The 263,140-nt window shown below is 44.6% G+C and overlaps 3 protein-coding genes across 3 annotated transcripts; all 3 read left to right on the forward strand.

Moving 5' to 3' along the window:
- The first annotated feature begins 6,702 nt into the window (after positions 1 to 6,702).
- On the forward strand, positions 6,703 to 150,743 carry plcl5 (phospholipase C like 5). Its single transcript, XM_056288383.1, has 6 exons — positions 6,703 to 7,156; positions 108,147 to 110,633; positions 120,423 to 120,626; positions 130,815 to 130,890; positions 143,046 to 143,155; positions 150,327 to 150,743. Exons 1-6 carry the CDS (start codon positions 6,863 to 6,865, stop codon positions 150,741 to 150,743), a joined length of 3,588 nt encoding a protein of 1,195 aa, XP_056144358.1. The 5' UTR covers positions 6,703 to 6,862.
- Positions 150,744 to 168,399: 17,656 nt separating this feature from the next.
- On the forward strand, positions 168,400 to 222,671 carry kcnh4a (potassium voltage-gated channel, subfamily H (eag-related), member 4a). Its single transcript, XM_056288384.1, has 16 exons — positions 168,400 to 168,475; positions 185,938 to 186,171; positions 186,429 to 186,560; positions 186,773 to 186,906; positions 193,006 to 193,255; positions 196,375 to 196,532; positions 198,079 to 198,286; positions 199,617 to 199,811; positions 199,903 to 200,102; positions 213,777 to 214,026; positions 214,134 to 214,363; positions 218,563 to 218,582; positions 219,496 to 219,849; positions 219,931 to 220,010; positions 220,477 to 220,553; positions 221,622 to 222,671. The coding sequence occupies exons 1-16, from the start codon at positions 168,400 to 168,402 to the stop codon at positions 222,669 to 222,671; spliced, it is 3,648 nt and encodes a 1,215-aa protein (XP_056144359.1).
- Positions 222,672 to 237,842: 15,171 nt separating this feature from the next.
- On the forward strand, positions 237,843 to 261,647 carry rab5c (RAB5C, member RAS oncogene family). The gene is made up of 6 exons (XM_056287371.1): positions 237,843 to 237,927; positions 250,839 to 251,173; positions 259,268 to 259,419; positions 259,654 to 259,776; positions 259,971 to 260,064; positions 260,189 to 261,647. Exons 2-6 carry the CDS (start codon positions 251,008 to 251,010, stop codon positions 260,314 to 260,316), a joined length of 663 nt encoding a protein of 220 aa, XP_056143346.1. The 5' UTR covers positions 237,843 to 237,927; positions 250,839 to 251,007; the 3' UTR covers positions 260,317 to 261,647.
- The last annotated feature ends 1,493 nt before the right edge of the window (positions 261,648 to 263,140 follow it).

The following is a 263,140-nucleotide window of genomic DNA, read 5'->3' on the forward strand; positions in this document are numbered from 1 at the left end:
ATCCAATCGAAATGTTGTGAAAGGACCTGAAGCGAGCAATTCATGTGAGGAAACCCACAAACATCCCAGAGTTGAAGTTGTTCTGTACAGAGGAATGGGCTAGAATTCCTCCAAGCCAATGTGCAAGACTGATCAACAGTTGTCAGAAATGTTTAGTTGCAGTTATTGCTGGACAAGGAGGGGGGGGGTCACACCAGATACTGGGAGCAAAGGTTCACATACTTTTCCCACTCACAGATATGTAATATTGGATAATTTTCCTCAATAAATAAATGACCAAGTATAATATTTTTGTCACATTTGTTTAATTGGGTTCTCTTTAACTACTTTTAGGACTTGTGTGAAAATCTGATGTTTTAGGTCATATTTATGTAGAACTATAGAAAATGCTAAAGGGTTCACAAACTTTGAAGCACCACTGTACATAAGATATAGCGTCACATAATAGTCACATAATAATGAGACAACGTAAAATCAACTTCTATGTTGAACACTTAACCTAGAGTGAGTGAGTGACCACAATCGGCTCTGTGCATAACTGTAGTCCACTGACTTCTGGTTTCTACTGCAGCCGATATACCAGTTTCCTGTTTGTTGGCGTGCGCTATTGACAATAGCATATTTTTTCGCGATGCCTGCAAGATTTACCATGGATAAATTTCAACAATTATGAGGATGATGATACTCATAATTGTGGCTGTAACTTGATATGAACAATTTGAAACCTTTCACCCGTTTACTGGTAGATGCAGGTGAAAGTTTGTCGACAATTTTGTCATGTTGTTGACATTTATCCATGGTAAATCTTGCAGGCATCGCGAAATTATGCAATTGTCAATAGCGCATGCCAACAAACAAGAAACTGGTATGACCGCTGCAGTAAAAACCGGAAGTCAGTGGACAACAGTTATGCACAGAGCCGATTTGCGACGCATAGCCCACAGCGGCTATGTGGGAATAATTTGTGGGTTAAAAACTTGCCATACATTGTATTGGGTACATGATTAATGAGATAAGCTAGCACGCTATGAACTGTAGCTAGGCTATGAGCTGGCTATGAACAGTCAACCATTGCTGTTGTAAGATGACGTGATGGCTATAGGGCTGCAAATTCGCAAGCATATTTAACACCGTCAGATTTATTCATTCGTTCATTCACCGTCAAATTCTTGTAAAATTAAACATAGAGCAACGCTAAACACCTTACCTGTCACTTAGCGCTAGCAGCGGACTACTGAAAGTCAGTAGGCGCTCAAGGACTGATATGAGATGAGACGGCGTAGCAGTGACGTCACTAGTGGAGTTTGGCGGGTCGGGCGCAACCAATTTTTTTTCTTTATGGGGGGGAATGAATTCTAAACTGGCGAGTAAATACATTTACACCAACTACGGATAATATGAACTTTCAGCACCTTTTTTGAAATACTAATTGCACAGACTTGCATGTACCATGGATAAAGCCTCATAAATCACACTCGTCACACTGAGTCATCTTATCCTGCACACCTTTTCTGCTGGCTCTCTGGCAGTAATCGTGATCTTGTCGTGCAGGGTCCTCCCACTGTGTATAGACCACTGCACTTCCGCGTTCGAACGTTAGAGCGGGGAGCGCTAGAGGGGGATAGAAGCCGGCAAGTTTGAACACGGTTTAAATGGCTAACTATGTCGCTACGTTGGCTGCTGCGGACAAGAACCGATATTTGCGAAAAATTCGCAGTATCGGTGGCCAGTGTCCTTTCAATCGAACAGGGGAATGGGGTAATAACCCCACTCATGCATTACACCCTGAAATGATAAAAGGCAAAAATTAAATCACACATCATGACCTAGAGCAACCATGGGGAAAAGACATAGGAACTAGGCTACATTTTCAACAAGTGTTTGCATTTTATTCAATTATTACTTTTTACTGGATTACACATGACTGCATACAATGATGCATGATATACTACTCAAGGATGACAATAATAATGTGATAACAATGTTTGCATTTTAACTGGGTAAGGGAGACCGGGGTAGTTACCCCTTGTTTCTAGGAAAGATAAACAAAATTGAGCATCTGACCAAATATTCAGGGGGGAGGGACCATTTTATGATTTTTAATGTATAAAAATACATATGGTTTGAAGAATGTGATCCCATTCAGACAGGTTTAGCTAACTGTCGAATTCCATATAGCCACCGGCTCAACCTGCGCCAGACCAAACTGTTCCAGGGAGGGAGAAAGAAGGAAAGGGGAGGAGGTGAGGGAGGGGCCAGAGCGGGTCTTAGAACATATGAGTGGCGGAGGGAAGGCAAGTGGAGGGGAAGAGGGAGATGAATCAACCTATGCAACTGAGTTTCACATCTAGCTGCCACAGTGTAGCTGAAGGGAGTCTGGCGAAGGAGACTACAGTGTAGCTAACATTAGCCTAGCTAACTCGGCTACATCTCGTTCAATGTAACTAACCTATTACACTGACTAAATTCGTTTTCCCATCTGGGCCCACTGATCTATTGGCATTCTAACTTGACATTTTGGTGATTATAAAATGTAGAATAGACGTAACCTATTGTTACGTTCCCCGTTAAAGGTCCAGGGGAAGTAACAAAGAAAATAAAAGTATCCCGGGGGGGATAAGAAAGGTGGGAGGCGGAACCAGGTGTAAAAACAGATTTATTAACGAAAAGACCCTTTAGTCAAACTATAAGATAAAACAGGCAACTAAAGACGCTGGCCCTTAACTAACCAGGCTTTAACAAAGACTCAGATCAAACCAAAACAAGGACACTAGCTTCACCCTCCTTCTCAAGGAGTAAATACACAAGAGCTTGCTCTCTGGTTGGCACCAGTGGCCCACTGGCCGTCTCTCTCCACACACTGCTACCAACAATGGCCCACTGGCCCTGTTGGGTGTCTCTCTCCAAGTTATATACCCAGCTGATGAGGAATTGGGGTCACCTGGGCTCAATGAGCAGTTCCACAAGAGACGGGGCATTACCTGGAGAGGGAAAATTACAGACACGGCACTAGGGCCGTAACACCTATTATTAGCTAGTTAAACTAGCTAACATTACCAGTGATGAAGTGCAGACCGCAGACGTAAACATGTTTGCTGTCAGGATCCCAAAGTTGTCCTGTCACAGCCTCTCTCCCTTGACATCAAAGCAATCGCCCCCTCTCCCTTGACATCAAAGCAATCGCCCTCTCTCCCTTGACATCAAAGCAATCGCCCTTGACACCTGCTGACCCCCCCCCTCACCCCGGTACACCAGCTGGCCATCAAAGCAATCGCCTCTCTCCGTTGACATCAAAGCAATCGCCATCACCCTTAAAAAGCCTCCACTGTGGACCAGTCTTCGCTGGAACGTCGCCATTCATGGACTTCTGCCTGCCTGCCTACCTGCCACTGAGCCAACTCCTGCTCTACCCCTGAGATCGGTCACTTCAATAAAGACTTGATTTCTTCCTTTACCTGGTTGTCTCGTCTGCTTTTGGGTTCTTTCCAGATACGTGACAGTACGTTCCAGTCACTATGGACCCAGCAGACCATTCCACCACAGACCTGGCCACGGTCTGCCAGGCTGTAGCCAACCAGGAATCGGTCCTCGGCCAGCACAGCCAGATGCTACAGGGGATGGCTGACGCCCTCCGTGAGCTCGGCTCAAAGATCTCCGGAATCCAGACCCAACTTAGTGCCTCCGCTAGCCCGGGACCCGCCCCTCCAACTCCGCCACCCCCAGCGCCATCAACTTCGGCTAAGGAACCATGGGTTGCCCCACCCAATAAGTATGATGGAGATTCTGGGCTTTGTCGCCCTTTTTTGATGCAGTGTGTGATTGTGTTTAACAAGCAGCCCCAGTCATATTCCACGGATGGAGCCAAAGTCGCTTACATCATGGGTCTTCTCCGGGGAAGCGCTCTGGATTGGGCTACAGCGGTGTGGGAGATGCGGGCCTCCAGTTCCTCATCATACGCTGAGTTCACCACTGCTTTTCGCCAGGTTTTTGATCATCCCGTGCGGGGAAAGAATGCTTCAAAAAGACTGATCTCTCTCCGCCAGGGTTCCCGCAGCGTCGCTGTCTACTCAGTTGAGTTCCGTACGCTATCAGCGGAGAGCGGATGGAACAACGAGTCCCTCCAGGCCGGCTTTTCCAACGGTCTAAGCGAATCCATAAAGGACGAATTGGTTTCCTACCCTGAGCCTGGAGGGTTGGAGGAATTGGTTACCCTGGCCATTCGTGTGGACAACCGTTTTCTATCCCCCTCTCCTGGCGTCCTGTTGTCAAGGTACCCGGAAGGTTTCCGGTGGTCTATGGACTGAGCGCAACTGTGGGTCGGGGGGGGGGGGGCAGTCGACCGGTCAGAAGTGGAATAATGAGACCGTGAGGCCATCGGAAGCGCGTGCGCCCAGAGGCGTTAGGGAACTGACATGCTGAAGCGCGGGGACGCGCTTCCCGAAGGAGGGGGGTAGTGTAACGTGCACGTATAAATACACTCGCTAGCCCTTGGCTAACGGGTCGGACCCTTTAATCGACTGGTTAGCGTTGTCGCCCGTGGTGCGGGAGGACAAACACAGACTACTTTGTCAGACCACTGAGTAGTCTGACAAACTCAAAAGTAAGGCCAAAGTTACACACTAGGAGAATAAACACTGTATTGTATTGACATGATACATATTATATCTCCCGTATTTCTGTCTACTTTGCTGCATAAAACAGGAAATAACTGTAAAGTTTAACTTAGGAGGTCCATCTTCAACGTCTTCATCAACGTTAACGCTGCTGCTGGAATTGACGCTAGCCGTTTCAGTCACAGTCACACGGACTAGCTTTCGCCCCCTCTTCGGAAGAGGTCGGTCGTGGCCCAGAGAGACCTCCGGATCGGGGTGCAGCGTTGTGGGCTTTTTATTAACAAAGTGAAAGGAGCAAACAAACACTCTCTTCGGAGGATATTTCAGTCTCAACGCCGCAAGCCACGCTGCTTTGCGTTCCTCATTCCTTGGCATGGAGTGCAAGGCGTAGGGCGCGGGACACGGACGTTTTTGCCGAAGTTGTTTATGAACGAAGCAAGACGTTTCTGACAAAATCTCCAACTTCCTTGAATTGTTGTGGGAACCAGCAACGGCACAAGTTGAACCCAAGCTCATTTTAAGCCCATTTTAAGAACAACAACAAGAATTGATAAATTATCTAATTAATGTAACGTTGCACGGCCGGCGGAGGTACTCAACCGGAAACAGAAAATCGGTTAGCGGAAGTAGTCATCTGTCATGTCAGCGCCCATCGGCTTCTTAAGAAACGAGTGTGGCAAGGCCTTTTTCGTGGGTGGCAGGTGCTACCTGTTAGAACCGCCACAGGAAATAAGACATTTTAAACATAAGCTGTGCACAGTAGCCTGCGTGTGTCATTGAGCTGACTCAGTTGTTCCAGCCTTCGGATGAAAAAAGGCCTGTCTGCCAAGTTTTTGATAATTAACATAGATAACTTTTCCGCTTTTAACCTTTCATACAAGCCCGTTGAAAGCTGCCCTACATGAATGTACCCCGTTAAGTGTGTGTCATACAAGGGCGGCGGTGTATTTTACAATATAGTACTTAACATAGTAATTTCTTGTGTGTATTTTGTACCGATGTGCATTTGCTTATTCACTATGTTTTGTGGAGTGTGTTTTCTGTCGAGTTGCTGAAGGTTGTCTGGCGCAGTGGTTAGCGCAGTTGCCTTACCTCAAGAAGATTTTGGGTTCGAGCCCCAGGGTCGTCCAACCTTGGGGGTCGTCCTCTGTGTGGAGTTTGCATGTTGTCTGCGTGGGTTTGCTCTGGTTTCCCATTACCCTCACAGTCCAAAGACATGCAAGTCAGGTGAATCAGCCGTACTAAATTGTGTGTGTGTGTTTGATGGACTGGCGGCTTGTCCAGGGTGTCTCCCCAACTGCCGCCCAATGACTGCTGGGATAGGCTCCAGCACACCCTCGACTCTGAGTAAGGATAAGCGGTTTGGATAACGAATCAATGAATAAACTAACTGAGGCTGTCCCCTAACTCGCTGAAATATAAACCACATCCTCCTTCGTTTTCTTCATTTGGCAGCGGGTTTTCCACTTGCTCAAACCTAAAAGCCATATTAACGTTTTTATTTACAGCCGACGATGCACCTACTTTGTGTTAGTTGTACGTTTTAAGATATTACTTATGCCTACGTTGCAACTGTATAATTTTTAGTTGTTCGTAAACTCGAACTTAGTGCCGACTTACGTTCGAACTAGGTAAAGTTTAGGGTTAAGTGCTAAGGAAGGAATGTAGTCAGTGAGGGTCCTCACAAAGATGGAATCGCGAGAAAAACGCGCGCGCGCGCGCGTGGTGGTGGTGGTAGTGGTAGTGGTGGTGGTGGTGGTGGGGGGGGCTTGAATTTGTCCCGCGGATGCACGTGCAGTTGGCGGGCAGAAGCCGAGGCGGCCGCTGCAGAGAGCGGACGGGTCCACGGCAGACAGACGAGCGGGGAGGAGGGAAAGCCAAAGTTCAGATCGAAACCAAAGATACTGACGCTCCGGGTCATAGCGGTGTTGTTTTTACGCTGGCTTTGTCTGGGTACGAGCTGAAAGCAGCAACCCAGGCTGGAGCCACCGATCGGCTCATTTTCACGAGAGAGAGAGAGAGAGAGAGAGCGCGAAAGAGAGAGAGAGAGAGAGAGAGAGAGAGAGAGAGAGAGAGAGAGAGAGAGAGAGAGAGTTTTGACAGTTTCATCTGTCCGCCCGTTCCAGTCTGGACTGAGCTATTCCGATGACTCCCGGTCGGTGATGGATGATCCGTCCGACGAGCTCTCCGTTACGAAGACAATGGGCTGTTCCACGGTGAGGAGGGCTTGGCTGTAGCGGCGGTGGATCATGGAGGGGGCTTCAGAGGCTGTGTCGGGACATTGTGTAGATGTCGGCGGTGCCCCGTCAGACCAGGGCGCGACGAACATAGAGGTGTTCAACAGCGATGCCGCCGCCGCGTTACCTCCATCTGGAAACCGGGCGTACTTGGACGTTACGGCCTCTGCCTTCGGCGCCGAGGGAGTTTGCACCAACGGCCGGTTCAGCAGAGAACAGGGCAGCCCGAGGACCGGGGGTGGCAGCCGCGACAACTCCACCGAGCGAAGTCACGGAGGGCTGAACACACCTTGCGGCATCATGAAGGTTGGTGGATGCCCAGAACCTGCCTTTCTCTTCTCATACATATGTTTAGTATGTCCTCAAGGTGACAGGCAGGAGAAAGTGTCTAATTTGTTTCACAAAAAAACCCCAACAAAAAAACAACAGTTTTTACAAAACGATCACCGTGGTCGGAGCCTATGTCGTGTGCTCCAAACAAACATAATGACTTTGATTCATGTTGGTCACAGATCGATAGAAGCTCCGCTGAACCACAGATGGGACAAACATTGTTGAGAAGGTCCAAACCTGTTCACACATGTCTTTAACAATGTCGTGTGTCAAAAGGAACTGGATGATATTCAACATGCAATTTACATTTCTTTTGTTTTCCAAGGGTCAGTCCTGCAGAAGCTTCTTGCCCTGCATGGCGACTTGCCTCAGCGTAACCATCAAGTGAATGAGGGCTCCCAGATAAAGGGCAATTTGTTTTCCAAACTGTTGGTGATGTGATAATGGAATGTGAGTTCAGATGAAGCCAAGTACAAATAGTCCTATTATCTGCATTTCTTAAGCACATGGATTGTCATAATGACCCTGGAAAAGAGATGTGAAATATGACTTGATGGGCATGATTCATTGGTTTAGAGCGCAACATTCTTTACACGATACACTAACAATGCTTTGTGTAATTTAAGAATTGCCAATGATTGATAAATGTGATTTGATAGTTTTTGAATTAATTATCCCATTATAGGATTCAAATTAAGTTCTCTGTGGCACACTGAAATCAACCAAATAGTCTCTCTGTGTGGTTTTGTCATATTTCCCCAAGTTATGCCTTTAAGTAGCTTCCAAAAGTTGCCTAGTTTCACATCACATTACGTACTTTGTTAACTTGACAGCCTGTAACATGGGGTCCTTGGTGAAGATAGAAGTATTGCGTAGGTTGGACACAGTGGAGAGTGTCATTCTATCACTTCAGACCCCATTTGCTTAGCAACTGGCACAAAACCCTGTCTATTTCTCCCTGTTACCCCCATTATTGAATTCCCTTTGGATGTGGGTGAACACAGCCTTCACTCTGTTACACTCTCTCGGTCTACACACACACACACACACACACACACACGCACACACACACACACACACACACACACACACACACACACTAGAAAACATGAGTGCACAGTGTCACACTCCCACACATAATCTGCTGTCTTCCAGTTAGATGTGTTCCACAGACGGGAATTTTAGTAAAGGTAACAGTTCTCTGAGTCTTCCCTCTTTTCCCTCCTGAGGGTTTTCTTTGTTTTTGTTCAATGAAAAACGTATTTGTTCTTCCAAACAGTTCCCCTGCAATGTGATATAAGACCAAATCTCCAAATCCCCCTCTTTTCTCCCTCCATTACAACTGCTCAAATTCACTGAAATTCATAAGCAAAATATGATAGGAATGCTTAAGCATCTCCTTCTGTACAAATAAGACTGGTGTCAGATCTTCAAAGGCAGACTCTCAGAGTGCTCTGGTTCCCTGAGACGTTTTAGACAGCTATACCCTGCTTAGCTTGGCTATCGTGGGATCATGACGATGATGGGTAATGATGTTCATCCAATACTGTGGGTGCTCTTCCAATGTACCCGAGGGTAGCTCTAAGAAGGAGTTAGCAACAGACATCCACAAAATTGTTTCCTAAAGGTTTGCCTGTCTTGCTGACCTGTGCGGTTTCCCATGATTGGCCAGTCTTGGTCAGATTTTATGAAGTTACACATATGGATATGCAGAGGAATTGTCTTTGTGGAGGGGTGGTGGCTTGAAAAATAATTTAATGTTACTTATATTTAGCTGTCATGAATTTGCACATGGTGGCCAAATCAATGATCTGGAACTCTGACCCTATATGAGAGATATATTAAATTATTTCTGTTCATCAGGGTCCTGATGGAAACTGTAAAATCCGCTGTGGCAACCCCTGAAAAACAGGGAAAAAGCTGAAAGAAGAAGATTGATCAACTGATCAACTTTGTGTCATTGAAAGCCACACATTTTTGTTTTAATATATGGTTAAAATCTTAATTATCTGGTAGACTGTCATAGAAAATGAGTATTTAGCTGAAATGTTAGAAGGCTATATGGGACATTATACACTATTAATTTTGCTACGTTAGTGGAATCCCCTCATTCATATTTCAGCTGCAAAGAAGTTGTCCTCGAATGCATCTGCATGATGTGAGTACAGTGAATACACTTTTGCCCAGTATTCCACTGGATTTCAGTCCTCAACAACATCTCCTATAACTAGTTCGATGACCTTTGGGGGAGCAGGTTTGTATGTTAAGCATATGAAATCATAAGCACAGAGGCTAAGCACACCTCCATTCAAGGCTATATATGGTATGTGCAACAGTGGTAACCCTATTGATCAAGGCTACTCAGTCATGGCCAGAAGCAGTCGTAGTTTGTATGCATGCCATCGTGGCAAGGTGAATAATGCAGTGTAGTCACGACACATTTGAAAACAGCACGATGTGAAACTGGGTCAGTCATTCTGTAGGCCTTGTTCACTTATAGATTTCAGCGCCCTCACTCACGCCACAACTGCATTATATGTAGTTGTCTGCATTTTGTGCGTCCCCTCTGCATGTCCGTGTGTTACACCCATGTGCTTGGAGTGTGCATGTGTTCAATGGAAGATATGGAGGGTGACAGAGTTTTAAGGGTCCACCGGTAAATGCAGGCAAATGAACGACCACACTATGCGTTACTCTATTAACTCAGTCCTCCAAGAGGCAAACCACAGGAGAGGGGGCGTGTGCGTCTGTCGTATTAAGTATTAAGTGGGCTTCCAAACATCCTCTTCTTGTCATGTTCTCTGTGATTTCTCTGCATCTAGACGGAGATGCTGCAAAGTGGCTAAAGTGGGGGGCTGGGGTGAGGGGTGTCATTGAAGCCATTGTTATGTAAGGCTGGACTAAGAACAGCTGCTGCCCAGTTTCCGTCTCCGTCTCCGGCTCCGGCCTGGCTGCAGGGTGGAGGCAACACATTGACTGTCAGACAGTGAAGAGAGCAACCAGATTATGTCTCCTTGATTTCTCCCGTTTTCCGTTTACCTGTTACACTCTGAAACACTTTGACAAATGAAAAGGTTAAATATTTGTGTTTGGGGATCTGCTCATAAAGACAGTTAAAAAAAAGCCTGTCCATCAGTTATGCTGGGAGGCTTAACAGGCTGACATATCTGTCTGTCACAACCTGGTCAGTCATAATAACCAGGAGCACAGTCTATTCTGAGTGAGTGTGAGGGGAGAAATTAGGAAGATGCCATCAAGTTGATACTTGATGTTTTTTTAGTAGCTCTAAAAGACGCTACCAGATGTCATCTTGTGCTCTGTACTCCCCTGCTCTGTCTGCATCTCAGGTCAGCTAAATCCGCTAGCACTACTTTGAGAGTACAATTATGATATGGTGTTGTTGTCTCTGATGTTCAAGGACAAGAAACGTGGCCCTAAGGACGTAGCTTTACGGATGATTTCTTACCCCGTTTTGTCTCACAGTCTGCCACTGGTGAAGACTCATTCCACCACAAAGGAGAAATAGCAATGGGTTCTTACAGTAAGGATCTTAATGTGGACAAAAAGGCAATCTGTAATGATTAGCATGGACTTTGAGCTGTTCAAAGTCAGGCCTGTCCTCCTAGCTCTGCCTCCTCCTGGGAAGGGCTGGTCACGTCAACATCGACGCATGAGAAATCACTTTGTTCTTCACAATGAATATGGGCAAAGGGTAGAGCTGGGCAATATATTGATCTATTAATATCATGATATGAGATACATATTGCTTCATATCACAGCATTTATTTATGGTAATATGGTTGATATAACTTAAATGTTGTCATTCCCTGGTCTCAAAGGCTGCATTACAGTAAAGTGAGGCAATTTTCTGAACTTATTTGACCGTTTTATCTGAGAGAAATGAACAATGAATGTCTCTACCTGCTTGGTCATCATATCCACATCACTAATGGCCATTTGTCAAAATTTTCTTGTGTGTAAAAATCTTACGAAAGCAATAATAGTTATCCCAAAAATATTGTCACATTATCAACAACAAGGTTATAATTAAAAAATATGATATGTAATATATATTATATAATACGATATATGTGATATCTGACTTTGTGAACATTGGCCAGCCTAGTTTAGGTCTAAACAGGGGGCTAAACGCTAACCAGCAAGCGATACAGCTGCTAACGCAAAAATATCAATGAAATAACAATGTTACAAATGCAAACTGCTCCGGTTTTCCAAAATCATTCAGCCTGTATCTTGGAATGTATTTTGTAATCTACCAAATTCAAATTTCAAAGCAGGGTATCACGAGACCGATGGATTCTGTCGTGTTTGATTTTCAGCCTTGCGGTCACAGTGACAACTCTCTTGGTCAAGGCTGTTCACGGCAAATGAATTCACCAAGCTTAAACTCTTCTGCAAGGCAAAGAGATGAAAATTCTTTAGATGGATTTTGAATCCATTTTCCCATCCTCTGCATGCATTTGAATTGAGGTGAAATAAACCCGAAAGTAGTGTGACCTCTGAGACCTCTCCTTAAATATCATGCAACAGCTCACTACCATCAGTGGTTTTTTACCTTGTAATTTTTATTTTGTGTTTATTCTATTTTAATGAAATATCTGCTTCCACTGACTGTAAAGCACTTGTAAACGCTATTTTCAAAAATCGTGCTATACACATGTAATCATCATCATCATCATTGCCATCATCTTCATGTAAGAGTAATACCTCTTAGGGACTCCATGGCTGATCCCCTGTTCCATCCCCCTCTGTTCTGTGTCCACCCCCCCCCCCCCACCATGCTCTCTTTAACTAATATGAGTGGTCTACCGTTGCTGTGCTGCTGGGATTTGGCTGAGCTTCTCCTGGCACTGAGGGCACCTCAGTCCAGGCCTTAACTAATAAAACTGATGACATGTAGCTGGGATCATCCAGTGGGATGAGAATGGGAACAGGAGCCTCTTGCTCATGCCTGACTGTTCATATCAAATGCTTTATTTACCTGGGGTGGTCAGATGGGCTCTTTCCTGGAGATTTATCTGAAATTGATCAGAAAATCTAATTCAGTATAGTGGAAACAAGGGTGGAGATTCAGAATGAGAATGACAGGGTAGTAGGTAAGTACACTGCTCAAAAAAATAAAGGGAACACATAAGCAATGCAATGTAGCTCCAAGTCAATCACACTTTTGAGATATCAACATGTCCAGTTAGGAAGCAACACTGATTTGTGAATCAATTTCACCTGTTGGTAAATTGTCTCATTTCCACCAGGTGGAAATGAGACAATTTGCAAGACAACCCCTATAAAAGGAATGGATTTGCAGGTGGTGGCCACAGACCATTTGCCTGTCCTCATCTTTTCTGGCCGATCTTTGGTTAGTTTTTCATTTTGCTAGTGCCCTCACCACTAGAGGTGGCATGAGGCGGTATCTGCAACCTACAGAAGTTGCTCAGGTAGTGCAGCTCATCCAGGATGGCACATCAATGCGTGCTGTGGCAAGAAGATTTGATGTGTCTCCCAGCACAGTGTCCAGAGCATGGAGGAGGTACCAGGAGACAGGCCAGTACACCAGGAGACGTGGAGGGGGCCGCAGGAGGACAACAACCCCGCAGCAGGACCGCTATCTGGTCCTTTGTGCAAGGAGGAACAGGAGGAGCACTGCCGGAGCCCTACAAAACGACCTTCAACAGGCCACTAATGTGCAGGTTTCTGCTCAAACAGTGAGAAACAGAATGCATGAGGATGGTATGAGGGCCCGACGTCCACAATTGGGGCCTGTGCTCACAGCCCAACACCGTGCAGCCCGATTGACCTTTGCCAGAGAACATCTTGGTTGGCAGATTCGCCATTGGCGCCCTGTGCTCTTCACAGATGAGAGCAGGTTCACACTGAACACATGTGACAGATGTGAGAGAGTCTGGAGACGCTGTGGAGAACGTTCTGCTGCCTGCAACATCCTCCAGCATGACCGGTTTGGCGGTGGGTCAGTGATGGTCTGGGGAGGCATATCCTTGGAGGGCCACACAGACCTCTACGTGCTAGCCAGAGGTACCATGACTGCCATTAGGTACCGGGATGAGATCCTCAGACCCATTGTCAGACCATATGCTGGTGCAGTGGGCCCTGGGTTCCTGCTCATGCATGACGATGCTCGTCCTCATGAGGCCAGAGTGTGTCAGCAGTTCCTGTATGTCGAGGGCATTGATGCTATGGACTGGCCTGCACGTTCCCCAGACCTGAATCCAATCGAGCACCTCTGGGACATCATGTCTCGTACCATCCGCCAACACGATGTCGCACCACAGACTGTCCAGGAGTTGACCGATGCCCTGGTCCAGGTCTGGGAGGAGATCCCTCAGGAGACCATCCGTCGTCTCATCAGGAGCATGCCCAGACATTGTAGGGAGTGCATACAGGCACGTGGAGGCCACACACACTACTGAGCCTCATTTTGAATCGTCTTGAAGAATTTCCACAGAAGTTGGCTCAGCCTATGTTCTCATTTTCCACTTTGATTTTGAGTATGATTCTGAATCCAGACCTTAATGGGCTAATGATTTTGATTTCCATTGATCATTCTTAGGTTATTTTGCTCTAAACACATTCCTCTGTCTAATAAATAAAGATTTTCAGCTGAAATATTTCATTCATCGAGGTCTATATTGTGTTTTTAGGTGTTCCCTTTATTTTTTTGAGCAGTATAGTTTCTTTTGAAAGATTTTAAGGGCCGCATGTTTTCACTCTGTCTCTATTCTCAGAGAGAACCCCACCCCTCAAACCCACGTACATGCACATCCTCCGGGGTCTGGATTATGTTGAAAGGTGGGCCAGAAGAAGATGTGATGGGGTGATTACAGAAGTCTGTGGCTACAGAATCATCAGGGTTTCTCTTTTGGCTGTTTCTCTCAAAGTGGCCATCTGTGAGATATAGTCTCACAGATATATTTATATAGATATATTTCAAATAGTCTTCCCAAATTTTTGGATATGCAGCTTAGTGTCAATGTAATTAAAGAATAACAACAGTTTTTGGGGTTTTTTGTTTTTAAATTTCATATACGCCCAGAGAAACAAACTGCTTGGAAAGTCTTCTGCAACCACAACCATAAAAAAACAGGAACGATAAGATTCCAGCGCGATAACATTAAACAACAAAGCAAAGCTAGTAGGATCTTTATCTCTGGGTTTCGTATTTTTTTCCACAGGAGACAGACCCAATGTTTTTTTTGTTTTTGTTTTTTTGGATAATGTGATCAAACTCATTCAGACTTTGTTTAGGGTTATTTTAACAATTCTCTTATCTCTCCAAAATGCAGTCTTACTTGAGGCTGTCTATGTTTCTGTGTAAGATCAGAGTAACTCCTCTCCTAAAACCAAGAGAGCGAGTGGTGACGACATACAGTACTTTCCTCCCGTTTTCATTTTTGTAGGTGGTTGGGAGAGTTGCTTTGGCTTGCCTTTTTATCCTTTATCCTCCTCTAGCCCTTTACAGGATAATGACTAGAGATAAGTGGACAGGGACCTCAATTAGTCATGTGTGAAATTCGGCCCCCGACTAAAAAAAAAGAAAAAAAAAAGAAGAAGCTTTTTGTCTGTGGATGGTTGATTTAATTTGACTCTGGAGTGTGTTTGGAGGTCCTGCATAATTCCGATGTGCCTCGCTAGATGTCATGGAGCTGGTGAGGACATGAGTAGGGCAATGGGTTCACACATGGTCCTGATGAGAGAGGCAGATCACAGAGAGTCTATGTGAAAATGTAGCGATGTGATGGAGAGAGTATTTGGTGTAGTTTCAGAGTCTCACAGAATGACCTTGTCTCTCCCAGGGTGGTTGTTGCCATTTCAAGTGGATAAGCTAGGATGGGTAATATTCATTTTTGTCAGTCTGGATATTCCCCCAGGGTTGTTTGGGCCAGAACAGTAGGGGTTGATGGATGAAGAGGACAACAAGACTCTGGCAGTAGCTCCATTCAGCTTTGCTCTGAAAGGATGTTTACTGCCTGTAGAACCAAGTCACTTCGATTTTATCAGTTTGCCAATAGCCTGCATATTTGAAATACATATTCTTCATGCTGAACATTGAACATTGAAATCTCTGAGCATGCAGCAATTTGAAATTGGAAGGGAGGATAAGACATAATGGAAAGCTGAGCTTGTCAGGTAGAGAAATTTGGTTTCTATTTACACTATTCTGTTGCTCTCCTGATTTGTTTCGAATGATGTGCAACCCCGAAGCCCCGATTTTCAAAGTTTTGCACCAGCAGTGTCAGTGTAGAGGTGTTAAGCACAAGGTTCTCCCCCAGCTAAGCCCGCTGAGGTAAGAAACAGACAGGGCTCTGTTTTCTTCGGCATCTCCCTTTCATCTCCCAGTTTAATTAAAACGAGCAGAAAAGGAGGGGCATCAGGTAAAGCCAGCCTCCTTTTTTATTGACCCAGACAGTCAATCTGTTTGGCTTGGACTCTTCAGGGGGAGGGAAGGGGTCTGGATGGCAGAGGGGGTAAAAGGGTTGGGGGCTGGCGGGTGGGGAAACGAAACGTCCACGTGTCTGCACCGTTTCATTCCTCTCCTCCTACCAGTGCCTGCTCCTGCACTCCCAGGGGCCCATGGGTGATTTGCTGAAGATATCTTGTCTATTCCTCTCTCTGTTCCCTCTTTCCAGACGTGAGAGAGACATATGTGTTGGACCCTGTTTGTGTGTGTGTGTGTCTGCCTGTGTGGCTGGTTTAATGTTGGCATGTGACACTGATACTAGAAGTAAAGACAGTGAGGGTGTGAGTTTCGTGGCATTGCTTAGCAAAACGAAAATCTCTGGAACAGCAATGCCCAATGTGACAGAGGGACATACTAGACTGAAAAGTAATCATGACAGAGCACTAAATCCTTTACAGCTACTAAACCTAATAATGGAAGATAAGGGCAGACCATAAGAGGAAGAGGAAAGTGATGCAAAGTGATGAACTTTTGACCTTTTGGTTGGATACATGGAATATGCCAGGACTGTTGGCGCATCATGGGTATCTAAGACTGAAGGAGCTTTCCGTGGCTTAGACTCCTAATGCTATACAAGCCAACTACCTCAGACATGCTTGAGAGTAACATGAATAGAGTCATACTTGCTTGGACATCACCCGGGTTAACAAGGTCCGTGTCAGGTGTTGAGGAACCAGGGCAAGCTGATGAGAAATGGGCAACTGGAACAAGACATTCATGGACATAGGCCAAGAACCTAGAACTGATGGAATGCTACTATAACAGCAGACCCCAGGGCAGGGGCTATATGAAGTGTATGTGGGAACTGTGGACCAGTAAGGAGACGTACGTCCACACTGACTCAGAAGCAGCTAGTGGCTCAATGCTCGAATATCAATAGAAGGTAGCTACTGTCACAACTTGAGATGGAGAGGCTCCAACAGGATGACTATACAATTCAGCACCCTCAAGGGCTGTCCAGTAGGCAGGAGATACATGAGGACAGACTCCAACCACCTGAAACAATCCTACCAACCATGACAGCTGAAACTACTGAGGTTCAAATGAGAATCATGGCCAGACTAAAGACATTCAACCCCCAGGCTCAGCTTTCACGACTCAGTGACAAAGTGCCATCACAAAGCCTAGTTGCGGATGTGAACACAGCCTTATGTGATCTATCGACTGCCACCATAACAGAGACCAGTGAGCTTGTATATGCCTCTGCAACCATAATCCTGGAGATGCTTGGATACAGGATTCAGAATACAGGTCACAAACAGTGCCTTCCATGGAAGAGAAGGCTGGAAGCCAAGATCAAAGTAGCAAAGAGAGATGTTAGCCAGTTAACAGATATGCAGAAAGGTGTGAGATGGAAGACAGGCCCTGGTTGAGGAAGTACAGTAAGTTGTCCATAAGTGAGGCCCTGAAAACTGCCAAACAAAGGCTTACAGGTCTGGCCACCAGGCTGAAGAAATACACTAGAGAAGCAGACGCCAAAAGAGTAAATGGCCCATTCCTCAAAGAATCATCCAAAGCTGCAGAGTAACAAGGGAACAACATCAGACCTACCAGAGACTGACTGATACTGAAATTATATATTGGAAAAGGAGGGTACAAGTACATGGGTATTCAACAGGCAAAAGGAAACCACAAGGAGGTCAGCTACAGCCAAATCCCTCCAGAGAGTGAGACAGGCGTGATTTTTTTTCTTACCCGTTTTCCGGGAACTCTGCCTCTGATTGGCTAGTACTCGCTGAGAGAGCGTTCACCTGGATTCCGGGAAGACCTGCCCCTACTCTATCTCCGATTGGCTAACCCTATCCCTAACCCTAACCTTAACCAACCTAATCAACGGAGGCAATGAGTATTAGCCAATCAGAGGCAGAGTTCCCGGAAAACGGGTACGAAAAAAAATCACGTATGAGACAGGTCGTGAGCAGCCAGTTTAATGGGAAGAAGAATGAGAGCCAAGACATCAACACATAGTATACCTTACCAGTGATCAGATACCCAATTGGACTAATAAGCTGGCCAAACGAGGACATAAAGGCCACGGATATCAGGACATGGAAACTCCTCACAATGCACGGAAGGTTCCACCTGAAGTCCAGCAGCCTTAGACTGTATGATAAGCAAAAAAATGGGGGCTGAGGGTTAGTGAGTGTCAGAGGCACTATCCAGGATGAAACAAGGAACATCCACTAGCACCTCAGAAAGGGCCCCCCAGGATGAACCACTGAGTGAGCACCCCAGGCAGCAGAAGACAGAGAGTGGGGAGGAAGAAGAAGAAGAGGTATCATGGAAGACTAAACCCCTTCATGGGATGTACCAATGACAGACAGAAGACGTGGCTGATATCGAGAAATCCTACCAGTGTCTAGAAAAGGCTGGACTGAAGGACAGCATAGAGGCTGTGATCATAGCAGCACAAGAGCAGGCACTCAGCACCAGATTGGTTGAGGCAGAGGTCTACCCATCATCATCAGCGGCCACTCGGGGTCGAGTATGACCGTCTTCCTTCTGGGTCCCCCTGGGTCCTCAGGTGGGCGTAGAGGCTGATCCTGGAGCCACATAACGGGAAGACACATGTGCGTGACAGCTTTTTACGTGGAGTGGCTGATGTTCCTTCAGCCACCACACGGTCAGGGGGTGGCCAGAAGAATTTATTATGATAATAATAATGAATGAGGAATTTATTAGGGTCTGACCAAACTTTCTCTGCTAAGATTTCTGGAAAACTTAGTTTCCATAAAGGAGTCGATTTGGGAAAATAACTGATTTGAGGTCAGTATTTTTCTGAAAAGCGCTATAAAAATGCAACTTGATTGATTGAACATGATAATTAAAAAAGTGGACTTTACAATTTGGTTGATTTGATTATATAATAATTTAATGTGTGTGTGTGTGTGTGTGTGTGTGTGTGTGTGTGTGTGTGTGTGTGTGTGTGTTGGCCCTGTGATGGCCTGGCGGCCTGTCCGGGGTGTCTCCCTGCCTGCCACCCGATGGCTGCTGGGGTGGGCTCCAGCATCCCCGTGACCCTAACAGCAGGATAAGCGGTTTGGATAATGGATGGATGGATGGATGGATTTACTTGAAAATGTTGTCATGTGATTCCCCTTAACTGTGTTACATGACTTCTAATTCCTTGAGCACACATTAGTAAATCAAGTTGCTTAGAAGTTGCATGTTGCAATTAACCACATGACATCATTTTTAAGCATATCCAATATATCGGTGTGTGTGTGTGTGTGTGTGTGTGTGTGTGTGTGTGTGTGTGTGTGTGTGTGTGTGTGTGTGGACATATGTACTGAGGACAAAGAAGCAGTCATTTATGGTACGCCTTTTACACCAAGCTCAACCAGTGTCATGAATCACAAGGCTCAGATGTGTCCTGCTGTGCCGGACACAAGTGTCAGGAGGACACTGCCTCGAGTCAGGCTTGTTCACTTTCATACACACTGACTCAGTGTTTTCTACACGTGCACTTGCAAACTTGTGCACCCCTGATCCCAGTGACCACAGCAGAGAAATCGGCGACTGGCTCACACTTTTTGTACGAATGCGCTACAATTTTACAGTTATATTTTTAGTAGTGGCTGCAATGGTACAAATTCCATGTCTTTAGTCCTTGTCAAAATGAACCAATATTCACTTGTACAGTTAAAAAAAAAAAAAAAAAAAAAAAAGGCAACGTGGAAAAATATCGCCACTGTGGAACTACACTGCTCAAAAAAATAAAGGGAACACATAAGCAATGCAATGTAGCTCCAAGTCAATCACACTTTTGAGATATCAACCTGTCCAGATAGGAAGCAACACTGATTTGTGAATCAATTTCACCTGTTGGTAAATTGTCTAATTTCCACCTGGTGGAAATTAGACAATTTGCAAGACAACCCCTATAAAAGGAATGGATTTGCAGGTGGTGGCCACAGACCATTTGCCTGTCCTCATCTTTTCTGGCCGATCTTTGGTTAGTTTTTCATTTTGCTAGTGCCCTCACCACCAGAGGTGGCATGAGGCGGTATCTGCAACCTACAGAAGTTGCTCAGGTAGTGCAGCGCATCCAGGATGGCACATCAATGCGTGCTGTGGCAAGAAGATTTGATGTGTCTCCCAGCACAGTGTCCAGAGCATGGAGGAGGTACCAGGAGACAGGCCAGTACACCAGGAGACGTGGAGGGGGCCGCAGGAGGACAACAACCCCGCAGCAGGACCGCTATCTGGTCCTTTGTGCACGGAGGAACAGGAGGAGCACTGCCGGAGCCCTACAAAACGACCTTCAACAGGCCACTAATGTGCAGGTTTCTGCTCAAACAGTGAGAAACAGAATGCATGAGGATGGTATGAGGGCCCGACGTCCACAATTGGGGCCTGTGCTCACAGCCCAACACCGTGCAGCCCGATTGACCTTTGCCAGAGAACATCTTGGTTGGCAGATTCGCCATTGGCGCCCTGTGCTCTTCACAGATGAGAGCAGGTTCACACTGAACACGTGACAAACGTGAGAGAGTCTGGAGACGCTGTGGAGAACGTTCTGCTGCCTGCAACATCCTCCAGCATGACCGGTTTGGCGGTGGGTCAGTGATGGTCTGGGGAGGCATATCCTTGGAGGGCCGCACAGACCTCTACGTGCTAGCCAGAGGTACCATGACTGCCATTAGGTACCGGGATGAGATCCTCAGACCCATTGTCAGACCATATGCTGGTGCAGTGGGCCCTGGGTTCCTGCTCATGCATGACGATGCTCGTCCTCATGTGGCCAGAGTGTGTCAGCAGTTCCTGTATGTCGAGGGCATTGATGCTATGGACTGGCCTGCACGTTCCCCAGACCTGAATCCAATCGAGCACCTCTGGGACATCATGTCTCGTACCATCCGCCAACGCGATGTCGCACCACAGACTGTCCAGGAGTTGACCGATGCCCTGATCCAGGTCTGGGAGGAGATCCCTCAGGAGACCATCCGTCGTCTCATCAGGAGCATGCCCAGACGTTGTAGGGAGTGCATACAGGCACGTGGAGGCCACACACACTACTGAGCCTCATTTTGAATCGTCTTGAAGAATTTCCACAGAAGTTGGCTCAGCCTATGTTCTCATTTTCCACTTTGATTTTGAGTATGATTCTGAATCCAGACCTTAATGGGCTAATGATTTTGATTTCCATTGATCATTCTTAGGTTATTTTGCTCTAAACACATTCCTCTGTCTAATAAATAAAGATTTTCAGCTGAAATATTTCATTCATCGAGGTCTATATTGTGTTTTTAGGTGTTCCCTTTATTTTTTTGAGCAGTATATTTTGTGTGCAGCAAAAATGGTGATGAAGCTTGATGATTTGGAAACATGAAAAGAACGGATACAATCGCAGATCTCTGCGGCTCCATCAAAGACATCATGGTTACGAAGCAAAGATATCACTTACCTGGATCCATCCATCCATACATCCATCCCTCCATCCATCCATCCATCATCCAAACTGCTTATCCTGCTCTCAGGGTCGCGGGGATGCTGGAGCCTATCCCAGCAGCCATTGGGTGGCAGGCAGGGAGACACCCTAGACAGACCGCCAGGCCATCACAGCCCCCCCCCCCCACACACACACACACAAACATTCACACCTAGGGACAATTTAGTGCGGCTGATTCACTTGACCTACATGTCTTTGGACTGTGGGAGGAAACCTGGGCACCTGGAGGAAACCCATGCAGACCTGGGGAGAACATGCAAACTTCCACACATACCTTACCTGGATCACAGGATGTAAATGAGTTAGACACGAGTTAGAAATGAGTTAGACAACAACAGTGGAAATTAGCAGAGCAATGCAATCTGATAAATGTAAATCCAATAAACTTGAGAAGGGCAGTAATAGTCTGATACTGGGCAAAACATGAAAAATTATGACTTCATAACCCATTGCTATTGGATTTACCAAAATTGTGGGAGAGTGCTTGGCTGTGAGTTCAACACCCTGATTAAGTGTGCCTGTAAAGTTAAATTTGGAGGCGTGAAGGCCCGGAGATAGAGACACAACACCTCTTTAGAAATCTGAGTTCTTGTCTTGTTCTTGAGTCCCTGTGTGACACATTCAACATAAAATAAACTTACGATGTCAACAATGGTCGAACTTGTATGTTCATACACAAGTTCATATTATGAACATCCAATAATATTAACACAAGAAAGATTGATATTGAAAATGCACAATATCAAAAACTGTATACGGACATTCAATATAGCAGTTGAGTACAATTCCCAAAACAAAAGAATGCCAAGCAAGGAAAGCAAAAAATGTTCCCAAAGCTGACCTGCCAGCTGCAAAACATTGAGAAATGGATCATATGGTGAGTTTACTGGTGAGACAATGGGAAGCCCTAAGTTCTGTGTTGATTGGTATTACACCATCAGTCTATAAATCAATGTAATTGTTCACACACAGGCGGCACGGTGGCACAGTGGTTAGTGCTGTCGCCTCACAGCAAGAAGGTCCTGGGTTTGAACCCCGGGGAAGTCCAACCTTGGGGGTCATCCCAGGTCATCCTCTGTATGGAGTTTGTATGTTCTCCCCGTGTCTGCGTGGGTTTCCTCCGGGTGCTCCGGTTTCCTCCCACAGTCCAAAGACATGTCGGTCAGGTGAATCGGCCATACTAAACTACCCCTAGGTGTGTGTGTGTGTGTGTGTGTGTGTGTGTGTGTGTGTGTGTGTGTGTGTGCGTGTGCATGTGCGTGTGTGTGTGTATATGTGTGTCGACCCTGTGATGGCCTGGCGGCCTGTCCAGGGTGTCTCCCCACCTGCCGCCCATTGACTGCTTGGATAGGCTCCAGCATCCCCACGATCCTGAGTAGGATAAGCGGTTTGGATAATGGATGGATGGATGGCTGTTCACACACGGTGACTCTGATGGGGAAACAAACTTCCATGTGCATTAGAAAGGGGAGCAGCTGATAACCTAATGGGGAGTTTTAACCCCAACTGCCCCCGAAAATGATGCTCTGCAGCTGATGCTGTGCTGCTCTCAGCCTGCGTACTGTACGCCAAAAGTTGACTTATTTCCGTTGCAATGAATGGATGAGTATAACATACTAAATATTGCTAAGATAAATGGTACCAACTGAAATCAACACCAAACTGCAATAAAATGTCAAAGAAGGTTGAATCAGTTCATCTAGATACAACGTTTATTGACAGATATGTTTCATCACTCAACTAAATGACATCTTAAGTCTAAAAAAAAACTAAATGATTTTTTAAATTTTTTTAGACTGAAGAGGTCACTTAGTTGAGTGATGAAACGTATCTGTCAATAAACGTTGTATCTAGATGAACTGATTCTTACCTGGCTTATTGAGCATGCATTAAGACCTGTGACAAAATGTGTTGTGGATCTGAAACTATTCATCTCGCTTTCCCTGTGCATGTCTTCTTGTGAAATGTAGTTTCCTTTAAAAAAAAACGTGGGAAGAGCTGGTATGGCCTTGGAATTACTGATATGAGCACTGTCACTGAGCAATTGTTCAGAGTAGCTGTTTTCTCCTGCTGTCTGGGTTCCCCATCCTCTGCTTTGTGTCTGCAGTGGATGTCAGTGCTTTTCCTGGGTTATGTCCTCTCTGCCACACAGTGTTGGCTCATGAGTTTCTCTCTCTCTCTCTCTCTCTCTCTCTCTCTCTCTCTCTCTCTCTCTCTCTCTCTCTCTCTCTCTCTCTCTCTCTCTCTCTCTCTCTCTCTCTCTCTCTCGCACTCTTGCTTCCTCTCTAACCTTCCACAGCGCCAAAACCGAGTCGACCACAGACCCTTAGGTTATTTATAGACTGCAGTAGGGATGTCTGTAATGGGGAAACTGATAGACTTCACTGAACTATCAAACCTTAGTTTGAGTCTTGATTATTTAATCATACATGCACCTCAAGCAACTCATGGAACCAAATCAAAGCAAACCTTGCTGGACACTTTTTGCAAGAAACTCAACCACAGGTTTGTTAAAATGCAACATTTTGCCTTCCGTCGACACTTTAAGAAAAGGTGCCCTTTGGTGCCATGTTTTACCTTTGGAACCAGCCGTCTTCAGGACAATGGTATAAAGTGGCATGAAGCGGAAAGAAGGGCTGTGGATGTTCATAGATGATGTAGGGCCAGTGCATATGGAGGGCCCTGCTGTCTGCTGCACCATGTGTTTGTTTACCGCTGTGGTTGACGATAGGGACAGGGACAACAAAGCTTGCCAGGGATTCACAGATGGTGCCATTTTCTTTTTTGCCTTGGCACAGATGGCATGGGTTGGAGAGGGAAAAGCTTTGAGCTCTGAGTACAGGAACCGTAGATGTATGGCGAATCTCATTTTCTTTTGTCAATTTGCATGAGCTCCGGTTGCAAATTGTTTTGTTATCGGGGCTCCTGTATGATTCAGTCACCGTGTCACTATTTTTTTTGGATTTTTGTTTTTTTGATTTTGATATATTCTATTGATGCCTGTAGGGAAATTATGCTCTGCATTTAACCCATTCTAGCTGTATAGCTAGGAGCAGTGGGCAGCCGCCGTGCAACGCCTGGGGACCAACTCCAGTTCTTGTTGCCATGCCTTGCTCAGGGGCACAGACAGGAGTATAAACCCTAACATATATGTCTTTTTAATGGTGGGGGAAACCAGAGCACGCGGAGAAAACCCACCACAGACACAGGCAGAACATGCAAACTCCACACAGAGGACGACCTGGGATGACCCCTAAGGTTGGACAATCCCAGAGTTCGAACCCAGGACCTTTCTTGCTGTGAGGCGACAGCGCTAACCACTGGGCCACCGTGGTGCACTATTTCATGTCTTCAGACATAAAACTTGCCAAGGAGTCAGACAGCAAGCAGCAATTTTTCCTCAGAGAATATTAGTTGTTTTTCTAGACTGCAACAGTAAGTTTGAGCAAGAAGGGGGAACAGATTGTTGGCTTGATAGTGGTGCCATTTTAATTATGCTCCTTTTAATTAGGCTTTTGGTGTTGCCACATATATTTTCGGGATGGTTGCGAGCTTTTGAAAGTCCCACTGATCACTGTGCAGCCCAGATACCGTACATGTGTCTCATCAGACAGTCTGCTGGGTTGAGGATGTTGAACAGGCTTGTTTATGTAGTCTTATAGTCTTGTAGTGTTTGTGCCTGCATTCATTCATGCTGTCTGACCTAGTTTGTGTTACCCAAGGTGTCTTGGTGAATATGCCTGTTGGGTAGCTGAAGGTCACAGCACAAGCACAGGCATGTATTGCTACACAAAAATTCCATAGCTCTGAACACTCATGCATACAGTTGCACATGTACATGCAAACATATGTACATTATGCATGTACATATGCAAAATATGCAAACTAGTGTGTACATAGTTTCTTTTTGTCTATCTCTCTTTCTCTCTCACTCTCTCGCTCTCACACACACACACGCACACACACACACGCACACACACACACACACACACACACGCACACACACAACAATATTGTTAGAAATAAAAGTTTGTTTGTCTCCATCTCAAATAGAATAGATTATCCACAGCTTCTTCTCCAGGCCTGCTTTATCTAGCTACAAATCACTCTTATGCATTATAGGACTGTGTTTGTGCTGTGGTGTGTGTGTGTGTGTGTGTGTGTGTATGTGAAAGAGAGAAAATATAGTGCAAAATATAGTGTATAAGAGTGTGTGTGTGTGTGTATACATACATACATACATACATACATACATACATATATACATATACATACACACACACATACATACATACATACACACACACACATATATATATGCACACACACACACACACACACACACACACACACACACACACACATATATATACATATGTAGAGCGCTTTTTTCCCCCAAAACCATCAATGGTGTTGATAGAAGTGCTCAATTAATGATTAGCAGCTGATGAGTTTCATACAGGGTTGTATTGCTATGTAGTAAAAGTTTTTTCCTGGAAATGTATTAATATATATACACTGCTCAAAAAAATAAAGGGAACACATAAGCAATGCAATGTAGCTCCAAGTCAGTCACACTTTTGAGATATCAACCTGTCCAGTTAGGAAGCAACACTGATTTGTGAATCAATTTCACCTGTTGGTAAATTGTCTAATTTCCACCAGGTGGAAATTAGACAATTTGCAAGACAACCCCTATAAAAGGAATGGATTTGCAGGTGGTGGCCACAGACCATTTGCCTGTCCTCATCTTTTCTGGCCGATCTTTGGTTAGTTTTTCATTTTGCTAGTGCCCTCATCACTAGAGGTGGCATGAGGCGGTATCTGCAACCTACAGAAGTTGCTCAGGTAGTGCAGCGCATCCAGGATGGCACATTAATGCATGCTGTGGCAAGAAGATTTGATGTGTCTCCCAGCAGTGTCCAGAGCATGGAGGAGGTACCAGGAGACAGGCCAGTACACCAGGAGACGTGGAGGGGGCCGCAGGAGGAAAACAACCCCGCAGCAGGACCGCTATCTGGTCCTTTGTGCAAGGAGGAACAGGAGGAACACTGCCGGAGCCCTACAAAACGACCTTCAACAGGCCACTAATGTGCAGGTTCCTGCTCAAACAGTGAGAAACAGAATGCATGAGGATGGTATGAGGGCCCGACATCCACAATTGGGGCCTGTGCTCACAGCCCAACACCGTGCAGCCCGATTGACCTTTGCCAGAGAACATCTTGGTTGGCAGATTCGCCATTGGCGCCCTGTGCTCTTCACAGATGAGAGCAGGTTCACACTGAACACATGTGACAGACGTGAGAGAGTCTGGAGACGCTGTGGAGAACGTTCTGCTGCCTGCAACATCCTCCAGCATGACCGGTTTGGCGGTGGGTCAGTGATGGTCTGGGGAGGCATATCCTTGGAGGGCCGCACAGACCTCTACGTGCTAGCCAGAGGTACCATGACTGCCATTAGGTACCGGGATGAGATCCTCAGACCCATTGTCAGACCATATGCTGGTGCAGTGGGCCCTGGGTTCCTGCTCATGCATGACAATGCTCGTCCTCATGTGGCCAGAGTGTGTCAGCAGTTCCTGTATGTCGAGGGCATTGATGCTATGGACTGGCCTGCACGTTCCCCAGACCTGAATCCAATCGAGCACCTCTGGGACATCATGTCTCGTACCATCCGCCAACGCGATGTCGCACCACAGACTGTCCAGGAGTTGACCGATGCCCTGATCCAGGTCTGGGAGGAGATCCCTCAGGAGACCATCCGTCGTCTCATCAGGAGCATGCCCAGACGTTGTAGGGAGTGCATACAGGCATGTGGAGGCCACACACACTACTGAGCCTCATTTTGAATCGTCTTGAAGAATTTCCACAGAAGTTGGCTCAGCCTATGTTCTCATTTTCCACTTTGATTTTGAGTATGATTCTGAATCCAGACCTTAATGGGCTAATGATTTTGATTTCCATTGATCATTCTTAGGTTATTTTGCTCTAAACACATTCCTCTGTCTAATAAATAAAGATTTTCAGCTGAAATATTTCATTCATCGAGGTCTATATTGTGTTTTTAGGTGTTCCCTTTATTTTTTTGAGCAGTATATATATATATATAATCCAGTGAGTCATGTAAATTCTGTATGAGACAGTGCAGGCCTGTTTCATGCCATAAGCAATCATCAGCTGTCAATAAAGCATATACATATATCTATATATATTTCAGCTTTTTTTTTTTATCTCTTGAGGGCCCAAGGGCTTCAGCCTACTGGTGGACTACATATTAGATTGTATTTTTGTGTTTTATTCAGTATTTAATGTATGAGAGTACTGTGTATGAGAGTATGAGAGAGACATGTTTCATTGGGGAGTATGCACTGTATGCTTATATATATATTTTTTTTTTGGTATTGCATGTAGTGTCTTGAGAGACAGAGAGCAGACAAGGCTTAGCAATGTGAATTGCTATACTGAGCAGTAAGGAGATGTCTGAAGTTAAGAAAATAAGAGATTGAGAAAGAGAGAGCAGAAGAGACTGGGAGTTTTAACGATTCTCATTTTGTTTGGCTGGGGAAGTACGTTTTAAGTCATGGTGATGATTTGGCATAGCTTTAATCTGGTGTTTAGGTGCTCGCATTGTGTGGATCTATTTGTAATACAGTTGCATAATGTTTGATTCCAATTAGGCCCAACAAAACAGGTCAGCTGGAGTTGCTGGGAACAGTTTATCGGGACAAGGTGACCCAGTTTAAACACGGCCTTTCCTAGTAGGTATGAAAGAGGAGGACGAGTTGTCATCCGCCTTTTTTTAGATTGGAATCAGGACTGCTGAGCGGGTGAGAAAGGCCATAGTGCTCTGGACTGTATCCCAAATCCAATTTTATCTGTGTTTGTTTGGGTGTACGTGTAGGTGTGTGTGTGTGGTTGAGGTGTGTTTTTGAGAGCGAGAGCAAGAGAAGGAGATGGATGATGGAGATGCATGAGAGATTCTGTAAAAAAAAAAAGTGTTCAAAAGTGCATGTGTGTATGTGTGAATGATGGAAGTGGGTGTGTGCATGTCAAGGTGTGTAACACTGAGTGCATGATTTGTGTGTAAAGGTCACACGCTCATAGGAGGGTGGTCCAGTTTTAGTAACCAGGCAGAGTTGGAATCAGTTTTGCTTGGATTATCAAAGGACTGGCTTAATATGGGTGGGACTCTTTTGGAATCTCAGGATTCGTTTCGATTTCGATTCTTGGGGGGGGTCACGATTCGATTCAAAATTGATTTTTGACACAAAAGGATTTCCGATTCAAAATCGATTCTAGATTTGGTACTAACCTTTCTCAGTAAAAAAAAACCCCGACACAATGGTATGTCATACTTTGGCTCAATTGTCTGGATCATAAATATAAAGCCTTCATTGTCGACTACGCTGTAGGGGCGCAGGGCTTTTGAAATGAAACAGGTGATGGATCTTTTTTTTTTTTTCCTGATCAGAATTGGCTGGGAGTTTGGTAAAGTGGTGCGGTGTGCGTTGGTTGTTTGTTAATGTTTTTTTTCATCCATCCATCCATTATCCAAACTGCTTATCCTGCTTTCAGGGATGCGGGGATGATGGAGCCTATCCCAGCAGTCACTGGGCGGCAAACGGGGAGACTTTTTTTTAAAATAATACTTTATTAACGAAAATGCAGCAATATGTTGTACAAAAATAGAAAAAAGGTCATACACAGGGCATTTTCAGTTTTTTCGTTTTCTCCCCAACCCAAAACACCCTTAACCCCCTACTTTACACCCCATCCCACAGGCCTCTTCCACAGTAAATAAATTACTACAGTAGTATAAATAAAGATATAGATTATGGTAAATAAAATTAAGTAGATAATAGAACACTACAATTCAGTATAAAAATAGAGATGTATATAAGTATCGGTATAAGTTATACTCATGAACGCAAGGAAAAATAAATAAAATAAATAAATACAATGAATAAAAGCAGTTGTTAATTGCACCAAGACTGTTGCAGTACTACTGAGAGTCCAGAACATAGGCTGGGACCTGCAGTTAGGGTACATACACCCGAGAGCATACATATAACCCCATGAACCATGCATAAGTCCCCTTAAAGAGGGGCTGGGTGGCAAACAGGTAGCAAGGTACCCACATGTCGCAGACAGGACCACAACACACCTCCAGTCGATCAAAATAACTGATTAATGGTTGCCAATAGGAAAAGAATCTGTCAGCGGAACTCCTCATAGAGGATTAAATTTTTTCTCCAATTTCAAGAAGGACGTTACATCGCGTGACATCTGTGTGTAATTAGGGAGGTAAAGGCAGTAACATTAGTTTGAATATTAGTTGTGATGTTATCTTCTGTTGGTCTTCCAAAAATGGCTATGTGAGGAGATGGTGAAATTTGAGTCTGTGTTATTTTGGAGACTACATTGAAAAAGATTCCCAAAACCTAAATTGTTTCGGGCATGACCAGAACATATGTGTTAGATCACACGGAGAAAGTGAGCATCCATTGCATTTATCATTGATTGTATATGGGTAAACTTTGGAAAGCTTAGCCTTACTATAGTGGAGTCTGTGAAGCACCTTAAACTAGATAAGGCTAAGCCGGGCACAAGAGGAGGATGAGTTCAAAGTTTTTAGGGCTTCTTCCCAGAATTGATCGGAGAAAGTAGTCTGTAACTCGCTCTCCCAGTTTGCTCTAATTTTCTCTAAAATCGATTCATTTGTAGCTAGTAAACAGCCATAAAGGTAAGAGACATGGCCCTTGGTTAAAGTATCAGCCATGAGTATGTGATCTGTGCCAGTTGCAAACCAAAGTAGAAGCTTGTTTATATTTGCAGCCAAGTAATAGCACAGAAAGTTTGGTAAGCCAAGTCCGCCTGACAACCTACTCCGTTGCAGAGAGATTTTACTGATTCTTGCCCACCCATATAAATGAGATGATAGAGTCAATAGATTTGAAAAAGGATCTCGGTAAAAAGATGGGGATACATTGGAATATATATATATATAAATATCTGGGCAGTATGTTCATTTTAATTGTTTGCACTCCCCCTGCTAGAGAAAGAGGCAAGTGACTCCATCTTTGTAAGTCAAACTTAGCTTTTTTTTGTTAGGGCCATAAAATTCTTTTCACATAGTGAACTAATGGACTGTGAGATAATAATGCCCAAGTATTTAAACCCTGATTTGGAGAGCTGGAAAGGAATTGGTGATTGTGATATTTCTAGGGCTGGTTGATTAATAAGGAAGCATTTGCTTTTTTGAATATTCAATTTATACCCTGAAAATGCGGCAAAAAGAATTTAGAGTTGACAAAATGTAGGGGATACTAGGTGATGGATTATGCACATATAGCAATAGGTCGTCTGCGTATAGTGAGACTTTCTGCTCTGTTCCCCGTCGCTGAATACCTAAAAATCTTGTTTCAGTTTTCAGTGCTATCGAGAGCGGCTCGATGGTGACGGCGAATAACAGCGAGGAAAGTGGGCACCCTTAACATGTTCTGCAAGAGAGGGAAAACGGTTTAGAGTGATTGGTATTTGTACATACTGATACATGAGGAGAGGTATAGAGCAATCAGATCCAAGAGATGAAACTATCTCCAAAACCAAACCGCTGCAGTGTAGAAAACAAGTAGGCCCACTCCACTCTGTCGAAGGCCTACTCAGCATCCAGAGATATAACTACTTCTAAATCAGAAGGAGAAGCCTGCGAATGTTAGTAAATGAATACCACTGTCTAATGAATCCTGTTTGATCTTCTGATATGACTGAGGATACAATAGATCCTAATCGATGAGGAAATGGCTTTGCAAGTATTTTTACATCAACAGATAATAGTGATATTGGACGGTAGGACGAACAGTCAAAAGGATCTTTGTCCTTCTTGAGAATTAGAGAGATGCAGGCCTGTGTGAGAGTGGGTGGCAAGGAGCCCGGTTGGAATGACTGTCTAAACATTTCAAGCAGTAATGGAGCCAACGTCGCTAAAAATGTCTTATAATATTCCACCAGGAATCCATTAGGCTCCGGGGATTTGTCATTATGCATTAATGTAATTGCCTCAGAAATCTCGGAAAATTGTAAGGGATTATCTAATAGCTGTCGGCCATTGGCTGAGATCTTTGGCATATCTAGCCGCGCAAAGAATTCAGACATGTGGGCTTCATCACTGGAGGACTCTGATGTATAAAGTTGGGTATAAAAAGCTCTAAAAACATTGTTGATCTCACTAGGATTGGCGGTAAGAGTGCCTGTATTATTACGAATCTGAGTGATCTGTTTTGAAGCGGTTCTAGCCTTTAATTGATGAGCCAAAAGACAGTTAGCTTTGTCCCCAAACTCATACAAAGTACCCCAGGAGCGAAGCAGGAGTTGCTCAGCCTCTCTGGTTGTCAGAAGATCAAGCTCTGTTTGGAAATTCAACCTTTCCTCATAAAGATCGAGTGACTGATTAGTTGAGTATCAACTGTCTATGCTAGCGATAGACTCTTCTAATTCCCTTTGATGAGCTCTACGACATTTATTAGCATGAGATGTGTATGAGATCATTTTACCTCAAATAAATGCCTTTAGGGTTTCCCATAATAAAGAAAGGGAGGTGCCTTCTATTCTGTTAGTTTCCAAGAAAAAGTCAATGGCTTCAGAGACCTATATGCAATAATTTGCTTCAGCCAATAATAAGGGATCTAAATGCCAAGTTCTAAAATCTTTAGGTTTAAGGTCAAAGCAAAGATCAAGGATTACTGTAGCATGGTCTGATAGAGCTATGATGAGTATTGTGCAGAGACTACTGACGAGATGAATGCTTTATCGATGAAGAAATAATATATACATGAATAGGTCATGTGAAAAAAAAATGTTTTGCAGAGAGATGTAAAAATCTCCTGGGGTCGATGTATCCGTATTGTTCCATAAAAGCAGAGAGGGTCCGAGACATTTTGAAGGGTGTCATAGCCCTAGGACTAGATCTATCAAGTAAAGGGTCAATGACACAGTTCATGTCTCCCCTCATTATTAATAAATGGGAATTTAAATTGGAAAGAGAGGATAACAGACCTCTCACAAAGTTATAATCTTCCCAATTAGGGGCATATACAGACACAAGAGTAACTGGTTTTTGGCATGGTGTACCGGAGACAGTGATGTAATGGCCATGCATGTCTGCAAGAACATGACTCGAGGTAAAGTGTATATTTTTCCTAATTAGAATAGCAGCACCCGCTGTTTTTAAATTAAATTTTGAATGAAAATCTGTCCTATCCAATGTGTACAATGTGTTCGATGTGATTGAAAAGTTATTCCGTACTTGGACTTATTTTGTAGAAAAGTGTTCACAGTACATTAGGCTAAGTCATCGGCTCCAGTTGCAGGCTTCCTCAGGAGAGGAGAGTCCCTTCCTAACCCCGTCTTTCAGCATGATGATTAGCCTAGCTGGGAATAGCAAGGTCGGTTTGAGACCCAGGTTGTATAGCGTTGACATGGCCTCCCGGTATCTTGTGCTCAAAGACCTCTGGGGTGTAATCTTGGAAGATCCGTATGTGTTTCCCCTGGTACTGGAGTTTATCTCGCTGCTTGCGGGCCTCGCGAATAACCAGCTCCTTTATCTGATAGCGGTGAAAGCGAATAATGATGGCCCGCGGCTTCCCGCCTGGGGGTGGCTTAGCGGTGAGTGCTCTGTGCGCAGGATTCAACTCGGGGGGGGGGGGGGGTTTCAAAGCTTGTCTGCCAAGCGGTTCAACCAGCAGATTCGCGAAGAAAGTTGGAGGCCGGGAGCCCTCGATAGACTCTGGCAAACCAATGATACTGATGTTATTCGGTCTTCTAGGTCTGCTGCCTTAGCTGTTAGCTTGGCGTTACTATCGGCCAACGCAGCACATTTCACCTCCAGTGCACGTACACGCTGTTCTAGTAGTGTAACTTTTGTCTCCATTGAGATGATCCGCTGGTCATGGTCCTGTACCGTGGCTTGTGTTTGAGTCAATGTCTCCTCTAAGGACGCGAAAGCTATTTTGAACTCAGCTATAATGCTCGCTTTGTGTTCTTCAAGCAATCAAGCTGTGGTAGCAACACAGGGAGTGCCGCATACAGCATAAGCATCGTCCTTCTTGGCATCATCCTTCCTCGTCTGCTTCGATGATTTAGAAGCCATGTCACTAAAAACTATTCGGTGTAACGTTAATTGCCCGACAAAAGGTATTGTAACGTGCATGGATGAATAGACTCGCTAGCCCTTGGCTAACGGGTCGGATCCTTTAGTTGACTGGTTAATGTTGTCTGTCGCACATGGTGCGGGAGATCTGGGTTCGCATCCTGGCTGCGGCGGTTCCTGGGCTGCCTCCCTGAATTCGCTACATTGGTGTCAGAAATGGGATGGTGAGACCGGGAGGCCATTGGGAAGTGCGTGTGCCCAGAGGCGTGAGGGAACTGGGGGAATAGCATGATCCTCCCATACTACGTCCCCCTGGCGAAACACCTCACCGTCAGGTGAAAAGAAGCGGCTGAAGACTCCACATGTATTGGAGGAGACATATGGTAGTCTACAGCCCTCCCTGGATCAGCAACCGGGACCGCTCGGAAGAGTGGGAATTGGCCGAATACAATTGGGGAGATAAGGGGGGGGTCGATTTTTCGAATTCGTGAATCTATTCAGAATTGTAGAAGATAAATTTTACGTGAATCGATTCCCCCCACCCCTATAGCTCAAGTTGAATGCAGGGTTTAATTTGTGTGCATGTGTGCGTACATGCTAGCCCAGAGTTATATCCCTGTATACCTCTCTGATATTTTCATTCTCAGTGTATCTTGTCACACAGGTCATTCTGCATTTTGAGTTTGGGTGACTGGCACTGAGGTGACCCATACTGGGAGAATAATACACAGATCAATGGTCCACTTGCTGAGCAGTCAAGCGCAATGTTTAAGGAGAAAAATTGGAAGGGGCAAGTGAAGAGAGGAGGAGGAAGAGTCTTAATAATGGAGAGAAAGTGGTAAAAGAGAAACAGCAGGAGGTTAGGGAGTGGAAGGAAGGAGCAACATGATCTAAGAGCGCAAGTGAGAGGGCAGTGTCTATAGGCCATTAGCACCTTCAACTGGCTTCAGCCTGTCCCTGTCACAAAGCAGGAAGATCTGCAGGGAGAAAGCACAGAACGAGAGAGAGGCGAGTAGGATGGGGACCCATACATTTTGCATGCCTGTGGTAGAGAAAAGCCCCAGGGTTGCCCCTCTTATCTTTTCTTGTCCTCATGTGACGTTGCATGTTGATCCTTGATAGGTGCTAGCCTAAGTGGCAAAGAGGGTTTCATGCATTGATGTGTTTTGACATCCATGTTTGCTGGCTGTTTTAAAGAGAATTTTTAATTTCTTCTGACGTAAACTATTGAACTCTATTTGCTTTTAAAAAGTTGCATCATGTTAGCCTCACAGTTTTTTTCCCCAGGACTTTCAAGTTAACTTACATTAGTTCCATATGGCCTGGAGTCATAAAATTGTGTGTGTGTGTTTCTAGCAGCAGTTGCTCATCCATCGAAGGGATAATGTGTGCCTCTGCATGTGTGCACTTATACAGTATCTATATGCAGGTGCATTCATCAGTGTGTGTAATGCCAGTGTGCTCCAACATGTAAGCTGTGGCAGCGTTTGCGGAGCTGTGAGCTGTAAAAGCCTCCTGACAGTCTTAAGGGATCAGTGCATGCTGTGAAGAGCACAGGAGATATTCCAGATGAGGAAAGACATGACATCAGAGCAGAGCTGAAGTAGGGAGAGGAAAAGTCATTCCAGGTCAAACCACAGTACAAACACACACCTACACAGAAACACAACCAAGCCATTTAACAAAAGCAAAGAAGAGGAAAAGAAACACTAGCATGCTACAGGGTTTTACACGTCAAACCCCCCAAATTCAGGTTGCATTTTTGAGATCATGTATTATAATTATACCACAAGGTTATTTTGTGGGGTTTTTTAACAGCCTTTCATGATGTGCCATAAGACTTTTTACATAGCCTTCCTACACAGTAAACAGCAATGATAATTTTGGTATGGTCTTCAGGAGAGACCAGTTTTCAGGAATCAGGAACGATTTGTTGCCGTTTCTTTCATGTACTTGTGTACACAAAAGAAATGAAGTTCCGTTTCCCCCAGCCCACAGCAGTGTGACACAAAAGACAAAAACACACATCCCAAATTTCCCACAAACGACACCACCAAAAACATACAAAAACAGGGAACAAAGCAACCAAAAAAAAACAAAGAAAAAAACCAAAACCAAAAACAAACAGTTAACAACACAGTCCACTCAGTGTAACACAGTCCAAAAATTCCACTGTCCAGAGAATGAACACCAGCCAGGATGACTGTCGGAACTGCCCATCTGCATGGGCTTGCAGTTAGCCTAGCCTGCCCAGCCTCTACGTCCTGTCAGACCACCCTTGGTGTTTCCTCCTCGGGTTCAGCTCCAGGCAGGGGCCATGGTCCCTGTGCCCACCGGACACAGCAGACCAGGCTTCCCCAGGCAGTCCAACGCCAGCTCTCCCAGTCACACCTCCTCGCACGCCACACGACGACACCAAAACACAGTCAAGGCTAGACGAGGCCGCCGCCAGACCACCCTCAGTGTTATTGGAACTGCTGGTCTGCATGGGCTAGCAGTTAGCTTAGCCTGCCCCGCTTCAGCATCCTGTCAGACTGCTCTCGGTGTTTCCTCTTCGGGCACAGCTCCAGGCAGGGCCGTGGTTCCTGGGCCCACAGGACACAGAAGACCAAGCTCTCCCAGCTGATCCAGCGCCAGCTGTCCCAGCCATCAAACAAAGACAAACTTAGATGCAGACGTGGACAAAGACACTGCATGGACGGTACTGGGTGAGGCCGCAGCAACCGCGAATTTGCACCTCCATCTTCCCACACCGGAAGCAGAACAACTGAGACACTAGCTTTTTTTTTGTCATTATTGTTGTTAAGGCTTGTGTTTTGTTGGCTGAAAATTAGGCCCAGATCATAAAAAAACAAAACCCCCCCCCCCCCAGAATTATCCTTTAACAAGTGGTTGTGAAATGAAACTGACAGAATTTTATCTTGATGGTGAAACACAATGTGTTATTGGAACAACATATAATAGGTTTTGAAGAGGCAATGAGGGTCTGGGTATGATTATATAATCCCATCCAGCAGCCTTTCAGTTTTGTTTTTCTCTGTTTATTTATCACAGTGGTATTTAAGTTACACATTGGCTGTTGTTGATCATGTCCTCAATGGCTGTTTAACCTTATGTACAAAATAGTCCCATGGCCAGGTAGAAACTACCTTCCCACAGACAGCCATGAGGGATGTTCTCCTGCTCTCAGATGATGCTCATCACGCACACACACACACACACGCACACACACACACACACACACACACATACACACACACTCATGTATACACACTGACGTATACACATGCACATTGAACTCGATACATGTACACAGAGACAGAAACACAAACTTATGTAATCACTAAAATTGTTTGTTTGTCGTCTAGAGAAGGGCACATTGAAGAAGAACACTCTATAATCAAAAATCCGTCATGGCCGCCCTCGGCATTTACATTATTCAAGCATTTCTGTGCGAGTTTTGTCATTTTCAATAAAAAAGACTGGATGGAGATGGCAAATATTGGATAAAACCCCTAAAATGTGCAAACAATTCTTATGCCCACATGGAGGTGGTTTAACTTTTTATTCCATAAAAAGAAATTCAATAACTTGCAGTGGAGATGAATTTGTGTGTGTGTGTGTGTGTGTGTGTGTGTGTGTGTGTGTGTGTGTGTGTGTGTGTGTGTGTGTGTGTGTGTGTGTGTGTGTGTGTGTTCATCAGTGTAAGTGTAGGAAGCCGGTGCGTGTGTATGCGTGTGTTTGTGTTGCTTGAGGCTGTGAGAAGGGTTCGTTGTATGAGCTGTCCATGTGTGTGTGTGTGTGTGTGTGTGTGTGTGTGTGTGTGTGTGTGTGTGTGTGTGTGGGAGAGCGAGAGAAAGGGAGAGACAGAGGGAGGCAGTGATGGGACACAGCCCAGAGACAGGGAGAGTTGGAGGGTACAATTAACACCATGCGCTGTGTGGACTTGGAGCCGTGGTACAGGAAGTGAGGGATGAAAGGATGAGTGAGAGCAGGAGGTCGAGGTAACTGCAAGTGAAATAATGAGAAAAGTAAAATACAGCGACTTGGAGGACGATGAAGAAAAACGCAGGCATCGAAATGACGAGTTGGAAGCAGACCAACGGGGTGGTGAGTGCGGCGGCGGCTTTTGAGGAGGGAGGGGAGGAGAGGACGTCAAGGTGAAAGCTTGAAAAGGGCCGGTGTTGACAGGGTGGAGAGCTGTACTGAGAAGAGGAGGAGGGGGAGGAGGGAGACAAATGGCAGGAGCAGGCTGACGTGGTGGTCAAGCTAAATCTCGAGGCTGACCAAGCACCATTAGATTAGGAGATAACTGCGGAGCAATCCGATTACAGCTAGTTTATCAATCAGTAATGCCAGGGCACTTCTCAGGGCACGCGGATGCACGCATACAAACACAAGTACACACACACACGCACACGCACGCACACACACACACAGACACACACGCATTCACGTGCACCCTGGCACCTGGACGCGCGCCGCAACCTTGTTAAAGTCTCTGCTCTCTGCACTTGCGTTTGTCCTTGTAAGAGGATGCTCTCTCCTCTCCCGTCCTTTCCGCTCTTGTCCTCTTCTCTCGTCTCTCCACTCCCTTTCCCTCTTGCCATATTCACTCTCCTCTCTCTCGTTCTTCTTGCCACTCTATTCGAATCAAAACAAATCAAATCAAACTTTATTTACGTAGTGTCTTTCATGCAAGATTGCAACACGAGATGCTTAACAATACAATGAAAAATGCAACAGTACAATAAAAAGACAATAACGCAGTGAAAATAAACAGTAGTATAAGCAAATGATAATATAGGAAATAGGAGACATGGTAGAACAGCGTAACACAGTAAAAGAGGGTAGAATAAGATAAAAAGGATTGAGAAAATGCAAAGCTAAAAAGGCATGTCTAAAGATTTATGTTAAAGGTTTTTACAGTTGCGGCGCGGTGGCGCAGTGGTTAGCATGGTCACCTCATAACAAGAAGGTCCTGGGTTCGAGCCTTAGCTTAGTCCAACCTTGGGGGTCATCCTGGGTCGTCCTCTGTGTGGAGTTTGCATGTTCTCCCCGTTTCTGCGTGGGCTTCGTCTGGGTGCTCCGGTTTCCTCCCACAGTCCAAAGACATGTAGGTCCGGTGAATTGGTGAATTGTCCCAAGGTGTGTGTGTGTGTGTGTGTGTGTGTGTGTGTGTGTGTGTGTGTGTGTGTGTGTGTGTGTGTGTGTGTGTGTGTCGGCCCTGTGTTGGACTGGCAGCCTGTCCAGGGTGTCTCCCTGCCTGTCGCATCCGTACAGACACAATTGGCTGTGTCTGTGGATGGGAAGCCAGATGTGGGTACGTGTCCTGGTTGTTGCACTAGAGCCTCCTCTGGTCGTTCGGGGTGCCTGTTCGGGGGGAGGGGGAACTGGGAGGAATAGCATGACCCTCCCACATGCTACGTCCACCCTGCAAAACTCCTCACTGTCAGGTGAAAAGAAGCGGCTGGCGACTCCACATGTATCAGAGGAGACGTGGTAGTCTGCAGCCCTCCTCCACATGTATCAGAGGAGACGTGGTAGTCTGCAGCCCTCCCCGGATCGGCAGAGTGGGTGGAGCAGCGACCGGGATGGCTCAGAAGAGTGGGGTAATTGGCCGGGTACACTTGGGGAGAAAAAGGGAGAAAAAAAATAAAAAAGGTTTTTACAGATGGTGACGCTCTCAGCTCCTCTGTCAGGCCAGAGGCGAGGACCACAGACACTAAATGCCTCCTCCTCATAGTTGTTTGTCCTCACCAGGGAACATATAAAGGCTTGTCAGAGGACCTGAGTGATCTAGCGCAGTGGTTCTCAACCTTTTTGGGGTCCTGGACCCCCTGCATATTTTTGATCTACCCTGAGGACCCCTCCACCTGATTTTGGGGGAGGGGGTTGCAATTTGATAGAAACAGTAGAAACTGCATTTTAAATTGCATTATAGCATTTATTCACTCTTTGGGGCAAAAATAAGAGCTTTCAGTTGTAACTTAGATATAGTTAACAAAACAGAATTCTTATGCAGTAACTTTCAGATATATGTAACAAAACAGAATATGTATTCAGTAACTTTCATATATATGTAACAACAGAATTTTTATGCAGTAACTTTTAACAATGCAAACGGGAGCGAGATCTCTTATTAAAATACAATAAATTACACTTGTGAAACAGATGTAATTAGAGAAAAAAGTCCTGTTACCCTTTATTGTTTAGGTAGATAAAGGTCTCAGTCACATTTGAGTAAAATAATCCTATTTCTATAAATGTCATAGGATCTTTTTTTAAAGATATTTTATTTTCACGGACCCCTTGCAATTACACCACGGACCACTAGGGGTCCGCGGACCCCCGGTTGAGAAACACTGATCTAGCGGGAGCATACGTTAAAGGCATGTTTGACCAGTATTCAGGCACTTGTCCACAGAGTGACTTGAACACCAATAAAAGGGTCTTAAAATCTACTCTAAAACTGACAGGCAACCTATTCCTCTCCTCACTGATGCCCTCTACAAGAAGGGACAGAGCCGTCTCTACTTTTTGAGGAGGCTGTGGTCCTTCAACATTTGCCAGACAATGCTCAGGATGTGGTATGAGTCTGTGGTAGCAGTGCTCTCCTGTTTGCTGTTGTGTGTTGGGGCAGCAGGTTGAGGGTAGCGGATGCAAACAGGCTCAATAAACTGATCCGCAAGGCCGGTGACGTTGTGGGGGTGGAACTGGATTCTCTGGCGGCGGTTTCTGAGAGGAGGACGCTGTTGAAATTATGTGCCATCATGGACAATGTCTCCCACCCACTCCGTGACATGCTGGTTGGGCACGGGAATACTTTAGTAACAGACTCATTCTGCCGAAAAGCACCACAGAGCACCACAGGAGGCCATTCCTGCCTGTGGCCATCAAACTTTACAACTCCTCCCTCAGACTCCTCCCGTCAGACACTCGAAGATAATGGTCATTGGACTGGCCCTGTCGGGTTTTGTTTGTGCTGCTTGTTGTGTGCTGTGGTAGTGCAGTATAGATAGTATAGATAGGGTGTTATGTGCACCATGCTTGTTGATATATGCTGTTCTTATTTCTATTTCTTATTTATCTTTTATTTCTATTAGTTTCTGTTTCTATTTTATCTTGTATCTTGTTAGTTTTTAGTTATTAGAGCGTGAGTGTCTGTAACAGAACCCTATTTCCCCTTGGGGATGAATAAAGTATTCTGATTCTGATTCTGGTTCCTCTATCCTTGACTCTCTCTACTGTTATTCTCCCTCCTCCCTCCCTTGTCCCTGACATAAGACAGAGAGGAGCGAGTATAGGAGGATCACATTTCTCTGAGTCATGGCTGCTGAGGCGATATAGGACCCTGGCAACTAGCAATCAGTCATCAGCATCTCGCAGCACATATTGATTCCACACTGTCAGGATTTGTGACTGTCCGCCAATACGATAGTGTTTTGAAATGCTCCGCTTCGTACGATGGCTCCGTGTGTTATGGCTGTCATCTACATGTGCATACGTGGATTAACAGCCTGTGGGGCTGGGTCAATAGATGGATTCCTTAGCGATGTGAGCTCTTTGCTGGAAATATATACTGTAGGGCCGGCCCCCCTGTTTCACTTTGGATATGAAGATGAAGATACTTTATTGTCATGGTGCATGCATACAATGAAGTTCATCCTCAGCGTTTAATCCATCCTCTATACACACACTACAATCAGTGGGCAGCTGCAGCAGCCGGGGGCCAACTCCAGTTCTTCTTTCCGTTGCCTTGGTCAGGGGCACAGACAGGAGTATTAACCCTAACATGCATGTCTTTTTGATGGTGGGAGGAAACTGGAGCACCCGGAGGAAACCCACACAGACAAGGGCAGAACATGCAAACTTCACACAGAAAGGGCCTGGGACGGCCTGGGGTTCGAACCCAGGCCTTTCTTGCTGTGAGGCAACAGCGCTAACCACTGGACCACTGTGCTGTCCTTTGTTGAAGTGGCTCCATCCATCCATCCATTATCCAAACCGCTTGTCCTGTTCTCAGGGTCGTGGGGATGCTGGAGCCTGTCCCAGCAGTCATTAGGTAGCAGGTGAAGAGGCACCTTGGGCAGGCTGCCAGTCCATCACAGGGCCGACACACAAAGACACATTCACACCTAAGGACAGTTTAGTTCGGCTGATTCCCCTGACCTACATGTCTTTGGACTGTGGGAGGAAACCGGAGCCCCCGGAGGAATCCCATGCAGACATGGGGAGAACATGCAAAGTCTACACAGAGGACAACCTGGGATGACCCCCAAGGTTGGACTACCCCGGGGCTCGAACCCAGGACCTTCTTGCTGTGAGGCAACAGTGCTAACCACTGGGCCACTGTGCTGTCCTTTGTTGAACCGGCTTCAATCGTTTCGAGAACATGGTGATCAGGTGAAATATAGTCTCTGACTAACACTTGGCTTTTTACTGTATGCATATTGTTTTGTGTCTGAATAAAACAAGGTTCTTACTCTTGGCTCTCCCCACTTAGCATGCTGAGCTAGACAGATGTATTGACACCCAACAGGATGCTATTGGTTTATTTTGGTTGTTGAGCAGTGTCACATGACTTTAATTCTGTAAATGACAACCGCTCAGGCATCTTTTTGGTTGGTGGTTTCTGTGTCTGACTGCAGCATCACGTCTGGTTTAAAGACATGATGGAAGGGTGAAAGAGGATGTGCAGCCGGGCTTTGTTTTCCTGTCCTTCCACTTTAAAAAGCAGAACTGGAAAGCAGCTGAACAATCAGCTGAAAAAAACAGCCAAGTCGACTGTTCAGTTGAGCCCCAGCAGTGTGTGTGTGTGTGTGTGTGTGTGTGTGTGTGTGTGTGTGTGTGTGTGTGTAGAGAGAGAGAGCGAGAGATGTCTGTGAGGTAATGCCTCATAAGGTTTTTTTTTTCTGTCCATCTGTCTTTCTGTAGTGGGGGGAAAGTGCCGGATCAAGCTGTGAGATGATGCATGGAGAGGGGTTGTGAGGACAAAAACAATAACCAAACAGCAAGGGAGGCGAAGAATGTGTGTCTTTGCGTGCGTGCTCTGAGGCTAAAACACAAGTTTGGGCGATGTCCAGTGACCCATTGATGTGGTGAAGGGCGGGCTTTGGTCTATTCATCTGGAGGGTAACAACATTTGGTGTGCTTGCATCATGCTGACACAGCATTCAGATAGATATAAAGAGGGACCAAAAGAGAAAGAGAAAGGAGCTAAAGAGACAGCGGTACAGACAGAACTGAAGAGTTTAAAGCACAGTAATGGTGGCTTGTTGCTGTGGAACTGTTTTAACTCTTAGACCAAGGCAGTCATTTTGACGGTTTTGGATTTTCAAAGTTTAATAACTTTATGAAAATAAAAGATACAGACCTGCCACTGCCTGAATGCCCCTAAAATTGCATATATTTGCATTAAATTGAGTTTTAGATCAATTGCACAAAAAAGTTATAAGATCTACCTAAAACGACCATGAGTGGTCAAAATGACGGCGCCTAATTTGCGCGTCATCGTGAGCATCATGGCACGATTTATGACATGTGGTGGTCGCGTCATTTCCTTCGCAAAGTTCATTGCTGTGTCCTAGAAACACACTAGTGTTCTCCAGTGCAGAGTAATAGTCTGAACTTGATTTTTGATTATTTTCAACATGTCTGGTTACAGACACCGTTTCAGACACACCATGACTACCACTGGGGCATTGCAGTATTTACAGGCGTTGGACAACGGGCATTTTAAATTGTCTGACAAATAGTATTAAAGTTGTTAAAATGTTAATTTTAGTGTCAGTCGTTTCTTAACAGACATACTAAATATGCAATGCATTAATATCTCAATTGGGTATTTAGCTTGACAGAATATAGAGTTTAAAAACCGTGGGCGGTCATTTTGACGGCCCATGGTCGTTCTAGTAGTTTTACGTTCCGGTCGTTTGGGACTGTTTCAATGGGTATTTTCAGTTCTTTTTTTTTTTTTTTTTACATTTCACTTTTTATAGGCCTTGTTACGTTTGTTAGATTAGCTATATTGTGTTTTGCGTTTTGTTTTTCAGGTAATACTTTCACTTTTTCAATTTTGCTATTCAAGTTTGACCATGTCTCTCTGAAGTTTAAATTGTTTAAAAATAGTATTAAAGTTGTTAAAATGTTAATTTTGGTGTCAGTCATTCCCCAAAAGACATGCTAACATATGCAATGCATTAATATCTCAATTGGGTATTTATCTTGACAGAATATAGAGTTTAGAAACCGATGGTCATTTTGACGGCCGATGGTCGTTTTAGGTAGGAGTGAAATCCCGGTTGTTCCAAGACCTCTCCTGGACATTGGATGTATCAGCAAACACCCAACTCACTTACCGTACTCTCAACCTATTTATTGATTCCTTTCTGCATTTTCTCTCTGCCACTTTGTGCGCAGAGTTAAAACAAGATGACTTTTTTTTCTTTTCTTTTTTTAATCCGCTGGTGTCTGCGCGTCCAGTAGCAAACCCTGAGATTGGTGTCCTTCAGGCTACCTCTGGTGAGGTTAAGGAACTGGATAAGCTCAATACAAAGACATCAAATAAAGAGAGAGGCTTGAATGGTGCACAGTATTTTTCAGCCACTTCCCTCTCAGCAAACTCAGTGCCTGGCTTGCCACCCTTCCAGGCATGTTCAGTGTGGTGATCCATAGTTGTTCTTTTGCTTTGGTTAGCCAGTGATGCTAACGTTGAAACACGATGTTTAACTGACAGGCTGTTACTCTGTCACCAGCCATGTGAATACCAGATGAAAACTCACCCCATCCTCTGATCAGTCAGCATCCCCTCTGTTGATGTGGGTACACACTGATTGAACTTAAAATAGTCCGTTTGAAGTATCCCCACTGTTTTTTTTGGGGTAGTCAAAGGACAAAAGGATGACAAGAATATTGGACATAATAATGATCATATTTAAATAAAAGAAATTATGTTCATGTGTGTGTGTGTGTGTGTATATAAAGATAGAGGTAGGAAAAAAAACTTTAATTCATAGCAGTGCAAGCCTGTTTTTTGCATCATGCACTCATCAGCTGCCATGTTGGCTATACATGTAGTTGTCAATTGACAGCTGGTGATTGCTTATGGCATGAAACAGGCTTGTACTGTCTCATAAAGAATTTACTTGACTCACTGGATTATGTTGCTCCTTATTTGTTGAGCACTTTCCCTACCATTGAGTGTTTCTTTTACAAGGTTTTGTGTGTGTGTGTGTGTGTGTGTTTGTGTGTGTGTACGTGTTGAACATTTGTATATATGTCCAGGTGTAAATTGTATTTAATCAGATTGTTAGCTTTTTACATGCAATATGTCTCCTACAGCTACAATATGAAAATCTGAAGGCTATAAAGAACAGTATAGTAAAGTATAGTATAGTATAGTATAGTATATGTCCTACTATATGCAGATAATACTTTGTGACTATTAGTCCTTACAGAAAGTGTTCTATAAATCCATAACTCCCTACTTACTTGAAAATTCAATACTTTTGTTATTATGATTGGCTTTAATACATAGAAACTTTTCTTTACTGTATATAAAGTTTCGTGTTCCTGTTTTTTTTCTACTTTAAAGCACCGTGTTCCTGGTATGTGCAAACTTATTTGAATCATTCATTCATTCAAGAACATTCACGCAAAAGCAATTTTGATCCTCACTTTTAGTGTTCTTTTGCGAGGTTGTAGGAGAGGCTGCCATGCAAGGTGCCAGCCTGCTCATCAGGAGCAGTTAGGGGTTCAGTATCTTGCTGAAGGATACTTCGACACACTCTCTGCAAGAGCTGGGGATTGAACTAGCGACATTCTGATTAGTAGACGGACCGCTCTACCTCCTGAGCCATGTTGCCCCTTTGTTTTCAAGCTTTTTTTTCATAAATATTTGCAAAGTAAATGTCTGTTTTTGTTTAAAGACAATGTGAAACTGCATTCAGAGCGTGTATTGCGTCCCAGTAAAACAAGACATTATATTATGGGGTGGGGGAAAGCGTAGGGAGGAATGTTATGTGATTGGATGCTCTAAAACCTTTGATATTATTGGTTGGATGCTGCTCTCCCACCTGCTTGGTGTTGGGGATGCAAAGGAGGTTAGATTTTGACGTAAGATACATTTTAAAAAAAAACCTGATTTTTAAATTTTTTAAAATGTTTTTCCGTGAGTTGTCAGATAAGTGCGTAACATGACTGGGGAAATGAGGAAACAAGGCACAGACGTCAGTTTTCAGGATGTCTTTTATCTTGTCACGGCGATGCTCTTAAACAGAAAGTGGTGGTCAGAGTCACTTCACACTGAGAGAGATTCAGTGCAGAGATTGGGTGAATCATCGTCTGTCTCGCAGAAAAAGACGCTTTATTGATCTGCTGCCTGGCATTGTCGCCTCATTTTCCCCCTGGCCTTTGTTGATCCTCTTCCTGAGCTGTTTGTCTTCTGAGGCTCCTCTAGTATGTCCAAGTTTCACTCTTTGAGCCTACCATTAGCTTCCGCAGAGTTCAGCACAAAATGAAGCCAAGTTTACTGTTAATGTCAGATTGCTGTAACTTATGAGTTCAGCATTGCCGTACTGTAAGGCTTTATTACCAACTGTTATGCTAACATATTCCAGAGATGTGCTTGCCTCTTTGTGTTGGCCAGCGATTGTTTCTCCCTTTCTTGCCCCTCCATCCACTGACTCACTACCATTCATGCAGCCCACAGCTCTGTTCTCTTCTCATTAGCTGAGCAAAGGGCTAGACGCCATCGATTTCATTAGTATTGAGCTGATAAAATAAATGAATATTATACAGAATTTCATTTTTTGTGTGATAATCTCATAACAGTGCTTACATGTCAACAGGCAACCCCTTTTAATGAAAATTCTGTCCAAGAGCTAAATTGCGGGGACACAAGAATAACATTTAATGACATTTAATTATTTTCACTCTCTGGTTATCACTTCATTACATCCAACTGAAGAAGCAGTAAGTCTTTAACATATCTTGATGCATGCTCAATAAATCAGGTAAGAAAATCAATGATGTTCATCTGGATACAATGTTTATTGACAGATACGTTTCATCATTCAACTGACATCTTCAGTCTAAACTGACTGCAGGTATCCCCACCCCATATATAAACAATACAGTTGCATAACGATCGAAATCAACAACCAGTTCCATATGCAGATATGGGTGTGACCATTAACTACAGTTTCAATGGCCATGTGTACTATTCACAGAGGATTAGGGAATGTTGGCCATCGAAACTCAGGTTAGTGGTCACAACCATATTTGTACATGAAACTGGTTGTTGGTTTCAGTCGTCATACATCTGTCGCCAGCCAAGGGCTGGATTACGGAGTGGGCATGCTGGGCGAGTGCCCTGGTGCCCCGGACTACGAGGGGCCTCTAAGGTCAGGGATATTGTGTTCGCGTATAGTAGGGATTCCCATTCATACCCTACAAGGGACGTTTGTTCCAACCCTGCGTCGCGATTCAGGGCCCAAGCTAGTCTCTATTGATGCGGGGGCCCCAAGCTACAGTCTCTACTGATGCAGGGCCCCAAGCTACAGTTTGCGTAGCCTATCTGACAGGGCATGGGGGGGGGGGGGGGCAATGGACGTGCGTTCCTCGAGGCCCCCTGGTGGGTTAATCCGGCATGTCAGCAGTTTACAATCAATGTGCTTACATGCACGGTTAAGTCGAGCTACGGTTATAGCTCGATTAGACCATGTAATTGGACTACTGTCTTTGTCCCAGTATACGAGAAAAGGGGGAGATTCGATTTATTGATGGAAGTATGTCCGACCCCGGTAAGGTAGGTGCCGATATGCCCTCTTTCGGCTGGTTGCTATTTTCTCTCTCTCCCTAATTGTACATAGCCAATTATCCCACTCTTACCCACATCCGGCTTCCCACCCGCAGACACGGCCAATTGTGTCTGCAATTTTCTTTTTGTATTATTATTATTTTCCCCCTTTTTCTCTCCAATTGTTTTTGGCCAATTACCCTACTCTTCAAATCCGACTTCCCATCCGCAGACACGGCCAATTGTGCCTGTAGAGACGCCCGACCAAGCCTGAGGCAACACGGAGATCCGAACCGCCGACCCCCGGAGAAGACCGCTACTCTACCCGGGCGCTCAACTTGTTGCTATTGGACCCTCTTCCTGTTGACCTATTGCATCACATACCAAACAAGTGACAAACAAGTTAGCAAGCGACTCCTTAAGCTGACACAACATAGTTTGTCTCCTCGTCTGTCCAGAAATGCGTGGCTCTCGCTCTAGCACTCGCCCTATTGATACTGTTTTGTTTTTTGTTATTTATGTTTATTTTTATTTTATTCCCCCCCTTTTTCACCCCAGTTGTATCAGGCCAGTTACCGCGCTCTTTTTTTGAGCCGTCCCGGTCGCTGCTATCCCCCCCTCTTTGCCGATCCGGGGGGCGCCCCGACCGACCAGAGGAGGCGCTAGTGCAGCGACCAGGACAAATACCCACATCCGACTTCCAACCCGCAGACACGGTCAGTTGTGTCTGTAGGGACGCCCGACCAAGCTGGACGTAACACGGGGATTCGACCCAGGGATCCCGTGTTGGTAGGTAACGGAGTAGACCGCTACGCTACCCGGACGCCCACTACTACGCTGTTCGACTTCCGGGTGAAAACCGCCGCGGGAACTATGGATCATGCGCAGAACGCCTAGGCCAGTTCAGGGCCGATTGAAGCGTAGACATGCCAGAGTAAATCGATCCCCAACCGCATTATCTACGTGTGTTAGTCCGACTTCGAGAAATTCGATTTAGTACTATTTCAGCCGGACTAACACGTTTACATGTATTTTAAAAGTCCAGTTTTAGTTGGACTAACACAATACATCGACTTTCTCTAACATCATATATGCTGTGAATGCAAACATTCCCTAACCCTCTGCGAATACTACACATGGCCATTGTAACTCTAATTAATGGTCATGCCCATATTTGCATATGTAACTTGGTCGTTGGTTACGGTCGTTATGCCATTGTATTGTTTATAAGGGTGGGGATACCTGCAGTCAGTTTAGACTGAAGAGGTCACTTAGATGAGTGATGAAACGTTTCTGTCAATAAACGTTGTATCTAGATGAACTGATTCAACCTTTGATTTAAAGTCCTTTAACCCTTTATTGATTTGACGATGCATCATTGAGTTACTGGGCAACCAGGTCCGCCCTCTCCCTTTGTATTTCTCTTTGTTTTTTTCAAATAAACATAACAGATGAATACATACTTGCTGTGCATACGACATCCTGCTTTAGGGACCCACATCCTGCTTTAGGGACCCCCCCCCCAAAAAAGGTGCTCCACCCACCCACAGAGTTTCGGTTACTAAAGTTCAAGTTCAGCTTTATAGTCAAGTGTATCTAGAGTACCATGAAATTCTCTTACTCCGGCTCTCTCTCTCTCTGCTTTAACACACCGCCCCAAGGGGGAAAAAAGCCAACTCTACAGACCTACACAGACTATGTACACATGAATTCATACATTATATACACAATATACAGTACACGATAACACAACAACGTGAGGCGCATATGGATGCATCTGCTGTACAGAAACCTGAGTGCCTGTGGAAAGAAACTATTGCTGAGACGGGTGATGTGTGATTTGATGCTCCGGTAAATTTTTTTTACCGAATGAACAACACATCTCTCCTTTGCAGCATTTATATAATTTTCGATGTTTACGTTGTTTTACATCATTCCCGTCCCTCAGTTCATATTCACAACTGCTGCTCTCTCTTCGGGTGCAGCTAGAGCTGGGATGTGTCAGTATAATATTGTAACGTGCATGGATAAGAAGACACGCTGGCCGCTGGCTTGCGGGTCTGACCCTTTAGTCTAGCGGTTAGTGATGTCTCTTGCGGTGCGGGTGATACTGGTTCGCGTCTCGGCCGCGGCAGTTCCTGTGGTTGCGTTGCCCCCCGAATTCGCTACATTGATGTCAGAAGTGGGATGGAGCGACCGTAAGGCCATCGGAAGCGTATGCGCCCTGAGGCGTGAAGGAGCTGATGTGCTTAAGCGCGGGGACGCGCTTCCCTAAGGAGGGGGGTAGTGTAACGTGCATGCATAAGTAGACACGCTGGCCGCTAGCTGGCCGGCGGGTCTGACCCCAGTCGAGCGGTTAGCAATGTCTCCTGCGGTGCGGGCGATACACGTTCGCGTCCCGGCCGGGGCAGTTCCTGTGATTGCGTTGTCCCCCGTATTCGCTTCAATATTGTGGAATGAGAAGAGATATTGTTTGGGATTTTGGTTATCACGTAAATGTTGTCGTTCCCTGGTCGTTAAAGCCTGCATTACAGTAAAATTATGCAATTTTTAAAATTGTTATATTATTTTAGCTGATGGAAATTAACAATGAATGCCTCTATCTGCTTGATCATCATTACAAAAGAACATTTTCTTGTGGGTAAATATCTTACAATCACCCACAAAATGCTATCAAGTTATCCATATTGAACCATGCGGTCAAAAAATATTGTGGTCTGGGTGGCGTGACAGACTATTCCGTTGCTTACCAACACGGGGATCGGTGGTTCGAATCCCCGTGTTGCCTCCGGCTTGGTCGGGCGTCCCACAGACACAATAGACTCGGCGCATTCATGTCGCACTACGGAACTTCCGGGTGTGTCTGTTTGCATAAAAACTTCCGGTACAACCGGATGCTTACATCCTACTGAATCATTAGTTAGCTGCTAATTTATCCGTCCGTAATCTTAATTTCGTCCGAAAAATCAATGAATCAAACGGGGCAAAGAGGGGCGTTCCAGTATCAACGCTGTGAATCAGGCTCCACTGAGCAGATAGGAACAGTAAGAAGATGCATGAGTGGAAGGTGATAGTTCATAAGGTGAGTGAAACATCTGACATGGAACAGAAATACTCAAACCATTTTCTAGGGATGCCGTGCGAAATATGCTGCAACTACATTTCAAAAGTGTGCACATAAAAAAAACCCAGACTGATGTTTTGCCTAAAATCCAAACTCTGGTACCACTGACTCCCCAGAACATGACTGAGAACTATACCTAGCTAGCCATGTAAGCTAGCTAACTGCTCATGTTCCTACTCTCATATCGCATATCAAGCGTGCCACGCTCCCTACGCCCACCCATATCCAGCACAAAACCCTTAGGACCCGTCTCAAGAACCCGAAATGGGCCATCGTATGGGGGTTGGAGGGGCGAGCGCTGAGCATCATGCCGTACAAAAACAAAACGAGCTCTGCAGGCACGAACGACCGCGGAAAACAACGGTGAACGGGGCCTGGAACTCGAGTGCTGTCGGACAAAAAAGGATAAACGGCCAGACGGGGTCGAGGAGCGGAACTCCCAGGCAAAAACTCCCCAGGGACGCGAAGCGGCTGACCGAGCACCAGCTCAGCGGGCGAAGCGTCGAGGTCCTCCTTAGGAGCCGAACGCAACCCGAGCATAACCCAAGGTAAACGATCCACCCAGTTACCATCCGAGAGCGCAGCACGCAGCTCTGCCTTGAGCGACCGGTGAAAACGTTCACACAAGCCGTTAGCCTGAGGGTGGTACGCGGTAGTGCGGTGTACCTGCACACCCAAGGATCGCGCAAGTGCCGACCAGAGCTCTGACATGAACTGGGGGCCCCTGTCTGAGGCGATATCTAACGGAGCGCCGAAACGGGCGACCCAGGAGGAAAGAAAAGCGCGTGCAACATCCGAGGATGTTGTGGAGGACAGAGGGACAGCCTCTGGCCACCTGGTGGTCCGATCCACCATTGTGAGCAGGTGCGTAAAACCCTGTGAAGAAGGTAGAGGGCCCACCAGGTCCACATGCACGTGGTCGAAACGTCTGGCCGGGATCGGAAACGGTTCGAGGGGCGACTTAGTGTGCTGGTGGACCTTAGCGCGCTGGCACGCTACACATGCAGCGGCCCACCCCTTTACGTCCTTGCGGAGGCCGGGCCAGACGAACTTGGAACCGACCAACTTCACCGACGCCCGAACTCCAGGGTGCGAGAGGGAGTGAATCGAATCGAAAACTCGACGGCGCCAGGCCACTGGAACAACGGGGCGGGGACGGCTGGTGGAGACATCGCAGAGGAGGGCAGGACTGCCTTCCTGCATCTCAGCGTCCTCCAGCTTGAGGCCGGTACGCGTTGACCTAAGGGCAACTACGTCCGGGTCGCTGGGCTGGTCGGCAGCCATAGCGGAGAAATCCACACCGAGGTGCACAGGACACACAAGCACACGCGACAGACAATCAACAACAGGGTTGGACTTCCCGGCCACATGCTGAATGTCCGTTGTGAACTCGGAGATTGCCGCTAGGTGGCGCTGCTGACGAGCAGACCACGGCTCAGTCACCTTGGACATGGCGAAAGTCAGCGGTTTATGATCCACATAAGCCGTGAATGGGCGACTCTCCAGCAGGAAGCGGAAATGCCGGGTTGCAAGGTGCAGTGCCAGCAACTCCCGGTCAAAAACGCTGTACTTGCGCTCGCTATCTCGCAGTTTGCGGCTAAAAAATGCGAGTGGCTGCCACGCATTCGCCACACACTGTTCAACCACAGCCCCCACGGCTATGTCAGACGCATCGGTTGCTAAAGGTATGGACGCCGTGGGTGTGGGATGGGCGAGGAGGGCAGCGTTAGCCAGGGCGCACTTAGCTCCGTCAAAGGCCTGGACCCGTTCGGGAGTCCAGTCGACAGGGTCGTTAGCCTTCTTAAGCCGCAGGGCTTCGTAAAGTGGCTGAAGGAGGTGGGCAGCGCGAGGGAGGAAACGGTTATAGAAATTCACCATGCCCAAGAATTCCTGCAATGCCTTAACAGAGACCGGGCGGGGAAATTCCGCCACCGCTTGCACCTTAGAAGGCAACGGGACCGCGCCTTGCGGCGAAATGCGGTGACCCAAGAAGTCAATCACCGGCAGTCCAAACTGACACTTGGCCGGGTTGACTATCAGGCCGTGTTCGTCCAAACGACGGAAAACCTGTTTCAGGTGCGCCAGGTGCTCTTCAGCTGACGGACTGGCCACTAATATGTCGTCGAGATAAACGAACACGAAAGCAAGGTCACGCAACACCGAGTCCATCAGCCTCTGAAAGGTTTGCGCAGCCCCCTTCAAGCCAAAAGGCATGCGCATGAACTCAAAAAGCCCAAATTGGATGATCACTGCTGTCTTGGGCACGTCCTCTGCGCGCACTGGAACCTGATGATAGCCGCGCACCAGGTCCACCTTAGAGAAAATAGTGGTACCCGCCAGGCGTATTGAAAAGTCCTGTATGTGTGGGATGGGATAGCGGTCATTGGCGGTGACGTTGTTCAGGCGGCGAAAGTCGCCGCAAGGCCGCCACGACCCATCCGCCTTGGGCACAATGTGAAGCGGCGAGGCCCACGGGCTGTTGGAACGCCTCACTATACCCAGACGCTCCATGATGGCGAACTCCTCCTTGGCTGTAGCCAATTTTACCGCGTCGAGGCGCCGCGCGCGCGCAAAAACTGGCGGTCCCAGAGTGGGAATGAAATGTTCTACCTCGTGTTTAGTAACCGCGGTGGAAAAGGCAGGCGTAGTCACCGATGGAAAATCCGCCAGCAAACGCTGAAAAACATCCCCTAATGCTAAAAAGTTAGCGTGTGTTAACGGCCCGGCTCCCCTTGTCTCGCACGGAACAGTGGCGAAAGACACAGCATCAATTAAACGGCGGTTTGCAACATCAACCAGCAGACCATTAGCACACACAAAATCTGCGCCGATAATAGGAACCGTAATGGCGGCCACTACAAAGTCCCACTCAAAATGGCGCCCGTGGAAACAAAGTCACCAACCTTGTGCCAAACGTCGCAATTGACGAACCGTTAGCTGCACTTAACTGTGGGCCGCCGCCTTCGGTCGACCTGTCTGTCTTAGCAGGGGGGAGTAGGCTCTTTTGCGAGCCTGAGTCCACCAGAAACCGTCTTCCTGACATCGTGTCCTTAATGAAGAGCAGCTCACTACGTCCGCCAGCGCCCACAGCTGCTACTGAGCGCTGGCCCTGGAGTTTCCCGGCGCCTCAAACGTGCACGGAGGGACGCAGCGCCTCGCCTTGCCGCCGAACCGCTGGTTGAAGAAACAGAGGCCTCTCCCGCGCCGTCTCCTGGCAGTTACTCCAGCCACCAGCGCTGGGTCCGCACCTCCGACGCCGGCTGCAGAGGCTCAGATGCCACACTCCGCACAGAGAACCGTCTGGTAGCCAGCAGCACCCGATCTCAGCCAAACCTCGGCAGTCACCAGCGGCCAGACATGGGGAGTTAGCCAAAGCCGCGCGCACAGGAGACGGAAGCTGGCGCAGGAAAACGTGCGGGAAAAGGAATCCGCCTTCGTCCGAGCCTAGCAGCGACAGCATATTGTCCATGACACCCACAGCCGTCCCGTCGCCCAAACCGGATAGAGAAAGGATTCTATCTGCCCTCTCTGCGGCAGATAGGCTGTACCTGCGGAGCAGAAGATGTTTGAGGGCCACGTAGTTATCGTGTTGTGGAGGGGCGCGCAACAGCTGCATGGCCAAGCGTGTGGACTGCTGGTCCAGCGCAGCGACGACCAAATAATATCTGGAGTCGTCCGCGGAGATTCCACGCAGGTGGAACAGCGCCTCGACATGTTGGAACCACGAAGCCGGGTCGCTCTGCCAGAACTCTGGGAGTTTCACAGCCGCGGCGAGAACGGCCGGCTGTGAGAGTTGGAGCGGCGTGGCTGAAGTGGATTCACACTCATCTTCTGCTCCAAACATGTTCAATTCAGTGTCACCAATGTGGCAGGATGAGGAAAAAACACAGGGGACGAAGGCGAGTTTGATGTTTATTCCTCAGCTCCAAAACCAAAACTACAGCAGGAACAACCCTGCACCAGCAAGCCCGGGAACGTAAACCACGCCCCCAGCTCACAGTCCTGCTGGGTGAGAGGCATAGCCCCTAGTGTCCGCCACAGACTAATAAAAACAAAGTAGCAAGATAACGTTAGTTGCAAGGCAGCTAGCTAATGTTCCTTAGCTACCTAGCTAGCTAGTGCTAGCATAGTTCTAATGATGCCGTTACTCACCCTCGTAGTTGTCGGTGTAGCTAGAAATATTGTTTTCGACCCCTTTTCTTTTTTGCTCGTCTGAGCTACTGAGGGAGCACTCACGATGTGATGAACATAGTTGACCTTGATTTTAGGTGCAAACAGTCTAAAACAAAGCCATCTCGTCTCTCAGCAAACCAGACCGGAAGTTCCTGTGCAAGTACTCGTATATCATAAGTCGAACAACACCATCTTACGCACCCAGGCTATTGGCCTTGTCTGGGAGTGGGAAGTCAGATGTGGGTATGTGTCCTGGTCGCTGTACTAGTGCCTCCTTTGGTCGGTCGGGACGCCTGTTCAGGCAGGAGGGGGAACTGGGGGGAATAGCGTGATCCTCCCACGCGCTACATCCTCCTGGTGAAACTCCTCACTGTCAGGTGAAAACACATGTATCGGAGGAAGCATGTGGTAGTCCGCAGCCCTCCCCGGATCGGCAGAGTGTGTGGAGCAGCAGCGACCAGGATGGCTGGGAAGAGTGGGGTAATTGGACGGGTGCAATTGGGGAGAAAAAGAGGAAAAGCCGCCCCCCCCGAAAAAAAAAGAATGGGATATTAGATTTGGTCAGTATCTCCCAGCCCCAGTGAACCTGTTGTTCAGTATAGCGTATATGCCGTGTGACTTATACAGTTTATTTTAATTTAGTTTTAGTCTTGCCCCACTGACTTAAATATGGTTTAGTTTTAGCCACATTTTAGTCATACCCTCTTCAATTGTTTTAGTCAAAATTAAATTTGACTAAAATTGAATAGAAATTGAATGAAATGTAATAAAATCTTTACTCCTGCTCAAAATGAGGTCACCCGACAGATGTTCAGGTCAGAATATCTGAAAGACATATTCGTTTTAGTGCAAAAAAAAAATAAAAATGAAGAGCCTTGAAGGATTTTAGCGACAACTAACATTGCTATCATTAGTTTTGACATTATTGATGTTGGTTAATTTTCAGAAAAATAGTTGGATTTCAAAATGTGTGTCTTCTCAAGGCAACATTTAGTTGCCATTCAGTTGTAATATTAATGTCTAATAACTGAGCATCTCCTAAAATAGATACGTTACTCCACTTGAAATATATCTATCCATCCATTATCCAAACCACTTATCCTGCTCTCAGGGTTGCGAGGATGCTGCAGACTATCCCAGCAGTCATTGGGCAGCAGGCGGGGAGACACCCTGGACAGGCAACTTGGACAGGCCACTTGGACAGGCCACTTGGACAGGCCACTAGGCCATCACACACACACACACACACACACACACACACACACACACACACACACACACACACACACACACACACACACACACACACACACACACACACACACACACACACACACACACACACACACACACACACACACACACACGGTGGCCCAGTGATTAGCGCGGTCGCCTCACAGCTAGAAGGTCCTGGGTTCGAGCCCCGGGGTAGTCCAATCTTGGGAGTCATCGCAGGTCGTCCTCTGTATGGCGTTTGCATCTTCTCCCCGTGTCTGCGTGGGTTTCCTCCAGGTGCTCCAGTTAATTTTCACAGTCCAAAGACATGTAGGTCAGGTAAATCGGCCCGGTGTCGCCCCGCCTGCCGCCCAATGACAGCATCCCCGCGACCCTGAGAGCAGGATAAGCGGTTCAGATAATGGATGAATGGATGGATGGATGGATGGAATATTAAGTGAAATAGGCTATTACATATTATATAATGACTGTCACCAAACCATGATTTTGAAAAAAAAAATACTTCAAAGTTTGTGGAAAATAAGCATTAACCAATGAGATGGTGAAATAGGACCACTGAAGATGATGAATACTCATGCAGTACAATGCCAACTCTTTGTGGTGATCACATCCGTCCATCACATCCAGAACACAATTCAGCTTGCGACTCTCATTTGGCCAGCAGCATCACTGCGTCCATCCAACGAGTCTCATAATGCCCAGTGCACACTTCATCTGATGGCATTACAGGGTGTGTTTGTCTCAGAGTTGTGTGTGTGTGTGTCTGTGTTATAGACATACTGCTAAACCGCTGTTCAGGATCGATTGGATTTTAGTAATCGGTGTTCTTTTAATATGTGGTTTTGAACAATGCATTCACCTGGATAGGAAAGACCCAAAATGATCACTTTATGGAGACTGTTTGATTGCATTAATAGGATTATTTAAACAGCATTAGTAAAGGGTTGATTGATTGATTGATTGATTGATTGATTGATTGATTGATTGATTGATTGATTGATTGATTGATTGATTGATTGCGGCACGGTGGCGCAGTGGTTAGTGAGGTCGCCTCACAGCAAGAAGGTTCTGGGTTCAAACCCCGGGTTAATCCAACCTTGGGGGTTGTCCCAGGTCGTCCTCTGTGTGGAGTTTGCATGTTCTCCCCGTGTCTGCTTGGGTTTCCTCCGGGTGCTCCGGTTTCCTCCCACAGTCCAAAGACATGTAGGTCAGGTGAATCAACCATACTAAACTGCTGTAGGTATGAATGTGTGTGCGTGTGCGTGTGTGTATATGTCGGCCCTGTGTGATGGCCTGGTGACCTGTCCAGGGTGTCTCCCCGCCTGCTACCCAATGACTGCTGGGGTAGGCTCCAGCATCCCTGAGAGCAGGATAAGCGGTTTGGACAATGGATGGATGGACAGGATTGATGTTATTCGCGACTTTTGATCAGTCAGCGGTTCATCACTATAATGCCCAGTTAACACAGCCAAACACTGCTGTCTGCCATTTCTTAGTCAGGTACAGCAAAATGGGAGCGTTCTCTGGATTGTTCTGTCACCACTCAAAATAGCTGTTCCCGTACACTTTATTAGCCACTATTTTTTGATATTCTATCTGTCTGTGTAATCACTAAGACTTGAGTCGTAAAGTATTGGATGATTTGAAACTGCAACAACAAGTTGCTCTTCCAGTTATGTTTACTGCCAGGACCGCCACACGCCATAATGTTTTGCTTTGGGGTTTTTTTTGGACATTTTCCCCCCTTTTTCTCCCCAATTGTATCCGGCCAATTGTGCCACTCTTCCGAGCCATCTCGGTCACTGCTCCACCCCCTCTGCCAATCCGGGGAGGGCTGCAGACTACCACATGCCTCCTCCAATACATGAGGAGTCGCCAGCCGCTTCTCACCTGACTGAGGAGTTTCACCAGGGGGACGTAACACATGGGAGGATCACGCTATTCCTCCCAGTTCCCCCTCCCCCCGAACAGGTGCCCCGACTGACCAGAGGAGGCGCTAGTGCAGCGACCAAGACACATACCCACATCCAGCTTCCCACCCGCAGACACGGCCAATTGTGTCTGTAGGGACGCCTGATCAAGCCGGAGGCAACACAGGGATTTGAACTGGCAATCCCTGTGTTGGTAGGCAACGGAATAGACCGCTACACTACCCAGATGCCCCATGCCATAATGTTTTTAACTACTTAGCTGATTCTGAAATCATACACCGATCAGCTAAAACATTAAAACCACTGACAGTTAAAGTTCATTACATCCCACAGAAGAGCTACTGTAGCTCAAATTTCTGAAAAAGTTCATGCTGGCTATGATAAACAGATGTCAGGACACACAGTGCATCACATCTTGCTGTGCATGGGGCTGCGTAGAAGCAGACCAGTCAGAGTGCCCATGATGACCCCTGTCCACCACCGAAAGCACCTACTCAGGGTATGTGATCAGAACTGGACCATGGAGGAATGGAAGAAGGTGGACTGGTCTGATGAATCACATTTTCTTTTACATCATGTGGATGGCTGGGTGCGTGTGTGTTTTTTACTTGGGAAAGAGATGGCAACAGGATGCACTATAGGAAGAAGGCAAGCTGGTGGAGGCAGTGTGATGCTCTGGGCAATGTTCTGCTGGGAAACCTTGGGTCCTGGCATTCATGTGGATGTTACTTTGACATGTACCACCTACCTAAACATCATTACAGACCAGGTACACCCCTTTACAGCAATGGTATTCCCTGATGGCAGTGGCCTCTTTCAGCAGGATCAGGCACCCTGCCACATTGCACACATTGTTCAGGAATGGTTTGAGGAACATGACAGAGTTCAAGATGTTGCCTTGTCTTCCAAATTCCCCAGATCTCAATCTGATTGAGCATCTGTGGGATATGCTGGAAAAACAAATCCAGCTGGAAAAACATGGAGTTCCCAACTTGCAAATTACAGGACTTAAAAGGATATCCTGCTAATGTATTGATGCCAGATACCAGAGGACACCTTCAGAGGTCTTGGAGTCCATGCCTAGATGGGTTAGAGAGGTTTTAGTGGCACGAGGGGGACCTACACAATATTAGGCAGGTGGTTTTAATGTTTTGACTAATCAGTATATACAGCTTACTATTTGATACACCAAAATGATGAGTGTTTTTAGTATGTCCAAAACCATAGTATACATAAAAATATCCAGATGTCATACTACTTTTAGAGCAATATCAGTATGCAAACACTGGACACTATGCTGACATGGCTATCCCACAATGCACTGTGATTTTTCAAGAAAACAACAAGCAATGTTGGAGGGTGATACAAAACCCAACCGGCAGAACGGCGGAACAGTTTAAATGTAGGCATCACGTTTCGCTATGCTAGGCAGAAAGTAGCTAAAATCATCTGTTTAGTGTGTGTAAGAGGATGACGTCAAAGGCCCTTATGTCTCTATGCCCTGCATTAGCATTATGTATCAAAATCTAGGTGAAACTGCTGTAGTGATTGGAAGTTGTCTTGCAGTAAGTGCGATTTTTAAAGCGCTTGAAAATACACATTGATGTCACAATTAGGCCCCCCATGAAAATTAAGTGCCCATCCACTGATTTGCCTCTACTGCTGGGTCTGTGCACATGCTGAAGGTGAAGTCGATGTCCCACTGCTTTGCAAATGATTGGCCTTGGTCTAAGGATTTTTTTTTTCTTCTGCTGCCAAATCAGAATATCTCCTTTTTGTCTCTGCAGGTGCAGGAATATTGCACAGTGCTTTAGTGATGACAGTGACAATGATTTGTTGTTCCTACGCTCCATGTTACTTGCTGAACATGCCCTGTATCTCAAAGATGGGAGACTTCACTGGCCATTGATCAGAGTCAGTGGATCTTCCCGGACATGACCGCTCAATCAATTTCACTCTCCCCTCCAGAGGAGCGCCGTCAGGGGGACACGCAGGCTTCTGTGAGCACAACCAGTCCCTAACCAAGTCAGAAAGGATAGTTTGAAAAAAGATGCTCTCTCTCAGGTAGATTATCTTTAAAATGAAGGATTAATTAGTCCAACACTCCTGTTATGATGACACCATTTAGATAACGCTTTAAATTATAGGCCATTCTTTACATAGAAATAACTGAGTAACTTACGGTTAAAACAAATGTAATTGATACAATACCATTTCATAATTGGTACTATGCTATTTGTGAATTTATCTAATACAGTGTTTGATATAGATTATTTTTAACAGCAAATTATAATGATAAGATAGCAAACTAGAGCTATTGAAAAGCCGCTATTGTACTCCACCTATACACTATTTTACTATGACATTTATCGTAGTTCAACTACATCTATTTTACTCATATATTACTTGGTTATTTCTTAGTAATGAATGGCCTGTAATTTAAAGCTTTACCCACCATTTGCTGTAGTTGTGCTGCAACATCTGTAGCATGAGAGTACACAGGAGATGTTTGCAGATTTCAGCTAAACTGAAATATTCAAATCCATAAACTATGCATTCCCATAAGTTAGTTCAAGTCAAAACAATTTTATTTGTCCAGCCCAATATCACAAATTACAAATTTGCCTCAGTGGGCTTTACAGCAATACAACATCCTGTCCTTAGACCATTGCATCAGATAAGGAGCAACTCCCTAAAAAAAACCAAAAAAAAAAAAACCCTTTGACGGGGAGAAAAGTAGAAAAAACTTCAGCGAGAACAACAGAGGAGGGATCTCTCTCCCAAGATGAACAGATGTGTCATGGATGTTGTGTGTACACAATAATACACAATTTACAGAATACAACATTGACAGAGGATAACAGAATTATAATGGAATAATAAGATATATGAAGAATATGATGAGGAGAATGATGCTAAGCAGTGTCCAGATGCCACTGGAATAGCCTAAGACCTGAGCCATGCAACCCCTATCAACATGTAGACCTGGCAGGAGAACAGACTACACATGCACATGGGATACTCACATCACACCATTCACATACATGTAAGAAGAGACGGAAAAAAAAAACCCCAAAAAAAGATTAATCACACTTTGGAGTGAGAGAAGGATATAACATTGAAAAAGGATAACAAAATTATATGGCTTTATAGGATATATTAAGAATGTGATGAGGAAGATGCCAAGTGGCGTCCAGGAGGCAACCACCATCACCATGGAGACCTAAGAGGAGGACAGATTACACATGCGCATGGGGGAGACTCACATCACGGCATTCACATTCACAGAAGAGAAAGCAGAAGACATCATTCAGACATGAGAGAAGAGAACTGTTTGCAATAGTCAATAATCTATACTCTATAATTTCATAGGCAGAGTAGTGGTTGGTAAATTCACTGAGACAGAAACCGACCCGCCATGCAGTACAGCTCGCAAAGTACTCAATTTAAAGGCAACTAATTGTAGGTTAAGGCAAAAAGATGAGTTTTAAGTTTGGATTTAAAGGACTCAACAGACTCTGATTGTCTGATGGCAGCAGGCAGGTTATTCCACAAGAACAGGACCCAATAGGAAAAGACCCTGCCACCAGCTGGCTTCTTTTTAACCTTGGGTACAAACAGGAGCCCTGTATTTTGAGAGCGGAGAGCTCGAGATGGAATGGACGGTTCAAGGATATCAAACAGGTATGATGGGGCAAACCCATTTAGGATTTTATAAGTCAGCAGGAGCACCTTGACGTCTGATACAACGTGGATAGAAAGCCAGTGAAGGTAGGCAAGAATTGGTATATTGTGGTCAAATTTTCTAGTTTTAGTTAGGATTCCAGCAGCAGCATTTTGAACCATCTGAAGACTTGAAGCACTAGAATGTGGCAGACCTGAAAACAGAACATTACAGTAATCAAGTCTGGATGAAACAAATGCGTGTATTAGAGTCTCTGCATCAGCCATAGACAGGAAAGATGGAATTTTAGCTATGTTATGTAAATGAAAAAAGGCCAGTTTTTAATGTGCTTATCAAAGGAAATGCTAGGGTCAAATGAAACACTAAGATTTTTGGCTGCTACACTTTGTGAAATCACGAAGTTGTCGATTGTTATTGTTACTTGATCAAATTGATGTCTGTGTATGGCAGGGCCAACAACTAGCAACTCAGTTTTATCTGAATTTAAAAGCAGGAAATTTAGTGACATCCAGTTTTTCACAGCAGCCAAAGCAGGCCTCTAAATTAGTAATTTGAGCATGATCATCAGCCCTTATAGCCCTTATATCTTGACACTGCTTGGCATCCTCCTCATCATATTCTTCATAAATTTTATAAGTCCATTATAATTGTGTAGTCCTCTTTCAATGTTGTATTGTGTAATTTGCGTAAACAACGTCCATTGCATGTTGTCCGTCTTGGGAGAGAGATCCCTCCTCTGTTGCTCTCCCTGAGGTTTCTTCCTATTTTTTCTCCCTGTTAAAGGTTGTTTTTTTTAGGGAGTTGTTCCTTAGCTGATGAGAGGGTCTAAGGACAGGATGTTGTGTTGCTGTTAAGCCCACTGAGGAAAATTTGTAATTTGTGATATCTGGCTATACAAATAAAATTCATTTGATTTGATTTATACACAAATACAGCTGATTATCATCTGAATAGCAAAGGAAATGTATTCCATGACTGTGTATAATTTGGCCAAGAGGTGCAATATGAAGAGAGAAAAGTAGAGGGCCAAGAACCGAGCCCTGAGGTATGCCATGTTTAACATCAGAGAATTTTGATGTAATATTATTATAGTAGACACAATGTGTTCTTCCAGATAAGTAGGACTTAAGCCAAGAGAGAGCTAAGCCAGAGACACCAAAATTAAAAATGTATTCCATCTAAGGCTGCACTAAGGTCCAGTAGTAGAAGCACAGATGTGGAATCAGAATCCATAGCAAGTAGAAGATCGTTCACCATTCTGGTCAGAGCAGTTTCAGTGGAGTGGCAGGCCCTGAAAGCCAATTGAAAAAGTTCTTATAGATAGTTTTCTTCTATATGGGTCAAAAGTTGTTGATACACAACTCTCTCCCGTACTTTAGAAAATAATGGAAGATTAGATACTGGTCGATAGTTATTAAGAGAACCAGGATTGAGATGTGGTTTCTTAAATAGAGGTTTGACCACAGCTGTCTTTAAACTGCTGGGAACAGTGCCAGTAGTAAGTGATAAATTAACAGTGTCCAGCATTGTAAGTCCTAGGAAAGGCCAGAGGTCTTTAAAAAAGTTTTGCTGGTAAAGGGTCAAGTAGGCAAGTAGTTGGTTTAGAAGCTGACATGAGCTTTGTCAAAATATTAAGAGAGATAGTCTCAAAAGCTGTAATAACAGGGACTATTGGTGACTCATTGTATAGTTATGAATTTGGTAAGACAGGATCTGTAGGTGTAGCTGCAGTTGAAGAACTAATTTATTTTATGATATCATCAACCTTATTTCAGAAAAAGTCTAGAAACTCATGGGCCATGAATGGTGAGCAGCTAGTAGACGGCTGCTTTTTAGTAAATTTAGCTAAAGTGTCAAAGAGAAATCTGGGATTATGTTTATTACTATTGATTAAGCGAGAGAGATATGCCACTTTTGCAGCAGATAAAGCCCACTTGTATTTCAACAACCACTCATACCAAGCTAGGTAAAGATCTTCCAATTGTATTTTTTGCCATTTATGTTCCAGGCTCCTGCAGCACTGCCTAAGAGCACATGTCTCATCATTAAACCAGGGTGTAGGCCTCTTTAGTTGCCTAGCTCTGGTAGTGAGACATGCAACCAAATTGAGGAGACTAGAGAGGGCCACATTTAAGTCACTAGTGGGATTTTCAACAGAGTCTGTCTCTACAGTGAAAGGAGCCAAGACTTCAGGCAGCTGCTGGCCAAATGCAGATACAGTGGACGGACCAATGTGGTGAGTGGCAGTTTTATCTATGCCAACATTAACTGGATAGGCCAATAATGCATCAAATTTGATGAGAAAATGATCTGACACAGCTGATGTGGTTGGCAAGACATTCAGAGCAGAAACAGCTATCCCTTTAGATAAAACCAAATCAAGGGTGTTACCACTTCAATGAGTCGACTCTTGAACAAACTGAGTGAACCCAAAAGTATCAACAAGCATCAGAAAGGCTTTACTTAGAGGATCACCAGCCTTATTCAGATGAATATTGAAATCACCACGAGTTAGAATCTCATCAGAATGAGCAACGAGACCTGACACAAATTCTCCGTACCTGTTGACTTGCACAGTTGTATAGCATTGGCATGCTGTACAACTGTTTTATCAAGACAAATGAACCCTACTAGTGCTTTCACTATGGTGGGTTATGGATGCTGTGATATAGGGTTGCACGATATACCAGTCAGCTTATCAGTGTTCCCTAGTAATTATTTAAAAGATGTGTTATCACCATCGGGACAGATATCAAACTTAAGCCCAATGTGTTGTACTTAGTATATGATGATTCATTAATCATGTGCTGTCTGCGACGACAGACGTTGATGGAAAGAAAGGTCATCACGCGACAGTCTCCAAAAAAAAATTTAGGTCTTTTTAATCTTTACAAAAAATTGTTTTAACTTACAGTGATGGTGTGATAGTCAGTATTTTACAGGGAAGCTGTCAAGAACCAACCTGTTTTAGAACAAATGCAGGAGTAGAGATGTTTGAAAATGTTATCCCAAAATAAATGTTCCAAGCTCTCTCCTTTTAAGTTGAAGTGATTTGTGCTCATCTCCTTTCAGTGAATGCAGACACTTGGAAACAGTGCAGTCTTAAGTAATGAATCAGGACAAGTACCAATACTATGACAAAGAAGCACATGTTAGACGTCTGCATTTGCACCAAGCATCATAGTAACAGTATAATAATAGCGTAATCACTGATGGAAACTAAGACACATAGTGGTACTGCATTTAAAACAAACAAAAAAGAAATTCAGCCAAAATTACCATGGGAATGGTCAGATATCACACGGGGATCACTGGTTCGAATCTTCGTGTTACCTGCGCCTTGGTCAGGCGTCCCTACAGATGTGATGTTGTGTCCTGTTCTCTGCACTAGCACCTCTGGTCAGTCGGGGCACCTGTTCGGGGGGGAGGGGGAACTGGCTGGAATAGCGTGATCCTCCCACACACTACATCCCTCTGGCGAAACTCCTCATTGTCAGGTGAAACGAAGTGGCTAGTGCCACCACATGTATCAGAGGAGGCATGTGGTAGTCTGCAGCCCTCCCCGGATCAGCAGAGGGGGTGGAGCAGCGACCGGGACGGCTCAGAGAACAGTGTAATTGGCCAGGTACAGTTGGGGAGAAAAGGGGGGGGTGATCAGATATCAGCAAAAAAATTAAGTACTGTGCATCCTTACAGTCATGACCTGTTGAAGAATAGAAAATTTCTATTATGCCATACACTCACCGGCCACTTTATTAGGCACACCTGTCCAACTGCTCGTTAACGCAAATTTCTAATCAGCCAATCACATGGCAGCAACTCAATGCATTTAGGCATGTAGACGTGGTCAAGACGATCTGCTGCAGTTCAAACCGAGCATCAGAATGGGGAAGAAAGGTGATTTAAGTGACTTTGAACGTGGCATGGTTGTTGGTGCCAGACGGGCTGGTCTGAGTATTTCAGAAACTGCTGATCTACTGGGATTTTCACGCACAACCATCTCTAGGGTTTACAGAGAATGGTCCGAAAAAGAGAAAATATCCAGTGAGCGGCAGTTCTGTGGGCAAAAATGCCTTGTTGATGCCAGAGGTCAGAGGAGAATGGCCAGACTGGTTGGAGCTGACGGAAAGGCAACAGTAACTCAAATAACCACACATTACAACCGAGGTATGCAGAATAGCATCTCTGAACGCACAACACGTCGAACCTTGAGGCAGATGGGCTACAGCAGCAGAAGACCACACCGGGTGCCACTCCTGTCAGCTAAGAACAGGAAACTGAGGCTACAATTCGCACAGGCTCACCAAAATTGGACAATAGAAGATTGGAAAAACGTTGCCTGGTCTGATGAGTCTCGATTTCTGCTGCGACATTCGGATGGTAGGGTCAGAATTTGGCGTCAACAACATGAAAGCATGAATCCATCCTGCCTTGTATCAACGGTTCAGGCTGGTGGTGGTGGTGTAATGGTGTGGGGGATATTTTCTTGGCACACTTTGGGCCCCTTAGTACCAATTGAGCATCGTGTCAACGCCACAGCCTACCTGAGTATTGTTGCTGACCATGTCCATCCCTTTAAGACCACAGTGTTCCCATCTTCTGATGGCTACTTCCAGCAGGATAACGCACCATGTCATAAAGCTCGAATCATCTCAGACTGGTTTCTTGAACATGACAATGAGTTCACTGTACTCAAATGGCCTCCACAGTCACCAGATCTCAATCCAATAGCGCACCTTTGGGATGTGGTGGACCGGGAGATTCGCATCATGGATGTGCAGCCGACAAATCTGCAGCAAGTGCGTGATGCTATCATGTCAATATGGACCAAACTCTCTGAGGAATGTTTCCAGTACCTTGTTGAATCTATGCCACGAAGGATTAAGGCAGTTCTGAAGGCAAAAGGGGGTCCAACCCGGTACTAGGAAGGTGTACCTAATAAAGTGGCCAGTGAGTGTATGTGTGGGGCCAAGTATGGGGCACTTTGCTGGGCAGGCACCATTTGCTGGTCTTTTATTACTGTAAGATGCCAGTGGGATAGGGTTATTTGACAAGTCAGGGCCTATGACTTCAAAAGGTTGCTGTCTTCCACCACTTATACAAAGAAATACCCAGATGCCATAATGAAATGAGGTAGATGAGATGATCATGCCCGCTTTCTTTCTCATTCTGTCATTTTTATTCACACCGTCTGTCTTGGAAGAATGTGTCCTGTAATCCCCTGTGTTCTTGGTCTGAGGCCAGTAATCTCACATCTTGGATCGGTCCTGAGGCTTTCTCAGTATAGGTGTTGGGTGGGTGGGTGTTATAGGATGAAGAGGGATCCTCTATATAAAGGTATCCTGCTGTAAGCATGACCTTGTATTCTGGGGCAATCCATATGAAGGAATGGCAGAGGGATGTGACTGTGTCCACATACCACAGAAGAAGAGGATACCTGCGGATGCTCTGTATTCTTTTGATCCAGCATCACTCACAGGGATTATGGGGTAGCTGTCCTAAGGTCACACAGCAGACACGGCCAGTTAACAAGGGCTGCACGAAGATAAAAACAAAAAAAAACCCCATAGTATTTGAAAGTCTGCATAGGTTTCTGTTTGCTTTTCCCAAGCCTGTATCATGTCTGGAAATATACTATATTTCTTTTTTAAAGCTGGCTTACATGTATAGTTAATGCACAAAATCATGCATAAATCATTCAGCGTACGTGTTTCAGCAGTATCTAAAAACACTCCCTCTGAACCCAATTAGTCTGGAAAATCCTATTAAAATCTGCCCTCTTCCACTGACATTATCATCAAGTGGTAAAGACACAATGTAAAAAAAAAGAAAAAGAAAATCTTTACTTGAATGAAATGCAATAATTCTGTCTCACTCGTGACATTTGGTGGATCTCATACCATTTCACCACTCATAAGTCGCTTGTTATCTGTCATGAACAGGTTTGTGAGTAAAAAGGAAAAACACTGGGCCTAGCTGTGCTTACTTCCTGTATAGAAGGTCACAGATGATGAATTTTAATTACTCAAATGCCAGAAATCAGTCGATTGAAATCAGGTTTCAAAGGTAGTCATCTGCATTTTGATTGACTTGGTTATGTACACAGAGCTCGTGAGAGATGCCATCCGTAAAGGACAACCTGCAGATTGAATTAGTTAAAGAATATGAAGCTGGCAAGCAGAGCGCCCTGAAATTCAATACCGACGCCGAGGAATGATGAAAAGTATATTCCTGCTTCTCTTCATCCTAAGAGAAACGTTCAATTTCCCATTTTTTCTTGAAGGTGAATCTGTTGTCTGACCCTCCCAGACTCCTGTTTTACCCTAATGTTTACTCTGACAATCTTAAAGGATTAGGTAGCTAGCTGTTTTTTCCTCTGTCTCGCTGGTGTTTGATCAGATTAGCTGCTGTGCATTTGTCTATGTGTGTGTGTGTGTGTGTGTGTGTGTGTGAGAGTGTGTGTGTGTGTGTGTGTTTGCGCTCCTGCTCCTGGCGTGACATGTGCGCCTGGCCATGTCCCCGTAGATATGCTTGTGCGTGACAAACAGTGTGCGTCGTTGTCCTTCAGGTGCCCTCGCTTCACAGACAAAGATTTGGAGAGAACGGCAGAGGTAAAGAGAGAGGAATGGAATCCCAGCAGATGGGCCATGCTTCCCCTCCTTGTTGGTCATCTCGGTCCAAAGCTGTTGGTGGTTTGAGAAACATTCCCACCTTGTTGCAGTGTTACACAATGCTAAATTCTCATAACAGCGTGTGTGTGTCTATGTGTGTGTGTGTGAGTACTGGGCAGTGAGGAGCTGACATTGCTGTTGTACTTAATGACTGTAGTAAATCAGCCAGGCCACTCTGTCGAATGCAGCCCATTAAATCACAAGAAGTCCTCTCTGTACGGTAAATGATAAAGGATCTCCCATCTGCGTGGCCCAGGGATCAAACAACTTCCAGTAAACACAATAGAAACACAATGGGGGGGGGAGAAGGGGCAGGCAAAAATGAACAAATGACGTTTGTATTTATCCTACGTAGTGACGGCGCATCCTTCAGACAGATCTGTTAAGTGTTAGAGGGCGATACCAATGTAATACGGCGGTTGCCCTACAAGCAGAAAGCTGCAGCATGGATATCAGGGGGCTGACGGAAGCAGCAGATGGAGAAGGAGGGGAGTGCCCTACGGGACCCTGCTCGTGCGCCGTCCGTCCGACAGATTGGCCTCAGATGATGCTGAGTTTCCTGAGCGGGCAGGAAAAGATCATTCATTTAGACCCCACCCCTCCCCGTACGCCTAAGCATATTGATTATTTGAGCTCACCCAAGAACTCCGTATGCTGCTAGACAGCCCGCACCACACAAATAACTTGCTCGGGGAGTGTTACAGCTAACACACTGATGCTCCTGAAATGGTGAAACTTTACTCTAAAGCTTGTGCTCGCGAACATGGGTTCTATTTGACTGACTTAGTTGTCAGAGGCGGTGATAGCCAAGAGCTCAGCAAAGCCGGGTTGTGACTGTAAGGTTGCCAGTACAAATCCGACAGCCTAAATATGGCTGGGAAATTAAACTGCTCCACAGCTACCTTGAAACTATACCCCAGAGCAAGGCAGTTATAAGTCATGTAGTTATTCAATTGGAGCCGCACAGCGGCAGAGACTAGAGGACAGCAGTGTGAATATGAGGTGCAGTGTTGCTGGGAAAACTGCATGTTTGTGCAGTGGACTTTCTCTGTATAAAAAAAGAAAAAGAAAGAAAACTCTTCTAATGGCCCTTTTAACAACACATTATGTAACTAGAAGAGTGCACTCCGTAGAGTGCAGATCTCCACGCGTGATCAGATATCGCCGTGTTGGTGTTGTTCCCACGACATCATAATTAATGTTGCTCCAGGACCATCATTGAAACAGGTCACTCACATTGTTGTGACGTCATGCCTTTGCGACACGGGGAAAAAGACCAAAAAAAATACCAAAGCTAACCTAAAAATAACCTCAACCTCAACCTAACCCTAATCGTAACCTAACACTTACCTCATAGTTAACCTTAACTGATAGCTAACCTTAACCTAACACTTACCTCACCCTAACCTTAACTGATAGCTAACCTTAACCTAACACTTACCTCACCCTAACCTTAACTGATAGCTAACCTTAAGCTAACACTTACCTCACCTTAACCTTAACTGATAGTTAACCTTAACCTAACCGATAGCTAACCCACGCTAATCCACTACCTAATCCCACAACCGTCTTTTTCCCCATGTCGCAAAGGTACGACCGCACAACAACGTGATTGGTCAGTTGCAACGATGGCCCTGGAGAAACATTATTTATGATGTTGTAGGAACAACACCAACACGGCAATATCAGACACACCCAGGCATATCTGCCCTTCTCCGGTGTTCAGACTTTGCAACAAACCACTCCTTTTTCATCTACCGGGAAAAGGGAAAATACGGCGGCACTGCCTGAGTATCTCCCCTTCTCCGGTGCTTGGATTTAGGTGAAAAACCAGCTGAGGAGTTGGCACTCAGTTGTGGTATAATACAGGTTTTCAAAAGTTTTTGAATCACTGCAACCGTGAGAGGTCCTTGATCATACAGTCATTACTGTGGACAAAAACTGTCAGGCAGGCAGGCCCAGTAGTATGCGAGATTAGCAGCGGAAAGATACACGCACACACGGACAGAAAAACCAGGTTTTTCCTGCCATTATAAGAGTTTTGTGCAGCACCAGAGTCAGTTGAACAGGAAATAAGGAAAAAACGTTTTTATATGCAGCGCTCAGGCTATAAAGATCTACCTAATAAAAACGTTTTGCCTGTCAGTCTGTAGATGTGCAGCCTCCTGGGTGGACCCTGCATGAATGCGACAAAGACTAACATGAATTTGCACTTTCCAGAAAGAAAAGGTTTGCTATGTGACCATTTTGGTTTAGCCCTAACCCTGTCTTTATTTTGAGAATATAATGAAGCTAGGTAAACCGTTTACAGTTGCGCATGCGTGACTCACATCTACGATTGACTCAGATCAGGCAACGACAAGAATATGCAACACTTCTTGTTTTGACTGCAACTTAAAGGAAGTTGTCCCTTTATAACTTTAGCATTTTTTGGATTAGCAAAATTATTTTAATAACATGTTGCTGCCCGATCTGAGTCAACTGTAGCTAAATGTGAGTCGGTGATGCGCACGCATGCACACCTCCCTTCATTCACTAGAGAGTGAGAGCGGTGATAATGAAAACAAATGTTTTTCGAAGTTTTCTAATCACCGCAACCATATAGGTCCAGTAGTTTGCAAGATTAGCTGCAGACACACACGCACGCATGCACGCACACACACACACACACACACACATGATCAAACGCATAATCCCCATAACTCAACAAAGTGTAATAAATATTCACTTCATAATGCAATAACACCTGCATTTTGTAATAAGCTGTCACATTTTGTGATACACAGCTTGAACACAATAGGAAATTATGGTGGTCAAAATGCATGAGTGGCACTTTTTTATGATGAAAATATGATAATACGGTGCATTATGTAACCAACCAAAATGGATGTCTTCATCTGTACACATGTTATATTTTTAACAGTTAAGCTTAATTAAACTTCGCAAATGTTAAATTAGACTGGAGATATAGTTGACTCTGATAGTCTAAATAGCAACATAAAAGCAGTAACAAGATCAGCTTTTTACCACCTTACAAATACAGCCAAACTCAGGGACTTCATGTCAAAAGCTGACCTGGAAAAACTCATTCACACTTTTATTTCTAGTAGTGTTGACAACAACTGCAATGGTCTTTTGACAGGGCTCTCGAAAAAGATAATCAAAAAACTTTAGTTTATTCAAAATGCAGCTGCTAGAGGTCTTACAAGAACCAAAAGGTCAGACTACATATCCCCGATTCTTAAGTCGTTACATTGGCATCCTGTCAGCCACAGAACTGAATATAAGGCAGTGGTGTTTGTTTATAAATCAATACATGGAGTGGGACCGAAGAGACATTTTTAAGGAGTACCCTCCTGCCAGGCCTCTCAGGTCAAGTGGGAGTGGGCTGCTAGTACAATGCCAGGGCTAAACTTGGTGAAGCAACTTTTAGTCACCATGTTTACGCATCTCTGAAGCAGACTCCCTGTCGATCTTAAAAGTAGCGTAATCCTTAAACTTTTGGATCAGGACTCAAAACCACACTGTTTATGGATACTTTTAATTAAGTTGACTTATTTGAGTTCTTCAAAAAAAAGTTAAAACTTGAATCTTTTTATCTACACCACTATTTATTTATTAATTGTTAAAAATATTTTAATCGTTGTAAACCACCTTGAATTGCCACAGTGTATGAAAAATGTGTTATAAATAAAGTTGCATTGACTTGGAAGAGGGAAAATAAGTTGTAGGGCTCTAGTTTCCGGATGGCGCAAGGCCAGAGGTGGCGCTAACGCAGACATAGTAACAATTTTGTTGGGCGCAAGGTCGTTTTTCTCTCGCTTGGATGCGTTTGCTAATTTCCAGGCTCGCCAGGACATCACTTGCGCCGAAGTGGGCGTGGGAGCACAATAGAAGGTGTGTCAGTCAAAATCAGGTGGCGCAGTGCTAGTTTGGTGTCAAATACTAAATATTACGCCAGCGTCTCTGCCGGGTCAGACCACGTCTTAGTGCAGACGCAGGCGTTGTGTGGTAGTTCCCTGGCTTAAGGCGAGGGTGCACTAAGCATAGACTTATCCAAAATCACACACGGCACGTTTGTGTATGTTATGTTGGCCTATTTTGTGAATCATTTAGCTAATGACTACTGTCCTAAACCCTTTTAATCACAAAACAAAACAAAACATCTGCACGTGTATCATTGTCTTCCAACATAGAAGGTCAAGGTAATTTTTATTATCCCTAGAGGCAATTTGTTGCACAACCAGCAGTAAAAACAACATCAACGCTCAAAAACACACACTTATCAAGGGGCATCTGGGTAGCGTAGCGGTCTATTCCGTTGCCTACCAACATGGGGATTGGCGGTTTGTTACCTCTGGCTTGGCCGGGCATCCCTACAGATACAATTAGCTGTGTCTGCGGGTGGGAAACCGGATGTGGGTATTGTGATGTTCTCGTTTGTCATACAAATAGACAGACAACTAATTAAAGAAATGCAGAATTTTACTGGAGAAGCTCAGGTTCAATGCATACAGCCGTACTGTGAACTACTGTCTGACTAACTGATTTCGCGGGTTCTGCCTCTCGTAATGTATGACTGCACATGATGGCAATGTGTTACTGTCGTAAATATTAATCACTGTAGTGTTGTACCTATCCGTAAACATTACATCGCTCCTTTTTTTTTTTAAATGATTAACACCATTGTCTTCACAAACAGCTTATAAGGTCTTAGACATAACTGATTCACTTACTATCTGCAATAGCAATATTAATTCTCAATCCCAACTCAACATACAATTTAAAATTCAAACGCTACATTGTCTTAGTTCAAGTTCAAATAAACTCATTCATTTGGCCACATTGATGGCCTACAGGTAACCATCTTAATCATAGTCATTGAGATATGACTGGTGCTGGCGATTGCTTCTGAAAGGATACCTCAGTGTTGCAAGAGTAACAGTGTCACTATCATCCTCGTCAGGATCTGTTTGAGTGTCCTGTATCTCAGCATTGATCTTTTTAAAGAAAGAAGAGTTTTTGGTTATGGAATGTCCATCTTTGGTTGCTGTGACCATCGAGCCTTTGACCTTTGACACTGTGTAAGGCTCACTGTTGTACGGAGGGGTGAGCTTGTTGTGCTTGGGTTGTTGGTGAAGCACAGTATCACCAGGGGTGAGTGTGCTTGACTTGGCATGACGGCATGTGTCTGAGTCAGACTTCATCTTTGCTCTACCAGTCTTGTCTCATTCTCTGATTTTGTGGTCAATGTCACTTTCAATGGTCGTGGTGATCATCAGGATCTTGGTGTGGATTTTGTGTTGGAACATCAGTTCTGCAGGTGACGCTTCAGTGGTGCTGTGTGGTGTGGAGCGGTACATATGGAGAAACGTGTTGAGTTTATGTTTCCATGGGATGCTCTGAGTTTCTGCCACGTGGATGGCTTTTCCAAGCGTGTGCATGAAGCCTTCTGCTGTTGCATTTCCTTGAGGCCAGAGGGGTGTTGTTTTCTGGTGGTGGAAACCTAGATGGCCACTAAACTTGGAGAACTGTTCACTATTGAAAGGAGGGCCATTGTCTGTTTTTAGGTTTCTCGGTATTCCAAACATGGAGAACACTTTATCTATGGCTGGGATTGCTGTGTTGGCTGAAGTGGATCTCACAATTTCAACTACTGGGTAGCTTGTGTATTCGTCTATGATAGCTAAAAGGTATTCTCCGGTAGGGAGTGGGCCATAGAAATCTGCACTGACATGCGAGGGGGCTACTGGTAGCTCAGACATCTTCAAGGGTTCCGACTGTGCTGTGGGTGTATTGGCCTGGCATGCTAGACGGTTCTTAACAGTGAGTTCTGCTTTCAGGTCAATTTTAGGAATCCATACCTTTGTTCTGAGGAGTGTCTTTGTCTTTACAGTGCCCTGGTGTCCTTCATGGGCTAGCTGTAGCGCTCTGTGTTCAAGAGATGCAGGGATGACAATCTTGGTGCCTCGCAGGATGATGTCATCAGTATGTGACACAGTGAGCTCACTACTGATGTGTTTGTACTTCAACGTGCTGTGTGTCACTTGCAACTTTGTACCATGTATTGTCTCTGATGTGGGTACTGATCTTCGGCAGGACTGGGTCTTTAAGTGTTTCCTCTTTTATCTCTGTGAGAGTTATTGTTTTGGGTGTGGTGTGTTGTGCCACAAAGTTCACATACTCCTCCACCACCTTCTCTGCTCTTGTGTTTCCACTTGTCTGTACTGGAACAGGGTGACGGGATATGTAGTCCGCAGGGTTCTCCGCTCCTTTTCTGTATTCTATTCTGAAGTTGTAGGGCTGTAGTCTCAGTCCCCATCTTTCGAGTCTGGCAGGTGGTTTCAATAGGGTTTTTTTCCAGATCACCTCGAGTGCCTTGTGGTCTGTGACAAGGGTGAAAGTGTTGCCATACAGGTACAGGTGGAAGTGTTCACAACTCCAAACAATGGCCAGTGCTTCTCTCTCTCTTTGCAGTGGCATGTTTCCACATCACTGAGGGCATGGCTGGTGTAGGCCAGTGGTTCTCAACCTTTTTGGGGTCCTGGACCCCCTGCGTATTTTTGATCTACCCTGAGGACCCCTCCACCTGATCTTGGGGGAGGGGGGTTGCAATTTGATAGAAACAGTAGAAACTACATTTTAAATTGCATTATAGCATTTATTCACTCTTTGGGGCAAAAATAAGAGCTTTCAGTTGTAACTTAGATATAGTTAACAAAACAGAATTCTTATGCAGTAACTTTCAGATATATGTAACAAAACAGAATTTTTATGCAGTAACTTTTAACAATGCAAACGGGAGCGAGATCTCTTATTAAAATAAAATAAATTACACTTGTGAAACAGATGTAATTAGAGAAAAAAGTCCTGTTACTCTTTATAGTTTAGGTAGATAAAGGTCTCAGTCACATTTGAGTAAAATAATCCTATTTCTATAAATGTCATAGGATCTTTTTTTAAAGATTTTATTTTCACGGACCCCTTGCAATTACACCACGGACCACTAGGGGTCCGCGGACCCCGGTTGAGAAACACTGGTGTAGGCTATGGTGCCCACATAGCCACATCAGTAGCTATGTCCCACATAACCACATCATAGCCTACTGATGTGGCTATGATGGGCCTACCCCTGATGTAGGGGTAGGTCCATCAGCCTACCCCTGATGTAGGCTACAGTAGATAGCCTACATCAGGGGTAATTGGCTGGATACAATTGGGAGAAAAAGTGGGAACCCCCCCCCCCAATATAAATAAATAAAGGCGGACACATAAAAATACATACATACAATATAGTGCAGTAACAGACATAAAATGCATAACACAGACAAGTGCTGACATAAAGTGCTTTCACATATTTGCAACACAGCCCCTCATTTCACACTCTCCATATGCCCTGAGTTTAGAAGATTGATAAAGGGGCGAAAGAGAGAATCCTGGACAGCTCCAAATGCTACCGTGCCACAATGCTAGATTTGGAAATCATCAGCATCAGATTGACCTCCTTGATATGGGTAAATGGAAGATTAGACATGGCCGTTTTATATATACTAGTTACATACTCACTGTTGTTGATGTCTTTAGTTGATATACGTGGCTGAGACCATCAAAAGGTAAAGATAGCTCAGAGATTGCAAAACATCTTAATGATATATATTCTGAACATGGCCCACCTCAAGTTTTACAGTGCTATTGTAGGAGTCAGAAATGAATTGACAGAGGTATAATTTTGCAGTAATGTTAAGGTGATGGTGTGTGATGGTTTATATTTTGGTGTTGTTTGTTTTTGTTTATGATATCATTTATTGTGTGGTCATATTGAGTAGGGAGATAGCGGGTCACATGGATATGGGCGGGGATGTTACGTTCACCTGATCCCCAGCCCCTTATTTGGCTTGCGGTTCCTGTTCCTGCCCTGCCCTGCTCACCTGTTCCCCATTCCCAAATTGGCGAGCCTGTTCCCGATTGCCCATGCGGGACTAATGTAGACACCTGAGGCCTCATGTATCAGTTGTTACTATGGGCAAATTTGTGCGTACACACCCATGGGATATTTTTAGCCTTGAAATTTGTCTCGGAGACTAGTGTAGAACCTGGGTTACCCCTGAATTTAGACACCGACTGCGTAACACTGATGTCTTTGCAGGTCTGGGTGATTGCTCGTTGCAAGAGGTAGACAATAAATGTTAGGAGGAAGGAATTACAAATAACCCTCATTATTTTGCTGCTGCCTGTCAGACAATCTTGAGGGGCAAAAAATTCCATGGGTGTGTACACACCCGTGGAATAACGATTGATATAGGATGCCCCTGTTCACCTTTTGTTGTCAGTAAGATAGAGAAAGGGTGAGCTGGGTCGCCGTATTTTTTTTGTTGACCGCCATTTTCTTTGGTCACTGTGATTGTTTTTATTATGAGTTTGTGCACATTATCACGAGCTGATCATCTTCTTTTGTTAATAAAAAGGCAAACATGTTTTTTCGGATCTCAGTGATTTTTTCTTTTTTGTTAAGCGCGTCAGACAAGTAGCAGGCCCGACCTCAGCCTCTCAGCGACTCCTTTGCTCCCTGAGGTCGCTTTAGTGATCACGGAAGAGGATTTTAAGGAGCAGTGTGAAGGCTGACGGAATCAATGCAAGTCAGATTAATTGAGAGTTCACCGTACCATCTCCAAAGGCAAGGAAATGTAGAGAGGACCCACAGAGTACTAAGGAAAAAGATCATGTGTGATCTTGTGAATTTGCAGCAGAGAGGGGTTAACTGGGTTAAGCATTTGCCAGCTTATTCCACAGTACTAAATGAGGACCCCAGGGAAGTTTTAAACTGAACGTCTGAACGTCTCCATTTGAAGTATACTATGGGTGACAAAGTAATAGAATAATATGTCCCTTGGCAGGGTCTCCATCCAATGTCAGCAATGAATCTATGAACAATCCACAAACTAATTTACCCTCCCTGAAACAGTGACTTAAGTTTGAAGAGAAACAAAGCAGACTGACAAAAATGGCACAGGGGCCACTGAGCACTGTAGTAAGCTGTGATTAATTATGCTGTTTTGGTCAGTCAGGGTGAACGATGGTGCCCATCGACTTTCAACAAGGTATCTGGTATTGCCTGGTAGAATCATGAGACGAAATGTAAAGCTTTCAAAATACAATCTTCGGTTTCAGATTCCTGGTGACCCCCAACATGCAAGAGAAATGGTGTTTTATGTCTGATGTGACAAGTACAGCATGGCAGCAAGAAAAAAATGCATTACAAAGCCTCAAAGTCTACACAACCATTACATCCACTTGATGCAGTACACATAAAGACAGAATGAAGGACTATAAATCTTTGCAGTTGAGTGTCCGGCTTGTCCCAGCACCAGATGGAAATTCCCAGTTCACTGCCATGGCTGAGTAGCTTGGCCACACTAGGAATATTCAGATCAACAGCATCTCTAAGGGATAATTTTATCCCTTAGAGATGCTGTTGATTTGAATATTCAAGATCTCAGCTCTAGTCCATCTACCAGAGATGGAACACTATGTTGCTGCGAATGACTGGGATGCATACTTGAATAGTATGTCACAATGTGGGACATATGGCAATGACATAACACTACAAAGAAGGGCTGTTGAAATTTGCAATGTTAAATTTCTCATTGTCTCCACTCTGGGAATTAATTGATGCCTCTTGTATTATATCTCAGTCTAATACAGACTGTGACAGTTTGCTGTTATTGGTCTTCGGACACATTGCTGAGGGGCTCAGAGAAAATTACTTGTCTGGAAGGGTCAATCTTTTCATTCATTGAAAACATCCTGGAAGCTGAAAGCAAAAGGATATTTCAAAGATATGAGGGTGAACCAGACCAAGAAGACGAACATGAGGAACCCACATTGGACAAAAAAAAAAAACAAAGACAAAAATTACAGGCTTTGAACCCCTCACTGATGGACCCCAAGATGATGCTGTACTGGATGGACCCCAACCCCAAAATTATACCTTGCTGGATGAACCCCAAGTTGATGCTGTACTGGATGGACCCCAACCCCAAGATGATGCCCTGCTGGATGAACCCCAAGATGGTGCTGTACTGGATGGACCCCAACCCCAAGATGATGCCCTGCTGGATGGACTCCCAGATAATGATGGAGATGGAAAACATGACATGCCCATCCTGATGATAGAATCGCTGTCAATTGTGCAGTTTGACCCTTGATGCAGATGTGTCAATTCTTGGAGTATTCAGTGGAGTTTCTCAAATTTTTTGAGACCTTGCGTCACCGTTCCATCCTCAGATCTACCTCAGGGAATCTTTAGCTGAAAGTCTTGACATGGATGACAGTGATAGTGTCATTAGTATAACGAGGTTCTACAAATCTGCTGAATGCGGTAGTGGCCTTGCAGTGAGACTAAGGGAGCTATTTAGCAAAAATAGCGAGTGGATGATGGCCTGGGTCCTGCTTAAGTATATGGGCTATGGTCAATTTAAAATCAAGGACATTTTTTTGAGAAGATAGCATTGTCTCTTGTGTTTTGCACTGTAGGTAGATTTTCTTGGTTAAAGCAACTTCAAGTTTTTGTAGTTTAGTAGTTTCCAGATAGTGTATCGTTAGGCTATATGTGTGTCTAACATGTAAGCTATAGCTTATTTTGAGTGATGGACATGTCAGAGGGGTAAAGTTCATTCTGTTGTGGCTACTTGATAGGTAGATTTTGCAAGTTAAAATTTAACTGTTTGGATATTAGAAATCCACTGCAAATCAGAGTGTTGTTAGGCTATATATGCTGTGGTTGTTTTTCACTTAATTACGTCAATACTTAATCATAATCAAAGATAATACTTAATAGTCTAAATGTTCATCCATAGTGTTGTTGACCACTGGTACATATTATTTGCCTAAACGTACTGTAATTGGGCATTGAGAGAATAAGGAATTTGAAAGATTTTACTATTCCATATTAGGTTAATATAACGTATAACATATATGTTGTGCAACCATTTTTTCCCTTTTTTTGTATAAAATTTGTATAGTTCTGATTGCTCAAAGGAGCTGTGTGTGTGCGTGTGTGTGTGTGTGTGTATGCGCGCACATGTATGCAAATTTGTGTGCTTCCTAACATTTGTGTTCTATTAAGCTAAGGAATACACTGACGCTTGATGTAATTTTGACAATGAAAGATACTACTAATCTACTGAACTAACAGTTTATTTTTAAAATGAATTTTGAGTTAGTATGATTCATACAAGAATGCACAAAATAAACATTGTTTTTTATAACGTTATAACGATTGTTATGACTGAATACATCCATTTTGGTTGGTTATTATATAATACGCCATATTATATTTTCATCAAAAAAAGTGCAACGCCGATATTTTGTAATAACCATCGCAATATGTAATAATTTGCTACTAAATGCGGGGAAATGTATTACATATTGCGTTCAGGCCGTTGATTAAAAGATGCGACCAGTTACAAAATGCGGGTGTTCAGGAATCTGGAACACTTTATTTGTCATTTCATTTCACTTACTTGCATACATGAAATGAAACGAAGTATCGTTTCCGCCAGCCCACAGCAGTGCAACACTAAGACAAAAACACATCCAGAAACTACAAGAACTACAAGGACACACATATCCAAACTAACACATGTATCCAAACTAAACAAAAAAAACCACTGTCCAAGGGAACAAACACCAGCCAGGATGACTGTCGGAACTGCCGGTCTGGATGGGCTAGCAGTTAGCTTAGCTGGCCCCGCTTCCGCGTCCTTTCAAACCACCCTCAGTGTTTCCTCTTCGGGCGCAGCTCCAGGCAGGGCCGTGGTCCCTGGGCCCACAGGATGCAGCAGACCAAGCTCTCTCAGGCGATCCAGCGCCAACTCTCCCAGCCATCAAACGAAGACAAAACTTAAATGCAGACATGGACAAAGACACTGCATGGATGGTACTGAGTCAGGCCACCGCAATCACGAATTCGCGCTGCCATCTTCCCACAACAGTATTGGGCTGCTGCAAATGTGAATTCGCGCTGCCATCTTCCCAAAATGTGGACTATTATTACATGTTATTACAATGAAGTGAACATTTTATTACATTTTTTTCGAATTATTATATAATGCGATATTATTACATAATGCGTTGTTACACTAATTCCCTATACCTGCCCTTCTAACGTCTACACACAACGCTGCCATGTTTTGTATTTTTAATGTGCACATCGAGTGCTGAATGCAAGGTTGCCTTCATATTTCAGAACAAAAAAGGTCCAACAAAAGCACAGGCTTTCCCTGAAGAGGTGTGAGTAATAATGGTTTCATGTCTTTCTTTTCCATTTCTGCATTTGAAATGGGCCTGCCATCTACGCTTCTGTGTTAGAGTGAGTTTTGCAGCTCACAGCCATAGGCTACATTATCCACACACACACAGGCACATGTGCAGACACAAACACACATGCATAGTCCTCTCCAGGGTGCAATCCAGGGTATGTGTTATTGTGATGGGGGGTCGAGGTAAGCTGCAGAGCACTCGGTGAAAGAAAAGCTGCCGTGTCTCCAGGCAGCAGGCCCAGCAGCTCCCCACAGAGAGGAGTAATGATAGGGGACTCGGGGACTGGCCCAGGCAGGCCCTCCCATAAACACCAGGCATGTGGCTCTGCTACCGGAGCTGCTGTTCCTGCTGCTGCCGAAGGGCTACAAGGCTGTTGGCTCGCTGCTCAGGGCTGCAAACCCCACCACATGTTGAGAAAACACAGCTCAACACAACGGGGCCACCAAAGGGACTTAAACATACGTTCTCGCTCTCCCTTAAAGGAAAATCTTTGGGTCTTTACAACCTGAGGTCTTATCTAATGTAGCAGTTTTTTCCAGTAGTTATGATATAATTTTACTCACCACTTTATTCTGAGGATTTTGGACATGAGCCCACATGCCAAACACAAGTCTTAAACCTGTCTTTTCAACAACAACAACGACAACAGAAACAAAAGAATCCTAGTACCTCAGTTATGAAATAATAACAACATAGAGGGCGGTCTGGCGGTGGCCTCACCTGGTGTTGACTGTGTTTTTGGTGTTGTCGTGTGGAGTGCGGGGAGGTGTATCGAGGGTGTCTGACTGGGAGGGCTGGCGCTGGATCAGCTGGGAGATCTTGGTTTGCCGCGTCTTGTGGGCCCAGGGACCACAGCCCCTGCCTGGAGCTGCACCCAAGGGGGAAACACTGAGGGCGGTCTGACAAGATGCGGAAGCGGGGCAGGCTAAGCTAACTGCTAGCCCATGCAGACCGGCAGTCCCGACAGTCATCCTGGCTGGCGTTCGTTCTCCTGGACAGTGATTTTTTTTTTTGTTGATATGTTTGGCTATGTTAGTTTGGATATGTGTGTTCTTGTAGTTCTTGTAGTTTGTAGATGTGTTTTTGTCTTTGTGTTGCACTGCTGTGGGCTGCGGGAAACGGCATTAAACAACAAAGTGTTCCTGATTCCTGATAATACACACAATCTGTGTGCATTATTTTTCATTATCTGTGACCTCTCATTAGTGCTGACTGGGTGGTTTACTGGTGCTTACGACCAGCTACGGCAAGTGAGATGGTCATTCCTGCAAGTTGAACCAGGATGAAGCTCAGCAATGTGATCGACCATTGTTGATAACTTTGGACATTTTGGATAACGACTTTTCACTTGCACTTTCCTGTTCACTTCCCAATACGTAGTTTAAATAACTGGGTGAAATCTGACTTGTTGAAACATGTCTCTGTGTCCCGCAGTGCTGCCTTCTCCAAAACCTCTGAAATGAAGCCAGTGATTAAAATGATATCATAATCAACACACGATGGCAAAAAGAAAACCCAGGCTGTAAAAAAAGGACATTTCCTTTAACTCATTATTCAGCTATTAGGTTCTGTACACTCGGACTGATGTTTGACATCTTCCAGCACCTGTAAATACAACTGTACTCATGTATGTTTGTGATTTCGTTGCTAGATTGTGGTTTTGATTGAGTTTATTTGTGTAGGCGTGACTGTGTAAGCTTGTGTGCATGCAAGTTTATGTGTGTTTGTGTGAATACATCATGTTTACTCGTACCTCAGATGGTGGTGCTGTAGTCTTAATCGTGTTCTGTGTTGTGACAGGTCTGCCACAAATAAACCCTCAGGAGTGAATTTGACACACATCAGGCTACATTTGTGCCAGTGCGAATGAGGCAACTGAAAGAGAGAGAGGGAGAGAGAGAAAAAGGGGGAAAGAGAGGAAAGGGGCCAATATAATGAGAGTTTTTCAGAGAGGCTTTGAAAGCTCATCAAGATTTGAGGGAACGAGGATGCTCAGCCCAGAGAGGATTGTGGCCAAGACACTCATCGCTGCGCTTGTTTTTCCTTTCATTGTTGATGCAGGAGATTAAATTTTCTGTCTTCTTCTGCCTCCACGTCACACCAGTTTGTTTACCAAGGAGCTCTCGAGTATGGAGCTGCGCAAGCATTCATGTACAACGTGTGTGTGTATATGTGTATGTACATGTGTATTATGTTGTTCCCATCAAGGCCCGGCTCTGAGCAGATAATTATAACTTGGTTGTGTTTCTTAGTGGGGGGGGGGGGGGCTAGTCATTGTATCGTGGGTAGCATGGTGGCGCAGTAGTTAGCACGGTCGCCTCACAGCAAGAAGGTCCTGGGTTCGAGCCCCGGGGTTGTCCAACCTTGGGGGTCGTCCCGGGTTGTCCTCTGTGTGGAGTTTGCATGTTCTCTGTGTGGGTTTCCTCCGGGGGCTCCGGTTTCCTCCCACAGTCCAAAGACGTGTAAGTCTTTGGACTGTAAATTGTCCCTAGGTGTGTGTGTGTGTGTGTGTGTGTCGGCCCTGTAATGGCCTGATGGCCTGTCCAGGGTGTCTCCCCGCCTGCCGCCCAATGACTGCTGGGATAGGCTCCAGCATCCCCGTGACCCTGAGAGCAGGATAAGTGGTTTGGGTAATGGATGGATGGATGGATTCATTGTATTGAAGGAAGAGATGCTGTTTGAAATGGCTTTGTAGAATATGTAATGTCAGAGACAGTTTGGGTGAAGGAAAGTTGGCTTTGTTGTAAGTCTGGTAGGAAATTTAAATCACACTACACCTTTCCAATGATGCCCTGCTCATTTGTAATTGTTTGCTGTGGTGTAGCAATAGCTTTGACTTCTCCTGGATCAACACCTTGCCTTGGTGGAGAAGCTTGCATGTACCAATGATCCCAAGAGCTGTGCCGTCCGGAGCTTGGCTCCTGGTAGGGTCACCCAAGGTGGATAAGTCAAGGGGGAGGTTCCAGATGAAGCATGAGCCAACAAAGATCTCAATGGCGGAACTGGCCGAAAATGTCTTCAGGTCATGATGCCAGTGAAGGCGGATGAAGGCTGCAACAAAGGGTGGTCCCCAATCGTCTTGGTTCTTCATGACACTGGACTCTGACCGACCCCTGCCAAGGACCATGTGATCGGCCTCTACACCCACCTGAAGACCCAGAGAGACCCAGAGGGAGAATGGTCATATTTGACCCCGAGTGACCGCTGATGATGATGAGTAGCTTTGAGGTTAAAGAAAAAGGGTTTTGCTTTAAGTTTGCAGGTTTGAAGTTCCTGAACCAGCAAAAGAAAAAAAAGATGTTGTTGGGAGAGGGTGAATGAAAGTGAATGTTCCCTTCCTCACAGTGTCACAGTGCTTCTGAGAAGGGAAGCAGAACCCGTGGACTGCTCAGTCACCACCGGTAAGGTACTGTGTTTGTGGCAATTGCAGTGGGCAGGTGTGAGTGGAAATTCATTTGGAGTCATCGGAGAGATAAAGGCAGAAACAAATAAGTGTCGCCGCCCGCGCGAGCCCATGATGTTAAAAAATCTCAACAACTTTGGCATCCACACAAAATTGCAGCGAATATGGCGGAAATTTGTGGGACCATCTTGACCATTTACGGCAGTCCCCATGCCTCCTGAAAAACCCGGAAAGCCCAGAAATGCATAGATGAGTTTTCCAGTCTTGGGAAAACCCCCGAGAAATGATGAAATTGGTCAAATTCCCTGGAAATGTCATTGAGACATGTAATTTTATGGGTTAAGACTGCAAACTTTTGGCATAATTTGTTGCTGGGATTGTATATTTTTCACCATGTGTTTAGCTGCTGAGAAAACCCATCAGTGCCTTAAGTTCAGGGTGTTTGGTGACCAGCTGAAAGGGTCATGGTCCATTCAGAGACTGTGTTTTTGAAATGCGACCGCAGATGGATGTGTTGGTACACTGTGGTGTGAAAGGCAAAGCGGTGCACTCACATAAACATACCTTCAGAGGTGGAAAACCCGGCTCCGGAAAGTAGAAGTACTAACCATGTATTTGCTCCACCCATGGACTAAACCAGCTGATTTCACTAACTAGTTCTCCTACCTGGCTGAAGTGTTGTGCTAATTAGAATCAGCTGGTTTAGTGCATGGGTGGAGCAAATACATGGTTAGTACTTCTACTTTCTGAAGCGCAGTTTTCCACCTCTGCATACCTTACTATAAGTTCAACGGCTTCGTTCCTCATTGAGAAATATGATACGATACGATACGAAGGGAGATATTTCAGCAAATCTCAGTGATCAAATGATTGTTTTTAGTAGGTCTCCAACTGTCTATCCATCCGCCTGTAGAAGTTGTGATGAAGCTAATACTGAATAATATGTTCCTCCATGAGCAACGGCTGTCCGTTCATATCCAAGCAGAAGTCATGGGAAATGGTTTCCCTAAACAGAGTGGGAGTATTGAAGAAAAAAAACGTGATTATTTTCTTGGTTAAGCATTTCATTGTGCTGTGCTGCACTGTGGGAAACTGCCACATGTGGTGAGTGCATTTGAAACAGAAACACATTTCGTCACCCCCGTCGCCATGTGTCCTTGCGGTCTGGTAAGGCGGCGGTGGTTCCTTTCGGGGGGTTCTCTGTAAAAGTGGGTCAGGTTGTATCGAGGCCAGTGTATCAGCCTTGGTTCTTACATCATTTTAACAGCCGGGCCCCGCTCAAGCTCACTTCCCCCTCCTGCTGCTCACAAGACTCCCGGGAGAACTTCTGACCTGCAGCGCGGAGGAGAGGAGGAGGCTGGACGTTCGAAAGGACAATGGCGGTGGCGGACTAAAAATAGGACCTGTTGTTGCTCGTGTTTGCTCCCGTAGGTTGTTTGTGCTCATGCCGGAAAGGGCCGTTCCTCATCACCCGGCCGTTCCTTTCTGTGGAGCAGCCGTTTGTGCCTGCCGGCGCAGTTGCAGGGAGTCGGCGTCTCTGGGCCAACACGAGGTCACCTTCACCCAGCACTCCTCTGCAAAGTGGGCACATCGAACCATGTTGCTCTGGCGGTGTTTACCCCTCTCTGTACTTTGGAGTCACACACACACACATATGTATGCACTTGCTCAGCCATGTCCTACATTTGTCTTCAATAATGTAAGAAAAAGCTATCCATCCATCAATTATCCAAACCGCTTATCCTGCTCTCAGGGTCGCGGGGATGCTGGAACCTATCCCGGCAGTCATTGGGCGGCAGGAGGGGAGACACCCTGGAAAGGCTGCCAGTCCATCACCCCCCCACACCACACCACACCACACATACACACCTACAGACAATTTAGTACAGCCGAATCACCTGACCTACATGTCTTTGGACTGTGGGAGGAGACCCATGAGACACGGGGAGAACATGCAAACTCCACACAGAGGACAACCACTGCGCCACCGTGCCGCCCAAGAAAAAGCTAATGAAACTGTAATTCCGATCAGCGGTGACACAAAACTGAAACTGGCACGTGATCGCTCAGTAGAAGTAACACTGCTCCGAGGACGGGGGCTAGATGCAGTTAGCACGCCGTTTGGGATAATTAGGCATGAATGAGACAGTTCAATAGATAAACATGGCACTGATGCCAGTTTAGACTGCGCTCTCCCTTTTCTCACCACTTAACTCACATTAGACAGGCACAGAGGCTAGAATATGTTTGCCCAAATTCCTTTCTGCCCCCTAAGTCAACCCCCTAAATCGGATTTTGAAGATATTATCAAGAGTCGAGTAGCACACAGGCCAAGTACGGGCGGTGGCAGATGAGCCATGATAAACGATGAGCTTTAAAGAGGTAGAAAGGGAAGGAGCCTTTTGCAAGAAAATGATCTCGCCACAGATCAAACATAGGTGGGCACAAGATAGCGTCGCGGAGTTATTCTGTTTTTATCCACTGCTTGTTGGAACAGCCTGTGTGTTGTTTTGCCAGGCTCTCGGCGAGACGCGGAGCCTGGGCGAGGAGCAGGGCTTGCTGGGATTATTTATAGAGTTGAGTGGGCTTTGCGGATGCAGGCGTGGAATGTGTCAAGGGAGAAAATGCATCATTTATCAAAGTCGTCTTCGAGTCCTACTCTTATTTGGCCCTGGGCGCGGAGCAGAGGCAGCCCGGCTTGGGTTGGGACGTGGCCTTTACCAAAGCGTCTGGCATGTACTGCATGTACTGTAGTAACGCTGGCTTGCTCTTCTTCCCACACCCTGGCCCCTGCACCTACACAGGTGGCTGCACTCCACTGAACACTTGCCAATTATAGACCACACATACACACACACACACACACACACACACACACACACACACACACACACACACACACACACACACACACACACACACACACACACACAGGCACCTCTGCTTCAGTCTCTTAGCTGCTCCTCCACCCGCAGCCCATGCCCTGCTCACAGTGAATGTGGATGGTTAAAATACACTTGTGGTGGGCGGTTGAAGAGAAGGTGCACTGTACGCCACTGGTCTGCGCCCCCACAGTAATGTGTGTGTAGCTCTCGACAGTTGTGTATTTGTGGGTTGTTGTGTCCGTTGCGTATGAGTGTGTGTGTATGTGTGTGTGTGTGTGTGTGTGTGTGTGTGTGTGTGTGTGTTTGTGTGTATGTGTGTGTACAAGACATAGCATGTGGAATTGAGTGAGAGGACTATTGGCTTTGTGTCAGAGTAGTTGTCGGTGTCTATATTATGGAGCCTGCTGTTTATCCCTTTGTGTATTTTTTCTCTACTGTGAATAACGCACTTAAAAAAAGAAACAAGGGGGAGAGAAATGCAGCTCTGTCAAGGTCAGACTCTGTGCATGTGTGTCTTTATTTTAAGATGTGTGGAGGTGTGTCTGTGTTTTCCATGAGGCACATCTGCCCCCCCCCCCCCCTTCGAACCTCCCTCTTGCTCCGCTCCCGTTCGGGGAGTAGAGAGGAAAGAGGAGTGGTGGAGGTTGGAGGCGAGGAGGATGGGAGGGGCGGAGGGGGCGGAGGTGTCCCATACTGCAGCAGTGGCACAAGTCTCTGGTGGCAGGAAGGGGGGCACCTCTCTCTCTCTCTCACCTCCGCCACCACCACCACATCTGCTGCAATGCAGGCTGCAGTCAAGGTTACGCCATGTGCTCGCAGTGATAGACTGAAGTATTGAGGACGCCCAGGCGGCCAGGAGAGAGCGTGAGAGCGAGCGAGCGAGCGAGCGAGCGAGAGAGAGAGAGAGAGAGAGAGAGAGAGAGAGAGAGAGAGAGAGAGAGAGAGAGAGAGAGAGAGAGAGAGAGAGAGAGAGAGAGAGGAGGCGGCATGTCAGCTTCGGGAAAAACTCACGTCCTTGCTGTCCCATAATGCATTTATTTATAGATGTAAACGCTTCATATGCACCCTGTCCTCTGCACATGGCATCCCAATTCCTGACTCAAGACTCTTGATGTGTGTGACTCTAAGAAGATTGGGGATTGGGTGGGGGGGGCTCCGTTTCTATTCCATGGCGGGGATAGAATCTGCCTCCTTTTTCTCTGTGCTGCAGTTGGGGCCTGTAATCTCTTAGCAGGCTGTCATCCCATATGAAAGGGGGGGAGAAAAGCAGAGGCTAAATGTTGTGGAATTGTGTTGCACAGGACTGACAGGGTGACATTCGCTCCCACTCGTTCCATCTTCCTCATGTTTGTTTGGGATAAACATGTCTGTTTCAGCGACTCCCCCCCTACGTCCAAGTCCACAGATGCATGCTTCGCCTGGTCAGAGGCGCTGGAAGCCGGTCAGAGACGGGGCACATCTGGTAGCCAGTCACACAGGACCCCCGCTGCACAACCATGGCTTCCTGTGCAGAGCAAGCACGAATTTGCCAAATTTCTGTCATAGCCATTGAAAGGAAACAGAGAGAGGATGTACGTTTCCACATCCTGTCTGTCTACATGTTGTTGTTTTTTACTTGCGTGTGCGATCGTGAGTGTGTAATCCCCGTGCGAATGTGTTGGCATGTGTGCGCCAGTGTCAGTGTGAGCATTTGATTTTGCATGTGAGTCTATTCGCATGCGAAGATGTGCAATAGCGCGAAGTGTGTGTGTGTGTGTGTGTGTGTGTGTGTGTGTGTGTGTGTGTGTGTGTGTGTGTGTGTGTGTGTGTGTGTGTGTGTGTGTGTGTCTACCCGAGCAAATTCCTCCGGCCTCCCCTCTCCCTTTCCCCCGGGGCCCAGGCAGACGATTCATTGCGAGTGAGTTAGAAACAGCTGCCTCTGTCAGATGCATTGAGGCTGTGATAGATCATGTGCCGTGGGGTGGCAGCTCACAGCATCACCAGCCGATCCCTAATTGATTCCTAGTATCTATCTCATTACTTTATTGCTGCTAGGTAAAAAGCGCAGCAGAGACGGAGAACGAGGGAGCTAAAAAGATCCATGCAAGTGAGACAGAAACCTGAAACACCGGATTTCACGCAAACCCTTGAAAATGTTTTAAAAGATCAATTGTGAATCAGGTGCGTAAGAATTCAAAATGAAGGGTGTCCTGGTGGTGCGGTGGTCTATTCCGTTATCCGCCAACATGGGGATCACCGGTTTGAATCCCCGTGTTACCTCCGGCTTGGTCGGGCGTCCCTACGGACACAATTGGCCGTGTCTGCGGGTGGGAAGCCGGATGTGGTTATGTGTCCTGGTCGCTGCACTAGCGCCTCCTCTGGTCGGTAGGGGTGCCTGAACAGGGGGTGTAGCATGACCTCACGCGCTATGTCCCCCTGGTTAAAGTCCTCACTGTCAGGTGAAAAGAAGCGGCTGGTGACTCCACATGTATTGGAGGAGGCATGTGGGGTTCTGCAGCCCTCCCCGGATCGGCAGAGGAGGTGGAGCAGTGACCGGGACGGCTCGGAAGAGTGGGGTAATTGGCCGGATACAATTGGAGAGAAAAAGGGGGAACCCCCCCCCCAAAAAAAAAGAATTCAAAGTGAAAATGGAAAAGGCTTTACAAGAATCATTTCCCATGAGAGAAACGTCATCATAGCATGATCGCTACCCCTCCACATGACGCATATGTGAAGAACATTTGGGGGGTGTTTAGGACAGTTTTTTTTTAGATGTTTTGATATTTCCATTCAGCTTGTCTTATCTTCAACTTCCAGTTTTGCATAAAAGTAGCTTGATGAAATGCAGCTAGAGGGACACAGAAAGAGAGAAAGGCTTAGATGCAGACCAACAGAGAGCGAGGACTGGAGCAGTAGCCATCCATCCATCCAAATTTTACGTGAAATAAAGTTAAAAAAAAATTAAATGTGAATCAGCTGCATTTCTATTAGTAGTTTTCAGGCTATAAACAATCCCTTCTTTCGCAGGGTGTGACAAGACACTTTCGTCACATCCCAGCCAACAGCACGGTGGTGCAGTGGTTAGCGCTGTTGCCTCACGGCAAGAAGATCCTGGGTTCGAACCCTGGGGTTTGCCAACCTTGGGGGTCAGCCCAGGTCGTCCTCTTTGTGGAGTTTGCATATTCTCCCCGTGTCTATGGTGGGTTTTCTCTGGGTGCTCCGCCCCCCACCCCATCAAAAAGACATGCATGTTAGGGTTCCTGTCTGTACCCCTGACCGAGGCATGGCAAGTTGAAGTGGAGATGGTCCCTGGGTGCTGCACAGCGGCTGCCCACTGCTTCTAGCTACACAGCTAGGATGGGTTAGATGCAGAGCTTTATTTCCCCGCAGGGATCAACCGAGTATCTCAAATCAAATCAACAGTGGAGGGACTAGCGGACAAGGGTTCTTTTAAAACTACTTGTCATTGGGGAAATTTCAAAAATCTGTTTTCATCACTCTTCTTCACATAACCTCTTTATGGACAGGTGAATTTTTCACCTTCAAGCCAGATGAAATTTAAAAAAAAATCTATAAATTAGTAATTTTTTATTGCCAACTTTAAAATCCACTTCCAAATAGGCTGATCATGGCATAGAAACAGAAATTAAGAGAGCAAGAAATCAACAGAAAAAGAGACAATAACAGAGAGTAAGACATGGCAAATACAGAGAGAGAGAGAGAGAGAGAGAGAGAGAGAGAGAGAGAGAGAGAAGAAAGAAAAAGAGAGAGAGAGCACAATGGAGATGCACTGATGAGACACAGATGTCAGCTATTACCCCTCCATCATTCATCATCAGGACAGAGCTGGGAAAATACTCATGTCACACCCTCGGAATCTTCTCTGTGGACAAATAAACTTGAGCCTCAGGCTGAACATTCATTTGAAAACTATGTGGATAAACTGAGAAAGCACTGCAGGAAGGAACGCAAGCACGCGCGTGTTTTGGGGGGTGTTACTGACCCTTTTAAGTGGACACAAGACTTACTAGCACAGTGTCAATCAGGGGAGAATGTACAGGAAGTCCCCGGGTTGCGAACTCTCGTACTTACGAACTGACCTCCGTAAAGCCTATTTGGGGGTGAAGCCTGGCCTGAGTGGCTAAAATGTAGGAGCTTTGGAATCCCGCAGGACGAGCTGGAGGGCGTTGCTGGGGAGAGGGACATCTGGAGTCCCCTACTTAGCTTGCTGCCACTGCAACCCGACCCCGGAGAAGCAGCTGATGATGAGATGATAATGATAATCATCTTATATAGCGCTTTTCTAACACTCAAAGTCACTTTACAATAAACGGGGTGAAACAAGACAACAGATAAACATAGCACAAACATACAGGGGTGGATGGGGGGGCTATGAGAGGGAGAAGCGACAGCCACACACGTCGCCCACAGTACTATCCTGCTTTAACGGATACAATAGGGCAAGAAAAACAAAAAGCAACAGCACCGTGGATGTTGATTTTGGGTTTACTCCCGTAGCCTATAGCTTGTTTGCAATCACATGATTCTGATGACGCGTGAGACTCAGATGGAGGGGAGGAAGTGAAGAGCAGAATGGACGAGGTGGAGCTAGTTTAGCTCGAACTGTGCTAGTTTAGATGTCATTATGAGAGAAAGGTATAAACAGAAAGTGAGATATGTCGGACATGATCCTTATGTTATGAAGAGTGATTTTTTTTTTTTTTTGACGAAGTGGTCACTGCACACACGTGCATTATCTGACTCCGCTCCTCTCGACCGCAGACGGTTCATAAGCCATTTTTTCTGGTGTTTTCAGTCAATTTCTTGCAATATTTTCCCCCCTCGTGAACAACAACTTTTGGTACTCAATAAAAACTCATTGTGGTTTTCTCAGTTAATGACGCAAAACATAGTCATTTCGAAAGTTTGTGATAGTGCTTCCTGTGTAGAAAATCACTTCCTGCCCTCCATCTAGTTCGTGACGTCATATGCAAACAACCTATTCCTCTCCTGCGGTAGCCACTAGGCCAGGGGTGCCCAACGCCAGGCCTCGAGGTCCACAGTGTCTGCAGGTATTTGTTGCAACCATGCACTACACCACCTGACTTAACTAATTAGCTCACCTCTTGGACCAAGGAGGGAAAGGAATTAGTTAAATCAGGTGGTGTAGCGCATGGTTGCAACAAATACTTGCAGACACTGTGGCCCTCGAGGCCTGGAGTTGGGCACCCCTGCACTAGGCAGTGGCACTATTTAACCCATAGCTGGGGGGCTGGTTCGTGGGCATCGGAATATCCACACACTGGTGGGCCTGCGTCTGCACATCTAGGGGCCAGACCTCCTCCGAGTCCTTTGTAGTTCAGCCAGGGTCCAAGATGTACCTAGTTGCCATGTGTCACCATGAGGAGGCGCTACATAGGGCTTGCTGTTGGAGAGGCTATGTACTGGCAGGGAGAGACTTACATGCTCGGCTCTCCTGTTCACATTTCTGCTAGCCAGCGGTGAAGGTTGAGAGTGAGACGTGATGGGCACAGAACACTACACCAACACACTAGACGCAGAGATGATGATGAGATGAGATGAGACCTATGTGCTAAGTTTTCTTTGTGTGTGATGTAGCTCTGGAGGGCCCACTACTGCATTTCATTGCACAACCTTGTATAATGACAAGAAAGTTGACCTTGACCATTACCCTGTCTAACTTTACACATTGTATATGAGAACCAGCTCCCTCTCATCATCATTCTCCCTTTCTCCGTCATCCAAAGCATCAAATTGTCATTATTCAGCAAATATTCTGTAGTATTATGCATGTAACCTAACAGCCAGTTGCTGAGACTGAGGGTCAGGAGGGCTGTGGAAGATGACGGAAGTTCACTTGTCTGTTTAAAAGTAGACAGCCTTTTAAGCTGAATGTGAGGACACAACCTGACCCTGCAAGGGCATCTCCTCTTTCTTGCAGAACACACACACACACACACAAAGGGATTGCACACAAGAAGACATAAATGCTCACCTGTGTGCGCACACTTTTACGCATAAACACACACATAAACACGCAGGCACACGTACACACCTGAATATAGCTTTGAAATAGGTATGTGGAGGAAATAATTGGCCCCGTTGGAGATGCATGAGGATGGAAAAGTAGTAGGAAGGAAGCTAAGGAGAATGAGGCCTGTGCATAAGAGCAGCCACAGGAGAGCCAGGCTGTTGGTGTGTGTGTGTGTGTGTTATGTGCAGTGAATTCAGATTAGGTCTTATATGATTTATGGTCACCCCGGTCTCCCTCCAGCGAGCCCTCCCTTGTCAGTTTTCTACGTGTATTGAGCAGTTTTCATGACGGACAGCGAAAACAAATGGACCCTTTTTTTACATGGTTGAGTGCATTATAACGGACGTATCTGGACCGGCCCATGATTTGCTCCACTTTTTTTTCCTGGGGTCCTGTAGCTCAACCCCATTGCCCTGCCGTTCGCTCCCTGGCCCAGTAATTAGCAGATTGTTTGGTGCACTTTGGCTTGTTTAAAGTTCTCTGGGGGATTTCTGCTCGTTATCAGAGCACAGATAGAGTGGTAAAATTTGGAATGGGCCTTTATTTTCCGAGGCACAGACAGGGCACTACGGACCACCTGGATAGAGGCTAATCCATTTGTATGCCTGGACAAACACACAGACACACACACATCCATTATGTATTCTCTCTCTCTCTCTCTCTCTCTCTCTCTCTCTCTCGCTCTCTCTCTGTCTCTGCTAAGACTGTTTGATGGGTGACACAGTGTGGGGCTAAGAGTACCGCCAGGAGAATTTAAACAAATCACCGCACCACAGATTACTGTAGGAACTGATGACAGCAGCAGTTTTTTATTGCCAGTCTTTCTTTTTTTTCCCCTTTGTCTGTTATACTTGTTCTGTCATTCTCTTTTCTTCCTCCCATGCTCTCCTCTGCCTTCTCGCCTCGGTCTCAACTGTCTTTCTTCATCTCTCTCTCCCAACCCTCCTCTCCCCTTCTATCCTTTGTCATCTCACTCTCTCCCGTTCGTCCTCTCTCCCTCCCCTTTGTGTTTTTCTCTCCCTCTGTTGTGCTCATTTTATTGTCTGCCCCTTACCTTTCTCTCCATCTCTATCTCCACTTCCCTCTTTCTCCCTCTTTCGTACCATACAATCGATGGTTGATCCCCCTCCTTTCTCTCTCTCTCTACCTCTTTCCCTCTCTGCCTCTCTCTCTCTCACACACACACACATCCACATCTCCTGTCCCTGCCCCGTGTATAGGTAGTCTGTTAGAGTGTGAGTGATGTCCGCCTCAAGCCTTGTGTAGCAGAATTCACATGTCTGTCCGTATGCATAATAAGCTCAGATGTGGGGAGAAGGTGTTGTGTTGTCTGGAGGGGGAGCCCCAGTAGAGTCTGGCCCCGCTGACCAACCACCAGACCACCTGCCTCACTGAGCTGTGAATTCCTCCGAGGCTGGTGGCGTCTTCAGCTCCTCCTGGTCCCTTGCACCTCTCCGTGAGCATGTGTCTGCTATATTGACCAGGGAGGTAGCCTTTGGTGTCTATATGAGACGCAGCGGGTTAACCACTACCTAAACTTAAAGGGGACCTATTATGCTATTTTTCAACAATTTAATCTAAGTCTTTGGGGTCCCCCAAAACATGTCTTTGAGTATTTTTGCTGAAAATACCACTCAAATTAAGCGTTCTAGCCCACTTCTATACTCCTCTGTTGACCTCCTGTTCAGGTTACTCGGATTGAGCATATGCTAATTTGATGCAAATGAGCTGCTGCACCCCACGCCCCACTCTGTGATGTCATTCCCAGGGGAGAACGAGACGGAAACAGAACCTCTTCAATCCACTCCACCGAGTTGACTGATCCTTAAGGATCTTCTTTGTGTGTGAAAAATAACATATCAGTCATTGTGTGTGTAGCCATCCGCAGTTTCACTGTACGGGCCGTGTGTACTTAGACATGCATGGCTTGATCTTTGAGACAAGGCTACTGGCAGGATCAACCAGGTAGCCTCATGTCGCCGAGCCCGGTTGACCGGACTGGGCTGGGCGGACCCGAAAACTGCAACCCCGTTGGTGGCGGTAGCCCTAAACTTAACTAGTGCTGAAATTATTAGTCCATTAATTGATTAGTCAGTCAACAGAACATTAATCGATTATAATTTTGGTAATCGATTAATTGTTTTAGACACACGTCAAGTACAAATGCCAAGCATTTGCTGGTTACAGCTTCATATGTAAATGCTAAGATTTACTTGCCTTTCTCTGATCCTGTCATAATAAAATGAAAACCGTAGTTTTATTTTTTTAGCTGCTGGTCAGACTAAGTAAACAGTTGTAAGGCACCACTTTTGGCTCTGGGAACTTGTAATGGGCATCTGTCATTATTTTTGACATGCCATAGACCAAATGATTAATTGTTTATTCAAAACAATATCGATAGATCTGAAAAGAATTGTCAGTTGCAATCTTAAACTTAACTACTATCTAACATGTATGTAATCCATATTCAAAACTCAGGGCAAAAATTTCACATCAGAGTCTATAAGTATGTTTCCATTCAATTGTCAAGAGCATTTTAAGCGAACTTTTTGTGAGTCGCAAAAATTCAAACGTGAATTAGTTTTGTTTCCATCAGATCCATAAAACCAAGTTTACCATGTCCTGTCACACATAAATACTTCAACACCCACGACACAGATGGAGCAGTTAAGATGAGGAAACAGCTCATTATGTGATTAAATTCTATTCATATTAAAAAAATAATAATTCAGCGAATGCGTTTCCATCGGCCATTTAGCACGTAAACGTTTTTGACAAATGAAGATTTTTTTTTTCAAAATTTAGTGTTTCCATTCAATCTTTTCCCATTCGAAACATCAAATTTAACAAAAACTGGCTTGATGGAAACCCCTCTTGTGGAGAACCCTTCCATGTCTTTATACGGATGTCGTTGTAATGTGTCGACGCTTTGTCACTGAGCTGTGACCTGACTGCTGCCTTCGACACGGTTGACCATAATGTTCTTTTATCACGTCTTGAGCTGTGTGTAGGCATTAAAGGTACTGCCCTAGAATGGTTCAAGGAAACGCTGAGGGCGGTCTGGCAGGATGCGGAAGCGGGGCAGGCTAAGCTAACTGCTAGCCTATGCAGACCGGCAGATCTGACAGTCATCCTGGCTGGAGTTTGTTCTCTGGACACATTATTTTTTTTTCTTTTTTGGCTGCGCTGCACTGAGTGGACCGTGTTGCTGTTTGTGTTTATTTATTTATTTGTTGATTTGTTCTCTCTGTTTTTGCATCTTTTTGGTGGTGTCGTTTTTGGGAAATTTTGGATGTGTGTTTTTTGTGTTGCACTGCTCTGGGTGGGAGAAACGAAATTTCGTTTCTTTGTGTATGCAAGTACATGTAAGAAATGACAATACATTGTTCCTAATTCCTAACCTCAAGGGTGATATCCAACGGCTCACAGATGAACTCGGAAAAAAAATGACTTTCTTTTATCCGATTTTATTGACACCACAGCCACACAGTCCAAAATGATCTCAATTATGAATTCAGCTATCTCTGATATCATCCTCTGGGACCCATCATCTTGCTGCCGGCCCTCCTCCTGCTCCACTCCCAGCTACTTGTTCAGAGGAGGCCACTCTGTCAAGGATGAGGATGTGCACATCCTTGGTAGGGAGGAACGCTGGTTTGAACGAGAAGACAAAGAGGCCATCTATGTGAAGAGGGAATGACTATCCCTTAACTGGCGGGGGGGGGGGGGGTAAGAGTACATATGTCACCATCTTACAATGCTGCGAAAGCAACTATTCCCCAATCCTCTATGAATAGTACACATTGCCATTGTAACACTTGTTAATCATGCCAATTTGCATATTTTTTGGTAATTATGCAACTGTGCTGTTTATAAGATTGGGGGTATCTGCAGTCAGCTGAGACTGAAGAAGTAGCTTAGATGAGTGATGGAACATTTCTCTCAATAAACGTTTGTTGTGGCATATGGAGTACATTTTGTACTCCACACGTTGTGTCCAGATGAACTAATTCAACTTTCAATGACATCAACGACACCATTAATCTCTTCCACCTTGAATCCTCTCTCAACATCACCAGTACTGCCCTCTCCTGGCTAAAGTCATATCTCACAAACAGACAGCAGTTCATTAGCATCAACAACTGCACCCCTTTCACTGCCCCTCTTCCCCAAGGCGTCACCCAGGGTTCTGTGCTTGGTCCTCTCCTGTTATCCTTTATCTGCTCCCACTTGGTAACATCATACGTCGTCATGGTCTCCACTTCTACTGTTACGCTGATGACATCCAGCTCTACATCTTTAATAAATCCGTCACTACTACATTTTACTCCTGTCTGACCAACCTTCTCACTGAGATCAAATCATGGATGCAAGCCAACTTCCTCAAACTAAATTGTGATAAACCTGACGTGATCATCATCGGTCCCAAGTCCCTTACAAAAACCACTCACAACTTTTGCCTTACTTTCGATAACTCCACTCTGTTCCCCTCCCCACACATCAGCAACCTTGGAATCATTTTTGCCTGCAACTTCTCCCATGAACACCACGTCAATCAAATCACCAGAACTCCCTTTTTCCACCTAAAAAAAACACATCCCGTCTCTGCCCATCGCTGTCTTTCTCTGCTCCTGAAACCTTGATCCATGCCTTCATAACATCCAGAATTGACTACTGCAATAGTATTCTATATGGCTCATCATCCAAAGTCCTAAATAAACTCCAGTACACCCAGAACTCTGCTGCCCACTTGCTGACCTACTCCCACTCCCGTGACCACATTATCCCTGTCCTCCAGAACCTCTACTGGCCCCCTGTCCCACAACGGGTCCGATTCAAAATACTTCTCCTCACTCACAAAGCCCTTCGTAACCAGGCCCCTCCTACCTCATCGACCTGCTCCAATATCATACTCCTTCCTGCAGCCTTGACTCTGCTGACGTCAACCTCCTGACTCCACAACACAGCACCAGGCACCGGACCTGGGGTGACAGAGCCTTCTCCGTAGCTGCCCCCTTCTCCTGGAACTCCCCCCCAAAACACATCATTAATCAAAACTCACCTCTTCAGAATTGTTTTTAATGTGTGGTTAATGTATTTTATGCTTTTGGTGTTTTGCTTTTATGTTTAATTTAACATATGTAAAGCGTCTTTGAGTATTTTGAAAAGCGCTGTACAAATAAAATGTATCATTATTATTATTATTATTAAATGTTCTAGATGAGCAGATTTTTTTCCTCAATAAGATTTTTAGGATTTATATTAGGTTAAATTCGCATTTATAATGGCGATTTACGTGTGTGTAAAGTGGGTTCTTGTGAATGTCGGGGAAGTGGGTTGTTAGATATGTAAAAACCAATGTAGGTTAGCGGTGACTTGTTTTCCATCGGGGAATCATCATGGTGTTTGTGTGTGTGTGTGTGTGTGTGTGTGTGTGTGTGTCGACCTGCAAACACACACACACACACACACACACACACACACACACACACACACACACACGCGCGACCCATGGAGCAGGAAACACATCAACAACTCCTGCTCTGTTCTGCTTCCCTCCCCACGCTTCCTTGCCACCTTATGTAGTCGTCCTACCCCCTCATCCACCCACCTCCCCTCATTCTCTTTCTGTGGGCGAGAGACAGGGCACACTGCCTGGCGCTCTGCAAAGTCATTTCGCAGAAGTGATAAGTGTGAAGAATGGAGTGGTCTGTGGCATGCAGTCAGTCACATAGCGTTGAATAGAGCAGCCCTGACCGGGGGTGGGGTGCTAAGTAGTGAATGGAGCTGTGAGTCGAAACTCCCACAGGAAGAGAGAGCTGGCCTTCGACTCATCATCCATGTGTGCAATAGCCAGCTGGAACAGCTCGGCAACTCTGGGCTGTTTTTTTTTTTTTTTTTTTTTTTACATTCGTCAGCTCAGTGATTTACATGCGCAACCTCGTGCACCCTCGTGCACCCTCATGCTACGATGCTGTGATTTAAATGTGCGTTGTAGTATGAGTGTGCTGAGTTGTTTGTGCTGCCTTGTAAGCAGAGTTGGCGTGAGCTGTGGTTTGGCTCGTGCTTGCTGATGCAACAAGAGGTCTGTCAGTTGAGGAAGCCTTCGGGGGGTCCTTCGGGGTTCTGGCATTACACACACACACGCACGCACGCATATATATGCCGGTGCCTAATCTCGAACCAGTTTTTTACGTTTTGATAGCCAAAGGCCCGGCTCTTGGCCAGGAAAACGGGTTCCATAGCGGCACCAACAATTTGATGGGTTAGAGGAAAGAACCACTTACTCGGCAAGAACAATCAGTTCTACATGCATATGACACTTCAAATCAGAGTTTCATAGGAATCAAATGGTTTTATCAGCATGGTTTTATCAGCACATACTTCATTTGATCGACTTTGACAGGTTGAATTTGAAACCCCACATTCATTTTTTTCCACATGTAAAAGCGTCATTTTAGTATTAACCAGCTGAAATACTATGCCTAAAAATACATCGACAAAGAACATCGATGCTTAAAAACACATCAACGAAGAACATCGAAGAGTTCGCCCTAGGAAATATTGACAGATTAATCAAGGAGACCTTGTAAATTTCAGACCAATCACCCCACTGGAGAACCAGGCAGCTAATCATATGTTCCATTAATTTTATAATAGACCTTTGTGTTATGATATTTAAACAAACCATCCATCAACAGGGCAATAAAAGCCTCTTGTCCATGAGACCGGTCTCTTGAGAGAGCTCCAGCCAGCTGTGAGCATGACTGGCCGGCTGGTCACCAGTTTGTGGAGCGTCTAGACTCCGAAAACTTTGCAGTAAATTTTTTGATTTGCCATGAATTTTCGTAAAGCTACCAATATTCGTAGTCTGCACTGCTGCGTCCTGTGCGCCGAAGAACCACGGCCTTGGAGCCTGGAGCAGCGCCCGAAGAGGAAGCACTGAGGGCGGTCTGACAGGACGTGGAAGCGGGGCAGGCTAAGCTAACTGCTAGCCCATGCAGACTGGCAGTTCCGACAGTCATCCTGGCTGGTGTTCATTATCTGGACAGCAGAATTTGTTGGACTGTGTTGTTAACTGTTTGTCTGTATGTTTTTTTTCTTTACTTTGTTTTCTGTTTTTGGTGGTGTTTTTGGAAATGTGGATATGTTTTTATCTTTTGTGTTCCACTGCTGTGGGCTAGGTGAAACGAAATTTCGTTTCTTTTGTGTACTGAAGTACAAGATAGAAATGACAATAAATTGTTCTTGATTCTTGAGTTGATTTCGCACCTCAAACATTTTCAGATGTTAATTTAATGATGAAATAGCATACAAAAATATGCTATATACACTCACTGGCCACTTTATTAGGCACACCTGTCCAACTGCTCGTTAACACAAATTTCTAATCAGGCAATTACATGGCAGCAACTCTATGCATTTAGGCATGTAGACATGGTCAAGACGATCTGCTGCAGTTCAAACCGAGCATCAGAATGGGGAAGAAAGGTGATTTAAGTGACTTTGAACGTGGCATGGTTGTTGGTGCCAGACGGGCTGGTCTGAGTGTTTCAGAAACTGCTGATCTACTGGGATTTTCACGCACAACCATCTCTAGGGTTTACAGAGAATGGTCCGAAAAAGAGAAAATATCCAGTGAGCGGCAGTTCTGTGGGCGAAAATGCCTTGTTGATGCCAGAGGTCAGAGGAGAATGGCCAGACTGGTTGGAGCTGACGGAAAGGCAACAGTAACTCAAATAACCACACATTACAACCGAGGTATGCAGAATAGCATCTCTGAACGCACAACACGTCGAACCTTGAGGCAGATGGGCTACAGCAGCAGAAGACCACACCGGGTGCCACTCCTGTCAGCTAAGAACAGGAAACTGAGGCTACAATTTGCACAGACTCACCAAAATTGGACAATAGAAGATTGGAAAAACGTTGCCTGGTCTGGTGAGTCTCGATTTCTGCTGCAACATTCGGATGGTAGGGTCAGAATTTGGTGTCAACAACATGAAAGCATGGATCCATCCTGCCTTGTATCAACGGTTCAGGCTGGTGGTGGTGGTGTAATGGTGTTGGGGATATTTTCTTGGCACACTTTGGGCCCCTTAGTACCAATTGAGCATCGTGTCAATGCCACAGCCTACCTGAGTATTGTTGCTGACCATGTCCATCCCTTTATGACCACAGTGTTCCCATCTTCTGGTGGCTACTTCCAGCAGGATAACGCGCCATGTCATAAAGCTCGAATCATCTCAGACTAGTTTCTTGAACATGACAATGAGTTCACTGTACTCAAATGGCCTCCACAGTCAACAGATCTCAATCCAATAGAGCACCTTTGGGATGTGGTGGACCGGGAGATTCGCATCATGGATGTGCAGCCGACAAATCTGCAGCAACTGCGTGATGCTATCATGTCAATATGGCCCAAACTCTCTGAGGAATGTTTCCAGTACCTTGTTGAATCTATGCCACGAAGGATTAAGGCAGTTCTGAAGGCAAAAGGGGGTCCAACCCGGTACTAGCAAGGTGTACCTAATAAAGTGGCCAGTGAGTGTACATATAAAATGTAATATATGAAATTTGTAAAGAATTCAAATATATATATAAATACCTTCCTAAATGAAACCTTAATGGTTGGAAAAGTACTCAACAAACAAGGAAAAAACTAGTCAAAATTAAATAGAAAAATAGAAAAATAAAATAATTGTAAAATAAAATAATAATTACTTGAATTACTGAATTATATACACTACCGTTCAAAAGTTTGGGATCACCCAAACAATTTCGTGTTTTCCATGAAAAGTCAGGCTCTAACAGGTACTATTTAATGAAGATGCCAGTTGGGGACCTGTGAGGCGTCTGTTTCTCAAACTAGAGACTCTAATGTACTTATCTTCTTGCTCAGTTGTGCAACGCGGCCTCCCACTTCTTTTTCTACTCTGGTTAGAGCCTGTTTGTGCTGTCCTCTGAAGGGAGTAGTACACACCGGTGTAGGAAATCTTCAATTTCTTAGCAATTTCTCGCATGGAATAGCCTTCATTTCTAAGAACAAGAATAGACTGTCGAGTTTCAGATGAAAGTTCTCTTTTTCTGGCCATTTTGAGCGTTTAATTGACCCCACAAATGTGATGCTCCAGAAACTCAATCTGCTCAAAGAAGTGCCCATCCAACCAATCCAACTTGTGGGAGCTGCTTCTGGAAGCGTGGGGTGCAATTTCTCCAGATTACCTCAACAAATTAACAGCTAGAATGCCAAAGGTCTGCAATGCTGTAATTGCTGCAAATGGAGGATTCTTTGACGAAAGCAAAGTTTGATGTAAAAAAAATCTTATTTCAAATACAAATCATTATTTCTAACCTTGTCAATGTCTTGACTCTATTTTCTATTCATTTCACAACATATGGTGGTGAATAAGTGTGACTTTTCATGGAAAACACGAAATTGTTTGGGTGATCCCAAACTTTTGAACGGTAGTGTATATCTATATATAGATAGATAGATAGATAGATAGATAGATAGATAGATAGATAGATAGATAGATAGATAGATAGATAGATAGATAGATAGATAGATAGATAGATAGATAGATAGATAGATAGATAGATAGATAGATAGATAGATAGATAGATAGATAGATAGATAGATAGATAGATAGATAGATAGATAGATACATAGATAGATACATAGATAGATACATAGATACATAGATACATAGATATTTAGTCAAGTAAATTTTCTGTGAGACAGTGCAAGCTCATAGAGAATTTACTTGATTGCTACTACTACTACTTTTGGCTGCTCCCGTTAGGGGTCGCCACAGTGGATCATCCATTTCCATTTCTTACGAGAATGTACTTGACTAACTGGATTATTTTGCTCCTTATTTGTTGAGCACTTTCCCTACCATTGAGTGTTTCTTTTAACAAAGTTATATCTACTACTTCTATTTTCAGCTGCTCCCGTTAGGGGTCGCCACAGTGGATCATCTGTTTCCATCTCATCCTGTATTCTGCATCTTCCTCTGTCACACCAGCCACCTGCATGTCCTCCCTCACCACATCCATAAACCTCCTCTTTGGCCTTCCTCTTCTCCTCTTCCCTGGCAGCTCCATATTCAGCATCCTTCTCCCAATATATCCAGCATCTCTCACCCTACACATGTCCAAGCCATCTCAATCTTGCCCCTCTTGCTTTGTCTCCAAACTGTCCAACTTGAGCTGTCCCTCTAACATACTCATTCCGAATCCTGTCCCTCTTCTTCACCCCCAATGAAAATCTTAGCATCTTCAAGTCTGCCACCTCCAGCTCCGCCTTCTGTCTTTTCATCAGTGCCGCTGTCTCCAAACCATATAACAAATATATAAATATATATATATATATATATATATATATATATATATATATATATATATATACACACACACATATAAAATATGTGAAAATTGTAAAAAATTCAAAATCTACATAGTTGATTTCTCTCTTCATGTTCGGAGATGTATACAGTGACATAATGATCTGGCTCTCTATCCAGCGCTAGCCCATGCAAAAACAAACCGGCTCTTACGAGGTTCACAAATTGAACCAACTGCGAACCGGCACTAGCACCAGCCCAGAGCTAGAACTAGTTTTGCGTTGGTGGAAACTGGGGGTAGGCTGGACATGGAAATGACAGCTGGAGTAATAGAGCAAAAAAAAAAAAAGTATCAGGGGTGATCTGCTATATACCTACGATACATTTTACCCATTAGTGTAGGGTTAGGGTCAATAGCACTTTAATAATAGCAATGTATTATCGGAGTCCAATTGCACTCCAATAATATATCGCAAAAATAAATACATGCCGTGTTGAGGCCCACCACTCGTGTGGCATAACAGGTGACCTTAGCGATAGCGTGTGCGGTGCTAATTGTCTCCCTCGAGGCAGCACGTTGTGTCTGAATGTCTGTGGGTCGAGCACCATGTGTGACAGGGTTAAACAGGGTGGGGATTGGGGGGAGGGGGGGTAACACACCGCTGCTACTCATAAGACTTTGGCAGCCTGACTCTCACTCTGCCTGTCCTCATCAGCTTCACCCCTCCATCACGGAGTCTTTGACCCTGCTCTAGGGCTGTTGGCGCCAACCACAGCAGGAGTGGTGGTGGGGGCTACCAAAATACCCCCATCACCCCGACAACAACAGCCAAGTCAGGCCACTCAGCTGCACAAAACGCAGACAGAGACAGCAGAAAAACTGACACGCCAACCAGGAAAGTCCCTTTAGGCTGTGACAGAATGGTGAGAAGGTGTGATAAGTGGGCAGCCCATCCAGGGTTAGAAAATAAAAGATGAGCTGTGGGTGGCAAGAATCCACAAAAATTAGAAAAAGCAAAATAATTTGGGAAGGAGTGCAAAGAAGAACAAATGGTTGACACTGCAGTTAAGAACCGAGGACCTTACTTACTTATTTATACTCCTCAGGACCATGGTTGGGTTTCCATCTCAAAAAAAGTGATGCATTATCGATTTCAAAAGTAATACTTTATGCACAACTCCCTGTAAACATTGATTTATTACATTACTTGCAATACGATTTGCATCAGTTGTATCCCCACAAATATTGGGACTGCATCCTCGTCAGTCAAAACAATTGGGATAACTTAATAGATATGTAATGCTGCAGGGCGCAGTAGTGACTGGTCCCACAGTTATTTGGGTTGCACAAAAACATTTTCAGTGTGGATGTTTGCAGTATATTTTCCTAATGTTGTTCTGTTGCACATGTTGCAGTTGCTCTGCCTTTTGTTTTTCTGTTATGGGTTTTTCTTACCATTGTCATGTGTGGGTTCGCAGTTTCTCTGCTTTTGTTTGCATTTGCTTTACCCCTTTTTCATTGTGTTTTCTTCACATTTTCACTTGTGTTTTGTAACATGTCAATGTGTTTCTGATGATGCATTTTTGTTGCATTCCTTTGCATGTACCAGCCACCATGCATTTCTCCTTAAAGTTGTCAAAATATATGCCCGCATTAACTGAGAATGCGGTAACTAATTATGACAAAAATATAGCAGAGGATGGGGAAGGGATGTCATTTTTTATAATACAGCTTCAATCTGATGTACAAAGGGGTGATGACAAAAGAACAAACTTATTTTTATAACTGGTAACTGTAATATGTAACAGCAAACTTTGGCAGTTAAAACCCAATTTTCATATTATTACAGAAGAAATTATAATTTTCTATATCTCGCATTAGTGAAAACTCTTCAGAGCCGCAGTTGGTTAAATCGTTCCCCTTAACTGTGGATCAGCATTCTTTGCCAGCATGTTAAAAGTCAGTGATTGAATTTGGTCAGCTATACACGATGGTTTTGTCTGTATGCCTGCTTGAGTTTGATTGAGGAGCCAGAGCTGAGGGCAACAGCTTGTTGTCCTGCTGGGCACACCATCTCATTATAACAGCATGTTAATGACACACAAGATTACCTTCACGCCCTTTGACCTTTTTGGTCACAGAACCTCCACAAAGAAGGCATGGAAACAATCAGGCCTAACAGACTCTATCCTGCTCTGGCCTCTATCTCCACAACTCTGCCTTCCTCGCACACCCTCATACCCTGAACAATGTCGATCTCTGTCTGGTTGATTCTGTAAATGGCTTCAGAGGAAAAGAAAGAAAGATAGACAAGCACTTTTTTTAGTACAGTATTGAAATAAACTTTCTGGCCACCATCTGAAGCCATTAACTGCCATATTCTCTCACAAGAGGCAAAAATGGGTAGAGGTTGAAATGCAAGCTCATGATTGTGGCTTACCAGAGTCATCTCTATCTATATTAGCAATACAGTGGACAAGCCATTGGGAGTGGCTCTCAGAGAGAAGGAGCCACACTGGGTGGTTACCCCATCTCTTCATTGTGCGATGTGGTTGATGCATTCTCTTCGCTCTCGAGATGAACTCTATTAAAGAGCGGGGACTGGTGCTCTCCAGCTGAACCAGCAGACCTCACTCTACTGGTCTTGGAGCTTATTCAGTTTGGGCCGTGCACCTCATGTAACTTGGTTCTCCTGCACATAATTACTGCAAACAAATACCAAGCATTTCTTGGTGTGGGGGAGTGAACTCTTAGTAACTATGCCGACCTGGCATCAGAAGTTGGTCTCATTTATAACCGTTGCATACGCAACGGTTATAAATGAGACCCCGGGTGACAAACTCGAGCCATGAGTCACCTTATGACTTAAGGGGCTGTCCTCAGGGATTGCCCTTGAGTCTTTGCCTGTTTTTCATGGTGACTCATGACTCCAGTTTGTCACCTGAGGTTTCATTTATAACCGTTGCATATGCACGAAATGGAGCCTGAAAGAGGTGTACATCACTTCCCATGGAAAATGTGTGATCTATAAAAACAAAATTGACGGGAGACTGTGTGCACCTGTATGTAAACGCAGATGGTGAGGTGGTGAATTGAAGCCAGATTGTATAATGATGCCTCTTACACATTCAAGTCCTTTTTTTTTGGCACATGCCATTTTCGGCTTTTGTGCACACTTACACATTTAGTAAGGATCCTACGCGCTGTTTTATAAATGAGACCCCTGGTGAGCTGGCCTTTTGATCTGGGTGATCCTAACACCACTGGGCCATTGCACCTCATCTGGGCATGAGGCCACTGTGTTTTTGACATTTTCTTACCAAATAGATTTTAAGTTTTCATCCATGGCAGATGCTTCGTAACGCTGTTTCAAAGGATTTTTTTTTTTGGTGTATACATTTTTAAGCATGATGAAAGCCAACCTTTGAGGAATTACGAATCTACGCATCAGGAAGTGAGGGTATTCAGTGCTGATGTGTAGAGAAAATAGATAGAGGTCATCTAACAAGGGCAAAGAAGGAGAGCGATGATTGTGTCATTTTCTCAGCTTCGAGTCAAGTGGTGCTCGTTAATCGTGATGAGTTGCAGGGCGTCATCTGCCTCTGACTGCAGATGGTGTTTCCCTATGAATGTAGCTGAACCATGCTTTGGGGAAATCCATCAGGCCTGTAGAAGCAGTCACTGTCCTGTAGGGGAAATATACACAATTCACCAGGACCCTGGAACCTCCTACTTGTTGAACTTCGTCTGAAAAACATTGCTTTATAAAAAATCAAAGGGCGAGGAAGACATTGGTTATTTTTACTTGCATTTATGATAAACATTTGAGACTATGCAAATTATAAAACATTGGCACTGTCAAGTCTGAGGTGCATTGTATCTGAATCTTTCCACAAAGTCCTTCGGAAAGTGAAATCCTCTTCTATCCTCATCATGTCTTTCTCTGACCTACTGTACCTGCACTTCGTAACCTGGAATCTTTCCTGCAAAACACATCAGTGAAAGCCAGAAACATGTGACTGATTTCACAGCTCAAGTTCAGATTTCAAGTTCACCGAAGTACTGTACTCTGTGGTCTGCATTATTCAACAACCTCATATTCCAAGCCCAAACCAGGCCGGCAGCAGCCAAGACAAGAAAGATATCCAACTACACAGTCCTGTATGGAAGTAGGGCAGAACTGACTGTGAGGCTAGCTAGCACACAGCAGACACTGTGAGGCTAGTAAGAGTTCAGTCATTGCAGAGCAGGTAGAGAATATGCTTTGCTACTTTGACAGTAAGGCGTTTTGTGTGGTAGATTTCAGACACTCCTCTGAGCTTTAACACACTTTATAGTGCCTTTGGACACTGCTGAGAAGAAATGTATGTATTTATAGGAGGTTGCCCACAGTATTAATGTTTTATTAGAAAATTTCATTTGTAGTTATAAGGTAATGTGAGACTGTTTCAAGGCCCTTAACTTTGTTTGAGAAATGAAACCGTTGAGACTTGAGCCAAACCGAACTGGTATTTGCAGTTTCTTTCCCTTTCATTATAGCAAGCACTGCTGTTTTAAAAAGAAACAGACCTCATACGGCATGCATTATATTACCATTTGTCTTGAGGGGGAAAATACCACAAAAGTTACACACATTGCCTTCACATGATGTTGTTACACAATTTAATTTGGAGTCGACATAGACAAGGAGATATGAATTTTAAACTGGCATGTGATTATCTCAGAGGCTATTGCCTTTGTCTCATTAACAACAGGTTGCTTTCAGTCTAGTTAATAAGACTGACTGTGTTTGCCAAATCAAAAGTCAGGTATCAACACAAGCATATAATAGGATCTAATCAACACCATGCCCCAAGACCTTAAAGACAGGTCCTGGCAAGCTGACATACTGAGGGTAGAGAGAAAAAACTGGAAGTACCCTCTGAGCGGTAGATAACCAAGTATATGGTGGCAGGTGGTTATTATAGACTGTGTCAGAACTTTGTAAGATATCCCCATCTTCAGCTTTCCTCAGAAGGTCAGCTGCTTGTGATTACATTCAATCTCTTTTTAGGATTAATTTTCCACACATTCATCTAGGTGTGAAATCCCCACTGTGAAGGAGGGCCTGGTCTCTTCAATTTCATAATCTCCAGCTTTTGTTAACAAAGCTTAGACTTCCCTGGTAATCAATCCTTTTATGTGTTTTTGTTTCCAAATCTGCCAAGTATAACTGATATATCTTTCCACCCCCCCCCAAACCCCATCTCTTTTCAGGATGGCTCCAAGCAGAGGCAGGTGAGGAAGAAGACTGTCTCATTCAGCTCCATGCCAAGTGACCGTAAGATTAACAGCACAGCTGCCTGCATGGCCTTCATGATGGAAGGCTGTGAGATGAAGAAAGTACGCTCTAATTCACGTATGTACAACCGCTACTTCCTGTTGGACCCGGACATGCACTGGTTACGCTGGGAGCCCTCTAAGAAGGATTCAGAGAAGGCCAAGTTGGAAATCAAGAGCATTAAGGAAGTCCGTCTGGGTAAGAAAACACCTGTGTTGAGAAGCAATGGCCTCTCAGATCAGTTTCCTGATGAGTGTGCCTTCTCTATCATCTACGGGGACAACTATGAGTCATTAGATCTGGTAGCCAGCACAGCAGATGTTGTCAGCACCTGGGTGATGGGTCTGCGATACTTGGTGTCCTATGGTAGGCACACCGTGGACATGGTGGAGCCCAGCCAGCCCAGCCTGCGAACCTCCTGGATAAGCTCTGTATTTGAGCTGGCAGATATTGAAAAAGAGGGACACATAGACCTGTTCAGAGCTACCCAGATCATCAAAGGGCTCAACCCTGGAATGAAAGAATCCAGGATAGAGTTGAAGTTCAAGGAGCTTCAGAAGGCTAAAGATCAATACGGAGAGGACATTAACATGGACACATTTGTGGAGGCCTACTGTGAGCTATGTACGCGGCCAGAGATTTTCTTCCTACTGGTACAGTTTTCCAGTAACAAGGAATACTTGGATAGTAAAGATCTAATGCTGTTTGTTGAGGTGGAACAGGGAGTGGAAGGTGTGACAGAGGACATGTGCAGGGATATTGTTCAGAAGTTTGAGCCATCTGCTGAGGGCAGAGAACGAGGCTATCTCTCCATTGATGGCTTCACGCACTACCTCCTCTCTTCTGAGAGCCACATCTTTGACCCCCAGCACAAGCATGTGTGCCAGGACATGACCCAGCCGCTGTCCCACTACTATATCAACTCCTCACACAATGCCTCTCTCCTGGAAGACCATTTTTGGGGCTCCTCAGATATTAGCAGCTACATTAGAGCCCTAAGGATGGGTTGTCGCAGCCTTGAGGTCATAATATGGGATGGCCCAGATAATGAACCGGTGGTGCATGTAGGAAGTTCTGTAGCTTCACAGCTTGCCTTCTCTAAAGTGCTGGACATTATAAACCAGTATGCTTTCGAGAGCTCCGAGTATCCCTTGATCCTTTGCTTGGTAACCCACTGCTCTATCCCACAGCAGAGGGTCATGGCACAGCATATGAAGAAGATCCTCGGAGACAAGTTATATGTGGAACCACCCAACAAAGAGGAGCACTACCTGCCATCCCCAGAAAAACTCAAAGGCAGGATTCTCCTAAAGGGAAAGAGTTTACCCCCAACCTGCACGGACTCTGAGGGGGAGGTGACAGATGAGGAGGAAGGTCTGGAAATGTCCCGGAGAGTAGGTGCTGATGAGAAGGACCAGCTGAATGGTTTGGGTTGTAAGAGACTTAAGCTGTGTCGTGAGCTGTCTGACCTTGTGTCTCTCTGCAAGTCCATCCAGTTCAGGGACTTTGAAATCTCAAAGAGGGACCAGAAATACTGGGAGGTCTGCTCTTTTAACGAGGTGGATGCAAACAGGTTTGCCAATGAGTTTCCAGAAGATTTTGTGTGTTATAACAAGCGCTTTCTCTCAAGGGTATATCCCACACCCATGCGGATCGATGCCAGTAACATGAACCCCCAGGACTTCTGGAAGTGTGGCTGCCAGATCGTGGCCATGAACTACCAGACTCCAGGACTGATGATGGACCTTAACCTGGGCTGGTTCAGGCAGAATGGAAACTGCGGCTATGTGCTGCGGCCTGCCATCATGCGGGAAGAGGTATCCTATTTCAGTGCCAATGCCCGGGACTCTCTGCCTGGTGTGTCTGCACAGCTCCTTCACATCAAGGTCATCAGTGGGCAGCACCTGCCCAAGCCCCGTGGCTCTGCTGCCAAAGGTGACGTGGTGGAGCCCTATATCTATGTGGAGATCCATGGCATCCCAGCTGACTGTGCTGAGCAGAGGACCAAGACTGTGTCCCAGAATGGTGACAACCCTATTTTCGATGAGAGCTTTGAGTTTCAGATTAACTTGCCAGAGCTGGCAGCACTGCGCTTTGTGGTGCTGGATGACGACTACATCGGAGATGAGTTCATTGGCCAGTACACCATCCCATTTGAGTGCCTCCAACCAGGCTATAGACATGTCCCTTTGCAGTCTCTGACTGGGGAGTTCCTACCCAACACAACTCTGTTTGTCCACATAGCCATCACCAACAGACGAGGTGGGGGGAAGGCCCATAAGAGGGGCCTATCAGTGAGGAAGGGCAGGAAGGCGCGGGAGTACACTTCGACCAAGACCACAGGGATCAAAGTGGTAGATGAGCTCTTCAGAGCCTCCACCCAGCCCCTCAGGGAGGCTACAGACCTAAGAGAGAATGTGCAGGTAAGACCTGGTTAGTTGGGAGCAGTAAGTGTTAAGTTTGTCTTGCATTTGCCATGATACATTTTGTTTGTTTTATTGAAAGGCTTTTAGTGCATGGTGCATATAAAATCAAAAAAAGGTTTATGATGACAACCTACATTCAGTCACATTACCAGAACTTGACGAGTTTGTAAAAACCATCATAATTTGCATGAAGGTATTAACCAATCAATTTTGAGATTAAAATATTGCAGCTATTTCATAAGATCCAGATTTAGGGCACAGATACGTACATCACAAAGAAAAGGGCACAGGTGTTACATGGACTACCACTGATGTTAGTCAACATGTGAGTGGAGAATATTAGCAGCTTCTCTCGCCATTTAGCCTGCACTTCATTATGTCACAAAGATTTATAAACATGTTACGAGTTCAAAAAAGTCATTAATTAGGACAAGGAAAACAAGGGGTAAACATTGTCAATAATTCTTATACTCAGCTGTTGTCTTCCCTTCGAGCTTCAGTGAATAGGAACAAAATGGCTTTGTGCGGCTCAAAGCTCATTTGGGTTTGTTACTTTTGTGGATTGAGCCTTGTCACTAATTGTGCTCTATTAATATGTTGCAGAAGAGGAGAGAGCTAAAATGACATTGTTGTGCAATTAAGAGGCTTACAAATAGTGTACTCTTTAATGAGGGACAATTATGGCCCAGGAGAGAGGTCCAGGTTTAGATGCTCGGTGTACTACTTTAAAACTCCATTTGATGAGCCAGTGAAGGCTGGTGACTGTTTACTTTAGTAATGATCACCAGCTGTGGCCATGCAGCACCGCTTGTCATCGTGTTTGTGGTGACCAAACGATGCGATATGAAGCTTGTCTCATTTTCTCTAGTCTACCAGCTGTGAGACAGGGAGGGGATGTGGGCCTTTTATATGCCCTGCCATCCGGTTTAGACTGGCAGACTCTTGTCTTGTCTGACAGCTTTCAAAATAGAATCTATCTCACCGTGTACTTTGAACTTAATAGCTGTCTGAACTGTTGACACAACACCATCTCTTTAAGCTGTTTATCCAAATCTACGTTGCTCAGTCTACTTCAGGAATGCCGTTGACTAGTGTTTTTTTTTTAATCCTGAAAAGAGATCAGCCAGTCTTCCAGAATACATGGTGAAAACAAGGAGTATCCTCGAGGCTATTGCCAGGTTGACTCTAATTTTTCTTGATGTGCCAAATATCTCGTTTCCCATGATACATTTTTTGCCCTGTTACTTTTTTTTTCTTTTTGGATTTCTCCCCCTTTTTCTCCCTAATTGTGTCTGGTCAATTACCCCACTCTTCCGAGCCATTCCAGTCCCTGCTCCACCCCCTCTGCTGATCCGGGGAGGGCTGCAGACTACCACATAACTCCGCCAATACATGTGGAGTTGCCAGCCGCTTCTTTTCACCTGACAGTGAGGAGTTTCACCAGGGGGACGTAGCACATGAGAGGATCATGCTATCCTCCCCCCCAAGTTCCCCCTCCCCCCTGAACAGGTGCCCTGACCGACCAGAGGAGGTGCTAATGCAGTGACAAGGACACATACCAACATCCAGTTTCCCACTCGCGAACATAGCCAGTTGTGTCTGTAGGGATGCCCGACCAAGCCGGAGGTAACACGGGGATTCGAACCGGCAATCCCCATGTTGGTATGCAACGGAATAGACCGCCATGCCACCAGGACACCCCCTCCCCCCGTTACTATTTTGTCTCATTGTTCTTATTCCAAGCCGTTCTTTTCTTTCCAGCATTCCTTGTACTTTGCCTCTTTACTAAAGTACCTTCTGAGCTCTGATTGTTTCATTTGGAGGCTTTAGAATCTTAGACCCATTAGAAATAATCTGGATTTGGCATTGATTTGAAACAATATTGCATTCAAGCAAAAGGGATCATGCCTTCTTTTTTCTCCAAGTTGTGTAGTTGTGTGAACACAATAGCGTTGTCTGCAGCAGGAAGATTTTCCCTCTTCAAGACTATTTCTACAGCAGCAATGTTACCTTGTGAACCTTCCAAGTACATTTTCTCAGGGGGTTAATATAATGCTTCGCTATCTACTTTTGCTCACTGATGTATTTTAATGCCCATTATTGTGCGTAGATTGGCTGTAAATTGTAACGGGCTTCTCAAAGGACTGCAGAAGGGAGTTATACGGTTGATAGGATGTGGACTTAACAAAAGGATGTACAAAAGTAGGCCAAGATGCATGTTCATGTTCCTTTATAGACACTTGAGACTAATGTAATACACTCCATATTCCACATCCACATCATAGCTTAAATGCCAAGGTCTGCAAGTCTGTCTTCAGACAAAATATCAAGAGAAAGCTAGGCTTTGGACCATTTCTCCCCTCTAACCTTAGTCTAATGGCATGGCAAACACACAACCACACTAAACTAAACAAGCAGCAGTGTGATTACAGATCCCATGGCATGCTGTCAGTTGTGGGAATTAGCCAAGTTGTAAAAAACAAACCATTTAATGAGCAGAGACACCAAAACATGCTTAAATTCATGCTCTGATTTTGGAAGCAGATATATTTGCAAATTTTATCCTGAATGAAATATGGAGAGGGTAATTTTTAAGGAAAAAATGGGAATGAAAGGTTTCATGTATGGAAGTATATGAAATTAAATTAAATATAATTTCCCCCAACCCACAGCAGTGCAACACAAAGACAAAAACACGTACCCAGACTACAAGAACTATCCAAACTAACACATATATCAAAAATTTAAAATTATAAAAAAAAAAATCACTGTCCAGGAGAACGAACGCCAGCCAGGATGACTGTCGGAACTGCTGGTCTGCATGGGCTAGCAGTTAGCTTAGCCTGACCCGCTTGCGCGTCCTGTCAGACTGCCCTTGGTGTTTCGTCTTCAGGAGTAGCCGTGGTCCGTGGACCCACCGGACGCAGCAGACCAAGCTCCTTGAGCCGATTCAATGCCAGCTGTCCCAGCCAGACACCCTCGACACACTTCCCTGCGCTCCACATGACGACACCAAAAACACCATAGTCAACGTTGGGCAAGGCCGCTGCCAGACAGGCTTCAGTGTTATCAGAACTGCCGGTGTGCATGGGCTAGCAGTTAGCTTACCCTGCCCCGCTTCCGCATCCGGTCAGACCGCCCTGTCTGACAGGACATATTGTTTACAGGAATTCTGTAATACCTGTAAACAATCAATAATGTTGAAAAACAAATTCCCATCACTGATGTTTTTTGCCGACACAAAATATTGTGATATTTGGAGGCAGGATCATAGTGTTCTTTGGATGGGTAACCTAACTTTATGGCACACAAATACAAAAACAGTTTGTTAGCATCAGGCCCCCAAAGATTTTCTCATATGTGAGTCAGCATAGAAACCAATTATAAGCACGACACTAAATATGGCTTCTTGGCATTTCAAGCCTGTTAATCTGACTCAGAATAATCTAACACATCCTAACTGTGATTGAACTTGAATCAAATTGCTTCTACTAAGTATGGAAATAATCAGAGGCAAGCCATGTGTCACAGCTGACATTTTAATCTGTTCTGCAGCCCTGAATCACCTTTCAGTGGTAACAAATGGTTTTGAAATCTCACACATAGATGAGAAATGGTGATAAGGCGTGGTAGGCGGATGGATAATTACAGGTGAGATATCAGTAAAGCAACCAGACTGCTTTTTTTTTTATTTGTCAGATTTATACAACAAACAGTTCTTAACCGTTGCTCGTTCATCCGCATTTCCCCATTTCTGCTAGTTTTGAAATGTAAATACTCCTTATTGAAGGGAGGAGATGAAAAGGGAGGAAAAAAGAAAGGCTTTAAAGAAGGTAAATAAAGGCCGGTTGAAAAGAGAATCTTTGGGCTTTTAAATCATTTGAATGGAAGTGTGAAGGCTTTGTGAGAGGCCATCTGTGGTGGATCCCGGACCCTCAGATCATCATGAAACCCTCCAGGCGTGGAGGTGGTGGATAACATGCCCCAGGCCACCAACCACTTGTGGTCCAGCCGTGCAGCGTCTTCAGCCTCTTTTATTTTGGTCCCGATATGTCTCCGAGTCTGCCAGGGACTCGCGAGCGGGTTAGAAAGACAGAGAAGAGACATTTACATGAGAAAGAGTTTCACACACACACACACACACACACACACACACACACACACACACACACACACTTTTTTAGTCGTACCTCCTGGTGTAAGGGCATGTGACCTCATCACCCCAGTGAAGCACTGCAGCACTTGCACATACGCTTAAGTACATCAAATGGCGCTGTCGAAAGCATTATTTCATTTCACCGAATTCATAAAAAAAGCCTCTTTTCATCCTCAAAGTGCTCTGTTTCCAGTTGATTTGCTTTTGACAATGAGAGAGAGAAAGGGGCATCTTACACTGAGAGAAAACAGTGTGATTGCCACGCCGGCTGACAGAGTGGACACAGTGGGGTTGCCTTGTGTGCTATGTGGACCCAGGCCGGAGATGGGGGGGGGGGTCTTTTTCAGAAATCAAGCAGTTCAGTTCAGATATTTATTTGTTTATTTATCCCCCCCCCTTTTTTTCTCCCCAATGGTACTTGGCCAATTACTCCACTCTTCCAAGCTGTCGCGGTTGCTGCTCCACCTGAGGGCTGCTGGCTACCACATGTCTCCCCCGACACATGTGGAGTCACCGGCTGCTTCTTTTCACCTGACAGTGAGGAGTTTCGCCAGGGGGACGTAGCACGTGGGAGGATCATGCTATTCCCCCCAGTTCCCCCTCATCCCTGAACAGGCACCCCGACCGACCAGAGGAGGTGCTAGTGCAGTGACCAGGACGCATAATCACATCCGGCTTCCCACCCACAGACACGGTCAATTGTGCCTGCCTGTAGGGACGCCCGACCAAGCCGGAGGTAACATGGGGATTCAAACTGGCAATCCCCATGTTGGTAGGCAACAGAATAGATCGCCACACCACCCGGACACCCCCACTTCAGATCTTTACTGTCTCTCAAGGGGAAATTTGATTTGCAGTAGAGGGCAAAACCACAAACACAACATACAAGAGGACGCGGGGCCAAAAAAACTGTTCGTTAAAACCTGGACATAGAGCGAGGTCTTCCTCCTTGATGCCGCTTTGTGGCGGATCGAGTTTTACTTTTGTTGGAGGAAGAAGGCGGCCGACAGTTTGGGTCTTTGCTGAGTGTGCATGCCAGCCAGGCTCTGCCTCATTCACTGACACACCATACTGGGGGGGGAGAAGAGAGAGAGAGCGAGAGAGAGAGAGAGAAAAACAAAAGCCGCAGTGTAACCAAACATGCAGTTCTCATTTGGGGAATGTTGGTAAAGAATTTGGGGGAGGGGTGTAATTAAAAACATAAGCCTTTTTTTTTGGGTTGCACTATTGCAACACAAGCCTGGAAACAATATGACTTTTTTTAACTTCACAACAATAAACAAACAAACAAAAAAGAGTGTGTACACGTGTGCACAAACGTACACACGCGCATTGATTAAACAAGGGATACTTTCCCACCACTTGTGCACAGTTTGCATTCTTGTAAATATTAGTGCACCCAGTGAACTCATGCTTGCAGCTCGCATGCTCAGGCCCAACACACAGTCGGTCCTCCCCCGCAGGGTTTAATCCGGGGAATAATCCCACCGTGTAATGCCCTGTACCTATTGTGTTTCAGTCCTGCACCCCTCGGCAAGTGCTTCTCCGTGGCTTGCTCTTGGTGGCCGAGGCGAGTGTTAAAGACTCTGCATACAGATCCCTCCCGTGTCCTCTGGCACCACTCTGCAGGAGGGTCAGACCCCACAGTGACAGTGTCCTCTAGTGGGAGAGAATAGATACCCTTCTGCCGGGCTGGAGGTCTATAGTCTGGGGGACACAGCCCCCTTTTCCCACACTGCAGAGTACAGGGTGTGTGGACTGGCTTTCCAAATACCACCCAAGCTCCTTCTAAATTGTTTTTCACCCCCCCCCCCCATTTTGTACATTGCCTTTCCTGCCGTCCCTCCTCTCCCATGCCCCCCTTCCCCTTCTCGCACCGTCTCTCTCTCTCTGTCTCTCTCTCTGTCTGTCTCTCTGTCTCTTGCCTCTCTCTGTCTCTCTCTGTCTGTCAAATTCAAATTCAAATGTGCTTTTATTAGCATGACAAATATACATTTATATTGCAAAGCATTTTTACATAAAGGGCAATAAGAGTGCACGGATACAGAACATATATAGTACATCAACACATGCAATAAAACAACTTACACAGCTACGCCATGGCAACAAAATCCTGTGTGAGTGGATGTGTGTGAATTTGTCTGTCTCTGCATGTGTGTGTGTGTGTGTGTGTGTGTGTGTGTGTGTGTGTGTGTGTGTGTGCGTGTGAGTGTGAGTGTGTTCACATAAAGGACAAGAACAGTATACAATACAGAACACATATACGTACATCAACAGTTGTATACGTGTTCTGTAGAGAGACAGTCTGTCTCTTGTCTCTCTCTCTGTCTCTCTCTTTCTGTGTGTGGGTCTCTCTCTGTCTCTGTCTCTTCTGTCTCTCTTGTCTCTCTCTCTGTCTCTTGTCTCTCTGTCTCTCTGTCTCTCTTTGTCTCTCTTTGTCTCTCTCTCTGTCTGTCTGTCTGTCTCTTGTCTCTGTCCCTCTGTCTCTCTGTCCTTTTCTGCACACAGAGGGACACATTAGGGCATTCAGTGGTTTCTTGTCCTTGACTAATGGGCTTATTTAGGGTACTGCAGTAATAGGTGGAAGTTTTGGGAGAGGATTTCCCTGTCCCCTTGTTTGTTTTTGGGCCTGAATACACGGCAAGGAAAAGGCTGCTTCTGGTCCTAGTGGATTAGTGAAGTTTCTGTTTGGAACTGCTAAGCTAGCGATGTGGAAGACCAGGAAGAATCGGATGCTAGGTCAGGGTTGGACTGATGTGGTGCAGAGTATGAAGGGTTTGGTGGCGGCTCGTCTGGGGATAGGGCACGCTTTCTACACCCTGACCAGTATTCTGGACTCTTTCAGGGCTCTGTGGGGGTTAAGACAAGTATGTGTTCACTAAGTGAAGATGGGTCACTTGTTCTCACTTTTCTATTTGTTATGGTCACGTGTGTGTGTATTGTCATTGAGCCACAGTACTGATGCTTGAGATTTGGTTTTTGTTTTTTTTTAGCTTGCCAGTTTAATGTTGATATGATCGGTATGGATGATTTTTATACAGTGATGTAAATAAAAGTTATTGTAAAAGTCAAAAGTCTCTCTCACACTCTCTCTTTTCCTCTCTCTCTCTCCCTCTCCCCCTGTCTCTCTCTCTCTCAATTTTCAATTCAATTCAATTCAATTCAAAGGGCTTTATTGGCATGAAAGTTGTAGAACAATCTCTCTCTCTCTCTGTCTCTTTCTGTCAGGGCTGGGCAATAATTCGATATTATCATCTATGACTGTCTTTTCACTGTTATTGTAAAGGGACAGAATTTTGACATTGTCATTCTGATGCACAGAATGTTGAGGACTAAATTAATGATAATCAGAATTTGTTACCTAAAATTTCCTCACAAAATTAGATCTCAACTATTACACTTCTCATTACAGATTTCTTACCCTTCCTCTATCTCCCAAACTTTGTCTTTTCAACTTCCTCTCTGCTTTTGTGCCTTTCTACCCCCTCTCCCTCTCTCCCTGTCTCTCTCTCTCTCTCTCTCTCTCTCTCTCTCTCTCTTTCCTTCCCTCTCTCTCTCTCCCTCCCCCGTCTTTCTCTCTCGCTCTCTTTCCCTCCCTCTCCCTCTTTCCCTCTCTCTCTCTCTCTCTCTCTCTCTCTCTCTCTCTCTCTCTCTCTCTCTCTCTCTCTCTCTCTCTCTCTCTCTCTCTCTCTCTCTCTCTCTCTCTCTGTCTCTGTCTCTCTGTCTCTCTCTCTGTCTCGTGCTATGTAAAAAGCCCCCGGCCTGGTTTGTGGTGTTCAGGCTGTCCTGCTGGCAGGCCATGCCTGTGGTGGACCTGAGGCCATAACATAGAGGAGGGCTTGGAGACTCTGGCCCAGTCTCGTCTGTTTTGGCTGGCAGCGCCACCTTGGAGAAAGAGAGTGGACAATGAAGAGTGAGAGAGTAAAGGATAGGGACAGCTAGAGGTACAAAGAGCAACACAGAGCCAATTGGCCGAGAGAGAGAGAGAGAGAGAGAGAGAGAGAGAGAGAGAGAGAGGAGAGAGAGAGAGAGAGAGAGAGAGAGAGAGAGAGAGAGAGAGAGAGAAAGAGAGAGAGAAAAAAAAAGCGGAGAGGGAGAAAGGCAGATGAGGGAGTGAATGTGCTTCAGCGCCTCTGGGCTGTGGTCAGGCTGATGTCATGGGAAAGGCTAGCTTTACTCTCTATAAGATAAACACTGGGCTTATCTTATCTGTCACTGCTCTTCATCTCCTATTCTACTTCAAAGTCACCGGTTAAAATACTTGTCATTTCGGTTGCGTCCGGGTAACGTAGCGGTCTACTCCATTGCCTACCAACGTGGGGATCTTCAGTTCGAATCCCCGTGTTACCTCCAGTTTGTTTGGGGCATCCCTACAGACACAATTGGCTGTATCTGCAGGTGGGAAGCCGGATGTCGGTATGTGTCCTGGTCACGGCACTAGCGCCTCCTCTGGTCAGGCGGAGCACCTGTTTGTTGGGGAGGGGAGCTGTGGGGGAATAGCATGATCCTCCCACGCGCTGCGTCCCCCTGGTGAAACTCCTCACTGTCAGGTGAAAAGAAGCAGCTGGCAACTCCACATGTAACAGAGGAGGCATGTGGTAGTCTGCAGCCCTCCCCGGATCAGCAGAGGGGGTGGAGCAGCGACCGGGACGGCTCAGAAGACTGCGGTAATTGGCCAGGTACAACTGGGGAGAAAAGGGGGGGAAAATGCCCCCCCCCCAAAAAAAACTTGCCATTTCATTTGTAATAGAATCATCTCTTTCACCAAGTATATCACATGCGGTAGCAATATGATAAGGTCGGTGACATGTTGACAGCTGATGTTGTCATGGTGTATACTAGTGTGCAGCTGTAGCTGTCCGACATATGGAGTTGGACACACATCAGCCAGTAAACATCTTTGAGTGACTTTGCATTGAGTGCAATAGAACCAGGTTTTTAATGCTGTGCTCAAGGACAGGCTCGGCTGTTGATGGACAGACCTTGGATGTCAAAGAGATTAGATTTGTACCCTTTTTATAAGGCCACACTCTTTAGATTTAAATCTTGGTGACTGGTTGTATCGTGTGATCCCAGAACAGTTTTTTTTTCATACTGCACTCCCTCTGGACAGACATATATTTTTCCATATTAGCGATGTTATACATATTTTCACATAGAATTTTAATATGGTCTGTTTTCATTGTGTTCCTCACATTTTTATTTGTTGTAACGTATAATGATTTTGTGGTACATCTTTAGTTTTGTTGCCATAATAAAATGATTGGTAAACAAAGACTCCCAGAGTCGATCGTCACAAAACAGATAACCATCAATATAAGTAAAAATCTATTATCATTTTAGAAAAGCACTGTTTTTTATTAAAAGACTCTGCCTACTGTATAACTCCATCAGTATTTGTATAATCAGTAGTTGTTGACTTTATTCTGCAAACTAAAAGTTGGGTGGTAGACAAGAGTTGAGGGAAGTTTACCTGTCAGTACGTATCCTGCCCCAACATTGCCCGTCATCACAACCGCATACACAGATATGCATACAAGCATGCACTTGGTCTTTACCGTAAACATGATTTGAATCCGCCCCCCATGCTCTCTCCCTTCCTCTTATGTGTGTTAATTTTTTCCCCCCAGAATGCCATGGTGTCCTTCAAGGAGCTCTGTGGTCTGACCCCTGCGGCCAACATGAAGCAGTGCATCCTGACAGTGTCTAGCTGGCTGATGAACAGCGAGCGTACCCTGAGGGTGACAGTGGACCTTAGTGAGACCTACCCTACCATGGAAGCTCAAGGTCCTGTGCCTGAGCTACTACGCAAAGTCCTCAATGCCTATGACATGGTAAATGAAAGCAGTGTCTCTTTTGTACTGTGTTAAGATAGCTCACTGTAGTGCAGAACATCGCTCAAAATACTGACTGCCGTTGTAGACAGAGTAAGATAAAATGTCAAAGCACTGAGCCGCTACATCGTGATAACAGAGTGTACCCAGTGGTGCTGTGATAAGCACTTTGTGATCTGTGCAGATCTCTGTACATAGCTGCTAAACTGCAGTACGTGCATAAATAAAACAGGAGAGAGCCAGGAGGAGTGTTAACTAGCTCCCCTGCCTCCTGCTAGTTAGTGCAGCAGTTGACTCACACATTTGTACAGCCAGGGAGCTTTAACATGCTCTGAAAACATCCATTAAAACACCTGTTTGAACAAATTAGGACTGTTTATTATATAACTTCACATATCCCAGGCCATCTTAGCTCCTGCCTCAAAGCTGCAGTCTTTATTTGAAACACTTGGAATCAGTATTGCCCAAGTGAGGATTAGACAACTCCTGTAATGACAGGTAGTAGTTAGGTGTCACGCTACAACCCCACCACTCACCCCAAACTTTACATCAGGAATTAGGAACACTTTATTTGTCATTTTATTTCATGCATACATGAAATGAAATGAAATATCGTTTCCCCCAGCCCACAGCAGTGCAACACAAAGACAAAACACATATCCAAAAACTACAAGAACTGCAAGAGGACATATCTGAACTAACACATACGTATATCCAAACTAAGCAAAAACATCACTGTCCAATAGCATGAACGCCAGCCAGAATGACTGTCAGAACTGTTGGTCTGCATGGGCTAGCAGTTAGCTTAGCTTGCCCCACTTCTGTGTCCTGTCAGACCGCCCTTGGTGTTTCCTCTTCAGGTGCAGCTCTGGGCAGCGCTGTGGTCCTTAGGCTCACCGGACACAGCAGACCAGGCTCCCTCAGCTAATCCAACGCCAGCTCTCCCAGCCAAACACCTTCGACACACCTCCCCACACTCCACACGCCGACACTAAAACACAGTCAATGCTAGGTGAGGCTGCTGCCAGACCGCCCTCAGTGTTATCGGAATTGCCCGTCTGCATGGGCTAGCAGTTAGCTTAGCCTGCCCCGCTTCCGCGTCCTGTCAGACCACCCAAGGTGTTACCTCTTCGGGCGCAGCTCTTGGCAGGGCCATGATCCCTGGGCCCACAGGACGCAGCAGACCAAGCCCTCCCAGCCAATCCAGTGCCAGCTCTCCCTGCCATCAAACAAAGACATAAACTTTGGACAAAGACACTGTATGGATGGTACTGGGTGAGGCCGCCGCAAACATGAACATTTAACTCATCCACACTGTTTGATGACATATACACTGTGGAATCATCGGCAAATATAGCTAAGCTAGCATTACTCAAAACAAGTGGCATATCTTTGGTAAAAATAAAGTAGAGCAATGAGCCCAAACAAATTCCCTGAGGAACACCACACTGTATTGTCCTTACAGTAGAAAAACTACCGTTAAAGTAAACAGTCTGTGTTCTGTTTGATAAGTAGCTCCTCATCCAATTAAGGGTCAAATTATTAAAGCCATAAGCAGCAAGTTTAATTAAAAGCATATGGTGGTCTATTAAATCAAACACAGCACTAAAATCAGGTAGCACAGCACCCGCGGTCTTTTTCCTGTCTGTATTCCTCAGCCACTGATCAGTCATCTGCATCAAAGCAGTACTTGTGGAGTGATCTTTTTTGTAGGCATGCTGAAATTCAGAGTTAAGTTTGTTAACAGAAAAATAAGATAAAACCTGGTCAAACACAACTCTTTCCATAAGCTTGCTTAGCACTGGAAGAAAGCTGATAGGATGGCTATTAGCACCTGTAAACATGTCCTTCTTGTTTTTGGGTAAAGAAATAACGTTTGCAGCTTTCCATGCCAATGGATATACACCCTTCTGTAAACATAGGTTCAAAATATGACATATGGGTAATGCAATAGGACCAGAAACCACTCCTAACAGTTTCCCATCAAGTTTATCTAATCCCGAGGGTTTTTCACTATTTACACTACTAAGAAGTGGTTCTACTGTATTCACTTGAACAGCTTGAAAGTCAAATTCACAATCTCTATTTTTCATAAAATGGTCATTAATCAATTGTTTTGAAAGTTTGTTATCTGAAGTTGTTTCATTTTTTAGTTTCTCAATCTTTCCAACAAAATATTCATTAAAATAGTTAGCAATACCTTGAGGTTTAGTAAGGAAGGTACTGTCTGACTCTAGGAAGGAGGGTGTATTTTCCACTCATCTACTCATTAGCTCGTTAAAAGTTTTCCACAGTTTCTTTCCATCATGTTTAATTTCATTTATCCTATTTTGATAATACCTTCTTTTCTTTTTTTCTATTTATTTTTGTCACTTGGTTTCTTAGTGAACAATATGACTTCCAATCAGATGCATTACCAGACTTCATTGACTCAGTTTATATTTTATCCCTCTGGGCCATCAAGGCTTTCAGTTCCTCATCAATCCAAGCTGATTTTCTTTTCCTTACTGTGAATTTCCTAATGGGAGTATGTTTGTCAGCCACTTCTAAAAGCATATTTGTAAAAAGTTCAAGTGCTGCATCTACATCATGTATTTTACACACATTATCCCATTGCACCTTATTTATCTCCCTAATGAAATCATTCTCACAAAAAGATTTAAAAGATCTTTGAACAACAACTTTAGGTCCTACTTTTGGAACTTTGGCTTTCCTAACAATTGCCACCAAATTGTGAGCACTGAAGCCAACTGGAGTTGATATAGCCTTTGAGCACATTTCTTTAGCATTAGTGAAAATGTGGTCAATACAGGTTGCTGATTTCTGTCCTGCACAGTTTGTATACAACCGAGTAGGTACATTCACCACCTGAAATAAATTACACACCTTTGCAATATCACTTATCTTCCTTTTCAATGAAAATTTTGCAGAGAGCCAGTCTATATTAAAATCCCCTAGAAAATGCATCTCTCTATCCCAGTCTGTAGCTTTCTGCAACATGTAACATATATCTTCTAAGTACTGAGCGTTTGCACTTGGTGGTCTATAACAACACCCTAAGAGAAATGGTTTGGTGTGAGGTAAATGTATTTGAATCCATAGGGCCTCAATAGCTGAAGTCAAAAGATCCCCTCTTATCCTGACAGGTATATGGTTCTGGATATATATATTGCCATACCACCACCATAGCTGTTTCTATCATTTCTAAAAACACTATATCTTGACACAGCAATTTCATTTACATCTACTTATGGATCTAAGTGAGTTTCTGAAATGGCAAGTATGTGTAAATTCTCATTTTCAGTTAAGGAAGTCACCTCATGAACTTTATATTTAAGACTGGATATATTAAGATGTGATATTTTTAAACCCTTCTTTGGTAATTTAAAATACATAGTGAATAATTCATCTAATCTTCCATTTGAGAAACAAACAGCAGAACATTCAACTCTTGTACAATTTAGTGGGTCTCAATCCTCCTTGGTTTCACAATAAGGCAATCATAACTAATAACTGCATAGTCCCCGCTAGCTCTTGCCTCCTTCATCGCTGGCAGCAGCTCAGCACGCTTCTTGCACAGTTGATCTGAAAAGTCTTCGTTTATATACACTGAAGTGTTCCTGAGGTTAGCCCTTGCCCTTGCCATAATGAGTTGTTTGTCTTTAAAGCGTAAAAGCTTGACCACAACTGGCCTTGGCTTCTCAGGATCACCCCTGGACTTTCCACTCCTGTGTGCATGCTCTATCTTATAGTGTCCGGGTCCAGTTTGAGCTTTGAGGTGAAGAGCTCAAGGACCTTGGTCTCAGTCTCAGCCCAAGTCTCATCTGCTTTATCGGTCTTGATGCCTTCAGTGACGAGATTGTTCCTCCGGGTTTGGTTCTCCAAATAATCCACTCTCTCAGAATTGTCAGTTGAATCCAATGGCTTTGATTTGATTTGTAGGACCTGCTTTGCAAGATCCTTAGCCTCAGCTGAATGCTTTGTCTGGTCAGCCTTTGTTTCATCAATGTCTTTTTGAGAGTATTTCAGACTAATATTTAGCTCTTGAATCTCAGCGATCAGAAAATCAGTTCTCTTATTTGTTGACTCAAGGATCAATTGAGTAAAAGTACTAAAAGAGGCTTCTTGTCTTTTCAGTAATTCTTCATAAAAGTGTTTCTGTTGCTCCAACATGTCCTTGAGTATATCCATAGTTACAAAATCGGGCCCTTCACCTTGAGTCTTGTTTGTGTTCCTGTGAGACATCCTCAGATGCAACAGTATTTTCACTCCAAAGCAGCAATTACTTTCAGATATATTTAAAATTGAGGTCTCACCAGGATGTACCAGCTATTATAGGCAGGAATCATTTGTGTGGCCTTGCTTGGACCGCTCAAGTTACCCAACATCTACTTAGTCATGTCAGAGCATCAACAAAGGAAAGGCTGGGATCAAACGTAACACCAAGATTTTTGGCTGCCATACTTTGTGAAACTACAGAGTTGTCGATTGTTATCGTTACTTGATCAAATTGGTGTCTGTGTCAAGCAGGGCCAATGACTAGCATCTCGGTTTTATCTGAATTTAAAAGCAGAAAGTTAAGTGACATCCAGTTTTTCACAGTAGCCAAGCAGGCCTCTAAGTTAGTGATTTGAGTATGATCATCAGCCCTTATAGGCAGATACAACTGAGTATCATCAGCATAGCAATGGAAATTTATTCTGTAACTGCGTATAATTTGGCCAAGAGGTGTAATGTAAAGAGAGAAAAGTAAAGGGCCAAGTACTGAGCCCTGAGGCAAACCATATTTAATGTCAGAAAATTTTGATATAATATTATTATAGCAGACACAATGTGTTCTTCCAGATATGTAGGACTTAAGCCAAGAGAGAACTAAGCCAGAGACGCCAAAATTACAATTTAATCTATCCGAAAGTATACAGTGATCAATGGTGTCAAAGGCTGCACTGAGGTCCAGTAGTAGAAGCACAGAAGTGGAATCAGAGTCGATAGCCAGTAGAAGATCATTTACCACTCTGATCAGAGCAGTTTCAGTGGAGTGACAGGGCCTGAAAGCCAACTGAAAAGGTTCATATAGATCGTTTTCTTTTATATGGGTCAAAAGTTGTTGATACACAACTCTCTCTAGTACTTTAGAGAAGAATGGAAGATTAGAGACTGGCCGATAGTTATTAAGAGACCCTGGATCAAGGTGCAGTTTTTTAAGTAGAGGTTTAACCACAGCTGTCTTAAAACTGCTGGGAACAATGCCAGTAGTAAAAGATAAATTAACGATGTCTAGCATTGTAGGTCCAAGAAAAGGCCATAGGTCTTTAAAAGGTTTTGCTGGTAAGGGATCAAGTAGGCAAGCAGTTGGTTTAGAAGCTGACACGAACTTAGTCAAAGTATCAAGGGAAAGCTGTAATAACTGGAACTGACAGTGACTCATTGTGTAGATATGAATTTAGTATGACAGGATCTGCAGGAGTAGATGGAGTTGAAGGACTAATTTTGTTTAAGATCTCATCAACCTTATTGCAGAAAAAATCTAGAAATTCATGGGCTGTGAATGGTGAGCAGCTAATAGACGACTGCTTTTTAGTAAGTTTAGATAAAGTGTCAGAGAGAAATCTGGGGTTATGTTTATTAATATTTATTAAGTGAGAGAGATACGATGTTTTTGCAGTAGATAAAGTACGCTTGTATTTCAATAAACACTCGTGCCACGATAGGTAAAAAGCTTCCAATTTTGATTTTCGCCATTTACGTTCCAGTCTCCTGCAGGTCCGCTTAAGAGCACGTGTCTCATCATTAAACCAGGGTGTAGGCCTCTTTAGTCGCCTAGCTCTGGTAGTGAGAGGTGCAACTGAATCGAGGAGACTAGAGAGGGCCACATTTAAGTCACTAGTGAAATTTTCAACAGAGTCATTTACCATAGTGAAAGGAGCCAAGACTTCAGGCAGCTGCTGGCCAAATGCAGCTACAGTGGAGGGACCGATATGGCGAGTGGCAATTACATCTGTGCTGACATTAACTGGACAGGCCAATAATGCTTCAAATTTGATGAGAAAATGATCAGACACAGCAGATGTGGTTGGTAGATGATGTTCAAGTCTCTTGTTTTTGGTGGAGAGAGAGGTGTGTAGGAAAACGCTATGTCTTCCGTTTGAGCATGTGCCATACAGTTCCCTTTTTGCTACTCGGTCCTGCTTGCTCACTGTCCTCTTGAACTCCTCTTGCCTGCAAACTCTCTCTAACCTCCCTATGCTTCCTTAATACCACAGCACGTTCTTTAGCACAAAAAAGTGCCAGATATCTCATCTCCTCTTGCTCATGTTGACTGTTTACCTACAGCGTGTCCATTGGCTTGCGCGGCGCATCCAAGCATAGATTTGAATGAGGTTGAGATGGGCGTATCATTACCAAAATATCATACTCCGATCCTGAGGGCACCACATACAGAGAAACAGATGTTGCCTGCCACAGCCTGGCTGGTCAGCAGAGAAGTCGGATCTTTGGTAGCTTAATACTAACGCCAAGGCTTTCAGATAGAAATGTTGCATATGAGCCACACCAGTTGTGGCTGGTTTAAACCACCTATAAGCTGAGACTTAGTGTGAGATCCTGTGGCAGCATTCTTTTAGACAGAAGGGCAACACTCCCATTGAGTTAAAAAAAAAAAGAAGAGACTTTTCAAGCCTTTTTTTTTTGAAGCCATGAGATTTTAAAAGTTTTTTTTTTCGCATCATATTCTTTTTGAAGCAAAACTCATCTCAATCTCTTTAGAAGTGTCCTGGCCCTGAGGTTGAGAAACACTGCCCTATTCTGCCCATGACAGACGCCTGTGTAATTTGCTTTGCGTCACAAGTTGTTATTATTCAGAGCTGATTTTGCTGCTTGTGGAGCTAAAGAAATGACAACTGATGAAATATAGCCTTCCTCAGGGTGTGATCAGCTGAGTGACGGTGTACGCTTCCCAAAGAATACACCCCAGTCCCCAAGAACAGAGAGTCCTTTGTTTACTTGTGTTAGAGGGTATACATAGTACACAAACACACACACACGCAGTATATATTTTTGAGACTCATCAAATTGATAACATTTTCAGAATATCAGTAAATACTATAAGATATGTTAATAATACTCATAAAATATTATTTCTATAGACAATTGTTAAATCAATATGTTTAATACATTTTAATAGACCAGATGATAGTTATGGTTCTGGCATGTCATGCCACTCGAACACCATTATGGTGACCACTCAACAGAGTGACGTATGGAGATATTTTGAATAAATCAATGGATTGAACATTTTTGCAACATACACAATATCAGACTGAACTGTCATAAGCACACCAGTTCCATAATGAGTCACAAGTCAAGCATAAACACAAATCAAGTTGACGAAAAGCAATATTTCATCATGTTGTTCACCAGCACTTCATGATAAGATAAACTTTAGCCATTAGTGTTTAATAAAATTGTAAGACTTACCCGCGGTGTGTTACTAATTTGCATAATATGTGCATCAATTAAAGTATCGAGTACTCAAGTACATTTTTCTAATTTCATCCAGGTACCGGAAAAGGGATATCAGGTCAAATGCACATCGCTAAGCTATACAAGTAACTGTGAGTGGATGATTGCCAACTCATGGCAGCATACTGTAGAATGTCATTGTGCAGCCTATGTCCTTAGCCACTCTCTAATGGGCCGCAGTGAGCCAGGCGTCGTGACCTTCTATTGAACTGAGTATCAACACATTGGATCTTCGTGGTCAGTGGCCCAGAGGCCGGGACACTCCAGTAGAAGGACGCAACGACCTACTTCACATTTCGGCGACACATTTATGTACACATGCACATGCGCAAACACTGATAAATGCATGTGTGCACTCACTGAGCATGGGAGCCTCCTTCATGCCTCTCCCTGCTCTGCTACCAACAGTGTGAAATTTCATTAGTTTCCTTCCTGCCTACTGTGGGTTCACTCCAGCTGTTCTTCCTCTGCCTGTGGAAGGAGGACAGCGACTAAAAGTAGACATTTCTATGCTGGTCAGAAAGGTAAAGGACAGGTGAAAATGGGACTGCACTTCTGCCATTCAGTTTGTTGCTGTACCAGACAACTTGAGCTGAAAGCACTTGTCAGAACCATAGAGTCATCTTTGACAACTGGGCAGAAATTCACAAACTGGGCTTTTTGTTCTCGTAATATTTTTCAGCATTCTCGCAGGTTAAAGCACCTTGAAATTGCAATACGTGATTTTATTTCATGTGACCTTCATTAGTGCTTACTCCTTACACTCATCCTAGCTGGCAGAGTAGATCCAGGTTACATTTGGTCCAAATCCCTACAGCCAGACTCTTAAAAGCAACCAAGAGATGGAATATTGCCATTCATTTTAGCTTCACTTCACTTCACTAGAAACCTGCACAAGTGCAAATTAGGATCAATTTCTCTTAATTTTATTGATTACACATGGCACATCTCTGACAAGTGCCAAGTTATATGTCTGAGGTTTAACTGCCAGTGAGCTGAGACTCAGTCTGAGATCCTATGGCAGCACTCTTTCAGACTGAAGAACATCACTCCTAAGGACATATGGCTCATCAAATCAACATCCTCTGCTCAGTCACCTTAAAAAAAGGCTTGATTTAATTGTGCTTTAGGACAGCTGTATCGTCTATCTTTTTTTTTTTAATTTAACTTTGTGCATCGTCCCTGTACATGTGTTTTTAGTCTTATTTCTTCACGTTCTCTTTTGCTCTGTACAGACCTTTAAATCTTCTGTTTTGGTATGTTTTTTAATGGTCTGTTTTTCAGTATGCAACAGACAACCTTACCAACTTGTCACTCTTTGCATACTGTTATCTGTTGGTCTGCCAGTGTGGGTCATTGTATTTTCAGCAAAGAGGTTGTCAGTCGTCATTTTAGTGCTTAATACAGTCCAGTTTAGACAGTTTGGTTATGAATGAGCCTGACTTCTACTTTCTACAGCTGCAGTCCCTGACTCCCATAATCCCACTGGACCACTAGTTGTTAGATGCACAAACGGGTCCCATTTTACGATATTGGAGCAACCCAGATGCAGCGAGCTCGCTGCTCACAAAATCAAGGTGGCATGGCAGTCTATTCCGTTGCCTGCCAACACGGGGATCGCCGATTGGAATCCCCATGTTACCTCCGGCTTGGTCAGGCGTCCCTACAGACACAATTGGTCGTGTCTGCAGGTGAGAAGCTGGATGTGGGTATATGTCCTGGGTGCTGCAATAGTGCCTCCTCTGGTCAGTCGGGGCACCTGTTCGGGGGGGGAGGGGGAACTGGGGGGAATAGCGTGATCCTCCCATGCGCTACGTCCCCCTGGCGAAACGCCTCACTGTCAGGTGAAAAGAAGTGGCTGGTGACTCTACATGTATCGGAGGAGGCATGTGGTAGTCTGTAGCCCTCCCTGGATCAGCAGAGGGGGTGGAGCACTGACCAGGATGGCTCGGAAGAGTGGGGTAATTGGCATAACTGGGGATAAAAAGGGGGAAAATTAGAAAAAAAACAAAAAAACAAAAACAGTAAGATGATGTAATACCTCTGTCACCGCAAGTGTATCCCTGTGTCTTGTACTGCCAGTATTTAACATAACAGCGTCACCTCTCTGTTCAGCTCATTTACAATAATACAACTTGTAATGTTATTTCAGTCATTGATTCATCAGTTTAACTTGCTGGATAAGTTCTCTGGCAGCAGTCCCATCAAAGTGTCCTACATGGTATCATCAACCATAGTACACATCCTCAACATTGCCACACAGCCACTTTGCGGTCACTTTGGTCCAGATGTTACTAACCAACGCCTGAGCTTGTTATATGAGTTCAACTGACACGACCCTGAGTCAGTTCAAATGAGATAGCAGGTTGGACTGCAGTGTCTTGTTTGAGGGTACTTCAACAGAATACATAGCAATTGCCGGGATCAAACCTGTATAACCTGGAGAGGCAGGTCTCTTCTCAGGATATGCAAAGTGTTTCACCAGTGTTGGTGTATCCCCTCGCCTCTTATTTACACATGCTGTGTTTGGCTATGTGTCCAGCTGGTGTTTTCAATTTCGATCTGCCGTTATCTTACGGCCACAGCTCTCTGTTTGTTTGGCTTAGCCCCTCGGGCGACACTGAGATATGGGAGATCCAGCATAACCCAGAGTTTTCTCTCCTATAGATGATCCAGACCAGCAGAACCCTGATCGAGTCAGCTGACGGGGTCTACTCAAAGCTCACACAAGCTCAACGGGCAGGTAAGAAACATTTGAATGAGCAGACCCTATATCCTTAAGCTATGACCAATCCCTTTTCATTACGCAGCCCTATGTACACTTCAGTCACTCCCAGAAGGACACCCCAAGAACAGCCGACTCTCATTTGCATAAGATTTATGCTCAGTGCTCAAGATGTATGCTCTTTCTAAACCGCGTGAGCCTTTCAAGAGCAGTGCAGATGCTTTTTACGATCTACTTTTTAGAGCCTGAAAGTAATAGCTCAACACAGCTCTCATTAATAAACATCTACACTATCCAGAATGTGGCACTCCAGCCCTCTTCTGCCTGCTGAGAAACATGCATACACAAACTCAAACCCCTCATTGACTACATTCATTCCCTAGCCTTTCACCCTAACCGTAACCATCAGAACTACAGGCCTAACCTTAACCCTTACCCTACCCTTAACTGAATCCTAATTCTAACCTTAACCCTAAACCCAAGTCCATCCATCCATCCATCCATCCATTATTCCAAAGCGCTTATCCTGCTCAGGGTTGCGGGGATGATGGAGCCTATCTCAGCAGTCATCGGGCAGCAGGCGGGGAGACACCCTGGACAGGCTGCCAGTCCATCACAGGACCCAGACCCACACACACACACACATTCTCACCTAGGGACAATTTAGTAGGGCCAATTCACCTGACCTACATGTCTTTAGACTGTGGGAGGAAACCAGGGCACTCAGAGGAAACCCATGCAGACAAGGGGAGAACATGCAAACTCCACACAGAGGATGACCCAGGATGACCCCCAAGGTTGGACTACCCTGGGGTTCGAACCCAGGACCGTCTTGCTGTGAGGCGACTGTGCTAACCACTTCGCCACTGTGCCGCCCTAAACCCAAGTCCTAGCCTGACAATAGACCCTTAAAGAAGTGAGAACCAGACAAAATGTCTTCACTTTGCAAAAATGTCCCCATTCTGATGACTAAAACCTCAAATTAGTTCTCACATAGTACAAGAAAACACACACACACACACGCGTGCATGCACACAGACACACACATACACATAGTTAAAGAGATTGGTTACAGACAGATGTTCCTCCTCTACTAATGCCCTGAGCACACCCTGCCTGTCGCACATCCATTTTGTGTATACCCTCTAAATCACATGTGTCAAACTCAAGGCCCACGGACCAAATCCGGCCCTTCGCAAATTGTGATCCGGCCCGTATATCAATTTAGGTACTCAGTCACTTTTGGCCCGCCTAGCTGTGGTCTGCACAGCGATGTGTGCGCGTCAAACCAAACAGACGGGTCTGCCTCCAGTGCACCCTCGCCGCGCTTCATGATGAAAAGTGGTTATGTGACTTGGCTTTTATGGGTGACATAACAGAGCACCTCAACACCCTGAATATGAAACTGCAGTGACGCAAACAGCTGATCACTGATATGTATGACGCAGTGAAAGCCTTTCGAACAAAACTGCGTTTGTGGGAGAACCAAATGCAGCAGGGAAGTTATGTTCACTTTCTGACCTGTCAGTCATTGGCAAACGCACTCAGCACTGCTTTCCCAAGAGAGAGATGCGCGGAAAAAACTGAAGACACTCAAAGCAGAATTCGACAGGAAATTTGCTGACTTTGAGACTCAGAAATTCAGGTTTGAGGTTTTACAAGTCCATTTGCAGTTGATGTAGACTGCTCTCCAGAGCACTGACAGTTAGCACTGATAGATTTACAGAGTAATGGCACACTGAGGGCCAAGTTTGACTCTGTTGGGTTAGGTGAGTTCGCACCATTCATCCCAAATACAATGCCACAGCCCCGCCTTCAGGCTGCCCGTGTCCTGAGCATGTTGGGGAACACTTGTTTGTGGGAGCAAATGCTCTCTGTGATGAGGATCAACAAATCCTCTCACATGTCTCCCCTCACAGACAAACATCTTGTCTCCATTCTGAAAGTGGCTACAGCTCAGGACTATAAGCCAAGAACCGATGAACTTGCATCAAAGAAAAGATGGCTGGTGGCTGGAAATAGGCCCATCTATATGGCTAAATAGCACACCAGCACTGATGTGTCATATTTAGGTCTGTGAAATAGACTGCATATGAGTTTTGCTTGACTGCGAAGTTTATTTGTAATTTTTAGGGTTTTATCAGGAATCAGGAAAAGGAACACTTTATTTGTCATGTATACTTGCGCACATGAAATGAGATGAAATATCATTTTCCCCAGCCCACAGCAGTGCAACACAAAGACAAAAACACACATCCAAAAACTACAGGTACTCTTATATCCAAACTAGGAACATGTATATCCAAACTAAACACATATATGCAAACGAAGCACACAAAAAAAATCACTGTCCAAGAGAACGAACTCCAGCCAGTTTGACTGTCAGAACCTCCGGTCTGCATGGGCTAGCACTTAGCTTAGCCTGCCCCACTTCTGCGTCCTGTCAGATTGCCCTTGGAGTTTCGTCTTCGGATTCAGCTGTGGTCAGGGTCGTGGTCCTTGGGGCCACCGGACGCAGCAGACCACGCACCCTCAGCCAATCTAATACTAGCTCTCCCAGCCAGATACCTTCAACACTCCTCCCCGCACTCCACATGATGACATTAAAAACACAGTCAATGCCAGGCGAGGCCAACGCCAGACCACCCTCGGTATTATCGGAACTGCCGGTCTGTGTGGACTAGCAGTTGTTATGTGCAGCTGATTTCATGCCAGAAGGCTAGACTGTATGGGACATGTAAACTACATGATTAAAGATCTTTTTACTTTTTTATTAAATGTCCCACACAATCATTGAGTTGTCATATTCAGGCCTGTGAACCAGGTTGTTGTGAGTTGGCTGTATGGTAGAAAACTCATAAAAATGTAACCAGAATGCATTATTTGGCTTGACTGAATATGATATGGCTAAGCCAATTGTTTTGTTGACTTTTTAAGGGCATTATGTGGACCAAATTGTATGTGAGAAGGCTATATGGGACATGCAACAACATAGTAAAGATATATATTTTTTTATTTTCATTTTTATTTTTTTTGATTAAATAAAAGCATGTCGATTAACTATACATGTCTGGCTCTTGACGTGATTCTCATTTCCCGGTGTGGCCCCTAGTGGAAATGAGTCTGACAACCCTGTGCTAAATATAGTGAGCTCCCAGTGGTTTCAGGGGAAGAACATGTACCTTTACATCTCATGTTTTCCTGCCGGCAACATGGCAGTGTTCTGCCCGCATTCACAGCAGCTCACACAACATCAGCGTCATCGGGGATGCTGTCTGCGGCTGTAGCTGGCCATGCAAGCTTTTCATCAGTGAGTCAGCCGGGGTAGTTCTCATGTCAGAGGGCAGGTGAATGCGATCAGTCTGCCACACAGAGTAAGAGCTTCCAGAGAGCGAGGGAGAGGGCAGGGAGCACAGACATCCTTTCAGAGAGGGAGAGAGAGAGAGAGAGAGAGAGAGAGAGAGAGAGAGAGAGAGAGAGAGAGAGAGAGAGAGAGAGAGAGAGAGAGAGAGTGCTGAAAAGACTTGACAGTGGTAAAGAGAGGGGCGGTGAAAGGGGAAGGGACGGAGAAACGAGGACAAAAAAAAGAGAAAAGTTTTGTCAATACGGTGTTTTCATACTGTTCTGGATGTAATTGGTCCAGCCTTCGGGTAAGGGACTATAATTGACTATAATAAGATCACTGGACTCCAGATTTGGGATGCTGCGGTTTGCAGTCGGCAGTCTCTGTTAAAATTGTCACAGATTTCTGACCATTTGCCCTGGCTCCTCTCCCATGCTACAGCATCAGGCCGCTAAATTTAAGTACACACAGAGTAGTGACAGGATTATGAATGGTGGTGAAACTGATTGTTTTCCTTGTGTTTGTTTACCTCAATAGAAAACAGTAAAATACGTGAAAGACTCTGAACACACAATTACAGAACAACAAATGTTGGTACGCTGACACAGGTTTACAAATTCAGGATTATATACAACAGACAAATACCAAAGCATGTAGTTCTTGCTTTGGCAAAAAAGGACAGAGCGTCCCATGTTTTAAGACGAGAGAAAAAGAGAGAGCATATGGGCAAACTAGAAGGGCTGGTCCACTGGCACATCCCCATTCAATATGCCAAGGCCAATGTTTCAAGTCAAGCCCACTGTTCCCTGCCTCATTGCCCCTGCATCACTCCCCCAGTCACATATGGACTCTATCTCTCCCCCGTGGCCAGGCTGATGGTTTTCGCCATGTCACTATCCAGCGATCGGGCCAGAACGCCGGGGCTCTCCAATCACAGAGCACTCCTCTGCTCCACAGCTTCTTGGCCGAGAGCTGAAGCAAGGCAGTTGAGGCTGCTTCAGAGGAGATGGACTGGGTGGCTGAGAGGAGCCAAAGTCCCACACAAGCAACACACAGTCACATAACTGCGTGTTCATTTTGCAGGGCGAGGGGGAGCTTATGTAAGAAGAAGAAAACAGTGGGACAGATAGCCAATGGGACAAAACAGAGGCCCCTGGGGGGGGGGGGGGGGTCTTAGTTGCATGCCAATCATAGCGCTTTCCTGAAACACCCTGTCCCAACTACTACTTCTCCACCCATGGGGAGGATTTTTTGGTAGCGATAAGTGTGTCGGGGGGTAAATAGGTCTGTGTCTGCGGTGAAATAACAACACAGAAAGTTGGGGTTTTTTTTGTTTTGTTTTTTTAATGAGGCAGTTTTTTTTCTTTGGCATGCTTTGGCTTCCCAAAAATGTATAAAGACTCCCAGCAAAGATGCCAGTGACAGGGGCAAAGATGGACAGAGAGCCATTACCTCTGGTTAAGCCAGTATTGTGATGAGCGGGAATACAACAACACATTGTTTTTCTGTGTACTGTTGATGTATTCATCCACTTGCTGCACTTTTTTTTTTTTTGGATTCCCCCACCCCCCCTTTTTCTCCCCAGTTCTACTTGGCCAATTACCCCACTCTTCTGAGCCATCCTGGTCACTGCTCCACCCCCTCTGCCGATCTGGGGAGGGCTGCAGACTACCACATGCCTCCTCCGATACATGTGGAGTCTCCAGCTGCTTCTTTTCACCTGACAGTGAGGAGTTTCACCAGGGGGACGTAGCATGTGGGACGATCACGCTATTCCCCCAGTTCCCCCTCCCCCGAACAGGCGACCCGACCGACCAGAGGAGGCGCTAGTGCAGCGACTGGGACACATACCTACATACAGCTTCCCACCCGCAGACACGGTCAATTGTGTCTGTAGGGACTGCACATTTTCATTTATTCCTTTTTTCATTTGCATATATGCAAAAACATATTGCATCAAATCAGAAAGGACACACTAGAAATCCCTGTGACAGGACAATATTAAGAGAAGCTGAACTGGTAAAAGTGTTCATTTTAATGTGAGAATAGTTCAGATAATAGAAAAGATAGATTTCTATCCCAAGTTAATTGTCGTATTGTCTGAGATTGCACTTCAAGGCTGAATAACATTTTTTGGATTACTGAGTAATATATGAGAGAGAAAAAAAGGGGGCTCTTCTGTATCTCTAGTTTGCTTCCTTGCCATGATAGTTTGCTATTAAACATGATCTACACCAAACACCAAAATGGGATAAATTCACAAATCACGTTGTGCCAAACAGGTATTTTGAATCCTTTGTGTTTCAGGGATAAACAGTAAGTATCTGTAAAAGGTGAATATAAGGTGAATATTGAATGTGGTGCTATGTTTGCTATGGTTTTATTACTCGGCAGGACATTCAATATTCACCTTATGTTCAAGTTTAACAGATAATTACTATTTATCACTGTGACACAGAGGATTCAAAATACTTGATACTGAATTCATCCCATGTAGTGTTGCTGTGAGGCGACTGCACTAACCACTATGCCACCATGCCGCTACTACTACTATTGTTATTATTATTGTTATTATTATTATTATTATTATTATTATTATTATAGCATGACCAAGGCGGTCATTTTGATGGTTTTGGATTTTCAAAGTTTAATAACTTTGTGGAAAAAAAAGAAAACGATACAGACCTGCCGCTCCCTCAATGCCCCTGAAATTGTCTATATTTGTATTAAAACGAACTTTAGATCAATTGCACTAAAAAAAGAAAAAAAGTTATGATAAGATCTACCTAAAACGACCATGAGCGGTCAAGAAGACGGCTCGTAATTTCCGCATCATCATGCGCGTCATGTCACTAATTATGACATGTGTTGGCCGCGTCATTTCCTTCACGACGTTCATTGCTGTCCTAGGAACACAAGGGTTCTCCAGTGCAGAGTAACAGTCTAAACTTCATTTTTGATTATTTCCAACATGTCTGGTTACAGACGCACCATGACTATCACCGAGGCGTTGCAGTATTTACAGGCGTTGGATAGCGGCGATTTTAAATTGTTTAAAAATAGTATTATAGTTGTTAAAATGTTAATTTTGGTGTCAGTCGTTTCCTAACAGACATACTAACATATGCAGTGCATTAATATCTCAAGTGGGTATTTATCTTGACAGAATATAGAGTTTAAAAACCAGCGGTCATTTTGACCACCCATGGTTGTTTTAGGTAGGAGTGAAGTGCCGGTCGTTCTAGTGCTAACAAATGGTTTCTATTGAATACACTGTTTAAGAATTTTAAAGTTGAAGGTGCCTCAGTATAACCAGGTACAGCATGAAATACATTTAAAGGTCTAGTTGTTAAGTTGTCAAAGCAAATGTACATTTATTGCTGGATGGATTATTGCTATTGATGCTTGAAATTGATTGGTCACTTCATTTGGTTATTTTCAAGAGGCCTCAATCTCTAAATCCATGATATAGCTGTGAATTGTCAAGACATTTCAATCACATAAAATCAATTCACTGGTGCAATAAAATCCTATTGGTCCAAAGGCATTAATGTAGAGACGAGGCCTGCAGTGGTGTGCTTGCCATCCTCATCTGTGGCAGGTCTCATGGGTTCTCTGCCGTCTCTATCTTCTCATTAATGGTTGAGATTGAGTAGAGGCGTTAGTATACATTCTGCATAACAGAAATGATTGACAACTGAACTGCGGTTGAAAACGACATTGTATACGGATGTTTCTATTTCTCTCTCTCTCTCTCTACCACTCTCTCTCTCGCTCTCTCCGTGTCCTCCATTTTTCCTCCTCTTTGTCCCTTATGGAGAGGTGAAATCTTTATTTTCCCATTTCTAGTGTGGGAAGATGGTAGTTCAAATTCACGTTTGCAGCGGCCTCACACAGTACCGTCCATGCAGTGTCTTTGTCCACGTCTGCGTCTAAGTTTGTCTTCGTTTGATGGCTGGGAGAGCTGGCGCTGGATCGGCTGGGAGAGCTTGGTCTGCTGCGTCCTGTGGGCCCAGGGACCACGGCCCTGACCGGAGCTGCACGCAAAGAGGAAACACCGAGGGCGGTCTGACAGGACGCGGAAGCGGGGCCCGCTAAGCTAACTGCTAGCCCATGCTGACCAGCAGCTATGTCCGTCATCCTGACTGGCATTTGTTCTCCTGGACAGTGATTTTCTATTTTTATTTTAGTTTAGAAAAATGTGTTAGTTTGGATATATGTGTTCTTGAAGTTCTTGTAGTTTTTGGATATGTGTTTTTGTCTTTGTGTTGCACTGCTGTGGGCTGGGGGAAATGATGTTTCGTTTCATTTCATGTATGCAAGTGCATGAAATGAAACAACATAATGTGTTTCTGATTCTGATCGGCCAGGATCAGATAGGAGGCTAGGAGAGCTAATTTTGCCTCTCAGTTTCAAACTGAAGAAGGTTAATGTACATGTAGAGTGAGGCACGACGGCAGGTTCGGAGCTCCCAGATGGAGGGAAGCAAGAGCTACTTTTCAGCAGCCTCCGCCATCCTTCCTCCGCCTCTGTGTGTGCTCCTCCTTCGTACCATTTATGCCCAGTCATTATTGCAGCTAATCAGTTTAATTTGGACAGTGGCACTGACGTGTTGATGAGGATGGAGAGGTGCCCACCAACCCCCACCTGCCCCCTCCCCCACCCGGCATCACTGATGGCTCGCTATCACACAGTGCTCACAGTGCTAATGGGGAACCAGTCAGACAGCTGGGACGCACGCCACCACCTCCAGATGCTACCACTGCGTTCCGTTTGTGTGTGTGTGTGTGTGTGTGTGCGTGCGTGTGTGTGTGTGTGTGTGTTGTCACTATGTCAAAGTATATATATGTACACTGGTAAATGCATGCGACAGTACCAAACATCCATAACGTGCCAGTGCATATGAATGTCATATCAGTGCTTTGTTTGTCTTATGTAGTTGTGTATTGCCGGTATTCAGGACAGACAGCTGTGCATGACATGATCAGGTTGCTAGTTTAGTGTGTGGGCGCAAGACTGGATGACTGACGGAGCCACTGCCTGCCTGACCACAGTAATTTATTGATGTCACGTCTCTGCTAAGTCTCTCTCTCTCTCTCTCTCTCTCTCTCTCTCTCTCTCTCTCTCTCTCTCTCTCTCTCTCTCTCTCGCTCTCGCTCACTCGCTTGCTTTCTCTGTCTCTATCTCTGTCTCTCTCTCTCGCTCTATCTCACTCACTCACTCTGTCTCACTCGTTCTCTCTCCTTCTCTGCCTCTCTCTCGCTCACTCTTTCTCTCGCTCTCTCGCTCTCTTTCTCTGCCTCTCTCTCGCTCTCTCTCTTTCTCTCTCTGTCTCTCTGTCTCTCTCACTTGTTCTCATTCTGTCTCTCTCTTGCGCTCTCTCTCTTTCGCTGTCTCTCGCTCTCTCTCGCTCTCCCTCCGTCTCTCTCTCTTTGTGTCTCTTTCCCTCTTCCTGACCTCAACCACTCTACCCACGTTGATGTGGGGAGCAGCCACTCCGTGTTCATTGCATTAGCATGGAAATGCAGGGGATGAGGGGCTCTCCCCTGCCTCTGCCTGTCTATCCCTTTGTACACTCATTGTCGGTGCAACTGTACTGTTGGGCAATGGAAAAGCCCCTGCATGATTGTCTGCCATAATGACATTGTGCTTTAGGCACCGCACGGCTTATCACTTAGTGATGAATTAAATAAGAACTCAACTCTGACTGTGCACATATCCTCCTCAACTTTCCTCTCATGCTTTTTCAGTGGGTATTTTTTCTTCCTTCCATCTGCTCCTATTTTTGAGAATGTGTTTGATTCCATTATTTACTTACCTTTTCTTCCTCACAGGCTTTCTCTCTGCCTGTCACTCTGTTTCCCCGTGTCTGTGTATATGGAGCATAAGTAATGGGTGCTGCTGCAGCACTCATTACACAGTGAAAAAGCCTCCCTGCAGAGACAATAACCCTTTACTAAGGGTGTGTGTGTGTGTGTGTGTGTGTGTGTGTGTGTGTGTGTGTGTGTGTGTGTGTGTGTGTGTGTGTGTGTGTGTGTGTGTGTGTGTGTGTGTGTGTGTGTGTGTGCGTGTGTGTGTGTGTCTAATCAGAAGGGAAGTGGCGTTTCCTCTCATCCCTCCACTCTCTATCGAAGTACATCCAAGCGTTGATGAGCCTGCTCTGCTCATTCTCTATCACTGTCTCTCTGTCTTTCTGTCTTTTTGTTTTCCTTTCTTTTTTATTTGTGTGTCTCTTTCTGTCTGTCTTTCTCTCTCTCTTCCCATCTTGCCCATCTGTTCGTCTGTCCCTCTTTCTCTCTCTACTTCCTTTCTTTACTTTATCTCTCTCTGTCTCTGTCTCTTTCTGTCTCTGTCTCTGTCTCTGTCTCTCTCTGTCTCTGTCTCTTTCTGTCTCACTGTCTCTGTCTCTCTGTCTCTCTCTATCTCCGCCTTCGTTCTTTCCACCAGAGAAGCAAAGCATGAGACGCAGTCTCATTGGAAGGTGCTGAGGAGCCCACATTTTGTTCATAACCTTAATTTCCACTGCATTTAAGTGACAGTAAGCAACAGCGAGCATGTGACTGTAGGGGAAAGGAAATGCTTAATAATTGGGAAATTAAATGCTTGAAGAGGTTGTATGCAATGAGCCGCCTCCAGCTAATTTCATCTCTCATGCAGCCTCCTGTCTGCTTGTTCCACCAGTCCCCCCCACCCCCCATTGCAGCTGCCCGCGAGGCTCAGCTCTGCACCACCAGCAGCCCATTAACTACGCCAGATTACAACATCAAATCAGCCTAAACCCTATTAACACAACTCTCAGGCCCCTAAAATGGATATTCTTGCAGTGATGACTCCTGCATCACTCATGGGCAAAATCATAGCAGGGCGGGCGTCTTGGCTCTAGAGAGATTTCCAAGCGGTTTGATGAAATGCGTACAGTTGGTGAGACTGAGCGAAACTCCACAACTGGCTGTGCAGCTCTGAAAGCTGGGCGAGAACACCAGGGAGCAGCTTCTGTACTGTGCTGCGTTGTCCCCGGGGGAAAGACATCCTCACAGTGAATGTCATATGAATGGGCTGAACTCAAGTTCATAAAATTACATTTGCATAGGTTAACTTCCATTGGAAGTAGCCGAGTCTCTTTATTTAGACTTGAGTTGGTGGTAGTTCTGTTAATAGAGCAGAGAGTTGAACAAAACTCGGAGGATGTAAGCAGGGTGCTCGCAGAGAGGCCAAGTCAAGAAATGAACAGGCTTTTATCCAAAAACGGATTATTTAAATTTGTTTTTACATTGTCTCTCAAGGACATTTGCTTTTTTGGGGGGGGGGATTTTCCCCCCATTTCTCTCCAATTGTACTTGGCCAATTACACCACTCTTCTGAGCAGTCCTGGTCACTGCTCCACCCCCTCTGCTGATCCGGGAAGGGCTGCAAACTACCACATGCCTCCTCCAATACATGTGAAGTCGCCAGCCGCTTCTTTCACCAGGGGGATGTAGCACGTGGGAGGATCATGCTATTCCCCCCAGAACAGGTGCCCTGACCAACCAGAGGAGGCGCTAGTGCGTTGACCAGGACACATACCCACATCCGGCTTCCCACCCACAGACACAGCCAATTGTGTCTGTAGGGATGCCCAACCAAGCCGGAGGTAACACAGGGATTCGACCCGGCGATCCCTGTGTTGGTAGGCCAAAGGAATAGACTGCTACACCTCCCTGATGCCTCTCTCAGGGACATTTTTGTAGCATTTTCAGAAGTTAACACTAGGTAACTTGTAATGACAATTTCTCAGGTTTCAACTGCAGTTGAATACATCATCGTGTAAAAATTGCAGCAGCTTCGTAACGTTTGTTTACTTATGTTTTTTTTCTCCATGTCCTCCATGTCCTCCATCCTTTTTCCTCTCCCTCTCATCCATAACAAAGAGGAAGAATTTGGAAGACATTCAGACAAATTATAATGATTATACCAATAATAGAACAGAGGATCACTCTAAGCAATTTAGTTGGCATGAATTTGCCTCAGTGAACCAATGGAGAAAGCTGTAGTGGATGTTTCCATGTATCCTTGGAGGTCATCTCATAAACCTTGCATTTAGGCACAGATCCAGGGTTATGATAGCAACCAGCAGGAAAAATGCAGAGGAATATGGTCACGGTATTCTCATGCTTTCCTTGTCTTGTTTGCTGACACGCCTTATCGTCGGGGCACTTTGCATCACGCGGAGTTGTTGGAACAAAAGGAGCAAGGAGGTGCCTGCCGAGCGGGAGATGGTGTACCTGCCTCCCTGGACAGAAATAGCACAATGTCGTACTTTCACGGCACCTTTTCTAAGTGGAGTTCAAAGCATGAGGGGAAAACAATGTTGTGTTTCTACCTTGTGTTATTCTGGTGTACTTGCATACATGTTAGCCCCGGTATGTCTTGTGAGCGTTCACTGTAGTGAACCAACTCTGGAGTGGCTTAAGTTCAGATGGCTGGGATAGACAGATAGCGAGGCTAAGACTCAGAGACTTATACTGCATGAGATTGTTCTCAGAGGCGCCCCAAGGATTAGTAATGGTCTACTTGGACTAAATGAAACAAGCCCTACTGACAGTCTAATTAGCGGTTAACCAGCATTGCAGTACCTGAATTTTAACCCCCATTAGCAGTGCACTATAGTGCATAGTAAGCCGCTACTGTATGCATTCACGCACCACCACAGAGACATCTATTGCCATCTCACAGCATTGTTCTCCCAAAGGGTTGGTTAGTGTTGCCTTACTTTGCAGATATTGCTTTGCTTCCCCACTTGGGGAGCTAATGTTTGTCTAATCATTCGACGTTTGTATGTGTCTGTATCCAGGATTGGACTTCCATGAGGACCTGCATCGCATTGGAGCCAAGGAGGGCCTGAAGGGTCGCAAACTGCAGAAGGCCATGGAGAGCTACGCATGGAACATCACTGTGCTTAAGGTCAGATATGCCACGTTCACAGCGTAGCCCTGAATACACAACCAAGACCCACATATAGTTACACCTCTTCTTGTAGTTTGCATGAGGTCACCATTCAGTGCAGTTGATTTGTGTCAACATGCAAGATTATACTGGAGATTGAAATGTCCAGCTGGATAAGGATGCCCAGACCCTGTTGTTGAGCTTACACTACATAAAGTCTTAATAAAGCTTTCAGGGGCCAATTGCATTGGCCTCCGCTCTAATCCTTAAATCTCTTAATTAATTGTTGCTGTTGCTGCTCCTTGATACTGTTTTATTTACAGGCTCAACTAGCTCACAAACAACACATGATAGCATCTCGTGCATTTGTTTTCAAGTCCGCTATATTCAGCTGTTACCCTTCCCTATCTGGGGTTTAGTGAGGGGTGGGAGTGGGGTGACGTGGGGTTCAGGCCGATTGGACATAACTTAAGGGAGCCTCTGCCTGACCAAGGTGCAGGTATGTGGAGAGATAAGGTTGTCTACTTCCTCCATAATTACCTGCAGTAATACAGTCTTAGATAAAGCCCGGCATACCCCTAAGATGGCACTTTTGGCCTGACGGGACCAAATAAAGACAAAGAATATATGATGCTCAGCAATCTATTTTTATCACATTGCTTTCTCATTTCCCTGAGATTATTTGGTAATGAATGAAGACTCTCCTTCCAAAAAACGAAAAAAAGAATGAAGACGGCCCTTCGCCAGAGTCAGTCAGGACAAGCCAGGAATAAGTCTCGTTTGCCTACTACAATTTGCATTATCAGATGGGAATTGCTGAGAGCTGCCATGAAGATGGCAACTGAAGCATTAGCACATTTATGTGTGTGTGCTTTTATTTATATTTGTTATCTTTTATTTTATTGACTCTAGAGCTGCAGCATGTATGGGCGCCAGATTTATCTTCATTAAGCTTTAGTGCACAGAAGAGTTGGGGAACTTAAGTGCTTAAGTAGCATAACAGGTGGACACACAAATCTAATCTCCATCTCCAACTCCATCTCCACACCCTACTCCCTCATAACCTCTCTCTCTCTCTCTCTCTCTCTCTCTCTCTCTCTCTTTCCTACACACACACACACACACACACACACACACACACACACACACACACACACAATTTAATAAGCTCGCCACTCCGTCCACCATCCACGAATTTCCATTCCCTAGCTTTTAATTTTTTTGGTGGTTTTACACACTCTGCACAAATGGGTCTTGGTGCAGATGACCTTTTCCCTGTGCTCCTTCTCAGTCTTAGGCTAGGTTTACACCACAGGTCTTCATGCCCAGTTCCGATTTGTGCCTATATCTTCCTTTTTTGATTGCCTGTTTACATCTACTTTTAAAAGCGACCCATATTAAATTCCCGTGCTTACACCATAACTCCTTGATTTGCACTTGAAAGAGCCCACATGGGTCAGCCTACATCCAGAGTTGGGTCACCGATGTGGAAATAAACAATCACACGAGTACAGCATGTCAGTCAAAATGCAACAAGAAGGAGAGTGTCACATTTTGAATGATGTGTGATTCGCAATGACCTAAAAATGTCGATGTGTAGTTACACGAGAGTCACATTGGCAGACGTCAAATTCCTATCTGATTCCTTTCCACATATATATCAGGAATCAGAAACGCTTTGTCATTTCATTACGGAAGTACATGAAATGGAATGAGGTATCTTTTCCCCCTGCCCACAGCAGTGCAACACAAAGACTAAAACACATATCCAAAAACTGCAAGAACTTCAAGAACACACATATCCAAACTAACGCTACGTATATCCAAACTAAAGGGGGGAAAAATCACTGTCCAAGGGAACGAACACCAGCCAGGATGACTGCTGGTCTGTGTGGGCTAGCACTTAGCTTAACCTGCCCCGCTTCCTCGTCCTGTCAAACCGCCCTCAGTGCTTCCTCCTCGGGCGCAGCTCCAGGCAGGGGCCGTGGTCCTTGGGCTCACCTGACGCAGCAGACCAGGCTCCTCCAGCCAATCCAACACCATCTCTCCCAGCCAGACACCCTCGACACACCTCCTCGCACTCCACAGGACAACACCAAAAACACCACAGTCAATGCTAGGTGAGGCCGCCACCAGACCACCCTTGGTGTTATCGGAACTGCCGGTCTACATGGGCAAGCAGTTAGCCTAACCTGCCCCGCTTCCGTGTCCTGTCAGAATATAAATCTTACTTCCAAAAAATCAGATCTAAAGATATCCGATCCATGTTGTGCTTTTGTTCCTGGTTACATGGACATAATATTGTAACGTGCATGGATAAGTAGACACGTTGGTCCTTGACTAACAGGTCGGACCCTTTAGTCGACTGGTTAATGTTGTCGCTTGCAGAGCAGGAGACACGGGTTCGCGTCCCGGCTGTGGTGGTTCCCGGACTGCCCCCCGAATTCACTACATTGGTGTCAGAAGTGGGATGGTGGGACCGTAAGGCCATCGGAAGCACGTGCGCCCAGAGGCGTGAGGGAGCTGATATGCTGAAGCACGGGGACGCACTTCCCGAAGGAGGGGGGTAGTGTAGCGTGCATGGATAAGTAGACACGTTGGTCCTTGACTAACGGGTCGGACCCTTTAGTCGACTGCTTAACTTTGTCTTTTGTGGAGCGGGAGACACGGGTTCGCGTCCCGGCTGTGGCGGTTCCTGGACTGCCCCCCGAATTTGCTACAATACCATATCCGATCTGTGCCCTATGTGAGCAAAAAATCAGAATTGGGTACCAGGCGGTCCAAATGTAGCCTTACTCTATGCTGCGTGCTCAGCCTTTGTTGAGAGCCTGGTTTGGTAAGGCTGGCACCAACATGTGGTCATCTAACCTGTCACATCCTCCAGATCTTTCTCTCTCAACAACGCCTTTCCTCTGCTGTCTTTAGATCAGCACCATTTAGGTGCTAACTGATGATATTTGTCTATTTCAACAAGCAACGTCTCTGCTGTCATTGATCCTTTGTGAGGAGACAAAGACAAGCTGTGAAAGAAGTGATGCTGAGTTTTATGTATTGCTTTTGTAAAAAGAAAACAAAAACAAAAAACATGCTGCTTCAAAAGCCTACTTGCGTTACTAGTAGGTATTGTTGTGGAGACGGCACTTCATCACACACATTCTGCACTTCATTTTCTCAACAGTCTCTGACAGTTGAACTATTACGTTGCTTCTCCCCAGAGATGTGACCCTCCACCTCAACTCTGACCTTTTCTTTGCTTCATTTGCTCCCATCTCTCTCTCTCACTCTCTCTCAAATTGCTTTATGGCATGACCATAACAAAATACCGTATTGCCAAAGCATTGTACAAATAACGAATGTTAACAAATATACATACAGAAAGAAGACAATAATATATACATATAATACATAAATAAAAAGGTAACTTAAAACTGAGGCCTGATGCAGATCAGCAGATCATTCTGATTCCCTTGTGTGGCGGCAGGCAGAGATAAACTGTCCTGCCAGAATGCAACTGTCTTTCATTTCCCCCAGTATAATTTGTAGTTTTCTGGTATCTGATTTAATAAATTCTTTGTGTTTAAAGCTGAATTTTGGGAAAAATTTGTTCCCTGATTAGTTTAAATTTTGGGTACTGTGTGAGGAAGTGCTGCTCTGTCTCTACAGCAGCTCCTCCACACTGTTGGCACAGTCGCTCCTCTTTTGGCAGCCATGTTTTCTTACATCTGCCTGTTTCTATGGCCAGGCTAGGAGCACTCAGTCTGTACTGTGTTAACATGTTTCTGTGTTTAACATCAGTCACTGTGGTTGGGTCTCTCTCTCTCCCTCTCGCCCCCCCCCCCCCCCGCTCTCTGTCACTCTCTCTCTCCCTCTCTCTTGCCCTCTCTCTCACTCGTGTTCACTCTCTCTCTCATTCTGGGGTTGGTAGAGTTGAGTTTGGTCAAAAGGTGGGCGTTAAGATGGAAATGGATTATATCGATTGAGATGAGCTCAGATAGAATGGATTATATCTGTTGGATAAAGTCCAAATGGATATGCTTAGGCATCCTGTGCCTATGTGTACTACCTAAAAAAAGGAGTAACATGCCAAAGATGTCTGGAATGCCCATTCTCCATGAAAAATAAAATTTAAAAAAAGTCCTTACAGTGCCAAACAGAAACTGATAAACATGAACAAGATTTAGATAGTACTGAAAAAAGGTACAGTCATGAAATTTGGGGGTTTTGTTTGGGTTGACCCCCTGTGGATTGCGTTGGGCCATCTGCGTGGGGTGAATGCTTCCGCCTTCGAAGCCCTTGTGAATTGGTTCTGCTTTAATAGGACAAGCCTCCTCCTGGCTTAGTTTGTGCCTGGTGACTCATGGCTTACATAATTTGTATTTTTCAAACATATGATTTATTTATGCTGGGGAAGCTCAGGTAGAAGGTCACTCACAATGTATTAGTATCACCTGGGAGTGGAACTACGCGACCTTTGGTCCAGGGTAGGACACTTTCAAATCCCACAATACATCAGGCTACCATGTGTGCCTTGTGACCATCCAAAATAAGACCACTGCGTAGAATGTAATGGTTGGTTCAGTGGTTTGGACTCAGTCAGAAAAGAGGATTTCAGACAATGGCGGCTGGTGCTAACATTTTTTGGGGGGGGGGGTGCAATTTACCTTGGCGTAACACACCTGACAGCTGCTTTAATGTCCACACAGTCACAGAGTTATTAAGAAGGACAATGTAGCCTATAGATTTTATCAGAGGTATGAACCCTGTGCTAAGGTAAATTGCGCCCCCCCCCCCAAACATTGTTAGCACCAGCCACCACTGATTTCAGAAGATGAAGAAGAATCAATCGAGGAGTATAAATGATGAATGCCGGTCAGTGATGGGGCAGAGAGTTAGAAGGTAGATCAATAGAAAGCTGCACACAGCTGTCCAGTTCATCTTCTCTGTGAGTATTCACAATGAAGACAATCTGTTGTTAAATATTGTAAAATGTTCTATACAGTGATTTTATCTAGTAAGATAAGATATTCAGTAATGTCCAAGTAGCATCCGGGTAGCGTAGCGGTCTATTCCATTGCCTACCAACACAGGGATCGCTGGTTCGAATCCCCGTGTTACCTCCGGCTTGGTTGGGTGTCCTTACAGACACAATTGGCTGTGTCTGCGGGTGGGAAGCCAGATGTGGGTATGTGTCCTGGTTGCTGCACTAGCGCCTCCTCTGGGCCGTCGGGGCGCTTGTTCGGGGGGGAGGGGGAACTGGAGGGAATAGTGTGATCCTCCCACGCGCTACGTCCCCCTGGTGAAACTCCTCACTGTCAGGTGAAAAGAAGCAGCTGGCGACTCCACATGTATCGGAGGAGGCATGTGGTAGTCTGCAGCCCTCCCCAGATCGGCAGAGGGGGTGGAGCAGTGACCGGGACGGCTGGGAAGAGTGAGGTAACTGGACGGGTACAGTTGGAGAGAAAAAAGAGGAAAAAATCCAACAAAAAAAAAGAAAGAAATATCCAAGTAATTATTTTTGGGAATATTTCTGTTTTGACTGCCATGAGAGAAGTGAGCAACCCTAGTGATAGCATAATGTTTGACGTCACAGCTGTGGCAGCTGTATTAATTATTAGCACAACTTGTGAGGTCAGTGAATCTACAGAAGCAGCTGTTGTATGGGGCCCCTTTTTTTTGATAAAGGCATTTGAGAAAGAGAAGTCATTTTTTGAGTGTCTATAATCCACTTAATTCAGTTCAGGGTTGCAGGAGCTGGAGTTTATCTCAACAGGGAGCACTGGGAGACGCCCTGGACAAGTCACCAGTCCATCACATGGTCCCCTCACACAACCATTCATATGCCAACTGGCAAATGAGTCTGCAGTTCAACCAACATGCATTATCATTGCCACCATCACCTCTAATCAATTGTTAGATTTCAGATTATAACTGGCCTTTGAAAATGTCAGCGTTTTAATGCATCACTGCTGACGGATTGCCTAATGCTGTGTTGATTTTTTTTAGAACATTATTTAGCCTATCCCGTTTTTAGGACCAATTCTCACCATTACAAACAATATGTAGGACCTAAAAGTAGTGTCAAACTGAACTTATTTAGACATTATAGAATTTAAAATTTGACTGGCATTCACGGGAAGTGCCTTTTGGGCCTCTCACTGTCGCCACCTGGTGGCTATTTTCCTTTCAGTCGTTCACCCCTTAGACAGCTGATGAACCCTAAGTGTCTTCAGGGCAGACCGAGTTCCCAGTAAAGCTCAGCACAAGGCAGGGAAGACACCGGAAGTCAAGGATAAGTGGGTTGTTGGCTTCGGCTTGCTTGTAAAAGGGATGTGGTTGCAGTGATGGTGAGAAGAAGCCCTTGGAGGAAACAGACTTGGGATGGGGGTGGGGGGGGTGGCTGTGGTGAGTCTGGGAGGAAATGAACGGAAGAGTCAAGGTCTGAGAAGTTGCAAGTGGAGAGGGAATGTTTTAAGGTTTTGGATCGGGAGATTGTCTGCAGCCTTAATTATGCAAGCCTTTACAGACGAATAACGGCTGGTGAGGATGACCACGTTTCCTTGTTGAAAGGAGAATACCACAGCATGGCTGCTGTCGCCACGTCTTTAGACAGACAGCTAGCTCCAGCAGGAAGGCAGCCATGGAAGCTGCCCAAGATTTAGTGTACAACACCGTAAAGTGGGATGTCTGTGTTGAACACGCTGTCGGTGTACAGCTGAATACCTGATTTTGGCTGTTACCCAAATAGAAAGCATGAGTGTAACGTTTATCACTATATGAGAACACTGTTCATCAGCTGAGCTGTGCATGAGGGGCTGACAAACAGCCTAGGGACTTGCTCATGCAGTGGTGGCATATTGCCCTCTAGTGTCCATTATAAACTAATGCACTAACAAAACAGCATTCTCTTGCCAGACAATGTAAACAACATCCTGTTATCTATATCTGATAGACTACAACCTGAAATGGTGTAGAAGACGGTTTAGCTTTTCATTGCTTAAACATCTGATATGGTTGTGTAAAAATGTGTTACCTGAATGGCAGCATATTGATGGTCACCTTCATTCTCTTCTCTCTCTCTCTCTCTCTCTCTCTCTCTCTCTCTCTCTCTCTCTCTCTCGCTCTCTCTCTCTCGCTCTCTCTCTCTCTCTCTCTCTTCCCTTGTACCGCCCCTTCTCTATCTCTCTTTCAGGGCCAGGCAGACCTGCTGAAGCACGCCAAGAGTGAGGCTTTGGACACACTGCGTCAGATTCATTGCGCGGCTCAGTCCTGCGGCCTCAGCAAGAACGGAGCAGCTTCCCCACAGCTCCAGCACCACCCCAACCAACAGCCACAACAGACGCAGCAAAAGCTTTCACCACATGGCCAGGCCCCGGCCTTGGCCACGGCCCATCCACAGCACCAGTCCCATCCCAAGGCACTGTCCCAAACCTTGACCCAGACTTCTCTACAGCCCCAACCTCAACCTCCAGCCATCCCACTGGCTCAAGTCATTACCCAACTGCCAGCGTTTCCTCAGCCCCACATTCAGCAGCACAAGCTGACAGGTCATTTAGATGCCATCCCTGAGAAGGAGATGATCGGTGACCATCCCGCCGGGTCCTGCTGACCCGCCGCCTGTGCCCATAGAGAATACTACCCATGGAGAGACACAGAGAGAGAGACTGAGAAAGAGGGAGAGAAGCAAAGGCAGAGCATAGAAGAAGAGAGTAAGAAGGAAAGCAAGGTTGAGGAAGTGAAGGAGGGTACTAGAGAGATGGTTACCATGAGAAGAACCCATATTAGAAGCGAAACCCAAGTCTGAGAGGGAGTGGTAAAGACTAATTCAGTTTTTTTTTTTTACAACCTGGGTCTTATTTTCATAGTTGTTGCCATCAGGCATATTGGTTCTCATATAATTTTACTCACTGGCCTCATTTTGGAGATTTTGGACAAGGAACCACACCTGAACATAGCTTTACAACAGCATCTTATCAAGCAACTGAACACAATCCTTAAATCTGTCCTTTCAACAACAAGGACAAAAAACCCTAGTGCCTCAGTTAAATGGTGTACATTATTTCCCATCACTTTTGACTTCTTAATTGCACTGGCTGGGTAGTTTATCGGTTACTACTACCTACGTTAAGATAGTCATTCCTGCAAGCTGACCCAGGAAGTAGCTCAGAAATATGAAGGACCATTGTTGATCGCATTGGTCATTTAAGGTAATAACTTTTAACATGCACTTTCATTTTCACTTCTGAATATGTGATTTAGATATTTAGGTTGAATTGGATTTGTTGAAACGTGTGTCGCTAATAAAGCTGCTGATGCAAAGCTGCGTCTAATAATAATAATAATAAATCAATCTTATATAGCGTTTTTCTAAGTCTCAAAGTCACTTTACAATAAACGGGGTGAAACAAGACAACAGATAAACATAACACAGACATACAGGGGTGGATGGGAAGGGGGGCTGCCACACACGATGCCAGCAGTACTCTCCGACTTAGACAGATACAAAAGGGCAAGAAAAACAAAAAACAACAACACTGTAGACGTTGATTTTCTGTAGGGGTTTACTCCCGTAGCCTATTCCTCCCCCGAGGTATCCACTCGGCAGTGGCACTATTTAACCCATAGCTGGGGGGCTGGTTCGTGGGCATCAGGGAATATCCACACACCGGTGGGTCTAGCGGTGGTCTTGTTTCCAAAATCTCCAAAATGAAGGCGGTTCATAAAATATCCTTACGAATATGCATGGTGGCAGGAACTATCACCTGGGTTTTAAAAAGATAAAATCATCCCTTGAGGTTTCAGGGTAACTAGAGGGTCAAAGCAGAGAAGAGGAGAAAAAAAAACGTGATCTCACTCTTCATTTGCACTATTCCTAACAGGATAGATAACTATATAGACCGTGTTTATTGTTCTCCTTTACACTTCAGAATTTGTAGGAACTTGCATCTGAGCCAACTGGTTTAGGTTTGCTTTCCCCTCTCTGGCCCTCGGCTTCTCACCTTGATGTATAAAAGGCAAATAATTACCATCCGGTAACTCAACTGGCCTTTCTTGCCAGGCAGCGTGAAGGCAAGTCCCTGTCTCTCTTTGGGTAGTACTAGTCACGTATCTCTATCACGATGTACACTAGCTCTGTGGGTACAGGCTTTACATCACTTTGGCATTTCATACCGCAGATGATCGCCTTTGGATTGCCCCCTATTCTCCTCAGCATATCTTTCCATTTCAGACCTCACTATGCTACACACACACACCGCTCACTCCCTTCTCTCCCTCCGAAGAGGAGGCTGTTTTCAAGTGCACAAGTAGCAGTTCCCCGAGGTCCAGCTCCGAAGGACGCTGTAGCACACACCAGGGAGATGTGGAGCTAAACATGATGAACAAACGCCGACTCTGGACCTTCGCCATCGCACTGATGCCATGCTTGGCAGCGGCCACTAGATGGCCTCTCACAACCACTGTGTGTGAATCCTGAGGAGTGGCTCATTACTTCTCCATCGTCGTCACTCCTGTGCTCAAGCTTACAGGTTCACCCTCCTGTCTCCAACCCCAAGGGGCTGTGTGCGTGGTGTTACGTTCGTCGGTGTTTTGGTCCCCAGGGGTGGAGCTAGCCTGGGGCGAATGGCAGAGCCCCACGGCCAATTGTAACTGGAATGTTTGACTCCGCCTCTCGGGGGGGGGGTCAGAGGGTCAACAGAGACACGGTACTAATGTCAGACATGCCCCCCCCAGTAAAAAGAATAATAAAGCAAATGTTAATGTAAAATGTATGTAAAACGTACAAAGGAAACATACTGCTAAGATAATTGCAGACATAGAAATTAATGATTGATATGATAATTGTTGTTAGTTCTATTGCCATAATTCTTTTATAAACATTAGTTGTACATATACAGTGACTCAGCACAGGATTTGTGGTGCAGATCAGGACGACTGGGTTGTATGGGACTGGGTTGGAGGGTAAGCACCGTAACACAACCAATAACCTGACTTAGTGTTTCACTGCAGAAGTGAGTGTGGACTCTGTAAAAGCTCCTTTAAGTGGCCCATTAAAACCGGCTTCATTGTTTATCCCGTCTCCTCTCCTTCATTGCACTTGAAACAACAGCTCCTCCTCTCCGGTAGAGCCGGACGAAGGATATGTGTGAATGAGTTTTACGGGGATATCAAATATTCATTTTCTAGGCTAGTCAAACTGAAATTTTGGAAAGCAGCACTAGTTGTACTGGTGTCCTCCTGGAAAAAAAATAAATTAAGAACTTTAAATCTTGTAAAGGAAGGCCTGACTGTTATTGATGTGCTTTTGGCACAGCCTTGATACACCTCCCTTTTGATGGTGCTGTGGAGGATGAAAGGAAGGAGATGACACCACTTCTCCTTTTGACCTCACAGCCGTGGTGTCATTTATTTCCAACCACAAACTTCAAGTCAACAGCTTTTTATCATCAAAACAATGCCCTGAAGTCTACCCACAATCCCCCCTGCTAACCCCTGAACCCACTGTCTTAAAGAGACTGTCTCTTCTACATGATGAATAAATTGTAAGTAGGTCACTACACACGCCCTCCCCCCCATAATTCACCACGACAAAAAGAAAAAGAAAAAAAATCAACGGTGGTATCCGCGCACGAGGTCCACCTTGGAGATGACTACCACCCCTCGCCAAGTGCACGGAGAAATCCTGGATGTGTGGGACGGGGTAACGGTCTGGCACCGTGGCGTTGGTGAGGCGGCAGTAATCACCACATGGGCGCCAGCCGCCGTTAGTTTTCGTGATCATACGCGGGGGGGAGGCCCACGGACTGTCGGAGTGGCGCACGATGCCAAGGCGCTCCATGTTGGCAAACTCCTCCGTCGATGGCGACCTTGGTTGGGTCAAGGCGCCGTGCAAGGGCATAGACTGGGGGGGGGGCGTGGTGGAGCCGAAAAATGTCCCAATTGACACTCCAATCGCCTGTGAAGCTCATCGGGGACGGTGGTGGAATATTCACGTTAGCTGCCATTGTATGTGATGCTATAGGCTCCGGTAATGCTAGCGTTAGCTCCTCTGTGACAACGTCTTCAGCAGAAGTACTTCGCTCTGAATCGGAATCCTCCGACATGTGACCTACTCAGGCCTACAAACTTAAACATGCGAGCTAGTAAAATAAGAAATAAGTTCTCCGACTTCTGACACCATGTTTCAGAAGCTATCTTATAAAGAATGACACACACACGAGTTGCTCAGTGCAGCAAAGTATAATCAAAACGTTGTAACATGTTCCTGAGCGCGGGTCATGTGTATCTAAGGTAAACTAGTGGATAGCCGATGGCATCGATCTATCTAGACCCGTAACAAAGATGGGCGTTGTAAGTGCACTGATGTGTCGCAGGTTAGTTTACATTATTACGACAGTGAGGGTCAACTTAAACTGATTTACGGCAGTGCCTAGTGGAGCACGAATCAAACGGCTCTTCTGCGTTGAATCATTTATAGTTATTTTAGCCAGCCAATACATGGTACCAGGAGTAAACTGTCTTGGCGACGGCAATAACAACAATGGCTTGTTTAAAACCACCTGAAGGGTTGCAGTTGGAAGGAGGTTGGAGGAGTTGGAGAACGTTTAGACAGCGGTTCACGCTATACTCGTCCGCCGTTGGGGCCCACGACAAGGCAGATGAACGTAAGATTGCTCCTTTACTTACGATTGCGGGTCCACAAGCCATCGATGTGTACAACACGTTCATATTTGCTTCAGAGGACGACAGGAGCAGTTATGATGTGGTGTTGCGGCAGTTTGATGCCCACTGTTTGCCAAAAAAGAACGAGATTTATGAAGGCTATGTGTTCCGTTGCCGTGTGCAGCAGCAGGGGGAGAAGTTCGACGTGCTCGTAACCGATTTAAAATTGAAAGCGCAAACGTGCAATTTTGCTGATCTGACTTCATCTATGACAAGGGATCAAATTGTTTTTGGAATAAACGACAAAAATAAATAAATAAATAAATCAGAGAGCGCTTGTTGAGGGAGGTTGAGCCCACTTTGGATGGTGCAATTCGGATATGTCAAGACAAGCGAATTAGCCCAGTTTCACATGAAAACATTCAGCACAAACACTCTTCAGTCGTCCTTGGATATGGGAAGCGCCTCTGTTGATGTGATTAATAAATAGACAAGAGAGCGTCCCGAGAACACATTTTCAGCGGAGCGAAAAGCTCTTTGATTGCAGTAGATGTGGCACACGTCATCAGGCTCGACAGTGTCCAGTTTATGGCAAAATATGTCTGAAATGCAACGGGCAAAGTCATTTTGCAAGGATGTATGTTGCAAAAGGAAAGACGGCGAGGCGCAGTATTAATGTTGTGGAAGAAGCTGATTGTTCTGAGTTTTTTGTTGGCACAGTGACAACTGAGTTGAATACGGCAATAGTTAATGCAGTGACAGGTGATAACTGGGTGGCATCTTTGGAAGTAAATGGTGCTCCTCTCTTCTTAAAACTGGACATGGGTGGTGAAGCCAATTTGATTAACATTGTGGACTTTGATAGTTTGGGCTGGAGACCCACTGTAGCAAAGACTGAAATTGCTTTGAACGCATACAATGGACAGGCCATTCAAACACATGCCACCTGCAAACTCACTGTCAAGGTGAAAGACAAATGCAAATCACTCCCATTTATTATTGTTCCAGAGGGTCATGATTCATTGCTCGGAGACAAAGCATGCGAGGACCTGGGACTGGTTAAACGCGTGTATGCTCTAATGGACCCAAGCGGTATTTCTGAGGAGATTGTTAGCCAATATGACAATGTCTTTACTGAATTCGGTACCTTGCCATTTGTTCACTCAATTACACTCACTGATAATGCACGACCTGTGGTTCATGCCCCAAGACGGGTTCCTGTTCCCCTACGTGACGGCCTCAAAAAGGAGTTGGAAAGAATAATCGCTTTGGGGGTGATAAAGAAAACCGATGAGCCAACTGACTGGGTCAATTCAATGGTGTGCATGAGAAAAAATAATGGTGAGCTGTGTATATGCATGTACCCAAAAGACCTTAATGCCCGCATCAAACGGGAACATTTCCAAATTCCAAAACGTTAAGAAATAACCAGTGAAATGGCTGGTGCTCATTACTTCTCTACACTGGATGCATCAAATGGTTTCTGGCAAGTGAAACTGGATGAGCAAAGTGCAAAACTTTGTACATTCAATACACATTTTGGGAGATACTCCTTCCAGAGACTACCCTTTGGGATTAGTTTGGCTCCAGAATTGTTCCATAAGGCAATGGAGCACATCATCGAGGGCTTGGAGGTGGTCCGAGTCTATGTGGATGATTTGGTGGTTTGGGGCTCTACAATACAGGAGCACAATCAGAGACTTGAACAGTTGCTGCAATGAGTACAGCAACATGGTCTTAAACTCAATAGGCAAAAGTGTCAGTTTGGTGTGAGGGAACTGACATTTCTTGGGGATAAGTTATCTTCAAGTGGTGTTCAGCCTGATGAGTCAAAAGTTAAGGCAATCAAAGCCATGCCAACACCAAATGACAAAAAAGGCCTTCAGCCGATTCTTGCAATGGTAAACTATCTTGGGAAGTTTATCCCTAACTTAGCAGGCAGAACAGCACACTTGCGAAAGCTCCTTCAGGCCAAGACTGGCGTTGAGTGGACAGCTTCCCATAACGCAGAATGGGGGGACATTAAAGGTGTTTTAAATCAAATCAATTTTATTTGTATAGCCCAATATCACAAATTACAAATTTGCCTCAGTGGGCTTAACAGCAACACAACATCTTGTCCTTAGACCCTCTCATCGGATAAGGAACTCCCTAAAACAACCCTTTAACAGGGAGAAAAAATAGGAAGAAACCTCAGGGAGAGCAACAGAGGAGGGATCTCTCGTTTTAGCTCAGGAGCCTGTGCTGAAATTTTTTCCAAGATGACTGGCAAACTAAAGTGTCAACTGATGCATCGAAAGACGGCATTGGTGCTGTATTGTTGCAACAGGGTGAAGGTTCCTGGAAGCCGATTGCTTATGCATCACGCTCTGTGACAAAGGCGGAGTGTCGTTATGCACAAATTGAAAAAGAGTGCCTTGGACTGGTTTTTGGCTGTGAGACATTTCATGGATACATATATGGACTTGCTAAAGTAATTCTTGAGACAGACCATAAGCCCTTGATAGCCATTGCCCGAAAAAGCTTCAATGACATGTCCCCTCGCATCCAGCGATTGATGATGAAGCTACAAAGGTATGATGCTGTCCTTACCTATGTGCCAGAGCCTCGTTTGTTGATTGCTGATGCGCTCTCTCGTGCTACTCTAGTCGTGTCTCAGGTGTGCTGTAGCAGCACTGAGGTGGATGTTGCTCTGCATGTTCACATGGTGAAGGATACACTCCCTGCTTCTGATCAACAGCTCAGGAAAATAGCAGAGGAGACTTCCAAAGACCCAATTCTCTCCAAAGTAATGGAATACATGGAGCATGGCTGGCACAGGGGCTCATGCAAGCAGTATCACTTACTCAGGTCTGAGCTCTCATTGGTGGATGGTGTTATACTCAAAGGCAATAGGATTATGATTCCTACCTCAATGTGTAAAGAGATGCTGACCAGGGAGCACGAGCGGCATCTAGGGGCAGAGAAATGTAAATGCAGGGCACGAGCGGTTATCTATTGGCCAAACATGAATGAAGACATAGACGCAGTGGTTGGCAACTGTGTCACATGCCTTCAGTTTCATTACAAGCAAGCCAATGATTCTGTCTGAGATCCCCTCAAAACCATGGAAGAAGGTTGGGGCTGATCTCTTCTACTGCAATGGAAAGGAATATTTGTTAGCCATTGACTACCTCTCAAATTACCCAGAAATAGCTCTACTATCAACGACTTCAGCACAAAGTGTCATAGTTCATCTGAAGTCACTTTTTTCTAGACACGGCATTCCTCAAGAGGTGGTTATGTCAGTACTGAACCACAGGCTTGGACTCAAAACGCAGACTCAGTTCACAAAAATCAGTCCTTTTAGTCAGAAAGAGGTCGGTACACAGGTGATCAGATAACAAGGCAACAGTGTCCAAATCGGCAGGCGAAAGGCAGGGTCGAAAAGGCAAAAAAAAGGTCAGGAAACTATAGGGCTAAAGAAACTCACACAAGGGAAAAAAATGCTGGAACGCTGTTACAAGGAACAAGACGAACTGGCACAGAAGGAAGGGAATACTAAGACTATATACACTGAAGGAGGGGAGACAATGAGACACAGGTGCAACACATTAGGGCAGGGCAGGTAATCACACAGGAGGGAGACACATGAGGACAGGAAGTAAAGGACCTGAAACGAGACAAGAGGTGAGTATCAAAATAAAACAGGAAGTATACGACAAAGAATACTGGGTGAAACAAAATTTTACTTAACTATCCAGACGGGGCATTGACATGTTACAGACAACGGCCCACAGTTTTCTTGTCATGAATTTAAGCAGTTTGCAAAACATTATGGTTTTAGCCACACAACTTGCAGTACGCTGTACCCGCAAGCAAATGGGAAGGGTGAAAAGGGATGTCCAGATCATAAAAAAAACTCCTGAAGAAGTGTACACAAAGTGATACAGATCCATACCTGGCCCTCTTAGCTTACAGATCATCACCTCTCGAAAGTGGCTATTCTCCGGCTGAGATCCTTATGGGACGGAAGTTGCGCACTAGACTTCCAAAGCTGGACACTAAAAACTGCGAGGCAGAGGTCCGTGCTCACATAAGGAGCCTAAAACACAAACAAAAACTCAGCTATGATAAGGGATCCAAGCCTTTACAAAAACTGGTGAGATATGATGTAGTGCGCATGGAGCAACTGTGACAAAAAGGTTGAAATTACTCCTGTCTACAGAGTGCCGGATCTCAGCTCCGGTTGACTTGGGGGAGGAGGGGAAGTGTCGGGATCCGGGTAGCTCCGGCCCACTTTAATCACTGATCATAATGGACAAGCACTTGTCTTTTAAAAAACATGTCAGTAAGGTAACCAGGAACGTTAAGTTCAATTTGAATAATTTTAAGAGCATCAGGCATCAAATGTTTTCCTTCATCTGCCGCAAATCTTTTTCTACATGCCATGATTTTCCCTCATTTGTCGTATTGTATGACCACTTGGTCCCAAGCAGGTGTGACCACCCTCAAGCCAGTATATTCTCTATATAAACAGATTTTAAAAATATTGGATAAAAAAACCAAGGGAATTATCACCACTTTCATATCCTGAAAAAATATAACTTTATTAATTTTGATAATTTTTTGTTTTATTCACATGTATGCCTGATGTTCAAGATTATTCATGGACTCGCAACCCCCCGAGAGCATGCCTGGCCTCTCCCAACATTGACAGAACTATAAGGGTCAGGACCAAAGCACCGTCAAGGGTAGATTGGGTACCACAGTTTAGGAAGACTACTTTTGGTCAATCAGCATTTTCAGTAAAAGTGGTGGAAAAGGGGAATTCCCTTCCCCCTCATGCCAGAGAGTCAGCCAGCATGGCGGTGTTTAAAAAGCATCTTAAGCTTTGGTTAAAATCAGCACAAACGTGTAATCACAAATAAATGTCCTTGCTTTAATATTTTGCACATATTTTAGATTTCACTTAGGGATTTTGTTTCACTTTTTATTCAGAGTAGTTACTATGTTTTTCTTAGTCAGAAGCAGCCTAGGGTTCTGGCTGGAACCAGCCCTGATGCAACATGACCGTAGACTGTGTGTAATTTATATTTCTAGCCATTGAATAGGCCATATTGATTTTTATAGCTGTTGTCATAGTTTAGGTCAGATTGTTATTGATGTTTCAGGTCAGTTTACTATTTATATTTATTGTTGCTGAATAGATTAAATCCATATTCATTATGTTGTTGTCATATAGGCCAGATTGCTATTTATATCCACTGTTTTAAATGGATCAGATTGTACTTATAACCTTTGAAATTGGTATTCTGATGTATTGTCATGTTTTTATTTTGTCTTGATTGTTCTTTGTCTGCCTGTTCAATAGTTTTCCTATGTATTGTTATGTTTTTACTTCTGTATTAATTGCTGTTTGTTTGCATGCCAAGGGACTGCAGATGCAAATTAGCTGCCGGCTAACTCTGGCGCAATTGTAGAATTGTGCGTTGTCCCTGTCAAATAAACAATAAACTAAACTAAACTAAAACCCATTAAACCTTATGACTTGAATGAGAGCTGATATGGCGCATTTGTCTCCCCTGTACCCCTCATTATAGTGGTATATCTTGATAAATCCATGGCATCCCAGCCATGACATGCTAGTAGTTGGTAACAGGTCCAGAGAAGCACCCTTGGAGATGATCTGCCACAGACGAGTAATTGGAGAAAAACAAACCAGATGTGAAGCCCTCAAATGAGCGGTGAGCAGAAACCAAAGAATTGTGAGCTTTATGTAACGTGTACGGTCACCTCCGTGACATCCATACAGTGGCTGGCAGTCATGGATGACCCTGGGAGAATATAAAACATACCAGGTCTCTTCTTTGTAGCAGTTAAAGACAACAGAGGACTCCCCACACACAGGAGGATGAAGAGGCTTTCTGTCAGGATTCCCACTGCTGCCAATATGGACGTGACTACCAGAGTAAGTCCGCTTATCTGACAGTCTACAGTCCTCTGTCCTCTCTACTTTGGCTTTTAATGACCATCATAACTACTTGACAAAGAGCTTTACAGAGTAAATGGCGTTTAGTGTGGGGCTATGCAAATGGTCGCCTCATTAATGTGAATGTGTTTTATGTCTGAATGCTGTTTTGAGTCCTTCATCCTCAGACATCTCTGCTGGATCTGTTTCCACCTTCAGCTCCCATCATGGATGTCTGTACAGGCAGAACATGCACCATGCCTGCACTGTCTTACATGTGTGAACAACAGATACTGTTGGGTTTATATTTGTTTTTGTTTTTGTTGGGTTTTTTTTTCATATGGTCTATCGGTTAGGTTTGCATTGTGTAAGCAGACTAAATGTGTTTATATGAGATTTAAAGAGAAATTAATTGAATGGCTAGATAACCTTACAATATTTGTGGCTATACAATTAATGACACTATTTTAAGCACAGTGATTATGAATCAGCAATCACTTTATTTGTCATTTCATTTCCTGTATGCAAGTACAGGAAATGAAATGAAATATCGTTTCTCCCAGCCCAAAGCAGTGCAACACAAAGACAAAAACGCATATCCAAAAATGACAAGGAACACATATATCCAAACTACAAAAAAAAAAAAATCACTGTCTCAGAGAACAAATATAGGACGACTGTTGGAACTGCCGGTCTGCATGGGCTAGCAGTTAGCTTAGCCTGCCCCGCTTCCACATCCTCTCAGACCGCCTGAGGAGCTCTAGGCAGGCAGGGCCATGGTCCCTGAGCCCACCAGATGCAGCAGACCAGGCTTCTCCAGCCATTTCAACACCAGTTCTCCCAGCCAGATACCTTCGACACATCTCCCTGCACTCCACACGACGACACCAAAAACACAGTCAACACTAGGTGAGGCCGCTGCCAGACCACCCTCGGTGTTATCGAACCTGCTGGTCTGCATGGGCTAGCAGTTAGCTTAGCCTGCTCCGCTTCCACGTCCTGTCAGACCGCCCTAGGTGTCTCCTCTTCGGGCACAGCTCCAGGCAGGGTCTGGGTCCCTGGGCCCACAGGATGCAGCAGACCAAGCTCTCTCAACTGATCCAGCGCCAGCTCTCCCAGCCATCAAACGAAGACAAACAGATGCAGACATGCAGACAATACTGAGTGAGGCCGCCTCAAACATAAGTTTGTGCCGCCATCTTCCCACAGCGGAAGTCCTTATTCCTCTGTAAAAAGTTTCTAGATCTTTCATCCATGTTTAGAACAGCCCTTGCAATAGATAATTACAGAAGAAAATAATTTTTTCCTGGAAAAAAAAAAAAGGTGACAACCAGCGCTGGTGAAAACATGGCCACAGCCAAAGCATTGCTCGGAGGCCCCGTTCCATCTTTACAATTATAATACCTACAAACATCAGATTTACATTTCAGATGATCAAAACAATCACTTCTGGATCCATAAATTAAGACTTTCCTCCCTGAATACTATTGTCTCCCTTTAGTACAGCAAAAATGTTCCTTAAACATACTTAATACATGTAAAAAGTCTCCTGCATCTTCATCTGTTTCCAACATGGGAGCAAAGATTTAAGACAGGCAGATTTATTTGTATAGCACATTTTAGCATCAAGGCAATTCAAAGTGCTTTATGCAGAACATAGAAGGCATTAAGAAAAACAACATAAGTCAATAAAAGGACGTTTAAAAATAAGAGTAAAAGTTACAGTGCAGTGTAAGATGAAAATCTGAAGGCTTCAAGTTTTAATTAATAAAAGGCAGCAGCAAACAGGAAAGTCCTCAGACTAGATTTAAAAGAACAGAGTTGCAGCAGACCTGCAGTTTTCCGGGAGTTTGTTCCAGATATGTGGTGCATAAAAACTGAAAGCTGCCTCTCCATGTTTAGTTTTGACTCAGGGGACAGAAAGCAGACATGTCCCAGATGATCTGAGAGGTCTGGATGGTTCACAGTGTAGCAGAAGATCAGAAATGTATTTTGGCCCTAAACCATTCAGTGCTTTATAAGCCAAGAGCAGAGTTTTACAACCAATTCTTTGATGGACAGGAAGCTAGTCTAAAGACCTCAGAACTGGAGTGATGTGATCCACTATTTTGGTCTTCATAAGAACTCAAGCAGCAATGTTCTGAATCTGCTGCAGCTGTTTGATCGATTTTTTAAGACCTGCAAAGACACCGTTACAGTAGTCAAGTTGCACACATTCACATCTGGGGACAATTTAATACAGGCGATTCACCTGACTTGCATGTTTTTGGGCTGTGGGAGGAAACCGGAGCACCTGCAGGAAACCCATGCAGACACGAGGAGAACATGCAAACTCCACACAGTGGACAACCCAGGACAACCCCCAAGGTTGGACTACCCCGGGGCTCAAACCGAGGACCCTGAGGTTTCTTCCTATTTTTTCTCCCTGTTAAAGGTTTTTTTTTAGGGAGTTGTTCTTTATCTGATGCGAGGGTCTAAGGACAGGATGTTGTGTTGCTGTAAAGCCCCTTGAGGCAAATTTGTAATTTCTGATATTGAGCTATACAAATAAAATTGACTTGACTTGACTTGACCTTCTTGCTGTGAGGCGACAGCACTAACCACTGCACCACCGTGGTGCAAAATGTGCTGTGAAAATCCCAATCTCGCGGATAAAAGCAGCACCTTTTATGGAGTGACAAAAAATTTCAGTCATACAGCTTTTGAAAAGCACGAGAATAGTCGTCACTAGAAGAGTCTTCTCTTCTCGTGCTAAGAGGATATGTCTTACTTTTAAAATGATAGATATCTAGGTTTACTCTCATGATCATTGACAAACTCTCTCTTTCTCATTTCTCATTCGACTTGGCTGTGTACTGTTCACATTGCACCCACAGAAACTGCAGGTCCTGCTGCTGATGTTGTTTTTGTCTCATGTGGCCTGACACGCTAACAGCGTGTCTCACTGCTGTAGACAACTCTCAAATTCCTGTCACCTTTATCTGCTGCTTAGTGTCTCTGGCAAGGCCCCTGGCCGGGGACACCGCCACCGGCATCCTCCCCCTGGGCAAACGGAGAAGAGAAGAGCGCCACATCCAGAGCCACCTCCAATCGTTCCTGCAGGGCTGCAGGGACCAGCCAGAGCATTCTCACCATGCAGAAGAGGATGGAGGAAGGGGCTGGAGGGCTCAGTCGAAGACCGCCATCACCAAGCCCCTGCCTGTCAGAGAACGATACCATACCCTGTGTCGACGCTGGGCCTCGTTCAGACTGTATGTGGCTGAAAAACTTGTTTTTCTGTGCTGGATTTGATGTTTGAGGAAATTCATCTTACCAAACTTAGCAAGCTTCTCACGCCATGAAAAACTGTGCAAAGTTGTATATAACTACACACACACACAAACACACACACACACACACACACACACACACATAGATAGATAGATAGATAGATATAGATACAGTGCATCTGGAAAGTATTCACACACCCTTCACTTTCCCCCCATTTTATTATGTTACAGCCTTATTCCAAAATGGATTAAATTCCTTTTTTTCTCATCAATCTACACACAATATCCCATAATGACAAAGTGAAAAAGGTTTTGTAGAACTTTTGCAACTTTATCAAAAATAAAAAAACGGAAATATTGCATGTACATAAGTATTCACACCCTTTGTTATGACACTCAAAATTGAGCTCAGGTTCATCCTGTTTCCACTGATCATCCTTGAGATGTTTCTACATCTTGATTGGAGTCCACCCGTAGTAAATTCAATTGATTGGACATGATTTGGAAAGACACACACCTGTCTATATAAGGTCCCAATGTTGACAGTGCATGTCAGAGCAGAAACCAAGCCATGAAGTCAGAGGAATTGTCTCTGGACCTCCGAGACAGGATTGTATCGAGGCACAGATCTGGGGAAGGGTACAAAAAAATTTCTACAGCTTTGAAGGTCCCGAAGAGCACAGTGGTCTTCATCATTCGTAAATGGAAGAAGTTTGGATCCACCAGGACTCTTCCTAGAGCTGGCCGCCCAACCAAACTGAGCAATCGGGGGAGAAGAGCCTTGGTCAGGGAGGTAACCAAGAACCCGATGGTCACTCTGACAGAGCTCCAGCGTTCCTCTGTGGAGATGGGAGAACCTTCCAGAAGGACAACCATCTCTGCAGCACTCCACCAGTCAGGCCTTTATGGTAGAGTGGCCAGACAGAAGCCTCTGCTCAGTAAAAGGCACATGACAGCCCGCTTGGAGTTTGCCAGAAAGCACCTAAAGGACTCTCAGACCATGAGAAACAAGATTCTCTGGTCTGATGAAACCAAGATTGAACTCTTTGGCCTGAATGCCAAACGTCACGTCTGGAGGAAACCAGGCACCTCTCATCACCTTGCTAATACATCCCTACAGTGAAGCATGGTGGTGGCAGCATCATGCTGTGGGGATGTTTTTCAGCGGCAGGAACTGGGAGACTAGTCAGGATCGAGGGAAAGATGAATGGAGCAAAGTACAGAGAGATCTTTGATGAAAACCTCCTCCAGAGCGCTCAGGACCTCAGACTGGGGCGAAGGTTTACCTTTCAACACAACAACGACCCTAAGCACACAGCCAAGACAACGAAGGAGTGGCTTCGGGACAAGTCTGTGAATGTCCTTGAGTGGCCCAGCCAGAGCCCAGATTTGAACCCCATTGAACATCTCTGGAAAGACATGAAAATAGCTGTGCAGCGACGCTCCCCATCTAACCTTACAGAACTCGAGAGGATCTACAGAGAAGAATGGGAGAAATACCCCAAATATACAGTGCTGCTTGAATGTATGTGAACCCCTTGAGCGGTTTAGAGTTTTCTGTTGTTTTACCATGATTTTCTTATTCTATCATCACCAGTTTTTATGTATGAAATGTCAGATATATGTTTATCAGTTGCAGGTACTTGTTTAGTGGGACTTGTTTAAGTAGCCCAAAAACTACATGAAACATGGAATTAGTGTATGTGCAAAAGTAAGTGAACCCCCAGCTGCATTGCTTAAATCAAGCAGGTAACAGACTCGGGTGAAACACATTTGGGTGCTTAATTAATCATTTAAGCAGACCAATGAAATGAGACATCCTTGGGAAAGGGTTTGGCCTGCACTAATTAAAAGAGAGAGGAAACCAACCAAACCACTGTGGTCCCATACAAATCAACAATGCCGAGAGCAAAGGAGATATCCGAGGACATGAGGAAGAGGGTAGTGATAGCCCATCAGTCTGGGGAGGGATATAAGACCATCTCCAAAAGATTCCAGCTCCATCCATCCACTGTAAGACAAATAATTTACAAATGGAGGGCCTTCAACATGACAGCAACTCTGCCTAGAAGTGGACGCCCATCAAAACTATCACCCAGAAGCACCAGAAAAATAATAAATCAGGTAAAGGCCAACTCACACATCACCTCTAGAGAGTTGCAGACCTCTCTGGTAGCATCTGGGACAAATGTGCATGCGTCTGCAATCAGACGAAAATTGAATAGCCATGACATTCATGGGAGGGTTGCTAGAAGGAAGCCTCTGCTCTCAAAAAAGAACAAAGCTGCCCATTTCAACTTTGCCAGAGAGCACTTGGACAAACCAGAGACCTTCTGGAAGTCCATTCTCTGAACAGACGAGTCCAAAATAGAATTATTTGGTCACAATCAAAACCAACATGTTTGGAGAAAAGCCAACACTGCATATGAAGAAAAGAACCTCCTCCCAACAGTGAAGCATGGTGGTGGAAATGTGAAGGTCTGGGGCTGCTTTTCTGCTTCTGGACCTGGACGACTCCATATTATCCAAGGAACCATGAATTCTCCGGCATATCAACAAATTCTTGACCAGAATCTCCTGCCATCAGTCAGGGAGTTGAAGCTGGGACGAAAATGGATTATGCAACAAGACAATTACCCAAAGCATTCCAGCAAAACTACAAAGGAATGGCTTCAGAGAAAGAGGATTCGTACTCTGGATAGGCCCAGTCAAAGTCCGGATCTTAATCCAATTGAAATGTTGTGGCGAGACCTGAAGAAGTTGGTACATACCAGATGTCCCTCCAACCCCTCTCAACTGGCTGAGTTCTGCAAGGAGGAGTGGGCAAAAATCCCCATAAGCAGATGCGAGAGACTGGTTAGTGGTTACAGAAGACGTTTGGTTGAAGTAATGGCTGCAAAAGGAGGAGCCACAAGCTACTAATACAAGGGTTCACATACTTTTGCACATGTTAAATTTTCAGTTTTTGTGAAATAAACCACCTTTGTTGAATTAAATAATGAAAATATATCTATTTTTGTGCGTGTGTCCATTATTTGGAAGGTGTGCTTTACAAATTGGGATTTGGATGTATGTGTAATAAGCTTATTTTAATGTTTTTTACAAAAACAGTGACCATGTCTGGAGGGTTCACAAACTTTCAAGCAGCACTGTAGGTGTGCCAAGCTTGTAGCTTCATACCCAAGAAGACTTGAGGCTGTAATCGCTGCCAAGGGTGCCTCAACCAAGTACTGAGTAAAGGGTGTGAATACTAATGTACATGCAATATTTCAGTTTTTTATTTTTAATAAATTTGCAAAAATTTCTACAAAACATTTTTCGCTTTGTCATTATGGGGTATTGTATGTAGATTGATGAGGGAAAAAAAGGAATTTAATCCATTTTGGAATAAGGCTGTAACGTAACAAAATGTGGGGAAAGTGAAGGGGTATGAATACTTTCTGGATGCACTGTAGATAGATAAGAACCTTTGGTGCAATAAACATATTATGAGGGTGAGAGCAGTCTCAGCTTCTGTAATTTTTCCTTAAAATCTTTTCAAAATAACGGTTGGAATCTCACTTCAACTACTTTACAGACACATAGCAGCAGCTCAAGCAGGCCTTTAGTTACTCGTTCAATTAAACATTTTGCCTAGGCGGAAAAAACAAAACAAAAGCAAGGTTTCTTTAAAAACATGGTTTTATTCCAAAATCAAAGTGATCTTTTTTTTTCTTTTACTTATTCCAAACAGACACTGTAAAGTTAACGTTTATGTCCCCCGGAGGTGGTGTGTGTGTGTGTGAGAGAGAGAGAGAGAGAGAGAGAGAGAGAGAGAGAGAGAGAGAGAGAGAGAGAGAGAGATGAAGTCAGGGAAAGCTTCATATTGGTTAGTGAGTGAACAAGCGAGAGAGGAAGACGGAGAATGTGATTATTAATACAATCTCTCAGTGTGGAGAGGAGGAGGGGGAGAGCGAGAGCGAGAGAGAGAGCATTGCCATGGGGGCTCTGATGGCAGAATGGTTTGCGTGGGCGGAGAGAAAGACTGACGGAGGAGAAGCTGAGACCTCATTCACATCGCGGCGAGCGCTGAGAGCTCCTGACTCTGCACTGAAAGAAAAGAAGCTCTTTACCCCCTTTCAGACGTGACTCCTCTCAGATTCGGCTGGGTAAGTACGCTCTCCCATAGGAGCAAAGAGGAGGTGATAGAAGACTCTCACGTGTGGAAAAAAGTGAAAAAGTGAAGTAGAAGCCGTCTCTTGCCAAGCACGTCAGAAAACCTGCAGAGGTTCTGGAGATCCATGCCAGGAGAAGCAAGGTGTTCTGGTGTGGGTCCTCCTGGATGCACATGTTGTGGACATACTGGAATCGCCATCTGAGCGTGTACAGTGTCACCTGAGGACAACATGCCTGTGATGAAGGGTCTCCTCGCCCCACAGAACACCTTCTTGGACACCATTGCCAACCACTTTGATGGCACCCGTAAGTGTTGTGCCTGCAACCTACACCTTCTACTCAACTACACCACCTCAAACTTGCATGCTTTCACCATGATACGTGTGTTTCCCATTATGTTCCCCTATTCCCTATTGGGCTTTTACAAACAAACTTGGAGGCAAAATGGATTAGGATGTAACACAACTGAGGGTACAATAAAAGAACAGTCAGTTCATAAGTTAAATACATTTTAATGTTATGTCGTAATGTTTCATTTATTGGTACACTGTTGAAACCCCTCCAGGGTCATTTTAGACTTAATTTTCATCATCACCTATAATGAGGTTGCCAGTTAACTAGGCCAGTCTAATGAAACACACACAGAACGTCTTTAACGCTCTAACTAGTGCAAGGGCCGGAGATGGCTGTGGCACTTTAACATGCCTTTAATTAAAATAAGCAAAATGCAATAAACGAATAAATTCAATTAAATTGAAGGATAATGATAAAAAACAGCTTTGCTCTTAAAATCACATTGGCCAGCGTAAATCTTGGACACATCTTAAGTCTTTTTCCATAACTAAACGTTGGGTTCTGATCAGAGGCTGTGAAAAGCACAACCATAAAGAAATACATTGTACAGTATCTGCAGCCTTGAGCTGCAGATCAGAGATGGGGAGGGACTGGGCAAGGAGGCCCTGAAGAGCCACTTGTTTGGCAATGTTGTTTTTTTTTTTCAAAATCATTCTTTCTTGCCTTCTTTTTAATTTATCTTTCTTTTTATTGCCTCTATCTCTATTTGATTCTTACATGTCTGAGTAGTTGTATTCCTTTTCACATCATGGAATATTACAATGTGGGGAAAATGACCCCATCCTCCACCTATAGAAACTGACCCAGCCCCGGCCGGGTCTCCTTGTGTTTTCCTTGAGTATCCCTTTTTACCCGGTGTCTCCTGTTTTCCCCCGTGTGTGTGTGTGTGTGTGTGTGTGTGTGTGTGTGTGTGTGTGTGTGCGTGCGCACGCGTGCGTGCGTGCGTGCGTGCGTGCGTGCGTGCGTGCGTGCGTGCGTGCGTGCGTGCGTGCGTGCGTGCGTGCGTGGCTTCCTCCCCTGGCGCTCTCCAGCTCCACCCTGATTCATGGCTCATTGACCTCACCGCCCAGCCTGCACTCCTTTCTTTCATCAACTCATCCACTCAACAGCACATATAGCCCGGTCCTCCAGCCACTCAACAGTACATACACCCCAGCCCTCCACCCACTCAACAGTACATATAACCCGGTCCTCCAGCGACTCAACAGTACATACACCCCGGTCCTCCATCCACTCAACAGTACATATACCCCAGTCCTCCATCCACTCAACAGTACATATACCCCAGTCCTCCATCCACTCAACAGTACATATACCCCAGTCCTCCAGCCACTCAACAGTACCACTCAACAGTACATATACCCTGGTCCTCCATCCACTCAACAGTACATATACCCCGGTCCTCCTTCCACTCATCACTACATCGTTGTTTCAACCACATCATTAGTCACTCGTTCTCGGCTGCGCTGCAATTGCATATTCGGAGTTATTCACATTACCTGTATTTACTGTTTTCAGGTTTACTACTCTCCGGTCTGTCTGTCTTATTCCCAGCCAGCCATGCTCACTTCCTCATCCTGCTCTGCTCAGCTTTACCAGCCACCATCACCTCTCTCATTCTGCCTTGCCTGCCATCCTCAATCCCCTTGATTCCTACAATAAACCCCTTTTACAATACTTAATTCCATGTCTGTGTTACGGTTCGCCTCTAATCATAACAGAAATAACTAAAGTTTCCATTCCCCCACATCTCCTGAGCTGAGATATGAACTGGGCATGCACTACAAATACAAGTCTTGTATTAATCCATGAATAGCCGATGAAATACTGCAAATGCAGTATGTTTGCCTTGAATTTTTTCAATTGTCTTTATTACGCTTAGGAGTAATCATTTGGCCTACGGGATTTTAGCGGGTTAGTTTCATTCTATTTATTTTAAGTATTGACAGCTTTGCTGCTCCTAGATTGAATTTCATCCTAGTGTGCCAGTTATGATCTTATCATTTCAACGCTATTTGTCTGAATCCCGCCACAGTTCAGAGACTACAGACATTCAGACACCAGAATGCTCTCCTCACCAGACTGAGTCATGCTCCCTCCAGACAGCAGAATGCTGTGTGAACCTGTCCCATGTTCTGCGTGAATAAATCAATTCAGTGAGATACACAAACTGATTCCCCCTTGGACACATACATATACACATACAATAGCAGCAGCTGCAAAGCGTTACATACCTTTTCTCAGGGTGTTTTCACATTAGGTACGATTGCTTCGTACCGTGCCTGAGTAGATTGCCTCACCCCGCCGCGAGGTTTCACATTAGTGATGTTGTTCCACGCTTGCGTATCTACACACATGATCAGCGCATGCTGCACATATGCAGATTTCGGAGGAGACAGGCAACATTGAGAAATAGTTGTTACCCTGGATGTAACTGTAGTTTTATGAGTACGTACGAGCCCTCTTAACGGGCTTTGTCATTGGTTTGCCGTTTGAGGCTCTGCCTCGGCACCTGAGACAGATAATTTCTCTCACCACCTAATCAAGTGGTTGGAGCCACACAGTGCCCCACCACAACCCCAGTGTTTCCGCAGCTCGTCTCACTTTGAACGCAGCAACAAAGACTGGGACCAGCTGGGCTAGAGGTTAGAGGGTTACACACGTACTCATAGAACTGGCGTTACATCCAGGGTAACTACTATGTCTCTGTCATATGTGCTCCGCCCTCTAATGGGCTTTGCTGTTGGTCACAACTTAGGCGAAGGCCGTTAGGGATGAATGTACTCCCAGCTGGGCCCGACTGACACTAGTCAGACACCAACCACATAACACCCTACACAGCAGCAGTCCAACGGTAGATTACTGCCCTGTCTGAAGTTCTTGTGCCATACTACACCACAACAGCAGTCCAATGGTTGAGCACTGCCCCACCTGAGGGTCTCGTATCGTACTTCAGAAACCCACCCGAGCGCCGAGGGCTTGGCACAGCTGACTTGTCAGTCAACTGAAGACAAGGCCCCCTTGACCTTGCAATGAGCACCACATGGGGTACTGAGTCTGCAGTCATATCCCTGACATATAACTGTATGAAGGTTGAAGTGGAAGACCAGGAAGCCACCAAGCAGATGTCTTCCACAGACACTCCCTGAAAAGTGCTATCGAGGATGCAATGCCCCTAATAGAGTGCACCCTGAGACCTGCAGGGCCGGGATAGCCCATAACATCGTAACTCTTGCAGATTACATCGCAAATCCAGTGAGCAAGCTGTTGCACAGACAGAGGAGCCCCCTGAGCCCAACCGCCATGATAGACAAACAGTCGGTTGGATTTCCTGACTGTCGCCGAGTACTCCACATAACAACAAAGTGCCCTCACTGGACACGATGTGGAGATGCTCCTCCTCCTTTTCAGCATGAGGAGGAGGAAAGAACACTCTCAGACAGATGACCCTCGACCTGAATGAGGAGGTGATGACCTTCAGCCAGAAGGACAGGTTGGGGTGAAATTCCACTGACCCCTTGTCGTGACTGACAGACATGCAGGAGGGATGTATCCACAAAGCACACAGACCCCTCACTCTCTTGTCTGAAGTAAGAGCCAAGAGAATAGCCATCTTGATAGATAAAAGCTCCAAGTCTGCCTGGCCAAACAGCGGGCCAACGAACCCATCTAAAAACCATCTGCAGGTCCCACTGAGGAACAAGGTGTTGAGTAGGGGGCCTCAGCCTATGGACCCCCATCAGGAAGCGCTTGGCCAAAGGGTGGCTACTATTGTGAAGTGGCCAAATCCATTATGGCCTACTGTCATTGCTGCTGCAATGAACCCCAAGGTTGAAGCAGCATGACCACCATCAAATAGGTCCTGTAAGAACTGCAGAATAACCTGCAAAGGGTAGGAATCTGGATTGAGGTTCCTGGCCTCGCACTAGACCACAAAAACCCGCCAGTGCATAGAATAAGCCCTGGAGATGGAAGGGGAACACGCATTCTGAATAGTTGCAACCATCTTCTTAGGGAGGCCCATGTAGCTCAACCTCATCCTCTCAACGTCCAAACCATGAGGTGCCATCCCAGAACTGGGCAGGTTTGGGTCCAGCCACAGACCCGCCACTGTCAGCTGAACCAGGTCCGGAAACCACCTGGCGCCTGGGCTCTCCGATGCCACAACTATCACCAATAGATGTTGTGTCTGAATCCTGTGAAGCAACTGCATCATCAGCCACAGGAGCATAAATGTGTACAGCAGTCCAGAAGGCCACACTCGGTGAGCTAATGCATCTACCGCAAACAGGGAGGCGTCAGTCACTCATAGAGAAAACCACAGGGGGCACTTGGTGTTCTTCCTGATCGCAAACAGGTCAGCAATGAGTCACCCAAAATTATGCTAGATTTGGTCAGCTATGTCTGGGGAGAGGCTACATTCCTCCTGGAGTGGGCTCCCTCTGGACATCCTGTTTGCCCCCAAATTGAGAGACCCCACAACATGGCAGGCTTTGAGTGAGTGGAAATGGCAATCTGCCCATGTCAGGATGGAGACCGTCATCCTGTGCAGGGCCGGGGATCAGATGCCCCCTTCTCTGTTCAAGTAAGCCACCAACGTGGTGGAGTCTGACCTCACCATGACATGCTTTCCTCTCAGGTGTGGAGCGAAGTGGTGAAACACCTTCTTAACCGGGGTGAGTTCCAGAAGATTTATGTGGTGAGGAGAGCCAGATCACATGCCCCCATGTTGGCCTGGCTGAGGGTCCCTCCCCAGCCAGCCAGGGAGGCATCTGTGAAGACCTGAATGTGGTGGGTTGATAGCAAAGCCCAGCTGCATGACGTGATGGATTACCAGGGCTGTATGGGCTCCCGCTTCCTGCCATCACACGGCGAGAATCAGCCAGTCATCAGTATAAGTTAAGAGTCTCACCCCTTTCTCCCTGATTGGTTCCAGCGCCATCACCATGCATTTGGAGAATAAGCACGGAACTAGGGAGTAACTGAACGGGAGACATGTATATTGATAGATCTGTCCTCGCACCGTGAAACGCATGAACTTCCTGTGATGCAGCACAATGAGAACATGGAAATATGCTTTGGTCAGATCAGTCATCCAGTTGCCTGGCCGGATGTACTCCAACAGCAGCTTGACCACCAGCATACGAAACAGTCTTCGAACAATGTAGCCGTTCAGGATGCGCAGATCCAAAATAGGTCTCATGTCCCCTGAGTTCTTGGAAACCAGGAAATAAGGGGAAAAGAAACCCTTCCGTGCCTCCGACTGGGGCACAGTTGTTGTGGCTCCCTTGCAGAGAAGTGTGGTTATTTCCTCCTCCAATGCTGCGCACTCGGCAGGAGTGGAGAGGGAGGTCTGAAGAATGTCAGTAAAAGGAGGAGGTTGGCGGCAGAACTGTAGCACCTCACCCTTCCTCAGAGTTCTGTCTAGCAAGGGGTGGAGAGGGCTGCTCAGCTGCACCCATGTCGGCCCATCCACAGTGCACGAGGGGTCACTGAATGGTTTGATGATTTGATGAGTATGAAAATGGTGTAAATCCCTCCAGTAGAGTTCAGAGACTTGTATAATCTATGTGACAAGGAGCATTGGAAAGGTTTTGGCAGTCATGGTGGCCCAACACCTTACTCCAACACTTTATGTTCGTTTGTCCTTTCATTTGTCAACCGTCTGGAGGTTATTATAGATAGGTTCCACTGCTGTTCACAGCCACCTACTGGTATTATCAATAGGAGTGGCTATTCTATACATTTAATCTCTTTGGAATTACAGAATGGCTATCATCACACAGTTTTAAAGCCTGAAGATGCAGGAAAATGTCTTACTGATTGAACTTGTGCTAAAACCTTCATCAATTATGTCACACTTTAGCTATCACCTTACAAATATAATGTACAGACACAATGGACCCTCTCTTTACAATGTGTGTGCAATATTTGTGGCTCAGAAGTCATCATAACGCTCTTATGTCTCCCTTTCTGTAGGCAAAAAGTACAATATAAAGCACACAAAGATCTTGGAGCAAAGCAATCTTTACATCACCGAGGCTTGGGTTGGGATTAAATTTATACACCAAAAATATACAATCTCTTATCTCCTCTGAGGGGATGAATGTAGTCTACATTTAGATGAATAATTTATTCAGTCATTACAGCACAGAATGGTAATAGCATTGATACGGTAATACAAGGGATTGGGGGAAATTTCCTTTGTGTGCAAAAATACATTAAAATGTCCTAAACCCTTGAGAAGCCAGTATTCCAAGAAATGTACAAAAAAAATTTTTTTTGATATACTTTAATAATCCCCGTGGGGAAATTATGCTCCTCATTTAATCCACCCTAGCTGTGTGGCTAAGAGCAGCGGGCAGCCGCTGTGTAGCACCCGGGAACCAACTCCAGTTCATCTTGCCATGCCTCGGTCAGGGGCACAGACAGGAGTACTAACCCTAACATGCATGTCTTTTTGATGGTGGGGGGCAAACTCATGTTTGATATTCTCTACGTATTGAGTTTCTTGGATTTCGGAGGAATGAAAAACCTGCACCTTTTGAACTTTCATTACACACAGCTGTGCAGTACAGTCAAGCAAACAACTTGCTTGAAATTCAGTCTAATTGAACTCAAATATGTCACCCATTTTGTGCTTGCAGAATATTTCTGTGTAGCTACATAATGCAGGGCTTCCGGGGCTTATTTAGAGACAATTGAGTGTGGACATACACTGAGAGAGGGGAATTCATCTCTTCGCAATAGATCTTTGAATGCCGTCTATTGTACAAAATGTAATAGGATGGTTTGTGAACCGCAGAAGGGCAGTTCATCCCCCAGCTGCAAATTGTTTGCGTAACGAATAATGGCACCACAATGGGGATTACCTAACTCACACAACTTTAACTGTGTGTTGTTATACTGAGATCCTGTTTGTTCTTTTTTATTATTATTATAATAAATACATGATTAATACAGAAAGGTTGGGAACTAAGATCAAGATGAGGTCTTTTTTTTTCTTTCCTGTATTGGTGCAATCAGACACATGGCTATGATGCCCCGCTTAACTTGAAGAAGATTGATAAAGCTTCTTTAATATTCTGGTGTGTTGTCTGTTCTCCTTTGACGCCTTCACTAATTATTGAGCAGAAGTCACAGAAGGACATGATTTATAAAAGCCAGGTCTTTACCTTCTATCTCTCAGCCAGGTCTTTACCTTCTATCTCTCCTTGTATTTCAAAATGAGTTTTATTTATTAAATATGGGCAATGTATTTTTAAGAAGGTTAATGAGACATAGCCTACCTGATTCAGGCTATTGTGCCTGCCTCTACATTATCACATGTCCATCCATCCATTATCTGAATCGCTTATCCTGCTCTCAGGGTCGCGGGGATGCTGCAGCCTATCCCAGCAGTCATTGGGTGGCAGACGGGGAGACACCCTGGACAGGCCGCTAGGCCATCACAGGCCCCCCCACCCAACTCCACCCCACTCCACCCCACACCACACCCCACCGCCACACCACACACACACACACACATTCATTCATACCTAGGGACAATCTAGTACGGCCAATTCACCTGACTTACATGTCTTTGGACTGTGGGAGGAAACCGGAGCCCCCGGAGGAAACCCACACAGACACAGGGAGAACATGCAAACTCCACACAGAGGACGACCCGGGATGACCCACCAAGGTTGGACTACCCTGAGGCTCGAACCCAGGACCTTCTTGCTGTGAGGTGACCGCACTAACCACTGCGTCACCGTGCTGCCCATTATTACATAAAAGTTTATATTTCTTTAAATCACACTTACCCTCTCAGAGGGCTTTATTATTTTGATTTTTTTGGGGTTTTTTTTTTTTTTTGTGGCTTTTCCCCCGCTTTTTCTCCCCAGTTGTACTTGGCCAATTACCCCACTTTCCGAGTCTCTGCTCCATCCACTCTGCCGATCCGGGGAGGGCTGCAGCCTACCCCATGCCTCCTTTGATACATGTGGAGTCGCCAGCCGCTTCTTTTCACCTGACAGTGAGGAGTTTCACCAGGGGGACGTAGCGTGTGGAAGTATCACGCCCCCCCCCCCAGTTCCCCTTCCCCCCTGAACAGGCGCCCCGACCGACCAGAGGAGGCGCTAGTGCAGCGATCAGGACACACACCCACATCCGGCTTCCCACCTGTAGACACGGCCAATGGACCTATCGCTAAGCCACGCCCCCTTAGTTACTGTTGCTAACTCGGACAAGCTACCCGGGCTGACTAGAGTTACAATGGCAGCTATCGGTGTCAAAACTACACAACACAACCTTGCCTTACCTTAGAACAAATGTAGACATCCTTGTTTATCTTCGTTACTTTGAGTTGACTGTGTGGTCTGCCACACAGCTTAATCCACTGGACACATTTGGCTCTGTCTTGTTTTGGTTTGGGAAATGGGATAAAATATACTGTATATTTTATCCCATTATATATTATATATCCCGTCCTCTCAGGATACCTCCCATCAGTGTTGCATGTACCCCATGCACATCGTTTGACCATTTTTGTTCAACTTACACTACCGTTCAAAAGTTTGGGATCACCCAAACAATTTTGTGTTTTCCATGAAAAGTCACACTTATTCACCACCATATGTTGTGAAATGAATAGAAAATAGAGTCAAGACATTGACAAGGTTAGAAATAATGATTTGTATTTGAAATAAGATTTTTTTTACATCAAACTTTGCTTTCGTCAAAGAATCCTCCATTTGCAGCAATTACAGCATTGCAGACCTTTGGCATTCTAGCTGTTAATTTGTTGAGGTAATCTGGAGAAATTGCACCCCACGCTTCCAGAAGCAGCTCCCACAAGTTGGATTGGTTGGATGGGCACTTCTTGCGTACCATACGGTCAAGCTGCTCCCACAACAGCTCAATGGGGTTCAGATCTGGTGACTGCGCTGGCCACTCCATTACCGATAGAATACCAGCTGCCTGCTTCTGCTCTAAATAGTTCTTGCACAATTTGGAGGTGTGTTTAGGGTCATTGTCCTGTTGTAGGATGAAATTGGCTCCAATCAAGCGCTGTCCACTGGGTATGGCATGGCGTTGCAAAATGGAGTGATAGCCTTCCTTATTCAGAATCCCTTTTACCCTGTACAAATCTCCCACCTTACCAGCACCAAAGCAACCCCAGACCATCACATTACCTCCACCATGCTTAACAGATGGCGTCAGGCATTCTTCCAGCATCTTTTCATTTGTTCTGCGTCTCACAAACGTTCTTCTTTGTGATCCAAACACCTCAAACTTGGATTCATCCGTCCACAACACTTTTTTCCAGTCTTCCTCTGTCCAATGTCTGTGTTCTTTTGCCCATCTTAATCTTTTTCTTTTATTGGTCAGTCTCAGATATGGCTTTTTCTTTGCCACTCTGCCCTGAAGCCCAGAATCCCGCAGCCGCCTCTTCACTGTAGATGTTGACACTGGTGTTTTGCGGGTACTATTTAATGAAGATGCCAGTTGGGGACCTGTGAGGCGTCTGTTTCTCAAACTAGAGACTCTAATGTACTTATCTTCTTGCTCAGTTGTGCAACGCGGCCTCCCACTTCTTTTTCTACTCTGGTTAGAGCCTGTTTGTGCTGTCCTCTGAAGGGAGTAGTACACACCGGTGTAGGAAATCTTCAATTTCTTAGCAATTTCTCGCATGGAATAGCCTTCATTTCTAAGAACAAGAATAGACTGTCGAGTTTCAGATGAAAGTTCTCTTTTTCTGGCCATTTTGAGCGTTTAATTGACCCCACAAATGTGATGCTCCAGAAACTCAATCTGCTCAAAGGAAGGTCAGTTTTGTAGCTTCTGTAACGAGCTAAACTGTTTTCAGATGTGTGAACATGATTGCACAAGGGTTTTCTAATCATCAATTAGCCTTCTGAGCCAATGAGCAAACACATTGTACCATTAGAACACTGGAGTGATAGTTGCTTGAAATGGGCCTCTATACACCTATGTAGATATTGCACCAAAAACCAGACATTTGCAGCTAGAATAGTCATTTACCACATTAGCAATGTATAGAGTGTATTTCTTTAAAGTTAAGACTAGTTTAAAGTTATCTTCATTGAAAAGTACAGTGCTTTTCCTTCAAAAATATGGACATTTCAATGTGATCCCAAACTTTTGAACGGTAGTGTATATCCATAAAACATCACAAAAACCACGACTTCTGATGCTACTTAATAGAGTCGTTAGCTGTAGATGTCCGAGTGAGCTCTCGCGTGCATTTGGTACTACACTGCCATTGGCTCGTCTGCGTTTGAGGGGCGGGACTGAGCGATAGGTCCATTTTCAGAAAGTAAAAGTCCGACCATGTATTTGTTCTAGCCATTCACTAAACAAGGCGATTTCCCTCTACCCGGCTGAAGAGTTGCGCTAATCATATTCAGCTGGTATAGTGTGTGGGCGGAACAAATACGTGGCAGGACTTTTACTTTCTGAAGCCAGGTTGTCCACCTCTGGTTGCTGATATAGGGACACCCGACTAAGCCGGAAGTAACATGGAAAGGGAATTCGAACCGGTGATCCCCATGTTAGCAGGCAGCGGAATAGACCGCTACACTACCCGGACGCCCTTTATTAGTTTTAAAAAGGACACTCCAAAGTTAGAGTAAGTGCTATCTCGTTAACTTGGTCTTACCAAGACCTTCATAGCTAAACATTGTCCTTAGGTGTGTGTGTGTGTGCGTGTGTGTGTGTGTGGGGGGGGTGATGGACTGGTGGCCTGTCCAGGGTGTCTCCCCACCTGCCGCCCATTGACTGCTGGGATAGGCTCCAGCATCCCCGCGACCCTGAGAGCAGGATAAGCGGTTTGGTTAGCGGATGGATGGATGGAAGGTTCTATCTGTTGCAATTGGAAAGGCAAGAATGAACATTGTATTCACTTTTGCTCCAAGTGTAAGCCCATTCTTTCGTCCACAGCTGATTTCTTTCACTCATGTGTTGGAAGAATGTGCACTTAAACACTTTGTACAGTAAACATCTGGTAACGTCCGTCTGCCTCTTTGCTGTTATGGAAACACAAATGCAGCTGTAGAGTGCAGTTCATGTGGTGTCTCATCTTCTGTTATTGTGGGATTAAGAAATCAATCTCCCATGTAAACAATGCATATGGAAATGAGTTCATATTTGTGGAGGAATGAGTTCTCATCTATATAAAGAAGCAGTTAATATTTGCCTATGCACCAGAGCAGGCTCCAACTGTGCAGTGTGGTCCTCAGTCTCTCCAGTGTGTTCACAACAGTTTATCCTTATTTCACCTTAACAGCAAACTGAAAGACAGATGAACAAAGGACACGTGTATAAATTTAAGCGTAATAAAAACAGGGAGAGGGAAACGTTTGCTTGAGTGTTGCAATGTATACGTGCATGTCTGTGTAATCTGCTAAAATAGGTTCATCAAAATTAAATCATGATTCACAGGCTAATTTCTTGGCCCTACCTGGGAGCCTCCCCATGGCGTCAGATGGCTCCCCACACAGATCCCGGACGTAACACACGTACTGGCACACTTTAAAGGCATAATTTCAGCAAGCTCTGCGGGGACTAAACTGATTTCGCACAGAATGTCCCAGAGCATAAGGCCAGAGAAACAATTACGTCAAGACATGCTTTTATCCAAATGACTAGGTTCACCGTTAGCTACCTAGCGTTAGCCGTGGCTGTTGCTGAAACATTGAACCTGTTGAGGATACATTTCAACCACTTGTTGTGTACTTTGTACACACATAATTGGTGGTGGGAAGATGATGGCATGAATTCACATTTACAGCAGCCTCACCCAGTACCGGTGCGGGAAGATGGTGGCGCGAATTCAGGTTTGCGGTTGCCTCACCTAATACTGTCCATGCAGTGTCTTTGTCCATGTCTGCGTCCAAGTTTTGTCATCATTGTCTGTGTCCAAGTCTGCGTCCAAGTTTTGTCTTCAGCGGCCCAGGCAGACAGCGACCTCGACCTCTAATAGTGAAGTTTTTTAAGAATTAAGGACAGGGACACAATTTTGAGCAAAGCAAAAATGCTGAAAGGATCGAACATTTTTATAAATGAGGACTATCCCGATTCAGTTCACCAGAAGAGAAAGGAGCTGCTGCCTAAAATGAAAGCTGCCAGAGAAAGAGGGGACGTTGCATTTCTAAGGTATGACAAACTCATTATTCACAAACAGCATTAAGGAAGAAGGAACTCAGAACCCACAACAAGGACAATATGCACAAACACACAACATATAACAGTAAAGATATAGTAGAAAATGCATTTCATATCTCATGTCTATTGCTACTCTACTTCCAAAGAAAAGTTTGAAAATTGCTCATCTGAATATTTGTAGCTTGAGGAACAAATTGAATGAAATTGCTGATCCGTTGTTTTCAAACACAATTCATATACTTGATCTTTCTGAAACACATTTGGATGAGACATTTGATGATGATGCTCTGACCATACTAGGATATAATCTATACAGAAAGGACAGAAATATGTATGGAGGTGGAGTTGCCTGTTATGTTCAAAATCATATTCCAGTGAAAGTTAGGGAGGACATTATGTGTAAGGAAATTGAGGTATTGTGGCTTCAGGTTAATGTGCCCCATATTAAATCAATTTTATTGGGCTGCTGTTACAGGCCACCAAGCTCAAATCATTATCATTTAGATGTTATAGGCGAGAATCTGGATAAGGTATGTGAACTGAATATGGAAGTTGTTTTTACAGGAGATTTAAATATTGACTGGCTATCACACATATGTCCCTTAAAACATCAATTGATCACCATAACTGAGGCATGTTGTTTGAAACAAATGGTAACACAACCAACTAGATTAGATATTAACAATAGGGGTATCAACACATCATCTTGTATCGATCATATTTTTTTGAGTGAAAAGGATTTTTACACCAAGGCAGTATCCGTTCCAATAGGTTGTAGCAATCACAATGTAGCAGCGATTGCCAAGAAAAGTAAAGTACCCAAAGCTAAACCAAAAGTTGTGTACAAAAGGTCATACAGGAGGTTCTCTCAGGAAGCCTTCCTGGAAGATGTTAGTAACATATGTTGGTCAACCATTTATGATGAAAAGGAATCAGATGGAGCACTAGAAGTCTTTCTTAAAAAGTTTCAACCAGTCATGGACAAGCAAGCACCTGTTAGAAAACTGACGGTGAGAACTCATAGAGCACCATGGGTCGACAAGGAGTTAAAGGACAACATGTCCTTGAGGGATAAGGCAAAGGAAATTGAACAAAAAAATGGTAGTATAATTGACAGACAGAAATACTGTAAATTAAGGAATTATGTTACAAAGCTCAACCAAAAGAGAAAGAAACAATATTATGCTCTACAGTTAAGCAGAACAAGGAATGATGGGAAAAAGCTTTGGAGTACACTGAACAGTATAATGGGACGAAACTCATCTTTACAACCCGCCTATATTGATTGCGGAGGCACCTTTATTACTAAACCCAAATAAATTGCAAATTATTTAAATGACTATTTCAGAAGCAAGGTATATGAATTAAGGAAAGAATTATCACATGGGACAGATAATAGTTTATCCATTTTTAGCATAAAAAATTATATGAGAGATAAACCATGTCATTTTGAGTTTAATGAACTAAAAACAAAAACAGTTGAAAAATTAATTAAGTTAACATGTAATGACAAACAACCAGGAATTGATAATAAAGATGATAAACTGATTCGAATAGCTGTTAATTACATTGCACACCCTATCTGTAAATTAATGAATACCAGCCTGAAACAATTGATCTTTCCACAAGCTTGGAAGGAAGCAAAAGTCATACCATTGCCGAAAGATAAGAAAACATCATTTAGTGGCCATAACAGCCGCCCCATAAGCTTGCTATCAGCTATAAGTAAGATCCTTGAGAAGGCAATTTTTGATCAAATACAAGAATACTTCTCAGCAAATAATCTGATAACAGATTTTCAGCATGCCTATAGAAAGGGACATTCTACATGTACAGCTCTAGCTTAAGTGGCAGATGACTGGTACAAAGATTTGGACAGCAAAATTATCTGTGGTGCAGTCCTATTAGATTTTACAGCAGCATTTGATGTAATTAACCCCAAACTCCTTCTTGAAAAGCTGAAGTCTTATGGTTTCAGACCATCTGCAATGGCCTGGATGGAAAGTTATTTGATGCATAGATCACAGAATCTTCTTTAATGGAGATTACTCAGATAGTGTATCTATAGAGTTTGGAATTCCTCAAGGAAGCTGCCTAGGTCCACTTATGTACTCCATTTTTACAAATGATTTACCTCTTGTACGAAAAGATGCTAAATTAATGATGAATGCAGATGACACTACAGTGGATGCATCAGCAACATCACCTGCTGAGTTAAATGTCATCTTGAATAGGGAACTAGATATAATTGGGAAATGGGTCTTTGAAAACAAACTGATACTTAACGCAACTAAAACAAAAAGCATTATATTTGGTTCAAATCATTCTCTTAGGAAAGAGCCAGAGCTAAAACTCTCTATAAATAAAACACCAATCCAACAAGTAAAGGAAACTAAGCTCCTGGGCATCATTCTTGGCAATAAGCTGTCCTGGTCAAAACACATTGACATTGTTGTAAACAGAATGGGTAAGGCAATGGCAGTGGTAAGGCGATGCAGAAAATACCTTACACCAGAATTGACTAAAATGGTAATAAACACTATTGTTCTCTCACAGCTTGACTATTGCCAAATAATATGGGCAAATGCCACGAAAAAAGATTTAAGCAAACTCCACTTGGTGCAGAACAAGGCGGCATGCCTTGCTCTCCAATGTCCATACAATATGAACATCAACAGCATGCACTTCTGTCTACAATGGTTAAAAGTTGAGGACAGAATGAATGCTGCACTTCTATCTTTAATATGGAAGGTTTTGCAATACAAAACTCCATTATATCAGTACAATCAGTTAAAATACAATTAAGAATCATATACTGTATACATATGCCACTAGACAGGCAACAGAAGGTCAGTTTTCACTTCCTAAGCCAAACACTAATTTTCTGAAGCGTACAGTAGAATATACACTACCGTTCAAAAGTTTGGGATCACCCAAACAATTTTGTGTTTTCCATGAAAAGTCACACTTATTCACCACCATATGTTGTGAAATGAATAGAAAATAGAGTCAAGACATTGACAAGGTTAGAAATAATGATTTGTATTTGAAATAAGATTTTTTTTACATCAAACTTTGCTTTCGTCAAAGAATCCTCCATTTGCAGCAATTACAGCATTGCAGACCTTTGGCATTCTAGCTGTTAATTTGTTGAGGTAATCTGGAGAAATTGCACCCCACGCTTCCAGAAGCAGCTCCCACAAGTTGGATTGGTTGGATGGGCACTTCTTTGAGCAGATTGAGTTTCTGGAGCATCACATTTGTGGGGTCAATTAAACGCTCAAAATGGCCAGAAAAAGAGAACTTTCATCTGAAACTCGACAGTCTATTCTTGTTCTTCGAAATGAAGGCTATTCCATGCGAGAAATTGCTAAGAAATTGAAGATTTCCTACACCGGTGTGTACTACTCCCTTCAGAGGACAGCACAAACAGGCTCTAACAGGTACTATTTAATGAAGATGCCAGTTGGGGACCTGTGAGGCGTCTGTTTCTCAAACTAGAGACTCTAATGTACTTATCTTCTTGCTCAGTTGTGCAACGCGGCCTCCCACTTCTTTTTCTACTCTGGTTAGAGCCTGTTTGTGCTGTCCTCTGAAGGGAGTAGTACACACCGGTGTAGGAAATCTTCAATTTCTTAGCAATTTCTCGTATGGAATAGCCTTCATTTCGAAGAACAAGAATAGACTGTCGAGTTTCAGATGAAAGTTCTCTTTTTCTGGCCATTTTGAGCGTTTAATTGACCCCACAAATGTGATGCTCCAGAAACTCAATCTGCTCAAAGAAGTGCCCATCCAACCAATCCAACTTGTGGGAGCTGCTTCTGGAAGCGTGGGGTGCAATTTCTCCAGATTACCTCAACAAATTAACAGCTAGAATGCCAAAGGTCTGCAATGCTGTAATTGCTGCAAATGGAGGATTCTTTGACGAAAGCAAAGTTTGATGTAAAAAAAATCTTATTTCAAATACAAATCATTATTTCTAACCTTGTCAATGTCTTGACTCTATTTTCTATTCATTTCACAACATATGGTGGTGAATAAGTGTGACTTTTCATGGAAAACACAAAATTGTTTGGGTGATCCCAAACTTTTGAACGGTAGTGTAGATCAATGAAAGCATGGAATTCCTTACCACTGCCAATGACTAAATTGACACAGAAATCAAGATTTAAAAAGCAAATAAAGCAAATAAAGAAACAGCTTGGAATGTTATATTTGTAGGATGCAAAATACATGGTCATATGTACACATATTACACACACGCACACACACACACACACACACACACACACACACACACACACACACACACACACACACACACACACACACACACACACACACACACACACACACACAAGACAGGGTAAGGTGTGATTCAAACTGAATTCTATAGCCTGGATGGTTTCAACAGTTTGTACATTGGAATGATTTATGTATTTCTGTTCGCTGTTGGATGATGACTTATATGTACTGAAAAGTTTAATGTAGGTTTTTGCTATTTTTGTTTGTTTTTTTTTTCGCTGTCTTGTTTTTAAATATATGTATGTATGTATTAAATGTATTGTTTTTATGTGGACCCCAGTAAGACTAGCGTTGCTTTAGGGCACAGCTAATGGGGATCCCGATAAATAAACATAAACATAAACATTTGATGGCTGGGAGAGCTGGTGCTGGATTGGCTGGGAGAACTTGGTCTGCGCGTCCTGTGGGCCCAGGGACCATGGCCCTGCCAGGAGCTGTGCCTGAGGAGGTAACACCGAGAGTGGTCTGACAGAACGTGGAAGCGGGGCAGGCTAAGCTAACTGCTAGCCCATGCAGACCGGCAGTTCCGACAGTCATCCTGGCTGGCGTTCATTCCCTTGGACAGTGATTTTTTTTGTTGTTTAGTTTGGATATATGTGTTCAGATATATGAGTTAGTTTGGATAGTGTGTCCTTGTAGTTTTTGGATATGTATTTTTGTCTTTGTGTTGCACTGCTGTGGGGCTGGGGGAAACGATAGTTAATTTCATGTACTTGTGTACATGAAATGACAAAGTGTTCTTAGTTCCTGATACTTGTTTAAAAACAAAATTTCCAGTTGTAAAATGTCCAAATCTTACTAACTTCAGACTATAGCAGACAATGCAGTATATGGGCACTGTTATTTACCCTATCGCCTCAAAGCCCCCCCCCCCCCCGTGGTTTTACGTGCATCCCTAGTTTTTTCTTTTGCATGGTTTTATTCCCCTTTTCCTTTCACAGACAGCAACTTTCTGCTCGGGAATGCTCAGGGTAGACATGGCTTCCCCATCGTGTACTGCTCCGACGGCTTCTGCGAACTGACAGGGTTTGTGAGGACGGAGGTGATGCAGAAGACCTGCACCTGCCGCTTCCTCCATGGGGCTGAGACCAGCGACAGGGTGACCCAGCAGGTGGAGAAGGCTCTGGAGAGCCAGCAGGAGTACCGGGGCGAAGTACGCTTCTACAGGAAGAACGGTGAGGAACATGTTCATGCAAAAAAAAAAAAGAAAAAGAAAAGATGTATTCATGTGCAAAAAAATATAAAACGGGTGCGCGTGCGCACACACACACTCTCTCTCACTCTCTCTCTCTCTCTCTCTCTCTCGATGATATTCCAGTGTAAATAATGTAACAAAATCCAACCATAATTTGGTTGGAAGATTTGCTAGACTTGTCTCGGTTCATCACCTCCAAAGCTGTATGATAACTTTTTTTATTCACCTCTCCCTCAGGAAATCCATTTTGGTGCCTTGTGGACATCGTGCCAATTAAAAATGAGAAAAGCGAGGTGGTTTTGTTCCTGTTCTCCTTCAAAGACATCAGTGATTCATACGAGAAAAGCCATCCCAACAGCAGGAGAGATGGTAAGCCTGGCCTGTGGACGCAGCCCCTAGCCATCAACAGTAGCAGAGTTAATGGATGATAGCAGATTTTATGTCATTTCAACAGCAGAATGGCATTCATTTGATCTCATCTGAATAATTGATGGTCCTGCTCATCGGATGCAGACCTTAATGGAGTATCAGGTAGCATAGTTATCACTGTGGTGGAGATTCATGGCTATTATTTCAAACAGAGTTGTCCGAGGGCACCCTACAGAGCAGGAAAAGCAACGGATCTGTTTTTTCCCAAGCCCGGGAGAGAGGGAGGACCGTTCTGTACCACCTGACCAACCTGTTCTCCAAGAGAGGCGAGGGCAAGCTGGCCAAAGTGAGTTCAGTCTGTTGGCATGGGGAGATCCGAGGACACGGTCCAATCTGTTGTATTTGACATACTATGCTCATGTTTCTTAGGATGACAATTCAAAATCTGATCATTTATTTACTCATTATTTAACAGTGAGTAACATATGACATGCTCTATTAATACCTGAAAGGATGTGTGTATTACGCAACATGTAAAATTAAAGATGACATTTCATCAGAGTTTACCTGAATCAAAGCATTGATCAGATGGCCTTTGAAACCCTTGTTTGGTGACCTCTTTATAGTTATGCTTTTGAGCCCAACATGTGGCCTCTGATGCTGGAGGGGGTCATTTATCTAGTTAATGAGAAACACTAGCAACAAAAACACTAGCCATCATACCAAAGAAGGTTGAATCAATTCATCTGGTTACAACCTTTATTAACAGATATGTTTCATCACTCAACTAAGTGACCTCCTCAGTCTAAACTGACTGCAGCTGACCCCACCCCTTATAAACAATACAGTGCCTAACGACCGAAACCAACGACCAGTTTCATGGTCACATATTTGCACATGAAACTGGTCGTGGTTTCAGTCCTGATACATATGCCGCCATTTTACAATGCTGTGATTGCAACATTTCCTAATCCTCTGTGAATAGTACACATGGCCTTTGAAACTCTAGTTAGTGGTCACACCCATATTTGCATAGGAAACTGATCGTTGGTTTCGGTCGTTAGGCACTGTATCGTTTATAAGGGTGGGGGTACCTTCAGTCAGTTTAGGCTGAAGATGTCACTTAGTTGAGTGATGAAACATTTCTGTTAATAAACATTGTATCCCGATGAACTGATTCAACCTTCTTTGATTGTCTTACCTGGATTATTGAGCATGCATCAAGACACTAGTCATTATAGTGTGTATGCGGGGGTCATTTGCCTAAATATTTCAAAGCAACAGAGAAAAGCCATGTTATGCAAGTATGTTAAATTACATTACAATCATTTATCTGACGCTTTTATCCAAAGTGACCTACAATAAGTGCATTTAACGTAGGAAATCAGGAGAACTACTAGTCATCAGAGGTCATAAGTGCATCTAAACAAGCATCTAACAGCAAAACCAGTGCTAAAGTAAAAGTGCAAGAATGAGATTTTTTTTTTAAAGAGTGAATACAATAACTGCTAAGAACAAGTAACAGGGTAGTAGTTATTGAAGAGGTGAGTTTTCAACCTGCGCCGAAAGATGGGCAGCGACTCTGCTGTCCTGACATCAGTGGGGAGTTCATTCCACCACTGTGGGGCCAGGACAGAAAAGAGCCGTGACCGGGTTGATCGGCAGTAAGGGCCTCTGAGCGATGGGGCAACCAGGCGTCCTGAGGCAGCAGAGCGAAGTGGTCGGGCAGGGATGTAGGGCTTGACCATGGCCTGGAGATAGGAAGGAGCTGTTCCTTTCACTGCCCTGTAGGCTAGCACCAGAGTCTTAAACTGGATGCGAGCACCTACTGGGAGCCAGTGTAGGGACAGGAGAAGGGGAGTTGTGTGGGAGGTCTTAGAGTGGTTGAACACCAGACGAGCTGCAGCTTTCTAAACAAGTTCCAGAGGTCTGATGGCCGACGTCGGGGAGCCAGCAAGGAGGGAGTTGCCGTAGTCCAGCCGGGAGATGACCAGAGCCTGGATGAGCACCCGTGCCATCTCGTTGGTGAGGAATGGGCGAATCCTCCTGATGTTATAAAGGAGACATCTGCAGGAGCGCGCAACCGATGCAACGTTTGCAGCAAACGACAGTTGGTCGTCCAGGATCACACCCAGATTCCTCACAGTCCGAGTTGGCGTCACCACGGTGTTGTCAATGGTGATGGACAGGTCTTGGTGTGGGCAAACTTTCCCCGGGAGGAACATCAGCTCTGTCTTGTCCAGATTGAGCTTCAGGTGGTGTGTCGCCATCCACTCCGAGATGTCAGTCAAGCACGCAGCAATGCGTGTCTCTACTTGTGTGTCAGAGGGAGGAAAGGACAAGATCAACTGGGTGTCATCGGCATAACAATGGTAAGAGAAGTCATGCAAGCGAATAACAGAATCCAGGGATGTCGTGTACAGGGAGAAAAGGAGAGGACCCAGAACCGAACCCTGTGGGACGCCTGTAGTCAGTCTGTGAGGCTCCGACACAGATCCCCTCCATGTCACCTGGTAGGAGCGACCCGTCAGGTAGCTTGTAAACATGGAGAGTGCAGAGCCTGTGACACCCAGCCCCTCGAGGAGGATGTGGTGGTTCACTGTGTCGAACGCAGCTGACAGGTCCAGGAGTATCAGGACAGAGGAGAGAGAGTTTGCTCTCGCAGAGTACAGCGATTCTGTCACTGCAAGGAGGGCCATCTCTGTCGCGTGACCGACCCTGAACCCAGACTGGTTGGGGTCCAGGAGGTTGTTCTGGTGGAGGTACAAAGAAAGTTGGTTAAAGACAGCACGTCCGAAAGTTTTGGATAGAAAGGGTAGAAGGGAAACCGGTCTGTAGTTTTTGATGTCAGAGGGGTTAAGTGATGGTTTCTTGAGAAGCGGGGTGACTCTAGCAGTCTTGAAGGCAGATGGAAAACATCATGCCTGGAGGGAGGTGTTGATGAGGTGGGTTAGATAGGGAAGGAGTTCAGGTGCTATAGACTGAAGAAGAGGGGAGGGGACCGGGTCAAGGGAGTATGTGGTTGGGTGACTGGATGTGATGAGGTTTAGAACATCAATGGGGGAGAGGTGAGGGAGGGTGCATAGTGTGGGATAGTGCAAGCAGCACTAACCGGGTGGTGAGAAAAGGAGGATCTGATGTTGGTTACCTTCTTGTCAAAGAAGTTAGCGAAGTCATCAGGGGGAAGGGAGGACGTAGGAGGAGGAGGTTGAAGAAGTGTAGAGAAGTTTTCAAAGAGTTTCTTAGGATTAGAGGCAGAGGATAGGATTTTGGAGCGATAGAAGGCAGCCTTAGCAGCAGAAAGGGAGGAGGAGAAAGTGGATAGAAGAGATTGGAAGTTGAGAAGGTCATCTCGGAGTTTGCCTTTTCTCCATTTGCACTCTGCCACTCTCAGGCTCCGTCTGTCAGTATGTACTGAGTCGGTCAGCCAAGGGTCAGGTGGAGTTGGACATGCAGGCCTGGAGGTGAGGGGACAGAGACTGTCCAGAGAAGAGGAGAGGGTAGAGAGAAGATCAGTAGCAGTGTCAGGGGGTAGTAGAGAGAAAGATTCAGATGTAGGGAGGATAGAGGTAACAGAGGAAGAAAGATCAATGGCAGAAAGAAAGCGTAGGTGTCTACAGGTGGAAACCGTGTGGGTAGGGGAAGGGGCTGAAGAGAGGGATAGAGAGTAGGACATGAAATAGTGGTCAGAGAGCTGGAGGGGAGTAACAGAGAGATTGGAAATAGGACAGTGTCTAGTAAAGATAAGGTCCAGCTGGTTGCCGGCCTTGTGGGTAGGAGGAGAGGGTGAGAGGTGAAGGTGAAAGGAGGAGAGGAAAGAGAGAAGAGGATCTAGCTTGTTAGTGTGGATGTTGAAGTCACCGAGAAGGATAAGTGCAGAGTCATCATTAGGGAAGTGCGAGACAAGTGTGTCAAGCTCCTCCAGAAACTCGCCAAGGGGGCCTGGTGGGCGGTACACAACCACGATTGTGAGTTTGACTGGATAAGAGACAGTAACAGCATGAAATTCAAAAGCGGACGGAGAAAATTGTGCAATGGAAACAAGAGAGTATTTCCATTTCAGGGAGATTAGCAGGCCAGTACCACCACCCCGCCTCCCAGCTCTGGGAGTGTGAGAAAAAGAGTACACATCAGACAGAGCTGCAGGTGTGGTAGTGTTTTCTGGCATGATCCAGGTCTCAGAGAAAGAAAGTTGAGGGAGAGCATGGATGCATAGCCTGAGATAAACTCAGCTTTCGGGACTGCAGACTGACAATTCTAGAGCCCTCCCATCACCACTTGCTCAACGTGAGTGGAGAGAGTGGGATAGATGAGATGGGTAGGGTCACAGCGCCTAGGAGTGACCCAACGTCTATGCCAGCCCCGGGAAGAGGAAAGGACAGGAATGCGAAGGAAACACATAGTCTATACTAGGTACACAAAATACAGATGACCGACCGGATCTAAAAAGAGCAGTCCGTGCTTGACGAAGTCTTGGCTTGAAAAAGTTGCGCTTGCCTTTGTTCGCGCTTGCCTTTGTTCAACCTAGACCTGTTTGCCTGACGCTTGGAAGCAGCAGCAGTGATTTAAAGAACACTGATTGCTAATTGTCTGCCATGAGTGCAGGCCACACCCAATTGGTCAGAGGTACACTGAAAATAGGCCTATTGCCCAGAAACTGGACACTTATGTAAAACTCTATCAAACCTCACACAATACTATTAAAACTGCAAACAGCAAGTTACCAAGGAATATATTTATAAGCTAAAAGGATAACTAAGTCCAAACAGCTAGTTAACAAGAAATATTTAAGGGCACACTAGGTGAAGAAACAGCTACAGCTACATGAAGTAAATAAGACAAATAAGTAAATAGAATAAGACAGCTACAGCTAGAATAAGATCCCACTAGCAACCAGCAACAGCTGTATAGAGAAAATGAATAATACTCAAGCAGCTGGAATAAGACTAATAGCAACTTGTTAAGCAAGAAAGATGATACTTACTCTATACTAGATGAACCAGCAATTCAGAATCACTCCAGAAGTAATATGCACACTGGCATGTTATAATCAAAATGCTGTTCTAACCACCTTTTTTTCATTTGCCTACATTTTTTAGTTTGTAAAACCAGTATGGAGCTGGTCATTGTTTTGGTCACCCTATACGGTCTCTGCTCAGCACAGTGTTTGCAAAGTCAGTGTCTCATCTGTATCTGTAGTCACCGTCCAACCATTAGTCAATAAGAAAAGCTCCGATCAGAGATTACTGTTGCATTTGGACAAAGCTTATTTCAAGTGTTGCTTTAAAAGTGTCTTTTCAAAACGTTGTACAGAGCCTCTGGGTGTTTTGTATGGTAGTAATCCTATCATCAATGCCCATTCCCATCCTGAGCGTAATGTGATTCGGTGTCACGTGAAGAAAAGCTCTGTGATGCAGTCATCTTTTGTGACGTGTTTTTTTATGTGCAGGGGAAACCCAAAAAGCCCTGAATGGGTTCACAACGGGCCAAAACGTCCTCACCCTGGTGGTTAAAAACTCAAATTAGTTTTCACAAAGCCAGAAGTACAAGAACAAACACACACACACACACACACACACACACACACACACACACACACACACACACACACAAAAGTTGAAATGAATAGAGAATGAATATTGGCATAAGCAGCAAATAAATAGGAAAAAAATGTATCTCATTCTCATTTTTCCATCTTCTGATGAGGTTACGTTTGCTATGGAAATACATTTGGCTGAAATTACAGGTCAAGTGCCTTTGCTAAGATGCATTAAAAAAAAATCCTAAAATGATTGATGCCTGACTGCCCCCACCCGTGACCTATGGTCTCCACCCTGGTATATAATAAGCAGAGGGGGCATCTGGGTAGCGTAGCGGTCTATTCCGTTTCCTTACAACACAGGGATCGCCAGTTCGAATCCCCGCGTTACCTCAGGTTGGTCGGGCATCCCTACAGACACAATTGGCCGTGTCTACAGGTGGGAAAGTGGATGTGGTGTGTGTCCTGGTCGCTGCACTAGCGCCTCCTCTGGTCGGTTGGGGGTGCCTGTTTGTGGGGGAGGGGGAACTGAGGGGAGTAGCGTGATCCTCCCACGCGCTACATCCCCCTGGTGAAACTCCTCACTGTCAGGTGAAAAGAAGCGACTGGCGACTCCACATGTATCAGAGGAGACATGTGGTAGTCTGCAGCCCTTCCTGGATCAGCAGAGGGGGTAGAGCAGTAACCGGGATGGCTGGGAAGAGTAGGATAATTATCCAAGTACAACTGGAGAGAAAAGGGGGGGGAAAAATCCAAAGAAAAAAAAAGAAAGAAAAAATATATAATAAGCAGTGGACTCAGAGAGAGGCATAGGGAAAATCAGTTTTCCGTGGTCTCATCATTCAGACCGCAAGTGGGGTTTGTTTGCAACGCCATTCTGATCTCATCTCGATTTGTTTCGTTCAGGGTGTGTTTCAGAAGCCCTCTCTGCCGGAGTACAAGGTGGCGCCTCTGAAGAAGTCTCAGTTCATCCTGCTGCACTACAGCATCTCCAAGGCCTTGTGGGACTGGCTGATCCTGCTGGCAACCTTCTACGTGGCCATCACCGTCCCCTACGACGTCTGCTTTGTCAGCCATGGGGCGGACAGCGAGCGGGCCTCGGCCGCTCAGAGCACCATAGCCAGCGACATTGTGGTGGAGATGCTCTTCATACTGGGTACAGTAAATACACTGAGTTGTGTGCTTTCAGCAGCACCATAGGCCAAACAAGTATGCTCAAAGTATGCTTTGAGTATGTTTGAGTAACAAACCCACCCAGGGACGCCAAGGCGGCATGGTGGCGCTGTGGTTAGCACGGTCGCCTCACAGCAACAAGGTCCTGGGTTTGAGCCCCGAGGTAGTCCAACCTTGGGGGTCATCCCAAGTTGTCCCCTGTGTGCCCTTTGGGTGCTCCGGTTTCCTCCCACAGTCCAGTCAGGTGAATTGGCTGTACTAAATTGTCCCTAGATGTGAATGTGTGTGTGTGTGTGTGTGTGTGTGTGTGTGTGTGTGTGTGTGTGTGTGTGTGGGTGTGTGTGTGGGTGTGTGTGTGTGTGTCAGCCCTGTGATGGCCTGGTGGCCTGTCCAGGGGGTCTCCCCGCCTGCCGCCCAGTGACTTTGGGGATAGGCTCCAGCATCCCCGTGACCCTGAGAGCAGGATAAGCAGTTTGAGTAATGGATGGAAATGGATGGATAGACACCCATGGCCAAGTGAACGAGGAGTGCTTATATTTGCCAGTGCAGCTGCGGTGGTTTCCTTGGCAATTGGCTGCCAACACATGACTTCACTCCCTCCCACCTTTCCTCACCCACTCAAGAGAGTCTCTGTTGTCACAGGTTACGAATGGATAATTCAACTCTCTCCACCCCCCCCACTTTGTCCTGCTTTCGGCTGCGGAGGAAAGCAACACCCCCGCCCATCCACCCACCGCCCACACATACACACACACACACAATTATAGGGAGCGAGATAGTCATGCGGAAGATGCAGCACACTTATTATTCACCTCGCATTGTTCTATCATTCTGCTTAGGCAAAATAGATGATGATTTTACATTACTTTTTTTTTTAATCTCACGCTTCCAGACTGGGAATTCCTCTGAATGTCCAATGGGATTAATGTTCCCATAGCTTGTCTCCCTGTCACGTGACCATCTGAACTTGGCCTTTGTAGCCAGAGACCCCACAGAGGAACATGTCTCCTCATCTGACTTGGGATATCATACGGGGGTGTAAGATTGCTGTCAGGAATGAAATGGAAAGATGGTAAATGGAAAGATGGTAGAAGTGACTCTCATTGAGCTATTTCAGGGTGAGTTTTTTGTTTTTGTTTTTTCCTGACCATGTGGGTGCGTTTCCTGCTTCATTTTAATTTGTTCTGTGTGCAGGCAGAGCACGAGCTTCTGTCGATCCCTTTTTGGAGAAGTGCATGGTGTTTTTCAGTCAGAGCTGTTAACAATGAGACAAGGATTAACATGGATGTGTGAAACATCAACCTATCATCTGTTTGACTGCATTCACAAGGGGGAATGTTAGTTTTATATTACCTTTGGCAGACAGTTGTCAGGGGCGTAGCCAGTCTTTCAGAAGGGGTGGGTCTTTCCCCCAAAATTTGCACCTTTTTAGGCTATTAGGCTACATCTACAAATGTTGATTGACCTTTACCTTGACCCAAATGTTATATGAACTTAACCATGGCTATGTTTTTCAGTATATAATTAATGGTGTACATTTTCTATTCTTAGAATTTCTCAAGTTAAAGTTAAGAAAATGCCGTGTTACCTCCGGCCTGGTCGGGCATCCCTACACACCCAATTGGGCTGTGTCTGCGGGTGGGAAGCTGGATGTGGGTATGTGTCCTGGTCGCTGCACTAGCGCCTCCTCTGGTCAGTCAGGGCGTCTGTTCAGGGGGGAGGGGGAACCGGGGGGAATAGCGTGATCCTCCCAAGCGCTACATCCCCCTGGCGAATCTCCTCACTGTCAGGTGAAAAGAAGCGGCTGGCGACTCCACATGTATCAGAGGAGGCACGTGGTAGTCTGCAGCCCTCCCCGGTTAGGCAGAGGAGGTGGAGCAGTGACCAGGGTGGCTGAGAACAATAGGGTAATTGGCCAAGTACAATTGGGGAGAAAAAGAGGGGAACAAAAGCCAAAAAAAATTAACAAAATGAATACCCAAAACAAGGCAGATTTCATTGAACCATAATCCTTTTTATTCCCTTTACACCCAGTGCATTTCCGTGGCACTCAGCTCCACAATAAACATTTTAGAAATCCTTTTTTCTTCCTGTCTCCTCTTTTTTATAGCAGCATAAAATAGAAGTGCAAATGCAAAGTTTAAACAATCAAGGCTTTCTTTGTTCATAACTGTTCAAAAAAATGCACATGTTATTGTTTATCATCGTAATGAATTATATATTATTGCTATTTTTGTTTTGTCACTTTCTCTTAACAAGAAAAAGAAAATCAGTGCAGCACAGTGATCCACGGCTATGTCAGTGTCTGGTCTCAAAGGAGAGCAGTATGTTCTAGAATTAGGAGCTGCTCAATCTTTGACTCCCCTCCACCTACCCCCTTCATCGTTGGGACGACCTCAGGGTTTCTGAAGTTACTCCTAAAGTGACCCTTTACAAAGTGATCGATTACAAATGAACAGTTTGTCAGTGAGCAAGAAAACGAAACAAAACAACAATCTGTTGTCTGACTGCACGTCGTTACATCGACATCTCTTCTCACCGCAGGATGCGCTTTTGAATTGTTACAGTTCTCACACAACGCTTAAAACAACTCAAGTGTTATTCCCAGAGGTGTTGAAATCCCGTCAGTTTCTGTGTTAACATCTCACAGAAACCACCTCCTGCCTTCGTGGCATGTGAGAGAAATAACTGCGAGATTAAAGGTTATTCATGTTCCTAATTAGATTACTCCAATCCCAGTGTGAGTACTCTGTGTGTCCCGGATGGCATGTGTTGGGGGATAAATCCACCTGAACTCAGTTTACCCAAAATTTAAAGGTCGTTTCAAAATGACGTAATCTTACCGCACATACGGCTGGTGGAGCTTGTAAAAAGGAACAAGATGTAAATTAGTCACTCCCCTGGAAAACTGTTGATTTTTGTTTAAATCGGTGGCTGTTTACCCGAATATAATCACTAAGTTGTTTACCCAGCCTTGCTTTTTTAACACTCATGCAGATCATTGGTTACTCCTCGACCCCCCCCCCCACCCCCAGAAATATCCCACTATAGGTTTTTATGTGTTATATGTTAATTGAGTTTCCTCTCGCTGTTTCTCTTCAGATATCATCCTGAACTTCCGAACCACCTACGTGAGCCAGTCAGGCCAAGTGGTATATGACGCTCGCTCCATCTACCTTCATTACTGCACCACTTGGTTCTTCGTAGACCTCATCGCTGCTCTGCCCTTTGACCTCCTCTACGCCTTCAACGTCACGGTGGTGAGATGAAGTGTTGATGTGCGTGTGTGTTTTCATGTGCAGGTTGGCTGTTTCTTACGCAGTTTTTTTCGAGAGGTTTTGGAGAACAACTATAGTTGAATGCACATGAGCCAGCAGTGCAGTTAAAATGATGAATATGTTTAACTAGAGAGGTATATTTGATGAGGAGGAGGATTTATTTTGAACATGTAAATAAGCAGGATATAACGTACAGATAATCCATTGCCAATAATCTGACGTGATCAACAAATCCACACATCCAACTCAGCAAACAAACCTCCATATGCATCAGATTATTTGTTACATGTTGGAAAAGGAGTAGGAGGAAGTATACACTTATTTTTTCCTACCCTTTCTCATCTACTCTTAAGTTAATTCAGCTACTATACATTTCAAACTCAATTCCCACTTTAGTGTGTAGTTCAAATTCAATGCAAGTTGTGCTGCACAATACAAACTGGACTACCACTGTGAACAATAACAGAAGTGTATTTCCTGCAGAAAGTGCTGCAATCACACTTTTGATGAAAAGCTATTTCGAAAAATGGTTTACCAAGGGCAGGAAAAAGCAGCATGTGTTATGTGTTTCAGTGAGAAAGGGAGAAACGAGAAAGAGGAGATTTTAAGGACAGGATTAGGGGTGAGTATATTAGAGGGACAGCTCAGGTTGGATGGTTTGGAGACAAAGCAAGAGAGGCATGATTGAGATGGTTTGGACATGTGTGGAGGAGAGATGCTGGGTATGTTGGGAGAAGGATACTGAATATGGAGCTGCCAGGCAAGAGGAAAAGAGGAAGGCCAAAGAGGAGGTTTATGGATGTGGTGAGGGAGGACATTCAGGTGGCTGGTGTGACAGAGGAAGATGCAGAGGACAGGAAGAAATGGAAACGGATGATCCGCTGTGTCGACCCCTAATGGGAGCAGCCGAAAGTCATATGGTAGTAGTAGTAGTAGTAGTAGTAGTAGAGAATCGACTCTACAGTGTGTCAGCTCCCTACCATGCAGTACCTGTGTACGTAGCTGAGTAAAATGAACAAGTAAAAGACATGTGAGCCAAGAGTTTTAACAATTTCTGATATATGCTATAGTAAAATGAGGTACTGTAAAAATGTTTCATTTTCATCGTTACAATTTCACCCAATAGCCATTACATTATGAACAAATACATTTTTTGCATGGATGAGTTGTTGGGAGTTACCCTGACTGTGATAGTGTAATGTTTGTCACATCATTACCCTACAGCCGCATCAGTCTGCATGTTTTTCCATCTCCGTGGGATCAGACACACTCTGTGTTCCTCAAACACCACTCCCTTTCCTGTCAATCTGAATGCCTTTTGCTACTGTTATCCCCACTGAATACGATATTACCAAGACTACCCCCAGCACCTGCTCTACCTCCTTACTGAGCTCCCAGTCCAGTCCAACAACACAAACAACACAGATTGATCCTCTGTGTTCACAGGCTTCAGTCCACACACCTTGGACACTTGTTTTCCCAAATCCTGTGTCTGCAGTAACGGCCAAGTGTCCCCCTTTTTCCCCAGACCTCTCTGGTGTACTTGCTGAAGACGTTGCGCCTGCTGCGGCTTCTGCGCCTGTTACAGAAGCTGGATCGCTACTCCCAGTACAGTGCTGTGGTCCTGACCCTGCTCATGTCTGTGTTTGCCCTGCTGGCTCACTGGATGGCCTGTGTCTGGTACGTCATCGGACGCAAAGAGATAGAAAGCACTGACCCTGTCACCTGGGACATAGGTGAGTGTGTACTTGTGTCTTGCATGTGTGTGTGTGTGGGGGGGGGGGGGCTTACCTATATGTGTTTGAGGGCTCTCACACACCAGGAACCAGAATATGATGTTCCCCCTCAGGGTCTGTCTTTACTGGACCATAGTGCCTCTCCTGACAGCTAATCCCAATAGCTCTTCATGTCTCACCATGCCCGAACGCTTTAGTAGCACTTAAAACTCTTCAGTTCCCCCTTATTCTCCCCTCATTTTAGCCAAGAGGAAGTATAGGTCGCAGAGCAACTGCACACACTCATCCCCTCTCAGTAGGCATCCAATTTAACCCAGATATCATTTTCTCTATTGTACTGCCAGCCACGTGAAATGAGCTTCATGGCTTAAAGGTACAATGTCTCATTAATCTCTTTATGCTGATCTCCTACTGTCAGAAATTTGAATAACACGGAAAGATCAAAGTAGACATGCAGCCTGACCGCTCCTAATTAAAACTAAGGCAAATAAATGTAAAAAAAAAAATCGAATTCCCGCAAATTAATCGACATCTGCTGTTACTGAACATCTTCATCAATTTGCTGCAATTGGTGCATAATCCACTGCTGAGGACTGCAAGTATAAGCCACATGTTTTGGGGCCAGGCCTTCAAACACCACCAACAACAACAACATCAGCAACAATAAAAATCAGCTTGGCTTGGCTTTATCTCATTTCTATCAGTACGATCCAACAATCACCATAATATCTGTTAGTCATGCTGTGCTTCAGAAAGACAGTTGAAATGTCACTTATTGAAACTTTAAGAAAGTTCATGGAGGGGGCGTCTGGGTAGCGTGGCAGTCTATTCCGTTGCCTACCAACATGGGGATCGCCGGTTCGAATCTCCGTGTTACCTCTGGCTTGGTCGGGCATCCCTACAGACACAATTGGTCGTGTCTACGGGTGGGAAGCCGGATGTGGGTATGTGTCCTGGTTGCTGCGCTAGCGCCTCCTCTGGTCGGTTGGGGTGCCTGTTCACGGGGAGGGGGAACTGGGTGGAATAGCGTGATCCTCCCACGTACTACATCCCCCTGGCGAAACTCCTCACTGTCAGGTGAAAAGAAGCAGCTGGCGACTCCATATTTATGTATCAGAGGCGACGCGGTAGTCTGCAGCCCTCCCCGGATAGGCAGAGGGGGTGGCGCAGCAACCGGGACAGCTCGGAAGAGTGGGGTAATTGGCGGGAAAAGTCATTGCTTGTAATGATTAGTTTCACTTCTTTCAAGCTCTCAAGCATAACATTCTCCCACCTGGCCTTATTCAACATCCTGTACCTCTCTCTCTCTGTCCCCCTCACGGTCCACCAGGCTGGCTACAGGAGTTAGGAAAGCGTCTGGAGACCCCCTACATCAACAGCACTGCAGGCGGTCCATCTATGGCAAGCGCCTACATCGCCTCTCTCTACTTCACTCTCAGCAGCCTCACCAGTGTGGGGTTTGGAAATGTGTGCGCTAATACGGATGCTGAGAAGATCTTCTCCATCTGTATCATGCTCATGGGTGGTGAGTTCGTCAGCGCTTGATGATGTGACGTAAGCGTTTCACTCAAATTATTGCTAATATATTATTATCACTATCCCTTTCGTATCTGCAGCGCTGATGCACGCGGTGGTCTTTGGCAACGTAACGGCCATCATCCAGCGCATGTACTCAAGGCGCTCCCTCTACCACACTCGTATGAAGGACCTGAAGGACTTTATCCGGGTCCACCGACTCCCTCAGCAGCTCAAGCAGAGGATGCAAGAGTACTTCCAGGCCACCTGGTCGGTCAACAACGGTATCAACACAAATGAGGTGAGCTGAAACTAGAGGAACACAAGTGAAGATGCAATAAGATAAAACGAGATGACAAATAGTGAGATGAGATGAAGTTAAACACGAATCTAAAACCACTTTCACACCGGCCAAAAAAAAACTGCTAACATCCACCTTTTAACGGTGACCAAAAGCGGACATTAGCGGGGTTTTTTGGCCAGTGTGAAAGGGGTATAAGATCAGGCAGGGTACTCATGAGTTTCACTTTCACAAAGCTACCACAAAGGGTATCATGGTGACATTACTTTTTTTTTGTGTGTGTGTGGACCCCCTCCCCCGTTTTTTTTATACTTGGCCAATTACCCCCCCCTTTTTTTTTTATACTTGGCCAACTACCCCACTTTTCTGAGCTGTCCCGGTCACTGCTCCACCCCCTCTGCTGATTCGGGGAGGGCTGCAGACTACCACATGCCTCCTCCGATACATGTGGAGTCGCCAGCCGCTTCTTTTCACCTGCCAGTGAGGAGTTTCGCCAGGGCGACATAGCGCATGGGAGGATCACGCTATCCCCCCCAGTTCCCCCTCCCCCCTGAACAGGTGTCCTAACTGACGAGAGGAGGCACTAGTGCAGCGACCAGGACACATACCCACATCCGGCTTCCCACCCGCAGACACAGCCAATTGTGTCTGTAGGGACGCCCGACCAAGCCGGAGGTAACACGGGGATTCGAACCGGCGATCCTTGCATTGGTAGGCAATGGAATTGACCGCCACGCTACCCGGATGCCCGGTGACATGGCTTTTTAATACCACTTTTGAAACTGTTTGGGCTGTGGTATTGTCATTTTTACAAAACCAAAGACATCATACCGGTGTTCACTTTTGGCCATCTCATATATATCCTGGACGAAGCCAGAGCAGATGTACTGGAGCTGTACCGGGTAATAACGTGGGTTGAAGTTGAGAGAATACAAATTAACACCTTTACCGTCACCATGGGTAGATGATTTATTCATCGCTGAAGCTAACAGACACGGCTACTGGTTTGTGAGGTGATGCTGGGTTTAGCACCTCGTGCCTGTTTTTACTGAGCAGACTAACACATCATGTGAGTGCATCAGATGTCATCAGGACCCGTGCTGTAGTCTGTTTTCTTTTTGTATCAATTTATCAATTTTTGATTATATAAGGATAGATTCTGCATGAAAAAAGAGCTTTATTTACCCTCGAAAATGTCTGATTAAGTTAATTTACACCTGGCATCTGTACATGTTCATATTGAAGGAATTGTGGTCAGACCTCATTTTTTGAAGGCACCATGCAAAGAAATCAAATGGGCGAGGAGGAGGAGAGAAGATGGAAATGGAGATGGTGAGGAAATCTATCGTTGTCAAAGACATTGGCCAACTGAAATAATATCAAAACGTTTCATTGAAGGGGCCATCTTTACGGCACGGAAACAACAGGAACAACAAGTTGTTTTGCCACAATCGTATTTGAAGCAGTTTTGAATGTCACCACAGCATTTCAATCGTCTGCTGTGGTGGGGGAGTCTGTGAATGTTCTCATTCATCCAGATCATAGTTATCCAAAGGAATTGAATCAAGTGCAATTGGACTTGGTTTTATATATATATATATATATATATATATATATATATATATATATATATATATATATATATATATATATATATATATGGATGTGGTGGGAGAGGTTCATGCCAAGGTCATGTGAGTTTGAGTAAAAGGCGGTGCTCAGAATGAGTCGCAATACGTTGAACTGCTGAGTGCAGGAAAGTTGTTTCTGCCCACAGGACTGCACTATATCTCATCTCCCTATTGCCAGCATGCTGAGTGGCTGGTTTCTGCTTACACCTCGGCATTTCTGGCTGAGCTCGAAACACAGTGTGAGACAGACTGCCTCTGAAAGCGGTCTGGCCGATACGATCATGTTGATTTATGATAATATTAGTAATAAACTTTATTTATATTCTACCTTTGTAAATAACGTTACAAGGTACCATACACAACAGGATAAAATAATGCACATAGTCAAGATAAAACAAAATAAAAATATAGGACATAATGTCAGATCCGCCCCACAGAACGAGGTAAAACACGTTCAGGATAAAGTCACAAGAGCGTTATTAAAACGAAGAGAATTTGAGCTGATGAAACAAGGATTACAATCAAAACAATCAAAACAAGGCGATGAAAGAAAAAATATAAAGAAATAAAAATGTAAAATTATCAAAGTATAAGATATACACTACCGTTCAAAAGTTTGGGATCACCCAAACAATTTCGTGTTTTCCATGAAAAGTCACACTTATTCACCACCATATGTTGTGAAATGAATAGAAAATAGAGTCAAGACATTGACAAGGTTAGAAATAATGATTTGTATTTGAAATAAGATTTTTTTTACATCAAACTTTGCTTTCGTCAAAGAATCCTCCATTTGCAGCAATTACAGCATTGCAGACCTTTGGCATTCTAGCTGTTAATTTGTTGAGGTAAATGAATAAATTAACCAAATAATTAATTATTCATTTGGGCAACAATGGATTTACTATAAAAAAAAGCCTTCCTGTAAAAGTAAGATTTAAGGAGTGATTTAAAAGAAGGCCGTGAGTTTGCTAGCCCAGTTTCCTCAGGTAGGGAGTTTCAGAGCTGTGGGGCTCTTACAGAAAATGCCCGGTTGCCATTAGCAATGAGGCTGGCTGAGGGAGGGAACAGCTAAAAAGAACCTGCCTGAGGAGCCCAGTCAGCGACCAGGCCCATGGGGTGTGAGTAAATCAGTGATATATGTAGGAGCGAGGCCATGTAGGGCTTTAAAAGTAATTAGTAAAAGTTTAAAATCAATCCTATACCTAACAGGTAGCCAGTGAAGCATTGCAAGAATGGGAGTGATGTGTTCATGTCTCTTGGAGTGTGTTGACAGTCTGTCTGCTGAGTTTTAGATGAGCTGGAGGCGGGAGATAGACTTTTGACTGAGCCCTGACTACAGGGAGTTACAATAATCTAGACATGATGAGATGAATGCATGCATGGATGACTTTTACAAGGTCCGCTTGAGATAGAAAGAAAGCAAGACTGTACTACCTTACTGATTTGTGTGTCAAAACGGGGTTTGGAGTAAAAAAAGACACACAAATTGTGGGCAGAGTGCGTAACACTGGAGGACAAGTTCCCTAGACATTTTTTCTAGGTTGCCAGTTAGGTTAGGGGGGCCGAATTAAAGGACATCAGATTTGGACTCATTAAGCCGGAGGACGTTTTGTGACATCCAGCGCTTAATATTGGAGAGACAAGCCATAACCCGAGAAAGATCATGTGTGTCCTTATCAGTAAGCGGGACATAAAGCTGGGTGTTTTCCGCCTAACAGTGAAAATTGATATTATGATGACACATGATCTGACCCATGGGGGGCAGTTAAATGGAAAATAATAATGAGCCAAGAAATGGGGGACACCACATGCAAGGGGGGCTGGGGATGAGGAGAATTTCCCCATTTTAACAGAGGAAGATCTGTCAGATAGGTAGGATTGGAACTGGGCCAGAGCAGTATCCTTAGTGCCAGCATAGTTTTCCAGACGATTTAAGAAGATGTCATGGTCGACCGTATCAAAAGCAGAACTCAGGTCAAGCAGAATTAAAACTGAGCAAGCACTAGTGTCAGCAGTAAGCAATAAGTCGTTGGTAACTTCAATGAGAGCTGTTTCTGTGCTGTGGTGGGTGCGGAATCTTGATTGGAATTGCTCCAAAATACTACAACTATTCATATATGTGATTAGTTGAACAGCAACAGACTTTTCTAAGATTTTAGATAAAAAAAATTAGATTTGAAATCAGTCTATTATTGGTTAAAGCAAGAGAGTCGAGAGTCGGCTTCTTCATGAGAGCACGGACTAGTGCATGTTTAAAACTAGATTGGAACAAACCGCTTGAGACTGACTAGTTGATAATGGAGAGAATTTGTGGGCCAACAGTGTGAAATACCTCTTTCAGACATCTAGTGGAGATGGTGTCCAGTTGACAGGTGGAAGAGTTCAAGTGGGAGATTAGCTCTTCGAAGTCTAATGGAGAAGTTTGCTTAAACCGAGTCAGACTCACGGAGGGTTCAGTGCAAGTGGGAAGATTGCTCGTCACCAGTGTGATGTGGAGCCTAATGTCATCTATTTTCTTAATAAGGTGGTGGAGTAACTGCTCGCATTTTTCAGTGATGCATCCAAAGGTTGGCTGGGGGGGGGGGCTAACCACTGAATTCATATTCTGAAATAAAACCCAGGGTTGTGGCAGCTACCAACAATTAAATTAGAAAAGTAGGGATGCCTTGCTTCCTTAACTGCGTTCTGATAAGCCAGCATCAGACTTTTCTGTGGTGTATGAAACACTAATATTGTTCTAAACTGTTTAAGTAGATAACTGGAAAGTGCACACGGCAGACTTATGACAGTATCGTAGTATATTTATTATTACGCTGTAACAACCTAGCTATCCCGAGTAGAGCGGAGTACCAAGAGAACGCCCTGGTGGCGATTCTGCCTTATATACTCTTCAGGAACAACCAATAGCTGACCTCCACCTCATTCAGCACCAATCACATTTGAATGTGCACATTCAAAACCAACCAACTCACACTGGTTAATATTCTGTGTTGGGAACACCACAGCTCCTCCCCTGTAAATTCAAACTTTTTTTTTTTTTTAGGATTCTAACATATCCTTTTTTCTCTTAAGCTCATAACCATGTACAGTATTTCTTCAACAGTAACCATACATTACATTACAGATTTCTTTTCTCTTTTTTTTTTTCAATAACCAATCTGCATGTCAGTCACAAGTTCAGTCTATCAGGAGGACGTCTGTCTCTCACAGGATGAGTGTTCCTTTCCACAACTGGCGGTGGTGGTTCTACAGGTCGTTCTTCCACAACCTGTGGTTCAGGATGTTCTGACACATCAGTGTCTGCATTGAAATCATCAATCTCCCAAGAAGCTCCATCACAAGAGTCCATTTGAGTCTGATCTGGATTTCCCTTGACACCCAACATCTGGTTCACATGTCTTTTCACACAATTTCCATTTACTTCAACACTGTATGTGACAGGACCCAACACTTCACTTATAACTCCATTCAACCATTTCTCCCCTCCCCTGTAATTTTCTACCAACACGTGTTGACCAACTTTAAAAGACCTAACACGGGGAAGATTTGGTTCAGACTCGGTCTGCATTCTCTGAGAGAACTTTGGTTTGATAAGACACAACCTGGTTCGTACCTGTCTTCTCAGAAATAGCTCAGCTGGGGTCTTTCCTGTCTTAGTATGGGGTGTGTTTCTGTACCCAATCAGAAAATTTGCTACACAGTGCTCAAGCGTCATATCACCAATGGCTCTATTCTTTGCAAGGGATTTCTTAAGATTTTGGACCAATCTTTCAGTTAAACCATTACTTGCAGGATGGTATGCAGGTGACTTGATGTGTTATACTCCATTTTTAGTCAAAAATGACTCAAACTCTTGCGATACGAGCTGAGGTCCGTTATCAGTTACAACCTCTTTAGGCAACCCATAAGCTGCAAATAAATTTCTCATTGCTTCAATTGTCTTAGATGAAGTAGTAGTGGTCATGGGAACCATCTCTGGCCATCTAGCATAGGCATCCATCACTACTAAAAACATCTGCTTGTGGTCCTCAGCAAAATCAAGATGTACTCTTTCCCATGGACTCGAAGACCATTTCCATGTATGTATCGGTGCGGTAGCAGGCATACTACGCTGCTGCTGACAAATAGCACACTGATTCACTTCACGTTCAATACTGTCATCTAATGTAGGCCACCAGAATAAACTTCTGGCGAGGGACTTCATTTTAACTATTCCCCAGTGGTGCTCATGTAATTCCGACAATAGCCTGTCTCTTAGTTTATCAGGCACTACCACACGGTAACCCCATAATAAACATTCATCCTCAATGCTAAGCTCTAATTTTCTCTGAAAATAAGGCTTCAGTGACTCATCCTGTACATGTTTAGGCCATCCAGTTAACACCAACTGTTTAACCACTCTTAACACAGGATCTCTGTCTGTTTCTTTGGCTATTTCTCTAGCAGTAAGAGGTAAGTCTTCCAGGTAAGACACTCTGTAAATTGGGTTTGACACCACCTCTACATCAGGCTTCACAGGTAATCTTGATAAAGCTTCAGCATTGCTATGCTGCTCTGACTTCTTGTACTGGATTTCGTATGTATAGGCTGCCAAAATTACAGCCCACCTTTGTAATCTAGCGGCGGCCAGTGTTGGCACACCTGTTTTAGGCCCCAGAATTTTCAACAGTGACTTGTGGTCTGTCAATAACAAGAATTTCCTTCCATAAAGATACTCATGGAATTTCATAACTCCAAAAACAAGACCCAGTGCCTCTTTTTCCAGTTGAGAGTAATTCTGTTCTGTTTTAGTTAACATTCTGGATGCAAATGCGATAGGTCTCTCACTTCCATCTTTCATTTTGTGGCTGATTGCAGCACCAACTCCATAAGGAGAAGCATCACATGCTAGTATGATATGTAACTCTGCATCAAAATGTACTAACAATTTATCTGACTGAAGAGACTTCTTTGCACTATCAAATGCACTTTGACATTTTTCTGACCATTCCCAGGTTGCATCTTTATGCAGCAATGCTGTCATTGGATGAATCAGAGTAGATAGATTAGGGATAAACATCCCATAGTAGTTTAACAGAGCTAAGAATGACCTGAGTTCAGTTACATTTTTCGGAACTGGAGCCCTCTGAATAGCATCTGTCTTTTCCTTCATTGGATGTATGCCCCTGGCATCAATGACGTGCCCTAAGTATGAAACGCTGTTCTGCATGAATGCACACTTCTCTCTTTTAACCCTGAGATTGTAAGTTTCAAGTCTACTAAGCACCTCTTCCAAGTTAGTCAGGTGCCTTTCTGTATCTTTTCCAGTAATTAAGATGTCATCTAAATAAGAGATGACCCCTTCCATGCCCTGAAGAACCTGATCCATAATCTTTTGAAAAATAGCAGGGGCGCTAGCAACACCTTAGGGTAACCTATTGTAGTGATACAACCCTCTGTGTGTGTTGATAGTTAGGTAATGTCTTGAATGTCCTCTAACAGAACTTGCTGATAAGCCTGCGACAAGTCTAATTTGGTAAACTGCTGACCTCCTGCTAGTTTAGCAAATAAATCTTGGGTTTTGGGTAGTGGATACTGTTCCACATTCAACCATGGATTGATGGTGACCTTGTAGTCTCCACATATTCTCACACTGTCATCCTTTTTAGGCACACAAACTATTGGAGCTGCCCACTCACTGTAATTAATGGGTGAGATGACACCTTCAGCTTCCAATGTTGCCAGTTCTCTCTCTACGGTTTCTCTTAATGCATAAGGCACGTTTCTAGGCTTACAGAACTTGGGCACTCCATCTGGAACTACATGTAGTCTGGCTTCAATACCTTTTAACTTGCCTAGCTCAGGTTTGAACACTGATGCATGTCTGGCACACACATCATCCACTGTATCAGGAGCCACTCTGTTGACTCTTGACCAGTCTAGCTTTAATTGACTTATCCAGTCTCTGCCCATTAATGCAGGACCTCTTCCTTTCACGACTAGTAGTTCTAGCTTTTCTGAGCGTTCCTTGCATTTCACCTTTGCTGCGAATTTTCCTATCAACGGCAATGATTCCTCACTGTAGGTTTTCAGCACACAATTTGCAGGACTACGTTTCACATCTTTGAACCTACGTTTAAGTAGAGTTTCAGATATCACTGACACGGCTGCGCCAGTGTCTACCTCCATTTTCACCCTTGTACCATTTACACTGACATACACATAGTAGGGTTTCACAATGTCACCTTTACCCGTGTCCATTGCAAAAAGTTCGGCCCCTCCACTGTCCAATGTCTAACCAGTGTCAATGTTCTGTACAGCATCCACCATGCACCTTGTCGGCACACAGCAGTCGTCTCTGGCACTGCAGAGCTGAGGCTGGATAGGATCTCCATCTGCCCGAAGACTGTGAGCGTTGCTCTGGTCCACGTGCTGGGGAGCGTTGCAACCAAGTCTTCCCTGCTGCTCGATAGCGCTGGAATTTGTACATGTCCCGTGCTTGAGAGCATGGCAACATTCCAAATGCATGGTCCCTTTCGATGACTTGCCATAGCTTCCTTCTTTAGGTGAACGGCATGCTTTTGCGATGTGTCCCTTTTTCTTGCACTGGTGACACTCTGCGTCCTTGAACCTGCATTCATCCGGTCTGTGGCCTTTTCCATTGCAGCGATAGCAGGGCTTTCCATTAGCCGTAGACTTTACCGTAGCCTCTCTATGCTTTAGGTTAGCCTTCTTTTCGACCACATTAGCTTTATAGCCTTTCTGTGCAAACTGTTGCGCACTGTTGCCTTTTGTTACCTCAAAAGAAAGCGCCATTTCAACTGCGAGCTGTAACGTTAAGTCGTTTGTGTGAGCAGCATTGAGTAACCGATCTCTATCATGCAGTGCTTCATCTAAAAATGTTCCAAATTTGCATGTGGCTGCTAATGTACTCACTTATTGTTTCGTTTTCCTTTTGGTTTCTTCCGTGAAACTTGCCTCTCTCGGCAATAAAGTTGGTTTTCGGGATGTAGTGCTTTTCTAGCATTCCCACCAGTACTTCATATGTTTTACCCAATGGCTTATCTGGTGCACACAAATCCATCAGCAAGCTATGTGCCCTTTTTCCTGCCACCGTAAGAAATACCGCTTTGGTTTTCTCATCTCGAGTGTCCAATCCATTTGCTGCGAAGTACTGCTCTAACCGCTGGCGATAACTATCAAAACTTTCCTCACTTTCCTCGAAATGGAAATCTTCTGGCTTACCGAATGCCATCTTCTGTTCGACGGTCCTTTCACTCACCGAACGTCTCCCTGGTTGTTCGTTGTTTACTTCTGCCTCACTGGAGCTGCTTGACATGCTAACTCTGTGACTTCCAACTTAAACATCCCATCCTCGTCGCCAAACTGTCATGTATGAAACACTGATACTGTTCTAAACTGTTTAAGTAGATAACTGGAAAGTGCACACGGCAGACTTATGACAGTAACGTAGTATATTTATTATTACGCTGTAACAACCTAGCTATCCTGAGTAGAGCGAAGTACCAAGAGAACGCCCTGGTGGCGATTCTGCCTTATATACTCTTCAGGAACAACCAATAGCTGACCTCCACCTCATTCAGCACCAATCACATCTGAATGTGCACATTCAAAACCAACCAACCCACACTGGTTAATATTCTGTGTTGGGAACACCACATTTTCAGTCTATGAAGAGATGCCTTGAGTTTTGTCCTTCTTCCATTTTCTCTCCTGCACTGCCTCTTTAAATCCCTTGTGTGGTCATTTAGCCGGGGAAGGGTGTTAAGTTTGACATGTTTAACTCTGATAGGGGCAATGCCATCAAGGATCGTCTGACAGGTATTATTAAAATTATCCAATAAACCATCTACAGAGAGATTCTTCTGGTTAAGGGTATTACTAGCTGGAGTCCATAAAAACTTTCTCCTAAAACTACTAGCTGACTTGCAATTAAAAGACCGGGAGTGGATACGGGCTACAAGATAGCTTGTGAGCAGGGAGCGGGAGCAGGGTGCGGAAAAAAAATCACAGCTTTGTGATCAGGGGCATTAGCAGTTCTAGCAGTTCAATATTAATATGAGAAACACTATAAGACAACGCCAGATCAAGAGTATGCCCCTTGTTATGAGTTGGCTCCTTAACAGATTGTTCAAGGTTAAAAGACCCAAAGAGGTTAGGATGTGGAAGATTTCTGTCGTATTTGCCCATAATAAAGGAAAGAAGTTCAGAAAATTCTCGAATAAAACTAGTGTTAGTCTTAGGTGGTCTGTATATTAAAATACAGAGTATCGGATGTGGCCATTTAAAAGAAAACCCAGAGATTCAAAAGAAGAAAGTATTAAGAGAGACGGGAGCATTTGTAATTATTAGTAAAAATGACAGCTACCCCACCTCCACAGCAAGACAGTGTTGGTTGATTAAAACAGGAGTAATTGGGGGGGGGGGGGGCAAGCCTCAGTTAGCGGGATATCCAGGGCTTAACCAGGACTCAGCAATTTATAAAGAAAAAAAATCAATATTATTGGTCGTGATACAATCTTGGCATAAAAAGGACTTGTTAGCAAGGAACCTCGCGTTCAGCAAACAAACCATAGCAGCAATAGTTTCAATAGTAGATTCAGGACCCGATCCACATCCTAGATGTCTCTTCCTGTCAAGTTTCCCTCCCGGTCCCGCCCTACTGTGTTCCACCTGTGTGTCATTGTCTCCCCCATGTGTGCGGTGTGTTTGCTCCCTTGTGTTGCCAGTTTGTCTTTACCCCGTGTGAGTGTGCCAGCATTATTTTCTTGTCTTCTCAGTGAGTTTGTTGACCATTGCCTGATTTCTTGTGACTCTGCCTTTTGCCTGCCGTTTTTGATAGCTCTGCCTGATCTGATTGATTCCCATGTACCGACCCTTTTGCCTGATTAAATCTTTTTGGAACTTTTACTACCTGTGTCAGTCTGCTTTGTGGGTCCTTCGTCATTGTGAGCCTGATAGTAATTGCTGTTGAGTAGAAGATATATCGGATTTTGTTGTTGGATTGGGTGGAATGGAAACCAAATTTGCTCTAATTGTAAATTTAGCAGTACCTCTGGGTCTATACATGGTGCAGTTAATCTTAATGGGAATAGGAATATTGTTGATGGAGGAGTACTCAGCAGGACCAAAGGAGAGATGCTCATCAATATGGGTGGGTGAGGCCACTGGTACAGGCTCATGATGGGGTCGATATCAATCAGAATTAAAAGGAATATGCCGAATGAGGTTGTGAGCAAGTTGTTTAATGCCGTTTGTGTTTTGGTGCAGGCCATCCGATTTGTAGAGGTCATGTCTGGTCCAGAAACAGACAAACTTGCTAATAAAACCATGCCCAGATGCAATGCAGAAAGTTTTCAGCCATTCATGCAGACTGTGGAGACTGTTAAAATGCACAGAGCTTTTTTAAATGAGAGGGAATGGGACCAGAAAATGTTTGCCCAGGCTCTGGGCTATGGTTGCAAGAAGCTGTAATAGTTTGCGGAGTTTGATTGATTGTTTATTCATAATGTCATTCAAGCCCACATGGATAATTAGGGTATGACCGGAGGGGTGGAGGTCTGTGAGCACTGGAGACAGTTCAATCATCTTTGCCACCAGAGATACAATAAGTGATAGTACCTGGGAGTTCAACAGATCTTATGATTTGGGCGCCACGGTGGCCCAATGGTTAGCGCTGTCGCTTCACAGCAAGAAGGTCCTGAGTTCCAACCTTGGGGGTCGTCCCAGGCCATCTTCTGTGTAGAGTTTGCGTGTTCTCCCCATGTCTGCGGTGGGTTTTCTTTGGGTGCTCCGGTTTCCCCCACCATCAAAAGAAACATGCATGTTAGAGTTTATACTCCTGCCTTTGCCCCTGACCAAGGCAATGGGAGAAGAACTGGAGTTGGTTCCTGGGCGCAGCATGAAAGCAGAAGCCCACTGCTCCTAGCTACACAGATCACAGCCAGGATGGGTTAATTTGCAGTAACTGAATTTCCCCAAGGGAATTAATAAAGGAAACTTAAATTAGATTATGGAGTTGTAGCGGACTCTATGGGCATAATTCACCATAATCGGTTCTGGTCGCTTTAAGAAAGTGTCCGGGGTTGATAGGGTGAGGTACGACGATGATGGCTGGCCAACAGCACTTTTTCCTGCCCAAACATCTTCACCACTGCCTGGAGACACAGCAGTTGCCGCCGCAGCAGGCCTGCCGCCGTCTGTGTTTTTACCATGCAAAGTTTGGACCCAAGGCCAAGCGGTGCCGATCTCCATGTGGTTTCAGCACGGCGGGAAACACAGGGGCCGGCGCTCAGTAGTGGCCAGGTAAGTCGGCTGAACTTGGCAGGCTGCTCTTCATCCAAGACACTATTTTTGGACAGCGATTAAGAGGAGCGTCCTGCCTGCATCGAGCGTAGACATCCTGTCCTGTGGATATGCCCCCCCCCCCCATGGAAGCCATTAACGGCAGCCCCATCCACACTTATGGCACTACGTGGAGCTGTGTTTCGGAGGACAGCGGTTCAGTTGGGACTTTGTCATGGCAAAAGTGGCCGTCCCCCTCCTATGGGCTGCTGGTGGATGTCAAAAACCACCGCAGCCCACTTTCTCGTCTTCTACTGCCAAGCACGGAGTGTAGCACCACATCGCCACCAGTGGCCCACCAGTCTATGCGCGGGTTCGGCGCCTCGACCCGGCTAAGCTTACCGCCGCCAGGGAGGAGTTCGAGAATATGGAGCATCTCAGCATCCTTTGCCGCTCCAACAGCCCGTGGGCTTTACCCCTCCATATCGTGGGGTGGCACGGTGCCTGCCGACTCAACAATACAATGACACCGAACCACTACCCAGTGCCACACATCCAGGATTTTTCCGCTCATCTGGCTGGAAAAGTCATCTTTTCCAAAGTGGACCTCGTTTGTGGATACCATCAGGTGCCTGTCCACCCGCTGGATGTCCCCAAAACGGCGGTTATCACCCCATTTGGACTGTTCGAGTTCCTGAGCATGCCATTCGGCCTCAAGAACACCGCGCAGATATTCTAGCACCTCATGGATTTGTGCTACGGGACCTGCCTTTCGTTTTCGTCATTTCATCTATTTCACCCATTTCATCTAGACAACATCCTCGTCACCAGCACCTGCAAAGCAGAACACCTGTCCCACCTTCGGACTCTTTTCGACCAGCTCAGCCAGCTGGGTGGGCCCAGTTTTCAATTGGTCTACAAATATGTTGTAGTCGACTGTGTCAAATGCAGCACTGAGATCATTTTATCTCACTAACTCCGTATCTAATTTGCAATAGGATTAAGACATTTGTCTATGATGCATATTCGCTATTCCCAATCCAGAAGCGAGATCTCTCTCTCTCTGAGCCAGTTTATGTACAAGTGGGGGGGTGGGGCCAGCTATCTGCCTTTCTCTCTCAGATGCACACAGACCCACAGAGCCTGCTCTTATTGAAAATAGCAGAGAGGACTAAACGGTCAAAGCTCTGGTTATACTTCACTGGAGTCGATGCTGACAATGCTCGTTGCCACAAGTGCAACAAGTATTTTGTATGTATGGGCGGAAACACAAGCAATCTTTCAAAATATCTAGCGAAAGTTCATCCAATACAGATGGAGAAATGCACAGTTTTCATCTGCCTAGCTCGTAGTTCATCTCGTTGCCCCATCCACCTCAGGTATGTACTAATGTATGCTAATGCTAGCAGCCTAGAGCCCACACAGAGTTAACTTAATTACACAAACATGATTAAAAGTAACACTCTTTCCAGACATGAGAAAATAAAGCAAAGTTAATACTGTTCTTAATTTGTTTTGTTTTGTTTTGTTTTTTTTTTCTTAAAAGAATAACAAATAGAACCAATAAGAGTACCGTTAAAGTACTGTACTGGATCAATAAGCAGTATCAGTAAGAGTGGTAGTACCGTTAAAATCTTAACGATACCCATCCCCAGCTGTAACAGGAGTGAAATTTTGTAATCTCTCTCTCTCTCTCTCTCTCTCTCTCTCTCTCTCTCTCTCTCTCTCTCTCTCTCTCTCTCTCTCTCTCTCTCAGCTGCTGCATGACTTCCCAGATGAACTACGGGCTGACATCGCCATGCACCTGAACAAGGACATCCTGCAGTTGCCTGTGTTTGAGCGGGCCAGCAGGGGGTGTTTACGCTCCCTCTCCCTACACATCAAGACCTCTTTCTGTGCCCCCGGGGAGTACCTCATCCGCCATGGAGACGCCCTGCAAGCCTACTACTTTGTCTGCTCAGGATCCCTGGAGGTGCTGAAAGACGGCATGGTTCTAGCTATCCTGGGTCAGTATGGGCCAAGTGTGGGATGGAATATCTCTTACACAGATTCACATGTTGTTGTTGTTGTTGTCGTTGTTGTCTCCATCCATTTTAACTCCAAGTTCTTACAGGCAAAGGTGATCTAATTGGGGCCGACCTCCTGGGATACGAGCAGGTTATCAAGACCAACGCAGACGTGAAGGCGCTGACCTACTGTGACCTGCAGTACATCAGCGTCAGGGCTCTGCGGGAGGTCCTCGGTCTGTACCCGGAGTACGGCAGCCGCTTCATCTCTGACATTCACCATAACCTCACCTACAACCTGAGAGAAGGCAGTGAAGCTGACGTAAGATGCAAAGATGTGTTTTTTTTTATATCGCACTTAAATAAGGGTATAAAAACCCATCGTCAATTCATAATGAAAGGGCATAGAATGTTCACTCGCACCTTCTCAGCTACACGCCCACACATCCACTTATGACAGTAATGGTTGACTAGATCACACAACATCACAAGTAGAAACAGGTTACACAACCATTCAGACCTCACAGCAACCTGTCCTTTACTGCCCAAATGTTCCCTGAAAACATTACACACAAACTATATATATATTTGGTTCTATGGCTGTCATAATCAAGCAGATGACAGCTATAGAACCAAACAGGGCCATAACAGAGAGAGAGAGAGAGAGAGCGAGCGAGAGAAAGAGAGAGAGGGAGAGAGAGAGAGAGAGACTGTCTTGCATGCACTGATAAGCAGACATATACTTTAATACTATACATATACACAAAATATATGTATACATATACATATACTTTAATACTGCTGTTGAGTAACTCTTTCTTATCTCTGACTTTGCATCTTTGGGGATTAACAAGATTTCCACCCTCTCCCAGGCTGTCTCAGGTGTTTGTGCCTGGCTGTGGTAATTACCTAAGCTTTTATCTTTTGAACAGATTCACCAGCCAGCTACAACCTGTACTTACATCACAAAGCACTTTACTGACCTGCCTCACTGAGTGCTCGACATAATCAATTCCTGGGCCTTGAAAAGTGTTTGCAGTCCATAACTGTACTCTGTTCTGAGTGAGGTTTCACAAAAACTATTCACAAAAACGAAAAGAAAGTATGCGTGTTATAAAACGTGTGTTTGAATGCAGCATGCATTGATTTTGCCAGGCCACATCTCTGTACTTTTCTTATCTTGTGACTGAAGGTACTGCACTTTTACTGAACTTTTTCTCCAATAATGGCACTAAATGACACATGATAGCAGACGTATATCCTGACAGACAGCTGTCCAGTGATAATGATAAATAGAAGTTTTGTTGGAAAGTTGGGTTGAGGGCGGCATGGTGGTGCAGTGGTTAGCACGGTTGTCTCACGGCAAGAAGGTCCTGGATTCGAGCCCCAGGTGGGTCATTCCAGGTCGTCCTCTGTGTGGTGTTTGCAGGTTCTCCCCGTGTCTGCGTGGGTTTCCTCCGGAGGCTCCGGTTTCCTCCCACAGTCCAAAGACATGTAGGTCAGGTGAATCGGCCATACTAAATTGTCCCTAGGTATGAATGTGTGTGTGTGTATGTCGGCCCTGTGTGTTGGCCTGGCGGCCTGTCCAGGGCGTCTCCCCGCCTGTTGCCCAATGACTGCTGGTGCTGGGATAGGCTCCAGCATCCCCGCAACCCTGAGAGCAGGATAAGCGGTTCAGATAATGGATGGAGGCTGGGTTGAGTCTAAGGTTGACTCTTCCACACCTTTCTTCATCAACTTGTGTTTTTCTGGCAGTCTGATCTTTTTGAATTGTCGCAGTCACAATTATTTTTACACTTAAGAAAAAAAGCGTCACGATGAACCAAGAATCTGACATGTTAGATAATCTGTGGAAAGTAGTGTTTAATAAACATAATTCTTTTACAGATTCAGTTCATGACATGGTCAGAAAAGCTTGTATAAGTGTTTCATAAGTATTCCTGGACACTTTGCAATCTGGTGAAAACTTTCCTCAGTGTTCTTAAAAATTGAAGCAATTCTCACAAGTGTGCATGAGAAATTTGATATCTTTTGTACTAGTATTCACCTAAAAAATACAAGACATAAAAAATTGTCACTCTGTCAAAATTGTCACTGAAATTTTGCAAAATGGCTGGAAAGTCAGTAAATGCTAAATAACTTTCATACTACAGAAAAGAAAAGAAAAAGCAATACTACGTGCTGCTTTTCTCAGTATTAAGTTTTTGGTTGGACTGATATTAAAGACCTGAATTCATAATTACCACAATAATCCATTACAGACAGCATGCATTACCCAAAGTCAGTCTTGTTACACAGCATATCAAATAATCTTCATGAGTTGCAATGTGACCGATATGTCACCAATTTCTAAAGACGCTTCTCACGTGAGAAGCTTCAAATTTCAGGCACCATAATCACATTTGTGCCTTATATCTGGGAAGGTAACACATTGATATCATGTTAGCTGATATAATTATACCATTAAAAACCCCCAAAACACCCCTGGAAGAGGGCTCCATTCAAGGTTAATGCATTCAGTTAATTAACAGTCACTGGCGGCAAACAAACCGCAAAATAGGGTCAACAGCATGGCCAGTTTTCATGAAAGATGAAAAGAAAAACATTTTTAATGTAGTATAATAGTTATTTTCCCATTTGGCAAACTTGACAACATAGCCCCATGGAAAGACAATGGAGAGATAATTTTATAAGCGCTCAGTGCCAACTGAGGCAGATATATTATGCTAATTTGTAGCAGGTGGTACATCTGTTCAGGAACAAATAAGAGACGGAACACTTTGCTCCAGTCGAGTCCATGTGACAGAGCTTTCCCTCAGAGAAACATCGCATGGCTCAATAAATGGAGGTATTGTTGTTATTAGAGCTCAACACAAATCTCATTGTAAACTGTCACTGTGTTTCTTTGGCCTTTTTTATCGGAGTCTCGACAATGACATACCTGTGGAGGCATGGAGATGTTTAGGAGAGATGGCAGTGGAGTTTTTAACTAGATTGTTTAACACAATCTTGGAAAGTGAGAGGATGCCTGAGGAGTGGAGAAGAAGCATACTGATATCGATTTTCAAGAATAAGGGCGATGTGCAGAACTGTAGAACTACAAAGGTATAAAGTTGATCAGCCACAGCATGAAGATATGGGAAAGAGTAATAGAAGCTAGGTTAAGAGTAGAGGTGACGATTAGCGAACAGCAGTATGTTTTCATGCCACGAAAAAGCACCACAGATGCGATGTTTGCTTTGAGAATGTTGATGGAGAAGTTTAGAGAAGGTCAGAAGCCGTTATGTTGTGTCTTTGTGGATTTAGAGAAAGCATATGACAGGGTGCCGAGAGAGGATGTGTGGTATTGTATGAGGAAGTTGGGAGTGGCACAGAAGTATGTAGGAGTGGAGCAAGATATGTATGAGGGAAGTGTGACAGTGGTGAGGTGTGTGGTAGATGTAACGGATGGGTTCAAGTTGGAGTTGGGATTACATCAAGGATCGGCCCCGAGCCCTTTCTTGTTTGCAATGGTGATGGACAGGTTGACAGACAAGATCAGGCAGGAGTCTCTGTGGACTATAATGATTGCGGATAAAATTGTGATCTGTAGCGAGAGTAGGGTGCAGGTTGATGATAGCCTGGAGAAGTGGAGGTATGCGCTGGAGAGAATAGGAGTGAAAGTCAGTTGGAGCAAGATGGAATACATATGCATGAACGAGAGGGAGGACAGTGGAATGGAGAGGGTGCAAGGAGTGGAGGTGATGAAGGTGGATGAGTTTAAATACTTGAGGTCAGCTGTTCAAAGCAACGGGGAGTGTGGAAGAGAGGTGAAGAAGAGAGTGCGGGCAGGGACGAGTGGGTGGAGAAGAGTGTCAGGAGTGATTTGCGACAGAAGGGTACCAGCAAGAGTTAAAGGGAAGGTTTACAAGATGGTTGTGAGACCAGCTATGTGGTTGGGAGACAGTGGCACTGACGAAAAGACAGGAGGCGGAGCTGGAGGTGGCAGAGTTGAAGATGCTAAGATTTTCACTGGGAGTTACGAAGAAAGACAGGATTAGGAACGATTATATTAGAGGGACCGCTCAGGTTGGACGGTTTGGAGACAAAGCAAGAGAGGCAAGATTGAGATGGCTTGGACATGTGTGGAGGAGAGATGCTGGGTATATTGGGAGAAGGATACTGAATATGGAACTGCCAGGGAAGAGGAAAAGAGGAAGGTCAAAGAGGAGGTTTATGGATGTGGTGAGGGAGGACATGCAGGTGGCTGGTGTGACAGAGGAAGATGCAGAGGACAGGAAGAGATGGAAGTGGAGAGGGTCCACGGTGGTGTAGCGGTGTAAGCATCGGCTTTGTGGCCACTATCGATTGGCCACTAAATTTGGAGAAAAGGGGGGGAAAAAATCAGAAATAAATTTAGAGAAATGGGGACGGATGATCTGCTGTTACGAACCCTAACGGCAGCAGCTGAAAGTAGTAGTAGTATTAGTAATCAGTGCTTGTGAGCTTTAATCATGGTGGTATGAGTGTAAAAGTTGGTGTGTTCATGCGGCAAAGCTCGTGCCACGGCACACAAGGTTGGCGAAAACAGAGGCTTTATTTTATCCTTACACAAGTAAATGTCCTTCTTGCACGCTGCACTGGCCGGTGCTCAGCGGTGCAGGAGACTCTGTTCTCTTCCTCTTTGTCTTCCGTTTTCTCCTCTCCATCTTTGGGGGAGCTGTTATTACTGGAGACTTCTTTCTCTCCGTCTCTCTCTTTACCTGTGCTCGCCTGCGTGGTCATGTGTATGTGTGTCAGCTGCAGACCCAGCTTCACTACAGAATATAAAGAGCAGGTTGTTAGGTTAGTTCGGCACACCTCATCATTAATCAGCCTCACTATCGCCTCTGCTCTCCCGTGACCTATGCCCCCTCTTTTTCCTCTTGCGGCCAAGATTAACCCACACCACACTGCCACAGTTCACCACAATTCCCCATGGCAAAAAAAAAAAAAATCTTGAGATGTGTGTTCCTAAGACAAATTCATTTCCAGTTATATTATTCTGGTATACTGCAAAAACAATGAGTGACTAACAAGACAAATCTATTCAAACATTTCTGAGGTTGAATCATGTTAGTCTTTTGCTTGACAGAAAGGACCATATGATGATGTTCTTTACAGCGCTACAAATCCTATTCCTGCAACCAAAAGTGTGGAAAAAACAACACTTCATATTAGATCATATGCAAAGGTGTTTTCACATAAACACAGTAAATCCTGAACTGAATTATTTACTACATATTTACTACAAAGATAGACTTTGCCACTCGTAACTCATTTTACAGCCAACAAGGGAAGGAAGTTTGGATGTTAATAAACGTTGAGTTTTTGCATAGTGCTGGGTCATTCCTTGGCATAAAACTGCAAGCACCACATCCTGTTAATTCCAAGAAAAAGCTAACAGTGCTTTTGCCCCCCCCCCCCCCGCCCCCAGGACATGGCTACCAGTATAGACAACAAACTACCCTTCATTGTCGAGGCAGACGATGTGGAACATGAAGAAATGGGGGACTGTCATCAAAAGAGGCTGCCCCTACTCCATGGGACGTGCAGCCCCGTTCGCCAGCCCTGTCCCGGCAACCTGTTAGGGGAGGAGCTCCACCACGTCAACGCGCTCCGCCTTTGTCGATCGCCCATTCAGGGCTGCAGAGGCCACAGCCCCTCTCCCCAGCCGCCCACCAGCGAGGAGGTCTTGCCCATGGACTTACCCACACGTCTCAGTGATCCAGGCTCCAGCCATAGGCCAGCCAAGCTGCTCATCCCCCCCATGCACTGTGTCAGCCCACTGGACTTGAGTCCCAGGTGAACATCCATTCCATCATTTTCACATTTGCATTCATTCATGCATTTAAAACTGATTATGTTCCTTTTTGTCTCAACCAGGGTTGTGGATGGAATTGAAGACAATGGTCACACTTTTCATTTTAATGTAGAGCAGAGTGAGGGGGAGGCTAATGGAAAAGGTATTCTCTCCACAGTTTACATAAGACATAATTGAAAAAACTACAGAGCTTTTACAAAGGGCAAGGACTTCACCATTGATTATTCGTGTCCATTTACTTAAGAATATAACCTAGATTTTAATCCTTTCTGACCTAGATTTCTTCATGTTTACCCGAGATTTTTGTTTGTTGAGCTTTTTGATGTAAAATTAGGGATTTAGTTTTTACAAGTCAGGAAAGGCAAGCTAGCACCAACTTCACTGTGAATGAAGAGACAAACTGGAGTAAGATCGGCTCTCATAATTGAATATTCTTAGTAGGGGTTCATATATGAGTGACACAGTTTTAAATAATTAAGTACAAATAAAGTCTCAAAGCCAGACAAATAAAATAGATAGATTATCAATTAAAGGAAATATGTAATACAATTTTTATTATATTCTAATGTTTCCTTCCTTTCCTCACTCCTCATGTTTTCACCCTCCAGACTCATTGCAGGTGAGTGCTAACCTGCTTCTGGGGACAGAGGAGGTTAGACAGAACATCAGCAAACTAAACAAAGAGGTACAGTAGAACCTTCTTCAATTCAATCACCTGGTCTTACAGATGAGAATAAGATTTCCGAAGTAGTCTAAATAAACTTACGTTTTATTCCTAACTGGAACAGGTCAAAGAATATCACCTGAGGATCTTAGGCTGTGCCTGTAGGTGCATAGCGGGTTAAAAGCTTTGAGATAAGCTATAGCAAGCTGCAAGTTCAAAATGTGTCTAAAAGATAATACAATTTTAGAAAGATAATGCTGAATATACTTCATTGTGAATTGAAGCTAAAATGAGTCCATTATACTGTCTCCTTTTAGCTACTGTCAGATGACTTGCTGCAGTGTTTGGCTAAACGTTATTGGCTAAGAAGGTCTATAGAGAGTTTGTTAAGATTTGATTAAATAAAAGCATGGATAATAATTTTCAGATAATAAAAAGAAATACATTATTTATTTTTGGAAATTACCCTGAGATAGAGAAAATACAAATGCACAACTGTTTGCCAAGGCGTAGACAAGAGTCAAAGCAAGCCATTCTTCACAATGAGAAGAGATGGATGAAAAGAGTTTCAAAACTATATAGAAGCTTTTTTCTAAAGAGCCATTCATTCTCAAAAGGATCATTTTCATCTCACAAAGCTGACTATTATAATGTTTTGGGGAAAAGTCTGTAAACATTCATTGAGCAAGAATCAAGATAAGGATTTCATGAGAAGAGGCTTGACAATTCACTTAATAAAGAGAAAAACATCCCAACTCTTTTACTCATTAAACTTATGTTCATGCTTCCCATAGTCTGTACTCCAATTTCACTGCTCCACAAGGAATTAGCACTTTCCTAAAATCAGACTCCTCTTGACATACTTTTAAAGAGTTTTAAACTACAACACTTGGGTGATGTACAGGCAAGATAAATGTGCTGGCGGAAATTGAAAGTGAATATGCTCCAATTTTGAATTTTGTGTTGGGAACAACTAACTAGTTTATCCCCTCCTTGAAAGTTCATGTCATTCTTGTTACTGAAGGGGTACCCTTATCATAAATCAAACATTAGAACTGCCTTAGCGCCAAACTTTCTTTTCTTTTTCAGGTGAACAACGTGAACCAAGAATTATCCGACCTGACCAAGGAGCTCCATGAGATGATGCATTTCCTACAGACCCATATGCCCATGCTGCATTATACCACTCCAGTCTCCACGTATTCTTGTGGCATACAGGTGGCTCACAATGCTAGTATGACTTCTTCCAGTGATTGGCAGACAAAGGTACCTTTTAATGGAGCCACTGGGCCTCACCTCTATCATGAGCCAATCAACCATCCTGCCAGAAATGTTTGGGGCTACAGTGGAATGCCCACTCAGCAAAACCAAAGTTCCACCATAGGACAAAAGGTTGAGTTGGAGCATTTGCACCTGGCATCCAGTCCCATGTCATCCTGTTTACATCTGTGCTGTTCTGACAGAGACAGATCTAATGCTCATAGCCTACAAAACCAGCGTGACTTCTTCAAGACCTCCAGAACGACGCCCAACTCTCCCTTCATGACCCACTTACATGACCAGGGAGGTCAGCCCCTCCTAGGCCCTGGTACTGTCTTTCAAGGCTTCCCGGTGGCTTGTCAAGGTCCTCAGGCGGGATACAAGACCTCTGTTACAGCTATGAGCGCCCCTCACCCCTTGTGTTCCCCAGAAAATCTGAGCCAGTCCCATCCCTCTCAAAGTGTGCACGTAAACTCTGATCTCACACACTCGCAGTCTAAATCCCCCATGCCCATCCATTCTTCCCTCCCCCCTACTGGCCAGCCACAGCTCCATAGTGCTTTCAGCTCTTTTAAATCATCAGGGGTCTACACATCTATAAGCCCATCACACAACCAGGGGCCTCAGGGTTCTTTCAGTGACCACAGGCAGAATGATCCGGTAGGATCCAGCCCTATCCACCAGACAAATGATGTGAGACGTTCTTTGTTGGGGCCGTCAGCAGGAACAGATTGTAGAGTTTTGGAGTGTCTAGAGTCTAAAACCAGATCAGAGACGGCCGACAATGATTTTGTGGATTGTCATGGTGCCAGCAGCATTTGTCTAACCACAGAATCTGAAGCACTCTGGGGCCTAGAGGTGATATCAGCACCACGCTGATCGCAGCAGTGTTTAATTGTAGTATTAGTGTATGGTAATAGTAACTCTGTGGCACACTTAAATGACTAGTTTCCTTGACATGAACTGGTCCTGAAAACATGAAGATACTACCAGAACTAAACTGAACATTTCGTAAGTGATTGTATATCCACCTTTTTTGTGATATTAAAATGAGTGTTTTTGTGGTGTCAGTTGAGGCATTTTGCTGGTGTTAAGGGATCATATCTAGACGAGGCTCTATCACTCCATATACATACACCACCAAAGTCTCCCTCTAGCACTTGTGGGTCTATGAGAATAAGTCATAGTCTATAGGATCTTGGTCTGATGTATGATAATTAAGTGAAACAATTTAAGGAGTAAATTGAATATTATTTAATATCAGGGATAGTGCAAGACATCTGTTTAAATGGATTTAGATAATTGCTCTGTCATCCTCATAACCTTTCAGGGTATCCTCTCAAGTTCTTTGAGAGGCTTGAGATGCAGCGTAGACGTGTCTGCAGCGCCACTCCGTGGTAGCAAGGGATTACAACAACAATGTTATTTCTATTTCACCACACCACATAACACACTGGAAGAAACAGGAAATTGCTTGATTGTTCACTTTGGCAGTGACACAAACTTTAATGGATAAAATAGAAATATACTACTAAAATCAATGTTAATAGAATCATCACACCCCTATAAAAGGGAATAAACTTTTCTTTTTTTTTGCTTCATGCGATTGAAGATCTCAGACATCAGAGTAGGTCTAGCTTCTGACAGCAGTACCACTGCTTTAACTAAACGCTGACCAATTTAACTCTGCAGAAAAGTCAGGGAAATGTGTGGTTTGTTATGCTTCTTCTCTGCATGATAGAAACTTGCATGCACACAACACATGCAACTTACCACAGTATGTCAGTTAATGACACGGGTAATTACTGCTACAAATACAATTACTGCTACCACTACTACGAATGCTACTACTACTACAACAGCAACACTACTACCACCAATGCGACAACTAATGCTACTCCTAGTATTACTGCTACTACCACTACTCCAATGACTACTACTCCAAACTCTATTACTACTAAGTCTACCATTACTACCACTGTTGCTAAACTTGTACAGCTTCTACTACTACTAATACTACTGCTGCTGCTGCTACTACTACTGCTAGTACTATTACTACTACTTTGACTTTTTCTTCTTCTTCTTCTTCTTCTTCTTCTTCTTTCGGCTGTTCCCGTTAGGGGTCGCCAGAGCAGATCATCCGTTTCCATCTCTTCCTGTCCTCTGCATCTTCCTCTGTCACACCAGCCACCTGCATGTCTTCCCTCACCACATCCATAAACCTCCTCTTTGGCCTTCCACTGTTCCTCTTGCTTGGCAGCTCCATCTTCAGCATCCTTCTCCCAATATATCCAGCATCTCTCCTCCGCACATGTCCAAACCATCTCAATCTTTTTTTTATGTTTTTATTAAAAGAAATGTAGTATCAACAAGAAACAAGAAAACATTTATGAAGCAGGCAAATCAATTATCAACCCAACCATAACAACCATAGAAAGAAAAAAGAGAGAAGAAGAACAGAGGGGGAAAAAGGGAGGGGAGGGTGGCATTAATCAGGAGACAGAGATTGAAGAGAGTTAAAAAATATCAAAAAGGGTTGCCATCTGCCATAGAGGTTATCAGAGTTACCTCTCACAGCGTATTTGATCTTATCTAGCTTAAGAAAGGACATGGTATCCCTGAGCCACTGAGTGCTGGAGGGAGCTTTGGTTAAGCCATCTCAATCTTTCCTCTCTTGCTTTGTCTCCAAACCATCCAACCCGAGCGGTCCCTCTAATATACTCATTCCTAATTCTGTCCATCTCCATCACTCCCAATGCAAATCTTATCATCTTCATCTCTGCCACCTCCAGCTCCGCCTCCTGTCTTTTCATCTGTGCCACTGTCTCCAAACCATATAACATAGCTGGTCTCACTACCATCTTGTAAACCTTCCCTTTAGCTCTTGCTGGTACCCTTCTGTCGCAAATCACTCCTGACACTCTTCTCCACCCACTCCACCCTGCCTGCACTTCTGTTCTTCACCTCTCTTCTGCACTCCCCATTACATTGAACAGCTGACCCCAAGTATTTAAACTCATCCAATTTCACCACCTCTACTCCTTGCATCCTCACCATTCTGCTGTGATATGTGAAGTGTTCTGTCTTGCTCCCACTGACTGTCATTCCTCCTCTCGCCAGTGCATATGTCTTGATGCATGCTCAGTAATCAGGTCAGGAAATCCCAGAAAGTTGAATCAGTTCATCTAGACACAAGTCTAGTGGGAGAAATGTTTCATCACTCATCTAAGTGACCTTGTCAGTCTCAGCTGACTGCAGATATCCCAATCTTATAAACAGCACAGTTGCATAACAACTGAAACCGGCACAGTTGTGCTACAACTAAAACCAGTGATCAGTTTCATATGCAAATTGCCATGACCATTAATTAGAGTTACAATGGCCACGTGTACTGTTCACAGAGGATTGGGGAATAGTTGCAATCACAGCATGGTAAGATGGTGACAGATGTACTCTTAGCCCCCCCTCGGTACAGGGATGGTCATTCCCTCTTCACATAGATGGCCTCTTTGACTCCCTGTTCAAACCAGCGTTTCTCCCTATCAAGGATGTGCACATCCTCATCCTTGACAGAGTGGCCACTGGCCTATAGATGGGTGTAGGGTGTAGACTACGGAGTCCTGGACTGATGAGATAGCTCTTCTGTGTTGGTGCCATCCTCTTGGCCAGCATCTGTTTAGTTTACCCATTGTACAAGTCATCACAATCCTCTCGGCACTTAACAGCATACACTTTATTGCTCTGTTTGTGCAGGGGGACCCGATCCTTGGGTGGACCCAATTTCTGGGGTAGCATGTTTTGGGGTTTGAAAGCAACCGAGACAAGGTGTTTGGAAAATATGCATCTCAACTGCTCCGATATCCCACCACATACGGAATCACCACTGGTTTATGCTTAGGCAGCTGTTGTCCTTCTCCTCTTCGATTGGCTGGTGCACTGTTTGGGCGTCTTCCTGGCTTTGACAAAAACACCCAGTTAGGATAACCACCCTTAGCCAGGCCTATTTAATGTGGGATTTCTCCCCCTCCCCGGCCGCTGTGTCAGTGGGTACATTGTCAGCTCAGATGTGCAGCTTCTTGATGACTCCTAGTTTGTGCTCCAGTGGATAATGAGAGTCAAACCTTAAGTACTGATCAGTATGTGTTGGGTTACGGTAAACATCAGCAATCAAATGTCCCCCATCACCAATTGCAATTTCATTGTCTAAGAAGGCTAATCTGTCATTTTTCAAATCCTCCTTTGTTGAACTTGATGTAGTTGTCCACAGTGTTAAAGTGGTTGGTGAAATGTGGTACTACCTGAGATTTAATTTTAACCCAGGTGTCGTCCACAAATCTGAACCAATGGCTAGGTGGTGTCCCTGGATAGCACATCAGAGCCCTTTTTCCCCCACTTCCTCCATCTACAAGTTGGCAATGATAAGTGAAAGTGGGGAACCCATAGCGCACCCATGCCTCTGCCTATAGTACTGCCCCCTGTATGTGAAGTACGTGGACTGAAGACACAGCTTCAGGAGCAGACACACTTGGTCAGTGTTAAAGGTGGTCCTATTGCTAAGGGTGGGGTCATTTTGTAATGTCATATGGACTACCTCCACTGCTTCATCAACAGGAACGCATGTGAAGAGAGACTTAACATCATAAGAGACCATTGTTTCATCTCCCTCCATAATGATGTCACTCATCTATCCACACAATCCATGGTGTTCTGGATGTGATGTTCATCACTGCCAACCAACGGGTTATGAAAAGATGTCAGAAACTTAGAGATGTTATAGGTCACTGAGTTAATCATACAAACAATAGGCCATAATGACACATCCTGTTTATGTATCTTAGGTAACCCATACAGACTAGGTGTAGCCTCCCCTGGGTATAATCTATGGTACAAAATTCTGTCAGTAGCATTGTCTTGTTCAAACAGCTTCAGACAATCTATCACCTTTTTCTTGTAACCACAACCTGAATCTCATTTCAAGAGCCCATAAGTATTGATGTCACTAAGTAACATCACTTTCTCATGATAGTCTGTCTGGTTTAATAAAACAGTACATCTACCTATGTCTGCCAGAAAGATGATGATCTTAGTGTCCTTATTAAGAGTCATAAGTGCATTCTTCTCATCTCTGCCGATATTGGATAGCAGCAGCTTTGCATTGCTGCCACAGCAAAGTGAACACCTACTGATCAGTACTTAAGGTCTGACTCTCATCATCTACTGGAGCAAAAACTAGGAGTCATCAGGATGCTGTACCATCTGACACAAACTAGGAGTCATCAGGACGCTGCACCACCGAGCTGACAATGTCCCACAGCAACCAGGGAAGGGGAGAAATCCCACACTAAACAGGCCCTGGGTAAGTGTGGTTATCCTAACTGGGTGTTTGTCAAAGCCAGAAAGACGCCCAAACAGTGCACCAGCCGATCGAAGAGGAGAAGGACAACAGCTCTCGAAGTGTAAACCAGTGGTGATTCCGTATGTGGCGGGAGTGGTGGAAAGGTTGAGATGAATATTTTCCGAACATCACGTCTCGGTTGCATTTAAACCCCAAAACACACTGCGGCAGAAACTTGGGTGGGGGGCTAAGAGTACATCTGTGGCCATCTTACAATGCTGTGATTGCAACTATTACCCAATCCTCTGAATAATACACGTGGTCATTGTAACTCTAGTTAATGGTCACTGCAATTTGTATATGGGTGGAACGGTGGCTCAGTGGTTAGCGCTGCCGCCTCACAGCAAAAAGTTCCTGCGTTCAAACCCCGGGGTTGCCAAGCCAATTTTATTTGTATAGCCCAATATCACAAATTACAAATTGTTCGACCTTGGGGGTCATCCCAGGTCGTCCTCTGTGTGGACTTTTTATGTTCTCCCCGTGTCTGCGGTGGGTTTTCTCCAGTGCTGTGGTTTCCCCCACCATCAAAAGAAACATGCATGTTAGGGTTTATACTCCTGTCTGTGCCCCTGGCCAAGGCAGTGGGAAAAGAACTGGAATTGGTCCCCGGGTGCAGCATGAAGGCGGCAGCCCACTGCTCCTAGCTACACAGATCCCAGCTAGAATGGGTTAATTTGCAGTAACTGAATTTCCCCAAACTGATTAATCTACTACTACTTTCGGCTGCTCCCGTTAGGGGTCGCCACAGCGGATCATCCGTTTCCATTTCTTCCTGTCTTCTGCATCTTCCGCTGTCACACCAGCCACCTGCATGTCTTCCCTCACCACATCCATAAACCTCCTCTTTGGCCTTCCTCTTCTCCTCTTCCCTGGCAGCTCCATATTCAGCATCCTTCTCCCAATATACTCAGCATCTCTCCTCCACACATGTCCAAACAATCTCAATCTTGCCTCTCTTGCTTTGTCTCCAAACCGTCCAACCTGAGCGGTCCCTCTAATATAATCGTTCCTAATCCTGTCCTTCTTCGTTACTCCCAGTGAAAATCTTACAATCTTCAACTCTGCCACCTCAGGCTCCGCCTCCTATCTTTTCGTCAGTGCCACTGTCTCCAAACCATATAACATAGCTGGTCTCACAACCATCTTGTAAACTTTCCCTTTAACTTTTGCTGATACCCTTCTGTCGCAAATCACTCCTGACACACTTCTCCACCCACTCCAACCTGCCTGCACTCTCTTCTTCACCTCTCTACTGCACTCCCCGTTACTTTGGACAGTTGACCCCAAGTATTTAAACTCAAATGCCTTTGTCACCTCCACTCCTTGCATCCTGACCATTCCACTGTCCTCTCTCTCATTCACGCAGAGGTAGTCCATCTTGCTCCTACTGATTTTCATTCCTCTTCTCTCCAGTGCATACCTCCACCTCTCCAAGCTCTCCTCAACCTGCACCCTACTCTCGCTACAGATCACAATGTCATCCGCGAACATCATCGTCCATGGAGACTCCTGCCTGATCTTGTCCATCAACCTGTCCATCACCATTGCAAACAAGAAAGGGCTCAGAGCCGATCCTTGATGTAATCCGACCTCCACCTTGAACCCATCTGTCATTCCAACCGCACACCTCACCATTGTCACACTTCTCTCATACGTATCCTGCACCACTCCTACATACGTATCCTGCAACTCCTGACTTCCTCATACAATACCACACCTCCTCTCTCGGCACTCTGTCATAAGCGTTCTCTAAATCTACAAAGACACAATGCAACTCTTTCTGGCCTTCTCTATACTTCTCAATCAACATTTTCAAAGCAAACATCGCATCTGTGGTGCTCTTTCGTGGCATGAAACCATACTGCTGCTCGCTGATCTTCACCTCTACTCTTAACCTAGCTTCTATTACTCTTTCCCAAATCTTCATGCTGTGGCTGATCAACTTTATACCTCTGTAGTTGTTACGGTTCTGCACATCGCCCTTGTTCTTGAAAATCGGTACCAGTATGCTTCTTCTACACTCCTCAGGCATCCTCTCACTTTCCAAGATTGTGTTAAACAATCTAGTTAAAAACTCCACTGCCATCTCTCCTAAACATCTCCATGCCTCCACAGGTATGTCATCAGGACCAACTGCCTTTCCACTCTTCATCCTCTTCATAGCTGCCCTCACTTCCTCCTTGCTAATCCACTGAACTTCCTGATTCACTATCCCCACATCATCCAACCTTCTCTCTCTCTCATTTTCTTCATTCATCAGCCCCTCAAAGTACTCCTTCCATCTTCGCAGCACACGTTCCTCACTTGTCAGCACATTTCCATCTCTATCCTTGATCGCCCTAACTTGCTGCACATCCTTTGCAGCTTGGTCCCTCTGTCTAGCCAATAGGTACAAGTCCTTTTCTCCTTCCTTCTAATCTGTCATAGAACTCACCATACGCCTTTTCCTTTGCCTTTGCCACCTCTCTCTTTGCTTTACGCTGCATCTCCTTGTACTCCTGTCTACTTTCTTCATCTCTCTTACTATCCCACTTCTTCTTTGCCAACCTTTTCCTCTGTATAATTTGCTGTACTTCCTCATTCCACCACCAAGTCTCCTTGTCTTCCTTCCTCTGTCCTGATGACACACCAAGTACCTTCCTAGCTGTCTCCCTCACTATTTCTGCAGTGGTTGCCCAGCCATCTAGCAACTCTTCACTACCACCCAGTGCCTGTCTTAACTCCTGCCTGAACTCCACACAACAGTCTTCATTCTTCAACTTCCACCATTTGATCTTCGGCTGTGTCTTCACTCACTTCCTCTTCTTGGTCTCCAAAGTCATCCTACAGACCACCATCCGATGCTGCCTAGCTACGTTCTCCCCTGTCACTACCTTGCAGTCTCCAATCCCTTTTAGATGGCGCCTTCTACATAAGATATAGTCCACCTGTGTGCACATTCCTCCACTCTTGTATGTCACCCTGTGTTCCTCCCTCTTCTTGAAATATGTATTCACCACAGCCATTTCCAGCCTTTTCGCAAAATCGACCACCATCTGTCCTTCCACATTTCTCTCCTTGACACCATACCTTCCCATCACCTCCTCATCACCTCTGTTCCCTTCACCAACATGTCCATTGAAGTCCGCTCCAATCACCACTCTCTCCTCCTTGGGTACCCTCTCCACCATGTCGTCCAACTCACTCCAGAATTCTTCTTTTTCATCCATCTCACACCCAACTTGCGGGGCATATGCGCTGATAACATTCAGCAATAAACCTTCAATTTCCAGCTTCATACTCATCACTCTGTCTGACACACTCTTCACCTCCAGCACGCTCTTGACATACTCTTCCTTCAGAATTACCCCTACCCCATTTCTCCTCCCATTCACACCATGGTAGAAGAGTTTGAACCCACCTCCGATACTCCTGGCCTTACTCCCCTTCCACCTGGTCTCTTGCACACACAGTACGCCTACCTTTCTTCTTTCCGTCATGTCAGCCAGCTCTCTCCCTTTACCAGTCATAGTGCCAACATTCAAAGTTCCATCTCTCACCTCCACATGCCTACCCTTCCTCCTCTCTAGCTGCCTCTGGACATGCTTTCCCCCTCTCCTTCTCATTCGCCCAACAGCAGCATAGTTTCCACCGACACCCTGCTGGTTAACAGTACCGGTGGCTGACGTTGGTAACCCGGGCCTCGACCGATCCGGTATGTAAGTCTTATTTATGATCCGCATATTTGATTTGGCAAAGAATTTTACGCCGGATGCCCTTCCTGACGCAACCCTCCCCATTTGTCCGGGCTTGGGACCGGCACTAAGGATGCACTGGCTTGTGCATCCTCAGTGGCTGGGTTTTCCCCAAACTGATTAATAAGGGAAACTTAATAACAACGATCGCTGGTTAAAGTTGTGCCACAAATGTCGGTTTCGGTTGTTGTGCAACTTCAGTCAACTGAGACTGACAAAGTCACTTAGATGAAACGTTTCTCCCACGAAACGTTGTGTCAACATGAACTGATCCAACTTTCTGGGATCTCCAGTGCATACCTCCACCTCTCCAGACTCTCCTCAACTTGCTCCCTACTCTCACTGCAGATCATAATGTCATCCGTGAACATCATACTCCTGCCTGATCTCGTCCATCAACCTGTCTATCACCATTTAAAACAAGAAAGGGCTCAGAGCCGATCCTTGATGTAATCTCACCTCCAACTTGAACCCATCTGTCATTCCAGCAGCACACCTCACCACTGTCACATTTCTCTCAAACATATCCTGCACCACTCTTACATACTTCTCTGGAACTCCTGGCTTCCTCATACAATACCAAACATCCTCTCTCGGCACCCTGTCATATGCTTTCTCTAAATCCACAAAGACACAAAGTATCTTCTTCTGGCCTTCTCTATACTTCTCCATCAACATTTTCAAAACAAACATCACATCTGTGGTGCTCTTTCCTGGCATGAAGCCATACTGCTGCTCGCGAATCATCACCTCTCTTCTTAACCTAGCTTCCAGTACTCTTTCCCATATCTTCATGCTGTGGCTGATCAACTTTATTCCTCTGTAGTTGCTACAGTTCTGCAAACCACCCTTGTTCTTGAAAATCGGTACCTGTACGCTTCTTCTTCACTACCCAGGCATCCTCTCACTTTCCAAGATTGCGTTAAACAGCTTAGTTAAAAAACTCCACTGTCATCTCTCCTAAACGTCTCTCTCATTCACACATAGGTAGTCCATCTTGCTCCTACTGATTTTCATTCCTCTTCTCTCCAGTGCATACCTCCACCTCTCCAGGCTCTCCTCAGCCTGCACCCTACTTTCTCTACAGATCACAATGTCATCCACAAACATCATAGTCCATGGAGACTCCTGCCTGATCTTGTCCGTCAACTTGTCCATCACCATTGCAAACAAGAAAGGGCTCAGAGCCGATCCTTGATGTAATCTCACCTCCACCTTGAACCCATCTGTCATTCCAACCGCACACCTCACCATTGTCACACTTCCCCCATACATATTTGTATGTATATTTGTATATATATATATACATACATATTCCCTCATACATTATTGCGGCATGGTTGTGCAGTGGTTAGCGCTGTTGTCTCACAGCAAGAAGGTCCTAGGTTTTAACCAGGGGGTTGTCCAACTTTGAGGGTCATCCCAGGTCATCCTCTGTGTGGAGTTTGCACGTTCTCCCCGTGTCTGCAGTGGGTTTTCTCCGGGTGCTCCGGTTTTCCCCAACATCAAAAAGACATGCATGTTAGGGTTATTACTCCTCTCTGTACCCCTGACTGAGGCATGGCAAGACGAACTGGAGTTGGTCCTCGGGCGCTGCACAGCAGCTGCCCACTGCTCCTTGCTACACAGCTAGGATGGGTTAAATGCAGAGCAGAATTTTCCTACGGGGATCAATAGGATATATCAAATCAATATATCCTGCACCACTCCTACATACTTCTCTGCAATACCACACCCCCTCTCCCGGCATCCTGTCATATGCTTTCTCTTAATCTACAAAGACACAATATAACTCCTTCTGACCTTCTCTATACTTCTCAATCAACATTCTCAAGGCAAACATCGCATCTGTGGTTCTCTTTTGTGGCATGAAGCCGTACTGCTGCTTGCTAATCGTCACCTTTCCTCTTAACCTAGCTTCTATTACTCTTTCCCATATCTTCGTGCTGTGTCTGATCAACATTATACCTCTGTAGTTGCTACAGTTCTGCACATCACCCTTGTTCTTGAAAATCGGTACCAGTATGCTTCTTCTACACTCCTCAAGCATCCTCTCACTTCCCAAGTTTGTGTTAATCAACCTAGTGAAGAAAAAAACCCTCCACTGCCATCTCTCCTAAACATCTCCACGCCTCCACAGTATTTCATCAGGACCAACTGCCTTTCCACTCTTCAGCCTCTTTATAGCTGCCCTCACTTCCTCCTTGCTAATCCACTGCACTTCCTAATTCACTATCCCCACATCACCCAACCTTCTCTCTCTCTCTCTCTCTCTCTCTCTCTCTCTCTCTCTCTCTCTCTCTCTCTCTCTCTCTCTCTCTCTCTCTCTCTCTCTCTCTCTCTCTCTCTCTCTCTCTCTCTCTCTCTCTCTCATTTTCTTCATTCATCAGCCCCTCAAAGTACTCCTCCCATCTTCGCAGCACACTTTCCTCGCTTGTCAGCACATTTCCATCTCTATCCTTGATCACCCTAACCTGCTGCACATCCTTCCTAGCTTGGTCCCTCTGTCTAGCCAATCGGTACAAGTCCTTTTCTCCTTCCTTCTAATCTGTCATACAACTCACCATACATCTTTTCCTTTGCCTTTGCCACCTCTCTCTTTGCTTTACGCTGCATCTCCTTGTACTCCTGTCTACTTTCTTCATCTTTCTGACTATCCCACTTCTTCTTTGCCAACCTCTTCCTCTGTATACTTTGCTGTACTTCCTCATCCCACCAATAAGTCTCCTTGTCTTTCTTCCTCTGTCCTGATGACACACCAAGTACCTTCCTAGCTGTCTCCCTCACTATTTCTGCAGTGGTTGTCCAGCCATCTGGCAACTCTTCACTACCACCCAGTGCCTGTCTTAACTCCTGCCTGAACTCCACACAACAGTCTTCCTTCTTGAACTTCCACCATTTGATCTTCGGCTGTGTCTTCACTCGCTTCCTCTTCTTGGTCTCCAAAGTCATCCTACAGACCAACATCCTATGCTGCCTAGCTACGTTCTCCCCTGTCACCACCTTGCAGTCCCCAATACCTTTCAGATCACGCCTTCTACATATGATATAGTCCACCTGTGTGCACTTTCCTCCACTCTTGTACGTTACCCTGTGTTCCTCCCTCTTCTTGAAATATGTATTCACTACAGCCATTTCCTTCCTTTTCGCAAAATCCACCACCATCTGTCCACCTCCGATACTCCTGGTCTTACTCCCCTTCCGCCTAGTCTCTTGCACACACAGTATGCCTACCTTTCTTCTATCCATCATATCAGCCAGCTCTCTCCCTTTACCAGTCATAGTGCCAACATTCAAAGTTCCGACTCTCACCTCCACACTCTGACCCTTCCTCCTCTCTCGCTGCCTCTGGACATGCCTTCCCCCTCTCCTTCTCCTTCGCCCAACAGTAGCATAGTTTCCACCAGCACCCTGCTGGTCAACAGTACTGGTGGCGGTTGTTGGTAACCCGGGCCTCGACCGATGCGGTATAGAAATCTTATTTATGATCTGCATATTTGATTTGGCAAAGATTTTACGCCGGATGCCCTTCCTGATGAACCCTCGCCATTTATCCGGGCTTGAGATCGGCACTAAGAATGCACTGGCTTGTGCATCCTCAGTGGCTGGGTTCACTAGTTAACTAGTAACCTATAATTTTCTGCACTAGTAAACTAGTGAGAGTGAAAATGCCCACTAGTTAATTATTGAATACAAAAATACTCACTAGTTAACTAGTTAAAGTCTCTTTTGACCTTACTTGTTATCTAGTAAGGTTAAAAATATTTACTATTTAACTAGTGAGGTCCAAAATGTCCACTAGTTATACTAGAGGATATTTTGACTTAAGTAGTCAAAGAGTGAGATCCAAAATGTTCACTAGCTGAACTAGTGAAAGCCAAACTACTCACTAGCCAACTAATTAGAGTCTCCTTTGACCTCACCAAGCTCAAGATGTTTACTAGTAAAACTAGTGAAAGCCAAAATGCTGACTAGGTAACTAGTTGGAGTGTCTTTTGACTTTACTAGTTAACTAGTGAGGCTAAAAGTGTTTAACAGTTGAATTGGTGAAAGCCAAAATGCTCACTTGTCACACTAGTTGCACAAAAATGCTAACGAGAAGGTAGGGAAGAAGCATGCATTGAGGCTTCTTACTGGCTCTCCAGTTCAAAGTAAAAAATGCCAACCAATCGGGACTCGAAATTTTGTCATTATCCTGCTCACCTCATTTGCATGGTGCACACTAGTCAACATTTTGGCCTGAGGAACTGCAACTAGTTAACTAATGGCTGTGTTGCAGTTTACTAGTTAACTAGTCAAGGCAAAAATGCTGACTAGTTGACTGCTGACTAGTGAGACTCAAAATGGTCACTACTTACACTAGTAAGAATCATTTAACTAGTCAACTAATGAGGTCCAAAATGTTTACTAGTTTAACTAGTGAAAGCCAAAATTCTCACTAGTTAACTCATTGCAGCCTCTTTTGACCTTACTAGTTTACTAGTGAGGCTCAAAATGTTTACTAGTTAATGTCTTTATGCATGCTCAATAATACAGGTAAAAAAGTCACAGAACGTTGAATCAATTCATCTGGACACAACGTTTATTGACAGAGAAACATTTCATCGCTTATCTACTTGACCTCTTCACTCTCAACTGACTGCAGGTATCCCAACCCTTTTAAACAATACAGTGGCATAGCGACTGAAAACAACGATTTGTTTTATATGCAAATTGCCGTGACCATTAACTAGAGTTGCAATGGCAATATGTACTATTCATTCATTTGGGAATGGTGCAAATCACAGAATTGTAAGATGGTGACAGATGTACTCTTAGCCCCCCCCCCAGTTCAGTGATAGTCATTCTCTCTTCACATAGATGTGAAGAGGGAATGACTCCCCATTCAGAGCAGCGTTCCTCCCTATCGAGGATGTGCACATCCTCATCCTTGAAAGAGTGTCCACTGGCCTATACATGGGTGTAGAATGCGGAGTCTTGGCCTAACGCGTTAGCTTTTCTGTGTTGTGCCATCCTCTTGGGCCAGCGTCTGTTTGGTTTCCCCGATATACAAGTCAGGGCATTCCTCCCTGCACTTAACAGCATACACTATATTGCCAGGGGACCCGATCCTTGGGGTTGACCAATTTCTGGTGCGACGTGTTTTGGGGTTTGAAACAACTGAGATGTGACATTTGGAAAATATGTGTCTCAACTGTTTCGAAACTCCATAATCTTCTGTGAATGTTACACATTGCCATTGAAACTCTAGTTAATGGTCACGGCAATTTGCATATGAAACTGATTGTTGGTTTCAGTCATAATGCCGCTGTATTGTTTATAAGGATGGGATACCTGCAGTCAGTTGAGACTGAAGAGGTCACTTAGATGAGTGATGAAATGTTTCTCTCTCAATAAACGTTGTGTCCAGATGAACTGGTTCAACTTTCTGTGATTTTCTTACCTGAGTTATTGAGCATGCATAAAGACATTAACTAGTAAATATTTTGAGCCTCACTAGTAAACTGGTAAGGTCAAAAGAGGCTGCAATGACTTAGCTAGTGAGCATTTTGGCATTCACTAGTTCAACTAGTAAACATACAGTGAAATTTGATTACATCACTAGTTGAACTAGTTAAGTAGTGAACCGAATCCATGTTTGACAAGTTAACATGGCAGAGCTTTTGCAACTCACTAGTTAACTGTGATGGACTGGCGGCCTGTCCAGGGTGTCTCTCCACCTGCTGCCCAATGACTGCTGGGATAGGCTCCAGCATCCCGTGACCCTGGTTAGGATAAGCAGCTTGGAAAATGGATGGATGGATGGATGGATGGATGGATGGATGGATGGATGGATAGTTAACTAGTAAGACTTTCAGTGTTACTAGTTCAGTCCAGAGGGCCACTAGTGCGTCATAATGCTGACTAGTTGGGACTGTGGTGCTACTAACAATAGGATGGATTAAATGCGGAGAACAAATTCGTTGTAAGACTCCATCCATTCCATCCATTATCTGAACCACTTATCCTGCTCTCAGGGGTGCGGGGATGCTTGGAGCCTATCCCAGCAGTCATTGGGTGGCAGGCGGGGAGACACCCTGACCAGGCTGCCAGCCCATCGCAGGGCTGATACACGCACGCATGCACGCACGCACACACATATTCATACCTAGGGTCAATTTAGTAACGCCGATTCACCTGACCTACATGTCTTTGGACTGTGGGAGGAAACCGGAGTACCTGGAGGAAACCCACACAGACACGGGGAGAACATGCAAACTCCACACAGAGGACGACCCGGGACGACCCCCAAGGATGGACTACCCCAGTGGTCGAACCCAAAACCTTCTTGCTGTGAGGCGACCGCGCTAACCACTGCGCCACCATGCCGCCATTGTAAGAATGCAATGACAAGTCTTTCTTATTCTAATGCAGCGCCCAGCGTCACTAGTAAGGCTTCTGTTGGAACTAGTTGGACAAAAGTGCCACTAGTTGCTGAAAAAGAGTGATAAGAGTTTTGTTTTTTTTCAACTAGTATGACAAAATGCCGAACTAGTTCGGCCAAACATCCAACTACTGCTGACAAAGACGGAACTAGTGGACGAAACTGACGTCTGATATCAAAGATATGGAATAAATGCTCAAACGGATTTCCATACTACTCTTACTACTACGACCACTTGGACTAAGACTGCTATTACTATAACACCACTACTACAACGACTACTGCTACCATTATGACTATTACCTTCACCGCTACTATAAATTATAATACTACTGCAACTAATATTACAACTTCTATTACTGTAACTACTCATAGTGCTGCTGGTAAAGTCATAACAGCGTGGAGGCGATCTTCCTGCGGACTGGTGGAGCGGGGGCCATGAAGGCATCTGATATCATTGGGCAGCAGGCCGCTGACAAAAGTGGGAGGTTCCCGGAAAAATCACAAAGCGGAAAGGAAGGCCAGGGCCCTCGCAGACGACAAGAGCCGCCGATGTGATCAACTACAGGAGACAAAAGTCTTGTAAGTCAAAATAATTGACGTTTTGAGTGTAAGAAGGGCGTAAGAGGATCTCTCGGAGCAAACTGTAGTTTTGCGTTATTAGCGCTGGACCGTTAGTCACAGTTGATGTCGGATCAGCGTATGAAATTTCGCTCGCCGAGCCAGGCAAGTCCAGACCCAGTCAGATTGTCTATCAACACAACTGGACCGAGAGACGTTAGCTTCAACCAGCCAAATCACAGCCCAGTGACAGCGGTGGCAGCAAAACGGAAAAAGGTTGCTTTGGCGTACAGTTGTTGGGAACAAATGACACCGACGTATCTTAAGAACAGTTTCGATAGCGAATTTCTGTCTTTTAACGTTGACCAAACTGTCAGACAGCTGACGACGTGTGGCCGATAAAGGGAAAGTTCTTCAGTTAACGATAATCAGCGAGCTAAATTTGCTTACATTAGCTAGCCGGCTAGCCATCCGATCTCTCTGTTTTCGTCCGTCTTGGTGGGTTTTATTGTCAATAGTAAACTAACGCTAACGAGCCAAGGCTAACGCCAGCTTCAGGATCCAGTCAGCAAGCCGACGTTTGCTTCCCCACCGTCCTGGCTGACTGTTTCGCCGTTAGGCTAACTCGCTAGCATGTCGCTCGGCTGGTTGGTAGCGAAAGACAAGTAAACCTGGTGGAGATAAGACCTGATATTTTTATGTCGCCGAGCTAGCGAGTTACGGCTAACGTTTACCAGTGTTTAATCTTGCCAGCCGTTAACGTTGAGTTTGGAGAAATTGCAAATGCGAAAAAAAGTTGCCCTGCAAGTGATGTCGTCCACGCTGGGCTGAACTTATTCCTTTATACTTCCGTCAAAGCGTTGGTAACATGTAGCAGTTAAATGTAACATGTATAATTTGTGTCTTTCTGGCTTTCTTGCTTGTTAGTTGCGTTTTGAGACATGTTAGCTGACACTAGCTAGCAAGCTAGTGGTGCTGTTTTGACACTGCTAGTCGATAGCAATAACATGCGATGTTACCTTTTCTTAGACCCAGACCGGTGGTTTTACTTGGCCGTTAACTAACTAGTAAAATTCCCTGTAGATATTACATGTAGTGAAAGTCCTTATGCGGCTCCTCTTAAGATATATTTTTAAAGCTAACATTAATAGTGTGTGTTTATGACTTCATTAGGGAAACAGAGCTTGGACCTTTGAGACAGGAGAGATTTACAATACCTAGTTCCAAGACTTTACGTTTATGGGGTGTGGACCTTGTCCCATTAAAATGATGACGCAGCACAGCAAACCAGCCCTTGAACAGATTTATTTTTACAATGTTGACCCCATAGTGTTGCGTGCCATCAGTTTGTAAGTGTGGCAGAACACTTGGGTAGCTCCATTAAAAAAAAATGTGTGTGTGTGTGTGTGTGTGAAAGAGACAACCATTGGTGGTGGCACGAGGGACTACCATCAACTACGCCCTAACCCACCACCCTTTTATCTTTGCTGAGAAGAGTACAGTTTGAAAGGCTTGGGGTTCTTATCAAAACCTAGCTGCACAAATGTGAGGGGATAAAGGGTATTCAGGGTCAGTGAGTTGCGAGGCTGCATCTCAGATAGGAATGCCTGTTGTGTTCAATGGGCTTGCATTTAATTACCGCTGCACTTGGAATTGGTTTAGAGGAACACCATTGTTTGCTCAATTTTTACTTGCAAAAGGAAAGAAATGACAACAGATAACATCTAGTTGTTCAAATTTGTACGGTTGGGGCCTACAAACTGTAGATTTCCAAGTCAGTTGTCCGCTTTTAAAATTAGCTGACTTTTGCATGTTTCCCTGAGTTAGACGATGTATTACGAATGAACTGACGGGATAGGGTGTCATACAGATGTGCTGTAGCGTAAGCAAGTAGGACTGTCTCTGTCATCCAGTTTCTCAGAGAACTTGTGTGAAAAGGAAGTGCCTGTGATTTCCTATGGGCGCATCGCCGGCTGGGGATGAGTATCCTGTTTGCATTTCCTGAGCTTTGTCACCTCTTTTCCATCCAAACTGTCTTTAATGTTTTCTGGAAGGCAAACAATACTAAGCTGCTGATCTGAGATCAACCCTTTCTCCATTTCCATTATAGACTGACAACCGCCTATATCTGAAACAAAGTTCCACTACTATATCTTTGATGCTGAGTTTAGACTGATTCTTATTCACTAACAACAACAATATCATAGGTCTTCAACATGGTTTTATCTGGTGTCACAAGGTAAATGGGGCCAAGTGCAAGAGGCACTGTCTATAGCTTGTTAGTCTTCTGGAATGTTGTACTCCCGGATGCGTCCCAGCCTCACATCCAACCACACACATCAATGACACCTCCACACCGTTTAGGCCTACACCCTTGGATCAGCAAGAGCATCAAGTCACTACTTGTTTCTTAGTAACTGGTACAGTGAGATCTGCCTGAAGCATCATTGCACAACTACTGCCACAGCATTTGTGACAAAGGCAGTTTATTGCAAATTGTTTGTTAGTTATAACCTCTAAATATGCTGTTTTTATCCTGTAAAATGAGAGTATACTCTCATGTGGAAAAATGTTTTTAATGATCTGTAGCCAAGCCAAGATATTAATGAGTTGTAAAATGTCAAACATGCCTGGTTGGCTGGCTGTTATAATTTTCCCCTCAAGCATCTGACTTCTGTAGGACAAAGAAACATAATGTTGGTCAAATTTTTAAGTGGCTTCAGTAGTCCTTGTTAGCCCATGTGCACTAATGCTCACTAACAACATGGAATCCACTGTGATGATGAAACACACGCCTCCCTCTGCTTTTGCTTTTTCACCAGTCAGGCCTGCACTCATGCCAGTTTTTCTACAGTTAATTGTATTCTAAACCTTTATTTTGAAAATGTGAACCCCATTTCAGGTGACATTTTGTAATGGGTCTTGGGGAAAAAACAAGTTTAATATCTATGTGGGTGAGGACAGATTGATAATCAGTGCTCTCTTTAGGTGTGGGAAGTTGGGACAAGGTGTTTTGTCTTTTTCAGTTTCCAAGATGATTATGCAGGCGATGAATGAAAGCCTTTTGTATGAAAATGCCCTCTTAATTTATATCAGGTTTTCCAAATGTATCTGTACCAGTCTACTATAAGTTTACTGGTACAGATACATTTGGAAAACCTGATATTTATTAAAAGGGTAATGGCACATAAGAATTCAAATATTTTCAACTCAGTTTAAGATAGTCTAGTCAGTATTTCTGATCAAGAAGGGGAACCCTTATGTCTGGTGTTGTTACTTAGATGGAGAATTGTGTGTAAAAAATGACGGACTAGGTTTGAGTCATCAAAACAGCAGAGCTTGAACTTTTTGATTAGCCCCATTTCAGCGGGGCCGTCACTAAACAAAAGCTAGGGTTGTTCCACAGTCGGCTTCTCCCTTTACTACCTGTAGAAATGTGATCAGAAAAGTTGTTTTTTTTTTCTCCTTCATTGTGACTATGTAATACTATGTTTGATAACTTAAATGTGGTAGTGCACACAGTATGGGAATGTCGTTTTCAAAATTGAAATTCCTCTGTGCTGTGCCTTTACAGGCCCATGTCTTAAATTAATCGTTACCACCATTTTGGCCATTAATATTGAATATAGAATGTTTTGATCCTTGTTGAGGTGTTCAGATATTGTCCTGGCAGCAGAGCATACAGGAGGCCATTATGGATATTTCACAGGCTCTCTCTCCACTCCCTCCTCGCTCTTATCCTCCCCCTTTCTCTGACCCACGTCCTTCTGTCTGTCTCTCTGACCCACTTCACTGTGGAGGTCTCCAGAGCACATTAGGGATGCCGTTAAAGCGTCCCTGGCAGGCTGCATGGGGATGTATGCGGGTTTGTCTCTTGGGTAAGATGGAGCCTCTGATTGCAAGCCAAGACTGTTGGAAGCCTCTGCTGTCACCCTTACAGTAGAGAGACTAGGCTCTTTGCCTCACCTTTAGGTTTTTCATTCCTCTTGTACACTAGACGGTAATACAACATTGATCAGCTGGAAGCCAATTGTTTTTTGGCTATTCGTCATTTTGCATGCAAGTTTTAAGATAACAAATTTCTGTCTTACCTATCCTTATGGTTAATGTTTTTCCAGCACCTTTTTTCAAGGTTTTTAACTGTCTAACCCTCATCCCTACATCTTCTGTCAGTTTGTGGCCTTGAATCTATCGTGAGATCTTAACCTTCAATTAATAAGTCTAATTAACTGGAGTAATTTACTAAAATTGTAATACAAAGCAAGGCCTTTTATTTAAGTAATTATACCTAGAAACAGAAATTTTATCATCCGGGTATGTAGCTAATTGTACTCAACTGCTATGCATGTTTCATATTTTGAATTTATATATTTTGAGTTGGCCAAGCTTTGGTCTGGAATGTTCCAATGTTTCATTGTTCCAAATGGTTCATTGTCTGTAACAGCCTGAGTTCAGACAACGGTAATGAAATGTTTTAGGTTTGTTGGAAATGGGATGTATCTGCCAAATCTAAATCTGTTTCCATAAACTTTTAACAGTCAAGTCTTTCCATGATTCCTCTTCATTGTGATGAGGGGCGTTGACAGGTGAAAGCCTAGCTATGTCGTTGGCATTCAAAGGAGCCACAGCTTGTTGACCCACTGAATTGGGTGACTTTCTTCCTCCTCCACCGCCGCTGCTGTGGTCTGTGAATGTGTGTGGACCTCCTAAGGCACAAGCCCAAGACTGTTCAGGCCTTTGGCAAACTGCAAGTGATTTCTGATGTAGTTGGTCAAAGCTTTCCCTTCAGGTTGCTAACCCTCAGATATGCATGAATGAAAATTCCCATCAGCAGTACCTACCTTGCAGCTTTGTCTTGACTGAAAAAGATTAATTTGGCAGTTATTTCTCTGAACACAAAGTGCTAATTATTGGCCAATTTATTAATCAACAAAAAATAATGCATTAATTTAGAACAGTTTTTAGGATATCCATTTGTAGAATGCACCGAATATCTGAAGTTTGGAAAATGGTATTTGGGAAAGCTGTTGAATTGTCATGAATTTTTATAAATTCTGTTAATTATTAATATTTAGTCATTTATCGGAAGAAAAAAAAAGCCTTTTCTGGTTACAGCTTCACAAATGCTAAGATTTGCTTGTCTTTTTTTTTATTCACATCAATCAGTCAATCATGCTATTTATATAGCACATTTCATATATTAAGACAAAGTTCACTGTACATTAAGTGAATGTGCACAGATTAAAAAGTAATGATATAAAAGTAGGGCTGAATGATTTGGAAAAATAATCTAATTGTGATTTTTTTTTTTTTTTTTTTAGATCAAGATTGCGATTTAGTGTGCAATTTTTTTTCAAAGTTCATTATCTTCTGTGTTATCCATTAAACACAGCAATAAATGATTCTATAGTATGACCAACACAACAGTCAACATATTAACTGCTCTTTCCTGAAGGCCAGGCCTTCGTGTTATGATAAAATGAGATGAACTGATGCATGAATTGATATATCTTCATTTAACTGTTTAATTGTAAAAAGAAAAACCTTCAATCCCAGTAGAATATTGACTGACTGATTTAACTTCAAACCTTGCAAACAAGTAATCATCATCGGTGGTCACTTGGGGTCAAGTATGACCATCCTCCCTCTGGGTCCCTCTGGGTCCTCAGGTGGGCATAGAAGCTGATCCTGAAGCCACATAATTGAAGGACACCTGCGCCTGACCGCTTTTTAATGTGGAGAGGCTGATGCGCTTGCAGTCACCACATGGTCCTTGGCAGGGGATGGCCAGAGTCCAATGGCATGGAGAACCAAGATGATTGGGGACCACCCTCTGTTGCAGCCTTCACCCACCTTCAATGTTGTTGTGACCTGGAGATATCTTCCACCAGTTCTGCCATTGAGGTCTTTTTTGGATCATGCTTGGTCTGGAACCTCCCACTTGACCTATCTCCCTTGGGTGACCCTACCAGGAACCAAGTTCCGGATGGCATAGTTCTTGGGATCATTGGTACATGCAAGCTTCTCCACAACAGCAAGGTGGTGATCCAGGATAAGACACATGCACGCGTGACAGTTAAAGTGAGAATCAAGTACTAACATCACAGAGTCAAAGATAGGCTGTATACCTCTTGGCATATTATATCATCCCTGCCAGCAGCAAATCACTTAAATAAAAGCATCAGCATGGTAATAGAGAGAAATCACTCACTCACTCACACACAGACAGAATAAAACTTACCAATGGTAAGTTATAATCGGTGGCTGAAACAGTGGAGCCTGGTCCATTTGTTAAACTGCACTGCCTTCACCATGTTCGATGCATTGTCCGTCGTTAGGCAGACATGGTTTTCTTTATCGAGGTCCCAGCTGGCTAGTCCTTCTCTCAGGCTGGCTGCAATGTTCTCCCCAGTGTGATCATCCGGGAAGTAAGCAGTCTGAAGACGGCGAACTTTGGGGTCGAATTCTTCATTGATGAAATGCACGGTCAGACTGTGATAGGGTTCTGCTGTACGGCTTGACTACATGCCCGTGGTAGTAGCAAAAGCTCCACTGTTTTTAGCTCCGCTGCAACTCTGACTACATGTTTTATATAGCTACGGTATGGCAACCTGGCTAAAATATGTGTGGGATGGCATGCTATACCGTTTTTCCAGTGTCTTAACTAAAGCCGTAAACTCGGCCTTAGTCATCATGTTGAGGGGCCTCACATCTTTCCCTATGAATTCCACTATCGCCTGAGTAATTTTGCGGTGCCGTTTTGAATCTCGTTCATATGGAGATATACTCTCAAACATTTCGGTCAGTGGTCGAAATGTTTGCTTGTTGTGTGCTGCAGTAGTACAGTATAGATGGGGTGTTATGTACACCATGCTTGTTGATATATTTTTATGTATCTTTTATTTTTATTTGTTTCTATTTTCTTATCTTCTATCTTGTTAGTTTTTAGTTATTAGAACGTGAGTTTCTGCAATAGAACCCAATTTCCCCTCGGGGATGAATTAAGTATTCTGATTCTGGCACTGCCGGGTGGTATTAGGCCTACTTGACGCAATGGTGGTCAGGTTTTTAGCCATGCAATTGTCATACATGGCCTTGTGATGCTTTCTTAAGTGCTGGAACAGGTTTGTAGTGTTGCCCCATGTTGTAGCTACGGTAGCAAGACACGTTCTGCACAATAGGTCCAGACAACCGACATACTGCTCCTCTTTCACACTAAAGTCACCTCTTCAGTGTTTGGTTCTTTTTTCTTTTCTTTTTTTTTCACAGCCTTTGCGATTTGAAAATTGTTTTTTACATTGCGATGTCAGTTTGAATTTGATTAATCGTTCAGCCCTAATGAAAAGACAGACAAAAAGAAAACAAGTATAAAATCAATTCTCAAAGTGGTTTGAAGACAACTTTGAGAACTTATCAACATTTTATAGAGTAAATGATTGAAAAAAATAGTCGATGGGTCGATCGATTAAAAATGAAAAGAATCGTTAAATTGGCGATTAGATTTAGCATGTTAAAATAATAATGTATTGCATAGGACATGAAAGTTATATAGCGAAAGTAGCATAGTTGGTACACCGTAGACACTGTCAAATTGAATCAGAGTCACGGTGCACAATTAGGTCCAGCCAGCAGCTGAGGTAAAAGTCGGGATCAGTTGGGGCATCTGTGTAGTGTAGTGGTCTATTCCCTTGCCTACCAACACAGGGATCGCCGGTTCGAATCCCCGAGTTACCTCCGGCTTGGTCAGGCATCCCTACAGACACAACTGGCCATGTGTGCAGGTTGGAAGCTGGTTGTGGGTATGTGTCCTGGTCGCCGCACTAGCGCCTCCTCTGGTCAGTCGGGGTGCCTGTTTGGGGAGGAGGGGGAATAGCATGATCCTCCCACGCGCTACGTCCCCCTGGCGAAACTCCTCACTGTTAGGTGAAAAGAAGCAGCTGGTGACTTCACATGTATTGGAGGAGGCATGTGGTAGTTTGCAGCCCTCCCCGGATCGACAGAGGGGGTGGAGCAGCGACCGGGATGACTCAAAAGAGTGGGGTAATTGGCCGGATACAACTGGGGAGGAAAAAAATTTGGGGGGGGACCCCCCCCCCAAAAAAAGTCAGCATCAGTCAATGACTTTAATGTTCTCTACATGCTCCTCCTCTCCTTCGCCAATGAAAAACCTGCTTCTTGTCACAGGCATTCATTAAATGTTCTTTGATTTTGTGCCATGGCCTCGCTTTCTGTTTATCTGGCGACAAGTTTAAGGATATCCCAGACTGTAATGTGTTCAACACTGTAATGTCTTCTGCAATATTCACTTCCTGTTTTGAGCTGAATTAGATTTCCTGTCTCTCTGACCAAGCAGAAGCTGCCCGTCCTCATGTAATGACCCAGCTAGAACAAGATTAGGCAAGATTTTACAAAACACTTGTGAAGAATGTATTTAGACACAACTAGCATGTCTTTTTTTGGGGGGGGCGGGGGGTGTTAAATAAGACTGGATTAAATGCTCATTAGGTTTGATTTCAGAAATTGGCATCTGTAGTATCAGTTCCTCTAGTGATTGACCATAGGCCTGGAGCTACCAGAGAGTGACTAGAAATCTTTGCAACAATCTTGTCATTCTTCCATTAAACACTACCACTTTTGTCCACAGGGTTATGCAGATCAGTGTTGGGATGGTTACTTTTGAAATGTAATAGTTATCCTGTAGTAGTTATCCTGGAAAAATGTTATAAGTAATTTAACTATTTTAATTACTTAATCAAAATTAATGTAACTTATTAAATTTGATTACTTTTTGTTTATTTTTCTAACATGTTTTAAACTGGGTAATCAAGCTGAAAAGTCCTAAAAATATAAATTTAAACAAGGCAGTGTAAACCTCACAACAGTACTCGACACTGATTACTGTCAAACTTTCATTAAAAGTTCTTCAATATATACAACCACCAAAACAAATAAGCTTGTTACTGAAAAGAAAGTTTGGATATAGTCCCTTTGTAATCACCAGCATTTTCTTTTCTCACTAATTGAATTAAAAATTTTCAGTAATTATAACGGATTGTAATTACATTTTTTGTAATTAAATTATGTAATGCCATTACCTGTAACTAGTTATTCCCCAACACCGGTGCAAATTTAACAAAAATCAGCAGTTTTAAACTTAAATGATCCCTTACAGGCGACAGTGGTTGAGCAGATGCATAGTGGGTCACGGATGGGTACTTGTGCGTACTTGCTCTGCTCCTTCAAAAAAAAAAGCTTTTATTTCAATTTTCATAGATTTTACAGAACTATCTATGATTTGCTTTTATTTTGAAGCACATTGAATGCGTGTGTGCATCTTATCCACAGTGGTCACATCAATCTGGCACAGTTGTCAAAGCAACCAGTTTAAGCTCACTTTGCTAATTAAGCCCCAGCTCTTTTCAATATGGCCTTGAAATGAAAATATTGGAAATTCTTGATGGGAATAACCCCTTGAGATGGGGGTCCTATATTTTACAAACAACATTAAATATGGGCTTTCTTTTATTGAAGACCGATGAGATGTACAGAAATCTCAGTGTGTATTGTGTAACGAATTACTAGTAAACAAAAGCATGAAGCCGTTGAAGTTAATGCACCATTTAGAAACAAAACCCTCAGCCTATGCAGAGATACCAGTTGAGTATTTTCAAGGAAAGCTACACATACTGAGGTCATTCCAATACTTGATGAAATCTTCATGTTCTTCACTAGAGCATGTACTACCACGTAGCTCACCATATTGCAAAATGCAAGAAATCCCACACTATATCTGAAGAACTTTTTCTACCAGCGGCCATTGACATGACTAGAGAGATGCAGGATCAATCAGCAGCAGATAAGTTAGACGATTCCATTGTTCAATGATACCATAAAGAGGAGAATTCAAGACGTGTCCGAGGACATAAGACAGACCACAGCTTGCATTAGGGCAAATTTATACTGTGCGTTACAGATGGTTGAATCCACAGATGTAGCAAACCATGCAGTTTTGCTGGTGTATGTGAGGCATGTGTGGGAAGAGAACTTTGAGGAGTAGTTTCTCTGCAGTAGAGCTTCCCACCACAACTGCATGGGACATTTTCAATTCTGTGGACTCCTACTTGGGCTCATTGGGCCTGACCTGGGGATACATGCGTTGGTATCACAACTGATGGCACAGCTGCCATGACAGGGAAACACTCTGGGGTGGTGAAGAGAATTCTTAGAAAAAGTTTGAAATGTGGCATGGAATCATTGCTTTGTGCATGGAGGCCCTGGCAGCCAAGGATAATGGTGACAGTGCTTCATGATACTTTGAGTGATGTTGTGAAAGTTGTGAAGTATATTAAATGGAGCCCCAAGAGTGTTAGATGTTTCCAGAAGCTGTGCCAAGACCTGGGCGTTGAATCTTTGCAGGTACTGTACCATACAGAGGTGCACTGGTTATCGAGAGGGAATGTCCTCTCACGCGTAACTGACATTGCAGCTCTCCTCTCAGAATGCAGTGCACCACTCGCCAGCCTGTTTGATTACGATATCTGCAGGACAAATTGTAGGAACCTTTCAATGACTACTTCCCTGAGAAACACTTGAGATAATGACTGGGTATGTGATGCCTTTGGAATCGAGATGGAAAAGCATCATGTTGCCAAGCAATGAAGAGAGCCAGTTGGTGGAGCTCTCATGTGATCAGGTATTGAAATAAATCACTGAGGTTAGCCTTTCGCAGTTCTGGGGTAGTGCTATGACTGAATATCCATCCCTCGCCACCCATGTGATCAAAATCATCCTGCCATTCAGTACAACCCATTTTTGTGAGTGTGGTTTCTCAGCTCTGGTCCATCTGAAAACAAAACCCAGAAAGAGAGTGGACTTGGAACACGACCTTAGATTTGCCTTGTTGACCAACATTCCAGATTTTGAGACTCTTGCCTAGAGCAAAAAGCATCCCCAACATTATCATTAGTTCAAAGCAGTTCATCTGTACTCGGCATCACTAAATTCAGTCCCATTGATATGTTCCTCCCTAAGGAAACTATAAATGTTATTCATGATAGGCTTAAGAGCTGTTTTGGAATCTGAAAACAATGTTTTATCTTTCAACAGATTTTTAAAAAAAAAGTTTTTACTTCATTTCATTCACTTTGGTTTCACGTTTTCATCAGTGAAGGCAGTATTTTGAAAAAGCCCTTGTTGCACTTTCTAGTTTGGTTTGTGTTTTGTCCAATTCATATTGAACTGCAATAGGCCTATTTGTATCGGGAAGAAGGCCTTTTATTGTTGTTTTATTTTTTTCATGTTTTGAACAGCACATGATAGTATTGGGTGGCACAGTGGTTAGCACAGTCACCTCACAGCAAGAAGGTCCTGGGTTCGAGCCCCGGGGTAGTCCAACCTGGATGGTCGTCTTGGGTCGTCCTCTGTGTGGAGTTTGCATGTTCTCCCCGTGTCTGCGTGGGTTTCCTCCGGGGGCTCCGGTTTCCTCCCACAGTCCAAAGACATGTAGGTCAGGTGAATCGGCTGTGCTAAATTGTTCCTAGGTATGTGTGAGTGGGTGTGGATGTGGATGGGCGCCCTGTGATGGCCTGGCAGCCTGTCCAGGGTGTCTCCCCACCTGCCGCCCAATGACTTCTTGGATAGGCTTCAGCGACCCTGAGAGCAAGATACGTAGTTTAGATAATGGATGGATGGATGATAGTGTTGTTGAATGCTTCACTAATCATTTTGGAAAATAAATAAGAATGCTTTGCAAGTTGAATTATTTTTGGGTCAAGACTTAATGACCACAGACAAAATTGGGTCCTGCAGCTAAACCAGTTGAGAACCACTGCTTTAGAGGAAATTGGGTTGTCTCAGCAGCAATTATAATAAGACAAAGCAGAAGTACTAAATGATTCGGAATAATTATTACAGTATGAAATGTATCAACGAAATAGTGACAGTGGCCCAGTGATTAGCACTGTTGCTTTGCAGCAAGAAGGTCCTGGGTTCGAACCCCAGGCTGTCCCAGGTCCTTTCTGTGTGGAGTTTGTACATTCTCCCCACGTCCGTGTGGGTTTCCTCCCATCATCAAAAAGGCATGCATGTCAGGGTTAATACTTGTGTCTGTGCCCCTGAGCAAGGCAATGGAAAGAAGAACTGGAGTTGGTCCCTGGGCGCTGCAGCTGCTGCCCACTGCAGCTATACAATAGGATGGGTTACATGCAGAGAATTGAATTTCATTGTAACCTACAATGACAAAATTAAGTGACTTTCTTTCTTCTCTTCTATTTGATGAAATACAATAAATGATACATTATTTTAAAAGATTTATTCATTTAAGCACGTGCCTTTCACATTAATGGGTGTAGACATGAGCGAACAAATTTCAATGCATTTTAGATTTCTTTATTGGAAAAAGTGATGTGTCACTGTCATAGTCTCCACTACATGTAGATATAAAGTCTTGAAGCCAATTTCTGTGTCAAAAAGGACAGTAGATTTTCTTTGCCAGACTTGACCAAAGTAAACGATTATTACAAGTAAATATGATTGGGCCTACTTAGATACCTAAATGTGAAACAGGTTTAATCATTGATTTTGCTGACTTGATATGCCCTCTTGTTTTTGAGCCTAGCCCTGGCTGAAGTATGTTGTGATGTCAGTTTAGCCCATGTGTCAGTGCTAGCTGGAAAAAAAAACTGTCTGAAAGTTACCATGAATAAAACAATAACTTCTGTATCGAACAGCAGGTAAAGAGGCATAGAGATTGCTGTCAAATAGGACTCTTGATAGTTCAGCATTCTGAGTGCAAGAAGGAATAAGTGAACAGTTTAAAAACTTTCAAAACATGACCATTACCTGGGTTTTGGCTGAGGCTGTGGAAAATGGACATTGTAGTTACCATGATAAGAAGTATTGGACATGATCTATATAAATGTTGTCTTTTCCAGCTCCCGTTGGTGAGGTGTCCCCTTCCTCTGGCTCATTCACTGCCTGGCCTGTACTTTCCCCTGCGTAGCTCAACCTCACCCAGCCTTTTTTGGCCTCTGCACCAAACGTCAGCATAGAGTTGCCTGGACTTCCAGCCTCTTCTACCAGTGAAGCTCTTAGCACAGTGCCATGGCAGGGCGAGGAGGACCGGCGCGGACCAACGGCACAGCGGCAAGCAACAAGATCTGCCAGTTCAAGCTAGTGCTGTTGGGAGAGTCAGCAGTGGGCAAATCCAGCTTGGTGCTGCGCTTTGTAAAGGGCCAGTTCCATGAGTACCAGGAAAGCACCATTGGAGGTGAGAGTTTCATTGTCTTTCTACAGGTATTCTCTTCTGCTCTTTGGCAAGCACGATGGTGGTTTGGCTTTTTAATTTATATATATATATATATATATATATATATATATATATATATATATATATATATATATATATATATATAATATACACACACACACACTCACACGTTCCCATTCTGTCTCAAAATGTATCAACAAAATGCAAGTGGACATCATGTCAGTTCTGGCTGCATAGCACCACAACCAACATCTGTGTGATATGAAGATACATATTTATATTGTATGACGATAGAAAAATTTCTATCATTCCATATTATGCTCCATCGTTTATTTCGTTGTCGCAAATCACACTCTTTACGGCAGTATTTTTCGCCATTTGGAGTCTCTCCATCTTTTGCGTGGATTCTACTACTACTACTAGTTTCGTCTGCTCCCGTTAGGGGTCACCACAGCGGATCATCCGTTTCTATTTCTTCCTGTCCTCTGCATCTTCCTCTGTCACACCAGCCACCTGCATGTCCTCCCTCACCACATCCATAAACCTCCTCTTTGGCCTTCCATCTTTTCCCTGGCAGCACCATATTCAGCATCCTTCTCCCAATATACCCAGCATCTCTCCTCCACACATGTCCAAGCCATCTCAATTTTGCCTTTCTTGCATTGTCTCCAAACTGTCCAACCTGAGCGGTCCCCCTAATATAATCATTCCTAATCCTGTCCTTCTTCATTACTCCCAATGAAAATCTTAACATCTTCGTCTCTGCCACCTCCAGCTTTGCCTCCTGTCTTTTCATCAGTGCCACTGTTTTCAAACCATATAACATAGCTGGTCTCCCAACCATCTTGTAAACCTTCCCTTTAACTGTTGCTGGTACCCGTCTGTCACAAATCACTCCTGACACTCTTCTCCACCCTGCCTGCACTCTCTTCTTCACCTCTCTTCTGCACTCCCCGTTACTTTGGACAGTTGACCCCAAGTATTTAAACTCATACACCTTTGTCACCTCTACTCCTTGCATCCTCACCATTCCACTGTCCCTCCTCTCATTCATGCATAGGTATTCTGTCTTGCTCTAGTCCACGGAGACTCCTGCCTTATCTCGTCTGTCAACCTGTCCATCACCATTGCAAAAAAGAAAGGGTTCAGGACCGATCCTTGATGTAATTCCACCTCCACCTTGAACCCATCTGTCATTCCAACCTCACATCTCACAATTGTCACACTTCCCTCATACATATCCTGGACCACTCCTACATACTTCGCTGCAACCCCCGGCTTCCTCATACAATACCACACCTCTCATGGCACCGTCATATGCTTTCTGTAAATCCACAAAGACACAATGTAACTCCTTCTGGCCTTCTCTATACTTCTCAATCAACATTCTCAAAGCAAACATCACATCTGTGGTGCTCTTTCGTGGCCTGAAACCCAACTGCTGCTCGCTAATCATCAGCGCTCCTCTTAACCTAACGTCTATTACTCTTTCCCATATATTCATGCTGTGTCTGATCAACTTTATACCTCTGTAGTTGCTACAGTTCTGCACATCACCCTTGTTCTTGAAAATAGGTACCAGTATGCTTCTTCTACACTCCTCAGGCATCCTCTCGCTTTCCAAGTTTGTGTTAAACAATCTAGTTAAAAACCCCACTGCCATCTCTCCTAAACATCTCCATGCTTCCACACAGGTATGTCATCAGAACCAACTGCCTTTCCACTCTTCATCCTCTTCATAGATGCCCTCACTTCCTCCTTGCTAATCCACTGCACTTCCCGATTCACTATCCCCACATCATCCAACCTTCTCTCTCTCATTTTCTTCATTCATCAGCCCCTGAAAGTACTCCTTCCACCTTCTCAGCGCACTCACCTCGCTTGTCAGCACATTTTCGTCTCTATCCTTGATCGCCCTAACCTGCTGCACATCCTTCCCTCTGTTTAGCCAATCAGTACAAGTCATTTTCTCCTTCCTTAGTGTCTAACCTCTCATACAACTCACCATACGCCTTTTCCTTTGCCTTTGCCACCTCTCTCTTCGCTTTACGCTGCATCTCCTTCTACTCCTGTCTACTTTCTTCATCTCTCTTACTATCCCACTTCTTCTTTGCCAACCTTTTCCTCTGTATAATTTGCTGTACTTCCTCATTCCACCACCAAGTCTCTTTGTGTTTCTTCCTCTGTCCTGATGACACACCAATTACCTTTCTAGCTGTCTCCCTCACTATTTCTGCAGTGCTTGCCCAGCCATCCGGCAACTCTTCACTACCATCCACTGCCTGTCTTAACTCCTCCCTGAACTCCGCACAACAGTCTTCATTCTTCAACTTCCACTATTTGATCTTCGGCTCTGCCTTCAGTCGCTTCCTCTTCTTGGTCTCCAGTCATCCTACAGACCACCATCCGATGCTGCCTAGCTACGTTTTCCCCTGTCACCACCTTGCTGTATTCAATCCCTTTCAGATTGCGCCTTCTACATAAGATATAGTCCACCTTTGTGCACCTTCCTCTACTGTTGTACTACACCCTGTGTTCCTCCCTCTTCTTGAAATATGTATTTACCACAGCTATATCCATCCTTTAGGCAAAATCCACCACCATCTGTCCTTCCACATTTCTCTCCTTGACACCATACCTACCCATCACCTCTGTTCCCTTCACAAACATGCCCATTGATGTCTGCTCCAATCACCACTCTCTCCTCCTTGGTTACCCTCTCCACCATGTCATCCAACTCACTCCAGAATTCTTCTTTCTCTTCCGTCTCACACCCAACTTGCGGGGCATATGCGCTGATAACATTCATCAATACACCTTCGATTTTCAGCTTCATACTCATCACTCTGTCTGACACTCGCTTCACCTCCAGCACACTCTTGACATACTCTTCCTTCAGACTTACCCCTACCTCATTTCTCCTCCCATTTGCACCATGGTAGAAGAGTTTGAGCCCACCTCCAATACTCCTGGCCTTACTCCCCTTCCACCTGGTCTCTTGCACACACAGTATACCTACCTTTCTTCTTTACATCATATCAGCCAGCTTTCTCCCTTTACCAGTCATAGTGCCAACATTCAAAGTTCCATCTCTCACCTCCACACTCTGACCCTTCCTCCTCTCTCACTCCCTCTGGACATGCCTTCCCCCTCTCCTTCTCATTCACCCAACAGTAGCATAGTTTCCACCAGCACCTTGCTAGTTAACAGTACCAGTGGCGGTTGTTGGTAACCCGGGCCTTGACCGATCCAGTATGGAAATCTTGTTTATGATCCGCATATTTGATTTGGCAAAGATTTTACGCCGGATGCCCTTCCTGACGCCACCCTCCCCATTTAGCCAGGCTTGGGACCGGCACTAAGGATGCACTGGCTTGTGCATCCTCAGTGGCTGGGTTAATGTCCATCTTTTGCACAGATTACATTAATAAATTGCTCTTGGATTCCCGCCCCCCTTTCTCCCCAATTGTACTTGGCCAATAACCCCACTCTTCCGAGCCGTCCCGATCTCTGCTCTACCCCCTCTGCCGATCTGGGGAGGACTGCAGACTACCACATGCCTCCTCCGATACATGTGGAGTTGCCAGCCGCTTCTTTTCACCTGACGGTGAGGAGTTTTGCCAGGGGGACGTAGTGTGTGGGAGGATCACACTATTCCCCCCAGTTACCCCCCCGAACAGGCGCCCCGACCGACCAGAGTAGGCGCCAGTGCAGCGACCAGGACACACAGCCACATCCAACTTCCCACCCGCAGACATGGCCAATTGTGTCTGTAGGGACGCCCGACCAACCCAGAGGTAACACGGGGATTCGAACCAGCAATCCCCGTGTTGGTAGGCAACGTAATAGACTGCTACGCTACCCAGACGCCCATTAATAAATTACTCTTGGCTTTTTACTCACGAAGCTTTTATTGTACTTACAGTAACATAACTAGGGTACTTGTCGGCCACCCTCCATGGCTGTCTCTCCTCTGCTCCGCTGAGTTCCTTGTATGGAGGGGCTGAGCCCTGCCCGCAGTGAAACAGAGTGGGGAAGAGGAAACAAGAAACTAACTCGACCATAAATGACAGCAAAACGCAGTAGAGGCTATTTATGTTATTCACCTAATTTGTGCATACTACTGCATTTTGTTGTCATTTATGGTTGCACTACTCTCCTCTGCTCAGTGTGGTTAAGCGAGGGTGGGGCTGCCCCTCCACACACATAACCCAGCATGTCAAAACGCTGGGGGGGGCACGGACCAGAAACTATGTATTCATTGAATTTAGAGAAAATGTGCTATATCGTCATATGTATCGTTACCTGGATATGAAATGGCCTACATTGGGATATGAGATTTTGGTCAGATCACACAGCCCTAGAACCAACCAGTGTCCCCAGTGGAGCAGAGCAGCTGTTGGCTCAGCAGCCTAATCCTTTCTGTTCTCAATGCCTGATCAGAGTCTGGAGCTGCAGAGCTTGTTTTTGGTATTTGAGCTCATGACCCTCACATCAGCAGCCCAGCTTCTCAGACTCACCCCTCAAACTTGTCATTCAGAATAAATTGTTGCTGCCAAACAAATTTAATTACATAAAATGCTTCTTCCTCCATCACACTTGAACCTGAAAAGAAAATCAATGTGCAATGTTACACTGAAGGTTCTGGATGGTAGATTTCCCTTGCAGGCAGCAGAGGGCGGAGAACGTGATTGCTTGAAACAGGAAGGAAGCTTGTTAATAATGGATGTTTCTGGAATTGCCATAGATCAGCAAAGCGGGGTAGATGGAATTTGTGAGAAAACTACTCATTCTTGCAGCAAAGAGGCTGTTGTATCACATCACTTCATATATATATATATATATATATATATACATATACTTTAATTGCTCTGTTGTGTTTTCATCAGCCTGAAGGTTGGAGGTGAGCATTTAAATATTGGCAATTTAAAGCCACAAACTACATGGGAAAGTACTTTCCTTTTGAGCACCTGCATTGTTTCAGTGGCCCTGTTAGATGAGCAGTGGAACTGTCAGGGTGTAGTGCATGACCCACTACTTCTCAAAAGGAGTGGTTGTATTCTACTCCATGATGTGCCTCACCCATCATTCCCCCAGCACACCCCTGCTTCCCCCACATCTTTGCCATTGGTCTTCCTTACCTGGAGTCCTTTGTCCTACTCTCCAAGAACGCTGCCATTTGGTGTTCTTGCCTTGTTAAATGGGCTATATTGTCAGTGGATAAATACATGTTAAGCTCATACAAGGTGGATGATAAGTGAGCATGTTATAACTGTTAAAATAGGCTCTAATGTTTCTGTGAGCAACATAACTTTACTTTGGGTCCATTCGTTTTCTTTTTTGTATGATGTTGGACCAACATCTTTTTCTTGTTCCTGTTGCCTACAGTATATAATATAGCCTATGAGTTAGGGAGTGCAATGAAAGGGAGACAGGATGCTTGGTGCTTACACTAGCGAAAGACTTAAAACATGTCAGCATTTTTTTTTTGTTCTGTTTAACTTGATGTCAGCTGCCTGCCTGGTCAAGGGTTAGTAAGCCCTAAAGTATGTGGTACTCACCGAGTGTAAAATTTCCTGTGACATGTGACACTGGGAGCTGAATAAGCAACTAGTCCGAGCATCGGAATCCTTGGTGCACATGTTTTTGGGGTTGATGTTTCGTCATGATTGCTCTCGTGGTTTTTGTGATTGTAGCACTGACCATGCAAGAGTTAATTTTCTCCTGATATGGTCTGACTATTTAGGATTCAGTTTCCACTGCAAACTTTGTTAGCCAAAACCCACTGTGACAGTTACACAGTGCCTTCTAAAACAAAAGAAAAAAATGTGATTCTGTTGGCATTTGTTTACTTACATGGATAATATATATCATAACCCGTAAGACTGTATTTCTGAATGCAAAAGGAAGTCTTTTGACTCTAGTGGCGTAAACAATTTAAATTTAACTTGGTTGCAGTGCAAATGATGCATGGATTTTATTCTGGAATATCTCCCACTAGCAGCAAGTTATCAGATGATAAAATTCCTTCATGACTTGTGAAGTCGTGATTTTTTGACTTCACATAGTTTATGAAATTCCTTGTCTAACACTTTGCCGGAAAATATCTCTTAAAGCTGCGATAGTCCAGAAATTCCATAATCGGTGGTAACCATGTCTTGTTTTCTTTCTCTGGTTGATATTCTGCTCTGTCATTAAAGCATTTATGATTATCCTTTTCACATAGACCTGGGATTAAGAGATGGATCTAACTTGGAGGACTTCCAGTTTTCCCTGTAAACTTTGTTCTGTCTTGGCCAGCCTAATTGCATATTGAAATGGAAGTGCTTTGGTAAACTGCAGCCACTAAAACCCTGTAATGTGCCAATTAGCCAGATACTGTCTATGTAAGACTACATCCACACGAATACATTTTAATTTTAAAATCAAAACGATCTCCGTCCACATGCATGTTTTAGCACCGTTTCAGAAATGTTCTCCGTCCATTCTAGCGCGCCTGGTCATGCAATATGCATTTTCACTCACATAGACTGGGCGTTAGGGATGGGTACCAACACCCGGTATTAAACGGGCGCTGGTGCTTACTTATTGAAGACCGTGGTATTGATAAACTTCGACGTTAACGGTTCTGCTATTGGCATCAGAGAAATTAAGCAAGTAAATTTCCTATTTATTTAGGCTACTTAAATGTTACCTTGCACCTTTTATCTCACCAACTCTGTTTCTAATCTGCAACAAGTTTAAGACATTTGTCTGTAGTGCATTTTCGCTAGTCCCAATCCAGAAGAGAGGTCTCTCTCGGAGCCTGTTGTATGTGTGACCTGAGGGGCGGGGCCAGCTCTCTGCCTCTCTCTCTGAGAGACACACACACACACAGCCTGTTCTTAGCAACAGTGGCGGAGACAGAATTAAGCGGTCAAAAGTCTGGTTATACGTCACTGGAGTCGATGCTGATGATGCTCGTTGCCACAAGTGCAACAAGTCTTTTGCCTGCATGGGCGGAAACACGAGCAATCTTTCAAAACATCTAGCGAAAGTGCATCAAATAAAGCAGCTGTAACCCTCTTCGCCTGTCTGTTGACCCGAACACCCCTTGAACAGTCTCTGCGTTGAGTTATTTTTTAATGTATGTTGACTCTGGGCGGACGGAGGGAGAAGACAGCTGTACAGACGGAGACAGGAGTCTCTGGCGGTTGAGGCAGAGCAGGTTTTCTGAATTTATTAGCTTCCTCACATAGGCACAGCACCACTTGCAGCATACAGGCAGCTTGTAACACAAAACGGAAGTTTTCAACTGCCTAGCTCGTAGTTCATCTGGTTGGCCCATCCACCTCAGGTATGTTATGTATGCTAGCAGCCTAGAGCCCACACGGGGTTAACTAAATTATACAGGCATGGGTTAATGATTAAAAGCAACGCTCTGTCCAGACATGAGAATGTAAAGCAATGTTAATTCTGTTCTTAATTTTTTTTCTCTCAAAAAATAACAAAGAACCAATAAGAGCACCGTTAAAGTACCGGATCGATAAGCAGTATAGGTAAGAGTAGTAGTACCGTTAAAATCTTAACGATACCCACCCCTACTGGCCATGTGCGTGCCGTTGTAAACAGGTAGCTGATTGTCTACTCTGCAGTTGGTTGCTAAGTTGCAGAAAATACTACAGAGGAAGAACAGCAATGTTGAAAAGCAAGACCAGAGTTTGCTTTGCCAACAACAAACAAACACACAATACGGTAGAACTGTTACCGAAAGTAACACGAAAAGGATCACGTGATAGGGGCGTGATGAATCGGGGAAGGACATGATGAGACTCAGTCAGGAAGCGAACGTGGGTGTCTGCGTCATCGTTTTCGAAAGTCTCCGTTTCCGCCTGTGCAGACTAAAACGTAGTCCCAGAGTTTTCGATCTAAAATGGGGTTTGCTGAGTTTTCAAAAGTCTCTGTTTTAGGGGTTCGAAAACGCTGTAGTGTGAAGGCTAGGCACAAACACAGCAAAAGTTACACGGTTTAAAATGCAAACATGGTGGTGTGGCTGTAGCCTAAGACTGCACTCCCATTTTTAAATAACAAAGGCTGAATGTCTTTTCTTTGCAGCTGCCTTCCTCACACAGACAGTATGTTTGGATGACACAACGGTCAAGTTTGAGATCTGGGACACTGCGGGACAGGAACGATATCACAGCCTGGCCCCCATGTACTACAGGGGAGCTCAGGCCGCAATTGTGGTCTATGACATTACCAACACAGTAAGTTATCTGTCTAGCTGCAGCTCTTTTGACAGCCCACCAAAAACACTCCTTTCCGCTATGACTTGACCCTTGGATTTTGGGTTGAGGATAGTGTAATAATTCAGTCAGCTACAGACCTTTGCTCTTAACTATGACATAAGTTTTATCAGTGAATTAAAGTTTGAAAACACAATGTTTTATAATTGTGTGCTGTGTTTTTTTCCCCCAAATTCTTTATTTTCCCTCTTCCAGGACACATTCACACGTGCAAAGAATTGGGTAAAGGAACTCCAGCGACAAGCAAGCCCTAACATCGTCATTGCATTGGCAGGAAACAAAGCAGATCTGGCCAACAAAAGGGCTGTGGACTTCCAGGTACAAGGCGATTCTCACACATGATGTCCCACAGCACAGTATGTGTAGTTGAATTGGATAGTTTGATGTGTGGTAAACACAACTACGAGAAATAATGAAACACTCATTCAATACAAAGTCTAAAATCAGAACAGTAAGCTTCAAATATTGCCTTTTACAGGCCTGTGAAATTCCCTTTATTCTCTCTGTTTTAGGAAGCACAAGCGTATGCAGATGATAATAGTTTGCTCTTCATGGAAACCTCAGCCAAGACTGCGATGAACGTCAATGAGATTTTTATGGCCATAGGTATGTGATCCGCAGTATCATTTAAGGAGGCTTGCATATAGATGTGGGATTTTATTGTATTCTTAGTGTAGAAACGTTGATTCATATTACTTCCCCTCCTGTGTGTCTGCCACCTCCAAATTAGCCAAGAAGCTACCCAAGAACGAGCCCCAGGGGGGAGCAGGCGCTGCTGGACGGGCCAGAGGCGGCGTGGACCTGCAGGAAGCCGCACCACAGGGTAGAAGTGGCCAGTGCTGTGGGGGTGGGAATTAACTAACATACTGATTCAACCGATCCTACAGTATCAAGAAACCGGACCAGAAATCAACCAGCTAACAAACATATCCTGTTGGTCAAACCAAGCCATGGTCGGACCAGGTCCCCTTCAGCAACATAGCACCACTCAACTGTTTGGCAAAACCAGCCCATCGGCCAGTAAAATGCCGGAACACCACTAATGGTTTCTACTAATGAACCGAACAACAACAAAGGAACTGACCAGCAAGCTTACTCACAGAATCAAGTTTTAATCCCCAAGGACATGGCAGCCCATGACCTCTCAGTTGACGATGGAAATTTGATGTCATCCCAGGAAAACAAAAATGTCCCACTGATGGAAGAAGGAAAACAAACAAAAAAAATCAGTACTCTGTACCCATCGCACTTAATAGAGCTGTCTGCTCATAATTGTTTCTCTTGATAGAAAAAAAGATCAAACACAACTGGGAGGAATGTAAACAGGCTCCTGGCCCTCTCCTTTGTCTTCTCTTTTCCATGCACCATAAATTAACTCCAGTATCTTCATCATGGTCACCATTCAAACTCAGTCCCTGTTTGGTTGGTGGCAGGTGCATGTAGCAGTCCCTCACTTTTAATTGTCCCCGATCAGCTTCCTGGACACAAAGAAGAGAGAAGGTGTTTGGGGAATGGAGAGTTATTTCCTTCTAGCTAGCAGCTGTGTAGATGAACAATTATGTTATTGTTATTACTATTGTTATTACTTCAACTTGTTTTGACGCAGGTTATCCAGTATGATTTGAAAGCCTAGACCACCTAAGGTTTTGCAGTCATTAAGGTATGATATCCAACCATATACAGTAAATAGTGCATTATTAATAATGTCACCAATAAATCATTTTAGCATTGATGTAATGTGTTTGAATCAGTGTACATTGACAAATGCGAAGATGTTTTCTTGACCAAAATCACAACTGTATTGAAAACATGTTGCTGTATTTGTATTATCCTTTCTCTGCAAGCTTATATCCAATCAGTAGTTATTGTCAATACAATATCTTCCCAATCTCTACATCTCGTCATCAATTCTTTTGTGATGGAAATGTTTTTTATTCTTTTTTTTTTCTTAAGATCTATGGTATTAAATGCACTGGCTCTGTCTCGTTATTGTGAATTCGGATGTTATTTTCGGCTTCCTTTATCCTTCCTTATTCCCTTGTTAATTTTACTGTTCATATCAGGGAGGGATTGCTTTTGACAGGTGTTGTCATCCACTGTTATGACATCAACAATTAGCACAACAGCGGCCACTGCTGGGAGGTAGGGGGTATGGGGGAGGGTGGGGTCATGGGTAGGGAAGAAAAAATATATATATAAAAATTGTAATTTTACCAATAAACAAGGGGAAGGTATATCTCTCTTCCTGTGTGGTCATTTCACCCTTTATTAAAATCGTGGCAATGACTGGCAATATTTTGATGCGTTTGTGAGAACATTGTCCAATAGAAGATGGCCCCTGAAGACATTTGAATGATTAAATTGCAAAGAATAGTCTCCTACCAGTAAAAAAGCCTGCTGTCTTAAGAAGTCACTGGAGGGTCAGCCCAAGTAGATCCTAACATTTAATACACGTTGACTCTGCCAGGGAATCATAATAATCAATACTTAACTCGCATCACCATGAGTCCACCTCAGTCTCAGTTGTTGGTCTTACCCTCGCCCACATCTTCACAACCCTTTTCCAGTTGTTTCTTTCTCATCCCATATATTTTGCAGGGAGTGAAGCTTTTTGACAAGTGGTGGTAATGGGGGTCACTGGTTAAATTTCTACAAACAGGATTGTATTGGCTGCTAAAAAACAAGTGGCTTCTTAAAACTCAAAATTGAGGTGACTTTTAATATTGAATACCAAGCAAAGCCGCATTGCACCCATTCGTCAAAGCCTCTTAAGTGTTTTAAAATCACTTAAGGCATGTTCTCCAGTCCTGAAGGGAATAACACTTAAGGAACTAGGGCTGCAGAAAATTCCTGCAAATAACAACTTTCATGACCTACTTCAATCAAATGACAATAACTATGTATATGTATATATATATATAAGCTAATTGTTAATATTGATATGTAGGTTTTAATGAGACCTAGTTTCTATTCCAAACAAGGATATTAACATACACTGCTCAAAAAAATAAAGGGAACACATAAGCAATGTAATGTAGCTCCAAGTCAGTCACACTTTTGAGATATCAACCTGTCCAGTTAGGAAACAACACTGATTTGTGAATCAATTTCACCTGTTGGTAAATTGTCTAATTTCCACCAGGTGGAAATTAGACAATTTGCAAGACAACCCCTATAAAAGGAATGGATTTGCAGGTGGTGGCCGCAGACCATTTGCCTGTCCTCATCTTTTCTGGCCGATCTTTGGTTAGTTTTTCATTTTGCTAGTGCCCTCACCACTAGAGGTGGCATGAGGCGGTATCTGCAACCTACAGAAGTTGCTGAGGTAGTGCAGCTCATCCAGGATGGCACATCAATGCGTGCTGTGGCAAGAAGATTTGATGTGTCTCCCAGCACAGTGTCCAGAGCATGGAGGAGGTACCAGGAGACAGGCCAGTACACCAGGAGACGTGGAGGGGGCCGCAGGAGGACAACAACCCCCGCAGTAGGACTGCTATCTGGTCCTTTGTGCAAGGAGGAACAGGAGGAGCACTGCCGGAGCCCTACAAAACAACCCTCAACAGGCCACTAATGTGCAGGTTTCCTCTCAAACAGTGAGAAACAGAATGCATGAGGATGGTATGAGGGCCCGACGTCCACAATTGGGGCCTGTGCTCACAGCCCAACACCGTGCAGCCCGATT

Source organism: Lampris incognitus, chromosome 10 (assembly GCF_029633865.1).
Source record: "Lampris incognitus isolate fLamInc1 chromosome 10, fLamInc1.hap2, whole genome shotgun sequence".
In the NCBI taxonomy this organism is placed as follows: Eukaryota; Metazoa; Chordata; class Actinopteri; order Lampriformes; family Lampridae; genus Lampris; species Lampris incognitus.

What these genes read in the sequence shown, in the direction of transcription:
- plcl5 (XM_056288383.1), top strand. Translation starts at nt 6,863, where the DNA reads ATGGAGGGGGCTTCAGAGGCTGTGTCGGGACATTGTGTAGATGTCGGC. An exon ending in CACCTTGCGGCATCATGAAG is followed by an intron (nt 7,157 to 108,146) that starts GTTGGTGGATGC and finishes ATCTCTTTTCAG; the next exon opens with GATGGCTCCAAGCAGAGGCA. An exon ending in TCCTCAATGCCTATGACATG is followed by an intron (nt 120,627 to 130,814) that starts GTAAATGAAAGC and finishes TCTCTCCTATAG; the next exon opens with ATGATCCAGACCAGCAGAAC.
- kcnh4a (XM_056288384.1), top strand. Translation starts at nt 168,400, where the DNA reads ATGCCTGTGATGAAGGGTCTCCTCGCCCCACAGAACACCTTCTTGGAC. An exon ending in ACGCCTTCAACGTCACGGTG is followed by an intron (nt 196,533 to 198,078) that starts GTGAGATGAAGT and finishes CTTTTTCCCCAG; the next exon opens with ACCTCTCTGGTGTACTTGCT. An exon ending in CTCGTGCCACGGCACACAAG is followed by an intron (nt 218,583 to 219,495) that starts GTTGGCGAAAAC and finishes CATGGCTACCAG; the next exon opens with TATAGACAACAAACTACCCT.
- rab5c (XM_056287371.1), top strand. Translation starts at nt 251,008, where the DNA reads ATGGCAGGGCGAGGAGGACCGGCGCGGACCAACGGCACAGCGGCAAGC. An exon ending in CCAGGAAAGCACCATTGGAG is followed by an intron (nt 251,174 to 259,267) that starts GTGAGAGTTTCA and finishes TTTTCTTTGCAG; the next exon opens with CTGCCTTCCTCACACAGACA. An exon ending in TGAGATTTTTATGGCCATAG is followed by an intron (nt 260,065 to 260,188) that starts GTATGTGATCCG and finishes CCTCCAAATTAG; the next exon opens with CCAAGAAGCTACCCAAGAAC.